Source organism: Salmo trutta, chromosome 32 (assembly GCF_901001165.1).
Source record: "Salmo trutta chromosome 32, fSalTru1.1, whole genome shotgun sequence".
NCBI classification, from domain to species: domain Eukaryota; kingdom Metazoa; phylum Chordata; class Actinopteri; order Salmoniformes; family Salmonidae; genus Salmo; species Salmo trutta.
Genome location: NC_042988.1, coordinates 18,507,161 through 18,795,518, shown reverse-complemented (window position 1 = coordinate 18,795,518; position 288,358 = coordinate 18,507,161). Strand labels below are relative to the sequence as shown.

Sequence of the window (288,358 nt, the reverse complement as noted above, 5' to 3'; positions counted from 1 at the left end):
CTTGGTCACCTCCCTGACCAAGGCGCTCTCCCACCGATTGCTCAGTTTGACTGGGCGGCCGGCTCTAGGAAGACTCTTGGTGGTTCCAAACATCTTCCATTTAAGAATGGAACCCTTCACCCTTGGTACCCTTCACCAGATCTGTGTCTCGACACAATCCTGTCTCGGAGCTCTACATAATTCCTTCAACCTCATGGCTTGGCTTTTGCTCTGAGATGCACTGTCATTTGTGGGACCTTATATATACTGGTGTGTGCCTTTTCAAATCATGTCCAATCAATTGAATTTACCACAGGTGGACTCCAATCAAGTTGTAGAAACATCTCAAAGATAATCAATGGAAACAAGATGCACCTGAGCTCAATTTCAAGTCTCATAGCAAAGGGTCTGAATACTTATGTAAAAAAGGTATATCTGTTTTCTATTTTTAATAAATATAAAAAAAAACAGTTTTTGCTTTGTCATTATGGGGTATTGTGTGTAGATTGCTGGGGAAAAAAATATTTCATCAATTTTATTATAAGGGTTGAAGTCAAGGGGTCTGAATACTTTCCGAAGGCACTGTATTAGTTAAGAAGCGATATCATTTTCAAAACAAGAACAAGATGGAAATGGAACACCAACTGGGCGTCTCAATGTTATTTAATGACACAATCTAATGCATTTGATTTAACAAAAACATAAAAGGAGAAATACTGCTACCAAGGGATAAGTGTGAATGATCATACTCTAGAGCAAACACATTGGGGGATAAATTACTTTCTGTATTCAGAGAGAAAGATATGTCACAAAGAGCACAACAAAACCCAAAAGTAATATATCTTTCGTCCACCAATTCCAATTATGAACGCATGTAATTGCCATCTCTCCTTCCATAAGGTACACAGTAGAGCTGAAATTGACCTGTTTGGTGAACGAGGGTGAACACATACAGACAGTGCTGCACTGGGCTATCAATCAGAGCTATACTACTGCATCTACAGTTGAAGTCGGAAGTTTACATACACCTTAGCCAAATACATTTAAACTCAGTTTTTCACAATTCCTGACATTTAATCCTTGTAAAAAATCCCTGTCTTAGGTCAGTTAGGATCACCACTATATTTTAACAATGGGAAATGTCAGAATAATAGCAGAGAGAATGATTTATTTAAGCTTTCATTTCTTTCATCACATTCCCAGTGGGTCAGAAGTTTACATACACTAAATTAGTATTTGGTAGCATTTCCTTTAAATTGTTTAACTTGGATCAAACGTTTCGGGTAGCCTTCCACAAGCTTCCCACAATAAGTTGGGTGAATTTTGGCCCATTCCTCCTGACAGAGCTGGTGTAACTGAGTCAGGTTTGTAGGCCTCCTTGCTCGCACACACTTTTTCAGTTCTGCCCACAAATTTTCTAGTGGGATTGAGGTCAGGGCTTTGTGATGGCCACTCCAATACCTTGACTTTGTTGTCCTTAAGCCATTTTGCCACAACTTTGGAAGTATGCTTGGGGTCGTTGTCCATTTGGAAGACCCATTTGCAACCAAGCTTTAACTTCCTGACTGATGTCTTGAGATGTTGCTTCAATATATACACATCATTTTCCGTCCTCATGATGCCATCTATTTTGTGAAGTGCACCAGTCCCTCCTGCAGCAAAGCACCCCCACAACATGATGCTGCCACCCCCATGCTTCACAGTTGGGATGGTGTTCTTCGGCTTGCAAGCGTCCCCCTTTTTCCTCCAAACATAACGATGGTAATTATGGCCAAACAGTTCTATTTTTGTTTCATCAGACCAGAGGACATTTCTCCAAAAAGTACGATCTTTGTCCCCATATGCAGTTGCAAACCGTAGTCAGTTTTTTTTAATTGCGGTTTTGGAGCAGTGGCTTCTTCCTTGCTGAGCGGCCTTTCAGGTTATGACGATATAGGACTCGTTTTACTGTGAATATAGATACTTTTGTACCGGTTTCCTCCAGCATCTTCACAAGGTCCTTTGCTGTTGTTCTGGGATTGATTTGCACTTTTCGCACCAAAGTACGTTCATCTCTAGGAGACAGAACGTGTCTCCTTCCTGAGCGGTATGATGGCTGTGTGGTCCCATGGTGTTTATACTTGCGTACTATTGTTTGTACAGATGAACATGGTACCTTCAGGCATTTGGAAATTGCTCCCAAGGATGAACCAGACTTGTGGAAGTCTACAATTCTTTTCTTGACTGATTTCTTTTGATTTTCCCATGATGTCAAGCAAAGAGGCACTGAGTTTGAAGATAGGCCTTGAAATACATCCACAGATACACCTACAATTGACTCAAATGATGTCAATTAGCCTATCAGAAGCTTCTAAATCCATGCCATCATTTTATGGAATTTTCCAAGCTGTTTAAAGGCACAGTCAACTTAGTGTATGTAAACTTCTGACCCACTGGAATTGTGATACAGTGAATTATAAGTGAAATAATCTGTCTGTAAACAATTGTTGGAAAAATGACTTGTGTCATGCACAAAGTAGATGTCCTAACCGACTTGCTAAAACTATAGTTTGTTAACAAGAAATTTGTGGAGTGGTTGAAAAATGAGTTTTAATGACTCCAACCTAAGCGTATGTAAACTTCTGACTTCAACTGTATATACTGTACTGAAATATCTTTCAGAAATCCTCTGTTGGGGTCAATCAGTATTTCCCTTGGCAGGGACGTATCATGCCTCTGATGTGATTTTAGAGGCTTATTAGGAAACCATAGTTTCACAGTGTAGTCGGCTGTCCTTAAATGTGGCATGGTAAAAGCTTCATTGGCATGGTAAGCTTCATTGGCATGGGAAGCTTCATTGGCATGGTAAGCTTCATTGGCATGGTAAGCATCATTAGCATGGTAAGCATCATTAGCCTTATTATGAAAGGATCTGGACATATGCATACACATTCTTCATAGATGGTGCAAAGGATAAAGTCATCAGATGAAAAGAGCCTTGATCCGTTTGGAGAACCAGAACCAGGCTTCTAACCATAGGGCAATGGTCAAGACTGACAACTGATTGGAACAGGAACAGTGCTGAATCATTACAACTCTTTGAATCATATTCTCCCCTTAACTCTCTTAGTGACTGCTCTGATTTACTTCAATAACTAAGGGTGACAGAAGTTTAAGGAGTGTGTGCGAAGGTTAAGCCACACTGACTGATGAATCTTTTCTCCTTCAATCATTGTCATTCCACATCAGCTTCACCGATATCTCCAGGGTGATATTTTAGCAAAGCTTCATTTCACAATCTATCTTTTTAAATAAAAGATTATGGAAATCAGATCAGTGATCTGGCATGCAGGTTAAGGTTGCTAAAAGATTTACCCTCAAAAAACAGGCTTAGCCCATGCCAAAGGGATTATGAATTCCAGCAAAGTCAGTGTGATCTGTAGCTAAAATATCCTGAGAAAGAGGTGGTGGAGGAAGTCGGTCTCTATCCATCACTCTCCAGTCAGCTCCAAGCTTTACTGACGTCAGTTTACAGGTGAGTGTTGAACACATTAAACAGCCATGGCCCTGGCAATGTCCAGGCTTTTTCTCATACATTTACTCCACACCGGCAGATGTCTCCACGCTAGTATTCTTCAAGGTCCTACCTACGATGGCTCTTCCAAACAAATTATAACAATCCTGGTGCTTCCTTGTGCAGGTATCTCAAATAAACAATCTGAGCTGAGATTTGACTGAGACAGAATGGCACCAGACAAACCAGCATTGCTGAAAGGTACTGTCTTGTTTAGCAACAGTGCATTACGGGTCATGCAAAGCCTAGAGGCGGTGGGTGCATCTAAGTGTGCAGAGTGCAGCCGTGAGCGAGCAGGAAGAACCCTACTGAGCAGCAGCAGCGTGTGCATTCACCTGGAGGCTCAAGGAGACCAGAGGCCTTGTCATAGAAAGAGGCTCTCTGAAAGGTCTGAATGTCTACAACTCAGAAACAGAGAGAGGGGAGGATGTGACGGACAACTCAGCTTTACATAAACATCCATGCAGACACAGATTTATTCTTATTATGTTACTGCATACACACTCACACAAACAATGATTAGTTGTGTACATTGTAAAGGACAGAGACATATTGCTGTTACTGGTCTAGTAGAATATTCCATGCACAAAAACAAAGCAATTCAGTCCTTTCCTTTCTATTAGTTGTTTCTGTATACATTGTAGATGTCCAATGACTCATAACGAAACTCAATCGCTTTTTAAAACAAGTAGATGTGCCAAATGGAGAAATAAAAGGCGGGAGGAGATTTACGAGCGGATATTTCAGGTTACCTCACAAACGCACAATATTTTGGCTGGCAATACACATCACAGAGAAGCAAGCAGTTGAATATGAACCAGACAAGAAGTCTAATGGATGAGAGCGCGTACAAATACTCCCACCATAGCCACTGTCCTAAGTTCCAGGTTTTAAGGGGATTCTTCAATACTGTCACTGAACAACCAAGACTCAAACAAAGTGACAACTACATGGTCCAAACAGGAAGAGAGTATGGGGGACTCACCGTCCTTCCAGAGTTCAGACACAAACTTGTCAGTGGACTGGTTGAGCAGCGTTGCCACGTTGTCGTTCAGAGGGTCCATGTTCTTCATCAGCCACTCGTCAGCCTTGTAGTCCACCTGAGGAGAGACAGACAGACTTAAGCTTAACAGGCTATATGTACTGGTACATAGTGCTAAATAGCTTCCTTTAATCTTGTCTCACTGATTTTCATGTCTGATCAAATTAAATAGATACCTGGTCAAGAGAAAATGAGTTTATGTGCTGTAAACAAAACCTATTTATTAAGTCTTAACATGTGTGAGGACTACTGGTGCTGTGAACAAAATGCACATCTGAATTTAATAAGAAAATTAATGAAGATGATATGAACTTTATTTCCTGTGGAGTCTGGCCTGGAATGTACACAGGCCCTCTCCAGATGGGAGACCACACAGGTGAAAGTTGAAAAATCCTTGATTACGTAACAGTGTAAAATCGGTCTCACACCAATGTGAACCAGATGTGGAGATTGGGAGCACAACTGGGCTTTTGTGCTAAGGTAATTACCTGTTAACTAGAGCTTTAGTGGAGACATGTCTGCTGCCTCAAAGGCTGCACTTTAACATTGACTGGTTACAACGTCATTCAGAAAGAAAACATGTTTCTCAAGACATTATGGAGCTGAACAATAATTCTAATTTCAAAAACACTGCTTCATTTTTCCAACACTGCAACCCCTAACCAGGCAAAGCAACAAAAATGTCAATGGCAAATCAGTTTATTCGAATGAATGAGGTCCTCACCAGAAAAAGGGAGCTCATATGGCAGAACTGCCTTGTTTTCACCAATCAATGATACGATATGAGAGTACGAGCTGAGGAAGTCATTTCAGTGTATTGAGACCCAGGCTCTGCGTGGACGTACCCTGCCAGCGTAGTGAATGATGCAGAAATCGGCTTTGTCCTTCAGCTGCCGGGGTTTCTGGAACTTGGGGTGGGTGCCCTGCTCCTGGAGCACCTTGTCTACAAATGTCTTATCAGTGGCCTTGGGGAACCAGCACTCCTCATCCAACAGGGCCAGAACTCCTGGAGGGTTGGTCTGCAGACAGAGAGAAAGGAGAATAATCTGATGAAGTTTCTCAGACATAATCTTGAGTAAAATACACCTATATGTGTAAAGATGAAAAGCTGACCGGTCTCTCAATGAGGTCGATGCAGGGCTGCAGGTCCAGGCCGAAGTCGATGAAGCTCCACTCGATGCCCTCCCTCTGGTACTCCTCCTGCTCCAGGATGAACATGGTGTGGTTGAACAGCTGCTGCAGCTTCTCGTTGGTGTAGTTGATGCACATCTGCTCAAATGAGTTCAGCTAGAGGAGGGATATGGGGAGAGAAAGAGATGTGAGAGATGAGTATTACAGATCAATAAGACAAGACAGTCCCTCTCTTGGACATGATTATATGTCTGCAACAAGAGATTAATGATCTTGAAAATAAGTTTACCTCAAAGATCTCAAAGCCAGCGATGTCCAGGATGCCGATGAAGGAGGCTCCCTGTCTCTTAGTCCTGTCCAGGGCCTTGTTGATGCGGTGGACGAGCCAGCGGAACAGACGCTCATATGTGGCCTTGGCCAGGGCTTCCACTGCAAAGTCAGCCTGAGGAGAGAACCAGAGAGAGATAGACGACAGTCTGCTGGGTACCAGTCTATATCTACTTAACCCAACTTCATGGACCTGCATAGATTGGTGTTAGTGAATGCAGAAACAGTTAGGAGTGTACAACTGATGGGAACTGGAGAACAGCTCCTACCTGTTCTTTGGTCTGGGCCTTCTGGACGTAGTCTCGGCCCACTTTGATGCGGGGGGACAGAATGGCCCTGGTAAACTCCATCACATTCAGCCCCAGCAGGTGACACAGCTTCTGAGCCACTGGGAGGGGAGACAGGACATTGGGTTACTAGTGACCCATCAGTGTTGCAACCTGGAGATGGGCACAGACAGAGCCTTCTATACAGTACAAATAGAGAGCTTTGTATGCAGCCTGGAGATGGGCACAGTCAGAGCCTTCTATACAGTACAAATAGAGAGCTTTGTATGCAGCCTGGAGATGGGCACAGTCAGAGCCTTCTATACAGTACAGATAGAGAGCTTTGTATGCAGCCTGGAGATTATAGACTGATAATTTCTTTCTCAGTGGGCAAACGTACAAAATAAGCAGGGGATCAAATACTTTTTTCCCTCACTGTATGAACAAAAACCGGACAAAGAGCTCCCGCCCAGACACTGTCACTGCAGGAGTTCTGAGGAATCTGACCTCTGTTCAGTGAAGTGTCTCTGCGCTGCCAGACTTCATACTGTACTAAGGACAGACATCTGGAGCTGCTGATGCTTTGCTATCCTTGTCTCAGCCACAACGGTGAAGGATGACTCTACTCTGCTAGTGTTGTGATTGCAGCTGACTCACACTAAGGCCCAATACTGATTTCAGCAGAATTTTAATGAAGCTGTTCTGCAGTAAATTATGTGGACCAAGTGATTGGACTGTTTTTGAAGCTGAGCAGCATATTGTGGGAGGATGATCAATGTTGAAGACTTGCAGCCCAGAGAGTAAGCTCACTGTAAACTGGGACAATGTATTTTCAGCTGTGTGGTGAGAAATGGTCAAACTTAAGCTGGATGATTTCAAAGCACTGGAGTGTTGGTTGGATTATGTATGGCCTCTGAGGGAATAGCATTACCTGTGTTCTCAGGCATGGAGGCCTGGTCTGTGTTCCTCTCCTTCTTGAAGACAACGTTACCAAACTGTAGTACTGCAGACACCACCTTCAGCATGCCTGCAACCACAAAGGAGAGTGAATCAGACAAGAGGCAAGGAAAGACATTGATACTACATGTATGGTCTAGGGTGTGTGTACTCACATACAATCTCCTCATGGGAGAAGCTCATGATGTGCATGGCATCCATGGTCTCCTGGAAGTTGTCCTTGTCCTGCTGGCCAGGGATGGTAATGTTGCCGTTGGACAGGAAGCGGTAGTTGTTGAAGCCCTCCAGGAGCAGGTCAGCTGAGAGGAGAGGGGTAGGGGGAGACAAATCAAAAACCAGTACTATAACAGAACAGCCAGGACATAACATGAGGAGAAATAATGAAATGGTATAGAAAATATTGAACGAGCCATTTCTGGCACAGAACACTAAAGATTCTTCTTGCAGAAGACACTACTGACAATCATTATAATTGGAATGGTGTATAAGATACTGACTTTTGAGGTGCTCCCCGGCTCCTGCCAGAAGCTGGTAGAAGACATGGAAGGTCCTCTCGTCTTTGGCCTGGCGAACGGCCCTGGACTTCTCCAGGAGGTCTGGTAGTCAGGGAGTCAAGGTCCAAAGGAGCAATGCCATCATTCCTGTGCTGGTAAATGGCTTACTGGTTATTGTGCCATCCCTAGCAGAATCTTCTCAAACATACAATGGATTGGTATGAATTGCTGCTTCTTGCTATACTTGTATGATATACTGTAAAATAATAAGTATTTATTTCTGTAATAAGTATTTATTTCTGAACGCCAATCTCAATAGACTTTAATGTGTTAAATGCAGTCCCAATCTAGAGATACTGGGCATAATTTGCTGGTCCTAAAACGGTAAAGTCATGTGTTTCTGATCACTTGTGTCTGAGTACAGGGTGTTTTATCTAAAGAGTGACCATTTTTGGCTTCAGGCAAGAGCTCAACTGGACCTTAGTTTTACAGGAGACTGAAATGCCCACTGAGTGGGTTGCTATTTAGTCAGTGTTTCCAGAAACCTTGACTACCACCATCTCAGAAAGAGGAATGCCTGTATAGCACACTGCTTTATAAATCATACCTTCTGCAACGCCAAATCTTGCACAACATGCTATTCTTGAGGGACACAAATTTGACATTTCTCACAAGCATAACGACCAGATATAATTCAATCTTAGAAAACAAAAACCAGTATTCTCCAAAGTCAACCTAATCATAAATAAACAAAGGCTGTGTATGAATATATCTAGCTCTAAGAACCTAAGTCTGTCCACTATCTGGTGAGCACTCCGCACTGAAGTGCGGCACAAATCCCAGAACCCCTTGAGCCAAACCACGACTATGTATGTACATCTGCAGACTCCTGAATCCCCTCCCCCTTCACTTCCCAGTCTCCCATCTCTGAGGATACAAGTCTCGATGTTGGCCCCAACAATGTAGCCGGTCACGTCAAAGTTGACTCTGATGAACTTGCCCTGTAGGGAGGGATACAAAATGTGTAAGGCAGCAGTTCTATACATTGTGTGACATTGTAGGCCTCTGTGAACCCAAAACAAAGTCCCCACTGAGTCAACAGTATCACTTCTGCAGACATCAGTGACGCATAATGTCAGGTCTGGTCGGAAGTGGGGATACACTGTGTGTGTGTGTATGCGTGCCAGGATTATGGAAGATGGAAAGCACATTGCCGTGCTCTTCAGCAGACAGTGTTCTCCTTCATACACTATTTCACTGTATTCTGGAGAGGCAGGTCCTACAATGCCTATTTACACAGAGGGTCTGTGTATAGACCGTCTACAAATGTGTACATAAAACACAGTACAGCTGTCACATTCAAGACTATTTGTATCCAAGTGTAGCATTTTAAACTTACGAAACGTGACGAGTTGTCGTTTTTCACCGTCTTGGCATTGCCAAAGGATTCAAGGATGGGGTTGGCTTGCAGAAGCTGTCGTTCCAGCTCGCCCTGTAAAGTGAGGGAGAAACTGAGTGATACAGAGCCAGTTAATACCGCCACCACCTAAACCAGCCATGAACCGCTAATGAAAGATGTATTAAATCGGCATGGACAAGTGCCTTTGCTTTCACCACAGGGTGGACATGGGAAGTAAAAAGAGTGTGAGAATGGAACCTCTGTTATGCAGTAGGCATCTGCTATATTTCTACTGAATGAAAAACCCATTAAAAGTATGATGTCAGTAAGACGACATTGTACCCAATTATTTCATACAATGTTGAGAAACACTAAATGTAAACCATATGGTTCAGCTCATCTGCAAAACCGAAAATTCAGTGCAATCTTGACTGAGGCTTTCTTTAATAATACATTCCTCAATATCAATACCAGTCTTTGGAGAGAAAAATACTTTTTGTTTGACTGAACATAAAATGGTGCAGCACTGGAATCCTCCTCAAAGGTCCTGATCATAATGCTCTTAAAACAGATGTGGTGGTCGTGTTATGCTCATATTAACATCTGGGACTAAATATTATTCAGTTTAGAATATTATACAGTTTAATAATATTATGTCCAAACATACACCAACTGATCAATTTGAGCTATTGAGCAGAGTGAATACAAGCCTACTGTATGAATCATGTACAGAGGTTAATATGCTGTTTATATGCTGCTTGTCATGTCCATCACAGGTTGGAGGGCACAGCCAACCACAGGGCATAGCCAACCACAGGGCATAGCCAACCACAGGGCCAGAAGGACTGGGGTCTGGCCCACTTAAACATACTGCAGCCTCTACCGTGTAGATGTGTCCCAGCCAACTCTGATGAACATTCAGAGCATACATACATACACTAAACCCCTGGTTCCAGACAAGACACATTATTAACTAAATGTTTTCTGAATAGTTAAACATGTCAATGTAAGAGAAGAGAGCATCACTGGGGTAGCTTGTGTTTAATTAGCCCAATGACTCCACATATATCATTTCCAGTGGAATGAGACTGGAGTCGGGGTGCCTGGGGGGCAGAACATGACATGAGGACTATTTTTCTTTCAGGAGCTCAACTCAGGGTGGAAATCAGATCTAAACTGTACAGATCACATGGCGGTATTGAGTTCCTCCTCCCACTGTCTGGAGTCAGAGAGCTGCTCCAGTCAAACCTCTCTCTCCTGATGGCTGGACGCTAGGGAAGGGTCATGTGTACATTTTCACTCCCTCTCTTATCCTTTACCTACTACACTGCACAATACCTCCCTAATGCACACACATTGTATCAGATCAATGCAATACTTCCACTGCTCTGCCCCACTGAAAAAGCCCCAAGCTCCTGGCTACTGGGTGTCTGGGGCCCACTCTTCTATCAGAGCTGCTACTTGGCCCCCAGCCTCCCCTCTCCTCCCTCCCATCATCCCCTCGCTCCACATTCCTCTGGCCCGTGCTCATAGGGATCCTAACTAGACACAGAGTCAGCGTGGTGTGTGAGGGCAGTGGGCTGTAGTGGACTGGTGTATTCTGGCACAGGGACCCAGGTACAGAGTTACAGGCAGGATAACGCCACACATCAACATTACATATACACAACCTGGGTGAGTGTACATTTTTTTTAGGGGGTGTTGAATCTTAGCAGCATCTGCTTCAGCAAAGCATAGCTTTACAGAAGGGAAAAAAAAGGTTTTGGGAAAGAAAAATAGCTCCTTGGCAAACTGAGTGGGGGGGACAATGAGGGCCAGTAAATATCTAATTTATACTCAGAAGTATCCACAGTGGAGTATTCAGTTGGAAAGAATGCTGTAATGTTAGAAGTCTCTGTGGGGGAACAGTGGATCATGAATCAAGCTGAAACATTCTGTGCAGTGTATTAGTCCCAGGTGAGCCTCCACTGTTACTGAAGCATGCCCATGTTATGCAGCAGAGACACAATAGTAGATTCATTTCATTCCCCAAGATGTCCAAGTGAGGATTGAGATGGAGATAGGAAGGTCACAGCATTCCCACATACTGACCCACCATGTGCTTATTGATTAGGAACAATCAAAAGCAACAGCTAGTCACAGACTGTACTGTAGGACAGGAATCCACTGTGTGTGAATGAGTAGTCAGGTGTTGTTATGGACATGAACAGTATTAGTGTGGCCGTGGGCATTAACCGTGCATGAAAGGTATTTGAAGCTATGCCAAAGGCGTCCTGAGCTAATCAAATGAAAAGCTAGCATGAATAAAGGAGAATGGCTGAGATATTAGAGGGTTGTCGTGGCAGAGGGTTTGGAGAGCCACAGTCTGATGTGATTCCACAGTTCACACCAAATCCTCTCATTGCCATGGACATTCAAAGTGGGAATGACAAAGATAAATATGACTGGAACCTAACCACAAACAGGACATGCATATGGGGTTAGTTATTGTTCTAAGGTCACAGGAAATGAACAGTCACTGTGTTTCAAATGACAAAATATTTCTTTCACTTTTTAAGGCTTACTGTATGTTGACACTGATGGGCATTTCCTTAAAATAAACCTAAAACAACTGATAAAACACAATGTAATACGAGTCTGTCGGTTTGATAGCAGACTTAAACGTTTTGCCAGCACAAACAAATACCACATATACTGTAGCCAGCAGAGATAAGTTCATGGGAAAAGACAGTACAGTTTGAATTCGGAAGGGCATGCAAAAACATCCAAACTGAGCACAACTGTTTTAGAAAGTGGGGAAACACTTGCCTGGAGCTTGTTCAACGCTTTAGGGGATTCGGGCTGTTTGTTTCAGGTAATAAACAAAGGGAAGGGTTAGACCTGGAGGTGCTTATGTCAAACACAAGCCATAAGCAGTGAACCTACTGGTGGCTAACATTATCCTGCTAACATTTGGCTCTGACAGAATGGCACTGAGCACCACGGAGCGAGAGCTGAGACCGTTCAGGTTAAGGTGGTACACAACAACAAACTCATTAGACTCTATTAGAGGAGCTACGTTAGCCATTAGCATCAGGGGTCATTAAACTAGAACACATTGTTTAGAAGTCAGTTGAGTACACACTGTGGTAAAACCCCTGCCTTTAGGTCCAGCATGGACACATTGGAGGGTTTAACAGGAGGAGTGCAGTAAGGGAACAGGGAAGGAGGGAATGGAAACACTCACAGGAATGTTGTGGTCTTTGCGTCCTTTGTGTGAGGAGGCGACGTGGGCCAGGTACTGGATGACCTTTTTGGTGTTTTCTGTCTTGCCGGCACCCGACTCGCCTCTGTGTGAGGAGGAGACAGACAGGACCAATACATATCAGATTAAACAGAGGAGGAAGAGAGGATGGGGAGAGAGAGAGGAGGGGGGAGTGGAGGGATGAGGGAGAGCAAAGAAACTGGTCTAATCTACTACCAAGCAGGCCTCATAAAATAAATAACATTTCAGCACTGTTGAACACTTCCAGCAAATACTTGCATAACCCTTTGTCTACTGTTATAAATGTGCCTTTGGTTGCCAGACAGAGCCAAGCTTCCTGGAAGGCTTCCACATATAATCTCAACCAAATACAGTCAAAACACATAAACGACCCAGCCCAGCCCATAGACTCATCCTCTCAGATGGGATGGCTCTGCTCAGCCCTGGGACATACTATAGACTAGAGAGTCTGATACTGTTTGTTTGTTTTGCCTGCTCTGCTCTGTCAGATTTTAACTCCAGGGTCCTGTGGTTGGGTGGGCAGGTCTTCAGGGTTTCTAGTCTCTGCTTTTGGCACGGCTCTAATGACAGGGAAGTCCACAGCTCCGCCAGGACCCAACTCTCACTCCCCTCCAGACCCAGCACACAGCCACATACCCGTGGCTTTACCATAGCCAGCTATTAGCTCTCCACACAGAATGCTGGCTTAATGGATAAATGGCCAGAGTGCAACTCAATGCGAGTCTCCTCCTCTACACTTTGTATATTGGTGGTGTGGGGGTATAGTGTAATATATGTTAATCAAATGCCATTTCAGATTATTTTGATGTCACATTACAATTGTGAGAACAGTGAGATGTTTTAGGTTGAAATGACAACATCAGATTTGGGCATGGGACATACTTTTCTTCATTCCAAGCAGACTGACTTTCTGTATTAGTCACTCTTCTTGTTCAAGCACAAGGTAGCCAGGTCATCAGTGTGTGAGGCCTGTGACTCTTGCATCAGTATGTCACACTCTTAAGGTGAGAGTTTCCACAGGTCTGTGACCCACTTCCTGTTCTGTAAACCAAATGACTTACTCATCATGTGGACTGGCATGTAAACCAATTCTCACTGGTTTTCAATGACAAGGAGACTGGATTCTCTCTCAGATAGTACAACAGAGTAGGTTTCTGGTCGGACATGACAACTTTATAAGATGATGTTAGATTGGTGTGCTTATTGCTGTGATAATGGGTCGGTCTAAATGAGATCATTGGCATATAGAAAGGTCAACAGGGGGTGTAATTGTTTGAAGACTGTGTACCAAACCACACTCATAACTCCCTCTACTCTGCACAAAGTTCCTCAAAGGCCAACTTAGTTCCATAACTACATCATAAAGCTTTTTATATCTAGTCAATAATTGAAAACCAGCAGGATGGCAAGACCTGGCAAATCACTTCAGTATAACTCCCATTCTGACCAACTAACAGATGCTAATGCTGCTCACTTCACTCCCACATACTGTAGGCTTGTTCTGCCTTCTTCCCTGAGTCTAAGAGCTCGACTGTAAATCTGAAAGGAGTGACTGGGGTGCAACTCTGCATGGAGGAAATCTCCAAAAGTGAACTCAAGGACAAGAGGGGGCACGTCACTGAGACCCTACTTAAGGTGCAGCCACATCAGTCTCAGCGCCAGATAGGTTACTTTTCCAGCTCATAAAGCTGCTGTGTCTCCTCTGGAATCGGCCCACCTTAAAAAAACAACCTCTACCCTGCGAGTCCTCTTTGAGAGGTGGTGTCAGAGCAGGCCTTGGCAGGCTGAGGCGATCTGTTTGCCTTACTGGGCAGTTTAATGAGGTAATGTTTCAGGAGCAGGACAGCTAGCATACTGACGGAGCAGAGCAGAGGCCTCTGAGAACATCCTCAGGCGTCATCAGGTGCATTAGCATAATGCAGTTTAGATAAAGGATTGGGCTGATAATACATCTCTGATATGAAACACTGAAATATACACATAACAATATTTTTGATATGTTAAATTTAGTCAATGTCATTACCCCCATTTGATTACCTCGACTAACCTGTAGCACTGCACATTGACTAGGTAACCGGTACCCCCTGTACTATGGCCTCGTTATTGTTATGTAATCTTATTATGTTACTTTTTATTTTATATTTTAGTTTATTGAGGAAAAATTGTCTTTACTCTATTTCTTGAACTGCACTGTTGGTTAAGGGCTTGTAAGTAAGCATTTCACGTTAAGGTCTACACCTGTTGTATTCGGCGCATGTGACAAATGCAATTTGATTTGATTTGAAAAGCAAGCTGTTTTCAATCATGTAAAATGTTTCACTGAAATGTGAGTGAAAAGGATGTCAAGAGAAATGATCCCAACAGAGTAGTAGGATACTCACGTGCAAAGGATTGATTGGTCTTCACGATCTGTGGGAAAAAACAAAAAGACAGAGTCAGAATCAGCCTATTCCACTACAGATAATGTGCACACACACACACACACACACACACATAGGCCATTTCATGACATCCAGACAAGAAAGGAACACCTCCCATGCATTGTTTATGTCAACAGGAGTCCCCTGGCCTGCAGTGACAGTGGGGTCCTGCTCTGCCCCAGCAGACACTGAGGAGTGTGATCAGATCAGCCTTACAGCCCGTTCATAAAGACTCTAGCTGTATGAGAGACAGTCATGCTGTGTCAGGGTCAGATCTTAACACGTCTTTCATTTCAAAAGAGATTTCGATCCATAGCAGATTGGACATGCCTAGTCCTAAACTCTGAGGGCAGCCATGTAGACTACAATCCTAGGATCCACAGAGGACTGCTCTGACACCCTGGCTCTGTGGTTGAGGAGGTGCTTGATATTATCAAATCATGCCCTAATTTCATCCATATATTGAAAAACAAGATATTCAATATAACAGAACTACTAAAGTTGAACACCCAGTTACAGGGAAACCCAGATAAAAGCCGCCAATTTGGCAAGCGTCTTTCTCCATGCTGAAAGGCAAGTGTTTAATCTAGTAAACACAAGCAACGGATGAGATTAAAGAGTACTGGGCCTAAGTCTCAGATGTAGCTGGATATCACTGAGTGTATACAGGTGCTCTGAAACTAGTGCATAATACTGTTTCCATAACCTTTTATTCTGCCAACGGTGGTATGATCAGATCCCTAGCTAGCTACAATTGGGGGCGACTAAATGAAATCCATATTCCATTTAATTTGGAATGGCAAGCCAGACAAAATTAAACAGGCCTATTTATATAATGAATATGAATTCAGCGGGCATAAATTATTAAATAGTAAAGCATTAGACCTCTCACCAAAGGATTCAGTCATACAACAGGAATACTTAAATCCAAACTGGTTCTCTAGCAGATTAGCAGGAATAACTCACCCCATGTTCAAGAATGGCCTTTTTCCCTTTATTCAGATTACAACCTCTCACTTTCAGTTATTTGAAAATGAAATGATATCCAACATATCACTATTTTTAAAACAAGCCATAGAAAGTTGGTTGCAATTTCAGTTTAATCCACCAGAAAAAAACTGAACAAATATTACAACCAATATTATGGTTAAACTTAAATATACAAATTGATTAAAAAAACCTATATAACAAAACAAATTGTATGATCTTTGTAAATTATATCATTAATAGGCCTGGTGGAGTTGTCACACATGCAGGTAACAAAAATATCGGCTATAAATTACAACCAACTAATTGCAGCACTACCTCAAAAATGGAAGAGGAAAGTGGAAGGGGGAAAAAGTAAGGAACTTGTCTGTCGGCCCTGCATTAAAGAACAAACTTGGAAAGTTGTGATAAATATAAAAGTATATCAGTCTCATTTAAGGACCAAAAAATGTATTGACTGCTGTGCCATATAGATTGCAAAATAGTTCATGACACTTTGTTTATGTACTAATACACAAAATGACGCTGGATTAAAAAAAAGTTTTTCAATTTAAATTATTATACAACATTTTTGCAACCAATAGAATGTTATATATATATATAGGGGATACAACCATCCCAGCTCTACATATTTAGCTATAAAGAGATAGAATCATTAAATCATTTGTTTTGATACTGTCCATATGTAGCTTGTTTTTGGTCGCAGTTTCAGGAATGGCTGAAGAATTGCAACATTTACCTGGAGCTAAATCTGCAAATAGCACTGCTGGGTGATTTAAAAGTCATAGTCAATCCACCAATAATACAATAATACTCTTAGCAAAAAATGTTATCTTTAATTGACAATATGTAAAATCTATGAGAATAGAAAGGTTCAGAACTTTTGTGAAACATCACAGCTGAAAAATATATGGCATATATATATCAAAACTGGATGGTGTTCAGAGATAGATGGGAAGGATTGAGGGGAGCTGAAGGGTGGGACTAAAAATAACAAGATAACAAATGTAAACTATACTGTGCCAGTAAAATGTAAAAAGGTTCAGAATTTTTGTGAAACAGCACAGTTGAAAAATATATGGCAAATAGAAATAAAAACTGGATGGTCTTCAGAGATAGATGGGAGGGGTTTGGTATTGGATAGGACTAAAAACAAACAAAAGATAACTATTGTAAAATATACTATGTCCGTAAAATGTATAGTATGTATAAGCTGGAAGTAGAAGCCAAAGTGTTGTTGTCCATTTGTTTACTACAATTACGGGAGGGGTGGTAGGGTTATGAAAAATAATAAAGAAAAAAATAATATTTTTTTAAATACAAAAAATAAATGATATATTATATATATATATACTGCTCAAAAAAATAAAGGGAACACTAAAATAACACATCCTAGATCTGAATGAATTAAACAATCTTATTAAATACTTTTTTCTTTACATAGTTGAATGTGCTGACAACAAAATCACACAAAAATAATCAATGGAAATCCAATTTATCAACCCATGGAGGTCTGGATTTGGAGTCACACTCATAATTAAAGTGGAAAACCACACTACAGGCTGATCCAACTTTGATGTAATGTCCTTAAAACAAGTCAAAATGAGGCTCAGTAGTGTGTGTGGCCTCCATGTGCCTGTATGACCTCCCTACAACGCCTGGGCATGCTACTGATGAGGTGGCGGATGGTCTCCTGAGGGATCTCCTCCCAGACCTGGACAAAAGCATCCGCCAACTCCTGGACAGTCTGTGGTGCAACGTGGCGTTGGTGGATGGAGCGAGACATGATGTCCCAGATGTGCTCAATTGGATTCAAGTCTGGGGAACGGGCGGGCCAGTCCATAGCATCAATGCCTTCCTCTTGCAGGAACTGCTGACACACTCCAGCCACATGAGGTCTAGCATTGTCTTGCATTAGGAGGAACCCAGGGCCAACCGCACCAGCATATGGTCTCACCAGGGGTCTGAGGATCTCATCTCGGTACCTAATGGCAGTCAGGCTACCTCTGGCGAGCACATGGAGGGCTGTGCGGCCCCCCAAAGAAATGCCACCCCACACCATGACTGACCCACCGCCAAACCGGTCATGCTGGAGGATGTTGCAGGCAGCAGAACGTTCTCCACGGCGTCTCCAGACTCTGTCACGTCTGTCACATGTGCTCAGTGTGAACCTGCTTTCATCTGTGAAGAGCACAGGGCGCCAGTGGCGAATTTGCCAATCTTGGTGTTCTCTGGCAAATGCCAAACGTCCTGCACAGTGTTGGGCTGTAAGCACAACCGCCACCTGTGGACGTCGGGCCCTCATACCACCCTCATGGAGTCTGTTTCTGACCGTTTGAGCAGACACGCACATTTGTGGCCTGCTGGAGGTCATTTTGCAGGGCTCTGGCAGTGCTCCTCCTGCTCCTCCTTGCACAAAGGCGGAGGTAGCGGTCCTGCTGCTGGGTTGTAGCCCTCCTACGGCCTCCCCCATGTCTCCTGATGTACTGGCCTGTCTCCTGGTAGCGCCTCCATGCTCTGGACACTACGCTTACAGACACAGCAAACCTTCTTGCCACAGCTCACATTGATGTGCCATCCTGGATGAGCTGCACTACCTGAGCCACTTGTGTGGGTTGTAGACTCCGTTTCATGCTACCACTAGAGTGAAAGCACCGCCAGCATTCAAAAGTGACCAAAACATCAGCCAGGAAGCATAGGAACTGAGAAGTGGTCTGTGGTCCCCACCTGCAGAACCACTCCTTTATTGGGGGTGTCTTGCTAATTGCCTATAATTTCCACCTGTTGTCTATTCCATTTGCACAACAGCATGTGAAATTTATTGTCAATCAGTGTTGCTTCCTAAGTGGACAGTTTGATTTCACAGAAGTGTGATTGACTTGGAGTTACATTGTGTTGTTTAAGTGTTCCCTTTATTTTTTTGAGCAGTATATATATATATGGGGGGGATTGGAAATTATGCAGACAATTACATTGATGTAAACCAATATCTATCTACAATATTAAAACTGGTCCACCTGATCTAAAAGTCAATGTTCATATAGCCTAGAACAGGGCTCTCCAACCCTGCTCCTGGAGAGCCAGCGACTTGTAGGTTTTTGCTCCAACCCTAATCAAGTGCACCTGATTCTAATAATTAGCTGGTTGATAAGCTGAATCAGCGAGGTTACAACTGGGGTTGGAGTCAAAACCTACAGGACGGTAGTTCTCCAGGAACTGGGTCGGAGTAAAAACCTACAGGACGGTAGCTCTCCAGGAACAGGGTCGGAGTAAAAACCTACAGGACGGTAGGTCTCCAGGAACAGGGTCGGAGTAAAAACCTACAGGACAGTAGTTCTCCAGGAACAGGGTCGGAGTAAAAACCTACAGGACGGTAGCGCTCCAGGAACAGGGTCGGAGACACCTGGGTTAGAGGCATAGATAGAGACAGTTGCTAGATAGATCAGTGCTCTGTCAGAGAAATACCTGCTGCAGCTGCTGTCCTCATGATTCTCCTTCTGCCTCTCATTATTCACCGCCTCAGCCCACTCATGACTCAGCATCTATTCACCATCTCCTCTAACAAGAACCTGCACTGTGGACTGGACACACAGTAGACTGACTCTGATGAAGCTCTTTAGTGGGTGTTGTGGAGGCATGCCAGTTTGTCTGAGTGGCTATCAGCCCCAAAAATGTAATGGAACAGGACCTGTCGGAATGACGTGACAGGCACTCTCTCAACCCTTGAATGTATGGAAAATGTTATTTGGGGATAGGTGACATATTTGGGGACAGTTATTTGGGGATAGGTGACATAGCTGACATGACACAGTGACACCAGAAGGTATATCATCTGGAGGGATGTAACACACGGAGTCAACACAATGAGGGTCTCTGTGTAGGAAGTGATTTGAGTCCAGATGGAAACATCTTGTAATGTGGACAAACATCATAGCCACTGAGGCACCTCTGTGTTTGGATAACCTTTTCTCCTAAAATGCAGACAACATTCTGACGCTGGAAGGATGGAGTCCTCGACATTCATGTGGAAGAAGGAGAGGTTGTTTCATTTCCTGAGGAAATCCTCCAAACGTACCTTAAATTCCTAAACATCAATATCACTGGGAGGAATGACCCCTCCACTTATACCACCTCCTCTTACCACCTCCATCTATATCTAACCAGTATTGCTGTGCTCCCCAATCTCTGAATGGGTTTGATTTCACAACCCCACTGCTGCAGGTTACACTGATAAAGTTGGCTCTGTGTAGCCCCGGCATTACAGACAACCACGCTGTGAGTGGTCTCTGTCGCCAGCAGAGCGTATCCCCTCCACTGTCTGCTGAACCAGCAGCCTGCCTGACGCCCCTAAATCTACCCACCCTGGGGACGACGCTTTGAGCCAGGGAGAGAGTGGGATAGGGGTGAAGTGAGGACACACTGATTCTTTGTGTGCATGTGAATCATGAATAGCTAATGAATCCACTGAAATGTTTAAATGAGAAAGGCATGTTGTAAACTGTGAAAATTGACATGACAGCTACAGTGGATGGTTATAGATGAAACAGTTAGAGCACTCTCAGAAGGGATCAGAGGGACAAGAGCTTACTGTGTATGTGTTGGTTACAACTCTGGTCCTATAGCAACCCCCTCCCTCTCTGTGTCTCTGTCATAGCTCTGTCCTCACTCCCTAAAAGCTCATTGTGCCTCAGCTCCATTCAGACTCACCCTGGTGGCTCATGGTATGAGGTGTTGTCAGTGTGAGGTGGCCTGTGGAGGTCTGGGGGTGACTCAGCCACACTGAAGGTCACCATTGGATACCCTTTAAGGTCACTGTGTTTACCTTACCAGCCCCATGTCCCTCTGACTAGACTGGACAGCCACAGAGGGCAGCTGTCACTGCTGGACCCTGCGTCATGGGTACATTGCTCCCCAGCACAAGCCCATATTTGATCAGAAGATAAAGAGCTTACATGGTTTTATTAAGCCCACAGATCCGGGACTGTGACCTCATGACAGAATTGAACAATGAGTCCCAGGAACAAATATAACTCTACGGATGATCATCTTTAAACTCAAATGATGGTTGGAATGATAAATCGTTCATGTCGGTCACCTTTCATCAGAGGACTGACCTGAATGTCTACCAGGTGTTATAGGCGTGACCTTTTGTTATGTCACTATAGTGTGCACTGCTGCTGGTGACTAGTCACACTGATAAAGGACCATATCGTTGACCATATCGTTGAGCATATCGTTGAGCATATCGTTGAGCATATCGTTGAGCGCTCCTATTTCTCTGGCCTGAAACCCCACCTCTTTAAGGAATACCTGGGATAGGATAAAGTAATCCTTCTAACCCCCCCCCAAAAAAAATATATAGATGTACTATTGTAAAGTGGTTGATCCACTGGATATCATAAGGTGAATGCACCAATTTGTAAGTCGCTCTGGATAAGAGCGTCTGCTAAATGACGTAAATGTAAATGTGCTCTTTTTTCCCTCCCAGAGACACACTGTGTTTCTAGTCATACCTGACTATTGCTCTATTACAGACAACCTTTCCTCTGCCTCAGCCAACCCCAAAAGCTATTGCTCTCCAAATTGTATGCGTCTGATGAGAATAGCAAAACAGGACGGATGACCGATGGGTTGCTGAGTAGAACTGGCCAGGTTCCTGACTACACACCAGACTCCAGAGCTCCACAGGTCAAAGTTTGATTACTCTTCCTCTCCGTGACAGAGCTTTTCACTGGGTTTTCATGAGAATAACTTTCTATGAAACTCAGATGGTTATCATCCACGTCATGTTGATTTTCAACCAGACCTTGTAGCTGTGATCGCTTTGACTCGAAGCACCCAACACCAAGCTACATCAACTCAGATATACATGATTAGAATATGATTCACATCAGAGACCAATCGCGTTTTTCAAAATGGCAGCTGATTGTCGGTAGTCAGCGATAATGATGACCTCAGCCATTGATTCATCGATCCAGTCACTGATATAAAATGGTATGCTGGTCTCTACCTATTTCCTCTATTTTCTCTTGTTCTAATATTCTCTCCTTGACACCTGCCTTACTCCCTCTCCACTGATGAAGGGTTAGGTCTTCAAACTGTCATTTATCATCTTTAATTCTCTTCTAAAGCCAAATAAATAAATATAGAGGATATTGACTTAAATGACCCGTCTCTGTGGGCCATTTATCAAAAGGCATTTCACAATCAGAAACCTGAGGATTCATCACAGGCAGAGCACAGAGCCAGACACCCAATAAGCTGAAGTCATTCTGTAATACATATCAAAGCCTGATTCTCTATGGCTCATATGATCTCCACGTTCTCAGAAAGCACACTAGCTAACAGTCATTATGTGAATGTGGAAAGTTTGCTTTATTACATAGGGTGGATACTTTATACCTACCATGAAATCATTCATTTAGTACGCATTGTGTTATTATACTCACTATGGGGCTAATAATGATATTATCCAAATCTTATCATATGAAAGAGAAATCTATTGGCTCCATACATTCATATCAATCAACTAACTGATCCAAACCCATTGCCTGGTGAAGTGAGCCAGTCTCTCCTCCATTCTCTCTTGTTTCCATGCACAGAGGGCTGTCTGACTGTACCCATCTGTTCTGCCCATATACGCTCTGTCCCTGGCCGTTTCCTAGATGACCAGTTTCACATACCCTGGGCGGGGCCAATGAAATTTGTTCTACCAATTTCACACTCTATTGGCTCATCTCTCTCCCTCTGTCCTGACTGTTGCTCTCATCTCTTATTCTCTCTGTCCTCTGACAGAGTCCTTCTCTCCCTCTCCCTCTGCAGCCATGGCACAGAGCCAATGTATTACTCAGATTATTCAGAAATAAAACAAAAGCGCTTTTGCGACCCACAGGTCCTTGATTTGATCGATTAATCAGCAATTCCAGCACAGTTTTTGTATCCTCCCAATGAAGTAACAAGCCACCATTATCCTGGGCCTAACAAGAGAACAGGGTCAAATCAGTCAATACATTCATCAAGCTGTGAGTGAAGTAATTGCAGGACTACTGAAAACCCCTTTCTGAAGGCTCAGGAAGGCTGCTCTCAGTACAATCAAGCTGGCAGTCTCCTGCCATCAATTCAGAGTGAACAGTTCCCTATAACCAGGGGAGAACCTATACCCCTACCAACGAAATACAACAGTTCAGATAATGATTGGGCAGACACAAACATGTCCTTGGCCTTGTTGTCTGTTGCTCCACACAGCATGCAACAACTACGGGAATGAAAGAGATGGAAGGTGGCACATATAAACAACAACGCATCTAGGTCTACATCTAGGTCTACATCGAGGTCTACATCTAGGTCTACATCTAGGTCTACATCTAGGTCTACATCGAGGTCTACATCTACGTCTACATCTAGGTCTACATCGAGGTCTACATCGAGGTCTACATCTAGGTCTACATCGAGGTCTACATCGAGGTCTACATCTAGGTCTACATCGAGGTCTACATCGAGGTCTACATCTAGGTCTACATCTAGGTCTACATCGAGGTCTACATCTAGGTCTACATCTAGGTCTACATCGAGGTCTACATCGAGGTCTACATCTACGTCTACATCTAGGTCTACATCGAGGTCTACATCTAGGTCTACATTGAGGTCTACATCGAGGTCTACATCTAGGTCTACATCGAGGTCTACATCTAGGTCTACATCGAGGTCTACATCTAGGTCTACATCTAGGACTACATCTGGGTCTACATCGAGGTCTACATCTAGGTCTACATCGAGGTCTACATCTAGGTCTACATCTAGGACTACATCTAGGACTACATCTAGGTCTTCATCGAGGTCTACATCTAGGTCTACATCGAGGTCTACATCTAGGTCTACATCGAGGTCTACATCTAGGTCTACATCTAGGTCTACATCTAGGTCTACATCGAGGTCTACATCTAGGTCTACATCTAGGTCTACATCTAGGTTTACATCGAAGTCTACATCTAGGTCTACATCGAGGTCTACATCTAGGTCAACATCGAGGTCTACATCGAGGTCTACATCTAGATCTACATCGAGGTCTACATCGAGGTCTACATGGAGGTCTACATCTAGGTCTACATCAAGGTCTACATCGAGGTCTACATCTAGGTCTACATCTAGGTCTACATCGAGGTCTACATCGAGGTCTACATCGAGGTCTACATCTAGGTCTACATCTAGGTCTACATAGACAAACAACCCTCTCCTCGTGTCCCCCCTGGGCCACGCGGCAGGAGACAGACTGGGGATCCGTTTTCCACTAATAATTTATTCCCCAGACGGATTAATCTACTCATTCCACACATTCCAGACCCCCCTCAGGCCACCCCTTTTACCCCCTCAACCTCTCCCCTCCTCCCTCAACTAGCCCCCTGATCTCTCAACATTCCCATCTATTCCCCAAAATATGTCCAAGCCTCCCTAACCTTGAAACGTAGGGGTACAGTGGAGCCCAAGTATGGATTGTAGCCTACTCCATTCCACTCTTCCTGCTGGACCACTCCAAATTCAAACAAGTCAAAGAGGCAGAGAAAATAATGGTTTTATTCTGACCTCATGGAGTCTGTAGTTAGTGAAATATGATCAAAGACTAGGGGAGGCAGGGTGAGAGCTGGTATGAGAAAACAGCCTCACCACCACTTCAACTGGATACAACACTCTTTTTCCACATCCTTCTTCCTGCTCTCTAAATTAGCTTCATAAAAGAAGTCATAAAACCCCAACAAATGCAGTGCTAATTCTAGAGCCATGGTTACCACTTAGCACACATCAGAAATCCTGAGTGATGGCCAGTATTCCCCATACACTCTAAGGGTATATCACTACCCAGGCCTACCCACCCTGTACACAGACACAGACACAGACACAGACACTCATCAGTCATAGTAGAGCAGAGGCATGGATCATCAACTGGGTGGGACTGGTCATTAGAGCACTAGCAATAGAAAGAGCTGTGGCCTGTTACTCATATAGAGCAGTCAGGATGGATTCCAGGGGTACTTAAAGCCGGAGGAACAAAAGCCTGAGTGTCTGTGTGAGAGAGTGTGAGGTCCCTGCCATGTCTGGGGTTTCTCACTGCTGTATTGTCAATGCTGCGATGCAGGGAGCCTAGCCCAATCTCAATACCCCCTCCACACACACACACACTCTCTCAAACACAAAACACACACACCCGCCAGACTGCATTCTCAGACGGGTGAACTGGTAAACACACAATTAGATCTGGCCAGTCCTCTCTGTACCTGCTCTGTGTAACTGTCACCTCTGGGCTTCTGAGCTGTTATGATAACCCACACTAACACTGTGGAGTGCTGCTGCTGAGAGGACTGGGCCAGAGGGAGAGGCCGACATGCACCGTTCACTAAAGCAGTCACAACACAGTATGACTCTTCCTTCGTCAGAGGGGGATTCTGGTCATATATCCTGGTGGTAATGAAGAGCTCGCCTGATGAATGTTGTAATGGAGACTGGGATTTTTTCTCTCCTTTTTTAAACGTATTTGACCAGGTTTTGTCTCATTAAAATACCTACAAAGTGATACTTTGAGACTAGTTTGACACAAAGCTGAGTGTGTCAGATCAGAAGAAGACCTTCCGGTTCTGCCAGCTAGCAGTGCATTGTGGGCTGCAGTCAGTAATCAGTTATGACTGTTGGAATTCGGATGACCATGGTTCCCCTCACCATCAACGCTGGGGTTCTGGGGCGAGGACATTCCTGTGATGTCACAGAGGGTGGCCAGGCTTCCTGGCCCACAGCAACTGGTAGGGGTAAAGGGGAGGAGGTGAGGGGGCAGAGAGGGGGGGAGCTGTAGACTGCACCCTTCAAGGCCATGGAAACCCACAGACAGTAATAGATAGAGAGCAGCGTGGTGGGCCAGACTTGGGCATGCAGTGGGCAAGGTAGGATGGCGTCAATCAACTCGGATACACAGATGAGGGCATTCTAGATGTGGCATTGTAGGCCGGAATGGAATGTGTTGCAGTGACTACTGTAGCTACAATAATAGCTTCCCATCCTATGAGAGAGAGTACTTTTTTGGTTTGACTCAATTACAGTGGAAATTGAGATCATTGACAGGAATGGAATAAGGGTCAGATAGAAGGTGATTACTGTTCCCTATCTAGTGGATATGACAGGGGAGGGTGTGTGAAGTGACCAGTGGGACTAGGGGGAGAGAGAGAGGAGATAGATCCTGCACATTAAAGGAAGGAAGTCATTGTCCTGCCACACACCTAGCGAGGCTTCCTTCCTCCCACACCTAAGCCTGTTGACCCCCACAGAGGGTATCAGCCTCACACACACACACACACACACACACACACACACACACACACACACACACACACACACACACACACACACACACACACACACACACACACACACACACACACACACACACACACAACAGCAAGACTCAATGTTCCTTTTGGTTCACTAAACCCATTGCCCTGACAGACATCCAGCAGCACCAAAATAGCAGGAGATACACACTCGTATTCTCAATGCTTAGGCTAGTCACTATAGAGAGGGGGAGCCACCCTGCCCTGCTCCTGATACAGTCCCTGTTCAGACCCAATCCCTACGTCTGATACAGCTCATCCCTGTTTGGACCCATTCACTAACTCACAACAGAAAGCCATCACTGATTTAAACACGGATGCACCTCATGCTGTTTAGAACGCAGTCACCTGTAAAACAGACTGTTACTTATCCAAACTCTTACCTACAGAGAGCCTAGTCTCGCAGAGCCCCACCCTACAGTCATCACTGTGAGAACTACAGAATGACTCAAACCTGTCTCCACTCTTAAATATGCTGAAAACAGGTTGAGTCCGAGCATAGAACACCTGCTGCCATCAGGGGTAATACTGTACACCCAGGTTGTTGATCTGAATTCCTTGAATTGCAGCTTCAGATATTCCAAGGGATTTATTCCAGTGTACCATGAGGCAATCATGCAGTCCAGTCCTGTCCGTACATATCTACATTCTAAGTGTGTAGTCACTGCTACATTCTCCAGACAGCGATCCAAACACTCCCTGCTTCCACAGAGACCCTCCATGTCAGAATATATCACATTACCAAGTGACCTGGTTGTCAGTGTTCATCTGCCCACTTTCCATGTATGACACTTTCAAATAGACGTATCCCATGCTCTCATTTTATGGAGCATATTTACATTCAGGCACTGCTGCTACTTTATCCAGACAATCCAGGCAGTTTCCCACATTTCCCCTCTCCCCAGAGGTCCACTAAATGTGTATTTGTTGGAAAGAGTTGGTTGTGTACTGTCCGACATGTCCCTCCTTTCCCTCCACAGTGGCTGGTGGCAGCTCCAAGGAGGGAGGGAATGAGTGAGGGGCAGTAGCTTCAGGTAACCTCATCTCCCTGGCTCAGACTGCAGCTATCTCAGCTATGTGTGACCAATGAAAACACTTCTAGACAGTTGACGGTGGTTCTTGCTCTTCACCCACCCACCCACCCAGCACCATGTCTCCAGTGGTGCCCTGCATGCCCAGACCGTGAGTGGATTAGTGGCATTGTGTGGCCACCCAAGACACAGGCCCCAGTAAAAGATTGGACAGACCTGCAGCGCTGGGGAAGCTGCCATTATACCTATGGAAAAAACACATGAATTTCACATGAAGTGTTCCAAAACATATTTCCATGTGATCTTATGTGAAGTTAATACGATAACGTGACAACATGTGATAACATGAAACTACACTTGAAAACATGTGATCACGTGAAGTTTTCCAAAATACATGTTTTCACATTAATACACGTGAAATTTCATGTAAAATCATGTGATTTTCCACATGTGAAATCATGTGTTTTTTCTGTAAGGGTACTTATAACAGCCCCATAACCTCTAAAATATACAGCAATAAAGCACCTATGATAATAATTTATTTCATAACAGGACTGTCATTCATAGCCATGCATGTATGTTGAGAAAACTCCCCACATCGTCAGGGGCTTTCATGGGGTCTCCATTCAACCCCGGTCTGTAATCTCAGACTCTGCTCCCTCCCACCAGTGAAACCTCTAAAAACCAGTGAACTGAGGATAACATGTTCATGTCTCTGGTTTATTAAGGGTGCATTCTTTCTCCCTATTGGAGAGACTCAACAGTTCATGGCTGTCTGAGATCAGAGATCTATGACAACACCCCGCCAACAGAAATACCATTTTATACTGAATGAACTCCACAGCTGTCTGCCATTAGGGGGGAGCATCTGCCAACATGTGTCTATATGAGTGGGATTGTGTGTGTGTTGTCTATATGAGTGGGATTGTGTGTGTGTTGTCTATATGAGTGGGATTGTGTGTGTGTACACTGCCATTTGTCTGAAACTCTAGTACATCCACCAAAGAACACAGAGTTATTTTCACTACAGAGAGAGGGTCCCTAACAGACACACCCCTATCTCCCCTGGGGTGCCCCCCTTCTACCATACCCCCGTCCCGCCTGGCCCTTCACACCTGTGCTGTCACTCAGACCTGACCTCTTCCCTGCAGTCAACCCTCTCTGCCCCAACACAAGGCCCCCTTTTCCCAGGGAAGAGCCCTGTCGGTCCGGGCCTCTCCATACTGCACCCTGGCCCCTTCTCCAGGCAACACAAAGCCCCCATTGTGAGCCACAATACAGGTCGCCCCATTTCTCTCCCGTCTGCTCTGGAGTGCAGGAGCACGTCCAGACCTACATGTCAGCAGCAGGGCGTGCTTCAGACGAGGGGTCAGAGCAGAGAGAGGGAGCCTCGTCTGTAGCAGTTCCTGAGACTAAAACATGTGTCGGAGAGAGACAGAGAGTGTCAAACACAAACAAACGACCTGAGGAAAGGGCTACAGCCCATAATAAGCACCTAGAACTATTCAAGCTCTGCTCCTGCTGACGGCTTAGGTGCAGTGAGGCCTCGGTACGGTTCGGTTGACTAACCCCTGACTGAAGCCAGAGGGACAGAGACAGGGACGCTGTTACTGTAGGGGAGAAGAGAATGGGACTGGAGAGAGAGAGAGAGAGGGTGATTGGTTGAGGCAGAAGAGAGACTGATGAATGGTCTGTGAACCTTCCATAGCAATGCTAGAGCCATAGTCTGGGCTGAAGTCAGAACACAGACATTCCACACACTTGTCCTCCTGTGTTCTCCTCACAAAGGAGGAAAAGGAAGGAAACACATTCGGGAAAGAGATCGCACAAAGCCACCCGGTCGTATTTTTCAGTTAACAGTGCCGTAAGTGAAAGGGTCCCAGAAAAGCCCTGGCGGGATGAGTGGAATTTTTCCTTCAATGTCCTCCGAGCCAGAACATTTTGGAGAGAAGGGGAAAAAGACAGAACAAAATAAGGAACGAAAGAAAATAAGAGTGGAAATGAGATTTTCTTCTCCTCTCAGGAACTGGACAGAGAGCCATTACAGAACAGTGGGGGATCCTTAACAGCCTGAAATGGCTTTTGAAACATCAATAGAGGCAGTCTTTCCACTCCCAAATGAATTAATCTGTATCATCTGTATAACACACTGTAAGCACTACGCAGATCAATAGTTATTCAACTGTGCAATATACAAGATACTGTCAATATAAGGTCAGCTACTCAGAAAGTGAGTAACACTGTAACTCCTCTGTGTGATGTGCCAGTGCGGGAATGTTATTTTGGTCACACTCATATCCATAGTGAGGCATCCCTCTTCAGGCAGCCGGACAGTCTGCACTCCGCAGTGATCTGAGGGCCACGACACTACCACGATGACTCAGTACTTAGCATGTTGCGGATCGCTAAGACAAGGGATGACCTCATTCCACAGTAGACCCCCTAGGGAGTGTACACAATGACCACCATGTGGCAGGACTGGGGGCAGTGGGGCAATGAGGGGGGTAGATTTGACATGGGGCCCCAATTCAAACACCTCGCATGTTGAAACTGAAAGGCAGGCTGGCCACAATGGGTGAGTGCTCTGTGCAGGGACTTAGCCTATATTTAGTTCATGGAAAGTATGATGAGGGAGGGGGGTGATTGGTCACAAGGGTTTCATGGCTATCACTGGTTAAGACACCATAATGTATGTGTGGATGGGGTGGGGGTCACAAAAGGAAGTGAGTGATGAGACGTTGGGTGAGGTGGGGGGACAGAGGTGTTGGAGTTGGACCAACCAGTAAAGCACTTGACCTACTGTATACGTGTGGCCACTGGCCAATATCATAACACAAATGCTCATTAGAACTAAGAAGCAGGAAGGATTACTGCTCATCGCTTCAAGCTCTGGCTAAAAAAACTACAGACACAGAAAGTACCAGTCAAAAGTTAGGACACAGCTACTCATTCCAGGGTTTTTCTTGATTTTGAATATTTTCTACATTGTAGAATAATAGTGAAGACATCATAACTAGGTCCCCACAAGTTTAACTATACTTGTGGAGACCAGAAGTCCCCCCCCCAAAAAGTGTTAAAAATTCTTCAAAGTTTTATTTTATTTATTTATTTATTTCACCTTTATTTAACCAGGTAGGCTAGTTGAGAACAAGTTCTCATTTACAACTGCAACCTGGCCAAGATAAAGCAAAGCAGTTCGACACATACAACAACACAGAGTTACACATGGAATAAACAAGCATACAGTAAATAATACAGTAGAAAGAAAATATATATACAGTGTGTGCAAATTAGGAAGATAAGGGAGGTAAGGCAATAAAATAGGCCAAAATAGGCTAGGTAATTACGATATAGCAATTAATCACTGGAGTGATAGATGTGCAGAAGATGAATGTGCAAGTAGGGATACTGGGGTGCAAAGGAGCAAATGAAATAAATACATACAGTATGGGGATGAGGTAGTTGGATGGGCTATTTACAGATGGGCTATGCAGTGATCTGTGAGCTGCTCTGACAGCTGGTGCTTGAAGTTAGTGAGGGAGATAAGAGTCTCCAACTTAAGCGATTTTTGCAGTTCGTTCCAGTCACTGGCAGCAGAGAACTGGAAGGAAAGGCGGCCAAAAGACGAATTGGCTTTGGGGGTGACCAGTGAAATATACCTGCTGGAGCGCGTGCTATGGGTGGGTGCTGCTATGGTGACCAGTGAGCTGAGATAAGGAGGGGCTTTACCTAGCAAAGACTTGTAGATGACCTGGAGCCAGTGGGTTTGGCGACGAGTATGACGCGAGGGCCAGCCGACGAGAGCGTACAGGTCGCAGTGGTGGGTAGTATATGGGGCTTTGGTGACAAAATGGATGGCACAGTGATAGACTGCATCCAATTTGTTGAGTAGAGTGTTGGAGGATATTTTGTAAATTACATCACCGAAGTCGAGGATCGGTAGGATAGTCAGTTTTACGAAGGAATGTTTGGCAGCACGATTCCAGATTTAATTTTGGATTGGAGATGCTTAATATGGGTCTGGAAGGAGAGTTTACAGTCTAACCAGACACCTAAGTATTTGTAGTTGTCCACATATTCTAGGTCAGATCTGTGCAGAGTAGTGATGCTGGACGGGCGGGCAGGTGCAGGCAGCGATTGGTTGAAGAGCATGCATTTAGTTTTACTTGCATTTAAGAGCAGTTGGAGGCCACGGAAGGAGAGTTGTATGGCATTGAAGCGCGTCTGGAGGCTAGTTAACACAGTGTCCAAAGAAGGGCCAGAAGTACACAGAATGGTGTCGTCTGCGTAGAGGTGGATCAGAGAATCACCAGCAGCAAGAGCGACATCATTGATGTATACAGAGAAGAGAGTCGGCCTGAGAATTGAACCCTGTGGCACCCCCATAGAGACTGCCAGAGGTCCGGACAACAGGCCCTCTGATTTGACACACTGAACTCTATCAGAGAAGTAGTTGGTGAACCAGGCGAGGCAGTCATTTGAGAAACCAAGGCTGTTGAGTCCGCCGACAAGAATGTGCTGATTGACTGACCCCGGCAGCTTTCCAATCTTTGGGGATCTCAGACGATACGAAAGAGAGGTTGAACAGGCTAGTAATAGGTGTTGCAACAATTTTGGCAGATAATTTTAGAAAGAGAGTGGCCAGATTTTGCAGCTCTTTCAGATCAGCTATCTGGATTTGGGTGAAGGAGAAATGGGGGAGGCTTGGGTGAGTTGCTGTGGGGAGTGCAGGGCAGTAGGGGTAGCCAGGTGGAAAGCATGGCCAGCTGTAGAAAAATGCTTATTGAAATTCTCAATTATCGTAGATTTACTTGTGGTGACAGTGTTTCCTAGCCTCAGTGCAGTGGGCAGCTGGGAGGAGGTACTCTTATTCTCCATGGACTTTACAGTGTCCCAGAACTTTTCTGAGTTTGTGCTACAGGATGCAAATTTCTGTTTGAAAAAGCTAGCCTTAGCTTTCCTAGCCACTCTTTGCGTTGATGACAGCTCTGCAAACTCTTGGCATTCTCTCAACCAGCTCATGGAGGTAGTCACCTGGAATGCATTTCAATTAACAAATGTGCCATGTTAAAAGTTAATTTGTGGAATTTCTTTCCTTCTTAATGCTTATGAGCCAATCAGTTGTGTTGTGACAAGGTAGGGGTGGTACACAGAAGATAGCCCTATTTGGTAAAATACCAAGTCCATATTATGGCAAGAACAGCTCAAATAAGCAAAGAGAAATTTCAAGAACTTTGAAAGTTTCTTCAAGTGCAGTCGCAAAAACCATCACGTGCTATGATGAAACTGGCTCTCATGAGGACTGCCACAGGAAAGGAAGACCCATAGTCACCTCTGCTGCAGAGGATAAGTTCATTAGAGTTACCAGCCTCAGAAATTGGAGCCCAAATAAATGCTTCACAGAGTTCAAGTAACAGACACATCTCAACATCAACTGTGCAGTGGAGACTGCGTAAAATCAGGCCTTCATGGTCGAATTGCTGCAAAGAAACCCCTACTAAAGGACATCAATAAGAAGAAGAGACTTGCTTGGGCCAAGAAACATGAGCAATGGACATTAGACCGGTGGAAATCTGTCCTTTGGTCTGATGAGTCCAAATTTGAGATTTCTGGTTCAACCGCTGTGTCTCTGTGAGACGCAGAGTAGGTGAACAAATGATCTCCGCATGTTTGGTTCCCACCTTGAAGCATGGAGGAGGTGTGATGATGTGGGGGTGCTTTGCTGGTGACATTGTCGTGATTTATTTAGAATTCAAGGCACACTTAACCAGCATGGCTACCACAGTATTCTGCAGCGATACACCATCCCATCTGGTTTGCGCTTAGTGGGACTATCATTTGTTTTTCAACAGGACAATGAACCAACACACCTCCAGGCTGTGTAAGGGCTATTTGACCAAGAGGGAGACTAATGGAGTGCTGCATCAGATGACCTGGCCTCCACAATCACCCGACCTCAACCCAATTGAGATGGTTTGGGATGAGTTGGACCGCAGAGTGAAGGAAAAGCAGCCAACAAGTGCTCAGTATATTTGGGAACTGACTAGTACTCTTTGTGGTTTGTAAAACTACAAGCCTATTGTTGAGCTTTTACACATTACGCAGTCTATAAGTGGTACAGTATAGTCTGTCTGTCTTAGTAGATCAAGACTGTTTCAAGGACAGCTTTTTTCCATCTATGTAACATTGCAAAAATCTGAAACTTTCTGTCCAAAAATGATGCATAAAAATTAATCCATGCTTTTGTTACTTCTAGGCTGGACTACTGCAATGCTCTACTTTCCGGCTACCCGGATAAAGCACTAAACAAACTTCAGTTAGTGCTAAATACGGCTGCTAGAATCCTGACTAGAACCAACATTTTTTTATCATATTACTCCAGTGCTATCCTCCCTACACTGGCTTCCTGTTAAGGCAAGGGCTGATTTCAAGGTTTTACTGCTAACCTACAAAGCATTACATGGGCTTGCTCCTACCTATCTTTCCGATTTGGTCCTGCCGTACATACCTACACGTACGCTATGGTCACAAGACGCAGGCCTCCTAATTGTCCCTAGAATTTCTAAGCAAACGGCTGGAGGTAGGGCTTTCTCCTATAGAGCTCAATTTTTATGGAATGGTCTGCCTACCCATGTGAGAGACGCAGACTCAGTCTCAACCTTTAAGTCTTTACTGAAGATGTATCTCTTCAGTAGGTCCTATGCTTAAGTATAGTCTGGCCCAGGAGTGTGAAGGTGAACGGAAAGGCTGGAGCAACGAACCGCCCTTGCTGTCTCTGCCTTGCCGGTTCCCCTCTCTCCACTGGGATTCTCTGCCTCTAACCCTATTACAGGGGCTGAGTCACTGGCTTACTGGTGTTCTTCCATGCCGTCCATGGGATGGGTGCATCACTTGAGTGGGTTGAGTCACTGACGTGGTCTTCCTGTCTGGGTTGGCGCCCCCCCCTTGAGTGGTGTGGGGGCTGTGCTTTGGCAAAGTGGGTGGGGTTATATCCTGCCTGTTTGGCCCTGTCCGGGGGTATCATCGGATGGGGCCACAGTGTCTTCTGAACCCTCCTGTCTCAGCCTCCAGTATTTATGCTGCAGTAGTTTATGTGTCGGGGGGCTAGGGTCAGTCTGTTACATCTGGAGTATTTCTCTTGTCTTATCCGGTGTCCTGTGTGAATTTAAATATGCTCTCTCTAATTCTCTCTTTCTCTCTTTCTTTCTTTCTTTCTCTCGGAGGACCTGAGCCCTAGGACCAGGCCTCAGGACTACCTGGCATGATGACTCCTTGCTGTCCCCAGTCCACCTGGCCGTGCTGCTGCTCCAGTTTCAACTGTTCTGCCTGCGGCTATGGAACCCTGACCTGTTCACCGGACGTGCTTGTTGCACCCTCGACAACTACTACGATCATTATTATTTGACCATGCTGGTCATTTATGAACATTTTAACATCTTGACCATGTTCTGTTATAATATCCACCCGGCACAGCCAGAAGAGGACTGGCCCCCCCTCATAGCCTGGTTCCTCTCTAGGTTTCTTCCTAGGTTTTTGGCCTTTCTAGGGAGTTTTTCCTAGGGAGTTTTTCCTAGCCACCGTGCTTCTTTCACATGCATTGCTTGCTGTTTGGGGTTTTAGGCTGGGTTTCTGTACAGCACTTTGAGATATCAGCTGATGTACGAAGGGCTATATAAATAAATTTGATTTGATTTTGATCAATAAGTAGTCTGTCAAACCCCTATGGCTAGCAGAGGCAGGGGGCAGCTCAACCATGACTAATGATGCCACTGCCTCCCTGACTCCGGAACCTTTCACACACTAATCTCCTGGATTATGCAGCAAAACCCACGCAATCCACAACTCAGTAGGGCACCTGCCAGTCACACTTTATGCATGTTGCATCACAGAAAAAGAGAGAGACGGAAAGAGGCCACTGAGGAAGGAGCTATACCTCCCAAACACTGCATAAAACAGAGTGAGAGAGGAGGTTTACCTTGGAGCATGCAGCGGTATGCTGACTCTGAAATGGCGTAGATGTGTGGTGGCATCTCATGACGCTTCTTCCCTCTGTACATCTCTATGATGTTCTCTGAGTAGATTGGCAAGTTTTTGTAGGGGTTTATCACCACACAAAAGAGCCCAGAGTAAGTCTATGGGGGGAGAGAGAAACAAAACACAAATACAGTAACTCAACAAAATAAGAGTAAATTATGAATGCAGATTTTATCTCTAGAAGAGGTTAATATGGGACTGAAGGTTTTTCAAGATGAGTTTCCATTGTACTGTGATGTAAGGGATAAACACTTTTTAGTCTGAGAAGTGATCAACTCTCTCCATGTGGTTGAACTCAATCATCATACATAATTCAAAATAATTACTCAATCATCATTTTCTAACTCTAGAGTGGCTCTGAAGTGGTCTGCAAAATGTCAGTGCAATTGAGCGGTCATCATTATGCTACTTTTTGGTCCCTTACGTCACCATAGTGGGCAGACTGAGCATGCAGTGACATAGAGGCAATAGTAGAAAACGGATAATGTGAGAGAAATAGTTGTGGGAAAGGCAGTCAAATGGTAGACTAGCTTATCATGAACTATCCAGTTGAATGTAAGATCTGGCGACTACTTACAGCGATGCCTCCCCCTTAAACAGTCTGAACTCCACGGCCATAGTGAGTGCCTCCTTATCAAGCCCTGTGGCTAATGTTCTGAGAAATGACAGAGGCTTTGGTGGGATATTAGCTCATTCTCATGTGACTGGGGCTTGACATTCTCACTAAAGAGTGGAATGATCCCTCCCTACCCTCACACACACATTCACCACTGCCATGCTAGAATAATACAATAACACATATTTTCCAACGCGCAATCATTGTAAAATAAAATGGATGACCTACGATCAAGATTATACTACCAACGGGATATTAAAAACTGTAATATCTTATGTTTCACCGAGTTGTGGCTGAACGACGACACGGATAATATAGAGCTGGCGGGAGGAGGCGCGGGGGTGTGTGTCTATTTGTCAATAACAGCTGCTGGTGCGCAATGCCAAATATTAAAGAAGTCTCGAGGTATTGCTCGCCTGAGGTAGAGTACCTTATGATCAGCTGTAGACCACACTATCTACCAAGAGAGTTCTCATCTATATTATTCATAGCCGTCTATTTACCACCACAAACCGATGCTGGCACTAAGACCGCACTCAACCAGCTGTATAAGGCCATAAGCAAACAAGAAACTGCTCACCCAGAAGCGGCGCTCCTAGTGGCCGGGGACTTTAATGCAGGCAAACTGAAATCAGTTTTACCTCATTTCTACCAGCATGTCACATGTGCAAACAGAGGGGGGGAAAAAAACTCTAGACCACCTTTACTCCACACACAGAGATGCATACAAAGCTCTCCCCTGCCCTCCATTTGGCAAAATCTGACCATCATTCTATCCTCCTGATTCCTGCTTACAAGCAAAAACTAAAGCAGGAAGTACCAGTGACTTGCTCAATACGGAAGTGGTCAGATGACGCGGATGCTATGCTACAGGACTGTTTTGCTAGCGCAGACTGGAATATGTTCTGGGATTCATCAAATGGCATTGAGAAGTATACCACCTCAGTCATTGGCTTCCTCAATAAGTGTATTGACGACGTCATCCCCACAGTGACCGTACGTACATATCCCAACCAGAAGCCACGGATTACAGGCAACATCCGCACTGAGCTAAAGGCTAGAGCTGCCGCTTTCAAGGAGCTGGACACTAATCCGGACGCTTATAAGAAATCCTGCTATGTCCCCAGATGAACCATCAAACAAGCAAAGCGTCAATACAGGATTATATTGAATCCTACTACACCGGCTCTGACGCTCGTCAGATGTGGCAGGGCTTGAAAACTATTACGGACTACAAAGGGAAACCCAGCTGCGAGCTGCCTAGTGACACGAGCTAAATGCCTTTTATGCTCGCTTCGAGGCAAGCAACACTGAAGCATGCATGAGAGCACCAGCTGTTCTGGATGACTGTGTGATAACGCTCTTGGTAGCCGATGTGAGCAAGACCTTTAAAAAGGTCAACATTCACAAAGCCGCGGGGCCAGACTGATTAACAGGACATGTACTCAAAGCATGCGCGGACCAACTGGCAAGTGTCTTCACTGACATTTTCAACTCTCCCTGACCGAGTCTGTAATACTGACATGTTTCAAGCAGACCACCATAGTCCCTGTGACCAAGGAAGTGAAGGTAACCTGCCTAAATGATTAACGCCCCGTAGTACCCATGTCAGTAGCCATGAAGTGCTTTGAAAGGCTGGTCATGGCTCACATCAACATCATCCTCCCGGATACCCTAGACCCACTCCAATTTGCTTTCTGAAAAGACTTGGCATGGGTCCCCAGATCCTCAAAAAGTTCTATAGCTGCACCATCGAGATCATCCTGACCAGTTGCATCACCACCTGGTATGGTAACTGCTCGGCATCTGACCGTAAGGTGCTACAGAGGGTAGTGCGTACGGCCCAGTACATCACTGGGGCCAAGCTTCCTGCCATTCAGGATCTCTATACTAGGCGGCATCAGAGTAAGACTCCAGTCACTCAAGTCATAGACTGTATTCTCTGCTACCGCATGGCAAGCGCTACTGGAACGCCAAGTCTAGGACCAAAAGGCTCCTTAACAGCTTCTACCTCCAAGCCATAAGACTGCTGAACAATTAATGAAATAGCCACCGGATTATTTACATTGATCCCCCATTTGTTTTGTACACTGCTGCTACTCACCATTTATTATCTATGCATAGTCACTTTACCCCTACTTACATGTACAAATTACCTCAACTAACCTGTACTCCCGCACATTGACTCGGTACCGGAACCCCCTGTATATAGTCTCGTTATTGTTATTGTGTTACTTTTTATTATTATTTACATTAGTTTATTAGGTAAATATTTTCTTAGCTCCTTCTTGAACTGCACTGTTGGTTAATTAAGGGATTGTAAGTAAGCATTACACTGTAAGGTCTACACATGTTGTATTCGGCGTTTGTGACAAATAAAGTTTGATTTGATTTGACATAAGGCCATTTCCATGGAAAAGGACCCATGAGCACCAACTTGCTAAGTTCATAGGAGCACATCAAATTGGGTGTCAAATGAAAGCTAAGAGTCTATATTTTTGTGAAATTAAGACATATATCAATTTTTCAACCATTTTCTATACAAACAAATTGGAATAAGCTAAGACTTTGATTTCTGGTCAAACAGATGGAAAAGGAGTCTTAGAAAAGAAACAAGAAAGAGTCTTAAGGTATTAGAAACACATCAAAACACACTAATGTTGAGCTAAAGACCCCTGCCAACTAATATCAACACTTATATTTCATTTTGGAGAAATTGTTCTGCCTTCTGTAAGAAACATTGCCTTGTGCCTTGGAATTCTGTTCCAAAAACCCCACATATCTTTAAGATATGTTCTCCTTTCTCTCCGTCATGAGGGAGGATAATGAAAGTTCATAGAAGTAACAAGTAAAGGTTGACTTGCAATTAGTTAGTGTTTTTCATTATTTATTTTGTCATGAATTATTAAGTGATTAAAACTCGAAATTCCATTACCAAAATCTGTAACGGAATTTCAGAAATCGGTAATGAAATTTCTGGAATTAAATTGGCTAAAATGGGAAATCATAGTAGTCACAAACCACAGTTGGGTTCACAAGTTTGGACAGCACAGTACTGAACAGCACAGTAAAGAAAAGTAGGATATGGTTCAGTACACTACAGCACACTAGAGTTGAGTATGTACTGTACTATAATGTACTGTACTCTATTGTACTTTTCTGTGCTGTATTGTGCTGTATTTTGATGTCCAAACTTGTGAAACATAGATGTCTATGATTGGTTCAAATTTGGTCTGGTTTGGACCAACCAAATTTGGTCTTGTTTGGGGGCAGAGCTCATTAAAGTAAATGGCCAGTGTTTAGAATAATACCCAAATACGCAAAGGAGGATATTGTATATTTATATGTGAATGTACCTATTTAGGATACATCACCATGAAGAGAATGACATTCATGTCCATAAATATGCATTTCTGTATAGTACATACTCTATCAGGGACCCATGATGAAATTCCATTACCGCAATTCCGTTACTGGGTGTAGATCCAATTCACTTACTACTATTCAATAACAAAAATAGATTTTTTCAAACTCAATGTGTCATGTCCTAGCTGACACCCGATTCTTTCTGCATTCATCATTGAATCTTACATTTTGAGCAGGGTTTTTGAAAAAATGTGGAAACATGAAAATGTTACCAAAATTCTGTTACCAAACATAGAGTTTTATGGTTTCTTAAACTTTAAAATCAATGTTTTTTGTTTGGCATACATTTTAACTGAAAGATCAGCGCAATTCTGTTACCGCCCTTATCACACACGCCAAGTACAGCACAATGGGGGGGAGAGAGAGAGAATGCAGAGCAGAATTAGGACGAGACCCGCTGACTATCAAAATCCAGAAAAGAGCCCTTAAATTCTACAAACACCTAAAAGGAAGCAATTCTCAAATCTTCTACAAACAAAGCCATCACCTACAGAGAGATTAAGCTAGAGAAATGTCCCCTAAGCAAGCTGTTCACAAACAGACCCCACAGAGCCCCAGGACGGCAACACAATTAGACCCAACCAAATCATGAGTAAACAAAAAGATAATTACTTGACACATTGGAAAAAACTTACTAAAAAACAGAGCAAACTGGAATGCTATTTGTCCCTAAACAGAGAGAACACAGTGGCAGAATACCTGACCACTGTGACTGACCCAAAATTAAGGAAAGCTTTGACTATGTACAGACTCAGTAAGCATTGCTATTGAGAGAGGGCGCCGTAGGCAGACTTGGCATGGGTCCTCAAAAGGTTCTACAGCTACACCATCAAGAGCATCCTGACTGGTTGCATCACAGCCTGGTATGGCAACTACTCTGCATCCAACCGCAAGGCTCTACAGAGGGTAGTGCCCAGTACATCAAGGACATCTATACCAGGCGGTGTCAGAGGAAGGCCCTAAACATTTTTAAAGACTCCAGCCACCCTAGTCATAGGGTTAGGGCAAGTGGTACCAGAGGGCCAAGTCTAGATCCAAAAGTCTCCTTAACAGCTTCTACCCCAAGACTGCTGAACAGTTAATAAAAATTGCTACCTGGATTATTTGCATTGACACCCATTTTTTTAAACGTTGCTGCCACTCACTGTTTATTATCTATGCATAGTCACTTTACCACTACCTATATGTAGATATTACCTCAATTACCTCAACTAACCTGTACCCCCGCACGTTGACTTGGTACAATAGCCTCGTTGTTGTTATTTTATTGTGTTACTTTCTTTTTACTTTAGTTTATTTAGTAAATCTTTTCTTAACTCTTATCTTTCTCAAAACTGCATTGTTGGTTAAGGGCTTGCAAGTAAGCATTTCACGGTAAGGTCTACACCTGTTGTATTCGGCGCATGTGACAAATACAATTTGATTTGAGGTGGAAGCTGAGCTGCCAAATGTATGACCATATTAGAAAAACATATTTCCCTCAGATTACACAGACCAACAAAGAATTTAAAAGCAAAACACATTTTGATAAACTCCCATATCTATTGGGTGAAATACCACAGTGTGCCATCACAGCAGCAACATTTGTTACCTGTTGCCACAACAAAAGGGCAACCAGTGAAGAACAAACACCATCGTAAATACAACCCATATTTATGTTTACTTATTTTCCCTTTTGTACTTTAACTGTACATAGCTATACTATTTTGTGAGTGTAATGTTCACTGTTAATTTCTGATTGTTTATTTCTCTTTTGTTTATTATCTATTTCACTTGCTTTGGCCATGTCAATTAACCCCTTTGGGGAGAGGGAGAGAGGGAGAGTACGTTCATAAAACACACAGAGGTATATATAACACACCAAACATGACTGACAGAGCCTCTGTTTAAAAAGGCTTCTAATTGTTTCAACAACTCTCGTTTCATGCTTAAGGCCCAGTGGCTCCATTCACCTCTTCCAAGGGGCCTGGATAAGGCAATGGGCAGAGGTGACCACAATATAAATATAATAATAAATAATTATGTTTTTATGAGACCACCAAAATATATGGCATACTAGACCTTATCCTAAACCTCGGGGGTGAAGCCCATGGGTTGTCTATTTGTGAACCACAAGATGCAACCCTGTCTAACAATCAGGAGTCAGCCAAGCAATTAAGGCAGAAGGATAATGACTCAGCAGCCCAGCCACCGACAAGCGGCCCTGGAGAGCATGCTCATAATGTAAGAGGAGCCCAGTCAGCTCTTTCAGGGGAATGCCTTGCCAAACACTGACAATAACATAGGGAGAGGAAGAGAGAGAAACAGAGAGAGTAGGCTGTAAGGAGAGAGAGGGGAAAGAGAGAGAGGTGGTCTCAGTTAATCGGAGCTGGTCTGTGAGGAAGCTGAGCTAACAAGAATCCCTGTTGGCAGAGAAGCAGGGCATAATGATTCTATCAACCTCCTCTCACTCCTTCTAAACCTTAGGGGAGGTGAATAGGAAAAGCCAGCCCTCTGTAACTCTAACTTGAAACTCCATTTTGTAGCTAATTAAAAATGGATTCCCTTGATCTGAAAGCAGGAGCTATTAATAGTGTGGCGGTGCCTCTGTGACGTGCAGGACCCAGGCAGCTGGCTAGGCAGAGCTACCTGGCTGCACCCACAGCAATAATCTCAGGGCCTACTGTAGCATCCCACCAGACTGCAGCAGGGCCGAGATGGTTAGACACCAGGATGAAACAACAATGTTTATCTTGTTTATTCCTGATAATAACTCTATAATAACATAATCAACAGAATTGATTTAAAATAACACTTTCCTATCATACTGATTATGCTTACTTTCAGGTTAAATGTGAGTGTGTCAATAGCGAGTTAACACTGTAAACATTGCAGGAGAGTTTTTGCGTTTAGTTTTGCCATTACTCTGGGTAGACCTACAATACCTTATGGATGCATCATTTGTCTCCAGTCACAAATGCAGCTACGTTGCAGAACACAAAGAAATGCATTCTGCAGTACAGTCTACTCAGGAGGCCTCTCTTTCTCCCTCTCCCCTTCCCTCCCCACTCTCCCTCCCTCTCAGGAGGGGTTGGAGGCAGCAGCCTCTTCAGCGGAAGTCGGAGTGGTAGGCCAGGCCTGCTGCTGGAGGAAGTGGGTCAGGTCAGCCTGCTCTCCATGCACCATGCTCCAGGGAAGGGGATATTTCCACTGTGAAATCAGATCCGGGGATGCAGTGGCTTAGTAACAGCTGAGAAACACACAGGCAACAGCAGACATAACAGTCGCCTGCATCTGCCATTTGGAATTAATAGCACCCCTACTGCAGCAAGGTGAGGACGGCCTAGTCCATTGATCTGTGGAGAATGACCTTGACAGTGCACCTTCATAAAAGCTAATAACCCTTCAAAGTATGCTTTGAAATATGATGAATACTCTTTGCGCAGAGCTATTGAATGAAAAAGAGTGTCAAGCCAATAGCAGGGTGTTCAACTATCTTGATTTGATAATGTAAAGGGCTTTTAACATAATCATATTAATAATACCTGGGGAAAGTGAAAGAAAGATAGCTATGCCTTAGGTGGAATTGTGGCATATACTGTAAATGCATGGCACTAACGTTACATAGCTCTTAACCCATGACCTTAACCACCAGCTTAAACACAAAGCTACTCAGACCTTCTCAAAACAGAAGGTTTTTATCAGATAAAGAAACTGTTGCTCACTCTTTCTGGATAATTTCATTAAAAAACAACCACTGATAACTGAAAAGCCTGGTGCTGGTTTGATGTCCATGGTGTTTGTGTGTGTGTGTGTGTGTGTGTGTGTGTGTGTGTGTGTGTGTGTGTGTGTGTGTGTGTGTGTGTGTGTGTGTGTGTGTGTGTGTGTGTGTGTGTGTGTGTGTGTGTGTGTGTGTTTGCCAAGTTTATGGTAACACCTAAGTTGTTTACATGAAAAAAAGAGTTCTCCATGGAACAATGGCAATGCCATGACTACAACAAAAGACTCAAGATATGACTATGTGGGAGGCCTGAACACAATGCCACTCTTGAGAGAGAGTTAATGTACCCTTTATGCATACACATAGCGAGTGAAAGCTTATTCTCGAACCTCAATAAAGAAACATATCAGCCAAATAAGAATGACAAGACAGCTAATTAGTGGGGGTTTTCCATTAGTGATACCACCTACATCCTGTCAACCAGGAGGCAGCTGGCCTCCACAGAACGACAGCCAAGACTGCATTACATTTATTAAATGTTTGAACAATCAAACATTTGAAACCCCTAAAGAAGTGCAGGAATAAGGTTATTGGCATTGGGCAGAGCATTAGGACAGAGAAGAGAGAGATGGTAAATTAGAGAGTGAGTGTGGGAAAGGAGACAGGACAGTCAGACACATTGTAATGAAGTGGGCGGTAGACAGACGGACGCTTTTTTTCATGAAAGAATGCTGAGGCTTTCTGACAGCTGGGGATTATATGCTGACACAAAGGCCTGGTTGTAGCTTCGCTAGCTAGCATTCCGGTTAGCCTGTTACCCACTGGACTGACTCAACTCCCTGACTTCACATGGAGCCGTCAGATGGGCATGGAGCCAAGGCTACGCCACCATGCCGTACTGGGGCCTCACAGAGGGACTGACCACAACGCACAGAGCCACATTACCCAGGGGGCTCCCTCTGCACGCCAACCCTAGCTCAGACACACAAAGTCTGGGGCAGCAGCGTACAGTGCAGCTGGGGATGGGTTATGCCCCACTGTGGGGGGAGGTCACCTCCTGGGGCTGGGGCACTCTCCCACTGACACAAACATGTTCTTCATTTATGTCACGCCTACTCCCCTTCCCTCTCTCCGGCGCTCGACGTCGCCGTTCTACTAGCCACTGGTACTGGCAAACCGCACTACGCACTCCTTGCAAACCAAATCAAATCAAACTTCATTGGTAACATACCCAGGGTTAGCAGATGTTAATGCGAGTGTAGTGAAATGCTTGTGCTTCTAGTGCCGACAATGCAGTAATATCTAACAAGTAATCTAACAATTCCCCAACATCTACCTAATACAGATTAATCTAAAGGGGTAAATGAGAATATGTACATATAAATATATGGATGAGCGATGGCCGAGCGGCATAGGCAAGGTGCAATAGATGGTATAAAATACAGTATATACATATAATATGAGTAATGTAAGATATGTAAACATTATTAAAGTGGAATTATTAAAGTGGCATTGTTTAAAGTGACTAGTGATTAATTGTTTAAAGTGACTAGTAATTAATTTATTAAAGTGGCCAGTGATTGGGTCTCAATGTACGCAGCAACCTCTCTGAGTTAGTGATTGCTGTTTAACAGTCTGATGGCCTTGAGAAAGAAGCTGTTTTTCAGTCTCTCGGCCCCAGCACTGATGCACCTGTAGTGACCTCGCATTCTGGATGGTAGCAGTGTGAACAGGCAGTGGCTCAGATGGTGGTTGTCCTTGATGATCTTTTTGGCCTTCCTGTGACATTGGGTGCTGTAGGTGTCATGGAGGGCAGGTAGTTTGCCCCCGGTGATGCGTTGTGCAAACCGCACCACCCTCTGGAGAGCCTTGTGGTTGAGGGTGGAGCAGTTGCCGTACCAGGCTGTGATACAGCCGACAGGATGCTCTTGATTGTGCATCTGTATAAGTTTGTCAGGGTTTTAGGTGACTTGCCAAAGCAGGTCTTCAACCTCCTGAGGTTGAAGAGGCGCTGTTGCGCCTTCTTCACCACACTGTCTGTGTGGGTGTACCATTCAGTTTGTCTGTGATGTGTACGCCGAGGTTACTGAAAACTTTCCACCTTCTCCACTGTGGATGGGGGGGTGCTCCCTCTGCTGTTTCCTGAAGTCCACGATCATCTCCTTTGTTTTGTTTACATTGAGTGAGAGGTTGTTATCCTGACACTACACTCCGAGTGCTCTCACCTCCTCCCTGTAGGCTGTCTCGTCGTTGTTGGTAATCAAGCCCACTACTGTTGTGTCGTCTGCAAACTTGATGATTGAGTTGGAGGCGTGCATGGCCACGCAGTCATAGATGAACAAGGAGTACAGGAGGGGGCTGAGCACGCACCCTTGTGGGGTCTCAGTGTTGAGGGTCAGCGAAGTGGAAATGTTGTTTCCTACCTTCAGCACCTGGGGGCGGCCCGTCAGAAAGTCTAGGACCCAATTGCACAGGGCGGGGTTGAGACCAATGGCCTCCAGCTTGATGATGAGCTTGGAGGGTAGTATGGTGTTGAATGCTGAGCTTTTGTCAATGAACAGCATTCTTACATAGGTATTCCTCTTGTCCAGATGGGATAGGGCAGTGTGTAGTGTGATGTGATTGCATCGTCTGTGGACCTGTTGGGGCGGTATGCAAACAGAAGTGGGTCTAGGGTGGCCGGTAAGGTGGAGGTGATAAGATCCTTGACTTGTCTCTCAAAGCACTTCATGATGATAGAAGTGAGTGCTGCGGGGCAGTAGTCATTTAGATCAGTTATCTTTGCCTTCTTGGGTACAGGAACAATGGTGGCCATCTTGAAGCATGTGGGGACAGCAGACTGGGATAGGGAGCGATTGAATATGTCCGTAAACACACCAGCCAGCTGGTCTGCGCATGCTCTGAGGATGCGGCTAGGGATGCCGTCTGGGCCAGCAGCCTTGCGAGGGTTAACACGTTTAAATGTTTCACTCACGTCGGCCATGGAGAAGGAGAGGGGGGGGGGCGCTGTCCTTGTTAGCGGGCTGCAATGGTGGCACTGTATTATCCTCAAAGCGAGCAAAGAAGGTGTTTAGTTTGTCTGGAAGCGTGACGTCGGTGTCCGTGATGTGGCTGGTTTTCTTTTAATAGTCCTTGATTTCCTGTAGACCCTGCCACATACGTCTCGTCTCTGAGCCGTTGAATTGAGACTCCACTTTGTCCCTGTACCGGCATTTCGCTTGTTTGATTGTCTTGCTGGGGGAATAACTACACTGTTTAGATTCAGCCATATTCCCATGGTTAAATGCGGTGGTTCGCACTTTCAGTTTTGCGTGAATGCCGCCATGCATCCACAGTTTCTGGTTAGGGTAGGTTTTAATAGTCACAGTGGGTACAACATCTCCAATGCACTTCCTTATAAACTCACTTACCGAGTCAGCGTATAGATCGATGTTGTTCTTTGAGGCTGACCGGAACATACCCCACAGGCTGCGTGATCAAAACAATCTTGAAGCGTGGATTCCAATTGGTCTGACCAGCGTTGAATGGTTATAGTCACTGGTACATCCTGTTTGAGTTTCTGTCTATAAGACGGTAGGAGCAAGATGGCGTCGTGGTCGGATTTTCCGAAGGGAGGGCGGGAGAGGGCTTTGTATGCATCGCGGAAGTTAGAGTAGCAGGGGGAAAAGTTCGTCCAACTGCCTCACAACCGCAGAACACGTGTAACCACGCCAGCCCAAGACCTCCACATCCGGCTTCTTCACCTGCAAGATCGTCTGAGATCAGCCACCTGGACAGCTGATGAAACTGTGGGTTTGCACAACCGCAGTATTTCTACGCAAACTGTCAAAAACCGTCTCAGGGAAGCTCATCTGCGTGCTCATCATCCTCACCAGGGTCTTAACCTGACTGCAGTTCGGCATCGAAACCGACATCAGTGGGCAAATGCTCACCTTTGATGGCCACTGGCACGCTAGAGAAGTGTGCTCTTTACGGATGAATCCCGATTTCAACTGTACCGAGCATATGACTAGCGGTTTGCTAATGTCAGTGTGGTGAACAGAGTGCCCCATGGTGGAGGTGGGGTTATGGTATGGGCAGGCATAAGCTACGGATAACGAACACAATTGCATTTTATCGATGGCAGTTTGAATGCACAGAGATACCGTGACGAGATCCTGAGGCCCATTGTTGTGCCATTCAGCTGCCGCCAACACCTCATGTTTCAGCATGATAATGCACGGCCCCATGTCGCAAGGATCTGAACACAATTCCAGGAAGCTGAAAATGTCCCAGTTCTTCCATGGCCTGCATACTCACCAGACAGGTCGCCCACTGAGCATGTTTGAGATGCTCTGGATCGACGTGTACGAAAGCGTGTTTCAGTTCCCGCCAACATACAGCAACTTTGCACAGGCATTGAAGAGGAGTGGGACAACATTCCACAGGCCACAATCAACAGCCTGATCAAATCTATGCGAAGGAGTTGTGTCGCACCTCATGAGGCAAATGGTGGTCACACCAGATACTGACAGATTTTCTGATCCACGCCCCTATTTATTTTAAAGGTGTCTGTGACCAATGCATATCTGTATTCCCAGTCATGTGAAATTCATAGATTAGGGCCTAATGAATTTATTTCAATTGACGGATTTCCTTATTTGAACTGAAATTGTTGCATGTTGCGTTTATATTTTTTGTCCAGTGTAGTTTAATTTTCACTACGGCCATTATTCAACAACACACAGATGAAGAGAGCCTTCAAGAAACATGGATAAACATAAAGCTACTATCTAGTGGAATTTGTCATCAAGGATGGTAAAAAATATAAATCAAAAAGAATGCAGTTCCTCCAGAATCCCCGTCACCATGTCTCAGGTGATAACCAATCCACATTCTACTCCTGGAACGCATGTCACTAAATGGGTCAAGATCACAACGATACACTGTATATAGGACATCATTAACTAGACCCATCTGCACTGAAACATAGCTGCAGATAACTCCACACACAGTGAAAGCATCCAATTTAAACCAATGCAAACTCGGACGTTGGATTTTATTGCACGTGTGCTTAGATAAAAAATAAATAACGGACTCCAGAATGGAAAACATTGATGGGGTACCAACAGCAAGAGGTAGCTTTAAAATCTCCCTAAATGCATGACATCATATACATCACTGACACTATCTATCATCTAATGCAATTCTGGGATTGTAGGAGGTCTTTTCTACAGACGGCTTATGTGTGAGAGGACAAAGGCTCCCGACCATAAAGATGAACCAGACCTAATGCAGCCGGTCTGAGCCATAGAGCACAGCAGCAGCAGTGACAGGAGGTGGGCCAGTGCCTCTCCCAGTCTGCCACCCTGCCCTGGGGCTCCACAGTCAACACACAGGGCCAAATGTGTTTGCTTTAATACCCAGGGACCCCATTGAGATGAGAGAGCCCCACAGACAGCTCAGAGATCAAACAGGGCAACCACGAGGAATGGGGTCGTACAAACAAACTGACCCATCAGTGTTTCTGGTAGAAATGTCACCTACAAAGGTGAAAGTAAAGAAGATGGCAGGTAATCTAGATACAGAGAGAGAATTTACCATCGGTCTGAACTATCTGGAAACGGTTATATTGTATGATCAGTCTTTGTGTGTTTTTTTTACTTCAATCAAGCCACAAAACAGTGGTTGTATCCAAATACCCATACTAGCATACTAAATAGTATGCAAAAAAAGAATGTTATAGTATATGCAATTTCTAAAATATACTGCTCAAAAAAATAAAGGGAACACTTAAGCAACACAATGTAACTCCAAGTCAATCACACTTCTGTGAAATCAAACTGTCCACTTAGGAAGCAACACTGATTGACAATACATTTCACATGCTGTTGTGCAAATGGAATAGACAACAGGTGGAAATTATAGGCAATTAGCAAGACACCCCCAATAAAGGAGTGGTTCTGCAGGTGGTGACCAAAGACCACTTCTCAGTTCCTATGCTTCCTGGCTGATGTTTTGGTCACTTTTGAATGCTTTCACTCTAGTGGTAGCATGAGACGGAGTCTACAACCCACACAAGTGGCTCAGGTAGTGCAGCTCATCCAGGATGGCACATCAATGCGAGCTGTGGCAAGAAGGTTTGCTGTGTCTGTCAGCGTAGTGTCCAGAGCATGGAGGCGCTACCAGGAGACAGGCCAGTACATCAGGAGACGTGGAGGAGGCCGTAGGAGGGCAACAACCCAGCAGCAGGACCACTACCTCCGCCTTTGTGCAAGGAGGAGCAGGAGGAGCACTGCCAGAGCCCTGCCAAATGACATTGGCATTTGCCAGAGAACACCAAGTTTGGCAAATTCGCCACTGGCGCCCTGTGCTCTTCACAGATGAAAGCAGGTTCACACTGAGCACATGTGACAGACGTGACAGAGTCTGGAGACGCCGTGGAGAACGTTCTGCTGCCTGCAACATCCTCCAGCATGACCGGTTTGGCGATGGGTCAGTCATGGTGTGGGGTGGCATTTCTTTGGGGGGCCGCACAGCCCTCCATGTGCTCGCCAGAGGTAGCCTGACTGCCATTAGGTACCAAGATGAGATCCTCAGACCCCTTGTGAGACCATATGCTGGTGCGGTTGGCCCTGGGTTCCTCCTAATGCAAGACAATGCTAGACCTCATGTGGCTGGAGTGTGTCAGCAGTTCCTGCAAGAGGAAGGCATTGATGCTATGGACTGGCCCGCCCGTTCCCCAGACCTGAATCCAATTGAGCACATCTGTGACATCATGTCTCGCTACATCCACCAACGCCACATTGCACCACAGACTGTCCAGGAGTTGGCGGATGCTTTAGTCCAGGTCTGGGAGGAGATCCCTCAGGAGACCATCCGCCACCTCATCAGGAGCATGCCCAGGCGTTGTAGGGAGGTCATACAGGCACGTGGAGGCCACACACACTACTGAGCCTCATTTTGACTTGTTTTAAGGACATTACATCAAAGTTGGATCAGCCTGTAGTGTGGTTTTCCACTTTAATTTTGAATGTGACTCCAAATCCAGACCTCCATGGGTTGATAAATTGGATTTCCATTGATTATTTTTGTGTGATTTTGTTGTCAGCACATTCAACTATGTAAAGAAAAAAGTATTTAATAAGATTATTTCATTCATTCAGATCTAGGATGTGTTATTTTAGTGTTCCCTTTATTTTTGTTGAGCAGTGTAGTACTCTAAATGAGTCATCTAATGCGTGATTGTGTTGACTCCCGCCGTTCGTTCATTTTGGTACAGCGAGTCAATTTATCTGATTATCAGCTGTCAGACACGTGAGTCAGAAAAGACAAGTGAATTCTACTAGATGAAACGTCAAAATCAGTATGCAGTTTATGTATGTAGTACTTATTCAGACACAGACCCGGTTTCCTCAGAGTTCCCCAGAGGTTAGGTTCTGTAGGTGAGCCAGGTCATGGGATATTTTATATCCGCTGCCTTTATGATTTTATGTGTGCAGAGCAGACAGACACAGGGAGTTTGAAGGAGTAGTTTTTTTTTTAGTTTTTTTTTCGCTCTATCAGTGGCTTTGTCAGTGTGTGGGGGGTAGGTGAGGGGGTGTGTTCGGTAAGGAGTGGGTTAGGAACACAGAATTACAAATCTCAAACAACCCTGTCTCAACATTATCAAGAGACCAATACGTGGGATTCTGTGGTCTGGGTCTCATTTAAGGTATGCGTCGCCAGAGTTGCTGAACAACAGCTAAAATATTGAACTATTGAGCAATGTCTGTTGTGTGCACTATGTGTGAATATGGTTGAATCTGCATTCTAGGTGAATAGATGTATAATAAGGATACACTCTGAAAAAAAAGGTGCTATCTAGAACCTAACAGGGTTCTTCGGCTGGCCCCATAGGAGAACCCTTTGTAGAACCCTTTTTCGTTCCATATAGAACCCTTTCCACAGGGTTCTACATTGAACTCAAAAGGGTTCTACCTGGAACCAAAAAGGGTTATCCTAACCCTTTTACAACCCTTTTTTATAACAGTGTACAACAACACAACCACTCACGTAGATGAGGCCAGAGTAGTAGCGGTCTTTGAGGTTGTGCAGCACTGAGGCCTCGTTCAGGCAGGTGAGCTCAGCCATGTCTTCCACCTTGCTGAACTTGGGCGGGTTCATCTTCTGGATGTCGTCCTTATTGACAACGGCCTTCTTGCCATTCTCTGACAGTTCCACCACCACCTCCTCTCCCCGCTCCTCCTTGATGCTGGCCGCCTCAAAGCCATGACGCTCTGAAGGGATCCACACCACCTTCTTGGCTGTCCAGTCGGCCTGTGTGGCCGGGTTGTAGACCACAGCGCGATCCACAAACAGGTACCGCTCCGGGTCCTCCTGCCCATTTCGATGAGCCATTTTGGGGGTACCAGAGCAAGAGTGCCACCTGGAAGAGGCAGAGACAGGCAGAAACTCAGTATAGCAACATGTTTGTCATGAAATGTTAAGCACTCTCAGGCATGGCACTTATCAAGGTCGCATTCCTTTGTGACAATAAAGCTACCCCCTTTTCAAGCCTAGGTGTAGCCAGCAGATCCAACCCGCTTGCTTACAGCTGCACTGGGGTCGGACAGCATTCCTGTGTAGATTAAGATACCGTGAAGCCGGCACGAATATAGCTCGGAAAACACACCTCAGTCCAGGGATGAGAAATGCGTTGCAGTCCGAGAATTGTCCCATTATCCTAACTGTTACACCGAGAAGACTGAACTACTGCTAGTTTTTACGGAAGGCTGTCCTTGTCGTCCCCATGCTAGGTAGAAGAAGCCACAGCAGCCATTTTGGAAGGTATGTTTCCCGAGCGATATCGCACACTGGCTCTGCGAGATATCAAGGGTTTCCCAAACTTGGTCCTGGGCCACCCCCGGGGGGCACATTTAGTTTTTTTGCTGTAGCACTACACAGCTGATTCAAATAATCAAAGCTTGATCATGAGTTGGATATTTGAATCAGCTGTGAATTTGGGAAAACCTGTCTTAAACTATATAGGAATGCTGTCTGATCCTAGTGCAGGTGTAAGCAAGCTGTCGGACCTGCTGGCTAGCCTAGGTGGAGACATTTCTACTCACCTGTATCTTATTTTCAGGAGGAAAACAGAGAGGTTTTACTATAGGCTATGAAGGGAGGCACAGTGCAATATTGCATAATTTTACATGCTTACAAAAATGGATGAGATGAGTCTACTCTCCTGCACTGCACTAGGCCTAGCAATGGATAACGAATGGTAGCTAGGTAGCCTAAGTGCTTTCCAGAGCAGCTCAGAATTCTCACAGGTTCCTCACTTTCTGAGGGCTTGACAGAATGCTGATCAAATCAAATCAAATGTATTTATAAAGCCCTTCTTACATCAGCTGATATCTCAAAGTGCTGTACAGAAACTCAGCCTAAAACACCAAACAATGCAGGTGTAGAAGCACGGTAGCTAGGAAAAACTCCCTAGAAAGGCCAGAACCTAGGAAGAAACCTAGAGAGGAACCAGGCTATGAGGGGTGGCCAGTCCTCTTCTGGCTGTGCCGGGTGGAGATTATAACAGAACATGGCCAAGATGTTCAAATGTTCATAGATGACCAGCATGGTCAAATAATAATAATCACAGTGATGTTTCCAGTTTTCAGGGATACAGTATTCAACATAAATGTAGGGACTCTTTATGGCTGCTACATTAGGGTACAGGTTACCCAACATCCTCATTGTTTCTTTATTTCTCATAGGTTATACTTTAAGTGTTTTGAAAGCTAAAAGCAGTATGACAAAAGTGTGTTTCTTGTGTACGATATTGGTTTCCGCCACATTGTATCAGATATTGGACAGAGGACACAGATGTTTGTTACATTGTATCTGTACACGCCAAAATAGGCCTACAGCATCATTGCATTTTACAGCAGAACTTATCACAAGTTCCTCATCCAAGTAGACGTTTGCAGCCAAACATGGAAAGCAATTCCTCACCTTCAGGTAGAGTATTCATCGTGTTGAACAAATATATTCAGAATAAAGTAAGTGCCAAACAGAACCCAATTTTTAAAACTTTTTTGTTGTTGATTTGCCTGACAGGTTGGCTACATTGTTGACTGGTTTAATAACGCGCGTCTTACACTGACTTGACAAGAGCCATTTCGCGCGCTGGTGTAACGGTGTTGTGAATGGTACGCAATCTTGCCACACATGACAATCAACATAGACAATAAACATGTATTTATTAGATCAGCAGGTCCCTGAACAACCTATATCGCTATTATAGATCACATAGATTCAGATAGCTGCACGTTATCTGACATTTACGATCACTTTGATAACAGAAACCATCTGAAATCATGCTGAGAGCTCTACTGGTCAAGGGAGTCAATTTTGGTGTAGAAACATCTCCAAAGTCATAATTTCAATTTCATTCAATTAAAATCTTCAATAAATATAACGCAATATATGCCTTTAACATATTTTAATTCAACGTATCTGGGTAATCAATAGTCCTGAACATAATATAACGACATCATTGCAAGTACCTCCACAGTTGCGCTATGTAGCCTAAATCCATCCAGCCGGACAGTCTTCAAGCTGCTAATGTAACCATGCAGAATACAATTATTCCTAAAAGAGCTGGTAATTTACCTGGTGCTGTGAGGGCAGAAACGAGGACAACTGTTCACACGAATAGACCGATCTCCCTCTTTAATAACAATTTATGCAACAACACAACTGATATTCAGGTATCTATCTAAGCTTTGGTATGCACCAAAGACACTGCCCCTATGGTGGGGCCCCTCAACCGAACAGATCTGACCGCTGTTACTCCGCCTACGATGGGTTGTGCAGACATAGATATTGACCAATAGATCAGCTCGTCTGAATTCAATAGCTCATTGTGATGCTTTACGTGCTATATTTTCTAAAGGTTTGATATCCTCTGACAAACAGACGTCTAATGATAAACAAATACAAATCATGTTTTATTCTGAAGCTACATGAGGTGAATATCTAGTTGTGAAAGTCTATACACTGCACACACCTACTAGATGCTGTAAAACACAATTGGATTCGCACGCTACAGTATCTAGTACCCTCGCCTCCTATTGGCTAAAAACAGAGAAAACCAACTTTTTTAGAGGAATTATTTCTGGTCCATCGTTCCACCTCTTCCCTGACACCATCTTCAACCTGACCCTCGTCATGGAAAAAAAATGTTTTCTAAATAATTTCCTTTGAATTAAATCATTATGCTCAGTGCATGAAATAATAATGCACGTATTTGTTCCTTCAGTCATTAACACGCTGTTGATGCAATGTTCATTTTGTATGTTCGTTAGGTATTGCATGGAGTAATATTTGACATGGTACAAATGTTACAATAAGCTACCACAGAGTAACTGGTTAGATATCATGATATGCAACACCCCCATCTTGAGTGTAAAGTGGTGGGGCTTATTTGTACCATTATCTTCCTGGAAATATAGGTCATTGTTGGTTTAAAGTCAATTTTTACCCTGTTCATGTCACCTGCATTACAAATATACATTCAAAAGATTTAATGAAATATTTAATACAAATTCATGATGTTATATTATCATATCAGGATTCCATTCATGTTGAGCAAGCTTTATTATCAAATTGTGAATGTGAACACAACTCACTGAAAATGGTCTTGATTTTACATAAACATTTTATTACAAATGGAAATATTGATTAGTAAATTGAACAAGTCATTGGTAATTAAATAGCCTGTCACTGTGATGTGGTGGTTGTAAAGAAAGCGGCATCCGTTAATAATCATAGATGTTTTATATCAAGAAGAAAATGACATACTATCTGACAATATGTACAGTATTGTGTTATTCTACTGGCACCTTTAACGTCCTCCTCTCCATGCTGCTCCACCACGGTTTTTTCCTCCTCCCCCCCCTCCGCCACCTCCTCTCCTCCCCCCTCCGCCGCCACCAGCGCCGCCTCTTACTTTCTTCCTCACACCGCTGGACTGCTCTGTGTCATCCCCCTCTTCTCCTCTGGGCCTCTTCCTCTTTTCTCCTTGTTCCTTCATTTCCTGAGTGGGAAAGAGGTTATCGTGACTGACTTTAGAGCTATTACAATGGATGACAACACTGCTGAAAAGACACTGATTGAGACTCACAATTCTGGCGAATCGCTGTGCCTCGCTCACTCTCTCCACCAGCATCATCACTTCCTCCTCCTGCGTGGGGAAGGCAGGCAGCTTCTTGCCAATGAGAGTTTCGATTCGCTGGAACAGCTCCACATCATACCTGAGAGGTTAATATGTCAATCAGAAGAAAATCTTTGGACAAAGTAACCAATTTCAATAGGATTGGTTGAGATCGAGCATAAAGGTGGCCCTTACTGTGTGACAAATGTGATGGATTTTCCAGACCGTCCTGCTCTGGCGGTTCGCCCCACTCTGTGGATGTAGTCCTGAGAGCACACACACACACAATAAAACACCACTAAACTTGCTCAGTTGGGTCCATCGTTTGTGATAACACTGAAGAGACTGCACAAATATATTCAGAATAAAGTAAGTGCCAAACAGAACCCCATTTTTTAAAACTTTTTTGTTGTTGATTTGCCTGACAGGTTGGCTACATTGTTGACTCGTTTAATAACGCGCGTCTTACACTGACTTGACTAGAGCCATTTCGTGCGCTGGTGTAACGGTGTTGTGAATGGTATGCAAGAAACATCCACACAAGCAAGACTGATACCTTTGAGTGGGTTGGGATGTCGTAGTTAATAACACAGTCTACATGTGGAATGTCCAGTCCTCTTGATGCCACGTCCGTCGCCAGCAACACAGAGCGAGACTTAGACTTGAACTTGTTCAGCGACCCCAGACGTTTGTTCTGACCAACAAAGACAATATTTATACTTTCTTAGATGCAGATTTCACTGATGTGTAAAACATTTGGAAGTGTTAGAGTATGATATTTGGAGTGAGTATGTTGGTAGACAGTAGTGTGTTTGGATAAGGGGGTACCTGACTCATCTGCCCATGCAGGGGGATGGCAGTGATGCCCAAGTTCCTGAGCAGCAGCGCCACCCGCTGGGCATTGTTACACGTACTGCAGAAGATCATGAAGGAGTTCCCAGCCAGCTCGTTGATGATGGACACCAGGTAACAATCCTGGAGGCACAGCCAGTTAACTTACAATCCAACACTAACACTAACCTTACACAGCTTCTGACTTCTCAAAGAATAATTACCTTGATACCATTAGAACATGAAACTTCAAGTACCTTGTATTTGGAGGGTATGAAGACGTAGTACTGCTGAAGTTTTTCTACTGTTGAGTACTTGGTGTTAACGGCACATTTAACTGGATCCTTCAGAGCTGCTCTCTGCAGCTTTGCGACCTTGGTAAATATAGAAGACAGAAGGGTTAGTGTGACAGGCCAGGTGTTAGGGATACTCTGACATGTCTCAAATGAAGAGCTAAAAGGAATAGATAACAGGGGCTATTATGTGGGTACCTTTTTGGTCATAGTGGCAGAGAAGAGAAACGTGCGTCTGTCTCTGGGAATAACCTTTAGGATCTTGTCCACCTCAGTCTCAAAGTCCATGTTGAGGATCCGGTCTGCCTCATCCATCACCAGGAACTTCAGCGCTCGCAGTGAGAAGCCTTTGGTGTTCTCTAAGTGGTCTATCAACCGCCCGGGGGTGGCTGTTATGACACCCATGGTGAATACACAGTATCAACCAGGAATGCACTTAAAAGATGGTACCATATTAAGCAACTGAAAGGGGTAGGTTGGATTAAGTTATTTTCTCACCAATGACAATGTGAGGTTTCTTGGCCAGGACCAGGGATTGGGACATCATGTCAATTCCTCCAACGATAACAGCTGAAACAGAAAAAAAGACGAGTTAAAACAACAGTCACATACACTTGAGTTCCTTCAAATATGTTTCTACTCCTTCCAATGCCCACGTACCAGTCTTGACTCCGATGCTGGAGCCCAGGGCCTCAAACTGCTCTGCTATCTGGAAAGCCAGCTCTCTGGTGGGGGTGAGTATGAGTGTATGCAGCCTCTGAGCGGAAGCGAGGAGTGACTGCAGGATGGGCAGAGCAAATGCACCTGTCTTCCCTGAGCCAGTCTCTGCCAAGCCAATTACATCCTTTCCTGAGATTGGAGAGAAGAAAGTGCAACATGAGTTTACAGACATGAGACCTTCCACCTAGGAGGACAGGTCTTTACCAACCGTTTTATACAGGGCACAAACAAGAACATTCCCCCCTCCATCCAACTGAACTCACCTTGTAAGGCTACAGGTATTGCCTCTACCTGGATCTTTGTAGGAGTCTTCCATCCCAACTGTTCACAAGCTTCACACAGCACTTCAGTTACACCCTATATTAACAGATGCATGCCATAGCAGAAATATGTAAACACGTTAGAATATGGAGTCGATGTTACACATCTACACAAATCGCATGGCTGAATGTGCGCCCCATTTTTAAATGTCTGTCAATGACATCACATCATCTCACAGCTGTACCCAGCTCTCTACCCGGTGAACCGTAGAATGCTGAACTGTATGTTGGTGGTTGAAAGACAGTTAACTTGCTAACTTATCAGCGGTAGGTTGATTTGTTGATGTGCTGCTAACTAACGTTAGCTTGCTTCCAAACCGGCAAGCTTATCCACCATTTCCATTTAGCTAGCTAACGTTACTCACCAGATCCTTGAAGGTCTTCACTGGCTCATCATTTTCAGCGACATTAACGTTACTGTTATCATCATCACTACTCGAATCTTCATCCTTTGCGTCATCTGTTTTTATCTCAACACTTTTCTCCGAGTCGTCCGCCATGCTTGTTTGCCAATGTGCCGTCTACGCTAAAGTGCGCATGTACGGAAATGGATAAGATTTCATGCCAGGATTTCTGGGACTTGATGTTCCCCGCTGAATTCATCAATCATTCAAATGAATTGCGAAGTTTAGACCACATTCAGTTGTCGAACGTTGCAGATAGAAATGCCATGAATAGAGCTGATGTGATTCCTTATCCTACATAGCCTTGTTCTTCCATCTGAATGTTCCAAAACTTTGCATCCTGCTGAACAAGCCTGATCATCATGGTGGTTTATTAATTTGTAGTCTGATTTATGAAAAGATACTTAAAAAAGATTGGACTGAAAATAGTTAATTGAGTTTAAGTATTTATTTAGTTGCAGGTCTAACCATTTCAGACAAGCATATGCACACTCATTTGGATTTTCCTACAAACACCTGACAAAACACGCCCTTCTTTCTTTGAAATCAATCACGTTTCTCAGTTCAACAATAAAATAAACCTTTGACAGTCATAAAAAAAACACTTGCTTTTTCACAAATATTGAGCCAAATGATCATAGCCATGTACAGTAAGTTGGTAGGGAGGAGATTCTAGTCTCATTGTGAAAAACAAAGCCTTTCTGCTTCATTTAGAGGAACCAATGTGTTTCTGAACAGCATCTGCTTGATGGTATCACTAACACTTTCTTCATGACCCCTACTGTTCATTCCTTCTCAACACAGCCACCCTTTTCACCCCGCAGCCCTTGTCAGTCTCAGAGGAGTCCCTCCATCTCCCTCATGAAGGCCTCATACATCTGGTCCTTGGTCTTCATGTTGGGCTGAGAAACTGGGCCCATCTGAGTAGGGTTGGCCGACCCCATGGGGGCAGCCATCGACTGCTGCTTCTGGCCTCCCACCCTTTCCTCTCTTCTTCCTCTCTTTTCCATAGGCCCTCCTCCGCTCCCGGCCCCTTTATCCCTGCGCACCCTCAGCGCCGTGGGCACGAAGCGGGTGACCTCTGTCTTGGGGTTGATGATCTGGGGTTTGGCTGAGATGGTGGCTCCGCCACTCCCCTGGCCTGTTGTCAGATTGCTGCCTCCGGCTGAGACAGAGGTGATGTTGGCCCGCTTCTCAATGGTTGGTGCATGGTGGTGGCTGGTGGGGTTCGCGCCCGACGGCAGGGTACTTGTCCCCGGGGGAGGGGGCATCTGCATCCCTGGGCGCATGGACATAGGAGGCAGCATGGAGGCATTGGGGTTGCTCTGGGAGCCATCTGGGTTGGAGCCGGGTTTCTGGCGGTGGACGATGCTGGGGGGAGCGCTGAGGACGGAGTTAAGCGGCGGGGGGAAAAGAGAGAGTGGAGGGGCGAGTTGGCGTGGGGGGCCAGAACGTGGTGGAGGGGGGATGCCTACAGAAAGGGAGAAGAGAGGAGATTAGAGTGGGGGAAAATCCTGCTTTAGTCCCATGCTTTGCTGCCCAAAATTAATTTTACATTTATTTTAGCTTGAGGTATGTGCCATGTTGATATATATTTTTATTACTGTTAACTTTGGGTACTGCTGAACTGTAGTTATGTTTAAAAAATATGTATGTTTTGACAATGTTCCGTGTTTAACCTGTTAGGGTATAGGGGGCAGTATTGAGAATTTTTGAAAAAATATGTGCCCATTTTTAACTGCCTATTACACCAACTCAGAAGCTAGAATATGCATATTATTGTTCAGGTTTGGATAGAAAACACCCTAAAGTTTCAAAAACTGTTTGAATGGTGTCTGAGTATAACAGAACTCATTTGGCAGGCAAAACCCTGAGACAGATTCTGACAGGAAGTGGATACCTGATGTGTTGAATTGACTTTGAGCCTATGCCATTGAAAAACAAAGGGGGTTAGGAATATTCTGGCACTTCCTATTGCTTCCACAAGATGTCCCCAGCCTTTACAAAGTGTTTTGAGTATTCTACTCTGAGATCTGACCGAATAAGAGTCATGGAACGTGATGGCCCATTACTCACCTGGCGCGCGAGTTGATGGTGGGTACTCTCATTCCAAAACGTTTTAAAAGAGAACCCAATGGTCCGCCTTGAATTTTATTCATGTTCTGGTTAAAAAAGGCCCTAATGATTTATGCGATACAACGTTTGACATGTTTGAACGAACGGAAATATATTTTTTCCGTTCTTGAAGTGAAGTCCGGCTGGCTTAGATCATGTGCTACAACACGGAGGTTTTTGGACATAAATGATGAGCTTTTTTGAACAAAACTACATTCGTTATGGACCTGGGACTCTTTGGAAGTGACATCTGATGAAGAGAATCAAAGGTAATGGATTATTTACATAGTATTTTCGATTTTAGATCTCTCCAACATGGCGGTTAGTCTGTATCGCAATGCGTATTTTTCTGGCGCAGTGCTCAGATTATTGCAAAGTGTGATTTCCCAGTAAGGTTAATTTTAAATCTGGCAAGTCCATTGCGTTCAAGAGATGTAAATCTATAATTCTTTGAATGACAATATAATATTTTACCAATGTTTTCTAATATTAATTAATTATTTTGTTGTCATGACTTGACTGCCGGTATTGGAGGGAAACGATTTCCTGAACATCAACGCCATAGTAAAACGCTGTTTTTAGATATAAATATGAACTTGATAGAACTAAAAATGCATGCATTGTCTAACATAATGTCCTAGGAGTGTCATCTGATGGAGATTGTAAAAGGTTAGTGCATAATTTTAGCTGATTTTATGGTTTTGGTGACGCCTGTCTTTGAATCGACAATGCACTACACACAGCTATTTTCAATGTACTCTCCTAACATAACCTAACTTTATGCTTTCCCCGTAAAACCTTTTTGAAATCGGAAAACGTGGTTAGATTAAGGAGATGTTTATCTTTCAAAGGCTGTAAGTTAGTTGTATGTTTGAGAAATCTGAATTTTGACATTTATTTGGTTTCAAATTTGCCGCTCTTGAAATGCACCTGCTGTTGATAGAGTGCGCCACGGGGGGCACGCTAACGTCCCACATAGCCCCAAGAAGTTAAGGAGAAGGGATAAAGTCCTATGAAATTCCAATAAAAGGCACAAAATTACATCCACACATACCTGGGGGAGCTGGGGGAGGCAGTCTGGGTGGGGGTCCCCGGGGTGGAGGACCAGGAGGGAGACCTGGAGGGGGGCCTGGGGGAGGGCCAGGGGGACGACCTGGTGGGGGTCCAGGGGGCAGTAGACGGGGCATCGGCCCCCTTGGACCACCTAGCATACCAGGCGGCCTCAAAAACGGGGGAGCACCTTAGGATGACAAACAAGACATATCACATGACATATCACATCATAGTGCCTTGTTTTAGTAATTTGATAGTAATGAAGCAACGTCACACAAGATGACACTGTATTCCAATCATTACTACACATAAAACCAACTAACCGGGTGGAGGGCCGGGAGGCAGGCCAGAGGGCGGACCAGGAGGCCTCATTGGAGGAGCTGGGGGTGGTCCCAACGGTGGAGGCCCTGTTCCTGGTGGACCCTGCATGTGTAGAGGTGGTTGCTGTCCTCCCATTGGTCCAGAGGGTGGAGGCATGCGCTGATTGGGTATAAGGTGAGACTGGTTGTCGCCTGGTGGTCCCCTATCCTCGATGTCTGAGTCGTCAGAGTCAGTATACTCCTCCTCAACTTCCTCTTCCTCCTCTTCCTCCTCAGGGATGGACTGCCCTGTAGACAAATAATAAAGGGGGATGAGTGAGAAAGGGATGAAGGAAGAAAGTATAACCTAGTTCCCATGGAGAAATTCTCCTCAGCGAATACAAACCTCTTTAAATTACATCATTCTCCAAAATAGTGTCAACAATCCAATCATTCATCTGCATCATCAAGTCCTGCTGAAGTGTGGTAGTGGTGTTGTGTGCAGACTGAAGGAGATCCAGTACCTGCCATCCTAAGCATCATAGCCTGCAGAGGAGTGATGGCCTTTTTCTTCTTCACAATCCTCTTCTTCTTGCTCTTCTCCCTGGGTGCTGAGGGGGGCATGTCTGCAAACCGCACACTGCGTCCTGCAAAACATATCACACAACCTTGTGTAAAACTTCATATCTGTGTTATCATTCTTTAAACTACAACACCAAGCAGTGCACAGACTTGAAGACAGAACCCAACACACTTGGGGTGATCAAGAAAGCGCATATGCGGACAAGGCTCCGCCTCTCACCTGCATGTCTGTCCCCTCTGTCCTCCTCTCTGCCCTTCTCTCTATCGTCCTCCTGCCGGTCCACCATCATCCTCTTGTCAACCTCGCCTCCGTCATCCCTCTCTCCTTCACTGTCCTCTTCAGAGTCGCTGTCGTCTTCCTCCCCATCGTCTCCATCGCTCTCGCTCCCACTGTCCCTCTCTCCTCCCATCAGCATAGTGTCCATGGCTTTCTCCATGTCAGAGGCCTGGTTGGACGTATCTGGTTGTAGGCAGAGAAAGGTGGATTTGGATGAGAAAGTAGAATGAAGCATATTTATTCCTCCTGATCCCATGTACAAACATGTGCAGTACCTGCGTCTGCTGCGAACTGGGCCCTGCGTGAGGCGTACAGCGCCAGGACCTGAGACGGTGGGGGGCCAGTTGGGGGACCTGGGGGTTTCCTACCAGGGGGTAACCGAGGGACGCCTGCCACCGCTGCAGACATGGAGGCACTGATCCCCTTACTGAGAGAGAAAGAGAGTGTTTACAGAGCAGCTGGTAGCTTTGTGGTGTGGTCCATAGGAATGATACTGAGGCAGCACTAAATTCAGGGGACTGCCCACCTAAACGAGGAGCCCTTCTTCAGGATGGAGGGAGGCTGGGTCCCAGGCAGGGGGATGTCCTGGATCAGGATGCTGGAGGGGGCGTGGGGCATCTCTGGGAGTGGGATGCTATCCACCTCCACCAGTTCAGCATTCTAGTTGACAGTGCGAAGAAGAGAAATAGTGAGTAGTGAACAACAGCAACAATCATGACATTTACATTTTAGTCATTTAGCAGACGTTCTTATCCAGAGCGACTTATAGTAGTGAATACATACATTACATTTCAAGCATTTTTTTTTTTTGTACTGGCCCCCCGTGGGAATCGAACCCACAACCCTGGCGTTGCACACACCATGCTGGCGTTGCAAACACCATGCTCTACCAACTGAGCACTGCTCGGTTTATCTATTCTATTCATACATGTTCATCAGCATAGCATACACACCTTGACTGAGTCAAAGTAGAGTGACAGCTTGCCGCGATTGCTCTCATAGTCCAGCTCCAGTTTGCGTAGCTCCTTGTAAGTGTCTGGGTTCTCTCTTTCGTACAAACGTACGATGCGCTCAAACGTCTCCCGTAGCTTCTTCCTCTTGTCCCTCAGCACCTTCTCATTCAGCAGCGGCTGCTGCACAGGGTTGAACTCTGGCACAGGAAAAAACAGATAGAGAACGGATGTGAACAGGAGAAAAGAAAATGATTAGCAAGATCTTTTTGGAAGACAAATAACAAACGCACAAACTTGTTTAAAACCCGTTTGCAATGGCTCACCCATTTCATCCAGCTTCTCCATGTCTTTGATGATCTGTCTGGGGTCCTTCATCTTCAGTACAGCTGTTCTCACCATCATCCTCTGCTTCTTGTTCTGTGGCGCAGCAAAGAGCACAGTGAGTTTTATAGACAGAATACAAAGTCAACCTGTCACTGACATTCAACTTGTTAACCAAGGTCTTACCTTCTTCAGCTCCCGTTTCCTGGCCTCCTTCCCTGAAGAGGAAAAGGCACCGCATTAAGTTTGATGTAGAACCTGTTACCTGACAGCTCCTCTACGTTGATGCCTTTACTATTGTTCACAGTGCTGCTGAGCTCAATAACAGACACTGAAATGATTTTCCTTTCACAGAAATGGGATCCCCTGAAGCTTAAGTAACAATGGGTGTCCACTGATGTGTTCATGCTCAAGTTGAGGTGAACGTATGATGTGAGCGGTCACATGACGACGGAAAGTGTATGACGTTACTTACTGGCCTGGTCGGTGGGGTTCATGAACTTCCCACTCTTGGTGGAGGAGGTGGAACGCCGCCCCATGGTGACGCCGCGTCTCCTTCACCCTGCCAGGGAAGATACAGTATCAACTTATTGGAATCAGGAGAAAATACAAATCTATAAGTTATAAGATAGCTGCTGGGATGGTGTAAATAAAACTAGGCTGCATTACACACTGCAATGGATATTCCAACCATGAGCCCCAGCCTGCTCTGCTCTTGCTGAACAAAAACTTTTTTTGTGTGATTCCTAACCAATGGCTGTGCTGTGTAGACCTACGGTGGCAGTTCAGAGGGAGAGTCAGAGGCTTCTTCCAAGAAAATTCACTCTTGCTCATGAACAGTGTTTCCCAACCCTGGTCCTCCAGTACCCCCCAATAGTACACATTTCTATTTTAACCCTGGACAAGCATACCTGATTCAACTTTTCAAGCCCTCAATGAGGTGTATTTGTCAAGGGCCACAACGAAACGGTGTACTGTTGGGGGTATTAGAGGACCAGGGTTGGGAAACACTGCTATAGCCTATGTTCAGTTCAGTTTGAGAAGGAGAGCGGAAGATGAAAAGGAGGACTGGAGGTCAACTTTTATAGCTTGCTACTACTATAATTGATTTGATTAAAAACAATACGTTTCCTGCCCATGATGTAGGCCTATTTATCAGAGTTATTGACCTCACAATAAGCCAGATTCAAGTAACTTACATTGTGGTGCTGAAACGAAGCAGCGGCACAATCAATGGGAAATGGACAGCTCATGGTGCTGAAAGTAGGCAAATTCAAATTGGCATAATTCATTTCAACAGTCTTAATTTTAATTAGTTTACTAACAACAAGAGGGCTTTGTGTTGGAGCCTATTTAAAAAATAAGAGGTAGGCCCACCTGGTTGGCAGGCTAACTTAGGCTATAGACTACTATGTCAAAAGATTTGTTGGTCAATTCCACCATCCACTCTTTAAATAACAGCACTTCACTGACACAGAGGTAGGTTAAGTTAAAACCAAGACTCGAATTGATGGGGTATGAGTGGTATGCCTTTGGCCTGCTTATTAAAGAAAATGGCAAAAAAAGAAAACACAGATCTGATTATATAAAGTGATCTATAACAGCGCTTTGGTCCGCGATGCTTTATGCTAGAAACAAGCTGTAAAATATCCAGCAGGAAAGACGTGATTCTGATGCATATGGGGATATCATTGTTTCTAGCATAAAGACAAAAAATGTCCTTTGCTTGGGAAGTAATCTTATTCTGTCACTATCAATTGATTAAGTTATTCACTTTCTATACAATATAAGATGTTTAAACCCAGACAGCTTTTAGGTAAACGCTTGTGACCTTCTCTCGTTGGGTTGAGCTACAGAAGAAGAGTAGCGAGCAGTTAAAGCTGCCATTTTTCTGCGTCGGTAGGTCTAGTCTGTCTGGGGTTATAAATTAGGCCTAACTTTGGAAAGCACCATGCTCAGATTCCTAATGAGGTCTCAGATTGTATTATTTGCAAACAAGGGCAGTTTCATTGCAAACAAGACACATTGATTTGGCATTGGAGAAATATGAGATGAACACACAGGCATATGTTCATTCTTAGCCTGTCATTTCAGAAATTGGTATGGCATTAAACAAATATTCATATTTAAGGCTCTGGTCTGTCCAAGAAGTGAGGGTAAACGTTCTCTGCTATCCACTTTGTTTTAATTATTATTTTGGGTATAGGGGAGGGTCACTCGTTTTTTGCGTTCAGGGAGGGTTTAGGTAAAATATATTTTGCTCTAGGGAGAGCCATTCATTTCCATTTCAGAGAGGTCCCATTTCAGAGAGGTCCTTATTATAAATAACGTTCACTCTCTTGCTGCGATTAAACCAATAATTAATTGCCTTTTGACATTGTGCTGGGAAACATACTTGTACATACAAGTTCGTCTCCCAGCACAATGTCACAAGACAATTATTGGGTGAATAGCAGCTAGTCAGAAGTATACGTTAACAAGTCCAAACTAACAACTAACGTTAGCTAAATTAGCTAGCAAAGCTGTACCAGTTCTAATGTTAGCTAGCTATAGATCATGGAAATACTCGCCAATATTAATTTGCTGAAATGTTAAATAGCTAGCTAACTAGCTAGCAAATTTTGTAACCAACGGTAGCTATATCACCAGTCTGCAGGTTTCACATCAGCATAACGTTAGCTTGCTAAATTAGCCAGTCAACTAGCTTGATGAACAGGTAACGAAAAAGCTAACTTGAATTGACTCTACCTTTATCCACGTGAAAACTGTGGGCAGTGCGCCTTTCCCCTCTCTTACTTTCCAATCGGGTGAATTGTCAACTATAAATGTCGTTTCCTGTATCAAACTAATGTACGTGATACCCTTTTAGATCACACTGACAAACGCTTTTGGCTAATTGATGCAGTCCACCATGTTTTGATCGCCGCGAGCTAGGGCGGAAGTCTCGTGTGAGAAACCGGAAACGCCAAAATAGAAGGTCAAACAAAATACGCTCGTACTATTGTTTGTACAGATGAAGGTGGTACGTTCAGGCGTTTGGAAATTGCTCCCAAGGATGAACCAGACTGGTGGAGGTCTACCATTTTTTTCTGAGGTCTTGACTGATTTCTTTTGATTTTCCCATGATGTCAAGCAAAGAGGCAGTGAGTTTGAAGGTAGGCCTTGAAATACAGCCACAGGTACAACTCCAATTGACTCAAATGATGTAAATTAGCCTATCAGAAGCTTCTAAAGCCATGACATCATTTTCTGGAATTTTCCAAGCTGTTTAAAGGCACAGTCAACTTAGTGTATGTAAACTTCTGACCCACTGGAATTGTGATACAGTGAATTATAAGTGAAATAATCTGACTGTAAACAATTGTTGGAAAAATGACTTGTGTCATGCACAAAGTAGATGTCCTAACCGACTTGCCAAAACTATAATTTGTTAACAAGAAATTTGTGGAGTGGTTGAAAAACGAGTTTTAATGACTCCAACCTAAGTGTTTGTAAACTTCTGACTTCAGCTGTAAATACGAACATTGGCAGTGATGACCAAAATAAACGCCCCAACCTTGGGATCATTTACGCAATTGAACAGGTAGATAGATATGTTTGTTCATGCAATATAAAATGCAATGTAGTCTAAATGTTTTCAGCTGTCATATATGTTTTATATTCATGAAGGTGCTGAAGATCTGTACATGTAACTTTTCTCTTTCAATATTTGTAAACAAAGTCAGTAATGTCATGCCAATGGCACTTTTTGCTCCACTATAGTTGCTCCACTATTTTTGTATCAAAGTCTTTACCAGCCTTTGATACCACAGAGGTCGTTTGTTCAGGTCTCCTTCAGTGCATAGCCTAATCTGTTTCTCATTTGTTCCCTTTAGGAAATTACAGATCTCGCACAATGTATCATGTTATAACATTGTTAGAATATTGTTATGTAATATGAAATAATTTCATGAAAGACACATTGTTTAGATATTTTTATGGACCATACTACACTACAGAATATTACCAAATAGTTCTCTTGATAACTTCTCATTATCCTCTTTCTCTCTTTCTCTCTCGCTCTCCCTCTAACACCGTATCGATCTATACTTCATTTATTTCGATTTATTCAGATGTTTCATCCTCAGAACATTACAACTATTTCTCTCAAAAAAGCCTTGCAGAAGGGAAGTTGGTTTGTGGAGTGGGTTGACATCTAGTATGGGATTGGTCCGTAGAATTCGGTGTAGGCAGCAATGATCCCAGCTGTGTCCATCATGTTCTCACACCAGTAGTTAAGCTCACACACCTCCCTCAGACTGGGAATGAAGGTGTTGGGCAGTTTCCATAAAATAAGAGGAAGAGGTGAAAGAAGAAAGGGGGACGAAAAAAATATAGATGAAAATCTAGATATTATCCAGTGTGAAGAAATAGGCTTATATAAATAACATTTCACTCCATGATAACAACAGGAAATTCCCTGAATATTTGAGCACATTTCATCTTAAATGAAGTGGAAATGATGCTTGTTCCCATACAAACATTGATTAACAGCAAAACACATACGCTGAGTGTACAAAACATTAAGAACACCTGCTCTTTCCATGATATAGACTGACCGGGTGAATCCAGCTGAGAGCTATGATCCCTTATTGATGTCACTTATTAAAGCCACTTCAGTCAGTGTAGATAAAGGGGAAGAGACACGTTAAAGAGGGATTTTTAAGCCTTGAGACAATTGAGACATGGATTGTGTATGTGTGCCATTCAGAGGGTGAATGGGCAAGACAAAAGATTTAAGTGCCTTTGAACAGGGTATGGTCATAGGTGCCAGGCACACCGGTTTGTGTCAAGAACGGCAACACTGTTCGGTTTTTCACACTCAATAGTTTCCCGTGTGTATTAAGAATGGTCCACCACCAAAATTACATCCAGGCAACTTCACACAACTGTGGGAAGCATTGGAGTCAACATGGGCCTGCATCCCTGTGGAACGCTTTCGACACCTTGTAGAAAAACAACCTTGTGTGCCAGGCTATCAGATGACAGACAGGGGACAACAGAACAGTACTGTACCTCTCCAGCTGAGTCAGGGACAAGTCTGCAAGGGCAGTGCCGGCTCTCTTCTGTCGCACCAAAGTGGAGGCCAAGTCCTTCTTAACAAACACACCTGTAAGGTCATAGAACATATTAACTTTTTAAAACGAGAGAAATATAAACAAGTGTAATCACACTGCACTTAGAATAACCATGTTCAGTGCATCTACGACCGGTCATCAACATTACAGTACACACAATCAGACCACTGCCATTCTGGTACCAATTATCCTGCTGATGTCTCTTACCCACTCTTTTCTCACTAGCAGGCTTTGAGGCAGTGGAGGTAGAGGAGTCTGCGTAGAGAGGAAACAGTATTGTACATGACTAATCATCTCGATCTGAAAACACAATTACAACATTATAAATTCTTTACATGTTTTATTTATTCTTTAACATTTATATAAAGTTTCATTATTTCTTTGATTATTTTCCTTATTCCATTTATGCTGAAATCCTAAAAATAGTTGCACATTTTGCACAGGTGCAAAACCTTGACTAACGCTGTCGCTCTATCTCTGCTCTAACCTCCAATAGAGTGGCACACACATGCCTGAGCACAGAGGACAAGGATGGCCAAGGTCTTCATCTTTCTCTTTGCTGTTGGTTCACAATCTGGACGATCAACAAGTATGAGATTTAGACTGTTCTGTCTTGCTTGTCTCTCTCACCAGTACATCAACACACACTCAGTTTATAGTTATGACCCTCACAATATCTTGAGTTTGTGATTGGTTGAGGAATCATGTATCATACACCCACAAGCAACAGCAAATGTACACTGGCACATGAACAGATGTACCTAATTGTAATACTTGAGTACAAGTAGAGATATCTTAATAGAAAATGACTAAAATGACTAAAGTAAAAGTGAAAGTTATCCAGTAAAATACTACTTGAGTAAAAGTCCAAAAGTATTTGGTTATAAATATACTTAAGTATCAAAAGTAAATGTAATTGCTAAAATATACTTAAGTATCAAAAGTAAAAGTATGAATAATTTCACATTCCTTATATTATGAAGCAAACCAGACTGCACTATTTAGATTTTTTTTACGGATAGCTAGGGGCACACTCCAACACTCAGACATAATTTACAAACATAGCATGTGTGTTTAGTGAGTCTGCCAGATCAAATGCAGTAGGGATGACCAGGGGGATTCTTTTGATAAGTGTGTGAATTGGACAATTTTCCTGTCCTGCTAAGCATTCAAAATGTAACAAGTACTTTAGGGTGTCAGGGAAAATGTATGGAGTAAAAAGTACATTATTTCCCTTAGGAATGTAGTAAAAGTTGTCAAAAATGTAAATAGTAAAGTGAAGTACACATACCCAAAACAACTACTTAAGTAGTACTTTAAAGTATTTTTACTTAAGTTAATTGTTGCACCACTGCTAATACAATTCTTCAGAGAAAGATTTTTTTCAATACCCCACCTTGCTAGGATAATGGCAATGAGGCATTTTTTTTTTATGAGTTGGAAAACATATTGGGAGACCATACCTCCATACATAATCCTTCCAGATCCTTGATATCCTTCATCTGTGCTTATAGATTGCCATCTTCTATTCAAACCACAGATTTTCTATGGATTTCTAGTCTAGAGACTGAGATTGCCATTCCAAAATGTTGATTTTGTAGCAAATTAACCATTTCTTTGTGGATGTTGACGTGTGCTTGGGGTTATTGTCTTGCTGGAAGATCCACTTGCTGCCAAGTTTCAACCTCCTGGCAGAGGCATCCAGTTTTTGGCTAAAATGTCTGTGTACTGGGTAAAGTTCATGATGACGTTGACCTCAGCAAGGGCCCCAGGACCAGTGGAAGCAAAATAGCCCCATAACATTCAAGATCCACCACCATATTTTACAGTTGGTATGGGGTTCTTTTCTGCTTATGCTTTCTCAATTCGACGCCAAACCCACCACTAGTGTACGTGGCCAAAGAGCTCTATTTTCATGTCATCTGACCATAGCGCTGATTCCAATACAAGTGCCAATGCTGTTTAGCAAACTTCAGGCCTTTACATTTGTTGGATGACATGAAAATAGAGAATGAAAATGTCCCCATTTTTTTTGTTGCATACAATATAGTTCAGTATTTGAATTATTTATTTTATACAGTCATTTTTGCTCATCTTTATCAAGGGTGTCAATAATTTCGGACCCCACTGTATAAAGACAACACTCCTTTAAATGTGCAGTACCACCAGACAACCTCAAGAGGTCCGAGTTTTACAGCATGTCCACACGACATCCTATTCAAACCACGAACTACTGGTTGATAAAACCATATGATACTAATTGAACAAGAAGAGAAACCTCCATCCGTCATTATGTGACAGACTTTTGATCAGAGGTTTTGCTTTTTTATAACAAACCACAGTGATTTCCTATATGAGGAAACTGAAAGCAATTTTTAGATTGATTGTTGATTGTACATTCATTCACCAGTAATACACATGGTATGGTATATCCAGTGCCTGTATGGAGCATTGATAGGCATATAAAAACTAAAACACATAAATTGTTCAACTACTGAAGTTGAACAAAATTCTATTCTATTCTGCTCCATTCTTTTCTATTCTGCTTCATTCCATTCTATTCTGCTCCATTCTATTCTATTCTGCTCTATTCTATTCTATTACTTGTTGCCTTTTCCCCACTCATGTTCAACTTCTTAAGTAGCACATTATTGCTTGACAGCATTGCAGAATGTAGAGACCTCACCCTTAAGGGGTGTGCAAAGACCTTATGTAAAGACCTCACCCTTAAGGGGTGTGCAAAGACCTTATGTAAAGACCTCACCCTTAAGGGGTGTACAAAGACCTTATGTAAAGACCTCACCCTTAAGGGAAATGTCCCTTTATATTTTGCTCTCTCAGTTCCTTTCCAAGTCGGACTTCTGGGCCGCTGAAGTGGCCTTGACAATGTGGGGTGTAATTTCAGCATCTGGGTCAGTGCTGATGTCGTTCCTCCATGTAGGGACAAAGTTCAGAAATCTATCCTAGCAAAGCCTTAATTATGAACATTTTGGTTCTGCGGAATCACAAAAAAGCATCAATGTGATTGCCCTTTCGTGGGCAGTGGTGGAAAAAGTACCCAATTGTCACACTTGAGTAAAAGTATAGATACCTTAATAGAAAGTTACTCAAGTAAAAGTGAAAGTCACCCAGTAAAATACTACTTGAGTAAAAGTCTAAAAGTATTTGATTTTAAATGTACTTAAGTATCAAAAGTAAATGTAGTTGCTAAAATATACTTAAGTTTCAAAAGTAAAAGTATAAATCATTTCAAATTCCTTATAATAAGCAAAGCGGACGGCACCATGTTCTTGTTTTTAAAATGTACGATAGTCAGGGGCACACTCCAAATCTCAGACATTATTTACAGATAGTCAGGGGCACACTCCAAATCTCAGACATTATTTACAGATAGTCAGGGGCACACTCCAAATCTCAGACATTATTTACAGATAGTCAGGGGCACACTCCAAATCTCAGACATTATTTACAGATTGTCAGGGGCACACTCCAAATCTCAGACATTATTTACAGATAGTCAGGGGCACACTCCAAATCTCAGACATTATTTACAGATAGTCAGGGGCACACTCCAAATCTCAGACATTATTTACAGATAGTCAGGGGCACACTCCAAATCTCAGACATTATTTCCAAAAGATGCATTTGTGTTTAGAGAGTCCGCCAGACCATAGGCAGTAGGGATGGCCATGTGTTCTTTTGATAAGTGCGTGAATTTCACAATTTTCCTGTTCTGCTAAGCATTCAAAATGTAGGGAGGACTTTGGATTGTCAGGGAAAATGTATGGAGTAAAAAGTACAATATTTTCTTTAGGAATGTAGTGAAGTAAATGTTGTCAAAAATATAAATAGTAAAGTAAAGTACAGATACCCAAAAAAACGACTTAAGTAGTACTTGAAAATATTTTTACTTAAGTACTTTACACCACTGTTCGTGGGTGTGCCATGACCAGATCCAGTGTCCTGCTTGTGTCTCTCTTGTCTTCTAGAGACTGATATTCACTGTGTTCAGATGACCTCTGGTTCTTATGGTACGGTAAGGAGCTGCATCTTGTCTACAAAAACAATGACCAGCTGACTACTTATTGTTGTATGTGACCTGGAAATTAATATTTTCTATTGATACCATTGATGCTCCCATTTACAAAAGTTAGGGAAAAAATTACCAAAAATATATACATTTACATTCCAAAAGTGGAAGATAAGGCCATACAAACTATTGGATAATCAAACAAATAGTAACTGACTTTGAACATAATTTACACTTACAGTTTAAAAACAGGTGCAAACTTTGTCATGCTGGTGCAAAAATGTAGCTTCCCTTGGCTTTTATGGTTTCCACACTACATTTTTCAGATTTGTTGCTACCACACTGGTCAAACTGGAACAGCTATTAGCGTTCACACATCTGCTCCCCATTCAAAATCCTATTCAGCTGAAATGTGGCAACACGCGGAACCAAATGAGGTGGAATTCTGTAGCCCACAAGTAAGGTTACTAAGCCCCTCTGAGGAATATCGTGACACCATAGGATTTAGACAATGAATGTAAGAAACTCCTCAAAAACACTTTTTAATACATAGAAATACATATGGGTTAGACAGAGACTGTTGTCTTAGTGTGGATGGAAAAAGGGAACAATGGAGGTGGGTGTGAAGCTAATCTTCACAAGCACAGATTTCTGAAAGCAGTTATTCTTTGAAGGTGTGGTGATTGTGAGTAGGCTATAAAGTTATACAATAAATGGCGCATGAATTATATAAATGCGCAAGATTATTGGATCACTATATACGTAATTGATTTTACTGATATGTTTTCATATATTTGTCATATCTCTTTTACTGTTACATCACCGAACCAATATCCTGTTATGTAATGTCAGAGTGTGTTGAATGAGCGTACAGTAAATCAATAGCAGGAATAATTGGTATGATAAGATGGACAGGGACTCAGAATCCACGGGTCCCCATTGTGCCTGGATTCCTAGCTCCAAAATATCTCTGATAGGCCAGCTGGTAACCATAGCGATGGGCAAAGAAGCGACAGGGAGAGTAGTCTTCACATGTCTCTGTGCGCCTCTCTGCTGGAGACTTCATTGTTCTGAAACACAGACACAAGTCAACTACAATCACAGTCAAGCATTATGAAACACAGATAAACAAAAAACACAGAGGCCTACAGTGCCTTCAGAAAGTATTCATATTCCTTGACTTTTGACACATTTTGTTGTGTTACAGACAGAATTCTAAATGGTTTAAATTGATATTTTTTCTAAAAACAGGTTTTTAGAAATGTTAGCAAATGTATTGAAATTTAAATACAAAAATATCATTTACATAAGCATTCACACCCTTGAGCCAATACATGTTTGAATCAGCTTTGGCAGCGATTACAGCCGTGAGTCTTTCTGAGTAAGTCTCTAAGAGCTTTGCACACCTGGCATGTACAATATTTGCCCATTATTCTTTTCAAAATTCTTTAAGCTCTGTCAAAAGAGTTATTGATCATTGCTAGACAACAATTTTCAAGTTTGGCCATAGTTTTTCAAGCAGATTTAAGTCAAAACTCTGTCACTCAGGAACATTCACTGTCTTATGGTAAGCATCTCCAGTGTAGATTTGGCCTTGTGTTTTAGGTTATTGTCCTGCTGAAAGGTGAATTAATCTCTCAGTGTGTCACGACTCCCGCCGAAGTCGGCTCCTCTCCTTGTTCGGGCGGCGGTCGACGTCACCGGTTTTCTAGCTATCGCCGCTCCACCTTTCATTTTCCATTTGTTTTGTCTTGTTTTTCCGCACACCTGGTTTACATCCCCTCATCACTCTACGTGTATATTATCCTCTGTTCCCCCCATGTCTGTGTGTGTAATTGTTCGTTACAATTATTGTGTGACGCGGCAGGCTGTTTTTTCCGGGTATTGTTTTGAACCCGTGGTATTGTATTGTTGTACATTATTTGTGTGACTAGTGCGCTATTCGCTTTTTCCTTTGGCTGGAGTGTTGTGACGCTGTTGCGTCCGATTGATTTGCTTCTGCCAATTAAAGCGTGCCTGTTCACTCATCTCTGCTCTCCTGCACCTGACTCCAGTTGACCAGTTGCACACCCAGTCTGACACAGTGGAAAGCAGACTGAACCAGGTTTTCCTCTAGGATTTATTTTAGGGTGCTTAGCTCCATTCCGTAAATGTTTTATCCTGAAAAACTCCCCAGTCCTTAACGATTACATACCGATAACATGATGCAGCCACCACTGTACTTGAAAATACAGAGAGTGGTACTCAGTAATGTGTTGTATTGGATTTGCTCCAAAAATAACACAATGTATTCAGGACAAACAGTTAATTGCTTTGTTTTGCAGTATTACTTTAGTGCCTTGCAAACAGGATGCATGTTTTGGAATATTTGTGTTCTGTACAGGCTTCCTTCTTTTCGCTTTGTCAATTAGGTTAGTATTGTGGAGTAACTACAATGTTGTTGATCCATCCTCAGTTACTCCTATCACAGCCATTAAACTCTGTAACTGTTTTAAAGTTACCATTGGCCTAATGGTGAAATCCCTGAGCAGTTTCATTCCTGTCTGGCAACTGAGTTAGGAAGGACGACTGTATCGTTTGTGGTGACTGGGTGTATTGATATACCATCCAAAGTGTAATTAATAACTTCACCATGCTCAAAGGGATATTGAATGTGCCCTTCTTTGTGAGGCATTGGAAAACCTCCCTGATCTTTGTGGTTGAATCTGTGTTTGAAATTCCCTGCTCGACTGAGGGACCTTACAGATAATTGTATGTGTGAGGTAAGGAGATGAGGTAGTCATTCAAAAATCATGTTAAAACCTATTATTGTACACAGAGTGAGTCCATGAAACTTATTATGTGGCTTTTTTAGCACATTTTTACTCCTAAACTTATTTAGGCTTAACATAACAAGGGGTTGAATAGTTATTGATTCAAGACATTTCAGCTTTGACATTATGGGGTATTGTGTGTAGGCCAGTGATTGTGTGTGTGGTACCTCCTGTAAGTGCTGCCTCTTGATGGAGTGTTGTAGGCGCTTCCCCTCTGTGGACTCTGTGGGTTGATGAATGAGTTGGCTCGGTATGGACTGACAAACACATCTGGAATGTAATGGAATTAAATAAAACCATTTTATTAGAAGAAATTACTCCCATCTCAACAGGGGCGGGCATACAGATTTCAGTGACAAAATCTTATTGAATTCACTGAATGGCCTAGTTGGTCTCGAATTCTAAATCAGATGAAATAAAAAATAAAAAATGGACAAATAGTGTTTTTATAATACATCAAATGTGTGGGAATGTTTTACTGCCATAAGAATCTGAAGGTCAATCACCTTCAAAGGATTCTGTGCTTTCTTGAGAATCTGTGGAAAAGAAGGGGAAAGTTATTCGTGACTTATCAGTGTAGATCACCAGGTTTACTAAAAAGATTCTGAATTGACGTAGTGTTGATTTGTAGTGTTGAAATGTACCGTAGCAGACGCAGAGAGAGATGGTGACACACAGGGCCACACACTGGAGGAGAGTCCTCATCCTCACTCTGGCTGTCTGTCGGTCTCTTGGTCTGCTGGAGGGAAGACTGATGTTAAAATGTGTTATAATACCACCACCACCATGAGAGAAATAAGGCGTGGAGGGAGCGCATGACGTTACTGTACGTTAGGGACTGTGACAGCTATAAAACAAGTGAACTGGTGGTAAAGATTCTACATGGGTCTGTATGTGGGTTCATGTACATGTTAACGCAGCCATAAATCCATTGACTACACACTATTTCTCAATGTCAACAAAAATAATAATATCTAGGCCTATACATTTATGTATTTCCAGAGTAGAGGGCAAACAAACAAATTCCCAAAACCAATGTTATTTTTGTATGACTGGATTTTAGGGTCCCTCATGATGTTCATAAGCTAACTTATTAATTGTTTTAAGATGACCATAGCAAGGATTATTTAGCTATTTGATTTTGAATTTTAAGACCCCTTAAGGTATCAAAGAAATATATAAAATTATTGGATGAAGTGGACCAAGGCGCAGCGTGGTAAGTGTTCATGATTCGTTTATTCAAGAAACACTAAAACAAAATAACTACAGCAACAAAACGAAAGCGAACAGTTCTGTCAGGTACAGACACTAAACAGAAAACAAGATCCCACAAACTCAGGTGAAAAACAGGCTGCCTAAATATGACTCCTAATCAGAGACAACGATAGACAGCTGCCTCTGATTGGGAACCACACTGGCCCAAAAACAAAGAAACAGAAAACAGAATTTCCCACCCGTGTCACACCCTGATCTAATCAACCATAGAGAATAATAAGGATCTCTAAGGTCAGGGCGTGACATCATTACTGCTATTAGCCAATAGAAACACATTGAATAACAGATTCACTACATGGAATAACATATAGTCCCCCCCAAAAAATCTAAAGGAAGTTTGTTCTGAAGTGTCTGTCCAATAGCTGAGAGATATGAAAAAGATCAGGTAACCATTTTTATTTATCCCATTATTTTAGGCACTAAACTATCTACATATATACCCATATATACTTCCATTAAACTGGTATAAACTGGTATTTGTAAACTCAGGTTCTCTTTATCTAATATTAGGTTTTGGTTGAAGATCTAATAACATTCAGTATCAAAAATATGCAAAAATAGAGAAAATCAGAAAGGGGGAAAATACTTTTTCACGGCACTGTATATGGGTATACTGTAGTAACTAGTCAGTGCCATTGCTGAATGATGGGGGAGGGAGAAAAACAGTCATAGTGCTGGCAGCAATGGAGCAGTGACACACACACACACACCTAACCTTAACCAAAAAACCTAACCTTAACCCTAAACCTACCTTAGCTCCTAACCCTAAAACTAACCCTAGCTCCTAACCCTAACCCTAAACCTAATTCTAAACCTAACACTAATTTTAACCTTAACCCTAAACCCCTTAGAAATAGCATTTGACTGTGTGGGGACCAACAAAATGTCTCCAGTTGGTCAAATGTTTGTTAGTTTACTATTCTTGTGGGGACTTCCGGTCCCCACAAGTATAGTCACACACACACACACACACACACACACACACACACACACACACACACACACACACACACACACACACACACACACACACACAGTGACCTTGCCAGGTTTTTGACACCTGTACAAATAGTCAACAAGACCCCAACCTTCCTAACAGAAACCCCCACATTCACCCACATCCATGTGCCCCATGGCAGACCCTCTCTGTCGCCTCCTGTGTTTGTAGGGTTTGGATGACAACCTGGTACAACACCCCTCCTTTACATACCCAATGGCACACGTCACCCCACAGGCATGGGGCACAGCTAGCCCACAGGGAAGGAGCTCACAGACCTTACAGGCAAAAGGGTTACGAGGATATCAATGAGTGGGTGTGGGTGTGTTAGTGAGGTGCTGACAGCATTGTCTGCACCCTTTTATGTGCGTCTGCAGCCTGGCGAACACACAGCAGGCCCTGAGCCCCCCCCCCCCCCCCCCAGGCCAGAATGTGCTAACCTCACTGGAAAAAAAACTTTACCATGCAGGATGCTACTAACCCACAGAACTGCACCACCAGGCTAATGACCCCTATTCACTCAGCACTCAGTAGCACATCAAACAAACTGAAGGCTGTACCCATGCATCTCACTGTATCACTATTTTAATGGATCAAAGTCTGTATGTTTTGTTATTTACAGTTACACTTAATTTTAGGCTGCAAACAGTGACAGCCGATATTTACACCTAAACATTAACCTCCTTTATGGGATTTCTATTGGAGTTATGTCAAAGTTACCAATATCAAATGTATATCTTGTTTTTAATATATTGTGGATAGTATATTGTTATGTAGCTATAAACCTATGAGATAGTTGTACTTACCCTAAGAAGGTAGTTATGGTGTCAACTCTCTTGGTAAAGTCTCTTTCAGAATCTCCCTCTCTCTCTTTCTCTCTGGGGATATTTCTTTATTCTGTATAGCAAGGCTTTTATACCTCTTCTCCCCCACCCGTCTGTTTCCCCCTACTCCCTCTTTCTCAGCCCTCCCTCTCTCTTTCTCCTCCCTTCTTCTTACTATCAGCCCATTCCACCTCCTCAATCAGACCACACTTAACTCACTCTCTCCCTCTCTCTTCTGTAAACATACTCACACGTTCGCTGAACAACAGATTATGGAAAGGTGGAGTGGAATGAAGGAAAACAGACAGGGTGTAAACAGAGAACGAGAGAGGGATGGAGGAGAGGAATAGAGAGGAAGGCCAGTAGCGGAGTTACCTGCTCTATCACCGCTACCTGACAATATTTACTGCTGTTTACCAACATGACAGCAGGGTATGAAAAGAGCAAGTAACATACAAACTCCACACAGACTGACTCCACTATTTATCATCAACACTTCACGAAAATGTCATGTAGAATTTTCACTGTAGTGCCAGTCCTTGTCCTTTCATGTTTTTGACTGCTGAAACAGTGTTCTTAACTGCATAGTGGGGTGATGCATTTATTATACTGCCAAAACAGTGTTCTTAACTGCATAGTGGGGTGATGCATTTATTATACTGCCGAACAGTGTTCTTAACTGCATAGTGGGGTGATGCATTTATTATACTGCCGAACAGTGTTCTTAACTGCATAGTGGGGTGATGCATTTATTATACTGCCAAAACAGTGTTCTTAACTGCATAGTGGGGTGATGCATTTATTATACTGCCGAACAGTGTTCTTAACTGCATAGTGGGGTGATGCATTTATTATACTGCCGAACAGTGTGCTTAACTGCATAGTGGGGTGATGCATTTATTATACTGCCAAAACAGTGTTCTTAACTGCATAGTGGGGTGATGCATTTATTATACTGCCGAACAGTGTTCTTAACTGCATAGTGGGGTGATGCATTTATTATACTGCCAAAGCAGTGTTCTTAACTGCATAGTGGGGTGATGCATTTATTATACTGCCGAACAGTGTTCTTAACTGCATAGTGGGGTGATGCATTTATTATACTGCCGAACAGTGTTCTTAACTGCATAGTGGGGTGATGCATTTATTATACTAATCATATATCTAGGGCTGTTTGAGTATAGTTCTACAGTTGGTTGTATGTAATAACCTCTAGATTTCAGCTCAGATGAGAATACACATCCCTTATGCAATCTCACTTAAGGTTTCCTTATGTAACCTCACTTAAGTTGGAATGTTCTAGGAATAACTCAGTGAAACCAGATCTGCCCAAAGGCAAACAAACAGAAGATGAAGAGCCAGATGGATACAGTGCCTTCAGAAAGTATTCACACCCCTTGACTTTTCCCACATGTGATTGTGTTACAGCCTGAATTTAAAATGTATCAAATGTAGATTTTTTTGTCAATGGCCTACACACCATACCCATGATGTCAAAGTGGAATTATGTTTTTAGAAACATTTTACAAATCAAAAAAAAATGAAAAGCTGAAATGTCTTGAGTCAATAACTAAGCCTAAATAAGTTCAGGAATAAAAATGTGCTTAACAAGTCATGTAATAAGTTGTATGGACTCACTCTGTGTGCAATAATAGTGTTTAACATGATTTTTAAATGACTACCTCATCTCTTCATCTCACACATACAATTATCTGTAAGGTCCCTCAGTCGAGCAGTGAATTTCAAACACCGGTTCAACCACAAAGACCAGGGACGTTTTTTTCCAATGCCTCACAAAGAAGGGCACATATTTGTGAATATCCCTTTGAGCATGGTGAAGTTATTAATTACACTTTGGATGGTGTATCCATACACCCAGTCACTACAAAGATACGGCATCCTTCCTAACTCAGTTGGCGGAGAGGAAGGAAACCACTCAGGGATTTCACCATGAGGCCTATGGTAACTTTAAAACAGTTACAGAGTGGTTGTGATAGGAGAAAACTGAGGATAGATCAACAACATTGTCGTTACTCCACAATACTAACCTAATTGACAAAGTGAAAAGAAGGAAGCCTGTACAGAACACAAATATTCCAAAACATGCATCCTGTTTGCAAGACAATGTGGCACATTACTGAGTATCACTCTCCATATTTTCAAGCATAGTGGTGGCTGCATCATGTTATGGGTATGCTTCTAATCGTTCAGGACTGGGGAGTTTTTCAGGATAAAAAAGAAACAGAACGGAGCTAAGCACAGGCAAATTCCAAGAAGAAAACCTGGTTCAGTCTGCTTTCCTACAATTCACCTTTCAGAAAGACAATAACCTAAAACAAGCCAAATCTACACTGGCGTTGCTTACCAAGAAGACAGTGAATGTTCCAGTTTTGACTTAAATCTACTTGAAAATCTATGGCAAGACCTGGAAATGGTTGTCTAGCAATGATGAACAACCAATTTGACAGACCTTGAAACATTTTGAAAATAATATTGGGCAAACGTTGCACAATCCAGGTGTGGAAATCTCTTATTAGGGTTTTCACATATAGTCCCCTTTAAAATAACCTATCTCAGTCCTCTTTAAAATAACCTATATCAGTCCTCTTTAAAATAACCTATCTCAGTTCTCTTTAAAGTGAACTCTGGGGTAAAAAAGAGCTAGATCTCAGTTCTCATTGTATTCACACTGCCCTTGCCTTTGAATGAAGACTCAACTGCCTGTTCACCCCGCTACCATCCAGAAGGCGAGGTCGGTACAGGTGCATCGAAGCTGGGACCGAGAGACTGAAAAACAGCTTCTATCTCAAGGCCATCAAACTGCTAAACAGCAATCACTAACTCAGAGAGGCTGCTGCCTACATAAAGACTCACTAGTCACTTTAAACAATGCCACTTTAATAATGTTTACATATCTTACATTACTCATCTGATATGTATATACTGTATCTTATATCATCTATTGCATCTATGCCGCTCGGCATCGCTCATCCATATATTTATATTTACATATTCTTATTTCATCCTTTTAGATTTGTGTGTATTAGGTAGTTGTTGGGGAATTGTTAGATTACTTGTAAGATATTACTGCACTGTCGGAACTAGAAGCACAAGCATTTTGCTACACTTGCATTAACATCTTCCCTGGGGCTCAGTTGGTAGAGCGTGGTGTTTGCAACGCCAGCATGGTGTCTGCAACGCCAGGGTTGTGGGTTCGATTCCCACGGGGGACCAGTACCCCAAAAAAATGCATGAAATGAAATGTATGCATTCACTACTGTAAGTTGCTCTGGATAAGAGCGTTTGCTAAATGACTAAAATGTAAATGTCTAACCATGTGTATGTGACCAATTTGATTTTAACTCTTTTGCCAGTTCACTTCACCTATTTTGTGGTCCAAATCCTCTTTACATAGAGGAAGGAACCAAGATCTTTTCCCAACATTCCCTCAATGCACTGTGTAGGATAAGCCATTCCATCAGAATGTGTTATCGGACAGCTAGATATACTCTACCATATACCTACTTTCATTTTGGAAGCTAATAGATTGCATTTAGTTAAAAGGTGAGACATAATAAGTGTAATCAGAAGATACTATTAATATGCAAATATTATTGGTAACAGAATAAATAACAGAATAATAAATGCAGATTAAATAATGCTATAATTGGAAAATGTACACCCAATGTAGGCTACTGCCCCTTTAAGAGCTAGAATAGATTTTGTACCCTATGTTGTGATTCTTACCAAGTATGTTTTTGTCTTCTCACACTATTCAAACCCCACAATCGAACAAACAGTTTATGAAGCTCTCTTAACCTACAGATCACATATTCAAAACAAATAATCTGAACTAAAAACTCCACCCATATTTTGGAATGTCTGTGCATCCTTGACAATCGCTAAGCAATATCCAAAAACAGCACATTTTTTTCCGCGAACATGCTCATCATTATTTTCTTTATTTTGTGGCACCAATGTGAGTGGATGGCTATGGCAGGGTAGGTTAGTGTGTGGTGAGGGAATAATTACAAGCGAACCTGTGGAGCTTTGTGTTCACATTTCCCTAAAAAAGGAAACCGGACCACGAAATTCAAGCGAACCGATCTCAGACCACATCTCGAGGTGGTCTCAGTTCGGTTCTCTTCAGGGGCTCATTTGAGTGGTCTGAGTTCCATTGGAGTGTTTGCACTGCACAAAGTTAAGCAAACTGCACTAAGTTCACAAAAATTGGCTGAAAGGGACCAAGTGTGAAACACCCTTAATAGAGACGTACCCAGAAAGACTCACAGCTGTAATCGCTGCCAAAGGTGCTTCTAAAAAGTATTGAATACTTATATAAATGGAATATTTCTGAATTTTAATTTCAACAAATTTGCAAAAATGTCTAAAAACATTTTCACTTTGTCAGTGTGAGGTATTGTGTGTAGATCGGCGAGAGAGAAAACATCTATTTAATCCATGTTGAATTCAGGCTGTAACACAACAACATGTAGAATAAGTCAAGGGGTATGAATACTTTCAGAAGGCACAATCAAAATGAAGGTAGGGGCGTAGGCACAGGTTGTCAAACAGACATTTGGCGCTCTGGTTCATACAGGGTTAGTGATGTGGTCATATTAGGGTTACAACACTGGGCATGAGCGGTCGTGCTGAAGTTGAATATCTAATGGCAATATTAAAGATCCTATTTCCTTCTACAAACATCAACAGGAAGGAGAGAGGCTGAAAGAAAAGGGAGAGGGATCATAAGAGAGAGAGGAATGCAACAAGACAAACATGAGAGGGAGCATATGTGTGTATTTATGTTATTTTTGTCTTGCTTTCACTGATATTTATATTGATTTAAGAGCTTTGGAACACGGCCAGATCATTACAATGCCAAGATAGTCTTGTTTGATTTAGATATTTTTCCAAAATATCTAGGGGAGAGACAGAAAGACAGAGGCAGAAAGAGAGAGTAGGCAGGAAACGGAAAGAAACTGAGAAAGTGAGAGCGTGGAAATATTGACAGCGGTGTCCATGCTTTTTCACCATCTCTCTCTTTTTTTCCCCTTTGTCTTTCTTTACTCTAAACTACCTGTATATTTCCCCCTCTCTCTCCTCTTGTCTTGTCTTTTCTCTACTCTCTCTCCCTCTCCCTCTCTCCCTCTCTTACTCTCTTACTCTCTGTTACGTAACTGCTGTCCTGTTTTCACCTATCACCCTCTGTCTTTTTACAATCTAAATATTTACCTCAAGAGAAATGTTCTGGATATCATTCCTAAAAAAGCCACAAGCAAACTGTGCCAGATGCACTCTGCACTGATAAATTACTATATAAATGAAAAACAGTTTGAGAGACAGTCACCCGAGCCGACGGGTCCAGTTGTGACTAACATAGTGCACCTGTGTGTCTGGCTCTAAAGCCAGCGTCTGGACCAAGACCCAGTGACAGCATAGGAGGAGGGAGAGAGAAATTGTTTTCTTGACAATGCCACACGCTCAATGTGGAAATTCGATTACCGTAACCCAAAACATCAGGTCCCTAAACATTCACACTCAAGACAGTCTTCTCTCTCTATTTGAAGCTGTCTAACAGGTATAGGTCTACATTGGGGCTCTATCGGCTGGTTTTCTGGCTAGTGGGAGAACAGAACCCACAAAAACACTGGGCTAACATTCACTCCAAACCCAAAACCCATGACCAAGCTTCTATAGTAAAGCCTATCTTGGCCAACATTTGTGTTTTTCCAGCTATTTTTCCAACATATTTTTGTAATAGTCGTTGCTATGATTCACTGTCTCAAATAATTAGAGGACAGTAGACACATTTAGCTGCAGACACATTTAGAAAATGACTCAATAAAATGAGGAAATACAAACAGTAAACAACAGTGTGATATCATGCCGTAGCTCCACCAATACGTCGGCCAGTGGGTGATTTTACGAGACTGGACGTATGCGGACATTACTCAAGACCGTCTCCCTATGAGCCAACAATGGTCCCACTACTATCCCTGTCCCTAGCTGGCCTGTGACAAGCCTGCGTGGGCCATGTGCAGGGTGTAGTGAAAGTTAGGTAAGTTACCTCTCAATTCATCAGAACTGTAAAGTATATGCTCTTCAAGTTTAACATTTCAGCTGGCTCTTGTAGAATATGCATTCATGACAGATACTTGTTATGCCAGAGTTGTTATTTTGGTGTTTGCTATTCTCCTCTTGCTTAGCCAATAAAGTATGTTTATTCAGTCCCACATCTCAGCAACAAACACATCTCCTCTTACTGCCAGTGGGAAGGAGGAACAGGCAGCTAGCTGAACATTGCCAAATCCAAACATCTCTCTCTCTACCGCTCAACAGGTTATTACTTAAACACCAATTATAAATTATTTCCTGAATTAATTCATTGTGTTTTGTCTGCCATTCCCTTTGAAATGAATTGCTCTACATTATCTTGTATACGCCCTTTGTGAATTATACAAAATCAAGGAGGAAAAACTCTTTATTACAGCAATATCTCTGTGCAGCTTTGTCAACAATTATGATAATACTTGTTTTCATAATATTTACCAGAATATTGTGTTCTTGGCTGTTTGGGCTCGCTAGACAACGGTTTGGATTTGACAATGAGACAGCATGTCTGTGTATAGGATACATGTGCAAGCTGTTAAGGTTTATTCAAGGATAGGGTTAATTGTATCAATTAGTGGGGTCAGTCAAGGAGAGAGGTAGACTTTGAAAAGTGTGTGTGTGCATGTGTGCATACAGAACGTGTGTGTGAGTATAATTCTGTCTGCATTCCACAGTTTAATCTGATAATATTCCTTGTCTGAGAGCACTATCCAACTTTCTCCTTGTAAGTAATCTCAGTCTCTCTTGCCTCAGTTCCCCCTACACTTCCTCAGTGCCAATACCAACAAACTGTCCTGCACAATGCCAACACTCATTCTACCCTGTCAGCAGTTTGAGGTACCTACATAACACTCAGACATATTAAATACCTAAACCGACAGTACAGTCACAAGAATATTTAACCACATCCTGTACATGGATTTAATCACACGTTTGGTACATTCACAAACACACACATTCACTGTAACAGAGATACACTGACACAAGACAGGATAACATATGATGTCAAATGCGAACAGTACAGAGAGACATGCACACACACTGCACACAGACGAAATGGAGAAGTTTGGACACACCTACTCATTCAAGGGTTTTTCTTTATTTTACTATTTTCTACATTGTAGAATAATAGTGAAGACATCAAAACTATGAAATAACACATGTGGAATCATGTAGTAACCAAAAAAGTGTTAAACAAATCAAAATATATTTAATATTTGAGATTCTTCTAAGTAGCCACCCTTCGCCTTGATGACAGCTTTGCACACTCTTGGCATTCTCTCAACCAGCTTCGTGAGGTAGTCACCTGGAATGCATTTCAATTAACAGGTGTGCCTTATTAAAAGTTAATTTGTGAGAAAAAAATTCCTTCTTAATGCGTTTGAGCCAATCAGTTGTGTGGTGAGAAGGTAAGTGTGGTATACATAAGATAGCCCTATTTGGTAAAGGACCAAGTCCATATTATGGCAAGAACAGCTCAAATAAGCAAAGAGAAACAACAGTCCATCATTACTTTATGACATGAAGGTCAGTCAATACGGAAAATGTCAAGAACTTTAAAATGTCTTCAAGTGCAGTGATGAAACTGGCTCTCATGAGGACCGCCACAGGAAAGGAAGACCCAGAGTTACCTCTGCTGCAGAGGATAATTTCACTAGAGTTACCAGCCTCAGATTGCAGGCCAAATAAATGCTTCACAGAGTTCAAGTAACAGACACATCTCAACATCAACTGTTCAGATGAGACTGCATGAATCAGGCCTTCATGGTAGAATTGCTGCAAAGAAACCCCTACTAAAGGACACAATAAGAAGAAGAGACTGGCTTGGGCCAAGAAACATGAGCAATGGACATTAGACTGGTGGAAATCTGTCCTTTGGTCTGATGAGTCCAAATTTGAGATATTTGGTTTCAACCGCCATGACTTTCTGAGACGCAGAGCAGGTGAACGGATGATGGTTCCGCATGTGCGGTTCCCACGTGAAGCATGGAGGAGGTGTGATGGTGTGGGTTGCTTTTCTGGTGACACTGTCTGTGATTTCCTCTCCAATCCAAGATGGCATAGCAGTCAGACGTCCTTTGTCGTCGTCTTGTCGTGTCCCGTGTATATATATACTGCTCCAAAAAATAAAGGGAACACTTAAACAACACAATGTAACTCCAAGTCAATCACACTTCTGTGAAATCAAACTGTCCACTTAGGAAGCAATACTGATTGACAATACATTTCACATGTTGTTGTGCAAAGGGAATAGACAACAGGTGGAAATTATAGGCAATAAGCAAGACACCCCCAATAAAGGAGTGCTACTGCAGGTGGAGACCACAGACCACTTCTCAGTTCCTATGCTTCCTGGCTGATGTTTTGGTCACTTTTGAATGCTGGCGGTGCTTTCACTCTAGTGGTAGCATGAGACGGAGTCTACAACCCACACAAGTGGCTCAGGTAGTGCAGCTCATCCAGGATGGCACATCAATGCGAGCTGTGGCAAGAAGGTTTGCTGTGTCTGTCAGCGTAGTGTCCAGAGCATGGAGGCGCTACCAGGAGACAGGCCAGTACATCAGGAGACGTGGAGGAGGCCGTAGGAGGGCAACAACCCAGCAGCAGGACCGCTACCTCCGCCTTTGTGCAAGGAGGAACAGGAGGAGCACTGCCAGAGCCCTGCAAAATGACCTCCAGCAGGCCACAAATGTGCATGTGTCTGCTCAAACGGTCAGAAACAGACTCCATGAGGGTAGTATGAGGGCCCGACGTCCACAGGTGGGGGTTGTGCTTACAGCCCAACACCGTGCAGGACATTTGGCATTTGCCAGAGAACACCAAGATTGGCAAATTCGCCACTGGCGCCCTGTGCTCTTCACAGATGAAAGCAGGTTCACACTGAGCACATGTGACAGACGTGACAGAGTCTGGAGACGCCGTGGAGAACGTTCTGCTGCCTGCAACATCCTCCAGCATGACCGGTTTGGCGGTGGGTCAGTCATGGTGTGGGGTGGCATTTCTTTGGGGGGCCGCACAGCCCTCCATTTGCTCGCCAGAGGTAGCCTGACTGCCATTAGGTACCGAGATGAGATCCTCAGACCCCTTGTGAGACCATATGCTGGTGCGGTTGGCCCTGGCTTCCTCCTAATGCAAGACAATGCTAGACCTCATGTGGCTGGAGTGTGTCAGCAGTTCCTGCAAGAGGAAGGCATTGATGCTATGGACTGGCCCGCCCGTTCCCCAGACCTGAATCCAATTGAGCACATCTGGGACATCATGTCTCGCTCCATCCACCAATGCCACGTTGCACCACAGACTGTCCAGGAGTTGGCGGATGCTTTAGTCCAGGTCTGGGGGGAGATCCCTCAGGAGACCATCCGCCACCTCATCAGGAGCATGCCCAAGCGTTGTAGGGAGGTCATACAGGCACGTGGAGGTCACACACACTACTGAGCCTCATTTTGACTTGTTTTAAGGACATTACATCAAAGTTGGATCAGCCAGTAGTGTGGTTTTCCACTTTAATTTTGAGTGTGACTCCAAATCCAGACCTCCATGGGTTGATAAATTGGATTTCCATTGATTATTTTTGTGTGATTTTGTTGTCAGCACATTCAACTATGTAAAGAAAAAAGTATTTAATAAGATTTTTTCTTTCATTCAGATCTAGGATGTGTTGTTTAAGTGTTCCCTTTATTTTTTTGAGCAGTGTATATTTACATATTTTCTTCGCATATCTTTTTATATATTTTTTTCTAAAAACCCAACTTCAAAACACTCTCCTGCAACCCGCCTCACCAATTAAAAAAAAAAAATATTATTTACCTCAAATCTGAAATCAACAACAGAAGCTAGCCAGAAGTTAGCCAGAAGTTAGCCAGTTCACTAGCTAACATTAGAATTCAGCTAACCACGGTTGGCGGTCATCAGCTATCCCTTAGCTCAAAAAGCTATCGGCAGTTTTGTACAACGCGACTCAGACCAGAGCATACCGGACCTATTTTCGCTCCATATCCCCGGATTTCTACCGCAAGCTCTGGACATTTACACCTGGATCTTGCAGCTAGCTAGCTGCTATCCGAGTGACTATTGGCTAACGTCAGTCCCGGAGCTAACATCAATTATTCCGGAGCTAGCCAGCTGAAGAGTTCCATCAGCCAATCCTGGGCTACAATCACCTATCCGGACCCGTTTTACTGCCGATGCGGAGCCCCATCGGGCCTTCACGACTGGACTACCGACGTTATCTGCCCGAGGGAGTTATCCAACTGACCCCTCCGTCGCGACGTAACCTGAACGCCCATTTGCGGCCAGCTAATTGTTAGCTGTCTTATCGGCTGCTATCTGAATAGGTCTATCGGCCAATTTTCTTGGGCCACTATAACTATAACTATTTTGCCAATTGGATTGGTCCCCTCTTCCACACGGAACCCCACTAATCTACCGACGGAAATGCACAAGGTGGCTAATAACAGACCATCTTCTGCCAACTTGCTACCCATGGCCCGGATAGCTGTCTGAATCGCCGTGACCGCAACCGACCTCACTACTCACTGGACCCCTTTGATCACTTGGCTAAGCATGCCTCTCCTTAATGTCAATATGCCTTGTCCATTGCTGTTCTGGTTAGTATTTATTGGCTTATTTCACTGTAGAGCCTCTAGCCCTGCTCATTATACCTTATCCAACCTCTCAGTTCCACCACCTACACATGCGATGACATCACCTGGTTTTAATGATGTTTCTAGAGACAATATATCTCTCATCATCACTCAATGCCTAGGTTTACCTCCACTGTATTCACATCCTACCATACCTTTGTCTGTACATTATACCTTGAAGCTATTTTATCGCCCCCAGAAACTTGCTCCTTTTACTCTCTGTTCCAGACGTCCTAGACGACCAATTCTCATAGCTTTTATCCGTACCCTTATCCTACTCCTCCTCTGTTCCTCTGGCGATGTAGAGGTGAATCCAGGCCCTGCAGTGCCTAGCTCCACTCCTATTCCCCAGGCGCTCTCTTTTGATGACTTCTGTAACCGTAATAGCCTTGGTTTCATGCATGTTAACATTAGAAGCCTCCTCCCTAAGTTTGTTTTATTCCCTGCTTTAGCACACTCTGCCAACCCGGATGTCCTAGCCGTGTCTGAATCCTGGCTTAGGAAGACCACCAAAAACTCTGAAATCTCTATCCCTAACTACAACATTTTCAGACAAGATAGAACGGCCAAAGGGGGCGGTGTTGCAATCTACTGCAGAGATAGCCTGCAGAGTTCTGTCCTACTATCCACCTCTCTAAAAACAAGTCTCTCCCCATTGCCGCCTGCTATAGACCACCCTCTGCCCCCAGCTGTGCTCTGAACACCGTGCTTCTACACCTGCATTGCTTGCTGTTTGGGGTTTTAGGCTGGGTTTCTGTACAGCACTTTGAGATATCAGCTGATGTAAGAAGGGCTATATAAATACATTTGATTTGATTTGATATTGGAACTGATTGCACCCCGTCTATCTTCAGAGCTCGTGCTGCTAGGTGACCTAAACTGGGACATGCTTAACACCCCAGCCATCCTACAATCTAAGCTTGATGCCCTCAATCTCACCCAAATTATCAATGAACCTACCAGGTACCACCCCAAAGCCGTAAACACGGGCACCCTCATAGATACCATCCTAACCAACTTGCCCTCTAAATACACCTCTGCTGTTTTCAACCAAGATCTCAGCGATCACTGCCTCATTGCCTGCATCCGTAATGGGTCAGCGGTCAAACGACCTCCACTCATCACCGTCAAACGCTCCCTGAAACACTTCAGCGAGCAGGCCTTTCTAATCGACCTGGCCCGGGTATCCTGGAAGGATATTGACCTCATCCCTTCAGTAGAGGATGCCTGGTTATTTTTTTTAAATACCTTCCTCACCATCTTAAATAAGCATGCCCCATTCAAGAAATTTAGAACCAAGAACAGATATAGCCCTTGGTTCTCTCCAAACCTGACTGCCCTTAACCAACACAAAAACATCCTGTGGCGTTCTGCATTAGCATTGAACAGCCCCCGTGATTTGCAACTTTTCAGGGAAGTTAGAAACCAATATACACAGGCAGTTAGAAAAGCCAAGGCTAGCTTTTTCAAGCAGAAATTTGCTTCCTGCAACACAAACTCAAAAAGGTTCTGGGACACTGTAAAGTCCTTGGAGAAAAAGAGCACCTCCTCCCAGCTGCCCACTGCACTGAGGATAGGAAACTCTGTCACCACCGATAAATCCACTATAATTGAGAATTTCAATAAGCATTTTTCTACGGCTGGCCATGCTTTCCACCTGGCTACCCAGACCCCGGTCAACAGCACTGCACCCCCCACAGCAACTCACCCAAGCCTTCCCCATTTCTCCTTCTCCAAAATCCAGTCAGCTGATGTTCTGAAAGAGCTGCAAAATCTGGACCCCTACAAATCAGCCGGGCTAGACAATCTGGACCCTTTCTTTCTAAAATGATCTGCCGAAATTGTTGCAACCCCTATTACTAGCCTGTTCAACCTCTCTTTCGTGTCGTCTGAGATTCCCAAAGATTGGAAAGCAGCTGCAGTCATCCCCCTCTTCAAAGGGGGGGACACTCTTGACCCAAACTGCTACAGACCTATATCTATCCTACCCTGCCTCTCTAAAGTCTTCAAAAGCCAAGTCAACAAACAGATTACCGACCATTTCGAATCCCACCGCACCTTCTCCGCTATCTGGTTTCAGAGCTGGTCATGGGTGCACCTCAGCCACGCTCAAGGTCCTAAACAATATCTTAACCGCCATCAATAAGAAACAATACTGTGCTGCCGTATTCATTGACCTGGCCAAGGCTTTCGACTCTGTCAATCACCACATCCTCATCGGCAGACTCAACAGCCTTGGTTTCTCAAATGATTGCCTCGCCTGGTTCACCAACTACTTCTCTGATAGAGTTCAGTGTGTCAAATCGGAGGGCCTGTTGTCCGGGCCTCTGGCAGTCTCTATGGGGGTGCCACAGGGTTCAATTCTTGGGCCGACTCTTTTCTCTGTATACATCAATGATGTCGCTCTTGCTGCTGGTGAGTCTCTGATCCACCTCTACGCAGACAACACCATTCTGTATACTTCTGGCCCTTCTTTGGACACTGTGTTAACTACCCTCCAGACGAGCTTCAATGCCATACATCTCTACTTCTGTGGCCTCCAACTGCTCTTAAATACAAGTAAAACTAAATGCATGCTCTTCAATCGATCGCTGCATGCACCTGCCCGCCCGTCCAGCATCACTACTCTGGACGGTTCTGATTTAGAATATGTGGACATCTACAAATACCTAGGTGTCTGGTTAGACTGTAAACTCTTCTTCCAGACTCACATCAAACATCTCCAATCCAAAGTTAAATCTAGAATTGGCTTCCTATTTCGCAACAAAGCATCTTTCACTCATGCTGCTAAACATACCCTCGTAAAACTGACCATCCTACCGATCCTCGACTTCGGCGATGTCATTTACAAAATAGCCTCCAATACCCTACTCAATAAATTGGATGCAGTCTATCACAGTGCCATCTGTTTTGTCACCAAAGCCCCATATACTACCCACCACTGCGACCTGTACGCTCTCGTTGGCTGGCCCTCGCTTCATACTCGTCGCCAATCCCACTGGCTCCAGGTCATCTACAAGACCCTGCTAGGTAAAGTTCCCCCTTATCTCAGCTTGCTGGTTACCATAGCAGCACCCACCTGTAGCAAACGCTCCAGCAGGTATATCTCTGGTCACCCCCAAAGCCAATTCCTCCTTTGTCCGCTTCTCCTTCCAGTTCTCTGCTGCCAATGACTGGAACGAACTACAAAAATCTCTAAAACTGGAAACATTTATCTCCCTCACTAGCTTTAAGCACCAGCTATCAGAGCAGCTCACAGATTACTGCACCTGTACATAGCCCATCTATAATTTAGCCCAAACAACTACCTCTTCCCCTACTGTATTTATTTATTTTGCTCCTTTGCACCCCATTATTTCTATTTCTACTTTGCACTTTCTTCCACTACAAATCTACCATTCCAGTGTTTTACTTGCTATATTGTATTTACTTCGCCACCATGGCCTTTTTTGCCTTTACCTCCCTTATCTCACCTCATTTGCTCACTTTGTAAATAGACTTATTTTTCTACTATATTATTCACTGTATGTTTGTTTTATTACATGTGTAACTCTGTGTTGTTGTATGTGTCAAACTGCTTGCTTTATCTTAGCCAGGTCGCAATTGTAAATGAGAACTTGTTCTCAACTTGCCTACCTGGTTAAATAAAGTTGAAATAAAAAATAAATAAACATTTTTATTTTGAATTCAAGGCACACCTAACCAGCATGGCTACCACAGCATTCTGCAGCGATAGGCCATCCCATCTGGTTTGTGCTTAGTGGGACTATCATTTGTTTTTCAACAGGACAATGACCCAAAACACACCTCCAGTCTGTGTAAGGGCTATTTGACCAAGAAGGAGAGTGATGGAGTACAGCATCAGATGAACTGGCCTCCTCAATCACCCGACCTCAACCCAATTGAGATGGTTTGGGATGAGTTGGACCGCAGAGTGAAGGAAAGCAGCCAACAAGTGCTCAACATATATGTGGGAACTCCTTCAAGACTGTTGGAAAATCATTCCAGGTGAAGCTGGTTGAGAGAATGCCAAGAGTGTGCAAAGCTGTCATCAAGGCAAAGGGTGGCTACTTTGAAGATTCTCAAATATAAAATATATTTTGATTTGTTTAACACTTTTTTGGTTACTACATGATTCCATAGGTGTGATTTCATAGTCTTGATGTATTCACTATTATTCCACAATGTAGAAAATAATAAAAAATCAAGAAAAACCCTTTAATTAGTAGGTGTGTCCAAACTTTTGACTGGTACTATACATAAAATTGCGCATTCACATACAGAATCATGGCTTTCAAAAAAGGGTGTTGAATGCAATGATGTGAAAGCAGAGGACAGGCAAACTCTGCCCTTTGCAATCTGTTTTAGAGGCATTTCCTCAAACCAAATCCCCATAGTTATTGTTATGCATAACCACAAAGACTTAAATGCAACAGTCTGCTCATCTATAAATAATTCTCAATCTTATTCACTCTCTCTTTCTCTTTTTCCTGCCTCAACACAACAGTACTTTTCTCCTCTTCCTTTGGCTATAGGCTCCCCACTAATTATCCACAACCAACTCTGAGCTCAGTTTGTCTTCTCTTTATTGGAATCTATTCTTGAACTTTATGTAGGGTATAACAGGTTTTACAATAATCGTAGTCCTTCTACCCCACATCATGTCTGAGTTAAACACCTGTACTTTTTACTGGGACACTTTCACGCTTTCATATTTCCTATGATTTCTTGCTTTTCATCTATATTTGATCAGTCTCAGATTCAATTTAATTTCCCTCCCACCCTTGGTGCACTCTGCCCTCTGACACTCTCTCTCGACCCTTCCTCTCTCCCCCTCTCTCTCTCTGACCCTCTCTCTCGCCCCCTTCCTCTCTCCCCCTCTGTCTCTCTCCCCCCTCTCTGTCGCCCCTCCCTCTCTCCCCCTCTGTCTCTCTCTGACCCTCTCTGTCACCCCTCTCTCTCCCCTCACTCCCTCTGTCCGTCTGTGGTTAACTGAGGTCTGTGTAATAACATGTGTTGAACCAATAACACAACACGCCAACACAGAATGTAACCAGCAAGTGACACACAGCCAGTCCACAGACAGACAGATACACAGAGCACAGAGCACAGTAGGGATGTACTCAACAAACCCCATCAACTCCCTCTCTTTAGCAGAGTCTCTCTATTGTTTAGAGATGGTCATGACAATGACATTGTAAATGAACATGAGTGTGGACAGACTTTACTCAGTGTAGTGCTTCCGATAACTGTTTAAGAATTATGAGATGTTGCATGTAAGGATTAACTATAAAAATATATAATGTTTTTTAAGCATTTTACAGGTAATCAGTGAGTTAGTTAACCCATTGAGATTAACTATGTTCAGGCCATATTCACTTGTGAATTAGACAGCATAAACCTATGGGCTGCATGTGAACTATATGACACAGCGAAGCCCTGATAATCTTATCCCTAATCTCTCAGCTGTAGTTAGATGTAATGGTATAAAGCCATTTTACAGTCCCTGCTCAGTAGAGTTAGTCTGCCCTCTGCAGGTGGATAGTGGGAGGTGTCTGCATGTGGTCAGTGGAACCTTTTTTGCAGACAGTCCCCTAGCATCCTTCTGTTGACACGGTTTTACTTTGAACAAGGATGCCACAGATGAGTAAAGTCGATGAAGGACAAGGACATTTGGACATTGCTATACAATGTTTACAAAAATAAAATGACAGTAAAATTTGGGAGAAATGTAAATGAGTTGTAAAATAAAATGTATTTAGATCAGAGACAGACCTCAGATCTTATGCAGATACACACAGAACAGATTCATACAATATGCAGGCTATTTCAACACCATCCCTTTTGTTCTGAGTCTCTTTCATTTACAGTGGTTTTGGGGTGCTTACCAATCCCATGATTCCTCGCTTGCAGCCTCATTTCCTGTCTGCATGCACCCTCCAGCTCCACTCACCTACCCTCGCCAGGAAGATCATCAGCCAACAGGGCTTGGCACTTGGAGGCCCATGCCTACATTGCCCCATTGCCACGGTGACAGAAAGGTCCTGTGCCAAACATATGGTTACAGAGAGAGAAACAGAATAGAGATGAATGGTATAGCAACATAATAATGACAGCAACTAGGAATAATGAACTGCATATCACTGTTTCCCTATGAGTATTTCCATACCAGTCATTCTTTCACTATGAGTGTTTCCCAACCTCTCCCTAATTGCCTGTGTATCCTCCTCTTAGCTATCGGTAAACAGCTGTCAGTGACAATCTGAGAGTGGCTTAAAGGTTTTCCTCTCTTTTCACCATCTGATGCTTTGCCTCCCATCACTCCCTGTCACGTTTTAGTTTTTTTCTCTCTCTCTCTCTATCCTCATTTCATCTCTCAGCAACATTTCTCTCTCTTTCTCTCTCTCTCCCTCTCTCACACACACACACCCTCTATCTCGCTCTCTCGCTGCATCTATCTGTACATATTCAACAGTGTGGGTGTGACACTGAGAGTGAGACCAATACCACTGAACCACAAGGCTGGACTGAAGTATGGGAGGAGGAGGAAATCTGGGGAAGTTCACTATAGACTCTACGCTCCATGAGCCAACAGTCTGAACATCCACTTAACCAGGGTTGGGGAGTCCGTTACATGTAAGGGATTACAAAACACGGTAACGTGTAACGTTACAAGCAAAAAAAATGTTATAATCTGATTACAATTTTTTTGCTTGTAACGTTACGGATTACAGTTGGCTGATGAGATACTTTTGAAAAACAAGATGATTACTTCAAGGATTACATTCAGAAAGGATGTTTACGACAAAAAAATCTTTGACACTTCTCTGTTTTCTTAATGACATTCAAATCAGCATTGAAAAAAGGCGCAAATTTAAGTTTGTTCCACCTGAGCGAGTCTGACCACAAGTCAAAGACCACTATGACAACACACCAAATGTGTTTGATGGATTGTGGGAAAAGAGCAGGAATTGGCTTTTGTAGGCTACAGTTCAAGCTATGTCTTCCAATGGTGCGACTGCTGTCGGCATCCAAAGATTATCCAATTTGAATAAACGCTTGGAGGTAAGGATGACAGCAGTGGTGTAGTCTACAGCGACACAGATATCATGTATTATTGATCAAAGCATGCCATTCCATGAGCACAGCATTCATTTTTCAACTCGACTCAATGAGCCCAATCAGTCCTCCATGACAACAAAATCATGAACAACAGAGTAGTGCTGGCTAATATGTTATTCGTTTTGGTGCTCAGGTAAAACAATTTGGCTAATCTATACTTCCATATTTCCAAGTCCTATTCTTGAAGATCAAGGGGTATAACATTTATTAGAATAACTGGAATTCTGATAGACTTTGGTTTTTAATGTACGGATATAATTGAATCGTATTATTATATGTAATAGAAAGTGATGGGTTAGAAGAAGCCTACATAACCAACCCATAAAGTAAAATATAACATCCATATATGGCCAGCTATGTAAACTTTAAGATTGATTTATCCTGCAATAGAAGTTGTTCAATTGGTAAAATAAATTTTTGTCTTCTTCTAATACCTCTTAAGGGGAAAGTAATCTAAAAGTAACTGAATGTAATCAGATTACATTACTGAGTTTGGGTAATCCAAAAGTTACGTTACCGATTACAATTTTGGACAGGTAACTAGTGACTGTAACAGATTACATTTAGAAAGTAACCTACCCAACCCTGCACTTAAGACACAAAAAGCCTGAATGACAGGGGGATAAATATACCCAGCGTTGTCTGACGTGCTTATAAAAAATGACATATGCAGTAAGTAAATAGAATAGCATAATATTATCTGGATATATGTATCATTCATTGGCGTGTTCTATTCAGTAAGAGATACATGTGTAATAGGGGTATGCTAAGGGTATGCTTAGCTGTGACTGTGTCTATAATCTCTCGTGGGCAGACTTCGCAAACATTACGCAAGACTTACTGTGCCTACAAAGGTCTTTAGAAAATCTTTGCTGTAGGTTCACTGAGTTTGTTTTCTCCTGATTTGTTTACTGTTGCACTGCAGGTATTGTCTGCCACAGATTAAAAGTAAACATTCCATTTTTTATTACATTGAAGCGTAAATGTGGAAGTTGTTGGGTCGTTATAGCTCCTTTGTTTGGCTTAGAAAGAACCTGTGCTGAAGCAGACAACACTACTGGGAAAGAGTAAATGGCGACCCAAGAAATACCCTGGATACAGGATTTGATAATGACACTTGACAAGTCCTATCAACCATTTCCCCCTGTTTTTAAAGAGACAGGCTCATCTAAAGGACTTTGAGCTGGAGAACGTAAGGTGGACTTTTAAGAGATATTTTGTTGATGTACAGTATTAAGACATATGGCACATTATATGTGTAATTGTTTTGCAAAGATTTGGACTTGAATAGTCATCCAATGACCTGTGTGTCTGTGTTTGAGGGAGGAGCATGCATTAACGCTCTCACAATTCAACTGAGCCCACTTTGTGAAAGCTATTTTTTCCCTTGATCAAATGAAATGACGTAATGGTCTTGGGTACTGTAAAACTCCCACCAGGTAGACCCCCCTCTTCCAGTTTCAGAATAAGTCATGTGGGCGGGGTTATATACACTGAGTATAGCGAACATTAAGAGTACCTTCCTAATATTAAGTTGCACCCCCATTTGTCCTCAGAACAGCATCAATTCAATAGGGCATGTCCTCCACAAGGTGTTGAAAGCGTTCCACATGGATGCTGGCCCATTCTGACGCCAATGCTTTCCACAGTTGTGTCAAGTTGGCTGGATGTCCTTTGGATGGTGTACCCTTCTTGATACACACGGGAAACTGTTGAGCGTGAAAAACCCAGCAGCGTTGCAGTTCTTGACACCAACCTGTGCATCTGGCACCTACTACCATACCCCGTTCAAAGGCACTTACATTTTTTGTCTTGTCCAATCACCCTCTGAATGGTACACACACAATCCATGTCTCAATGCTTAAAAATCCTTCTTTAACCTGTCTTCTCCACTTCATCTTAACTGATTGAAGTGGATTTAACAGGTGACATCAATAACGGATCACAGTTTTCACCTGGTCAGTCTATGTCATGGAAAAATATGTTTTGTATACTCAGTGTTTATACTATATTGGGTTCAATTCAGTTCCAGTCATTATGTTTTGAACCCAACATCCGAGTATGTATACAATGGAAAATAACAAAATCTGTAACCAATTAGATTGAATAGTAAAAGTCTACGTATGGAAAGTAAGTACATTGACTATTTGCTGTAATGTTCAATGATCAGAAATTAAACTAAAATTAACTTTTCTCATTAAAGTTATATTTTATTGGTGGGTTAGGTTGGTCTGTTTAAACTGAATATGGTTCTGAAATAGGATTTTAGTATAAATCTCTAATTTCAATCCAAATGAATGCATTTTTTACCACATTTAAAGGATAGCCAAAGTCTTAGACTCCATGAGAAAACCTCAGAGTTTTAAAAGCAGAATGTAAGGAGACGACGGGGAACCTCAAGTGTATAAAATGAAATAAGACTGCAATATGAGAACTCACATCAGATCAAATCAAAGGCATAATTTCCCTCTCAGCGTTCTGCTTCTTCATGTTGGAGTATGTTACTGTGAAAGCCTCTCAGCGCTGCCTTTGAACTTTTGCCACATTGAATAACATCTTTCATGCTGTTTATTATTTCTCTGGTTCTCATCTCAAGTTACCCCCTTTTATACTTTCTCTCTCTCTCTCTGTCTCTCTCTCTCTCTCTCTCTCTCTCTCTGTTTCATTCTTTCTATCTCTATTCTCTCTTTCTCCTCTCTCATAAATACCTACTATATTTGTTACAGCCAATGAACCAATTTACAAGGCACATGCAGTGTTAGTGTTGTTTACCTTGAATGTTCTTTGCTCTGCAGAGAGCCTTTAATTGAATTAACACGCATGCATACCTTCACCCATGCACTACAAGCGAGCACGCACACACACACAAACACATACACACAGACACACAGAGACACCTTTCCCCTCATATACTTATCATAGCTTGGATTCAGAGCCTATTTGTGGCTAGAAAGCATCATTAGCTCACCGTGTATACATGGCTTGGCTTGGCATCGTTTCCATATGGTGTGCACGTCATCCATCTGTCACAGGTCCAGGCTCTCAGACACAGTGGTGTAAAGTACTTATGTAAAAATACTTGAACACACTACTTAAGTCGTTTATTGGGGTATCTGTACTTAACTTTTTATATTTTTGACAACTTTTACTTTTACTTCACTACATTCCTAAAGAAAGTTATGTACTTTTACTCCATACATTTTCCCTGACATGCAAAAGTACTCGTTACATTTTTAATGCTTAGCAGGACAGGAAAATTGTCTAATTCGTGCACTTAAAGAGAAAATCCCTGGTCATCCCTACTGCATCTGATCTGGTGGACTGACTAGAAACAAAACCTTTGTTTGTAAATTATGTCTGAGTGTTGGAGTGTGCCTCTGGCTATCCGTAAATTAAAAAAAACAAGAAAATCATGCCATCTGGTTTGCTTAATAAAAAGAATTTGAAATGATTTATAGTTTTACTTTTACTTTTGATACTTAAGTATATTTTAGCAATTACATTTACTTTTGATACTCAAGTATATTTCAAACAAAATACTTTTAGACTTTACTTATGTAGTATTTTACTGGGTGACTTTCACTTTTACTTGAGTCTTTTTTTAAATTAAGATATCTTTACTTTTACTCAAGTATAACAATTGGGTACTTTTTCCACCACTGCTCTGACATCAGGGCCCTGATTTTGTCATATCCAATTAGTGCCTGCACTGAGGGGAAACACTCAGTCCAATCTAATAAGTGTCCTGGCTTTAATACCCATAGAAAGCCTTAAAGCCCAGATTACAACTACTGCTCTCTATCTCATCTCTTCAACTTGACCTTTTCCAACTTCACCCCTCCCTCACGCTTTCTCTTCAATTCTCTTGCTTTCTCTCTCTTTCTCTCTCTTTTCTCCATGTTTTCTCCACCTTTCTGTGCTGCCTCATCCATGCACTGCGTGACTTCCCTTGAGATTAGGGTCACACTGATTTCCTAAGTATTGTGCACCCCTTTCTGTTCAACCAGTCATGGTTACCATGTTGATGCTAAGAAGTGGTTCTTGTTATTTTGGGAGTGTAGGAGATGGATTGGGCGTTGAATGATAAGACAGTCCCCTTGTGAAGTGCCCTTTTAAACAAGCATGCTATCAGATCCCAAGCGGATCCAAACGGCATACTGCAGTGACTCACTCCTATCTATTTCTCATCTTCTCCCTCTATATCTTTAATCTCCCGCTTCTTCCCTCTCTCATTTTTTCACAATTTGTGGTTGATTTCTAACTTCAAAGCCAAGGTCACATTCATGAAATCTCACAGTGTATGACAACCTGAATCTCAATGTAGATTTCCCTGTTTGTAATTCAGAATGTTGGTAGCAGCACAGCTATTTGCAAACCCTCACGTTACTGCACACAAATGACCATGTCACACACGTCCACTCTCACTGGAGAGTTAAAAACCCAACAGGATTCTGTGACTCCAAGTATCTAGTATCTATAATTGGTCAGAGAAAGGTGGTATTTATACATCAAGTGAATCTCTTCTGCTAGGCCTTCAATGTGGTAAGGAGACAAAGTAGGATCTGAAGACACAATGTGAATCACAATGGCAGCTGCAAGACTATACAGTATCTTAAAATCCCAGCCAGAAACAGTTTCCAATTTGAATCTAAATTGATGATCTAAAAACATAGTATGTGAAACGATCTATTTGCATATATTCCTTTTTAAAGGTTGTGTTGATGTATTTCTATTGTTCCAGTGTATCTTGTATCATTCACAGTAGATCATTTGAGCAACAGGGGCTGCAGATCAAAATGAGCTTGCGCTAAATCCAGTGTAATGTATGAAATTTGTGCACTTTTGTGAAAACTGTCACATGCTCCCTGACAAATGAATGAATTCAATAGTACAGTTGTCATTCACACAGCCTAACATGGACATTAACACAACTGGCACCTAACAACTTTAGTGCAGAATTTTGTCAAATACGGTTTTAGAATGACCATTCTGTAAATAATTAGTGACCTTGTCATGAATTAATTAATGATTCATTATTGTGATTCTATATTGATACTACAGCTTCATAATCAACGTAAGCTAAATGATAACTATAACAGTGGCTTTTAAAGCTGCAATATGTCACTTTTTGGGCAAACTGACCAAATTCACAGAGAACTGTAAGTAATAGAGCTGTCATTCTCTTTGAAAGCAAGTCTAAGAAGCGATTTCCCTGTTTGTAATTCAAAATGTTGGTAGCAGCACATCTATTTGCTGTTCTATGTGCGCTATTTCTTTGCTTCCCAGTCTTACATTTTGTTTTCACTTCTTTTACTTTGGGTTTGTACACCAGCTTCAAACAACTGAAAAGACAATATTTTTGGTTATGGAAAATATATTTTACAGCGGTTTAGATGGTACAATGATTCTCTACACTATACTTGCTTGTTTTGTCACAAACTGAAATTACATTTACATTTACATTTAAGTCATTTAGCAGACGCTCATTAGGCGGACTATTAGAATTTTAGCAACCAGGAAATGCCGGAGCGATTTCTGCATAGTGCATCTTTAATTTTTCAGTTATAAATATTTTTTTAAATACAGCTTAATGGGGTTAAAGCATTAATGACTTGTATCTAGCATGTTTGTAGTGATTTTAAATTGGATACAATTATGTTGATTAGCCTACTACTGACAAACTATAGGCAACACAATATCTGATCCACGCCCACATACAAATCAATCCAATATTGTGATAGGAATGAAAAAGATGTGAAGACACTGTCTGCGCGACAAGTGATTTTTAACAACAATGTGTATAATTCTGGAGCTGTGGTGCACTGCGGTGCTTAAAATTCGAATGCAAACAAACTACAAATAATCCATGAGCCAGGGGGGTCGGTCGGGCTCACTTGGGTTGACGATATCTCATAGTGATTTTCTTGAAATGTCCTTTGAGTTGGAAAATATGTGATAGCAGTGCAGCAATGGGAGCTGTCTCTGTGTTATCACTCTTTCTTTCATCCCTCCATCCCATTCATTTCTCCCATAGGGATTTTAACCTATGACAATGTCACTATACAACAAGTTATTGCTCACGTATACCCTTTAATCATATATCATTGGAAAGTTTAGATCCACAGTTATCCATCAGACACATTGTTTTGTGCCATTGACATTAGGATGTTGAAACCTTAGCTTATATCTGCCTCACTACATGGAATTCTTTCAAATTACATATGATTTAAGGGTTTATGTGAGCAATAACTTGTTCTATACTGACATAGTTTGTCATAGGTTAAACTCCCTATTGGAAAAATGTATGGGATGGAGGAATGAAAGAAAGAGCTCTCATTGCTGCACTGCTGCACATTTCCATATACCTTCAAGGACTAAACAGCAAATCCTGATAATTTGGTTGTTGCCATGGTAGCAAGAGATTTTGCCCAGAACTGAAGGGGGTGAGGATTTTGGGATTCCACACTACAAAGAAAAAAGGAGCTTCATTGATTTTATAAAACATTAAAACAATCTAGTTTTTGAATGAAAAATTGCTAGTTATTTTCTTTTATATATTTATTGGAATAAATGTACATGCAAATAGCCTAAAAGCTTCAAACATAAAGGGCCAGAAAGTATTCACACCCCTTACCTTTTTCCACATTTGTTGTGTTACAGCCTGAATTTTAAATGGATTAAATTGAGATGCTGTGTCACTTATCTATACACAATAACCCATAATCTCAAAGTGGAATTATATTTTTGGAAATGTTTATAAATTAATAAAAAATGAAAAGCTAAAATGTCTTGAGTCAATAAGTATTCAACTCCTTTGTTATGGCAAGCCTTAATAAGGTCAGGAGTAAACGTTTGCCTAACAAGTCACATAATACATTGCATGGACTCACGCTATGTGCAATATGTGTTTAACCTGATTTTTGATTTACAACCTTATTTCTGCACCCCACACATACAATTATCTATAAGGTCCCTCAGTCAAGCAGTTTTCCAATGCCTCGCAAAGAAGGGCACCTATTGGTAGATGATTAAGTTATTCATTACACTTTGGATGGTGTATCAAAACACCCAGTCACTACACAGATACAGTTGTCATTCCTAACTCATTCGCCGGAAAGGAAGGAAACTGCTCAGGGATTTCACAATGAGGTCAATGGTGACTTTAAAACAGTTACAGAGTTAGGAGAAAACTGAGGATGGATCAACAACATTGTAGTTACTCCACAATACTAAAATAATTGACAGTGAACAGAAGGAAGCCTGTACAAAATAAATAAAAATTCCAAAACATGCATCCTGTTTGTAACAATGCACATAAACAATACTGCTAAAAATGTGTCAAGTAATTATCTTTGGGGAAAATCCAATGCAACACATTACTTTTCATGAATTCACCTTTCAGCAGGACAATAACCATTAACACAAGGCCAAATCTACACAGGGTTGCTTACTAAGAAGACAGTGAATGTCCGAGTTACAGTTTTGACTTAAATCTACTTAAAGATCTATGACAAGACCTGAAAATGGTGGTCTAGCAATGATCAACAACCAATTTGACAGAGCTTCAAGAATTTGAAAAGAATAATGGGCAAATGTTGCACAATCCAGGTGTGGAAAGCTCTTAGAGACTTACCCAGAAAGACTCACGGCTGTAAATGCTTCCTAAGTTGCTTCTACAAAGTATTGACTCAGGGGTGTGAATACTTATGTAAATGCAATATTTCTGTATTTCATTATTTGCTAACATTTCTAAAAATATGTTTTTTTACTTTGTCATTATGGCGTGTAGATGGGTGAGAAAAAAAACGATTTAATCCAATTTGAATTTAGGCTGTAATACAACAAAATGTGGACTAAGTCAAGGTGTATAAATACTTTCTGAAGGCACTGTATTAAATTCCTTTTTAAATGAGAACATTTTTCAGAATTATTAAAGGCAATTCTCTCTTTCTCTCTCTAGGAAGTGTGCCAGTTAAGAAATGTGTCAATAAGGTGACAGGTCAGTGTTGGTATTCTATTTCAGGGTTGCTTGGCGATGGCAATTAAGGGGGACACGAAGGATTGTATGCAGTGTCACACATCTCACATGGTCTATCTGTCCAGACACCTTTGGTCTAGAACTGGGTGAGCTGAAACGAAGCTCCTCTCTTCCAGACAGTCCCATATGTTGATATTGGGTGATACAGTTGAAGTCAGAAGTTTACATACACTTAGGTTGGTGTCAATAAAACTCGTTTTTAAACCACTCTACACATTTCTTGTTAACAAACTATAGTTTTGGCAAGTTGGTTAGGACATCTACTTTGTGCATGACGAAGTCATTTTTCAACAATTGCTAACGGACAGATTATTTCACTTATAATTCACTGTATCACAATTCCAGTGGGTCAGAAGTTTACATTCACTAAGTTGACTGTGCGTTTAAACAGCTTGGAAAATTCCAGAAAATTATGTAATGGCTTTAGAAGCTTCTGATAGGCTAATTGACATAATTTGAGTCAATTTTAGGTGTACCTGCGGATGTATTTTAAGGCCTACCTTCAAACTCAGTGCCTCTTTGCTTGACATCATGGGAAAATCAAAAGAAATCAGCCAGGACCTCAGAAACAATTGTAGACCTCCACAAGTCTGGTTCATCCTTGGGAGCAATTTCCAAACACCTGAAGATACCACGTTCATCTGTACAAACAATAGTACGCAAGTATAAACACCATGGGACCATGCAGCCGTCATACCGCTCAGGAAGGAGACGTGTTCTGTCTCCTAGAGATGAACGTACTTTGGTGCGAAAAGTGCAAATCAATCCCAGAACAACAGCAAAGGACCTTGTGAAGATGCTGGAGGAAACAGGTACAAAAGTATCTATATCCACAGTAAAACGAGTCCTATATCGACATAACCTGAAAGGCTACTCAGCAAGGAAGAAGCCACTACTCCAAAACCGCCATAAAAAAGCCAGACTACGGTTTGCAACTGCACATGGGAACAAAGATCGTACTTTTTGGAGAAATGTCCTCTGGTCTGATGAAACTAAAATAGAACTGTTTGGCCATAATGACCATTGTTATGTTTGGAGGAAAAAGGGGGAGGCTTGCAAGTTGAAGAACACCATCCCAACCGTGAAGCACGGGGGTGGCAGCATCATGTTGTGGGGGTGCTTTGCTGCAGTTGGTACTGGTGCGCTTCACAAAATAGATGGCATCATGAGGACGGAAAATGATGTGGATATATTGAAGCAACATCTCAAGACATCAGTCAGGAAGTTAAATCTTTGTCGCAAATGGGTCTTCCAAATGGACAATGACCCCAAGCATACTTCCAAAGTTGTGGCAAAATGGCTTAAGGACAACAAAGTCAAGGTATTGGAGTGGCCATCACAAAGCCCTGACCTCAATCCTATAGAAAATTTGTGGGCAGAACTGAAAAAGCGTGTGCGAGCAAGGATCCTACAAAACTTGACTCAGTTACACCAGCTCTATCAGGAGGAATGGGCCAACATTCACCCAACTTATTGTGGGAAGCTTGTGAAGGCTACCCAAAATGTTTGACCCAAGTTAAACAATTTAAAGGCAATGCTACCAAATACTAATTAAGTGTATGTAAACTTCTGACCCATTGGGAATGTGATGAAAGAAAGAAATGCTGAAATAAATCGTTCTCTCTACTATTATTCTGACATTTCACATTCTTAAAATAAAGTGGTGATCCTAACTGACCTAAAACAGGGCATTTTTACTAGGATTAAATGTCAGGAATTGTGAAAAACTGAGTTTAAATGTATTTGGCTAAGGTGTATGTAAACTTCCGACTTCAACTGTACCTATTGAAAAGGATATACTGTATGATACAAGGCTTACTTAAAAGGCATAATCCATGTAGGTTCTTTGTCCCATTTGGCAATGTTATAAACTACACACATAATGAACCTGAGAATAAATAAAAACAAACCAGTCCACCCAGTTCCTCTTCTTCATTTGTTTTGTGCGGCAGGTAGCGCCAACACTGTCTTCCCGAAAAAAGATTCCACTAAAGAGGAACAGTGGCATAAGATTCCAGCCTTATAATTGACTAGTGCCATATAAATTGGTGTATATGATAATGGATATCAAGAGTGTAAATTGGTTGACTACACTAGACCTATGTCAGCAGATGAGTTAGAGACACCTGTGACTGCTTTTAAATGTTAGCTTGTGGTCAGGTTAGGGCTGGGCAATATCGCTTAAAAACTCATATCTTGTTTTTTTTCAAACTTAAGGGCGATTAACGATATACAATACCAGTCAAAAGTTTGGACACACCTACTCATTCTGTGGTTTTTCTTTATTTTTACTACTTTCTACATTGTAGAATAATAGTGAAGACATCAAAACTATGAATAACACGTATGGAATCATGTAGTAACCAAAAAAGTGTTAAACTAATCAAAATATATTTTATATTTGAGATTCTTCTAAGTAGCCACCCTTTGCCTTGATGACAGCTTTGCACACTCTTGGCATTCTCTCAACTAGATTCATGAGGTAGTCACCTGGAATGCATTCCAGTTAACAGGTGTGACTTGTTAAAAGTTAATTTATGGAATTTCTTTCCTTCTTAATGCATTTGAGCCAATCAGTTTTGTTATGACAAGGTAGGGGTGGTATACAGAAGATAGCCCTATTTGGTAAAAGACCAAGTCCATATTATGGCAAGAACAGCTCAAATAAGCAAAGAGAAACGACAGTCTATCATTACTCTAAGACATGAAGGTTAGTCAATCCAGAAAATGTCAAGAACTTTGAAAGTTTTTTCAAGTGCAGTTGCAAAAACCATCACGTGCTATGATGAAACTGGCTCTCATGAGGACTGCCACAGGAAAGGAAGACCCATAGTCACCTCTGCTGCAGAGGATAAGTTCATTAGAGTTACCAGCCTCAGAAATTGGAGCCCAAATAAATGCTTCACAGAGTTCAAGTAACAGACACATCTCAACATCAACTGTGCAGTGGAGACTGCGTAAAATCAGGCCTTCATGGTCGAATTGCTGCAAAGAAACCACTACTGAAGGACAGCAATAATGAGAAGAGACTTTCTTGGGCCAAGAAACACGAGCAACGGACATTAGACCGGTGGAAATCTGTCCTTTGGTCTGATGAGCCCAAATTTGAGATAAACTCAGCAAAAAAAGAAACGTCCCTTTTTCAGGACCCTGTCTTTCAAAGATAATTTGTAAAAATACAAATAACTTCACAGATCTTCCTTGTAAAGGGTTTAAGCACTGTTTCCTATGCTTGTTCAGTGAATCATAAACAATTAATGAACATGCACCTGTGGAACGGTTGTTAAGATACTAACAGCTTACAGACGGTAGGCAATTAAGGTCACAGTTATGAAAACTTAGGACACTAAAGAGGCCTTTCTACTGACTGAAAAACACCAAAAGAAAGATGCCCAGGGTCCCTGCTCATCTGCGTGAACGTGCCTTAGACATGCTGCAAGGAGGCATGAGGACTGCAGATGTGGTCAGGGCATTACATTGCAATGTCTGTACTGTGAGACGCCTAAGACAGAGCTACAGGGAGACAGGACGGACAGCTGATCATTCTCGCAGTGGCAGACCACGTGTAACAACACCTGCACAGGATCGGTACATCCGAACATCACACCTGCGGGACAAGTACAGGACGGCAACAACAACTGCCCGAGTTACACCAGGAATGCACAATTCCTCCATCAGTGCTCAGACATCACCGGCAACAACGTCGCCTATGGGCACAAACCCACCGTCGCTGGACCAGACAGGACTGGCAAAAAGTGCTCTTCACTGACGAGTCACAGTTTTGTCTCACCAGAGATGATGGTCGGATTCGCGTTCATCATTGAAGGAATGAACTTTACACCGAGGCCTGTACTCTGGAGCGGGATCGATTTGGAGGTGGAGGGTCCGTCATGGTCTGGGGTGGTGTGTCACAGCATCATCGGACTGAGCTTGTTGTCATTTCAGACAAAGTCAATGCTGTGCGTTACAGGGAAGACATCCTCCTCCCTCATGTGGTACCCTTCCTACAGGCTCATCCTGACATAACCCTCCAGCATGGCAATGCCACCAGCCATACTGCTCATTCTGTGCGTGATTTCCTGCAAGACAGGAATGTCAGTGTTCTGCCATGGCTAGCGAAGAGCCCAGATCTCAATCCCATTGAGCACGTCTGGGACCTGTTGGATTGGAGGGTGAGTGCTAGGGCCATTCCTCCCCGAAATGTCCGGGAACTTGCAGGTGCCTTGGTGGAATAGTTGGGTAACATCTCACAGCAAGAACTGGCAAGTCTGGTGCAGTCCATGAGGAGGAGATGCACTGCAGTACTTAATACATTACATTTACATTACATTACATTACATTTAAGTCATTTAGCAGACGCTCTTATCCAGAGCGACTTACAAATTGGTGCATTCACCTTATGATATCCAGTGGAACAACCACTTTACAATAGTGCATCTAAATATTTTAAGGGGGGGGGGGGGTTAGAAGGATTACTTTATCCTATCCCAGGTATTCCTTAAAGAGGTGGGGTTTCAGGTGTCTCCGGAAGGTGGTGATTGACTCCGCTGTCCTGGCGTCGTGAGGGAGCTTGTTCCACCATTGGGGTGCCAGAGCAGCGAACAGTTTGGACTGGGCTGAGCGGGAACCGTGCTTCCTCAGAGGTAGGGGGGCCAGCAGGCCAGAGGTGGATGAATGCAGTGCCCTTGTTTGGGTGTAGGGCCTAATACAGCTGGTGGCCACACCAGATTCTGACTGTTACTTTTTATTTTTACCCCCCCTTTGTTCAGGGACACATTATTCAATTTCTGTTAGTCACATGTCTGTGGAACTTGTTCAGTTTATGTCTCAGTTGTTGAATATTGTTATGTTCATACAAATATTTACACATGTTCAATTTGCTGAAAATAAACACAGTTGACAGTGAGAGGACGTTTCTTTTTTTGCTGAGTTTATTTGGTTCCAACCGCTATGTCTTTGTGAGATGCAGAGTAGGTGAACGGATGATCTCCGCATGTGTGGTTCCCACCGTGAAGCATGGAGGAGGAGGTGTGATGGTGCTTTGCTGGTGACACTGTCTGTGATTTATTTTGAATTCAAGGCACGGCTACCACAGCATTCTGCAGCGATAGGCCATCCCATCTGGTGTGTGCTTAGTGAGGCTATCATTTGTTTTTTCGACAGAACAATGACCCAACACACCTCCAGGTTGTGTAAGGGCTATTTGACCAAATTCAACTTTTAACAAGTCACACCTGTTAACTGGAATGCATTCCAGGTGACTACCTCATGAATCTGGTTGAGAGAATGCCAAGAGTGTGCAAAGCTGTCATCAAGGCAAAGGGTGTCTACTTAGAAGAATCTCAAATATTAAATATATTTTGATTAGTTGAACACTTTTTTGGTTACTACATGATTCCATATGTGTTATTTCATAGTTTTGATGTCGTCACTATTATTCTACAATGTAGAAAATAGTCAAAGTAAAGAAAAACCCTTGAATGAGTAGGTGTCCAAACTTTTGACTGGTACTGTATATCTATCTACATTTAAGAGATCCCTAATCACATCAACTGTACTTAAAGAACCTCTTGAGCTATAGCTTCCTAACATAGACTAATGCAATTTCTATTCTAGACGTTTCGTTGACATTGATTTAATCTGTGCACAGATAACAAAGTGAAAGACCAAGCGGTGTCTTCACAATGTATCAACAGAAAATACAATATCTCTTATGAGACACAGGACCTCTAAGGGCATATTGTCAACTTTGCTACCAATTCACCAATTAATTAAGTACTCGTCCCCAGACCTCCATTATCCGGTACGTGATGAAGTACTGTATATGAAGTAGCGTCAGTTTCCTTTAAGGGCCCTTGGTCTGCACTGCTTAGTCTGTCCTGTACCAAAGGGTCCTAAATCTCTAATCTAGAATATCCCCATTAACTGTAGTTCCATATTTGGCCACTTCACCATGCCAGACCTCAAGCTCAACGTCCTTGCACGTCAGAGCTCTGTGGTTAGACTGTTGCCTCCTGTGACCATGTGGATTTTGCCAGCACCGTTAAGGTTAATTTACATTGACATTTTAAGCATTTAGCAGATGCTCTTATCCACAGTGACTTACAGTTAGTGCATTCATCTTAAGATAGCTAGGTGAGAAACACATAACTCAGTTTTAGTAAGTACATTTCCCCATTAAATGGGCACCTTCACATCTAATTATTCCCCATGGACATTAACATCTTTACCATATCAACAAGGAAATGTAAAATACAATACTACACCCTCTCCCCATACAGAGGTTTTGATTCATGCTGCACTTTATTACTAATAATAATAGCACCGAAGAAATGAATGGGGTAAAAAAAGAGTTTGATGTTGTGTAATGATCTCAAGTAGTGCTAGACTTAAATTGTACTGTCTAGAGTATAAATTATAGGGATTTGGGAATTATCTACTATTACAGTTTGTTGTATTTGCTCTAAAACAAATTTCAGACCTATGTGCTTACAGTTAGCTCTGAAACATTCATAAAAATCACTTATTGTTTGAATGTCCTTGATACAGTAAGATGCTGCGTGGTGATTGGATATATAGCTAAAAGTATTAGACTCACAGTATGTAGTCACATACTCACATAATCTTACGCAATGCAGATTCACAGTACTTCCTCAATGCTCTGACGTATATACCGAATACTGCAAGACGGATATGACGACTAACTTGGTTTTCAGTTGGAACTTGGAAAAAATTGTCTAGCCAATTATGAGTAATGGAATTGATCCATTATTCATTTTATCCACCAAAAAAATCCATTCTGAAAAATGTTACTATTTTATGCTATTGGCTTCAATGTTTGTTTAATCAGAAATGTTTTGATGGTATTTCTGATGGTAAATTACAGATAGGCGTATATACCAGCTGTAACAGGACTGTTAAAGAATGCCACCTGCAAAAATACACTAAATACAGACACACTGATTATCACCAAGTAAAATAACTTTAGTAGATTGACCCCTAACCTACATGACAAGTCAGGAAATGTTCTTTATTTTTCAGGTGTGTGTGTGTGTTATTTTTATATTTTACCAGTGCTATCGGTGTATCTTAGGTAAAATATCCCACTCAAGCAACAAAATAGTTGTCAGGAGAAGATAGAGGTCTAAGCGTACCACCTGATCACAAGGACCAAGGAACATCATGAGTGACAACACAGTCTTTAAAGACCAATCACAGTGACAACGCAGACTCTTTAAAGACTCATCACATAAACCAGGAACGCAACCACATACAGACAATGTCGACTCGCTTGACACAGGCGTGCCAAGGCTTAATTGGATAAGTTAGTTAAAAACAACATATTGACCTGCCTCACTGATGTCCCCACCCCCTCTGATGTCAAGGAATGGAGGTGGGGTGAGGGTGGTTAAGGAGCTGGCTGACCTTTTTGGAGACCATGTGACTGGAAACCAGGAGACTGCAGGATTAAGAATCAGGGGTATTTAAACAAAGGCCGGTTCCTTGTATTCATTTTGATCTTGGACTGACATGCAGCAGTAGCTCTCATTTCGATACAGAAGCTCCTTGGAACATTTGTGAAATTAGGTGAGGCAGAGACTTTTTATTTATTTACTTATTTATTTTTATTGAACCCTTATTTTCCAGGTAAGTTGACTGAGAACACGTTCTCATTTACAGCAACGACCTTGGGAATAGTTACGGGGGGGGGCTCCTTATTGCTACTTTTCTTTATTATTCCTTAGAAATAATACATTACTACTACTTAATGACTTATTGCTAATATAGATGAATACATTAGTGCTACAGTATAAGTACACATAACTTGTAAAGGAAGTATAAAGGAAAAGTTCCAAGAGTATCAAGCAGGAACATCTAAGATTGTGATTGATTGACTCATGCAAATCTATCACCTGTAGCCATGATGCAGAATGTACATGCATTTGTAATTGTAGCTCACCTGCTCAATTGAGAATTCTAGCATGATAGCAATGAGTGTGATTTCGGATTGGGAAGTGAAATGTGGAATCCATTTGTGTGATATACAGAAGTCTACATAGCTACAAACGTGTGCATCTTGACTCTAAAATCATTGGCACGTTAGAAGCAGCAAGTTCCAATGTCCATACTAGAATACCATTAAGGCATGCCCAATGCACTGCTTCACACTCAGTGGTATGCTAGTGTTGATATTGGAACAGTGAGATGTTATTTCTAATAGCGCAGTGGGAACTAGGTGGGAAAACATGTGTGCCAGTCAATTGATAAATGATGTGACTGTAAAAACAGTCAAATTCTGCTCCTTAGGGGGAAATGTCAAAACCGCAGTGCAACATCTAAAAAGTTGTAAAACAATGACAGGATTTTCAATGTGCATCCAAAACTTCTAGTGGAAGGCAGATATCTGCGAGAGAGCAGACACCACATTCCTAGAGAGAGAGGCTGGACTTACCTGCTAGAAGCAGAGACTGAAATCACAACAACAGATGCTTTTGCACAGCTTTACAGATCTCTATCCCCTCTGGATGGGCATTCGGCAGCAGCATAGGGAGAGCCAGATCTGTGATCTCATGCAGGTGCAGCATCTGTTGAGTTACATACCATGTCCTGGTAAAGTGAGCTCCATCCACGTCATTATGTTAACAGGATTATGGAGCTCCCAGGTTCAGGGAAGGGGGTACTCAGGAGACAGATTAGGAGGATACTGCTTAAACGGATGAAGAAGGACAGAGTGTGGCCTCACCTGTTGTCCAGTATAGTGTCTGAGCCACTAAAGAGATTGGCAGGCCAGCCACAGCCGGTCTCAATACCATCATTAATTGACGTCCGTCCCGACTTCCTTACTAAGTCATAAGGATCAACCTTTTTTCACTGATGACATCAAAGGCCAATGGGATCTTAAATCAGATGCACAGTAGTGGAGATATAATTTACAATAGTGTTACAATGCTATATGCATGTATATAAATTCAGTGGGGGCTAGTCAAGTCAATACTTTAGTCAGGTCAAAATAATTTATCATGTAAAATCAGGCATCTAAAAAGAAGAAGATGTCCATGCTAAGAAAGGAGAGTATACAGGGTCAAGACAATGTACCAACCCAAATGGGAAAGATGTTTAGAAAAATATATATGGGACTGAGAAATGAAGGAGGTGATTTACCCCCTCCCTTCGGGATCTAAGCAATTGCGTGTGACACAGAGGACATTCCTGGGATTTAAGAAGGGCAATTCATCAAATTGGGTTTTATATGGAATCAAAGATAATCTGGCTGTTTAGCCAAATCCCCCTAATCTATCCTGATTACCAGTAAGGTGGCTGGAGGGAGCCTGGCAGAGAGCTAGAGATTAGCAGAAAGAAAGCAGTAGAGAAGAAGAGCGGGGGGGTGGACAGACCTGAAGTGAAGTTAAACTAGCCAGGATAGACATAGAGAATGGGAGTGAGGATAATACAAGATAGAGGGAAATTATAGACTTTCTGGCCAACACTATAACAGCGCACTCTCTCGCTTTCTAATGGGATTTATTGGCTTGGGAAACATGTTTACATTACCAAAGCAAGTGAAATAAACATTCAGAAATTAAGAGTAATCATTATACTCACAAAAAATGTCAAAAGAATAGAAACATTTCAAATGTTATATTATGTACAGTCTTGTAACAATCTCTGTCTCTCTCTGTGTCAGACCTCAGCAGAAATGAACACAGCTCCCCCTGCAGGAAGCGCCCTGGCAACGCCCGCCGGAACAGCTGGCCCCACCACCCCCAAGAAGGGACCCCCCAAGTTCAAGCAGAGGCAAACCCGTACATTCAAGAGCAAGGCCCCCAAGCCTGGCCAGAAAGGGTGAGAATCTCTCTCTGTCATCACACATTCACACAAACTCCAAACACAACCGTTCCACTTATTCACACGTACAAGCACTCAAATTTCTCACATTCTCAAACCTTTATAAATGCAGACAGACAAATTCTAGAATCTGTAAGATACAAACATGTTTCCTTGTCAATTGCAGATTTGGTGATGACATCCCCGGCATGGAGGGTCTTGGCACAGGTAACTTTGATATTCCATCTGCAATCATCAGTAGTCATGTTTGTTCATCTATATATTTGTATTTCTACTTTCAGTATACAGCGCCTTCAGAAAGTATTCATACCCCTTGAATTATCCCACATTTAGTTGTTACAGCCTGAATTCAAAATGGATTAAATATATATTTTTTCTCACACATCTACACACAATACCCCACAATGACAAAGAGAAAACATCTTTCTTGCAGTTTTACTTTAGTGCCTTGTTGCAGACAGGATGCATGTTTTGGAATATTTTTATTCTGTACAGAGGTCCTTCTTTTCACTCTGTCAATTAGGTTAATATTGTGAAGTACAATGTTGTTGATCCATCCTCAGTTTTTAAAGTCACAATTGGCCTCATGGTGAAATCCCTGAGCGGTTTCCTTCCTCTCCGGCAACTGAGTTAGGAAGGAACGCCTGTATCTTTGTAAAGACTGGGTGTATTGACACACCATCCAAAGTGAAATTAATAACTTCACCATGCTCAAAGGGACACTCAATGTCTGTCGGAAAACCTCCCTGGTCTTTGAAGTTCAATCTGAGTTTGAAATTCACTGTTCGACTGAGGGACCATACAGATAATTTTATGTGTGGGGTACAGAGATGAGATTGTCATTTAAAAATTATGTTAAACACTATTATTGCACACAGAGTGAGTTCATCCAAGAAAACGTATTGACTCAAGACATTTTAGATTTAAATTTTAAATTAATTTGGAAAAATGTGGAAAAACCTGATTCCACTTTGACATTATGGGGTATTGTGTGTTTTAATCCATTTTCAATTCAGGCTGTAACACAACAAAATGTGGAATTCCTTCTGAAGGCACTGTATATCGACAACCAAGACAACCAACAAGTGTTCCTTGCCCTTTTTCATCAACTGGACAATCAATACTAATTGTTTCTCCCTCTCTCATTCTGTCTAGACATAGCAGTGGTCTGCCCATGGGAGGCCTACGGGGACATGGAGCTCAGTGATCTGGCCAAATATGGAATCATCTAAGACTGCTGCCTCCTGCCTTCCCTTAACCTCTCCGCTCTTGACCCTTTCCTTCTGTGTTAGTCTGGCGCGCCACCATAAGGCGACTGGCCATCCCCCTAAAGTGGTCTCGTCACTCCACACTGTTCTTAAGTCTGTTGTGGTCAGGCACTGCGACCTGAAAGACCACATACGGTGGGCAGACGGAACACTGAACTGTTTATTTGTATTATTATCATATAATAGTATTATACTGTATTTTATACAGGACATAAGAAATACTTGATGTGATACAACAAGACCACCCCCACCGCTCCTCTCTACAATAGCCTACCTCGGCTCCCCCTTCCCTCTGTCCTTTTATAATCACTCAGATCCCTTTAGTCCTCCAATTCCTCTGTGAACCATCAACCACAGCAGTGGACGCAAGCAAAGACTAGCTATGACTAGCTTGTACTTGCTTATAGTCTACTACAGAACTGTAAATATGTCTCTGTTTCCAATGCAACCTCCACCTTCGTTACCCTCCCTTTTTACCCCAATCTCTTTTTTTTGCATTGTGTTTTTTACTTGTTGTTGATAAGGTGTGCTACTGTGAACACACTGGAAACGGAAGGGATGAGACCAGGGAGGAGGGTGTGTGATGCTTTGTCATAGATCATTATGGTGAAGGCATTCCCTGTTATCCCTGTGGTGCTACCACACTGCCCCTTTCTTAGTGTATGGTATGCCACCAAACAAAATATAAATATATTGATGTGTTACACACACATTTATATGACGGAATGTGTATGTGTGATTGTATTTCCTGATAGATCCAGTAAAGTTATTATTTTCAATACTCATGTTGTCCTTTACTCTTCTGTCATCTCTGAGAAAATATGAGAAAATACAACCCCTTCCATGATGGGGTATAAAATGAAAATTTGAGTATGTTGTACTTTTCACTAATGTCTGACATTCTTTTAAAGAATATTCATTAAGAACAGCAATTAACATTCATAAACATATAATTCAACCATATTCTTTCTACATTGCTCCACAATAACATACTGTAGTTTGAAACTTTAACAAATGTACAGTACCAATCAAAAGTTTGGACACACCTACTCATTCAAGGATTTTCCTTTATTTTTTTACTATTTTCTACATTGTAGAATAATAGTGAAGACATCAAAACGATGAAATAACACATATGGAATCCTATAGTAACCAAAAAAGTGTTAAACAAATCAAAATATATTTTATATTTGAGATTCTTCAAAGTAGCCACCCTTTGCCTTGATGACAGCTTTGCACACTCTTGGCATTCTTTCAACCAGCTTCATGAGGTAGTCACCTGGAATGCATTTCAATTAACAGGTGTGCCTAATTTGTGGAATTTCTTTCCTTCTTTATGCTTTGAGACAATCAGTTGTGTTGTGACAAGGTAGGGGTTCAAAACAGAAGATAGCCCTATTTGGTAAAAGACCAAGTCCATATTATGGCAAGAACAGCTCAAATAAGCAAAGAGAAATGACAGTCCATCATTACTCTAAGACATGAAGGTCAGTCAATACGGAAAATGTCAAGAACTTTAAAAGTTTCTTCAAGTGCAGTTGCAAAAAACATCAAGTGCTATGATGAAACTAGCTCTCATGAGGACTGCCACAGGAAAGAAAGATCCCTAGTCACCTCTGCAGCAGAGGATAAGTTCAATATTGTTAACTGCACCTCAGATTGCAGCCCAAATAAATGCTTCACGGAGTTCAAGTAACAGACACATCTCAACATCAACTGTTCAGAGGATACTGCGAGAATCACGCCTTCATGGTCAAATTGCAACAAAGAAGCCACTACTGAAGGACACCAATAAGAAGAAGAGACTTGGGCCAAGAAACACATGCAATGGACATTAGACTGGTGGAAATCTGTCATTTGGTCTGATGAGCCCAAATTTGAGATTTTTGGTTTCAACCGCCATGTCTTTGTGAGACGCAGAGCAGGTGAACGGATGATTTCCACGTGTGTGGTTCCCACCGTGAAGCATGGAGGAGGTGGTGTGATGGTGCTTTGTTGGTAACACTGTCTGTGATTTATTTAGAATTCAAGGCACACTTAACCAGCATGGCTACCACAGTATTCTGCAGCGATACGCCATCCCATCTGGTCTGCACTTAATCCCACTATCATTTCTTTTTCAACAGGACAATGACCCAAAACATACCTCCAGGCTGTGTAAGGGCTATTTGACCGGGGAGAGTGATGGAGTGCAGCATCAGATGAACTGGCCTCCTCAATCACTCGACCTCAACCCCAATTGAGATGGCTTTGGATGAGTTGGACCGTAGAGTAAAGGAAAAGAAGCCAACAAGTGCTCAGCACATGTGGGAACTCCTTCAAGACTGTTGGAAAAGCATTCCTCATGAAGCTGGTTAAGAGAATGCCAAGAGTGTGCAAAGCTGTCATCAAGGCAAAGGGTGGCTACTTTGAATTTGATTTGTTTAACACTTTTTGGATGCTACATGATTCCATATGTGTTATTTCATAGTTTTGATGTCTTCACTATTATTCTACAATGTAGAAAATAGTAAAAATAAAGGAAAACCCTTGAATGAGTAGGTGTGTCCAAACTTTTGACTGGTATTGTATATATTTCTCACAATCGGTTTACTATGTTAGGTTTTTCACAAACATACTGTACATGTCCTCATCTCAGAGGCACATCCAACTGTCACCAGTGTCTTATACAACAACATCTAATTTCCATGACATACCAACCACAAATATTGAGAAAGAATAATACAGTATGCCACTCTTAGAATATTCCAGACAATGTCCTGGGTGTTACAATCCCTTAGCACACGAAAGGAGGAAATCAACTCCTTTATTTCACAGTCCCCCAAATATCTTTCTCAAAACGTCTTTCCCATTTGTGTGTAACGCCCTGGCCATAGAGAGGGGTTTTTGTTCTTTATTTTGGTTAGACCAGGGTGTTACATTGGGTGGGCGTTCTATGTTCGTTTTCTAGGTTTTTGTATTTCTTTGTTTTGGGCCGTGTGTGGCTCCCAATCAGGCACAGCTGAAGTTCGTTGTTTCTGATTGGGAGTCACACATAAGGAGCATGTTTTTCCTTTGGGTTTTGTGTGGGATTGTTTCTGTTTCTGTTTAGATTATTTCCTAACAGGACTGTTTTGCTGTCGTGTTTTTGTTCATTTTTGTAGTGTTCTCTTTTGTTCTAATTAAATTTCAAGATGAACACTAACTCCGCTGCACCTTGGTCTACTCTCTCTCCCGACAGCCGTAACATTATGTTGCTACATTGTTTTGGTTGATGCCCTGTGGTCATAGGTCACTCTCTGTGTCTGTGCTTTAATATTTATTTAGTAACTCTTGATAGTCTACTGATACTGTATCTTCTTCTCCTAGGTCCCTGAAGCTTATGGAAATCCTATACTGTGAGCAGACAAACTATCCCGGCCTTTATGTCTGTCTCTATGAAAGCTTCAGTGTTTATCCCCTCTGCTCCATTTACACACACCTTACAGAACGTCCTTGCCTGTACAGACTTGAACCCAGGAGCTCAGCACGGGCTTGTTCATACAGAGACCCATTGGAAGGCATTCTCCCTCCCTGACATACACCACCCGAGGGGTATCAATGTTGTGAGGTTATGTCTAAGTGGTTACTGTTAGTCTTAGGGACAGTTAGATGAGTCAGTTGTGTTATTCAGCCTCCTCCTCCCTCCTCCTCGGTCATCACTAGTTACTACAGCCACAAAGTAATAAACCATGTCTATTTCTACAAAAATGTGATTTTAAACCTAACCTTAATCCTAACCACACTTATGTCTAACCCTAACCTTAAATTAAAAGCAAAGAGCAAATTTTTGTTTGAATGATTATCCCATTTTGAGTTTGTGGTTGTAGTAACTATTGGAAACCCTCTCCTTTACCTCTAACCTCACTCTGTAACATAGCAGTGTGATTATTTATGATGACCTGGCATTCAGATCTGGGCCTATGCATATCCCTTCCAATCACGTGGTCAACTCTCATAGCTAGATGTTCAACTTTAGCATTTCCTTGATATAGTGTGTGTGTGTGTGTGTGTGTGTGTGTGTGTGTGTGTGTGTGTGTGTGTGTGTGTGTGTGTGTGTGTGTGTGTGTGTGTGTGTGTGTGTGTGTGTGTGTGTGTGTGTGTGTGTGTGTGTGTGTGTGTGTGTGTGTGTGTGTGTGTGTGTGCGTGCGTGTGTGCGTACTTGTGCGCGTGCATGCTTGCGCATGTGTATTTGTGGGCGTGCGTGCGTGTGTGTGTGTGTGTGTGTGTGTGCGTGCGTGTGCGTGTGCGCATGTGTGTTTGTGGGCGTGCGTGTGTGTGTGTATGTGTGTGTGCGTGTGCATATCCCTTCCAATCATGTGGTCAACTCTCATAGCTAGATGTTCAACTTTAGCATTTCCTTGATTGTGTGTGTGTGTGTGTGTGTGTGTGTGTGTGTGTGTGTGTGTGTGTGTGTGTGTGTGTGTGTGTGTGTGTGTGTGTGTGTGTGTGTGTGCGCGTGCGCGTGCGCATGCACGTGCACGTGCATGCTTGCACATGTGTGTTTGTGGGCGTGCGTGTGTGTGTGTGTGTATGTGTGTGTGCGTGCGTGCGTGTGCGCGTGTGTATCAGTGCCTGTTCCATAGCCTCCAGGGATTTGAGCCCCACCTATACTTTGCTGTTTGTGAGATAGACTAAGAAAAAGAGAGTGAGAGGAGGGGAAGTCAGGGGTGGGTGAGTCCAAACTTCTCTCCTATCGCTTCACCAGTAGATGTAAATGTGGCTGAGGTGAAAACAAATCATCTTTCGTTTCCAAAATAATTTACTCCCTCTCTCATTCCTCTCTTCCTGCTTTCCCTCCCTCCCTCCCTCTTGCACTGCCTGTAAGAGATATGGGAACATCCTTGAGTTAGGAGGGATGTTCATACATAGATGACTGTCTACTGATGCATCAGCTGAGAGTTTATTGCAAATCTCAAGTGGAACTACAAGTAGGAGAGAAATAACCACCAAGCACAGAGGTGGATGCACTGAAGCCTCCGGATAAAGGGTAAATCAATGAATGTTACTTGTCCTTGCTAGTTTGAAAGTAGCTTGAATGGAGGTATATCCTACCATTTTTTGCCATCTGTTTCGCCACAGGATGAGTTTGTTGTTTTAAAGTAAAAATGTTGCTCAAGATTAAAAGTAAGCAGCTGAAGCAGCGATGCCTTCATGTCTCCTGTTGTTGGATGACAATGAATCATTATCGTTTAGACTGTTGTTACTGTCAACCAATGAATCACTATCGTTTAGACTGTTGTTACTGTCAACCAATGAATCATTATCGTTTAGACTGTTGTTACTGTCAACCAATGAATCATTATCGTTTAGACTGTTGTTACTGTCAACCAATGAATCATTATCGTTTAGACTGTTGTTACTGTCAACCAATGAATCATTATCGTTTAGACTGTTGTTACTGTCAACCAATGAATCATTATCGTTTAGACTGTTGTTACTGTCAAACAATGAATCATTATCGTTTAGACTGTTGTTACTGTCAACCAATGAATCCTTATCGTTTAGACTGTTGTTACTGTCAACCAATGAATCATTATCGTTTAGACTGTTGTTACTGTCAACCAATTCAACAACCCAATCAACTGAAAAACATTGAAAACAATTATTTTAGTAAATATTTGTTTATGTTATATAACAAATTACCAGCCACATGAACATGTTCCTGAAATAATCGGTAAAGATAGACTTGACAGAGATGTTTTAGTGACTTTTAGAGGTTTCATCTCCTGCCCTCTGTGCAACACAGTTATCCTTAAGGGTTAAATAAAGGGGCCAGGGCCATATTTACCCAGCGATAAGCAAATTAAATGTCATATTTGAATCTCTGACACTAAAACAAGGGCTCTGTTATGAACTAGAGGAAGTGACAATCAACTATCAGGAGAGTATATCTCTGGCTTCTCTCTCTCACTACCTCTCACTTCCAATCTCAGTGTGTCAACCCCCCCTCCACATTTGTATTTCGCTGTCACGCTCACTCCCTATTGCCCTCTTTCCTGGTTTCACATGGCTTTATGAGTTAATGTAGTCTACATTTGTCCTCTGTGTAGAGCAGGGATGGGCATCGGGACGTCCCAATTTTTATTTATTACGAAATCAGTTGGGGTTTCAACTTACTGCTGCGAGTTAAAATAGTGGAATGTACAAGGTGCAATTTGGAAATGTGGTTGTCATCAGCAGTTATTCTCTTGTCATGTAAAGCACTGATAGTCAGTCAATTAGCCCATGTCAGCTAACAGTTTTTAGATCCCTAAGTTAGTTTTGTGGCCAGCTATCTAAACTGTCCTGTATAAAATACAGTATAATACTATGATATGATTATGTTAGTCACTCAGTTATAATATTAAAAACTGCAAACATTTCTCTCTACCCTATGGCAAAATGTGTAGAATTGCAGAAAATGATCTGTAAACAATGTGGGTACGCAGACCTGCGAGCAACTGCAGCCCCTCATGATGAGTTCAGATTTCTGTGGCCCCGACTCCCTCCAAGTTGTCCATCCCTGATGTAGAGTATCTAGAATCAATTCGTAATGAAATCACTCCTAATTCCTCTGTTCTTACTGTGTACACAAAGTTATTTCCCTGTCCTGGCATGTCTGTGGTCTGTCTGCTCCCTTCCCTCTGTCTCTCTCTCTCTCTCTCTCTCTCTCTCTCTCGCTCTCTCTCTCTCTCTCTCTCTCTCTCTCTCTCTCTCTCTCTCTCTCTCTCTCTCTCTCTCTCTCTCTCTCTCTTTCTCTCTCTCTCTCTGATCTTTATTCAAATGCACCTTAATTGTTTTGATTGTCCTAAATACCGCTATGCTCTATAAATAAAGATATTCAGAGTCAAAAATACATACGCTCATGGATGCTACTTTTTCCAGGTAGCAAAGGCCCATCTGAGCAGGGAGTAGACCATCAAAACAGAAAACCAGAGAGGAAGGACACAACAACATGCAGACAAAACAAAACAAAAGGATGGTCTTTCCATTCCAGACACACAAATCTCTTTTTCTCATCCTACTATTCAATGTCCCACTTCCCAGCACATGTCAGACCACACTGAATGCCAGCACCCTCAACCAAACCATCCCTCCCAGTGCTGCCACTAGCTCTAAGGCTATCCCCAATACCACCACTAACAATCCCACTGTAAAATCCACTATCAACCGAGGCACCACTTCCTTCCTCCAGCGCAACTCTTCCTCAAACTCTACTTCCCAGGATGCAATCCTGGGGTGTGGGGCAGATCTGGACCCCGTGTACTCCTACCTGTGTGACCGTCAGGCGGCGTGGGGTATCGTGGTGGAGAGCCTGGCCTCACTGGGTTTTGTGGTCAGTTCAGGGCTGCTGGTGGGGCTGCTGTTCTGGACCCTGTGGATGTGTGTGTCCTCCCGCCAGCGCAGGGGCATTGGGGGGAGCGTAGCCTCCATGGCTCTGTTCCTGCTCAGCACGGCGGGGGTCTTCGCCCTGACCTTTGCCTTCGTCATCCGCCTCACCACCCAGACATGCCCCACGCGCCTCTTCCTGTTCGGGGTGCTGTTCTCCCTGGCTTTCTCCTGCCTGCTGGCACACTGCCTGGCCCTGCTGGGCTTCTCTGTGGCCCGGGGCTGGGGGGAGGCTGGGGTGGCCCTGGCCCTCTTCACCCTCCAGGTGGTCATCGCTACAGAGTGGCTGATCATCGTGCTGCTGCGGGACGGCCAGCCCTGCCAGTACTTCCAGGGGGAGTTTGTCATGTTGCTCATCTACGTGCTGGTTCTGCTGGTCGCCGGCCTGGTCCTCTCCCTGTGCTGCCTCTGCAGCTCCTGTCTCACCTACAGCTACAGCTACAGCGGGGGCAGCCGCCGACAGAGCCAGGTCCAGGCCACGCTGCTCTGCCTCACCCTGCTACTGTCTGCTGCCATCTGGGTGGTGTGGATCGCCCTGCTGACCCGGGGTAACATGGAGATGGGCCGGCGGCCGCAGTGGGATGACCCGGTGCTGAGTATAGCCCTGGTGGCCAACGGCTGGGTCCTGCTGCTGGGCCACGGACTAGCCCAAGTGGTTCTCCTCTGCAGGTGGGAGGCCAGCTCAAAGGAGGGCCCCCTAGACTTTGGCGGATGGACCAGTCCCAACGCCAACCTGCCAGGGCTGGGGAACCTGAAAGAAGGGAGGGAGAACAGAAGCTTTGAGAACGACGGTGAGGAACGGAGAAGTGAGAAACAGTAGCACTGGAAAGGAGTAAAGCAGGGAAATGTACTGTACTGCATGTCTACGTTTAGTTAATCAGCAACATAACATTAGAAACACAGAAAATGTACTGGTGGTACAGTACTAATAAGTTGCATGGAAGCTAAATTATATATGGACTAGCTCCAATGAATAAAATATGACATATGAGGTTAATTACACAATCTGTCACTTGAATACTTACTGTATGGAATCTGCAGATAATTGAGTCATTGTATTGTGTTCTCTTCCCCAGGCAGAAAACAAGATCCCGTTTTCCAATCACCATATGAGTCTGGATTCTCAATGACAGTGAGTAGGCTTCAACATGGCTCTGGGCTTACTGGATGATTAATAGGAATGAGAATCAGCATGTTGTAATAAAGAATAACTAACAAAAATACATGCTTAATCCAGTATAAGATCATGTATAGAATTGTATTATACAAAAGACAAAATTCACAAATTCTACAGCACAAGCATAGAGTCATGTCTCAATAGTCGATGCCTTCTGGGAATGCTATTAAGTCCAGAATTTGTATTAAAATGTAAATGTACTTTTAATCAGTTTGTCTGCATATTTCAAGACATGGCACATGGGGGTGTAGTGAGATACCCGGTGGTTTGGATGATTCTCTTACAAAAACTGAAAAACATACGCACATCCAGGTACTTTACATGGATGCCTGATGACACTCTTGACACAAACTGCTACAGACCTATATCTATCCTACCCTGCCTTTCTAAGGTCTTCGAAAGTCAAGTCAACAAACAGATTACCGACCATTTCGAATCCCACCGCACCTTCTCCGCTATGCAATCTGGTTTCAGAGCTGGTCATGGGTGCACCTCAGCCATGCTCAAGGTCCTAAACGATATCGTAACCGCCATCGATAAGAAACAATACTGTGCTGCTGTATTCATTGACCTGGCCAAGGCTTTCGACTCTGTCAATCACCACATCCTCATCGGCAGACTCAATAGCCTTGGTTTCTCAAATGATTGCCTCGCATGGTTCACCAACTACTTCTCTGATAGAGTTCAATGTGTCAAATTGGATGGCCTTTTATCCGGGCCTCTGGCAGTCTCTATGGGGGTGCCACAGGGTTCAATTCTTGGGCCAACTCTTTTCTCTGTATACATCAATGATGTCGCTCTTGTTGCTGGTGATTCTCTGATCCACCTCTACGCAGGCGATACCATTCTGTATACTTCTGGCCCTTCTTTGGACACTGTTTTAACTACCCTCCAGATGAGCTTCAATGCCATACAACTCTACTTCCGTGGCCTCCAAGTGCTCTTAAATACAAGTAAAACTAAATGCATGCTCTTCAACCGATCGCTGCCCGCACGTCCAGCATCACTACTCTGGACGGTTCTGACTTAGAATATGTGGACAACTACAAATACATAGGTGTCTGGTTAGACTGTAAACTCTCCTTCCGGACTCACATCAAACATCTCCAATCCAAAGTTAAATCTAGAATTGGCTTCCTATTTCGCAACAAAGCATCCTTCACTCATGCTGCCAAACATACCCTCGTAAAACTGACCATCCTACCGATCCTCGACTTCGGCAATGTCATTTACAAAATAGCCTCCAATACCCTACTCAATAAACTGGATGCAGTCTATCACAGTGCCATCCGTTTTGTCACCAAAGCCCCATATACTACCCACCACTGCGACCTGTACGCTCTCGTTGGCTGGCCCTCGCATCATACTCGTCGCCAAACCCACTGGCTCCAGGTCATCTACAAGACCTTGCTAGGTAAAGTCCCCCCTTATCTCAGCTCACTGGTCACCATAGCAGCACCAAAGCCAATTCCTCCTTTGGCCGTCTCTCCTTCCAGTTCTCTGCTGCCAATGACTGGAACGAACCACAAAAATCTCTGAAACTGGAAACACTTATCTCCCTCACTAGCTTTAAGCACCAGCTGTCAGAGCAGCTCACAGATCACTGCACCTGTACATAGCCCATCTATAATTTAGCCTAAACAACTACCTCTTCCCCTACTGTATTTATTTATTTATTTTGCTCCTTTGCACCCCATTATTTCTATTTCTACTTTGCACTTTCTTCCACTACAAATCTACCATTCCAGTGTTTTACTTGCTATATTGTACACTGCTCAAAAAAATAAAGGGAACACTTAATTACATCTAGGGGGCAGTAATTTCACGGCTGGATAAAAAACGTACCCGATTTAATCTGATTATTAGTCCTGCCCAGAAACTGGAATATGCATATAATTATTAGCTTTGGAGAGAAAACACTCCAAAGTTTCTGAAACTGTTTGAATGGTGTCTGTGAGTATAACAGAACTCCTATGGCAGGCAAAAACCTGAGATGCTTCTGTTCAGGAAGTACCCTGTCTGAACATTTCTTGCCCTTCTTGATTCTCTCTATCGTTTACAAAGGATCTCTGCTCTTACGTGACACTTCTCACGTCAACAATGGAGTCTCACAGCCCGGGAAAAACAGGAATGATGTCATTCAAAGCCCTGGCTGAAGCACACGAGAGCAAATGCTGAGTGGTCAGTCAATGGACTAAGCCTTAGGCGCGTGACACGCCCCGCCCCCGGCTTTCGGTTTTTTCCTCAGTTTACAGACAGGCAGATTCCCGGTCGGAATATTATCGCTTCTCTACGAGATAAATTGCATAAATATTGGTTTTAAACAGCGGTTGACATGCTTCGAAGTACGGTAATGGAATATTTCGAAATTTTTTGTCATATTTTGCGTCATGCTCGTGGCCGAGATTTAGCGTTGGGATAGTGTCTAGAACGCACGAACAAAACGTCGCTGTTTGGATATAACGATGGATTATTTGGGACCAAACCTACATTTGTTATTGAAGTAGAAGTCCTGGCAGTGTATTCTGATGAAGAACAAGCAAGGTAAGAACATTTTTCTTATAGGAAATGTGATTTTGGTGAAGGCTACACTGGGTGGGTGTCTAAATAGCTAGCCCTGTAACGCCGGGCTATGTACTTACATTATTGCAAAATGTGCTTCATCCGAAAAGCTATTTTAAAATCGGACATATCGAGTGCATAGAGGAGTTCTGTATCTATAATTCTTAAAATAATTGTTATGCTTTTTGTGAACGTTTATCGTGAGTAATTTAGTAAAATCACCGGAAGTGTTCGGTGGGAATGCTAGTTCTGAACGTCACATGCTAATGTAAAAAGCTGGTTTTTGATATAAATATGAACTTGATTGAACAGACATGCATGTATTGTATAACACAATGTCCTAGGTGTGTCATCTGATGAAGATCATCAAAGGTTAGTGCTGCATTTAGATATGGTTTGGGTTTATGTGACATGATATGCTAGCTTGAAAAATGGCTGTGTGATTATTCCTGGCTGGGTACTCTGCTGACATAATCTAATGTTTTGCTTTCGCTGTAAAGCCTTTTTGAAATCGGACAGTTTGGTTAGATAAAGGAGAGTCTTGTCTTTAAATAGCTGTAACATAGTCATATGTTTGAAAAGTGTAAGTTTTCGGATTTAGAGGAGTTTGAATTTCGCGCCCCGCCCATCATTGGATATTGGAGCAGACGTTCCGCTAGCGGAACGTGTAGATGTAAGAGGCTAAACAACACAATGTAACTCCAAGTCAATCACACTTCTGTGAAATCAAACTGTCCACTTAGGAAGCAACACTGATTGACAATAAATTTCACATGCTGTTGTGCAAATGGAATAGACAACAGGTGGAAATTATAGGCAATTAGCAAGACACCCCCAATAAAGGAGTGGTTCTGAAGGTGGGGACCACAGACCACTTCTCAGTTCTTTGCTTCTTGGTTGATGTTTTGGTCACTTTTGAATGCTGGCGATGCTTTCACTCTAGTGGTAGCATGAGATGGAGTCTACAACCCACACAAGTGGCTCAGGTAGTGCAGCTCATCCAGGATGGCACATCAATGCGAGCTGTGGCAAGAAGGTTTGCTGTGTTTGTCAGCGTAGTGTCCAGAGCATGGAGGCGCTACCAGGAGACAGGCCAGTAATCAGGAGACGTGGAGGAGGCCGTAGGAGGGCAACAACCCAGCAGCAGGACCGCTACCTCTGCCTTTGTGCAAGGAGGAGCAGGAGAAGCACTGGCAGAACCCTGCAAAATGACCTCCAGCAGGCCACAAATGTGCATGTGTCTGCTCAAACGGTCAGAAACAGACTCCATGAGGGTGGTATGAGGGCCCGACGTCCACAGGTGTGGGTTGTGCTTACAGCCCAACACCGTGCAGGACGTTTGGCATTTGCCAGAGAACACCAAGATTGGCAAATTCGCCACTGGCGCCCTGTGCTCTTCACAGATGAAAGCAGGTTCACACTGAGCACGTGACAGACGTGACAGAGTCTGGAGACGCCGTGGAGAACGTTCTGCTGCCTGCCTCAACTATGTAAAGAAAAAAGTATTTAATAAGATTATTTTTTTCATTCAGATCTAGGATGTGTTGTTTAAGTGTTCCCTTCATTTTTTTGAGAAGTATATTTACTTTACCACCATGGCCTTTTTTGCCTTTACCTCCCTTATCTCACCTCATTTGCTCACATTGTATATTGACTTATTTTTCTACTGTATTATTGACTGTATGTTTGTTTTACTCCATGTGTAACTCTGTGTTGTTGTATGTGTCGAACTGCTTTGCTTTATCTTGTCCAGGTCGCAATTGTAAATGAGAACGTGTTCTCAAATTGCCTACCTGGTTAAATGAAGGTGAAATAAACATTTAAGGGTCGAAACGTTGTTATAAATAAATATCACCTGGGAGTAGCAGTGTGCGGTATTTTCCTTTGTTTTCCATGGACAATTCTCTTCTCATTACTCATCTTGAAAAAACGTATACTAAAAATGTGGAAATCAATCAATTCACCATCATTAACACAATGGAAAAATCTATTTATTATTCCAATATTGAAAACGCGTGGGCTACGGAGAGAAACAAAATGGTGCAGTTTCAGGCCATGTGGAGGAAAGTGATGCGGGCGCTGGAGATGGGGGTGTGTGCTAGTGGGTCTGGGCAGGTGTGATGTAGTTGATATTTTTATGATGTCATTTGTATGTTTATGTTTTGTATTGTTCATAAAAGATAAATAACATCTTACAAAAGAATATGACCCTTGCCATTACAAGCAATGTATATGTAATGTTGAACAACTAATTGCCATTATTTACTGCACTAATGTTTTAATGTTTCACCATATTTGTGTTTCAGGAAATAGATCCTGACAAAGATTACTCCATCCCTCGTCCTCAGACCACCAACATCAACGAGCCCTATGATGTATACTATGGACACAGCCTGTCTGATTAAGATCACATTGCTTTTCATGTATACACACCCACACACAAAGACAAAGACAAAAAAAATTTAAACCGTTACACCGGCAATAGCATCTGCTAAATATGTGTATGTGGCTAATACAATTTGATTTGATTTATACATGCACTCTCACATGACCCAGAAATGTTTTGGAAGTTCAGCTACAAATGTATATTTCTTAAATAGAACCTGCATTGCAACATGATTTCCATAATTATGTGACTAAGGCTCAATTGATTAGTTACATTTTTCTTTACTCAGGCTGGATCCAGATAGAATGAGCTTACTGAATCTGAGCTAATGTGACAAGAGTGTTTTTGCAACATGCTGCTTGAAAACACCAGAGACAGTGTCTAATAGTCTCAGGCAGGAGGAGGCGTGATTCTGTCTGTATCAGGGTGCCAAACTGCAGGGATGTGTGAAGGAGAGAAAGGACCTGGCAGCGATAAAATAGACCCTTGTCATCATGTCTTAACATCTTACATAAAGGTGCATGCCATTTTTTTTTACACCCCACTCTATAAATACATGTTTAAATCAATGTTATGCTATGCATATTGTGCAGTTTGAAAAAGTGTTATTAAAATGGAATGTTAAAAGGTATATTTGTTAGTCATATCTAACAGCAGAGGGCTGATTCATTCTCACACAAAAAGAAGCACAAGCTAGACTGAGTGGTAGTACTGTTTTAACCACTAGGTGACACTGTACAAGATGTGAATTATTGTTGGTGGGATTCAATTTACCTCAGTGTTCATACCATTATTGAGCCACCAAATGTAAACAAATGCATCCCATCATGTAATTTCCCCATGCAAATAGCAGTTTACTGATATGAATGATAGATCTGTAGCGCTCTAGGAATGACATGAGCGCAATATAACTTTCTACTCGCCTGCCTATAGCCATCATGGGCATCTCATAGTGGGCGAGTCAATCGGGTCAATACCTCAATAATTCACTAGATCCATGTGCTTTATTGTTTCACTGATCAAACAGCCCTCAATGTAATCCTTTCAATTAGTCCTACTTCAAAAATCTGGAAGTGCATGTCATCAAATTGGCAATTAGCCTCTTGTGCATTAGAGCAATTAACAGGGATATGAGATTTCCTCCAAACTCAACCCAGACATTCACATTCATTAACTTTAGATGCAATGACAGATTGGTTAGAGAAAATTGACTACTTTAGATTTTAGGTTGGCATAGTTGCCACCAGCTCTACTACTAGTGAACAATAGGTACAGTGAGGGAAAAAAGTATTTGATCCCCTGCTGATTTTGGACGTTTGCCCACTGAAAAAGAAATTATCAGTCTATAATTTTAATGGTAGGTTTATTTGAACAGTGACAGAATAACAACAAAAGAATCCAGAAAAACACATGTCAAAAATGCATTTTAATGAGGGAAATAAGTATTTGACCCCCTCTCAATCAGAAAGATTTCTGTCTCCCAGGTGTCTTTTATACAGGTAACGAGCTGAGATTATGAGCACACTCTTAAAGGGAGTGCTCCTAATCTCAGTTTGTTACCTGTATAAAAGACACCTGTCCATAGAAGCAAACAATCAATCAGATTCCAAACTCTCCACCATGGCCAAGACCAAAGAGCTCTCCAAGGATGTCAGGGACAAGATTGTAGACCTACACAAGGCTGGAATGGGCTACAAGACCATTGCCAAGCAGCTTGGTGAGGTGACAACAGTTGGTGTGATTATTCGCAAATGGAAGAAACACAAAAGGACTGTCAATCTCCCTCGGCCTGGGGCTCCATGCAAGATCTCACCTCGTGGAGTTGCAATGATCATGAGAACGGTGAGGAATCAGCCCAGAACTACACGGGAGGATCTTGTCAATGATCTCAAGGCAGCTGGGACCATAGTCACCAAGAAAACAATTGGTAACACACTACGCCGTGAAGGACTGAAATCCTGCAGCGCCCGCAAGGTCCCTTTGCTCAAGAAAGCACATATACATGCCCGTCTGAAGTTTGCCAATGAACATCTGAATGATTCAGAGGACAACTGGGTGAAAGTGTTGTGGTCAGATGAGACCAAAATGGAGCTCTTTGGCATCAACTCAACTCGCCGTGTTTGGAGGAATGCTGCCTATGACCCCAAGAACACCATCCCCACCGTCAAACATGGAGGTGGAAACATTATGCGTTGGGGGTGTTTTTCTGCTAAGGGGACAGGACAACTTCACCGCATCAAAGGGACGATGGACGGGGCCATGTACCGTCAAATCTTGGGTGAGAACCTCCTTCCCTCAGCCAGGGCATTGAAAATGGGTCGAGGATGGGTATTCCAGCATGACAATGATCCATAACACACGGCCAAGGCTACAAAGGAGTGGCTCAAGAAGAAGCACATTAAGGTCCTGGAGTGGCCTAGCCAGTCTCCAGACCTTAATCCCATAGAAAATGTGTGGAGGGAGCTGAAGGTTCGAGTTGCCAAACGTCAGCCTCGAAACCTTAATGACTTGGAGAAGATCTGCAAAGAGGAGTGGGACAAAATCCCTCCTAAGATGTGTGCAAACCTGGTGGCCAACTACAAGAAACGTCTGACCTCTGTCATTGCCAACAAGGGTTTTGTCACCAAGTACTAAGTCATGTTTTGCAGAGGGGTCAAATACTTATTTCCCTCATAAAAATGCAAATCAATTTATAACATTTTTGACATGCGTTTTTCTGGATTGTTTTGTTGTTATTCTGTCTCTCACTGTTCAAATAAACCTACCATTAAAATTATAGACTGATCATTTCTTTGTCAGTGGGCAAACGTACAAAATCAGCAGGGGATCAAATACTTTTTTCCCTCACTGTATGGCCATGCCATACCCTATGATTACATAACAATAATCAATGGCAACAAAATCTACCAAGCATTTTACCCAAATAAGGAGTTGAGAAAAGAAGAGTATAAAAACCCAAACCGTTTATTATGTACATTCAATAACAATGACAGGAAATAGAAGGCAAACATGAAGATGGCAAAAATGAAGAGAAATACACATCACTTGAAGAAAATAAAAAATATCTTGGATCAATGAGCTTAGCAATGCACATGAGAAAACCAAAAAGTCACATGCAATTCCAACTCATATGAAATCTCTGTCCAACAACTCCCACTAGGTTGACTTCAGCACAGTGCAGGGAGGGGTAAGTCAGACACAGCTGGGTCTAAGGTGATCTCAGCAGCCGTGAGAGGGCACATGGGAGTCTCCACTGCTGGGTAACAAGTGGATGGTTATGGAGGGATGGTCAGTTGCTGTGCCATAGAGCAGTCTTGTGCTACAATGCAAGGCATTGGAAACATTAGTTCAGTCTGTGCTGAACTGCTGTGTGCATGGTGGGACAACATCATTGGTTACTTAACATACTTCAAAAGAAAAACTGCAGGGGTTCAACATTCCAAATTAAAATGTAATTAAGAGATATAACTGGTAATTCAAATGATACCATGACCACAGAAGAACATAGATAACCCAGGCATAAACTTAAAACAAGCAGTATTTTACATATCATTATTCCCCACAACTAGAAACAAACTCAAGTGGACTATGCTGAAACCCCTCTCAATCCTGCCTTCATATTTCACATAACCTCCTTTCCATAGAAATTGTTTTGATTCATGCAACAAATGAAATCACTTTTGACCCTGTCCTTCTCACAGAAACATGCATACTGATACTTTTAATACTTAAGAGAAGTTCAAAATTCTTATTGTCATGATATCATGGCATAAATACGCAACAGAATAACTAATGCAGCTGTATGCATCCTTCCGGCCCTGATAAAACAGCTAGTAACATGGTAATCGTCATGTCAACAGGTGGTTAATGGCTCAGCTCTCTACCTGGGTCCTCCACCCGACAACTGTCCCTGAACTACACACTCACGCCCAACTAGAAAAAGGAGGCATGTGGGGGCTCTTTAAAATGGTGTGGAATGGAACGCTTTGTTTCACCATCACTCTAGTCTGACATCTATTATGTATCAAAATGTCAAATTCCCCTCGCAAGTCTACTGTGGACTCCTAAATGTTATATTTAAGGCAGTGTAAAATGTTGGGTTATCATCTGCCAGGGACCACTTCATCAAAACCCCTCGGCACATTCAGCAGCCCTTTTTTAAAAGACCAACTTTGCCAGTTCCCAAATGTATTGGAGATTTTAAGTTTATTAATCTGTTGCTATAAAATTATGTAAATAAATTCATGTTTGCCCCCATCTTCTCTCTCCACTTCTCAGATGACATTTTCCAGGACATGGTGCTTTTAAAACACCACCATCAGCAAACTGAAAGGGAGCACTTTGAACCCACCATAAAATAGAAAGAGCTAAAATAACAGCAAGAACAATCAGAAAAAGTATAATAAATGTGCACACTTGACCAACAAATGTGCTTTTAGAGAATCTTTGGAACCAAAAGACAAACAATAGCAATAACATATTCAGAGTATATGGAGATACATAATAGGTCAAAGACTATTTATATATTTTTGTTGGCCACCTCCTGTACCTTAAAGTAGCATTGAGGCAGTGACTTTAATACATACTGGACTAGAACATTCCTAAAGACTTAGGAGGGAGGAAGATTGCATTAGGTGAACATTACGGTGTTTCACTTCTCACGTGTCTGTATGTGTCAATTTGACAAAAATATATATTAAAAATGGTGAAACCAAAAGTAACATCAACTTGTAGTGTTTGTAACTCTCATATGTTTCCTACCATCTGGTTTGTTCCCTCAAACCCCTAAGAATTCCATTCTTATCTGTAAATAGCTGGGTCCAGCTTGCATGACTGGTTTCTACAGCATGTTAGCTATGCCCAGACACACAATGTTTTTACCCCTTTCTGTCACAATGTTGATGCTACACCTGGAATGTCATATAGTCTAGTAAAGACAACATGTATAAGGAGTTGTGTTGAGCAGGAATGAGTTGTACAATATTCTCAAAAGGAAAAATCAAGACAATGTAGGTATATAATAGTAAGGATACATGATACAGATCAAAAGACTTGTGTCATTGTAGTTTCAACTACAGTAAGAATCATAATACTTATAGACCAGCAATAACAGCATTAATCAACTGGAAAATGATGATGATGATGATAGTGGATGTAATTTCATTGCATCCACATTATATAACAATAATCATTTTAAGCAACGCTGTTTCATAGACAATTAAAGAAAAGAAAAACTGAGGTAATGCAGAACAAAAACACGTCATTTTGTTTCTTTTCCTTGTCATTTTCACACCGTTTATCTTTTTGTGTCTTTTACAGTTGGGTTGGTGGTGTAATGGTAGACTGTTTGGATTTCTCTAATAATTTTCAGAGCAACAGCTGTTACCTAGATTTAACTGCGTCGTCGCTCAGCTTTTGTAGTTCAGATTGACTTTTTGCGTTTCTTCGTGCCATTCACCTTTTTGTTGAACAGGTTCTTTTAAAAAACAACTTGTATGTGTTCATTGTTTAACTGATGGGATTCCTCCACTGGGCAAGTTTTTGTCAATGTAGTGTTTCATATAAAGGACCTAAGATTTCAGGCTAGTGATGGCCTACTTTTAGGTCGTACTAACACATTGAGCTGTGTACATATGTGTGCATTTTACATTTGAGTATTATTACCACAGACTATTAGGAGAAAAGGTTTGTAGTGATGTAGTGTAAAAAGTTACTGGTGGGCAGCAATTTCTCCATCCATGTCCAATAGTGTTTTTTTTATGTAACAATTCTTGTTCTTCCCACAGTTGTCTTCAATTATTGTTGCCAGTCTTGAAATTCACAGGCAGTTTTCATTCGTCCATTACTATGTCACTGAGTGTGACAGTTGAAGCAAGCCGAGTTACAGTTGAGTTTATCTTGAGTGGATGACCTTTTTCCAAAACACATGGGTTAATACTACCACCCGTAGAAAATGGAGGGGAGCTCTTTCCAAATGAAGAGGTTCAGAAATGTGGAATTCCATGGTGCGAGTGCTGTTTAGTACGGAGCAAACCTACTGTATCCAGCCCGATATAAACTAGCCTGGAGGAGAGAGATAAAGAGAAATTAGAAATAAGGAAAGGAGGATGCAGCTGTTTTTAAACAACAGACAGCAGTGAAAAAGACGTGCGAGAAGTAAATAACTACATTTACATAAAGTGAAGATAACTCAGTTTCCAGCCTGTTGTTGTAGTGTTGCGGCTGGGGGGCTCTTACCATGGCACCGACTCCATAGGCAGCTGCAGCAGGACCTAGAGCGTGGTAGGGATCTGTAGTGTACACTCGCCCATAACTGTCCCAGAGGAATACCAACACATATGGATTTCAGCTGCACATAGTTACAGTGAGAATATAACACACACCTTGCACTGACTCATAAATAGGCTGAGATATTACAAATCACATAACAAAAGATTTGTAAGATCAAGTGTATCATAAATACCCACCAAAAAACCCCAACTAAATAATTTCTTCTGTGAGTCATAGTCTAGCATGTTATTGTGTAAAAGTCTGGCCACATTATTGCATTTCGAGACTGCTGCTTTTGGATGTGAGTCCTCAGACGATCCTCCTTATTCTTACCTGTCACTGTAAGCAGCAGCTGCGGCGGCGGCAGCAGTTGCCCCGGTTACAGCAGTAGGCTGAGCAAAGCGATAGGCAGCGGCAGGATAGCCTCCCTGGGAGACAGAGGGACAAATGGAGGTTGTCACCATAGTACAGCTGAGGTAGACAGGATCATTACTGAGGCAGAGTTGTGTAAGTGCAGAGCGAGTTAAAGAATCACACAGTACAACAACCAAGTTTAGAACATTTATGGTTAAAGATTGAAATATTAACAAATGTAAAAAAATCATAATAATTACACTGGAGGTTGTTGACAATCGTCAATAATGCAGCATATCAAAGATTCAGAATTATAGAGAAAGATAAGTAACATTTACACGAACCATCCATATTATCGTTGTGATCTCTCATATGCATATAAGACAAAGAAAGAGGGGGAAAATAGAGATGCCACACTCAAACACACTCAGTGTCACCTCCTGGTATTGAGACTGCATGCATGCCTCAATTCAATGCAAATCTATTTGAACACACCACTGCATTTGGACCTAATCATACAGAACACAACCCACAGCATTCCCCTGGAAACCTGCAGTACAACTAGTGACAGGCCAGAGGGAGGGGGGCTGTGAGAGGAGGTAAGGGGAGAGAGAAAGGGTAGGCCTATATCTGTAGTGCATGCAGACGTGAATCAGCATGCTTCAGTAATTGTAGCTCCAGACAGAGTCGAGACTGGGAAGGGGTTGGGGACAGGCTTTAGTAATAAGAAACCGTGTTCTCCTCTTCATTTCAGCCCCACAGGGCACTGCTGCTACACAGATAGAATATCTTCCAGCTCATCTCTGTACCAACTATGGATGTTACTCAGCATAATGGATGTGGTAACTTCCAATCATAAGAAACGGTGCTGGGAACATTGGTGTTCGTATGAAATAAGAGGCTCTCTGCCAGTGACTTAAAGACAAATACAACTGCCTCCTTTCATGTTATCACTGCCAGCATTCTACCTTTCAGAGACCAGGTTCTCTTTGAACAAACTGGCAAAACACACACGCTGTTTAGTAGCTTAGTAACAAACCCCTTCCCCACAATCCACCTGTGCAGATGTCAGTGAGTTAGTAGGAAAATGAAAAGCAAGTTACCGTTTCAAAACAAAACAACATTAAAAGATCCTAATCACCAAAGGGATAATAAAACACAGTGTGTTTGGTAATGACCCTACCTGAGACAATCTGCTACTAATGACAGAGTCCTGAAACACTATTCTATAGAGAGAACAGAAACAGCCATTGTCAACCTGGACACACGCACGCACACTGACAGACACGCGCACTGACACACGCACGCACACTGACAGACACGCGCCCTGACACACGCACGCACACTGACAGACACGCGCCCGCCCTGACGGACACGCGCCCGCCCTGACGGACACGCGCCCGCCCTGACGGACACGCGCCCGCCCTGACGGACACGCGCCCGCCCTGACGGACACGCGCCCGCCCTGACGGACACGCGCCCCCACTGACGGACACGCGCCCCCACTGACGGACACGCGCCCCCACTGACGGACACGCGCCCCCACTGACAGACACGCGCCCACACTGACAGACACGCGCCCACACTGACAGACACGCGCCCACACTGACAGACACGCGCCCACACTGACAGACACGCGCCCACACTGACAGACACGCGCCCACACTGACAGACACGCGCCCACACTGACAGACACACGCCCTGACACACGCACACACACTGACAGACACGCGCCCTGACACACGCACACACACTGACAGACACGCGCCCACACTGACAGACACGCGCCCACACTGACAGACACGCGCCCACACTGACAGACACGCGCCCACACTGACAGACACGCGCCCACACTGACAGACACGCGCCCACACTGACAGACACGCGCCCTGACACACGCACACACACTGACAGACACGCGCCCTGACACACGCACACACACTGACAGACACGCGCCCACACTGACAGACACGCGCCCACACTGACAGACACGCGCCCACACTGACAGACACGCGCCCACACTGACAGACACGCGCCCACACTGACAGACACGCGCCCCTGACACACGCACACTGACAGACACGCGCCCTGACACACGCACGCACACTGACAGACACGCGCCCGCCCTGACGGACACGCGCCCGCCCTGACGGACACGCTCCCGCCCTGACGGACACGCTCCCGCCCTGACGGACACGCGCCCGCCCTGACAGACACGCGCCCGCCCTGACAGACACGCGCCCGCCCTGACAGACACGCGCCCGCCCTGACAGACACGCGCCCGCCCTGACAGACACGCGCCCGCCCTGACAGACACGCGCCCACACTGACAGACACGCGCCCACACTGACAGACACGCGCCCACACTGACAGACACGCGCCCACACTGACAGACACGCGCCCACACTGACAGACACGCGCCCACACTGACAGACACGCGCCCCACACTGACAGACACGCGCCCACACTGACAGACACGCGCCCACACTGACAGACACGCGCCCACACTGACAGACACGCGCCCACACTGACAGACACGCGCCCACACTGACAGACACGCGCCCACACTGACAGACACGCGCCCACACTGACAGACACGCGCCCACACTGACAGACACGCGCCCACACTGACAGACACGCGCCCACACTGACAGACACGCGCCCACACTGACAGACACGCGCCCACACTGACAGACACGCGCCCTGACACACGCACACACACTGACAGACACGCGCCCTGACACACGCACACACACTGACAGACACGCGCCCACACTGACAGACACGCGCCCACACTGACAGACACGCGCCCACACTGACAGACACGCGCCCACACTGACAGACACGCGCCCTGACACACGCACACACACTGACAGACACGCGCCCTGACACACGCACACACACTGACAGACACGCGCCCACACTGACAGACACACGCCCACACTGACAGACACGCGCCCACACTGACAGACACGCGCCCTGACACAAGCGCACACAGAGCGGCCCGGCTACCCATGTTGGAACCCCGTGTTACAACACCAGACTACAACACCCTCTGTTACAGTCTGTCTTCTGGGAAAACTCAGACCCAGAGGTGTGATCCCAGGCAGCGGTGGAATGGTAAAGTACAGAGCGTAACTCTTAGCATAATTCAACATAGGAGCTGTGTGCATGAAACAGTCGCTTTTTTCAGTCACATTTGGGCAGCTCTGTGCAGCGCATTTAATTATGCACATGCAGAAACACACAGAGAGAAAGGAGAGAGTCGTGAGGGAGTGTGAGGAGTGGGAATCTACTTACGTATAAGTCTGCAGCTCCATAAAACCCACCATCCTGATACACCACGCTAAGACAGACAGGCAAACAGAGGAGATGGCAGACAGAGGAGATGGCAGACAGAGGAGATGGCAGACAGAGGAGATGGCAGACAGAGGAGATGGCAGGTGAAGAGAGGGGTGGAGGGAGGGTGAAGAGAGGAGATTGGGAGGGACAAAGGAGGGAGGAACAGGAGCAGTGGAGATGGAAGGGTAGGTATGTACAGTGAGATGGTCCAAGACCAGAGTGGCAGGAATGAAAGCCAGTGTGGAGGAAAGTAAACAGGGAGATGATTGAGGGGAAACGTGAACGCACAAGGAGAGAGATAGAACAGTTATTTCACACACATGCATCATGCAGAGGAAATAGACCACCATTTATTTGTTCCATTACTGCTGAACCAAGTGGTATTATAAACATGACTGTATTATAGGGTACCATCCTCTATCAGCATCCCCCAGGGAGAGGGAATGGAGGCCATTTACATTGAAGAGGATAATGTCCTGGACAGACAGAGGACAAGTCAGCCAGTTTGTTTGAAGTCAGGCAGTAGTGGATTAAATATGGAAGAGGCATTTCCTGCAGCACTAGTTTCAAATAAAATCCTGAATATCACAGCAGTTGCATCCCCATTAACCAATTGGCACAGCCCAGCAACATGCAACACAGTACAGTTTCTCTGTGAGTCAATCTAGTGGAATTACTGGAACACAGAAAAATAGGAAGAAAAGGTGTCTGGTCTTTGTGTGCAGTGTGACGCAGAGGATCAAATGATTGTTCTGCTCAGAGGGAGTTTGTGTCTATACTACCAAACTAATAACATTACACGTATTGGTATTTATAGTAAACTACTGAATTTACTGAAGGAACGTATATAAATGTCATGTTAAGTGTGTCCGTTCAGAGGATGGATTCTGTAGTTCAATCCCTTACCCAGGGTAGGCAGGGAGGGCAGGCTGCGGCACCGCCGCTCGCACCGCGCTGTACACTGGCCTTCCCCGGCCCCTAAGGTGGGCACCACGGAACGCAGCTGCCGTGGAGGCTGCCGCTGCCGCAGACGGGTAGGGGAACCCTGGAACTGAGCGAGAGGAAAAGAGAGAGAGGGTATGAACGTCCAATGCCTGGGGGCACTATGAATTAGGGATGCTTAAATGAAGACAGATTTGGGTGAAATGAAGGGCATGCAATCTAAGAGGAAGACGAGGTTTACCTGCATAGAGCTCTGGTCCGTACATGGCCTGCACCATTGGGCTTAGCTTCCATCCTGCTGAGAAGCAGAGAGGAGGCAGAAACAGGAGGGATTCATATAGATAGGGGTTCCACAGGGAGATGGGCAGCTGACTAACAGTTAGTTAGGGATCATAATGAGGCTAATGGAGTGGTTTGCATCTGGTTACCATATGGTAGGGTGCTAAGGGCCTCTCCGTTGGGGTAGGGGCTGACCATCTTCTTATTGGTCATCACCCTGGCCGTGGCATTGTTAACCTGGGGAGCGGGAGGAGGGACAGTGAGCACAACGTTTGGCCCGTTCTATTCAATTGAGGAAACACACAAGTGGACCAATATTAGACATTTACACGTGATAGCAATTCATAAAATAAACCATATCTAACTATGAATGTGTGAATAATACAATGGTAATAACACTCCTGCTGTCTAAGACCATCAGATCATTTGCCAAGAAAATGGTGATTGTGTGTACACATACAGGGAGGCCACAGTTACAGTCTGCTCCCATTCACCATCGCTGGATCATTCACATCAATATGGTGGTGGGTTTGATGCATCACATCGTTACCTCCTCCCTGCCAGGCTGCCTCCTCCCTAGCCAGTTATACGACAGCTGACAACATCGGTTATGATGAAGTAGTCTCTGCTCTCCCTTACGGTGTTTGTGTGCGCGTGTGTACATGAGTGGGTGGAGGATTGTTAGGGGGAATCTTAGTCATGCAATTAAAGTGTTCTGCCCAAGAGGAGTGTAATCGATGATTCATTGTGGGGACAACTAGCTACACGGAGGGCCAGTGGTTGAGCCCAGCGGTGAGAGGAAGAGAGAGATTTATAGGTAAGAGAAGAAAGGAAGATGGAGAGATAAGGAGAAGAGCTGGGATACGTGGCAGGAGAATAATCATGTGTTTGCAGTATGCAGGTGTGTGAACAAAGACGGGTATTTCTGTCTAGTGCTGCGCCTGGCTGTTGAATCAAGATGGCTGCTAGCTAGGCTAATCCCCTCACTGAACTTCAAAGAGCCATACTAGGCTCCCTTAATCTTTTTCCATCTCCTTTGATGGGGTTTATGAGAATGACTGTTGTCGTGCAATTTCACAGTTTGAGTGTGCCGTCGCGCCATGTCAAACTTTGTTGTCAGCTACTAATGACCTATTGGCCAATTGGAGAGCTTTGAGAGTTCTATGTGACGAAGTTCCACTTAGAAAGCCATTATGGATTCAGCCACCTTCAACACCCCACTAGTCATACTCTATCACTGCAGCCCTCATTCAAATGGAAATGAGAATTACCTCATTTTCCTTCATTGCAAATGAGATGGTCAGCCTTGAGTGATTCAATTAGCTGACATAATTGTCCCTGTGAGTGAAGACACTAAAATAAAACGAATAAATCAGCCTAATGAATCAGATTAATGCTGATAATCTTTTTATATCACAGCATTCATATCTGGGTCATTTATAAACCTCTATTTTGGGTGTGATAACTGGGCAATGATCCATTTCCTTATGTATAGTTAGTGGTGTGTCAATGCCAGGGGAGGTAATGCAATTTGATCAATCTCACAGAGAGGTAGACATGCAAATCAAACAGAGACCAGTGAGAAACACATCTGCATGGGTTTATAATAAACATTCAACCCCATCCATCCCATTCCACCCCTCAATTTAGGACATAAGCCCACAGCAGTACCAATAGAACTGGGCCAAAATAACCCAAACCACCCCCAAATTAAACCAAACTTGTTGGGGTTAACCTAAAAAGAAATCAACATCAATACATAAAAAGGGGGGGGGGAGAGAAAGAGGGGTGCAAAAAACATTTGTTGGACAAAATTTATAATTTTAGAAAGACAGAAATTATACACAGCCAAATATGGGCGCATCACATGACCAAGAGTGAGAATAAAGAACCAAAAAAATATAATTCAGCCAATCAGCAAGCGTCGGATGCAGCATAGAGACCAATCAAAACAATCGCAGCACTCCCATATCAAACACATTCAGAGACAGATGGGACAGGTAAGGAGTTCAGGAGAGGGATGCAGGTGAAAGAGAGAGAGATAGATAGATACAGAGCCAGTCCACATACAGAAACAGGGAAACACAAAGATGGTGTAAGGGAGAGAGAGACATCGTCTACATAAGCAACAACAAAAATCAACAATTATTTTCTCAAAAACAAAAATAACAAATACCAAGGTGCGTCATTCAAAAAAAGCAATTAGATTCTGTGACCATTCTCCCAAAAAATCTCACTAAGTTATATGTGAAGGGATAGAGAGACAGAGCACCAAAGGATGGAGGGAAGAGAGAGGAGAAGAGCAATCCTCATACCCCAAAAAAAGAGAGAAATCAAATAATACATGAGACACTGCCAGGCATTATTACTGTGTGTCACAAACTAAGACCAGTACACAAACTAATACACACACCATTCAATAAAGGAAAACCAAACCAAAGAGAAGTTAAAAGGACAGCAAAAGACAGACCAAAGGATCACCCAGTTAAACCCAATGTGTTTATATACAGTTGCTTAAACCCCTTATCTTTTCAGGCTACTCCACAAAGGAATTCACAGAACAGAATGAATCTCTGTGTGCTTTTAACTCCTGGTTGTTAACCCCATTACTACACTCACTGCAGAGGTGAGTTATTGCTGTTATAAACTTTATTGATTGAGTATTTTCTTAAAGTGCATTCCATAAGATTCCCTGCTGCTGCTCGCAATTTGAACTTCAAAAATCCTCAAACTTTAAGAGCAACACTATTAACGCTGCTTATCATTGTGAAGAGAAAATATGGACAGATGGATGAGCTATCTTTTCTAAACAATTACAATTTCACCTACTCCTGTAACAGATATACTTATGATGACTGCTGAATGGACATAAATCTTGTACCTTTTGTTAATGCAGGGGCGTAGACAGAAATTGGTGTGTGGGCCTGCAGAAATTTGGTTTGGCCAACAGGACCAATCCAATCTGATTGGGTGGGTCTGGCAGGGCCTGGCTCCCCAGTGGGTGGGCCTGTGTCCACCCCACAAATGCTTATGCCCCTGTGTTAATCTATCGGCTTCCATGAGTGATTCTCCCTGAAGTTTCAAAATGTGAAATACATAAGCATATACACTTTAGTGCAGTATACTTTCACATTTAGAACACAAAACACACATAGAATTAGGAATTAGAATACTAGAATTGACATTAATATTTTTATGATTGGATAAAGGTCAGCCATTTTGGTCAGGGAGTTGGTCAACTATGGTTTGCCAGTGCTGTGATAAGATAATGTAAAACAGGGCTGGGAAACTGGTGGCTTTTTTGGGCTGGGAAACAGCCCCCTTTTTTGAAGCCCCTCGGATATATTTTTTTTGGGGGGGGGGGGGCGAACTTACTATTGCGAAGCAGAATACACAAGGTGCAATTTCAAAATGTTGTTGTGCATCAACTGTTTTCATCTTGTCAGTCAAATTAGCCCATGTCAGCTAACATTTTTTTAGAATGGAAAGTTAGTCTAGCAGCCAGTTATCCAAACTTCTAGTAATCAAGGTCGAATTTTTTTAATTAACTGCCAATATGCCAACATTCCATTTGAACAATGCAGTCAATCCACAGCCATACACTGGCTGAAATCAGTTGATGATAGGACTTAGAAAAGTTGGAAATACAACAAGTACTGCTATTATATCATATAATGGCACTCAACTTCCCATGAAAACAAACATTTTTAACATGTATGGTTTACATACATATATTTTAGAGGCTATTTATACGGAAAATTTGTATAAACCTTTAAACTGTATTTATAATTATATCACAATATTTGAGGTTGACAATAATTCGATTACATTATTTCTGATATATCACATGCATTACTTTAATTTTCCTGCATAAGTAAAATCTGGATTATGCCTTAGCCATTAATTCCAATTAGCCTGGTTTGGATTTCTCCCTGACCAATATGGGTGCCATTTTAACCCCATTCTGGAACTTTGAGGGCCTATGAAATAGCCCCTCCAGTAATTGAATAGGATCTCTATGGAAAAACACACCATGTTGTAGGAAGCAATGCTGTGTTCTAAGCATGTCCTCCACCACGCGAGTGAGAATTACCATTCTATGTGCAAGTGCAACTCGATTGATTAATTATTGTACTTTCCAATCAGCATAACTGATGGGTCGTGTTTGAAAATGGTAACTGTAATCTCTGTACTACTTTCTGTGTGCTTGAATGTTGTGCATTAGGATTTAAAACTGCAATCCACATGTTGTGCGTTAGGATTTAAAACTGCAATATGTAACTTTTTGGGCGACCCGGCCAAATTCACATAGAAATGTGAGTTATGGATCTGTCATTCTCAATGAAAGCAGGTCTAAGAAACGGTAGATCTGTTCCATGTGCACCATTTCTATGCTTCCCGTTCTTAAGCTTAGTTTGAGTCTTTAATTTTTCTACACCAGCTTCAAATTAGAGGTCGACCGATTAAAATCGGCCATGCCGATTAATTGGGGACGATTTCAAGTTTTCATAACAATCGGTAATCGGCCTTTTTGGATGCCAATTATGTCCGATTACAATGCAATCCACGGGGAAACGGCGTGGCAGGCTGACCACCTGTTATGCGAGTGCAGCGTCAAAAGGACCTTGTGGCTGCAAGGAGCCAAGGTAAGTTGCTAACCAGCATTAAACTTTCTTATAAAAAACAATCAAGCTTCACATAATCACTAGTTAACTACACATGGTTGATGATATTACTAGGTTAACTAGCTTGTCCTGCGTTGCATATAATCAATGTGGTGCCTGTTAATTTATCATCGAATCACAGCCTACTTCAACTTCACCAAACGGGTGATGGTTTAACAAAAGCGTATTCACGAAAAAAGCACAATCGTTTCACAAATGTACCTAACCATAAACATCAATGCCTTTCTTAAAATCAATACACAGAAGTATATTTAGTTAAAATAAATTCATGTTAGCAGGCAATATTAACTAGGGAAATTGTGTTACTTCTCTTGCGTTCAGTGCAAGCAGAGTCAGGGTATATGCAACAGTTTGGGCCGCCTGGCTCGTTGCGAACTGTGTGAAGACCGTAATTAATTTGCCAGAATTTTACATAATTATGACATAACATTGAAGGTTGTGCAATATTTAGACTTAGGGTTGCCACCCGTTCGATAAAATACGGAACGATTCCACATTTCACCTAAAGAATAAACATTTTGTTTTCGAAATTATAGTTTCCGGATTGGAGTTAAAATAAAAAAAAGTGTTCATTCAGTATTGTTGTAATTGTCATTATTACAAAAATATATATATATAAAAATCGGCCGATTAATCGGTATCGGCTTTTTTTGGGCCACCAATAATCGGTATCGGCGCTGAAAAATCATAAATCGGTCGACCTCTACTTCAAACAGCTGAAAATACAATATTTTTCCGTTATTGAAAATATATTACACAGCGGTTTAAATGGTACAATGACTCTCTACACTATAGGTCACTTGTTTGTAACATAAACAGAAATTAGGCTAACTATTAGAATTTCAGCAACCAGGAAATGGCAAAGCGATTTCTGCATATTGCACCTTTACACAGGCCCTCCCATGAATCTGAAACCCATCCAATACTGGAGACAAACAAAAGTTATCCTCAAAAGAATAATGACAGATTTATTTCCCCCTTAACTAACATTGACTGAAGCAGCTGAAGGAATGATAACACAATTGAACAGGAGCCTCCCAGAGAGCCATGGGTTATTGTCATTACTGGGGATAACAATTAATTAGGAAAAATATACATACAATGAAGTATTAATCAAATGGGTTCTGGTAAGCCATGTCATTGCAAAGAGGAGGATGATTAAACTTGGACATTCCGGGGAGGTGTTAATGAGAGGAGGGGAGGGGGGGTGGATCCATTATTATTACTAGTTGGACCAGGCTGTCAATGGGCTGTGTGTCTGTCTGTCTATGTGTGTGTGTGTGTGTGTGTGTGTGTGTGTGTGTGTGTGTGTGTGTGTGTGTGTGTGCCTCGTCACTGCTACCTTCCCTATCAATACAGGCCCCATCATAAAAGGGACTTATACTCTGGATAGCTGGGAGATCAGAACAATGCTAGGCTACCATACTTCAAATTGATTAGTAATATACAATACAAAGATGCTGTGGACATAACTAAAGCATGCAACTACTGTACATCTTGCTCCCAGCATCTACTGCCACTAAGCTAACTGACAGATTCGAACTACCAAATCAACGGTTCCTTTAGGAATATTCAAAACAATGTGTGATTTCGCATCTACTGCCTTTGTCAAGGGAGGGGTGGGGGTCAGATCAGCGATTATGTCATTTATACACAACTTACCGTTGCCGAAGAAACAGCGTGAGGACACGCGAGTGGTTACCGTGGAGACTGACAACACACAGAAGTCATCAGGGAAACAGAAAAAATATAATAACAAATAAATAAACCAACAAACAACCCAATAAATTAAAATTAAAATCCCCCCAATGTGAAATAAAATGGGGATAATATTTGAAAGCAGTGATACAGTTTTTGAGAAAAAAAATCATCCAAAATGAGTTTCTGCTCAATGAATGAGCGTCTTTCCATTTCTAGAGAGACAGACGGACTGGAGGGGTGCTTCTTTCAATGTATGCAAATTATAGTGGTCATAAGAGAGGAGTAAGGGACACAAAAACCAGGTCGACCACTTTTGTATTAAGAGATTGGCTTAATGCCATCTGAACATATGTCTCCCACAGTCAAGAGTGGCAGTTAAAATACTTAAGTGAATTGTAGCGTAAAATGATTCTTAGTAAAAGCGACGTTGGCAGGATTCATATTTTGATCTGTAGAGGGGGGTAATTATATAAAGAAATGACTTTGGAACATTTAGTTCCGCCATGAATCACAACAAAATAACTTTAGAAAAAAAAGAGAGATAAAAAGAGAGAAGGATGGGGTAAGGGACTAAAGATGAAAATATAACATGTGAAAGGAAATGCAATGAGAGATATTACACACACAGGTGCACATATACAAGACAAGAGGGTGAGGACTGGGGAGTGTCACACAGGGACAGACATAACAGTGGAGAAACAAAGGAAGACAAACTTGACTGGCTTAGAGAGAATGGGAGAGTGAAGGAGAGAGAGAGAGAGAGAGAGTGAAGGAGAGAGAGAGAGAGATGGAGCAGCCTGTGGTCTGGGAGAAAGAGAGAGGAGTGGAAAGGGAACAGTTCATACTCCTTGTTTGCCCTCCTCTCACATAAACACACACAACCACACCAATCCATTCACAAGTTCACCTCTTTCTCTCTGTCAATCATGCAAAGTATCTGAAACAAGCAACAACCATGACTAAATCCAAAGCTAAGCCCAGTTTATCACAAACAGCACATTTAGAGCAGTAATACAGTTCTGGGGAGCAGAGTGATCACAGCCTTCTTTTGATTTGAGCCAATTCACATCTAAAGCTCAAGTAAAAGAGCTCGTGTTGAAAAAGGATCCAAATCAATGCCTTTTCAATTAGGTCGACACCGAGGTGGAATGTCAGGATTAAACAGCAAGTGTGATTGGTTTTCTTGAAGAACATGGCCCTTTTCTTTAAAAGACTGATAGAACTGTTTCAAATGGAGGCTGTGAGCAGTTTGCCACCTGCAGTAGTGTAGCGTACATCCATCACTGAATGAGAACGGATCAGCCATGCAGGATCAGATGAACAGTCCCAGTAAGGTAGTCCTTATCACACCCAGCTCTCTCTTTAGTCAGAGACTCAGGCTCATGCAGTGGTGACATGGTTGCTCTCTGAGTGAGGAGCTCTCCTGTCTGCGTCCCTGTGTCTGATGAGATGCATGCAGACTCAAGAGCACCAGGAGACGAGACGTCGCTCGTTCTCATTACCACCACTACTGGGGTGATATACTGCACCTTCCTATTCTACTGCATCTAATGTCTGTCTAAAACTCTGCGCCACGGAGCAATCCCTTCCCATCACACCAACACATCAACAAGAGCGGCATGCTTCACGGTAAGAGAGACACACCTACACGTTCAATACGCTGTTACAACTACAGTAGTTCAGGGTGGGAAATGTGGTGTGACAGCACGGTGACAAGACTTAAAGGGCTTTATCCGTCAAATGTTGGGGTATCCCACAGTCAAATGTCTTAAATGTCACTTTCAAAACGTCAGTGTGATGAGTTGCTTTGATGGCATATAATTGTCACTGCCAGGAAATTGATTAAGCGTCTATGGGAGGGCTCTCCAACCCCAGTTCCTGGAGAGCTACCCTCCTGTAGGTTTTCACTCCAACCCTGTTCCTGGAGAACTACCGTCCTGTAGGTTATCTAGCACGCTCAATTCTAATAATTAGCTGGTTGAAAAGCTGAATCAGGTACGTCGCAACTGGGGTTGGAGTGAAAAGCTACAGGAGGGTAGCTCTCCAGGAACAGGGTTGGAGTGAAAACCTACAGGAGGGTAGCTCTCCAGGAACAGGGTTGGAGTGAAAACCTACAGGAGGGTAGCTCTCCAGGAACAGGGTTGGAGTGAAAACCTACAGGAGGGTAGCTCTCCAGGAACAGGGTTGGAGTGAAAACCTACAGGAGGGTAGCTCTCCAGGAACTGGGGTTGGTGTGAAAACCTACAGGAGGGTAGCTCTCCAGGAACAGGGTTGGAGAGCCCTGGTCTATGGGGTGTGATGTCAATGTCTTTAGTTTGAGTGCTTTTTGTGGAATACCCTTTGATATGAGGAGGACACAGAGAGACTGATGGAGGAGATGCATGGTGTGTGTGCAGACAGACACACACAGTAGTGCGGAGTGGAGACACAAACAGCAGGAAGACAAGTGAATCGGACCACTTACATGGGTACATTGGACGCGCACGGGAAACTGACTTCTTCAAAGCGCAGAGTTTTATTCCAGACAAAAAGAAGTACACTTCGATGTAATAGAATAAGCCAGTGCAGAGATCAATACTACACTCTGTGTAGAACCAACAGCCATGCACACTTAGGATTCCAAACTGACTAGCTAGGAGAACAATCGCTACAGACTCCCATGCACGGACAGACTTTAGTCAACAACATGAAATAAATGATTGAATCCAATCAACAATTATTGCCTTTTCTTGTTTTATGGATAAACAGACCTTCATAAAAGTAGTAAGGCATTTTCAACTTTGAGAAGATGTCATGCTAAACAACCAAAAGTCCACATCACTATGACCAACATCATCAAGTCTTAACAAAATAGCTGATATAAAAGACATGCAAGAAATCCCAGACTCTCTGCACCAGTGCTGCAGTGACAGCCATGTTACAACACCATAGTATTATCATGCACACACACTTCCAATAAATCCCATGCAAAAGGATAGCAAACAGAATATTCACACTCGTGATTTCAAAAACAATCTGGTAAAATACTACCATGGTATATCTTTCAGAGTTTCCTAAGCAAAACAATGTGTTAGGAAACTGAATGACATACCATGGTAGTATTTTAAGCAGAACAATGTGTAATCTAAGCCTAGCCTAGTACGGGGCCATTAAAACATCTAAACATTCCCCATGTCTGAACATTGCCTCTAAGCTTAGCCAGTTTTTAATTAGCATCTTCACATTTGTTAGAATAACGGCCAGTAAAAATGAAAAAAAAAATGAAATTATATGACCAATGACTAAACTAGGGTTGCAAACAACTTCTAGGAGAAAGAAGAATCGTCACATAGCATTGCCTCAAAGGAATGCTGGGCTTTTCCTTCGGTGTTGAATGAGCGTATAAACACAGAACAACCTTTATTTGCCCTTAGTCTGTACGGCTGTTCTATCCCATGCACTAGTCAAACACAGACAAACCTGATGACAGATACTCCTGTTGACCCCATGCAGATTACAAAGGACTGGCCACAGCTTCAGAGTACAACTACTGTCACACATGCAGCAATGATAAAAGGCGAAGAGAGATAGAAACTTCCTTACAATTAAAGTGATAACGATCATGCATGAAACAAGAAGATACTCCAAACACTACAGAGACAGAGGTTACAGAACCACCAGGGCCAAACAAATAGGTTGTTGATTTATAGAGGTTTAACTGATGTGGGTTTTCATTGGGCTCCATCAGTATCCATTCAACTTGCTGATTGACTGAAGGTGAAATTTAGGGCCTACAGACCATTGGATGCAGGTGTCATTCAGAACCAGACATTAGAGAGCTGACAGATGAAACCCAAGCGGGTCCAGCCATCACCATCATGCAGGACACAACTACCACAGTTAACCACAGCAAGGAGGCAGGAGCCCATGCAGAATCATGATTGGCTAAGAACCTGGCTTAAAATAGATCTGCTCCAGAGATGGGTAGGATATCACTGGCACGCAAACGGACAATATTTCAAAGAAAAACATGCATCTTCTCAGCTTCTCCCCAACCCTAAAACAGTCACATACGAGCCAAAGCTTCATTTAAAGAAATGATGGTGAAAGGAGGGAGTTTAATATCAAGTATATGGCGTAGTTATTTTACAGATGGAGAGGAGAGCACTGTGCTGCATGCTGGAGGCCAGGAGACATAAGCTTGTCACTACCACTTTGCAGCACGGGGGGGAAGGAACATTCTAGACTAGGAACTAAGATATGATCAACCTGGCTACAATCGGCCATGCATCATCATCTCATCACGTTCTCCTAATGTCCTGCGGTTCCAGCAACAGAGAAAGATGATTTAGATTGTATTTTGAAATCAAAGCAGTGGAAGCTATAATAAGAAATGGTGCAAGACAGAACCGAGACCTAAACGATCTAGAGAGCGAAAACTTCCCAGCATGCCTTGAGGTTTCAACTCTCCCCCCACCCCAAATGAACCAGGAAACAAGACAAACACCCCGAAAAAAGGCAGCAACCCATCTGGGGTGGTACCAGCAGAGACCACATCAGAGCATGTCAGTGGAAAAGGATGGCAGCTAGCGGAATCAGTGTACAGGCAGAGGAACGATGGGAGGAGGAGGAGATGGGTTAAATTACCTCTATCTTGCGACCTTCCACTAGCGTGCCGTGAAGCCTTTCCCGGGCTTTCTCCGCATCGGCGCTGGTCTCAAACGTGACAAAGCCAAAGCCCTGGGGTGGACAGACAGAGGGGAAAGAGGAGCACCACAAAGACAGCGTAAGGAGAGGGGTGGAAGAAACATACCAGTTGTTCTATAGAAAATCAAAACCCTTTGATTTAGCTAGTTTTACTCATTTCATTACACATTTACTGAACAGGTACACAGTTGTAATCACTGGTTTATACTGTTTGTTCTAGAACTGATACGGTGGTTACTGATTAGGGAAGGGTCGGGCAAACGGAATGTCGAAATTCAACAGAGGGCCGCACAGATTTTCATGGGACCGATTTGCTTTTCAAAATCTATTTGCAGTTAATAGAAAATATATAGGTCCATTATAATTTTGACTTACTTTCAATCTAGTTTCAGACGTTTTTTTACCATAATACTACCCTGTTGTTTATACTATCAGTGCAGGTCAGTAGGACACAGTGTGTGTGAAACATGTATCATTGAGACACAGTGAACACTTCATCATAACGTCCACAGTGGTGGGACTGAGGACATGTTCACCATCTCACTCACCTTTGAGCCCCTCTCATTGAAAATGATCTCAACATCAATAATCTTCCCAAATTGCTGAAAATAAACAAAACACAAGAAATTAGGATACAAACAAAAACTCAACTTGCATTATGTACTCTGTGTAATTAATTGACAATCAGGGGTAAACTACACCTGCAGCACACTAGGAGGCAGTATTGTACCAAAATAAATTCAATCAAATTGCAACTACCTTCTGTTGTCTATTTTTCTATCCCTTTGTTACTACATGCCTTCCTTTCCTCACTCGTTCACTAACTACTGACTACCTCTCTGTGGCTCTCATGATAGAGCAAATCAAAGGACATGAGTGTTCCTCCCTTTGTGACTGTCTGGCCCTTTGTTCTTCTCAACACCCACTCTGACACCAACCATCAATTAAACAACAGGAGGGTTAAAGTGATTTACTCCTCATCTCAAAGTGCAGCAAGGAAGTTCCCAGATTCTTACCCCAAACATCTGCCTGAGGTCAGGGTCTCGGAAGCGGAAGGGGATGTTGGAGACGTGAAGTCGTTTTGGGGTTCCTTTGGCCTCTGCGGAGTCAGCCCCGGATAGTCCTCCTGCTAATTCTACTGCCACACACTGCCCCACTCCATCTACCTGACCTGGGGACACTTCTGTCTGCTGGGGGAGAGAGAGAGAGAGGAGGGAGAGAGAAAGAGAGGGAAAGGGAGAGGCTGATAAATGGAATGAACCGAGTAATCTTGAACATTGTCAGGACAAATGCAGAGTGAATCTAACAACAAAACCAACCATAACACTGACCGGGGTGGGTAAGATGTTGGAAGTGGTGGCTGAGCCATTTGTTCCAGCCCCTGAATCCGAAGGCCCCTGCCCACCAGCACCAAACAAAGCACCGCCAAACTCTGTCCCCAGGCCGTTCTGCGGAGGGGGTGGTGGAGGGAACGCTGAGAAGGGCGGGGGCACCAGCCCCTCCTGGCCCCCCGTTGAATCTTGAGAACCCTGACAGAGAGGAGAAGACAGGGTTAATACTGGTAGGCATTACTGTACCGTGCAGATGGGGGGCAGGGAGAGAGACTAGAACGAGGGTTAAAAACACCGCTTCAATTTCACCCTCCCTCCTACTCGGTCTCTCGCTCCATATCTCTGACAGCAGAGCGTTTCAGTCAGCCTACCATGAAATATTCACTGCAACCACATCTATTATTGACAAATCACTAAATATGATACACACACACACACACATTGCTACACAAGCCTGCTCACTATCCATGTACACGCATATCCAGAGAATATTTACAACAATCAGTACCTGTAATACCCTGTGAACAGATACTGTTATCCTATTTAGGTACACTTGATATGAATTCATCTCATAACCAGTTGAGTTGGGAGACGGCTCCAGGCCATTGCCACAGCACTGTTACTATGCTGTCTTCATGATAAGCTCAGTAATGGATTGTAGCGCCAGCCGGTCACCATTTTAAAAAAGGTGTCAGTTATGTGTTGTGGTATGGTGACACTGTGATATAGCACTCTGCAGTCACACACTCAAGGACACCCTGTAATAACTTCAAAAACACCCCAACTGTGCTCAGAAAGAGCAAAGCCTGTAGGGGGAGGGAGGAATGGGGGGGCGCCATTTTGTTTTGGGCCATGAAACTGCTTCGTGGCCTTCCAGGCGTGATGACAGCATCCAATACCATTAAAGCGGGCCAGTCAGTCAGCCGGCCAGCCAGCCAGCCAGGCCTCGGCGACACCCAGGCTCCAGACAGCCTTTTTAATTACCAGGGAAACTAAGTTGCGGGGCAGTAAAGCAAATGAGGATTCACTAATCCCAGAGACTGCAGACTTCTCATCTTGAAACGACAGTGGAAAGAACCGTCCCGGCTACTGTTAAATCCCCTCTACTTGATAAGGAGGACTGAGCTCTCGGTTCTGTGCCTCCAAGATAACGAGTGCAACAAAAGTAGGTTTAATTCAGAACAGGATGGAAAAACTGTTCTACTGCTATATTCCGCCAGCCTCTCCTTATGTATTCTGGTCCATATGAATCGCTTATGAGGCTGACTGCATACTGCATTCATTGCAATGTCATTAACGTAATAATAACAATAGCACATAAGTCCGGGGAGGATGACTAAAGGAGGATGATTAAATGAAGGAGGATTCCAAATAGGTTAAATGTAGGGAATCAAAGACTCCTTCCTCCTGTAAAGACATGTCATCCATAAACATGTAGCAGTCTGGAACCAGGAAGTAAAGGGTGCTTCCCATCATCTGAGTCACAGTGACCAAATCCAAATCTGTGTTGGAGGCTCAGAGGATGGGGGAGGGGTGGAAGTGTAGTGGGTGTTTCTAACAGTACAGTATCTCGATCATGTGAGTAGTGGAATGGATATTTAGGCTACTCACTGGTATCCACTGATGGATGGACAAAGCTAAATAGTAGAGAGAAGGTACTGGCTGAGGGCTGGTAGCACTCAACCCATTGGTCAACGGGACATTCCTGCCACACTCACTGAGAGGTAACATTAACACTGCCCTAAATGGCAGTATCTCACACACAGAGCAGAGAGCGAGAGAGAGCGAGAGAAGAGATAGAGAAGAGAGAGAGGGAGAAAAGAGAGAGAAGAGAGAGAGAGAAGAGAGGCTATTATAAAAAGGGAGTAATTCTGTGTTGAAAAAAGCAAAGAATGAAATCAAGTGGAAAAACTTGTTTTAAAAACGGAAACTGAATGATCAAATTATTTACAAATTTCAAGAGACAGAGGGGGTTGTACAGTCAAATTGTATAATATTTCACCTGTATATTTGTATACAATATCATATATATCATAACTCACTAGTAAGCCACTAGGCGATGTTCAAAGGCAATGCAGGAATTCATATAAAATAGTCTAAGCATAACAAATCTCATTTGACCACAAGGTACCCTTTCAAAATAACTTCAGTTTTACTGCTCTGCATGAACGTATAACACAATATTAAATGCACCATCTTAATTACGATAGGCTAAACTCTGCATCCCTCTTTCTCTACACACTCGACAGCGGTAGTACAGAAGTGTTACCTGAGACACCATAGGTTTTTCCATACACCAAGAGGACCGGGGGGAGAGAGAGGGCTTGCAATGTGGATCAAATTATTCAGCGAACGTTGCGAGAGTGCATGTGTTAAAATGTGTGCAGTGACTGCAGCGTAATGAAATAATTTGAATTCAATTGCAAGGTACAGTAGACAGTCAGTGAAGAGCGTTATTAGACTACAGTAATCTCTTTAACCAGCTAGTTACTCTAATCCCAATCCGTGTATCATCAATGAATAACTGAATGACCACTATTAATCTAATCTACAGCCTACTGTGACGCATTGCTTTGCATTAACTATGCCGCCTCTCCCCCCTCTCTCTCCAATGCAGTAGTACGCTCCTCTTCCCTTTTCTGCAGCTGGAGAAATAGATATGCTTTTCCTCTCCTTCTTTCTCCCTCCTCGCTTGATGAAATCCAGACGGAGGTTTCTACCGCCGCCCCGCCTCCCCCAAGTCAGTCAAAGCCACCGCCGCTATGAAACGTGACCCACGGATCCCAAGAGCCAGTCAAGCATAGCGCTATAGCCGCCTCCCATCTCCATGTAAGGGCGCCTATGTACTGAAACCCTGTCACTCCTTCAGGGTTGTCAACCAATGAAAATCACGACACATAATATACAGCCTATCCCTCCGCGGTACATTAACAGCTAATTGGCTTAAACCCTACAGGCACCACAAGCAAAATAGCACATGGCAATTCATTTAAGGCTAACAGAGGACTCTTAACAAAAGAGTTAGTGAGTTTCTAAAGGTCTGGTGGTAGTACAGGATACTGTATTCACTGACTCAGTCAATATTACATAAACGCATCAGAGATCAGAGGATGTGGAAGGAAGGGACCATGCAAGGCCAGTTGGATGTTCAGCCGTACCACACTGATTCTGAAAGCCTGGCTGGTCCCGTCTCACAGGACACCTTTAAAAAGACTTCCCTCTGCAGCCTCCCCATTAAATACTCCTACAGACGGCCCAACGTGAGCCACGTCTACTAGGGCACCAACACCACGGTGGCTATACACGGTCCCAAAACTCTGAAAGATGTCTGGTATGGTGGAGGAGCTACCCTCCTCCCTGACACTTAACCTTTTCCAAGTTCACTGACATGACCCTCCTAATCCTTCAGTCTCTCTATGGAACGCTGCTCTATGCAGCTAATTGCAGAGGGAAACAACCCAGCACCCTAAGACCTGCTGTAGGGGTACGAATCAGTGTATTTGGGAGGATTAACATCCATGCCCAATCGCTGTTAAAGTTGCCCCACAATATTTGATTGAGTCAGCCACCAACAGTAGTGAGGATTTCTTCTCTTTCAGCCCAGAGAAGAAGACAAGAGAATAAACGTTGCTGCGCCATGTGTCCATTGAACTGAACCAGCTCCGTCAGCCGATAGTGGGGGAAGGGGCTTAAGGAGCCTCTGAGACTCAACACTGCACTGCAGCAGAACTGGCCATTGTTTCTGTCAGTCACAATAGTGCATGTGTGCAAATTAACATACTTGCTGTGCTGTCTATTCAAAGCTCAATGCTTTTCTGCACGTCCCTTGAGCCAGCTGGATTGTCAGTACTGCAGGTTTAGATGGGCAGTGAGGAGCAGCAGTAAGCCTGTAGTGGAGACAGATGTCTCAGAGTGCATTAGTGCTGTAATACTGCCTGCCAGTTCTGCAGCCGTTTGGTTGGTGCAAATGTGAAGCAGCAGGTAAGTAGTCTCTTACCCCTGGGGGCGAACACTTGGGTGGGGCTCCGCAAAATACTTTCAATCCTTGCCTTCCCTCTCTAAACCAAGCAGGGTGGCTGCAGTAATGGAGGAGAGGCAGAAAAAATACACCACCATCACACCATTTCTCAGAACCTGGCATTAATATGGTTGGTTGCTGTGTTTGCACTTTGCTTGGTTGCTTAATAGCAAAGCTGTAAGTTAAATTGATGGGGTAGCAAACAGCATTTATAACCCTAACGCACTCACACTTTAAATCTGCCAACTAAAAGAAGGCATTTTCTTAACCTCACTTCTCTCTGATCGCATGGGACAGTGGATGATTGGTGACACCTTTAAAATCCATTCACACTTGAACCCCCCCCCCCCCATCCCCCATTTGGCTGCCCGTGCCCTTTGAGGAGAAAAACATGTTTAGGTAACAGCTGCTGATGCCTGAGGGAAGAGAAACAGCAGAGAAATGGGAGAGAGGGGAGGGTCGAGCTCCAAGTCACACAGCCCTAGAAATGCATGTGCTGGAGTTAAAAGCACTTGGGGAGATTCCTGCTGCTAACTGTCCAATCAGCACCCAGAGCACAGAACCTCACAGCATCCCATCCAGTATTGTGGCGGGAGGAAAGGGGAGGCTGGGTCGTACCAACAGAGAAGGGTTGAGGGGGAAGAGTCACAACTGTTTCGCTTTCACTCAGAAAGGGGTGGGTTAACAGCAAAGACAGCTGGGAAGACAACAAAGAATTGCTGTAGCACCCCCTTCTCATTCCAACAGCCCCCCACCGCACCCCCTGGACTATCATGATGTCCTGTACAGTCAGCAAGGCCGCAACGTGCGACATACACACAGCTCAACACGGCTAATTTAGAGTGCCTGCTATATTATGCGATATTTGCAGAAGCCTGGACCTCCTTGAGGGCCCTGAAGCACAGACAGGACCACAGATCATGTTGGGGCAGCAGGCTCATTAGAACATGTACACAGTTAACCGCTCTGCCTGCCAGTAACACATATACATATTTAAATGATAAAAAACAAGTTACGTTACATAAGTCGTTACACAATACTAGTCACAAAACACTGAGCGTTCCTCAATGTCTAGGCTATGTGCATGTACTTGTGGTAAGAGAGAAACAACAGTATAACTCATGTAGTAATCTGAGGCCTTGCCTTATGCAACGTATCAAAACTAGCTAGGTAAACATCAGTTCAATCAACTGCAGATTTTTCCAAAACGTGTAGAAAAGAGCAAAGTATTTTGTTGTTTAGATGTTCCAGGTCTAAACCTGCTATACTGGATAGGAGCGTACAGAAGACTGGCTATGACATGAACTCACCGGCAACACCGCAGGATAGTACAGCCCCATCATTGTCTGCACGGGAAGGAAGAGTCTCTCCTCTCTCTCTATTCCGCTCTGAATGTGGTCTGTTACCATCCGCCGGGAAGCACCTTCTGTCCACGTCTCTCACAGATTCAAATTCTCCCTCGCTCTCCGCCAGTGTTCCCCCTTCCCTTAGCACCACACAAGCTTTGTGTCCTTGTCACTCTCCCCCTCTCACTACCCCCTCTCTACCTCTCTTCTCTGTTTGCCCCTTGTCAGTTCTCTCCTCTGACAGCTCGAGTCTCTTCTCTTCTTCCTCTGACGTGTGTCACTTCTCACTCACACTACCTCTCCTGCTCTGCTCGGTCATGGCTTCTGCATGTTCCATCCCCCTTCAAACTTTCCCTCTCTGTGAGCCTGGCTGGGTCCCTCCTCTCCATCAGTCTCTCCATCAGTCTCTCCATCCCCTCCCCTCTCCTCTCTGGCTAGGTACTGACAGGTTAGGAAGGAAGGAGCTGCTGTTTGGCAGCCCTGAGTAGAAGACGCTCCGTTTCACACTGTAACGCTACCCACTGCATTGCAGGTTTTTTTAATCATTTATTTATTGGATGGCAGCTTGTCAACCCCATGTTAGGCTGGCAGGCAGGCAGCTCCCCCTCACCTCCCCATGTTCATTACCCAGAGAGGAAACAGCTTCAAACTGCTACGGCCCAATTCTACACCTTCACAACATGTACATTTATTACTCTGCATTGCGCTTTTTCATTTCCTACACTACAGGATTGTTGGGGTTCGATGGGAGAGCAGTTCCCCTGCACTTCTTGTTTTCTCTCCTCTTTTCTGCCCTGCCTGCAAAACGTCTATGCCAGTATGCAGACATCTGCTGAGGCTGGCTACTACAGAGGGGAGAGAGAGATGGAGAGAGGGAGGGAGAGAGAGATGGAGAGAGGGACCAAAAGAGGTGATGGGAGGTGGTGGGAAAGGGGTAAACGAGAGGCTGAGAGAGGCTGAGAGAGGCAGCGGATGCGAGCGAGAGATAACGGGATAGAGATAAAAGGATAAAGGGATGGGGAAAGAGCGAGGGATGACAGGATTAGGGTGTAAGTGAGGAGGATGAGAGGATGATCTAAGGATTAACTACACAGACTGAACACACTGATAAACACACAGATGCACAGCCATATTTATTGTGCACCCTGGCAGGCACACAAACACACACACGCTTTCAAACAAAGGGCTATTTCCATCACACTCTCTCTCACACACATACATTCAAACAATGCCCCTCCCCCACAAACACAGATCATCATAAGGCCATGCATATAGGGATGCACTGATATCCCTAATCAATATTTTCTTGTCCATGATGGATTATATATATCGATATGGCAATATTAATTTGAAGGCCAATGCGTGCATCCCTACATACCAACAAACAATACATAGCTCTACTAATTAGGTAGATTGAATTTATTTGACTATTAAAAGGAGCAGGCTGGTCCAGCTGGAGAGGTAGATCACCTCATGATAAGCTGCAGACCACACTATTTACCAAGACACTTTTCATCTAGATTTTTTTTTTTTGCTGTCTATTTACCACCACAAACCGATGCTGGCACTAAGACTGCACTCAACAAACTGTATAAAGCCATAAGCAAATAATACTCATCCAGAGGCAGCGCTCCTAGCGGCCGGTGATTTTAATGCAGGAACACTGAAATCCGTCTTCCACAATTTGTACCAGCATTTAACCTGTGCAACTAGAGGCGAAAAAAAATTCTATATCACCTTTACTCCCACACACAGAGACGCATAACAAAGCTCTCCCTCCCCCTCCATTTGGCAAATCTGACCATAACTCTATCCCCCGGACTCCTGCTCACAAGCAAAAACTCAAATAGGAAGTAGCAGTGACGCCCTCAATACGGAAGCAGTCCAATGAAGCAGATGCTAAACTACAGGACTGTTTTACTAACGAGACTGGAATATATTCCGGAACTCATCCGATAGTATTAATGAGTATACCACATCAGTCACTGGCTTCATTAATAAATGCATCAATAACATCGTCTCCACAGTGACCGTACGTACATATCCCAAACAGAAGCAATGGATTATAGGCAACATCCACACTGAGCTAAAGGCTACAGTCGATGCTTTCAAGGAGCGGGACACTAACCCAGACGCATAAAAAAATCCCACTACGCCCTCTGACAAACCATCAAACAGGACTAAGATCGAATCCTACTACACCGGGTCTGATGCTCGTCGGATGTGGCAGAGCTTGCAAACTATCATGGACTACAAAGGGAAACTCAGCCACGAGCTGCCCAGTGAAGTGAGCCTACCAGATGAGCTAAATGCCTTCTATGCACTGAACCATGCGTGAGAGCACCAGCTGATCTGGACAACTGTGATCACGCTCTCCGTAGCCGATGTGAGTAAGACCTTTAAACAGGTTAACATTCACAAGGCTGCAAGGCTAGACAGATTACCAGGACGCATACATGCACTGACCAGCTGGCAAGTGTTTTCACTGACATTTTCAACCTATCCCTGAACTGGTCTGTAATACCAACTTGTATCAAGCAGACCTCCATAGTCCCTGTGTCCAAGAATGCCAAGGTAACCTGTCTAAATGACTATCGTCTCGTAGCACTCACATCTGTAGCCATGAAATGGTTTGAAATGCTGGTCATGGCTCACATCAACACCATGATCCCAGACACCCTGAATCCACTCCAATTCACATACCACCCTGACGAGATCCACAGATTATGCAATCTCTATTGCACTAGACAGTGCCCTTTTCCACTTGGACAAAATACACATCTACGTGAGAATGCTGTTTATTGACTATAGCTCAGCGTTCAACACCGTAGTACCCTCCAAGCTCATCACTAAGCTAAGGACCCTGGATATCCTGTCGGACCACCCCCAGTTGATGAGGGTAGGCAACAACACATCCACCACGCTTACCCTTAACATGGGGGCCCCTCAGGGGTGCGTGCTTAGTCCCCTCCTGTATTCCCCATTCACCCACAACTGTGTGGCTGCGCACGACTCCAACACAATCAATACGTTTCCCGACGACACGATGGTGGTAGGCCTGATCACCGACGATGATGAAACAGCCTATAATGAGTGTGATGCCTGGACAACAACCTCTCCCTTAACGTCAGCAACACAAAGGAGCTGATCGTGGACTACAGGATACAGAGGGCCAAGCACGCTCCCATTCACATCGACTGGGCTGTAGTGGAGCGGGTCGAAAGCTTTCAGTTCCTTGGTGTCCACATCACTAAGGATCTATCATGGTCCAAACACACCAACACAGTCATGAAGTGGGCACAACAATGCCTCTTCACCCTTATGAGGCTGAAAAGATTTTGAATGGGCCCTCAGATCCTCAAAAAGTTCTACAGCAGCACCATTGAGAGCATCTTGACTGCCTACATCATCGCTTGGTATGGCAACCGAAAGGCGCTACAGAGGGTAGTGCGTACGGCCCAGTACATCACTGGGGCCAAGCTCCCTGCCATTCAGGACCTCTATACCAGGCGGTGTCAGAGGAAGGCCCTAAAAAAAATGTCAAAGACTCCAGCCACCCAAGACTGTTCTCCGATGCACCAAGTCTGGAACCTGAACAGCTACTGCCCCCAAGCCATAAGACTGCTAAATAGTTAGGTAAATAGTTAACCAAACAGCTACCCGGACTATCTGCATTGACCCTTTCTGCACTAACTTTGACTCAGCACATACGCTGCTGCTGCTACTGTTTACCATCTGCCACTTTATTCCTAGTTATATGTACATATCTACCTCAATTACCTCACACTCCTGCACATCGACTCAGTACTGGCACCCGTTGTATATAACCAAGTGAGCGTTTCTCATTTTGTATCTATTATTACATGTTTTATTTGTATTTTATTTCTCAATTGTCTTTCTCTGTATTGTTATTAAACTGGGTAGCATGGCCGAGTGGTCTAAGGCGCTGGATTTAGGCTTCAGGCTCTCTGGAGATGTGGGTTTGAATCCCACCTCTGCCAACGTTGATGTTATCGGGGCGGCAGCATAGCCTAGTGGTTAGAGCGTTGGACTAGTAATCGAAAGGTTGCAAGTTTGAAGGCAGTTAACCCACTGTTTCTAGGCCGTCATTGAAAATAAGAATTTGTTCTTAACTGACCTGTAAAATAAAATAAAAATCTTGAGTGGTATGTAGCCTAGTGGTTAGAGTGTTGGGCCAGTAACCGAAAGGTTGCTAGATCGAATCCCCGAGCTGACAAAGTAAAAATCTGTCGTTCTGCCCCTGAACAAGGCAGTTAACCCACTGTTCCTAGGCTGTCATTGTATATAAGAATTTGTTCTTAACTGACTTGCCTAGTTAAATAAAGGTTACATAAAAAATACAAAAATTATTAAGGGCCCCCTAAGTAAGAATTTCACTGTTAGTCCACACCTGTTGTTTACGGAGCAAGTGACAAATAAAATTTGATTTGAAACAAAAACACATACATATAAATTAAGGATGAAAACACAATAAAGTTAAAGCCAGAAGGCTTATTTCCATTGTGGTCCTAGGTATGGATGTGATTTTGCTGCAGTAAATGCACAACACACTACTGCACAACACACTACTGCACAACACACTATTGCACAACACACTATTGCACAACACACTACTGCACAACACACTACTGCACAACACACTACTGACTCCACAGTCAAACGTATTATTTTCTATATCATCAGAGGCAGATAGTATACAGTGACCACACAGTGCTGTGACTGACTAGAACCATCATGGCTTCTGTAGCCTAAACGTGATGAGGAGGGGCACTAGACTCAGACCCTACCAACCTCCAGACAAACCAAAATACATAGGGTTTCTGCTAAGCCACCATGCATAAACATTGTCCCTATTGACTCAGCCAAACCTACAGCCAGATCAACCAACACACAATAGCCCATAGGAACTCCAGCTAGAGTGTAGGTAAGTTAGACTAACTCCTCCAACCCTTTGCATGACAACCGGCTCAACTCCTGTGTACCCGATTACATCACTAACAACTAGCTAGCAAACATTTGTTGTATATTTGACTAGTCTTGAATCAAATAAGTAAGTTATGATCCAAACAAACACATGAGAACCTAACTATTTTAACAACCTTACCAAATGCATGTTATTTCAGATGTTTCTAGCCCAATGGTATTCAAACTTCTTCAGCTGGGACCCAATTCCCTGAGCAAGAATTTCTGGCATCCCCATTTTTTTTCTCAGGGATTTCTCACCAAATCTAACATTGGTCAAATTATTTTTACATCAACAAATAATATTAAATTCGTTACATTTTCATCTCTTATCAATATTAAAAGAAAAACAAAATACATTTACTCAATAAAATTGTATTTAAAAAAAACATTTGTAAAAAACATTTGTATATTGTCCTATACAATAAACCAGGCATAATATAGCAGGCACTCTTAATTTTTATCAAAATATATATTTTGGCAACCCCACTGCAGTTCCCCCGTTCCCCCCCAACTTTGAATACCACTGGTCTAACCTGTATATTACCTCACCACAGAAAGCTTAACTTCAATATGGTGGCTCACTTGCTTCAGTCTCTATCCTCCCCTCCTCTCGCTTTCCCTCTCTCCTGCCTCTTCTACTTTCCATCCACCCCCTTTCTCTCCAGCACAAGCAGCGAGCGAACTGCATTCCCAAGAAAGGAGTAGAGGAGGAACGCACGTTGGAGGAAAAAACACATAACGGAGATAAAGCTGTGGAGATCCATCATGTTGAGAGGAGTGGGAGGGCAGGCAGACCAACACCCCCCTCCTGTGGCTCTGCCAGAGACCTGCACTCACATCTCAGCCATGACAACAGACAGAAGACACAGCACTGTGCTGCTGCTCCCAGGCAGATAAGAGACTGTCAGAAACAGCCCTGTCTGGCGCACATAAGGTACTCATTACTGGAACCGATATTTAAAACCGCGTCCAAACCCGACGACGCTGGGCCAATTGTGCGCCGCCCTATGGGACTCCTGATCGCGGACGGATGTGACACAGCCTGGATTCGAACCAGGGACTGTAATGACACCTCTTGCACTGAGATGCAGTGCCTTAGACCGCTGCACCACTCGATATGGAGGGAGAGCACAAGAAACTAAGAGAAAGAAGGAGAAAGAGAGCAGGGGAATGTGGATTGTGGAAAAATGTGCACAGCAGACAGGCAGATCAAATTGATTCAGAGAAAATGTTGTCACAGTTTCTGTAGGCTATGTTCGTGTTGGGCCTTCTGAAGTACTATAATAGTACTATAACGTGTTTCATGAAACTCCACGATACATCCATCAATTATACCTAAATTAAAGGAGACTTCAGTAAGATGGTACTCTTACCTGGCTGTGAGGTGGGTATCCAAGGAAACCTGGGGTTAAAGGGTCGTTGTTCTAAATAAAACAAAAAAATAAAGAGAGTTAAGGGTTTGGAAAATGTGATGTGACTCAACATGAGTCTAACATTTTGCAATGAAGTCGATTTTCAGCTCCCATCTTCACCCCTAACAAAGTAATATGCTCCAGAGGAGAAAGAGCCTAGCTGTTACTTGTGATGGGGGAAAAATGGATACAGTAAGATATCAGGATATCATTTTTGCCGATCACATGATTTAGACAATTTCGCAATATTATGTTTGTACTAGTGTGCTGTACCTGCACCAATACTCCAGTACTTTTCCTTCAAAGCTTGTTCTCCAGATTGTTTTCAGCAGTTTTATCAAAACTTGTTTTCTCATGGCTCTCTCTAGTCCCTCTGCAGCAGACGTATGGTGAGCAATATGTTTGGAATCGCAACACATATAGAATCGCAATACATATGGTATCGGCACCTAAGTATGGTGATAATATTGTATCGTGAGGTCCCAGGCAGTTCCCAGCCCTAGCTGTATACCCTACTGACCAATACATTTATGAAAATACGTATGGTGCAGGAAAGAAGCAGGGAAATTAAGGGGGAACATTTCACAAAGGATTATGTAAGTTAACAGTTAACATGATGACTCTTTTGGTTTAGACCCGGAGCGCTGCCTCAACCATGTAGCTGGTGAATCATTCTGCAGCAGGCCAGGTCCTTATTCAGCCGACAAAACAAATTGCACTCCGCAACAACAAAAAGAACGGACCCTTCCCCCGTCCATGCCCCAGAATCTAGTGTTGTGGTTAATTGATCTGTAATTACTTGTAATTAGATTATTTCTGTCACCCCTCCCTCTCCCCCTGGCAGAAGACCCATTGTTCATGGCAATGTAAGAGGGAAAAGAACGGGGGAGAGGGGGCAGGATATAACAATAGGGGAAAAGTTAAACCAAACGATGATATTGACAACAGTAAGGAGAGAGAATTCCAGCGATCCCGTCTGATATGCTAGCAGTACACTGTGCAGGGAAAAGAGGCAGAGTAACAAGACTCCGGCCTTTTCAATCAGGGGAAGGAGGGTGGAACATCCTACACGTGTTAAAAAGGGTGAATGTTTCCACTGTGTTTGTGCTAAAAGACGAGAGTCAGCAACTCATTTTAAAATCATACACTATCTCCATTAGCTTCCATTCAGTGAGCAGCCAGTGCTGGTGTAATGTAGTAAAAGGTGGTCGTGGCCTCTTCATTGTAAACAGACAGAGGTAACCTCCTGCTTCTGCCCCAACCTGCTTCCTGGGGGAATTGGTCCCTCCCTACTATCATTTTTTCAACCAATCATGGGAAAGGCCTGACTCAGGATGCCATGGCGACAGCACGGGAGAGATGCCCTCTCAGAAAGCTAGCTGCGCTGGCTGTGCTTACTGCACTAACCCTGGATGGGGCTCCACAGCCACACCACAATGAGACATGGCGGTGGTAGAGGGAGGGAGTGGCAGAACTGATGGGTCAAATTGGGGTCATGATAGGGCTGCACCAAATGTTTGATGTATTATGATAATTGATTATAATATGTTGTATTAATAGAAGGGGAGGGGCTATGGGACCCCTCCTCCTCTACATTTATAGGGTCCTAGACTACAGATTAACTATATATGTATTCATTGTAAGGTTTTAGAATTGTTCCACAGTCTTTAAGTCTCTGCCTATTATAAAGAAATGGGGGGTCTGTGAGAAAGCATTTGAAAGATAAACAAAGAGCTCTGCAGGGGAGTAGAAGAGATAACAGGCTAGTCAGACATACCTCTATAAATCAACTTGGGGAAATGGGCTTTTACTGCTGAGGCCTTAAACACTGGAACTATTGTATCTCTTGCAAGTTTGTATAGCTGTGTATGCATGGGCTTGGTCTGAGGAGTAGCAGGTAATGACATCACAGGGGGTTGACTACAAGCATGATAAAAGCAACTTGGACTTTTCCTATGGGGCAGAACTCATGAGACATCAGATCGTTATGTGACGTTTGATCTTTGACTTCTGTCTACAGCTGTATTTTGATTAAAATGTTTATGATTTATAAGTGCACATTTTGAGTGTTCCTTATTTGTTAAGTAAATAAAACGGAGCACAGAAAAACGGAACCAACATTTGGCGAGCTTTCCAGGAGGGAGTGAGTGCAACGCTACTGGACGGAACCTGAACCCCCCTTCTCTGATCACCAAATTGTAAGGTAGGCAGACACCTGTTATATCGAAGTCTGTAATTTATAAGAAGTGGGTGTTCAGTGTTTCGCTGGTATGTAAAAGCGCCGCCTCCCTCTTGTAATTGTAAAAACAAAGGAACCTAAAATGTGCATGTATAAGACAATGAATGTGTGGTAATTGTTGTATGTCAATGTGTGTTATATGTTATATGTACTAAGAAGAGTAGCTCGTGTGTTTGGGGTGCTGGGGTAACTTCCGGAAGGGGACTGAAGAGTAGTTAGGATCAGAAGCTGTATCTAGCGTGAAAGTTCTGAAAACAGGCGATAACCTGGAAGATAGGAATAATATGTTGTCTGTCCTTATGTGTTTGTTTGGTGTGAGTGAAATGCGCAGTGGGTGAGGAGATGAACAAATGGAGAATTGGCTATTTGGTCTGAGGACTGAGGGGCCGTTATAAGTAGATTTTTGATAAAGAGGAGGATGAAGAACAGTATATAGATAAAGGCATTACATTGGAATCATATAAGAAAGTGATTTTTGGATGTGAGGACGGCAGGAAGGAGTTCTGTCATTGGATAAGAAAAGCTGTGTTTGATAAAGATAACACCTATGAGACGTATATTACCCTACACCCTGAGGAACAAGTAATACCCTCAACAGATTTTATATTCGTTGAAATACGACCTATAATTACTTGTAGGTGGATAGATAAGGAGACTTTTAAGTGAAATAGGTGGAGGAGGTTGTGTTTTATGGACATATGAGAAGACAGTGGAGGAAATAGTTAGAACTGATACAACTCCCACTACTGACATTATTGCAGGTTAGATAATAGGCTAACATAGGGCACCTACACTATTATCATTACATGCAGACTATCTAAATAAAAATCCGCAGCACCGTGGCACAGTCAAACCAGAATGAGGAGATAGGAGCAATGAAGCCTATCACGCCTGTTGAATATATGCAAAATATGTTTCCTGCTGTGGAATGTACATTCACTTTTAAGAAATGGCATGTTTGGACTGAGATGGCAGGAGAACACAGATTTCCGATGGCTGGTTCATTCAACAAGACTAGGTTGGATTTAGTCAAGGAGATAATTCAGACAGGAAGAGTGGACAAGGAGAAGGGGATGAGGAAGAAGTGCCCTTGTATCAGACACTGTGATGGGGATGATGGTGCTGGGAGAAAAAGGAGGCACAGTTCCTGTAGGGAGTTTCCCTCGCCACCCCAACTCACTCCACATAAAGGGACAGACTGGAAGACAAGACCCTAGATGGCTGCTCACGTTGTTTCTACAGGCTCACCACAACCACAGCCTGCAGCTCCCCCACATTCACATCAGTCACACCTGTGAACCTGGTGCCTGAAGGGTCTGTGCTTTTCACCACTCAACATTATGGTGACCCACAAACATGGACTGGAAAAGGATGTGGACCCGCCAGAGCCCTTTGTGAATGGAACTACACTCAATGCTGGACCTGTGGGCAGTTGGGGCATGTGAGTTTGCAGTGTGGGGGAAATGGAAGAGGTTACAACAGGGGAAGAGGAAACTCAGCCACAGTACCACTCGCTCAGAGCTGGAAATGCTCCCTGGGCCACTTATGCCCTATGGACAAGGAGGACAAGTTAATGACAGAGGACAGCCGTGGCCAATGGGAAATCACAACACTAACAGTTATTATTTCCCTCAGAATCAACAATGAAGGCGCCCGAGTCCCCTGCTCCAGTATGAATTCAATGATGGAAGAGAAGAGCCAATGGATAGTCTTAATGTTAAGGACATTACCTATTATTTACAATAGACACTAAAGCTCACTGTTCCTGTTTAGGCAAACCTGGACAAGTTGTTGGAGAGCTTCCCTGAGCAAATCATCAGTAACAATAACAGGGACATCGGGACAGCCTAGGAATGTGTACCGGACAAAGACTTTTTTGATGTACCACTGCTTGACATGGTGTTGTTCGTTGATGAATCTCCCTATATAGATCAAAGCACAGGGAAGACACGTAAGATTAGCTGAAGTAGATGTGGAAGGTGATATTGAGGTTATACCAGACCATTTATCAGCGCAACAGACAGATTTATTAGCTGAAAACAGCTTGTGAATTGGGGGAAGGGAAGGCCCTTACTTGCTAGTGGGGTTTAGAGAGCAAGAGGGTTTACTAATACCACAGGCACACCTATTAAAAACAGACCTTATGTTGAACCGGTGATTGAAGCTATGTAAAAACACATTGGCTATTGTTAAGGTTGAGGCACACACGGGTTGGTGTGATTATGCTAGAATTGGTAACAGCATAGCTGATGAGGTGAACAAATTGGCTGTTTCCCGTTGTCACACACATGCATTTTATTTTTGGTCGTTTGGTTTGTGTCATCTGAAACTACTGATCTGAGAAACAGCATCAGGCTGGTATTCTCAGTCACCAGGCGTGGCGGGAGAGAGAGTGTTCTCTCTGCCCCAGGTCTGGCTTATGGCTACATCTTTTGTCTGGCATGCTCTGTTTACCATCAACCATGATCTTTAATATTTGCCGATTGGCTCATGGATTGAGCCATTCGTCAAAGGAGAAGATTTAGGAGGAGAAGATTTTGGCCCAATGGTTTTGCCAAAATTTTAACCAACGCGTTAAAAATAAATAAATAAATAAATAAATGGGGGAAAAACAACAACAAAAAACAGTTAATTTATTATTGCGCGACATGTTTGTTATATAACATAGACAAGGGAACTCCACTGCAACCAGGGAAGTTCCCCTCCAAAAGAACCTTTTGTCCACCTTGCTATGGATTTCATAGACATGGTAGAGCGAAAAGAAACAAAGAGATACTGCCTGGAGATAATTGACAGGTTTACCAGGTGGGTAGAACCATCCCACTACCAACGGCGTTGCGTGAACAGTTGCAAAATTGCTAGTTAGGGAAATTTTACTAGGGTTTGGAGTGCCTGAGGTTTGTCTGCAGACAATGGGGCCCATCTCATAGGAGCTGTGGTTGCCCTAGTGGCCAAAATGATGGGTGTTGACCAGAAGTTTGTGTCCATCTATCACCAGTGGAGTAACGGGATTACAGAGAGGCTAATTAAATGATCAAAGAAGGATTGCAAAAGCCTGCCATCAAAAACAAATGAGCTGGGTGGAATGCTTGCCCTTGTCCTCATGAAAATGCGCAGCAGCCTTAACAAAGGTATTGGGTATACACCTTATGAGATATTAACAAGACGACCAATGAACACCCCAGGGGTGAGACCCATGACTGACCGACAGATACACATAACTGAGACATAGTGTGACCGTCTTCAGTACATGAAGGAACTAACTTCTGTTGTAAGTTTTCTCCATTCTCACACTAGGATGGCAGCAGAACCGATCCCAGGTGAGGATCCAGATGCTCTAACCATCTGTATAGGAGACTGGGTGAAACTACGAGTCCATAAAAGAAAATGGAACCAGCCAAGATGGAAACCATCCTGCTTGGAGGACACAGAGGAGGAAAGAGGCTGAGACCCACCGATGAGGAGGGGCCAGAGGAGAAACGGGGAAGACCACAGCCAGAGGAGAAACGGGGAAGACCACAGCCAGAGGAGAAACGGGGAAGACCACAGCCAGAGGAGAAACGGGGAAGACCACAGCCAGAGGAGAAACGGGGAAGACCACAGCCAGAGGAGAAACGGGGAAGACCACAGCCAGAGGAGAAACGGGGAAGACCACAGCCAGAGGAGAAACGGGGAAGACCACAGCCAGAGGAGAAACGGGGAAGACCACAGCCAGAGGAGAAACGGGGAAGACCACAGCCAGAGGAGAAACGGGGAAGACCACAGCCAGAGGAGAAACGGGGAAGACCACAGCCAGAGGAGAAACGGGGAGACCACAGCCAGAGGAGAAACGGGGAGACCACAGCCAGAGGAGAAACGGGGAAGACCACAGCCAGAGGAGAAACGGGGAAGACCACAGCCAGAGGGGAAACGGGGAAGACCACAGCCAGAGGGGAAACGGGGAAGACCACAGCCAGAGGAGAAACGGGGAAGACCACAGCCAGAGGAGAAACGGGGAAGACCACAGCCAGAGGGGAAACGGGGAAGACCACAGCCAGAGGGGAAACGGGGAAGACCACAGCCAGAGGAGAAACGGGGAAGACCACAGCCAGAGGGCCGAGACCAAAGGCCAGAAGAACCAACAGAGGGTTCAACCACAGAACCTGAAGAGTCATCAGATGTCGAGGACACCATCATACACACACTATGGTTGTGAAACAAGAACATTTCAACCATGGAAACACACATGCAGGGTATTTATTGTTCTCCAAATCCTACCTGTTCCCTTTGTGGACGGGGATGTGGAGAATAATAAATGGGTGGAAGCAGTGACAGACATAGGATTACAGGGGAAGGGGAACACATCTGGCACACGGGTAATGATTTTCCAGAAACCCACCTCCACAGCCTTTCTGTGGGGAACCCAGGTAGTACCAAATGGAAAGAATGATTTTGGATGTTAATTAACAATACTAGGGTTCGACAAAGAAAAAGCAATTATACGATTCTGATGTTGGTCACTAGGGGGAAGGAAGCAGCATGGGAAGGAGGATTATCCAATAAGTAAATAGGTAACTATTCAGATGCAGCTACAGGATTTAAGGAGGGTGGATCCATTGAGACTAAATGGAAAGATGGACGAAGGTTCCTAGCATACAACCAGGTAACATTTCCCAGCTGATTAAATGCATAGGACCTCCAAAAGTACAATGCAGGGAGTATCTGACGGGTAGTAGATGATGTGTTGACAGGATTAAAACCCACAATAACTCCCCCTGTTTGTATCTGCAACTCTGGGAATGTGGATGTAGGAAACACCACTACTTGCCTGTCTTACACAGACCTAAAAACGGATACCAGTAGTTTTGGTGTACTGGATGGGCAACAATTGATAACTTGGGTAAATATGTCAAACATAGGCAAAGGCATGGGGACACCTCCGGATCATTTCTGGATCTGTGGGGGTAAAGGCATCCCAAGTTCCTCCCCATGGGATGGAAAGGGTGTTATTATCTGGGGAAAACTGAACTGACAGTAGCAACATTACTTGCTTTTGAGCTGCTGAACAGTTCACTGCAAATTAGTATCAGATCGAATGGCAGAGCTAAAAGAGCATAGGCTCAAAATAATGAGGCTTATGGACATGTGCTGTCTCAGGTAGAGACAGCCCTAGTAATGTTTTCAGGTGCAGGAGTTGAACTAAAGGGTAAGGGGATTAACAATTTGAAATACTCCATGCAGGCCCTTACTAATTTGAAAGTACAGGGTTTTACTCAGTTGTCATTAAATGTGCAGAATTTGAAGGCAGTAGTGACCAGAGACGAAATGGCACATATTGGCTAAAGACAGAGGGGCCTGCAGGGCCCTTGGAATAGACGATGAGGATTACTGTGTCATGTTGCTTCCTGACTCCTGTGACAACATGACAGCTATTATTAATGACCTGGCTAAATTAGGTTGTACTCTGGGAAAATCTGACAAATTGGACACTAGTTTAAGGGTGTATTTTCACGTGATGGGTAAGGTAAGGACATGATTGTTACACTTCTGGTTGGGCTACTGAGCTTTGCTGTTGCTTTCTGCATAATAAAGTGCTTGGCTAAAAATACTGTTGAACATTTGGGGATGTGACAAGAAGGGAGCAAATGGGAGTATAGACAGACTCACCCCACCACCACCAGCATTCCAGGAACCTCAGGAGTTGTTTCTCCCTTTAGCAGGCCATCCCTGGGATCAAATGGATCCGGGGGATTGCCAAATCTGTTTGATTTCAGAGGAGAATATTATGATTGATGGTGTGAGACTCTGGGTGAGTCTCAAAGGGGGGAATGATGGGGTCATGATAGGGCTGCACCAAATGTTTGATGTATTATAATAATTGATTATAATATGTTTGATCTTTGACTTCTGTCTACAGCTATATTTTGTGGAAAATTGTTATGATTTATAAGTGCACATTTTGAGTGTTCCTTATTTGTTAAGTAAATAAAACAGAGCACAGAAAAACGGAACCAACAGAACAAAAACAGGGAGGGGAAAGGGGAATGAGGTCAATCAAACAAGTAGAGAGGGACAACACTTGACGGGGCACAGAGAGCGTTTAAGTAGTGAACAGCAGAAGTGAGTGACAGACTGATGTGTGATGCTGTCTGGACAGTACAGACTATAGCATACATGACCCATGCCAGAGGAGTGAGGTGTATGCTATTCAGCCCAGCAGTGTCCGGGCTCCCTCTCCTGCATATAACAGCCCTCTCTTTGTCTCCCCCTATCCACTTCCTGTTTCATCTGGAACCAATTTCCCCCTCGTGCCTCATCCCCTGGGGGAACACACTCCTCAGTGCGCCGCATTAAAGTGGGAGAGCCGCCGAACGGACAGTGCTGTATTCAGCAACACACGAGGTAAAAACACTGGTAGTCTTCAAAGGCTGGACAGTGGAGGACTGATGAAGATGCGACACACTGAACATTTGAAAGGACGCAGGCAATGGCAATGTAAACCCGAGTGAGTGTAACTGACAAGCACCATCAGTGGGAAAACAATGTAGCGCATCACTTGGAAACCAGAACTACCCCACACGATTCAATACATAACAAGGTTGCAGTAAAAAAAAAACATTTGTTCTAGTATAATCGCAGGATGAAGAGGGAGGAGTTTAGGTTAGAACAGGGGGAGGGAGAGGAGAAGAATTTGGTAACATCTGGAATCAATCTGTCTGGAGGAAAGGGGGAGGGAGACGAATGGGGGATGGAGGGAAAAGAAAGAACAAGAGAGTGAGATGGAAATTAGGAGAGAAAGACAGGGGTGGAAGAATGTGGGGATTAAGAAAGACAAAGACAAGAAGTGAAAAATACAGCAAAAAGAAGAGACCAAGAAATGGAGACAATGACTCATACTCCAAGAATGTCATGTGACTTATATTTCCTTAAATGGTGGGGGAGGGGGTCTGAACTTGATACTCATTGTTAAAACACACATACACACACTTTCTTTTGCGGGGCATATGGCGCTTTGGCCAAGTATGCATATCAGGCCTGCTTTGAGTTTGAAGTTTTTTAAGCTTTTATTACGCTCAACGAAAGTCATGAGACCCTCTTTCATGCAGATACAGACAGTAATTTAACAGGGTACCATCCACTTTGGTATTAATTACACACATTTACAGTAGAGGGGTAGTTATGAGGTGTGGCTGCTCTGAGGGCCAGGAGTTCCAGACTATACGGATCAGAAATGTACAGACACACCTCATAGAGTGACTTTCTCTCTGTATGCTCAACTAAAGGGCGTCGCTCTGCTGGGTTCTCTCCCCAACTTTCTATTTTAGGAAAAGTTAAAAAGTTGAGAGTTGGAGCAAATGGGCAGAAAAAGAGAGCAGTGGAGGGAGGAGGGCAAAATGGCATGAGGTCAACAGATGGTGAGGGAGGAGGGGGAAGAAGGGATGGAGGGGTCGGACAGAGGGTGATACGCTGAGGAGCAGAGGGGACAAAAAGAGGAGAAAGAAGACAGGATGAATCAACATTAACGACAGGGAGACATTCGCGGGCGGAGATGGAAGTACATATGACAGTTTGGGGGCAGCGGTGTAGAAGGAGAGGTGACAACAACATGACAACAATAACCAGTGTCCAGAGTTAACATGTGAGTGTAAGTGGCAGGCCCTGCATCTGATTAAATGAGTGACGGACTGTAAAAAAAGGGGGAAAAAGTTTGAGCACTGTTGTGTTGAGCAACATCTTGAAGAGAATTTTGAGCTTATCTCAAGGGGTGAAAGGTCAAAGGTGACCGCTGCATTGCGCTCAAAGTTCAGTGACAACCATTAGTGAGTGGCCACTAGTGTGCTGCACATTATAACTCCTACTTTTTTCTTTGGGGGTTTTAATGACAGCCAATGTTCCCGCTATTACTAGTCAACATTCCCTGGTAGCCTGATAGTTTCATAGAATACTGCACCTTTGGAGCTTATCTATGCAAAACTGTATCATCTTAATGGTTTGTTTATATCGTAGTTTCCCCTCAACACTTGCCCACCCTCTCCCCCCTTTAAGCGATCAGTCTGGTTAATGCTCTCTCCTAAATGAGCTTTGATCTCGTTTAGCGCGACACAAAGCCTCTTTACTGCCAACGATAGGATAAATCTGCTCTCGGGGAGCCGGAGGGAGGCATATACAGCACACTATCATGCTGGACTAGGGCACATCAATACTGCATAGTGTGGGGAGAGAGAGAGCGAGAGAGAGAGAGAGAGGACGGTAGAGACAGTGAGCATGGGTGGGGAGGTTTGTCTCACTGGCAGTGCACACTCAAATTCTATGGACCAGGAGTCAATTAGCAATCTGGAAATATGCCTTAGGGGGAGGATGACGGAAACAAAAGAAGAGGATGGAGATGAGGACACTCCTCTCTCATTTAATATGTCACCCATGATTTAGGCTGTTACCCATCCTGTCCTCTGGGTAGCAATGAATATCAAATAGCTATCCATCGCCGCACCAAAAATATTTAGTGAACTCATCTTCTCAGCACTGAACATGGTGTCACCTACAGGACTGGATGATGTAATCCAGTCTAATAACATTAAGAACCACCATCGTCATTTCCTAATGTTTACCCTTCGTTATCGTCAAACCTAAGCTGCATAGAGGATTTTTCTACATCTTTCTCCTTCTCTCGTATTAAAATGTTCTCTCTCATACTGTATATCCTGCCTTCTATCCTCCTGTTTCCTCCCTCTATCCTATGGGCGTATTTCCAGCCTGACCCACAATGGCAGGAGATCAATATAAGTGATTGGCAGGGAGATCCTGTTGTACCTCTCATTGTCACACCATCTACACGTAACCTTTTGTCATCACCATTCATTCATTATATGGTGTGAGGAACATGGCCTGCCCATTTGTCATTGCAATAGATATGAACCATGTTTGACTGCTGCCTCAAACAAAAACACTATGTCAGCTATTTTCAACGATGCTTACGGATACTGTATGTGCATGTAATATCACTGGTTAGCCGAAGAGCAGAGCACTGTTGCTATGCTGTATCAGCAGTCAAGTCATGGAGAGGCCCATAGCTAGAGGCAAGGTATCCTAAAGACCCTTTCCTTCCTACTCCCTTATTCACGAATAGGGGTCTGTTCTTTGTCTCTCCCATAATGACCCCTCCCCCAACCTCCTGTCTCTCTCCTCTTTTTAGCAACTAGCTCCAATCACAGACCAGGGGGACTGGCACAAATTACTGTTCCCAATGCAGGTACCCTCCTGTATCGAAGGCTTTGATGTGATGCCCATCGACAAAGACAGACCATCATGGTAAAGGCGGGAATATCAGTGTGTACATAAGTGCAGTGCACGTAAATGCATGAACGGCCCTTGTGTATCGTCGGATCTATGCTGTAGCTTAACTGTCATTGCCGATAAACTGTGGGCTATCATATTACCTTTGTCTCGGCCATAATCATGGTGTTAGTCTAGCTGCCACGAGCACAGAACAATGTGCAAGACACGTTTAGTACCTAGATTGTAATTGTACCGCACGTTCGTTACTGCAGTTGATGCGACGAGGCATGCTATTGATAGGTGGGCCTGTCAGCAGAATCATGACCCACTGATGTTCTTCAAACAATAGACGTAACGTGCTACTGAAATGAAATCATTTAATACAGGGGTTACAATGTTGTACACATTCAATGAAAACAGCACATCGAACGGAAACAAACAATTTGGCTTAATTTGTTGATATTCTACTCCTTACCTGTCCAATGTCACCAACACCCACCGTCCCGTCTATCCTTGGCCGTTTGCACTCTGCTCCTGCTAATTCAGTCAAAGCTGCAGCTGTTTGCTCAGGATCCCCTCGTTTCATTCCCCGGACTACTGCTGCTGGACCCCCGGTCGTGTTCACGTGGGGACCGGTTGCTGTATCAATGTCCTTTTCCCGGTCCATCATTCCCCGAGTAACGGGTAACATTATGGATGCGACGTCGGTCGACATTAACATTGGACGGCAGCTAGTCTACACTTACAAATCTAGCTACCTTTGACTTCTTCCCTATTCTGGGATAAGGAATGCTATTCCTTGAATGTGCAAATAGCTGATTGTAGCTGGTCTTCTTGGCCAAATGTATTGTACCGCTAGCTAGATTGTTATTGTCTAATCAATACAGACCACCATGACCATGTGTGGCTCGTGCACATTTCACACAATTACTAGCGTTAGAAAAATAGTCACAATAGAACACGTAAACCAAGTAAATACAAAACACAAATTTCTTGCTAATTAGCTAGCTACACATTCCGCTACCTCGTAACAGTAGCTAACTAGCTAGCTAACGATACTTTTTTCTCCGCCCAATATAGAAAATGTTAGGAAATTATTTGAATCACTAATCTTCTCCTTGCGAACCAATGCGTCCTCCGCTCCCAACCAAATATATATTTTAAGCCCTTCTTTGCTTCCACCTTCTCTTTCTCCTAGTCTTCTTTTTCCCACCGTTCTTTTTCTCGCAGTATGTTCAGTGAATTCTAGTGGCGTGTTCGGACTGGCGAAGAACACGATTTCCTCTCTATCGTGTACGTCCCGATTGGTGTGAATGGAACGGACCGCAGAGAGTACACTGATCTGGTGTCAGTTTTTTTATTTTCCATGTGCTGAGATTACGATAAGGGGTAAACAATTTAGACGGGTCCTAGATCTGCCGTCTCTATATTCCCCTCCTTTTCCTCTGTCGTATTCCCTCCTGCACCCTCTTCTTCTTTTTTTTTTTACCATAACATACACAGTGACATTTCATTTAGAGTAGCCTACCTCAAATGTATTTTTACGACTTTTGTTATTACCGAAATCTCACATTTAAATAATTGCATTTCGTAAACATTTAAACGTGTAAATTGGTATGTTTATTTTTAGGAGATTGTTTGCGTGTAAATATGAGACGGCTTGCCACGATTTATGGCGAAGTATTTATCCTCTTTTTCCTTTTTCTTTTACGACTGCGCGCACGCACCCCTCTGCATGCAGCTTCCACGCTTGAGCGAGTATCTCAAGTCAAGGAATAGAACAAGGAACCGAGTGTAAACAGTTTCCCCCCGACGCTTTAATTGACTTTCACTAGTCAGTTGGCGGTGATATAGCTAATGAAGCAGAGGGGGAGGGGTTATAAATAAAGAAGGAATAGATGGGGTAGGCCTAAAATAACACACAACTAGCAATTTAACAATGTAGAATACGTATGGGTGAGGAAAAGCCGCAGGGTAGTATAGGCCTGGCTAAACACATGTTAAAGCTGATCTATTTTAAACCACTCAAACCTAGGCAACTTCAAAGGCGAATTATCTTACAGGACTGATATGAAAGCATCTTTTTTATGATAGTGCGACGCCTGGTGGATATCAAACAACTTAATCAATGGACATGCAAGTAACAAGTTTCACGTTTTTAATGTCACATGCACAAATCCAGGGAAATGCATTTCTTGCAAAGCTCTAAACCCAACAAAACTGTAATGAATAACAATGTAATAAGAAATAACATAAGGTAGAACAAAAACACACGAGAAATAAAAAATAAGAAATAAGAAGAACATGAGAAAGTAAGTAAGAACACTATATACAGGGTCAGTCAGCTCCAGTACCAGATTTACAATGTGCAAGGATACTGGAGTGATAGAGGTAGATCTTTGTGCTCCCAAGTGGCGCAGCAGTCAAATGCACTGCATCTCAGTGCTAGAGGCATCACTACAGACCCTGGTTCAATTCTAGGCCGTATCACAACTGGCAGTGATTGGGAGTTCCATAGGGCGGCACACAATTGGCCCAGCGTCGTCCAGGTTAGGGTTTGGCCGGGGTAGGCCGTCATTGTAAATAAGAATTTGTTCTTAACTGACTTGCCTAGTTAAATAAAATATAAATCAGTGGAAGCTGCTGAAGGGAGCTCATAATAATGTCTGGAATGGTGCAAATGGAATGGCATCAAACACATAAAAAACATGTGTTTGATACCATTGTGCTCCAGCCATTACCACAAGCCTGTCCTCCCCAATTAAGGTGACACCAACCTCCTTTGGTAGATATGTATAGGGGTAAGGTGACTAGGCATCAGGATATATGATAAACAGAGAAGCAGCAGCATATATAATGATTGTATGTGAGTGCGTGTGTGTAAAGTCAGTATAAAGGTATGTGCATATTATGTGTGTGAGCAAATGATGGCGTGTGTGTTGGAGTGTCAGTGTGCGTGAGTGTATAGGGAGGGACCTGTGAGTGTGCATAGAGACAGTGCAAAAATAAAATACAAGGGTCAACTCTGATAATCCGTGTAGCCATTTCGTTAGCTCTTTAGCAGTCTTATGGCTTGGGGATAGAAGCTGTTCAGGAGCCTCTTGGTGTCAGACTTGATGCACCGGCACCGCTTGCCATGTGGAAGCAGAGAGAACAGTGTGGCTTAGGTGGCTGGAGTATTTAACAATTTTCCTGGCCTTCCTTTCACACTGCCTGATATAGAGGTCCTGGTTGGAAGGGAGCTCAGCCCCAGTGATGTACCGGGCTGTCCGCACCACCCTCTGTAGCGCCATACAATCGAGCGTGGTGCTATTGCCATACCAAGCAGTGATGTAGCCAATCAAGATGCTCTCAATAGTACAGCTGTAGAACGTTTTGAGGATTTGAGTGCCCATGCCAAACCTTTTCAACCTCCGGAGGGGAAAGAGGCGCTTTCACGCCTTCTTCACGACTGTGCGCATGTGTGTAGGCCATTTTAAGTCCTTAGTGATTTGGAAACCAAGGAACTTGAAGCTCTCACTGCAGCCCCGTCGTTGTGGATGGGGGCGTGCTCGCCCCCCTGTTTCCTGTAGTCCACGATCAGCTCCTTGGTCTCACTGACATTGAGGGAAAGGTTGTTGTCCCAGCAGTACACTGCCAGGTCACTGACCTCCTCTCTGTAGGCTGTCTCATCGTTGCCGGTGATCAGGCCTACCACCGTTGTGTTGTCAGCAAACTTGATAATGGTGTTGGAGTCATGCGTGGCCATGCAGTCGTGGGTGAACCGGGAGTACAGGAGGGGACTAAGCACACACTCCTGTGGGGCCTTTGTGCTGAGGGTCAGCGTGGCGGAGGTGATGTTGCCTACTCTCACCACCTGGGGTCGGCCTGCCAGGAAGTCCAGGATCCAGTTGCAGAGGGAGGTGTTCAGTCCCAGGGTCTTAAGATTGGTGATGAGCTTGGAGGGGACAATGGTTTTGAACGCTGAGTTGTAGTCAATGAACAGCATTCTCACATAGGTACTCCTCTTATCTAGATGGGTGAGGGCAGTGTGGAGTGCAATTGAGAATGCGTTGTCTAAGGATCTGTTGGGGCGGTATGCAAATTGGAGTGTGTCTAGGGTGTCTGGGATGATGGAGTTGATGTATGCCATAACCAGCCTCTCAAAGCACTTCATGATTACAGATGTGAGAGCTACGGGGCGGTAGTCATTGTGGCATGAAGCCTTAGAGTTCTTGGGAACAGGAATGATGGTGGTCATCTTAAAACGTGGGGGTTACAGTCTGGGACAAGGAGAGGTTGAAAATTCTCTCACCCTAACCTAACGTAGCAGATGTAAAATAATCTCACCCCAACAACAACTAGGGAAAGTAAATGCATGCGAGTAATACTATCAGTGAGCTCAAAAAGTATTGGGACAGTGACAATTTTGTTGTTGTTTTGGCTCTGTACTCCAGCACTTTGAATTTGAAATGAAACAATGACTTTGAGGTTAAAGCCAGACTGTCAGTTTTAATTTGAGGATATTTTATTCCATATCAGGTGAACTGTTTAGAAATTACAGCACTTTTTATACACTGTCCCCCCATTTTAAGGGACCAAAGGTATTGGGACAAATTCACTTATGTGTATTAAAGTAGTATAAAGTATTTGGTCCCGTATTCCTAGCACGCAATTACTACATTAAAAGCTTTAACTGTAAAAACTTGTTGGATGCATTTGCTGTTTGTTTTGGTTGTGTTTCAGATTATTTTGTGCCCAATAGAAATTAATGGTAAATAATGTATTGTGTCATTTTGGAGTAACTTTTATTGTAAATAAGAATAGAATATGTTTCTAAACACTTCTACATTAATGTGGATGCTACCATGATTACGGATAATCCTGAATAAATTGTGAATCATGAGCTTCCAGGGGTCATTCCATTGTCTGCTTTGGCCCAGGGAGGGCAGGCCAGACATAATTCTGTCCTGTAATATCATGGATTTTTAAATTTACTTTATTTGTTTAACACTTTTTGGGTTACTACATGATTCCATATATGTTATTTCATAGTTTTGATGTGGTCACTATTAATCTACAATGTAGAAAATAGTCAAATAAAGAACCCCCCCCCAGGACCATGCCTTAGGACTAACTGGCCTGATGACTCCTGGCTGTCCCCAGTCCACCTGGTTGTGCTGCTGATCCAGTTCTGCCTGTGGCTATGAAACTCTGTTCCTGTTCACCAGACATGCTACCTTGTCATGCTGCTGCTCCAGTTTCAACTGTTCTGTCTGCAACTATGGAACCCTAACCTGTTCACTGAACATTCTACCTTTTCCTGGACCTTCTTTTTTTCGTACATTTTAGTCATTTAGCAGACGCTCTTATCCAGAGCAACTTACAGTAGTGAATATATACATTTCATACTTTTTTTTCTCCATACTGGTCCCCCGTGGGAATCGAACCCACAACCCTGGCATTGCAAACACCATGCTCTACCAACTGAGCCAGACGGGACCTCCTGAGGTGCTGGCCTGTTACACCCTCTACAACCACTGTGACTATTATTTCACCCTGTTGGTCATCTATGAACGTTTGAAAATCTTGAAGAACGACCTGACCTTAATTGCTTGCTGTTTGGGGTTTTAGGCTGACGTAAAAATGGCTTTATAAATACATTTGATTTGATTATGAAAGGCCTATATGATATACTGTGTGTGGCTATAACTGTACAGTACACTCTTATCTGCTTACTCCTTTTTGCTCATTATTACTTGCACAACACAACTGCTTGTTGCATAACTCAAGTGTTTCCCAGAACTGGGCAAAAATAAGTTTCATTTCTCCATCATTGCCACCCTCTGTCTTCTCGTCTTCTGAGGTGTACAACCTAATCCAATAAAATGATTCAATCGGACTGGGGGTTGGACTTAATCCAGATGAAATCAAACAATAAATTGCCTTCTTCACTCACATCGTCTGAAATTTAAGAACGGTTTGTTGTCGAAGTTGCATGCTGCAGTGTGAAGAGACTGGTCTGCGCGCAAAGAATCCAGGTAGGTTTACGTTACATTTCCCTCACTGTAGCTCGAGGTAGAAGATCAAACACAAACTGTTACAACATTTTTCTAATGAAAGATTAACCTTGCAATGATTCAACTCTGGCTATGATACTGTATAGTTAACTAAATATTTCCACCAACCCTCGACACACAACACCGCTCCCCCCCCCCCCCCCCCCCACACACACACACATATTGTAAACATTTAGATGTTTGAACATCTTCAATTATTTTACCAGGACACCAGACTGTATTTCTGACTTCCTGAGTGTAAGCAAACCTTTGGTAATGGCATTGGACGGATGTGGCCAGCTGTGCAAGTGTATCCTCCTCCTTTTCAACATCATTTTTGCCGTAAGTATCCACAATCTCACTGTAACTGTAGACCTAATGGTAACACATTGGTATCTGGTGTGTATGAGAAAGATAAGGGGGCTGGTGTAAAATGTAAATTAATTGTGGTACGTGAATAGTTCAAATGTATTTATTTTAATTTTAACTTTATTTAACTAGGCAAGTGGGTTAAGAACACGTTCTTATTTACAATAACGGCCTACCCGTCATTGGGCATTGTCTATTTATCTTTGATCAACCTAAGCAGCATTTGCCATTTGCTGATTTGGAAATACACTTTGTTAAATTCAAATAATTGAATCACTTATTGAAATTTTGTCCAGAACCTTGCTACCATCTCTGTATGGGAAATACATTTTCACTGCTGTTATTAAAAGGCTGCATGTATTGCCTGTCTGACTGATTAAACCACTTTCCCATCAAAGTACCAGCTCATGTCTATTGCTCACAGTTGTCCATAAAATTGGTGTCACATGCCTGAATATAACTGGTGTAAACTTTACTGTGGAATACATGCTTATGATCCCTTCCCTTGCAGAGTTTTTTAAAAGAACAATACAAATAAAATATTAACACAAGGAATAAAATATTGTTTAGCAGTCTAATGGCTTGGGGGTAGAAGCTGTTGAGGAGCCTTTTGATCCTGGACTTGGCGCTCCGGTACTGCTTGCCGTGCGGTAGCAGAGAAAACAGTCTATGACTTGGGTGACTGGAGTCTCTGACAATTTTATGGGCTTTCCTCTGACATCGCCTATTATATAGGTCCTGGATGGCAGGAAGCTTGGCCCCCCGTTCGCACTACCCTCTGGAGCGCCTTATGGTCAGATTCCGAGCAGTTGCCATACCAGGCGGTGATGCAACCGGTCAGGATGCTCTCAATGGTGCAGCTGTAGAACCTTTTGAGGATCTGGGGACCCATGCCAAATCTTTTCAGTCTCCTGAGGGGGAAAATGTTTTGTTGTGCCCTCTTCACGACTGTCTTGGTATGTTTGGACCATGATTTTTCATTGATGATGTGGACACCAAGGAACTTGAAACTCTCGACCCGCTACACTACAGCCCCGTTGATGTTAATGGGGTCTGTTCGGCCCGCCTTTTCCACACTGCCAGTTCTCTGACCTCCTCCCTATATGCCGTCTCATCGTTGTCAGTGATCAGGCCTGCCACTGTTGTTGTCAGCAAACGTAATGATTGTGTTGGAGTCGTGTTTGGCTATGCAGTCGTGGGTGAACAGGGAATACAGGAGGGGACTAAGTACACACCCCTGAGGGGCCCCAGTGTTAAGGATCAGCGTGGCAGACGTGTTGTTGCCTACTCTTACCACCTGGGGTCGGCCCGTCAGGAAGTCCAGGATCCAGTTGCAGAGGGAGGTGTTTAGTCCCAGAGTCCTTAGCTTAGTGATGAGCTTCGTGGGCACTATGGTGTTGAATGCTGAGCTGTAGTCAATGAACAGCATTCTCACATAGGTGTTCCTTTTGTTCAGGTGAGAAAGAGCAGTATAGAGTGCGATTGAGATTGCGTCAAATGTGGATCTGTTGGGGCGGTATGCGAATTGGAGTGGGTCTAGGGTGTCCGGGAGGATGCTGTTGATGTGAGCCATGACCAGCCTTTCAAAGCACTTCATGGCTACCGACGTGAGTGCCAAGGGGCAGTAATCATTTAGGCAGGTTACCTTCGCTTCCATTGGCACAGGGACTATGGTGGTCTGCTTGAAACAGGTAGGTATTACAGACTCGGTCAGGGAGAGGTTGAAAATGTCAGTGAAGACACTTGCCAGTTGGTCGGTGCATGCTTTGAGTACACGTCCTGGTAATCAGTCTGGCCTAGCAGCGTTGAATGTTGACCTGTTTAAAGGTTTTGTTCACATCGGCTACCAAGAGCGTTATCACACAGTCATCCAGAACAGCTGGTGCTCTCGTGCATGCTTCAGTGTTGCTTGCCTCAAAGTGAGCATAAAAGGCATTTAGCTCGTCTGGTAGGCTCGCGTCACTGGGCAGCTCGTCTGGGTTTCCCTTTGTAGTCCGTAATAGGTTTCAAGCCCTGTCACATCTGACAAGCATCAGAGCCGGTGTTGTAGGATTCAATCTTAATCCTGTATTGACGCTTTGCTTGTTTGATGGTTCGTCTGAGGGCATAGCGGGATTTCATATAAGCGTCCGGATTAGTCTCCTGCTCCTTGAAAGCGGCAGCTCTAGCCTTTAGCTCGATGCGGATGTTGCCTGTAATCCATGGCTTCTGGTTGGGATATGTACGTACAGTCACTGTGGGGACGACGTCATCGATGCACTTATTGATGAAGCTGATGACTGAGGTGATGTATTCCTTAATGCCATTGGATGAATCCCGGAACATATTCCAGTCTGTGTTAGCAAAACAGTCCTGTAGTGTCGCATCCGCGTCATCTGACCACTTTCGCATTGAGCGAGTCACTGGTACTTCCTGCTTTAGTTTTTGCTTGTAAGCAGGAATCAGGATAGAATTATGGTCAGATTTGCCAAATGGAGGGCTGGGGAGAGCTTTGTATGCATCTCTGGGTGAGCATTTTCTTCTTTGCTTATGACCTTATCGAGTTGGTTGAGAGTGGTCTTAGTGCCAGCTTCGCTTTGTGGTGGTAAATAGACGGCTACGAATAATACAGATGAGAACTCTCTTGGTAGATAGTGTGGTCGACAGCTTATCATAAGGTACTCTACCTCAGGCGAGCAATACCTCGAGACTTCTTTAATTATTAGACATCGCGCACCAGCTGTTATTGACAAAAAGACACACACCCCCACCCCTCGTCTTAGCAGAGGTAGCGTCTCTGTTCTGCCGGTGCATGGAAAATCCCACCAGCTCTATATTGTCCATTTCTTCGTTCAGCCACATGTTTCGTTCAGAAACATAAGATGTTACAGTTTTTTATGTCCCGTTGGTAGGATAATCTTAATGGTAGGTCATCAATTTTATTTTCCAACGATTGCACGTTAGCAAGAAGAATGGAAGGCATTGGGAGTTTACTCGCTCGCCCCCGGATTCTCAGAAGGATCCCTGATCTGCGTCCCCTTTTCCGGTGTCTTTTCTTCACGCAAAAGGCGTGAATCTGTGCCTGTTCCAGTGAAAGCAGGATCTCTTTCTCGTCGGACTCGTTAAAGGAAAAAGTTTCTTCCAGTCTGCAGTGAGTAATCGCTTTTCTGATGTCCAGAAGTTATTTTCGGTCATAAGAGACAGTAGCAGCAACATTATGTACACAATAAGTAAAAAAATAAGTTGCACAAAACGCAACAAAATTGCACAATTGGTTGGGAGAATGTAAAACGTCAGCCATGTTCTTCGGCGCCATCTTTTAGAGTATGCGTGTGTGTGCGTATGTAGTGTACACAATACACACACACAAGTTCATTCCATTAGTGAACTTCTCCTTCATTAATGGAAGTGAACGAGAAGTTTAGTGTCATGTTAAGTTTCAAAATGTTGTCGTTCATCCAGACAACCTCTTAGGTTGTGTTCAGGCTTTTTAATCCAATCAATGTAATTCGAATACAAAAGAAGCAACAAAACATTTACCTTGCTGCTGAAAAGCAGGCCTAAATTATTAAAAAAATATATATATTTCACCTTTATTTAACCAGGTAGGCTAGTTGAGAACAAGTTCTCATTTACAACTGCGGACCTGGCCAAGATAAAGCAAAGCAGTGCGACACAAACAACAACAACACAGAGTTACACATGGAATAAACAAACATACAGTCAATAACACAATAGAAAAAAGTATATATACAGTGTGTGCAAATGAGGTAAGATAAGGGAGGTAAGGCAATATGAGATATGAGCCGACAGTTGCAAAACCACAGACTTACTGCATCATTGGGGTGTGGTTAGTTCACTTTACCAGCTAACTGATATTCCAAGCAGGGGGATTCCAAGTAAATGAATCAAAAGTAAGAAACGAAACCAAAAACTTAAACAGCAGTGTAGAATCACACAGTTGTGCTGTTTAATTCATTGAACTAGTTTATTCCTAGCCCCTGGTTGAGGAAGCTATTCTGTTCAGTATTTATGCTAATGCTATTTTGTGCTTTGAAAGGAATGCCTCTTGTGAAACATTCTTTCTTTATGTCTTGTTTATCTAGCTTTCCCAAACTAGACTATATTTATTCGTAGTCCTTTTTTGCAAAACAGTGCTGCAGCTGACATTTACATTTATTTTTGTATTTAACCTTTATTTAACTAGGCAAGTCAGTTAAGAACAAATTCTTATTTACAATGACGGCCTACCCCGACCAAACCCTAACCTGGACGATGCTGGGCCAATTGTGCGCCGCCCTATGGGACTCCCAATCAGGGCCGGGTTGTGATACAGCATGGAATCGAACCGGGGTCTGTAGTGACGCCTCTAGCACTGAGATGCCTTAGACCGCTGCGCCACTCGGGAGCCCATGACTGTCATCATGTTACCAATCATCGTTCAAAACTTCAAAACAGAACATTTCAGGAAATGGAAAAAACTGCCATATTCTCCCATTAACAAACATACAATTATGAAACTTCAGAAGCAATTTTGAATACATTTCTTGGTCCTAGAGTCATTAAATGAAATATTCACAGTTCATTGAGGGGAGTTACTGCTTTCAATACATGTATTCAATTTTTTTATTTAAAAAAAAAAATGTATTGTTTTCATCCGACAGCTACCGAATGTTGGTGTTTCTTGACAATTAATTGAACATTGTAGATTTCATAGTTACATTAAAAGGGATACTTCAGGATTTTGGCAATGAAGCCCTTTATCTACTTCCCCAGAGTCAGATGAACTCGTGAACACCATTTGTTTGTCTCTGCGTGCAGTTTGAAGGAAGTTGCTAACTATCGTAGCGCAACCGCTAACGAGCTAGTATGCTAGTAGATACCATAGACGTCCAGCCATTGTGCTAACGCTAGTTAATATTGGTTCCAAAACTACTTTAACTTCCTTCATACTCAGTGCTTGACTTGGGCAGAAACTCTCCTCAATTGTTTTCTTGCTTGAGCTTCTGTTCCTCTTATAGAATATTAGCTCAAGAGTATTGTGGAGCTCCTGCACCTAAATATAAACAGTACCGGCACCCAAAATGAGTTCTGGCACCTACAGTGGCAAGAGAAAGTATGTGAACCCTTTGGAATTACCTAGATGTCTGCATAAATTGGTCATAAAATTTGATCTGATCTTCATCAATAGACAAACACAGTCTGCTTAAACTAATAACACACAAACAATTATACGTTTTCATGTCTTTATTGAACACAGTGTGTAAACATTCACAGTGTAGGGTGGAACAAGTATGTGAACCCTTGGATTTAATCACTGGTTGACCCTCCTTTGGCAGCAATGACCTCAACCAAATGTTTTCTGTAGTTGTGGATCAGACCTACACAACGGTCAGGAGGAATTTTGGACCATTCCTCTTTACAAAACTGTTTCAGTTCAGCAATATTCTTAGGATGTCTGGTGTGAACCGCTCTTGAGGTCATGCCACAGCATTTTAAATCCGGTTGAGGTCAGGACTCTGACTGGGCCACTCCAGGTGTATTTTCTTCTGTTGAAGGCATTCTGTTGTTGATTTACTTCTGTGTTTTGGGTCGTTGTCCTGTTGCATCACCCAACTTCTGTTGAGCTTCAATTGGCGGACAGATAGCCTAACATTCTCCTGTGTTGATAAACTTGGGAATTCATTTTTCCGGCGACGATAGCAAGCTGTCCAGGCCCTGAGGCAGCAAAGCAGCCCCAAACCATGATGCTTCCTCCACCATACTTTACAGTCGGGATGAGGTTTTGATGTTGGTGTACTGTGCCGTTTTTTCTCCACACAGTGTTGTGTGTTCCTTCCAAACAATTCAACTGTAGTTTCATCTGTCCACAGAATAATTTGCCAGAAGCGCTGTGGAACATCCAGGTGCTCTTTTGCGAACTTCAGACATGCAGCAATGCTTTTTATGGACAGCAGTGGCTTCTTTCGTGGTATCCTCCCATGAACACCATTCTTGTTTAGTGTTTTTTGTATCGTTCACTCGTCAACAGAGATGTTAGCATGTTCCAGAGATTTCTGTAAGTCTTTAGCTGACACTCTAGGATTCTTCTGAACCTCATTGAGCATTCTGCACTGTGCTCTTGAGGTCATCTTTGCAGGACGGCCACTCCTAGGGAGAGTAGCAACAGTACTGAACTTTCTACATTTATAGACAATTTGTCTTAACGTGGACCGATGAACATCAGGACTTTTAGAGATACTTTTGTAAACCTTTCCAGCTTTATGTAAGTCAACAATTCTTAATCTTAGGTCTTCTGAGATCTCTTTTGTTCGAGGCGTGGTTCACATCAGGCAATGCTTCTTGTGAATAGCAAACTCAAATTTTGTGAGTGTTTTTTATAGGGCAGGGCAGTTCTAACCAACATCTCCAATCTCGTCTCATTGATTGGACTCCAGGTTAGTTGACTCCTGACTCCAATTAGCTTTTGGAGAAGTCATTAACCTAGGGGTTCAAATACTTTTCCCAACCAACACTGTGAATGTTTAAATTCTGTATTCAATATAGACAAGAAAAATACAATAATTTGTGTGTTATTAGTTTAAGCACACTGTTTGTCTATTATTGTGACTAAGATCAGATCAAATTTCATGACTAATTTATGCAGAAATCCAGGTAATTCCAAAGGGTTCACATACTTTTTCTTGCCACTGTATTTCAGTCCAAGTCAAGCACTGTTCATCATTCTGGATGTAGAGACATGTAAATGGTATCCATGAGTTCATCTGACTCTGGGGAAGTATTGCCAAAATCCCGAAGTATCCCTTTAATACTAGTACATCTTGTACACTATATTTGTAACATATTGTGTGAGACTGATCTTTAGGTATGCTTTCACAACCTGTTTCATGCACAGTTTTTGTGGTCTCTTCCTCTGACAGCTGGTGGGTTTTGTGATGTTCGTGTTGGGCTTGTGGCTGAGATTCAGCTCTGAGACCAGAGGACTTTTCAACATAGACCTCAACACGCAACAGTTTGTCAGCGGTGAGCTCACAACTCTGCTCTACTAATTTCAGCCCCAGATTTGTTGGAAAACCTTTTGCAGCTGTATGCCATGGATAGACTATACAACTTTAGGTCACTTTATATATTTTATTACAGGTTTATAAACTAATAATTACTTTATTAATGACTTATAAATATTTTAAAACCATTAATAAAGTTAATCTCTTAAGTGTTACTGAAAAATTATTCAAATCACCATTAGTGCTGAACTGCTAACATTGACAAATCTCTCTCTCTCTCATACTGTAGTTGTGTCAGTGTTAATTGTGTTAGGAGCAGTGATGTTGCTCGTGGCTGTTTTCGGAGACTATGGAGCGTGCAATGAGAATAGGACTGCATTGGAAGTGGTAAGCTACAACGAAAAGAAAAACGGCAACCATTTTCCATTAGTTACACTACACTGAAGGGGGGGTCACGAAGTATTTAACAGCCCTGATTTAGAGGCTTGAGTGGGCAGAGGTAGGTAACCTTAGTTCATTCAATTGTCCTCAAACAAGTCAAGGAAGATCAAAAGACTGAAACGTGAGACCAGACATGCTTTCAGAAACCAGGTGTGGATATTCACCCATTTCTAGTGACCAACCACGCGGATTCCCTTCTTCCACATGGAACATTGGTGTCTAAGAACATACATATTAGTTTAACTTCTTACTTTCTAGTGAGGAACTCTTATTATCTAAACTTGTTCAACCCAATATTTTGCCCAAAGCCCTTACCCACAAAGCACCGGTGGAAATCTAAGCTGTCACATGGAGCGTATGGAATGTTGAGTGAACCTGCTGCTTTTTCCCGCCACTCTCTGGTTCTCCTTGCTGCACCTCTGACCTCTCTCTCTCAGGGGCCTAGCAAGCACTTATTGTCATCAATCCCTCACTGATCCGCTACCTCAAGAGCCATGGTGCACTTTGCAACCATAGAGGAGCACTGGGAGTCTCACCTCTTGGTCTGAGAAGGCCAGAGACTTAAGATCCCATTTAACAAGGGCTCGAGATAAGAAATTCTTGCTTCCTGTGTGAAGCTTTGCTGCAGGACATTTTTGTGAATGACTAGCTCAGTGGGTGACCTGTTTCCTGGTTTACCACCATTCCATGGGTATAGCGACAGGTTTCCAGTTCTTAGGGATAGTGAGTTCAGGGAAGAGGTAAAAGGCTCTAACAAAGTTTCTAGATTTGGAAAACACTTTCACAGCTTGAAATAACCCAAACTATTATTATTAGCTATTCCCCTACGAAACACACTACAGTCCAAGATGTCAGAAACAGATGATGCAATTATGATTGCTTCGTATCTCAAATTGACAAAGATTGACAAAGCAATGCGCTTACTAATTTACAGCTATGATGAGCTGAAACTTGTTTTTGGCTGCAGGTTCAAGGTAGAAATCACAGTGAATGATGTATCTTGCCCAGAGCTTCCTGTTGCCATTTTGAGGCAGCGGTTGCTTTTGCTCTGTGGTTTATTATTGGATGCATGACTGTGAGCGTGTCATACAGTATGTGATCTCTCACATTAAATTCAGAACTCAGGTTGAGGAATGTTAGCACTTCTATGCGTCTGTAGCTTGTGAAGATAGCCAGTGATTTATTTTAGAGGCACATAGTAACCTTCACACAGTTTCTCATTGTCGTAACTTCAAATTCAACTTGATTTATTGTGCATACATTTAACGTCACAACACAAATAAGAAACAAGTCAATTTAAAGGACAGTTTATACATATACAGTGATACTGTGGTTTTATGTGTGGTAATTCATAGAGTATGTGTCTTGTTTTCCTGCCTCTCTCAGTTTTCCGGCCTGCTGTGTTTCCTGACTGTATTAGTGATTGTAGCCGGTGTGTTAGCCTACGTGATACGCGATGAGGTGAGAGAGGGAAGGGAAAAGGGGAGCGAGAGAAAAGGATTAATGATAAACAACTTCAAGCCAAGGCTTCCCTTTCACGCAGATCACCAAACCCTGTGCTATTTCATGAAGTGGTAGTAGTCAACAGTGTAAGTCTACCTCATGTGTTGTTGTCTTGTCTTTGTGCTGTGCTGTGCAGGTTGGGAAGCAGGTGGCAATATTCTATATGACTGTGTACGCTCAGTATCTGGACAAACAAGACCCTGGCTTGGCTGTTACCCTGTCCATGTTCCACAATGTGGTAAAGACCAAACCTATTCCCAAACTATTAATAGCATCACAGCTTTAGTTAGGCACATTTCACTCCATCATAGCTAATTCAATCCACAGCTCTATAACAATTATGTACACATTCTAAATAGCACTTTCCCTCTCTCTTTCTTCTAGTTGGACTGCTGTGGTCTCCTTGGTGGCTTGGACCTCTTGGTCAAAAACACATGTCCCAAAATTGGCGTTTGGGGGACCTTCACTGTCCCTGTGAGTGTGTTCATCATAGGCCAAATCCTATAAACTTGAGAAACATGAACTTCAATGTATTTCATGCATTGTTGTCCATCCAATGGATATTTGTGAGTAAATGTAAGTTACAGGTGCAGGCAGGAAGGGTACCACATGAGGGAGGAGGATGTCTTCCTGTAACGCATAGCGTTGAGATTGCCTGCAATGACAACAAGCTCAGTCTGATGATGCTGTGACACACCGCCCCAGACCATGACGGACCCTCCACCTCCAAATCGATCCCACTCCAGAGTTCAGGCCTCGGTGTAACGCTCATTCCTTCGATGATAAACGCGAATACGACCATCACCAATGGTGAGACAAAACCGCGATTCGTCAGTGAAGAGCACTTTTTGCCAGTCCTGTCTGGTCCAGCGACGGTGGGTTTGTGCCCATAAGCGACATTGTTGCCGGTGATGTCTGGTAAGGACCTGCCTTACAACAGGCCTACAAGCCCTCAGTCCAGCCTCTCTCAGCCTATTGCGGACAGCCTGAGCACTGATGGAGGGATTGTGCGTTCTTGGTGTAATTCTTGGTGTAAAATCCTGTACCTGTCCCGCAGGTGTGATGTTCGGATGTACCGATCCTGTGCAGGTGTTGTTACACGTGGTCTGCCACTGAGAGGACGATCAGCTGTCCGTCCTGTCTCCCTGTAGCGCTCTAAGGCGTCTCACAGTACGGACATTGCAATGTATTGCCCTGGCCACATCTGCAGTCCTCATGCTTCCCTGCAGCATGCCTAAGGCACATTCACACAGATGAGCAGGGACCCTGGGCATCTTTCTTTTGGTGTTTTTCAGTGTCAGTAGAAAAGCCTCTTTAGTTTCTTAAGATTTCATAACTGTAACCTTAATTGCCTACCGTCTGTAAGCTGTTAGTGTCTTAACGACCTTTCCACAGGTGCATGTTCATTGAACAAGTATGGGAAATGGTGTTTAAACCCTTTTACAATGAAGATCTGTGGATTTTTACGAATTATCTTTGAAAGGCAGGGTCCTGAAAAAGGGACGTTTCTTTTTTTGCTGAGTTTATGTAAAATAATCTCTCAAGACTGACAAATTACATTTGTTACCTTATGTTTATTCCACTATGGAGGCATCGAGGAGCCTGGCCTAGATTTCCATATCTCTGCTCTGTACTGAGCCCAAGGCCCTAACCCGTCCCCCTCTGGTCTCTGTCCCCCTGCAGGCCTGCCCCACAGTGATCATCAACCTCCTTGAGTCCAAAGCGCCTCTGGTGATTGGCCTCTTCCTTGGGACTGCTGCTATGATGGTAGGCAATACTACACAGTTCAGTGAACAAATTTGTTAACCAGGGTATATGTTGCTGCAGGGTTAGAAATGCAGTGGTTAGAAGAGAGCAACAGATGGGTGTTGTGTTACACATTGTTCCCGTGCTGAATGTGATGAAACTGATTGTCAGAGGAGAGTTGAAGCAAACCAAGACTTAACTGTTTTCATTTTTCAACCCTCTGCTTCTCCTTTGTAATAACCCATACCTTCGTCTGTTTCTCCCATCCTTTACCATCCCTCCCTTCAAATCCCTCTTCTCCCCCTTCCTTGCCCTTTCCCTCCTTTCAGATCTTGGCCCTGGTGTGCATCTCCCTCCTCAGGAAAGAGATCCAACACTCCCAGTCCTCTCCTCCCCCCTACATCCTCCTCTACTACTGTCCTCTCCCCCCCTAACCAGGACCCTGTGGTCTTTACCCCGCTTCCCATCATCATACCTGATGCACTAACTTCTTACCCCTCCATCTTTATTTACACCAATGATCTATGATTCTTTCCTCGCACACTCACAGATCCTCTTTCCACTGCTCAGTAAGGTCAATGTCTAGTCTTACTGCAAGCTATCCATCTTCTACTGTTAAATGTCTGGAATGAGTGTTTGTCTTCAATTCACACACTCTTTAGGTACATTTGCTTGTCTGAGGCAATATTTTAGGTGGGGATTTGCACTCATGAATCTCACCCTGTTACTTCATGTGGTCTAATCCTGAAGGTGATGGGGGGCGATCGCTCACCCTGTTACTTCATGTGGTCTACTCCTGAAGGTGGCTGCGATCGCTCACCCTGCTCTCTTTCTCTGATCCCATTCTGCTTAACCCTTTCCTCCCTGCTCCTAGATCACAGCCATCGTGTGCTGCAGCATCCTTGTGAAACAGATCAAGAGGAGTCACCTCTCTGCCCCCATGTACTGAGGGGACAGGACCACCACCATGTTCAAACATTTCTCCATTGAGACCAAAACAGATGGTTGTCATTCAGTGACCATCACCCCATTCTTTCACTTAATACTTCTGGAGAGGCGCCCAATAAAAATGGATGTCCTAATTAGCTCGTATTCATTTGCGTAGCTGGACAGGGCTCTAGATCATCTGGACGTGCTTTAGCAGGGCTCAGAATGAGACCACACCATCCATTTAGATGACATGTGAACATTGCAGACAAGACACTGTTGCTCAGTAGCAGCTGTTTGTTCTGCCCCTCTTCCCACTGTAGTCCTTAAATCTTCATATTTTTTACCTTTTTAAAAATCACTGTTACCAAATGTATATAGCTGCTCTTGCTGACATTAATGCTGCTTACATGAAAGGAACCATTTTATTAAGATATTCAATGCTCCGTATGACTGAGGGCACTGCTGTAATCAGACAAGTGAAGCACTGTCCAACATCACCTTTCCGTTGCAATACTGTTACAAGTTTCAAAGTTAAAATATCCATAGCAATGTACTGCTGACAGAATTAGCATCTTAACATGATCTTAAGACTGTTAGGAAATTAATTTACAAGGATTTAACTGCAAACTGGATTCATCCGTAGTTGGTTCTCTATGCCAAATTAAGTAAATTTATTAATAACATCTATTCATTCTACACAATTACAATACTAATCCCAACTCCAGCTCCACTTGTACGCCCTGAGGTGATACGAAAGACTGATTTCTTCATTGGATGTTATCATATGCAAATTTGAGTCAGGAATCCTTAAATATGGCTCTAACGTTCTGTTTGCTTGACTTCGTATGCTATTACTTTGATGCCGATGTGAAATGGCTAGCTAGTTAGCGGTGGCACTCGCTCTGAGACCTGAAGTAGTTCTTCCCCTTGCTCTGCAAGGGCCGCAGCTTTTGTGGTGCAATGGGTAACGATGCTTCGTGGGTGTCAGTTGTCAATGTGTGCAGAGGGTCCCTGGTTCGAGCGAGGGGAGGGACGGAAGCTAAACTGTTACACCAATTTCTAGCATGTGAACTGATTTTAATAAGCAAACATTTCTTTGTAATTTTGAGTCACTCCAATCGCAGCGGATGTGAACCTTATTGCTCTTGGGTATCATATGCCCCGTCAAGCAGCAGTTGTACTGGAGGCTGTTGAGTGTGATAGAATAAAGACTTCAAATGGAGTGGCTTGGTACACTAGCCAAAGTGTTGCCATGTCAGGCAGGAGTAGGCCAAATGGTGTACCTAACCAGGTCAAGGTGTCTTGTAGGAAGTCTTATTTTATGAGAACTACAATTTCCAATGCTTTTTTTACACTGTGAGAACCGCTTATGTTCTGTTACAAGCTAAAACTACTGACTAACTTGGCACCAAATGTGGAACTTTTTGTTAAAATAAAGTTGTTTTTTCTTGTCTGATGTCATTGTGCTTACTGCATGACTGAATAAGTGCTGGAGAAAAACAAATCATTGACCAATTGTGAGTAAATGTGAATTTATTAATTTGTTCAGTTGTCCAGCTTTGGTCCTACAAATGAATAACAGTTAATGTAACAAAGATTGCAAATACATTAGTGTCACATTGAATACTGTAAGAAACAAGTACATTTTAGTAACTTCAAGAAATTGATGGTTTATGCTCATGATTGTCCAAACGATTATAGGAGTGTTAATTCAACTCACCGCTGAAGCAGCCCTCAATACAGTCCCCATCTGCTGGGGAGCACACCTTCGTGGAGCACATGAAGTAGATCTGTTGTGGATGAGGACAACACACTCAAATGCACTGACCAGACAGTACTGTATCGAACTCTCTATAATATGACACCATTGGCTGAAACTGACCTCCTGGTCCTCCAGGTTTGAGGGACTTCCTGTGGGTAAAGACTGGAAGGTGGTGATTGTGAGCCTCCGGGTGTGACGGGGTTGGGCTGGTGGGGGAGGGGCCTGGGAGTCACCATGGCAGCTGAAAAACAAGACAAAACAACATGGAGGTTTTCAGACAAAATAACTGCTTGTTCACTATATGGACAGTTATTTAGTGGAGCTGAGCAGCAGGTTCTGTGGAAAACCTAAAGAATATGGATATTTCATGCAGCTACAGTGAGGGAAAAAAGTATTTGATCCCCTGCTGATTTTGTACGTTTGCCCACTGACAAAGAAATGATCATTTTAATGGTAGGTTTATTTGAACAGTGAGAGACAAAAACACGTCAAAAATGTTATAAATTGATTTGCATTTTAATGAGGGAAATAAGTATTTGACCCCCTCTCAATCAGAAAGATTTCTGGCTCCCAGGTGTCTTTTATGCAGGTAACAAACTGAGATTAGGAGCACACACTTAGTGAGTGCTCCTAATCTCAGCTTGTTACCTGTATAAAAGACACCGGTCCACAGAAGCAATCAATCAGATTCCAAACTCTCCACTATGGCCATGACCAAAGAGCTCTTCAAGGATGTCAGGGACAAGATTGTAGACCTACACAAGGCTGGAATGGGCTACAAGACCATCGCCAAGCAGCTTGGCGAGAAGGTGACAACAGTTGATGCGATTATTCGCAAATGGAAGAAACACAAAAGAACTGGGGCTCCATGCAAGATCTCACCTCGTGGAGTTGCAATGATCATGAGAACGGTGAGGAATCAGCCCAGAACTACACGGGAGGATCTTATCAATGATTTCAAGGCAGCTGGGACCATAGTCACCAAGAAAACAATTGGTAACACTACGCCGTGAAGGACTGAAATCCTGCAGTGCCCGCAAGGTCCCCCTGCTCAAGAAAGCACATATATATGCCCGTCTGAAGTTTGCCAATGAACATCTGAATGATTCAGAGGACAACTGGGTGAAAGTGTTGTGGTCAGATGAGACCAAAATGGAGCTCTTTGGCATCAACTCAACTCACTGTGTTTGGAGGAGGAGGAATGCTGCCTATGACCCCAAGGACACAATCCCCACCGTCAAACATGGAGGTGGAAACATTATGCTTTGGGGGTGTTTTTCTGCTAAGGGGACAGGACAACTTCACCGCATCAAAGGGACAATGGACGGGGCCATGTACCGTCAAATCTTGGGTGAGAACCTCCATCCCTCAGCCAGGGCATTGAAAATGGGTCGTGGATGGGTATTCCAGCATAACAATGACCCAAAACACACGGCCAAGGCAACAAAGGAGTGGCTCAAGAAGAAGCACATTAAGGTCCTGGAGTGGCCTAGCCAGTCTCCAGACCTTAATCCCATAGAAAATCTGTGGAGGGAGCTGAAGGTTCGAGTTGCCAAACGTCAGCCTCGAAACCTTAATGACTTGGAGAAGATCTGCAAAGAGGAGTGGGACAAAATCCCTCCTGAGATGTGTGCAAACCTGGTGGCCAACTACAAGAAACGTCTGACCTCTGATTGCCAACAAGGGTTTTGCCACCAAGTACTAAGTCATGTTTTGCAGAGGGGTCAAATACTTATTTCCCTCATTAAAATGCTAATAACATGTGTTTTTCTGGATTTTTTGGTTGTCATTCTGTCTCTCACTGTTCAAATAAACCTACCATTAAAATTATACTGATAATTTCTTTGTCAGTGGGCAAATGTACAAAATCAGCAGGGGATCAAATACTTTTTCCCCCTCACTGTATGAAGTGCTTTCTCTGTGCTGTTGCATGTAAACAAACAGGAACTATAGTGGAACAACCTACCCATTATAGATGAGCTGCCAGCGGGCCCGTGGTGTGTCTGGGTAGGCCAGACAGTAGTGCACCAGGAGCACCAGGCCAGTGTCCATGTCTGGGGGGCTCAGCAGACCCACCTCCAGGTGCAGAGGTCGCCCCTGAAGTAGACTGAGTGGTCGATGTTTCTCTGGGTAGAAGCTGCTGTAGTGCTCATCTACAGACAGAGGTAAACATGGGGAGGGTAAGTGGTTAGTTGGCAGATACAGTATGATAAAACCCACTCCTCAGAGTCCTACATAGCTCTGCTGCTACTCCTGAAGGTTTCATTACTTATACAGTCCTACCTGTAGCGATTCGTAGCTGGACAGCCAATGAGCCCTGAGTGGGGACAGTGGGGCTAGGGGTGGTGTTCATCACCTGGTACCTCACCCTCCCTGGAGAACCAGGAGAAGACCTGCACTCCACCATCAACCTACACAAAAGACAAGCTCATGTTACATTAACTCTACACCGATTTGTAATCTCAGCCCATCTGTACTAAAGGATTGCAAGTTCATCATCATGGTTTGAAAGCATTAGCATTCAAATGGTAACTTCTGGGAAAAATAATGAAATACATTTGCTAGGGATTTGAACCATTTGTTCTTTTAGTAAAATGGCTTTACCGGACAGGTGAGTCTTCAGACGTGGTGCTGTGTTTATGTTGTGTGGAAAGTAGAGCGTTGAACTCCAACAAGTTGACCATGGCCTGACCATCCTCCTAACCAAACAGACATGAGCAACAGGTCAAAAGAAGGAGCATCAAACTATAACATGCAAAATAATCATACACATGTAATATGTTGGAACAGTTTTATAAGGATGTTGAGTAGCAAGTGTACAGTAACTTACGTATCTGTGCACTCCACAGCCATCCAGGGGTACACTGTACAGGTCAGAGGTCATCCTCTGGGGGGTGCAGGACACGTGGCTGTCAACAGGTAGAGGGGTAAGGGAGACCGTGGGGTCCACCAGAGAGCCAGGGACCGCAAAGACAAATTGACGCCCCGATGTACTCTGAGGGTTGACACACACACACAGCCTGAGGACCTAAGACACAATCAGCACATTGTGTAAACTAATGAGTAGCAAAGCAGCTCGAAAACGGACATTCCCGAAATACCAAGCACGTGCACATGGCCTTGGACATGCTGGAAGACCATTTCCACTCCTATCTCAGATCTTCCTCTGGGAAGTGTTTTGATGTCAGCGAAACACCAAACAGCCAACTTATGGCTTCGCCATAGCAACACCAAGACCAGTAGCTTGAGATGGAGAGACTAACCATTCACAAGGTAAGAGCAGCAACCTAAGGAGCCGTCACAGTCCTGGTCGGACAAGCCACAGGGTGTGTGTGTATCAGCCTTGAAAACAGGGTCTGTATGGAGGAAAAGGAAACAGTACTGGTGTGACAAACCAGGTTTATGAACCTCTACATAAGAAAGAAGTGGATATTTGATACTGAAGTAAAACCAATTACACAGTGGTCTCCAGGATCACCTAGTAGAGGTGAGGTGCCCTCTTGTGGCTATTTATAGTGCATGCACTGATATGAGACAACCACAGCCTTTCAATAGTGGTGCAGTTCACACATACAGTAGAAATATTAAAGATGAAGACTTACCTTTCATCACTGTGTCTGGCAGATCTCCAGGGGGCCCTGGGTTGGGACGATGATGGGAAGGAATGGTTGAAGGTTGTGGATGAATGATGTGATGGTGTGAGGGGTTATGAATGGGTTTGGTGGTAGGATGGGGTGCATGGGTTGGACTCGCCACAGGAGTGCGGGCAAAGCTTCCTCTTCTATAATGGTCAGAATCTAGGGGAGCTTGAGCCCCTGATGTCTTTTCGGCGTGTGTACTGGGATCATAGCTTTGGTCCTGGTCGTAGATGGACATTCCAGGATGGTAGTAGTAGTAGTAGTAGTAAGGGTCAAAGGGAAAAGGTGGGATTTCAGGAGTTGTAGATTCTGGGGTTGGAGTGGGGGTTTGAGGACTGTTAGTGGCAGGAGGAGTAGGCCGAGGTTGGGTAGTAATCTGGATAGGCATTTTGGCCTGGGCATAGTCATATGGAAGGGCTGGTTGGTGAGAAGTTTCCATAGTGTGAGGAGCAGAGGTCTGAGATGGAGGAGTCAGAGCTCCTTTAGATGGGGCAGAAGATGCATGATCAACAGGTTGGGGTAATCTGTATGGATCATAAGGCAACGAGTGGTAATAGTATGGGTGATCGTAGTAGTGTGGATAAACTGGATGGCCAGATGCTGGAGTAGAGGTTGAAGAGGATGCAGGCGGAGCAGTGGGGAGGACAGTAACAGGGTTTTGTTCTTGTTGAGGTTTGCTGATGGGTGATTTGAGATAAGGGTAGTACAACGGGGGGAAGTTTGGAAAGAGGTTGGGTTGCAGCATGGGCAACAGAGGTAGAACTAGTAGACAGGCTCTGGGCTGTGTATGAATTGGAGGGTTGTTGTTGTGGAGGCCATTTCAGGTGACCATGAGGATGTGACTTTCCACTTTGATCAGGAGACGACGTAGGGGGAGATGGGACAACTGGAGGTTGTTTGTCCATGGGTCTAGAGGGATTGTTGGTCTGGAGACCAATTCTGTGTTTCTGGATCGGTGGAGGCTTGTATGGAAAATTAAGAGTGTATTGGTAGAATGGGATCTCTGTTAAGGTGGGAGATGAGTTAGGGGAAGTGATAGGTTTCAAAGGTTGAAGATGAATGAAAGGGTCATCAGGGTGATGGGATCTCTTGACTTAACCACTGGGTGTTTGTGGGGTGTAGTAGTGAGGATAGGGTAGAGGGTGAGGCACAGGAGTTCTACGGTGCGTTTGTGAACTGCTAACAGGGAGAGTAGAGGAGTGAGAGGCAGGGGTAACAGGCTGAGGGCGTTGGGGTGGGTTATAGGGAGGCACTTTGGGGTGGTAGAGGTAGTAGTGTGGAAACACCGGGAACATCGGGTTAGGGGTGTGAGGGGCAGGTGGTTCAACCTGAGGACCATTGGTGGAAGTACCCGTCTTGGCACCAGGACTGGGCCCTTGAGGTGGCTCAAGGATAGGGATGTTGGGGTGATGGTAGTTGTGGTAGTATGGGTGGAGAGTATACTCAGGGGTTTGGAGAGTGGGGGCTTCAGAGTGAACTGGATGACCAGCTGTAGTGGTAGAATACTGAGTAACATGGGGGTTATTGTAGTTGGGGTGGCTTGGGACAGGAGTGTGGCCTGGCTTCGACTCAGTGGGGCCTGTAGTTGGGAGTTGAGAGGGGGGACTAGAGGAGAGGGGTGACTGGTATGACTCACTGAGGGGCATCGTGTGGAGGTAGTAATACTGATAGAATGGGTAGGCCTGAAGACGCTGAGCCAGGGGAGGATGGACAGAGGGGCCTGTAGTCAAGGGAGAAGTAACATGGATACCAGGGCTGGAAGGCTGATCAGGGGGAAATGTGGGCAGGGGATTGAATGGGTGAAGCACCGGGTAAGACGGGGTTATGGAAGAAGGGTTAGACAGCAGGGTTGTAGAAACTGAGTTTGTTGGGCACATAGTTGCATAATGGGGGAAATCTGCTGCAGGTCGGAGGGGTTGTATTACTTGGTCAGGCGGAGAAGAAGGACAGGCCAGTGTGACGGCTTTCTCTCCTATCTGAAGAGAGAGAGTGTATTTTCCATCCTGGAAGAAAATGTCCACTATTTCAGTTAGGTGGGGAAAAGATCATTTAACTGAGTGTACAAAATATTAGGAACAAGTTTCCTATTATTGAGTTGCACCCTCTTTTTCTCTTAAAACAGCCTCAATTCTTCAGGGTATGGACTATAAGGTGTTGAAAGCGTTCCACAGAGATGCTGTCCCATGTTGACTCCAATGCTTCCCACAGTTGTGTAAAGTTGGCTGGATGTCCTTTGGGTGGTCGACCATCCTTGATACACACAGGAAACTTTTGAGCATGAAAAACCCAGCAGCATTGCAGTTCTTGACACAAACTGGTGAGCTTGGCACCTACTACCATATCACATTCAAAGGCACTGCAATCTTTTGTCTTGCCCATTCAACCCTCTGAATGGCACACATACACAATCCATGTCTCAAGGCTTAAAATGATATTTTACCCATCTCCTCCCCTTCATCTACACTGATTGAAGTGGATCTAACAAGTGACATCAATAAGGGATCATAGCGTTCACCTGGTCAGTCTCATGGAAAGAGCAGGTGTTCCTAATGTTCTGTTCACTCAGTGTAAAATGCAACATTAAGCAAAGAAATTGTTTTAGCAAATGTCATGTAAAAACTAAAAGGACATTCAAGTAGCCCTGAGTCATTTCCATCCCATGCCATGGCTCACCTTTGATGTGATCCCACAGGCAGTGAAGGGTGCAGATATGAGCAGCTCTCCATGTTGCCTGTCCATTCTGTAGCCACACTGCAGGGCCAGCGAAAGCAGTGGTGTCCATTTTCCTCTAACTGCAGGGGGAAACCAACACAGCTCACATACAGACCTGACAGTATCCCCACAAACTCATCATAGCAGTAGAAATATAGTTACAGAAATATTGGATTCAGTCCAAATTATGCCTCTAAATCTGTCTGTTCAGCAGCCAGTGTGCAGGCTGTGCACAATTGTGATTAATTATACTATAGAACTCCACACTTACCCTGGACTCTGAGCTCCTCTTTGGCTCCATGAACTTGCAGTCTGACAGTCATTCCCTGAGATGAGCAGCAGAGGGAGGAGGGGGCCAGGGCCTGGGACACTGGGCAGGACATCCTCACGGGGGTCCCTCTCCAGATCAGAGGTAACACATAACTACCATCCTGTCAGCAGCACCGCAGGCCACGGGAAAGGAGTGAATAATGGTGTGTGAAGAACAATAGAAAAAGCTTTTATGTTGACAGAACGACAGTCACAGAACAGTTTTGACCTGCCAGTCTGACAAGTTCGGAGAATGGATTGTGACTATGGACATCGAGTTACTTTTAAGCAGGGGGGGGGGGGGTGCTACTTTACCACTCCTTGCTTGACGTGACAGGCATTATAAGGTACCACAAACGTCAGGTCTCGACAGAGTAGCCACATTGAGAGGATAGTTGGGCCAGGGGGACAGCAGAGGCATTCGCTAAAGGCAAGAGGACAAATGAATAGAATAACCTACAGCTATGCATCATTCACACCCACACACCTTGTGGTCAGACTTTGCCCAATAATGGACTAAATGAGCTTAACTTTACTCCTTATAGTCCAAGGACTTTACATGTTCTGTTTAAAGGCGAATTGGCTCTGGAAGCCAAAATAGTCAAATACTCCATCTAAAACAGGAATCAATTCTCAATTGCAGTAGGTTTCTATAAACATAAATCCCTCTACTTTCATATCACATCAAAATCATTTCATAAATGAAATGTACACTGTTTTTAACACAGTTGCAGCCAATAGTATTTTTTGGTGACGACTCAAGTTTGTGGAGTCCGTCTTCCATTTACACAAAGATGTTCAGACACGCAGATAGCTAATTAGCACAGTAGTCCACTGTCTTCCGTATTATTCTGTACATAAATCCGTGACACTCCATTTAGTATGATATGCTACGTTTCGTATGGTATGTATTCATTTGTAGAAAAAATGTCTAACGTTAGAAAGGTGTGTATCAATTTAACTTTTAGTTTTTATAAAATGATGTCTTGCTGATATGAACGATAAGATCCTTAAGCTTCCAAAACCCTAACCCAAGCGATGTGAGTTAATGTTCAGACCGAGCGTCAGGGCTCTTAAAAAATATATAATAAAATAAACACTCCCCTGTACAGAAGACACCTTCTACAATGACTAATGTGTAATGGAACTGAGAGTCATGATCAACGGGATAGGTCACTGTCCAACTTACCTCTGTCTACTAGCAGATGTATAGCTCTTCTCCCTCTGACACCGAGGGTCATAGTCTCATCTCCACATTCTACCTCTGGCTCCATTCTCATCCAGCTCTCTGCTTTCGCTAATCTCACCTCGAACTCGGATCTTTCCTGCAAGCACTCCTAAAACAGACATAACATTCAGTGGCGGTTCTAGACCATTTCAACTGGGGGGGGCCAAGCTGGAGCCAGTTGTACTGTTAGGGGGCCAGTTACATTAGACGTTATTGTTGTCATATGGTTTTCTTCACTGCATTGCAGGCATTAGCAGGCAAAAGACCATGTTCATAATCATCATCGTTGCCACTGTCTAATAACGGATCTGATGTAAAAAAAAATGATAGCAAAAATGTTACAATTATTTCATACTCCACATTTAGGGGGGCCACAAAGGGGTCCAAAATTGTTGTCACAGCCCCCCCCAGAACCGCTAGTGATAACATTAGCCTTTTATGCATATTTTGAGCAAAGAAATACGTGGCTAGTCAAACTAAACAAGTTGAATGGTAGTGACAAACAGAGCCCACCTATAGTTTACCTGGAGTTACTAAATCTGAGTGGTTCTCATCGTTTCCCGTGATGGAAAACTTTCCACGATGTAAATTGTGAATTTTTCCTTGATTGCAATCGATATTACTAAATGATTTAAATGGAAAATCTTCCGAATGCTTCTCCTCGTGTTGTTTGGAATGGTACTTGCCGTTCTTATCATTGAATACCACCGTTCTTGTTCTACCCGAACGTCGTGATCTGTTCAATTCTTCAAAGTCCTGAGATAACGTGCGAAAATATAAATTATCGTTTGATTCACCCATTTCACCTGGCTTGGTGTCGTGGAGCTGTCTTCGCGCTGGCATTTCTACGCTGATTCTTGACTGGTTTGTTTGACGGACGTTGGTCTTTGTCGTCGGGATGTAATGAGTCAGTTTATCGTTACGGGTTACACTGTCGCTTGAAAGAGGATTTTGTGTGGATTCTGTGAACCCAACAGGTGTGTGAATTATTATTTGACCTGTTGAATCGTGAGCCTGACCTCGCAGATACCGAGTGATCGTTAGAATGTAAAGTAGGAGAATACCGTAGCCTTTTTGTTTAAAATACATTGCCAATGTGATTGTTTCTCTACGTGCATCAACACACTGGGACGAGGCAAAAGGGAAAGGTATATTTTGAATGCTCCCGCAAGCATGTGTTCACTGATTCAACCTCAAGTAGTCTTAATTGGTAATTAGTCTCAACAATGACATGCTGATTCCAATTATGCTTGCCATTTCTACAGGGGTATATAATTACAGGTTTGCTATATAATTTACCATAATAAAAGTCATGTTGAAACTTAACCACAATACGTTAGAGATGACAAGCTCTCTTCTCTCCACAAGAGGGTGGCATTGTCATACAAGTCAAAGCACACATTGAATTCTCCACTCCCCCCGAGGAGCCTCTGACCATTCCACTCTTACCCTGGTATGGCCAAGTAACCTTACGCAGTTCCTATAACTTTGCTTTGTTATTATGGTAGGAAAATAAACCATCATCTGCTGTAGCATAAGAACATCAGCAATTGCTGAGAGGTGAACCTGACCCTAATCAAGTTTCACCTTTGAATGTATGGGCTAGGAAACCTGCTTTTGTACCAACCCACATGACATAATACTATAGTATACTATGGTATAAATACTACAGTATTGCTATATTTATATACTATAGTATTCACCATAGTGTTTTAGCAGAGTAGTGTATTATTTACTTCACTGTATTGTTTTTAGATCTTTGACATAGAAGTGGGGTCTTTCTCCTTGAGGAAACCTGCTGGACAAATACTAAAAGAGCAAATGTTCCATAACCAGTATGTAGGTAGGACTGGAGCCTGAACAGGTAGTTCAGCCCTTCTGTAACCTGTATGTAGGTAGGACTGGAGCCTGAACAGGTAGTTCAGCCCTTCTGTAACCTGTATGTAGGTAGGACTGGAGCCTGAACAGGTAGTGCAGCTCTTCTGTAACCTGTATGTAGGTAGGACTGGAGCCTGAACAGATAGTTCAGCTCTTCTGTAACCTGTATGTAGGTAGGACTGGAGCCTGAACAGGTAGTTCAGCCCTTCTGTAACCTGTATGTAGGTAGGACTGGAGCCTGAACAGGTAGTTCAGCCCTTCTGTAACCTGTATGTAGGTAGGACTGGAGCCTGAACAGGTAGTGCAGCTCTTCTGTAACCTGTATGTAGGTAGGACTGGAGCCTGAACAGATAGTTCAGCTCTTCTGTAACCTGTATGTAGGTAGGACTGGAGCCTGAACAGGTAGTTCAGCCCTTCTGTAACCTGTATGTAGGTAGGACTGGAGCCTGAACAGGTAGTTCAGCCCTTCTGTAACCTGTATGTAGGTAGGACTGGAGCCTGAACAGGTAGTGCAGCTCTTCTGTAACCTGTATGTAGGTAGGACTGGAGCCTGAACAGATAGTTCAGCTCTTCTGTAACCTGTATGTAGGTAGGACTGGAGCCTGAACAGGTAGTGCAGCTCTTCTGTAACATGTAGGTAGGTATGACTGGAGCCTGAACAGGTAGTTCAGCTCTTCTGTAACCTGTATGTAGGTAGGACTGGAGCCTGAACAGATAGTTCAGCTCTTCTGTAACCTGTATGTAGGTAGGACTGGAGCCTGAACAGATAGTTCAGCTCTTCTGTAACCTGTATGTAGGTAGGACTGGAGCCTGAACAGGTAGTGCAGCTCTTCTGTAACCTGTATGTAGGTAGGACTGGAGCCTGAACAGATAGTTCAGCTCTTCTGTAACCTGTATGTAGGTAGGACTGGAGCCTGAACAGATAGTTCAGCTCTTCTGTAACCTGTATGTAGGTAGGACTGGAGCCTGAACAGATAGTTCAGCTCTTCTGTAACGTGTATGTAGGTAGGACTGGAGCCTGAACAGATAGTTCAGCTCTTCTGTAACCTGTATGTAGGTAGGACTGGAGCCTGAACAGATAGTTCAGCTCTTCTGTAACCTGTATGTAGGTAGGACTGGAGCCTGAACAGATAGTTCAGCTCTTCTGTAACCTGTATGTAGGTAGGACTGGAGCCTGAACAGGTAGTTCAGCTCTTCTGTAACCTGTATGTAGGTAGGACTGGAGCCTGAACAGGTAGTTCAGCTCTTCTGTAACCTGTATGTAGGTAGGACTGGAGCCTGAACAGGTAGTGCAGCTCTTCTGTAACCTGTATGTAGGTAGGACTGGAGCCTGAACAGATAGTTCAGCTCTTCTGTAACCTGTATGTAGGTAGGACTGGAGCCTGAACAGGTAGTGCAGCTCTTCTGTAACATGTAGGTAGGTATGACTGGAGCCTGAACAGGTAGTTCAGCTCTTCTGTAACCTGTATGTAGGTAGGACTGGAGCCTGAACAGATAGTTCAGCTCTTCTGTAACCTGTATGTAGGTAGGACTGGAGCCTGAACAGATAGTTCAGCTCTTCTGTAACCTGTATGTAGGTAGGACTGGAGCCTGAACAGGTAGTGCAGCTCTTCTGTAACCTGTATGTAGGTAGGACTGGAGCCTGAACAGATAGTTCAGCTCTTCTGTAACCTGTATGTAGGTAGGACTGGAGCCTGAACAGATAGTTCAGCTCTTCTGTAACCTGTATGTAGGTAGGACTGGAGCCTGAACAGATAGTTCAGCTCTTCTGTAACGTGTATGTAGGTAGGACTGGAGCCTGAACAGATAGTTCAGCTCTTCTGTAACCTGTATGTAGGTAGGACTGGAGCCTGAACAGATAGTTCAGCTCTTCTGTAACCTGTATGTAGGTAGGACTGGAGCCTGAACAGATAGTTCAGCTCTTCTGTAACCTGTATGTAGGTAGGACTGGAGCCTGAACAGGTAGTTCAGCTCTTCTGTAACCTGTATGTAGGTAGGACTGGAGCCTGAACAGGTAGTTCAGCTCTTCTGTAACCTGTATGTAGGTAGGACTGGAGCCTGAACAGGTAGTGCAGCTCTTCTGTAACCTGTATGTAGGTAGGACTGGAGCCTGAACAGGTAGTGCAGCTCTTCTGTAACCTGTATGTAGGTAGGACTGGAGCCTGAACAGATAGTTCAGCTCTTCTGTAACCTGTATGTAGGTAGGACTGGAGCCTGAACAGATAGTTCAGCTCTTCTGTAACCTGTATGTAGGTAGGACTGGAGCCTGAACAGATAGTTCAGCTCTTCTGTAACCTGTATGTAGGTAGGACTGGAGCCTGAACAGATAGTTCAGCTCTTCTGTAACCTGTATGTAGGTAGGACTGGAGCCTGAACAGATAGTTCAGCTCTTCTGCTCTCTTCTGTAACCTGTGGGGAACAGAACATGTGATCTATACTTGGCATGTAGGTTTCTCATTCATGGTTGGCACAAGTTGGGATATTTTTTGTGTGGAAATTGCCCTGAAATCAACTTGGAATAATCTAGCAAATTTGTTCATCATAGGGATTTTATTTAGTGTTTTGTTTGTAATATCATCATTATAACCATTGCTATTATTGTCATAGTGACACTGTGCCACCACATGACATCAATGTTGATCATTATCAACCAAATTGTACAGTGGCATGAATTGTACGGACAGCAGTAGGCCTAAGAGTGACAGTGAAAAACAAAAACTAATTCCACTGTACTTTCCTCTTATCAGGCATCTGCATACTAACTACTGTAATATTCAAGAAGGACCCGTAAGTAACAGAGGGATTTCATTGAAACTGAGCATAATGTACACTGTCTAACTGAACCACACTGTTCAATAGGCTACATGAAGAGAGTGTACAGGGGAGGAGAGGGGGTTGATGGGCACGGCAGAGTGATGACTCATATTGTGAGTTGCCTAGCTACCAACAGTCAGGAGTTGTTTTCTTTTCAACGTTTCAAAGCAAAAATATGTATGTCTGGATTTCATTGAGAGAAAAGAGGGAGAGGGGGTGGTAAACGAGGGCCGAGCAGGAAAAGGAGGGACAAAACAGTCAGAGGAGCTGGACGAGGGTAGATCATGTGCAAACTAAGTGAAATGTAGCAATAATGTGAAATCTAAAAAAGAACTACAGGGTGGAAGTGACAGAGAGGGAGTGGATCAAGAATAAAACCCTGACCAGTCACCATGGAAACGGGCGGCTCCACTAAATATCAGGATTTTTTTTTATTGAATGTAAACAGTTGCTGGAACAACCAAAACAACTAGCGGCTACATTTCTTATCTGTTTTCTGTTACATTGGGCTTCATGTCCCTTAAAGCTATCCCTGACAGTTTACTTTTTCTTCTTAAAAAAACAACAACAACAGACTGCTTTAAGACCTGTTGGAATTCCCCTTGCAGGGACCCACATGAAAAAATACTATAGTATTCTATGGTATAAGTACTATAATATTCACTGTAGTGTTTTTGCGGACTTTACTGTAGTATTCACTGTAGTGTTTTTGGAGTATTTACTGTAGTACACTGTAGTATTTATTTTTTGTACCATTTTTTAACTAGGCAAGCCAGTTAAGAACAAATTCTTATTTACAATGACAGCCTACCGGGGAACAGTGGGTTAACTGCCTTGTTCAGGGGCAGAACGACAGATTTTTACGTTGTCAGCTCAGGGATTCAATCCAGTTAACTATAGTATAAATACGGTAGTAAAAGAAAATGGTAGTATAAACTATAGTTATTTATGTAGTGCTTCTGCGGATTGTAGTACACAGTAGTATTTACTGTAGTGTTTTGTGGCCTGTAGTATGTACTGTAGTGTTTTTGCGGACTGTAGTATACTGTAGTGTTTTTGCGGACTGTAGTATACTGTAGTATTTACTGTAGTGTTTTGTAGACATTACTGTAGTATTTAGCTTACTATAGTGTTTTTGTTTTATTATCTTAGACGTGGAGGCTTTCTCCTTCAGGAAACCTACTGGAGAAATACTAAAAGATCACATTTTCCATAACCTTTAGACAGTAGGACTGGGGTCTGAACAGATAGCTCAGAGCTTCCACTCTTTTCTATAACCTGTAGGGAACAGGTTGGTCTGTACTTGGCATGTAGGTTTCTCACTTATTTTTTGCGGACATTACTGTAATATTTACTACAGTGTTTTTTTGGGGGGATAATATTGAGTATTTACTAAACTATTCTACAGTATACTTCAACATTATATAGTAAGTACTACACATTATCGAGGGATACTACAGTTACAGTATAGTATTCTACAGTATAATACAGTTTATCATTGTATAGTAAGTACTGTAGTATTGTATAGGAAACTGTAGTATTTTTTTTAAACGTGGGGAGCATTTTGAAACCCCAGACGAATCTAAAGGAACCACAGACTGCCATAGTTTTGCCGTTACAGGCCTCAACTGATCACTGTCCCTATCATCCCCAGGGAAATCAGTGTTATGCAAAAGTAGATATAATCTCATGAAACCAAAATGATGATGACAGAGCAATTAAAATGGCATTCTAATTCTGGTCACGTAAAGGGTAAGACAAATCACAGGATGTCCATGTACTCTGTGCATAATGATATCATTTAGTTTCGAGGCTTACATAAAATCACATTGATGTACATGTCCTAGGACCTAGTCCAACTCTACCTGTTTCTGGCTGACCTATGATGGCACCTGGCTGACCTGAATGTTGCTCCACCTTAATTAGGCTCATACGTCTCTTACTTTGGCTGGCTCTCCGGTGGCTTACCAGGTTCACCACATAATCACAGACCCCTACTACTTTACACTTTCCTCTTGAATCTTTCTGCCCGAATTGTGTCCCTGGGATCTCTAATGGAGGGAGATTTAGCAGCCCTCGCTACACTAATATGGGTGGTAGCTGCACCTGGGCTGTTTCAAGGGGCTTGATCTTGCTTGTGAATTACTTGTGCATTACAGAGAATAATGTATGTGGAAGGAGCATGCAAACAACATGTAGATCATGGGAGTAGTATCTTTCAACTGGCAGCAATGTTCCCTCTAAGCTGTGAGCACGTGTGTGGGCGTGCAGCTCCCCAGGACTGCCACGCAGAAGAAATATCAGCGTGCAGAGAAGCGATTAAACTTCACTCAACTTTCTAGTTTCCCCCCTTAGTTATTAACACAATCACTGTTTCAATTTACTGTGGCAATTGTGATCAAATCAATGCAATATTAGCCACTTTCAATGCAACACACTGAAACAAAATGAACTATACAAGACTTAGTATGCAAAACGAACTATGCAAGAGATTTTATTGTAGGCAGAAAGCATCAGAGTCGGATTCTATTGCATTGACATGCGTGACTCAGGCCCCTACTCTACACAGACCAGTGTGCCATAACCAATCAGAGCTGCAGTAGTCCTATATGCAAATAGACCATTGCTATATATGGATCTGTGCCGTTCACTTTGAACTAGACTGTATTTACAGCATGAGCAGATGCCCTTGTTTTGAGATCAAAGCGAGAACTGCATGTAGCGACGTGTACATTTGTTCATATCCTTTGCTAGTTAGTGAGTTATTAGCCCCGTTATAGACCATTTCTAGTCAGCAACGGGGGAGTGATTGCTTCCTACAAGAGCGCAAAACGTGTGCATTTCTAGACATCTTTGAAAAGCAAGTCAGTTTAAGTGCCTTTTTGGTCTTAAAGGGGCGGTGTTGTATTTTGAGACAGGCTTGAATAAGCTAAGTAGCCAATAGGCAGAGGGCAGCAACATTTGTCTGATTCTCTGTAATAATGGGATGAGAATAATAATGCATTTTATTTTGTTAAGTGGTTTCTTGCATCAAAAAACACAAGGACAAGTGTATAAACAGGCTAATGTCAAGCCCTGCATATTTTTTTTCAAAAGTCTCATGGAATGTAGGCCTATATTGAACACCACACATTAGCTGCTACTGTAGGCTGAACGACAGAACAGCTATTATCATGTTAAAATGTTATGTGATGCATTTTCTCCATTGTTTTTGATGGTAGGCCACTTTGGTAGGCCTACATTATGATCAAATAGCCACAGTAGTCTACTTGACCACTGTTAGAATTAACTTAAAGCAGGTACAACCTCGGTGTTCACAGTAAACGAACGCCGGAAGTTGCACAGAATTTTCACAACTTTCAAGTTTGCGTTCAACAGACCTGAAATTTGCTCAGTGATGAAAAAAAATGAGAGGGAACATTGACTGGCAGGAATAGAATTAGACGGTCCATTTTCTCCTTTGATCCAGGTAGTATTCCCTGTAGGATAGGGAGCTCCTTTCACCTTCCACTGTGTGTGTGTGTGTTTGTGTCAGAATGTGTCTGGCTATGACATTAATCTGAGGGCCAGAAGGGTGTGATCATGTGTGTGTGTGTTACAACAGCACCATGACATCAGTGTGTACCTTACCTGTATAGGAAACCAGTCAAGCGACAAGTGGGAGTGAAGGGATAAGTGAGATCCCAATAGCCTCATCCCAATTAGTCAACACTGGGTAGGATGAGAGTTTCAACACACTGTTTTTTGATACAGGCTATTATCTGTTCTGTCGCATTAAACAGTACACAGTTCTCTTTAAAATTACTCAGCAAATCCCCTTGCTGTCTTTCTAAATTTAAACCTAGCAATCAGACATCCAGGACAGTCATGTTGCTGTAGGCAGACTCAGACAGGCAGAGACCAGGGAGAATGACAGTTAACCACAGCAGATTATTTTACCATTGTAAAGCGACGTGCTTATGGTCACGCTTACTCCCTTTGGCATGTGGACACTGGAATTGTTTCACACGGCCGTGTGGAAATACTCTGTCAGTGAGCGGCCCTGGGAGCTCCTCAGCGTTGAGTCACAAGCGGCGTGGTCTTTCTCAACGCTCCCAGAAGTAACCCACGCATTCTAACGTCTCATCCCACACAAGACAAGGTGAGCCACGGCCACGCTGTAGATCTGCCTTGAATATGAAGGAGCGAACACGTTATTAATACTGTACATACAACACTTCAATTCAAACAATATCACAACTGTTCCAGTCTGCCTTTAGGGCACGTGTCAAACTGATTCCACAGAGGGCCGAGTGGCTGCAGGTTTTCACTCCACCCTTGTACTTGATTGATTAATTAAGGTCACTGATTAGTAAGGAACTCGCCTCACCTGGTTGTCTAAGTCTTAATTGAAAATAAAAAAACAAACCCGCAGACACTCAGCCCTCTGTGGAATGAGTTTGGTACCCCTGCTTTATGGGCTCTGGTTTTTCCAGTTTTGATTAAGGAAGGGAAACAAAGGGCTGATTGTTGATGAAACGATCCCATTGGTCCTCTCAAAAGCTACACAGGCATGTTATTTGTTAATTTCACTGGGGCCCCGCCTAGCTCGGGACCAGCTTCCATAGGCAGACAGGGGCAGCAGGGATAAATAGTAGGCCACACTGTACCCAAGCTAGCTTAACTCACCTGCCAGGTAGGTGGGGTCAATACACCGTGGGAAGAGGCAGGCTAGACAACATTTCTAAATTCCCTCTCCGCCTTTTTCTATATTTGAGGCCCAGCATTTGAGTTGCCTGTCCCTCTAGGGGCTAGGGTGTATCCTATTGGCTTTGTGACAGTCACAGCCTTAGTGTTGGGTGTGGGGAGTCCGCAGTACATCTTTTGAAGTTACTCCGTATTCCTTGACTTTGACCCAAGTGAGGTATGCTGTTTGTGGAACCGTATCCACCAATAACCCAGTCTGTGACGTGCCCAGTGGATAATACTTTGAGGTCTGAGAGTCACTTGGCCAAACATGTCTGAAACCCTATCATTACCCTGTGACATCACCTGAGGCTGCTGAAGCACTCTGTATGTAGCACATTACCTCAGTACAGGTCAATAGAAGTCGTTTTCTTTCCCTCTACTTATATTGTCAGACTATTGTCCTAGATAGTGCACTATATCTATCAATCAAGTGTGAATATGAGGTGAACTAGTGGGAAACAGGTTTCTCTCACTCGTTCTCATGCAAACACACAATCTCTCTCTTTCTCTCTCTCAGGCTATGACTTGTACTTGTTACCTCCTCCTTTCCCTCCCTCCCTCCCTCCCTCCCTCCCTCCCAACCAACTACATTCCTTCATCCTGACTATCCTCCCGGAGAGAGAGCTTTGGAGGGGGAATGGAGAGTGGGTGGGGATCAGGCGGAAACACTACACCCACCACGTCAGTGTGTGGAGATACAACAGCAACAATGTGGCTACTACTGAGTCTCCATGGCAGCAGGGATTTGAATTCATGACAATATTTTGGGAGTTCCCCAAACATCAGTGGGTGAGTCAGTGTGCTTCCTCTGAGTACTCATGGATATAATGGCCTAAATAGACAGAGTGACAAAGACATAGCTAGAGCATGAAAAACAAATACACCACCACAAAGTTGTTGAAATAGTGGCTTTTGGGTAATTGCATGCATGTGAGAGAGAGAGACAGAGAGAGAGAGAGCAACGGAGGGAGAGAGAGAAACGGAGGGAGAGAGAGAGATAGAAAAAAGGAGTGAGAGATTTGGGTGGGGTGTGGACTCGAGGAAAAGAGGGAGGGAAGTGGGTGGAGGTGTGGTTGTGAGTGTTTGCGCGTTCCTTGGCGGCGAGGGCTGAGTCTGACATTTGGAACGTAGAGAGCAGGAGTTGGGCTTCAACAGAAAGGCTACCATCAAAAAGTAAGTTGAACATTTGTGTTCTCCTTCAGAACTCTGAACTCTTTGACATGCTCTTCGTGTGTTTTTTTAAATGATAATAGCCTATATAATAGCCTATATGCATGCCTTCTATTTTATTACTCTCAAGACTAATAAAATTGCACACAGTAAGTAGGGGCGTGAATTAATTAGAATTGTAGCTAGCATGTCTTTTGTAGTGCAAGTGATACTGGTAGTTTATTCCTTTGCCAGGTAAGTTCAGTGTGGGCGTGTTCAGGTAATTGATCAGGTAGCTGGTTCTGAAACAAACATTACAAGGTGAAAATCCAAATGCACTGAAATTCTGAAACTTTAAGTATACAGTTAGTTAAAGTTCATAATGCACACACTTTAGCCCATGAAACCTGTCCTGTAATTTCTGGTAGATACCTGAGTTCATGATGGAACTATGCTCCATCCTAGAAGGCAGGGAGATTGTCATGAATTCAGTGTTTACTCTCTGTGACTCTGGCAAACTGCTGAGGTTGGATAGGGTGTACTTTGTATTTCCTTCACATAACAGAACAGGGCTAAACTTCCCTCAGCGGCTGTCAGCTCAGACAGTCAGAGGTTTAATTGTCTAAGACTAGCTCGAGTTCCCTCTTTATTTGTCCCTTCAGCACTTAGATGAGAAGCTCTCATATGAGAAATTACACAGACCATCTTTTGTGTACTCAAATGTTTACACACAGTTGAGCTAACTAAGAAGTACTTGTTCCCAATTACAGTAATTTTGAAGTGTACATGGGTGGGAAACAACTTGGGGTGGGTCAGTGTTGATGTAGATCACATGTCTGGACCCAACCCAGACCAGCCCTTTATCCCAGAGAGGTTGCATTCCAGATGGGCTCTCGCCTCGCTCTCTCCACACCCACCAGATCCCAAGCCGCTCTATTGCTAGTAGTAGGGGTGGGAAGGAACTCTAAAGTGTATCCGTGAGTTGTTCTCACAATATGATTGTATTTAGGAAGAACAAGCATCAAGCAATCTTGCCTTCTCTCTACTGACAATGGCCATTCATACAGTCATTCAGCTTTTTTTGTATTGTTTATGGTCTTTACTGAATAAATAAATCAAATAATGGCCATTATAATTGGTGAATTGAGATCGTTTATCAATATTTTGAGTTGAGCTGCCTAGTTAATCTGAATTGGTTCAGATGGGTTCTCAAAGTGGGGTCATTCAAACTGACTAACAATGGCTTGCAGTGGGTTCGCAAACAGATCTCAAAATATATATAAAAAAATGTGTGTGTGTATATATATATATATATATATATATATATATATATATATATATATATATATAACATTAATTTTATTATATAAATATTACTAACAACAACAATGAAAAAATGGCCAAGGGATCCGTGGAGTAAGTTTATGGGTTGTAATACAACACAATGTAATATTATTAATCTACAATATGTTCTTAACCCTGGGCAACATGGGCCTGGGAAGCTCACAGGGATATTGGTATCCACAATACTTTTACATAAATGCAGTGTAATTTAATCTTTAAAACTGCAAAGTCTTTCTCTCTGCCTCATAGAAAAATGTGTAGAATTGTAGGATATTAGCTTAAAAGCTGCAACAACAAAAGATCTCTCTGCCACATGACAAAATCTGTAGATTTGCATGAAATTAGCTTGGAAACGGCAACGTTTTCTCTCCGATGGCAAGAGGCAAGCCTTTAAAATGTTCCAACCTAGGGCCCAAAACTTGCTTTGTCTGACCATGCACTGCCGAAGTCATGGCAATACTCCTTGTATGCTATTATTACCTAACTTGAGTTGTGTTCTGATTATGGGGAAGGGGGTACATGAGGAGTTTACTATCGGCCCCATAACGTTTGAGAACCCCTGGGTTAAGGTGGGTGTTTATTTGGGGGAGGTGGGGCAGGCAGGGGAGTAGGTATTTTGTGCAGTTATTTTAAGGAGTGGCGGTTTGTTGCAAGCTGCAAACAAGTTACAACTCATCTCCTGCCAACACTTCCCCCTTTATCTCTCAGATTTTCTCGCTCTCTGTTTCCCAGGGCTATCACTACCTCGCTTGATCAATCACTATGTCCTATCTCAAATCTCTTCCTCGGAATCCTTTTAGATTCATTTTTTATCAAGCGTCCCTCCATTTCTGTTAGTGTGTGTGGTTATAACCCATGGTATTCAAGAGTTATAAAGCCGCACCCTGAGGGGGTGCAGACTCAGGCCTTCCATCATTAATGACTGCCTGTTTCAAAGTGCTGAAGCCAAGCCTCACAGTGCAGCCTTTGTCAACATCCATATCTAATAATATTTAATAATAAAAATACATGAGATTTAAAGCAACTTTCAAGAAACCAAAGGACACTGTACAGCAAGAGTACAAAACAATAGAGTATCTGATTCATGTCACTCATGTTAAGCCCTGAGACAGTGTCTGTGTCCCCCAGTATCCCTTTATTTGATATGGTATAGAACGAGGAAGTGTTTGACCAACTTTTAACAAAATATATACATTTTCTCCCTCTCCCTTGTTCTGTCTTTCTCTCAGTCATCATGTTGGTTCTTCTAGCCGGAATCTTCCTCCTTCACCTCACCAGCATCATCCTACTCCTAGTGGCAACTATCGACAATGTAAGTAATCCCCCACTGCTGCTCCTCCACTTAGTTGTCTTCATGTTGACATAGCCCTGTGGAGCTACACATGAGTGCACGTCTCTTTCACTATGTATATGGGGTGTTGAATGAAAAGATGAAAGCATGCTATGTTAGCACTCATCGGCTCAGGCCTTTGGTGCTGTTCTGTGTGTTCCACTTTGGTATTCTGGACTACATTTCTGAGCTCACTCTCACCCCTGAAAGAAGATAGGTGACAAACCGGTTGGCCAGTGTTTCATCACCCTGAGTGTGTGTTTGTGTGTGTGTGGTGTCTGTGTACCTGTGCCTTATCGTCAACAATGTGGCAGCATATACATGCTCTTGTTCGTATGTGGGATTCCAGTGAGTGTTAAATGGCCTGTCATAGTGAGAGGAGCATACCTGGCTGCTGTGGTATGCTGCTACGTTCTGCCCATGTACATTCCACCCATTGACTGTTATCCCTGTGCCTGGACATCCAAATGCATGTTACAACACAACACATGAACCTGTGGATGTCCATTGACTATCTCTCCTCTCTGTCCTGTCCAGGCCTGGTGGATGACAAAAATCGTGTCCACTGATGTGTGGGCCAGGTGGATACTGACCAATGGAACCTGGAGCTCCAACGATCTCCCCAGCTACTACCATCAAGGTAAGCCTGGAACATACTGAACTGCTAAGCTAAAATGTAATGAAACATTCTCTGTGAAAAAAAACAGCACTGCAGGAAATTAGCATTGCTCCTGGATATACAGTATATGTAAATATCAACCTACACGTGAATTAAAAAAAAAAGGTCTGTCTCAAGTCACCCCAAGATATACATTTTCCAGCAGAGAAACAGGAACAGTGTAGTTTCTCCAGGATGTGGGTTTACTGCACTGGAGGTTTGGTTGAATTCAGGGTAGAGCTCCATAACAACTGTCAGACTAAGCCTCCCATCTATCCTGTCTCTGTGTGTCTGTCAGTGTGAAGCATGATTGATCAGTAAGCACTCTATTGCCCAACGAGGGAGAACAATGCCATTTTCTCGTAGAGGAAACTGAACAGAGGGTGTGGCAGGATCAGAGACAGAGTTGGGGCTGGTGGGGAGGTTCAGATTTGCTTGAGGACGTACACTGAAAGTGCATTACAAATACAGTGAGTCTGTGTGTAGACCTTTAGTGAATGTGTGGTCAAAAGTATGTATGTAGCAATGTTGTATCTCTCATAAAGTGTTTTATTTGATTGCTGAGAAACCCTTTTACAACCTATGAAATGAACTTGTCTTAAATCCTCTCATAAATTTTCCTTAGTACACAATTTTCCAGATTAAAATACTTTCATTGTGTCTCTAAAAAACAGAACTGCCCCTTTCACCTCTGCATTCCAGAGTGTGACACAACACTGTTTCGTAAATAAGGTGTTGATTTCTGGGTGTGTCTGTTCTGGAAATAGTCCTTCCTCAGTGTCTGTCTCTGTCTCCCTCTACAGAATACCTCCAGGCAGTGCAGGCTAGCTCCGTTCTGGCCTGCATATTCTCTTCCCTTGGCCTGTTTGTGTTTGTGGGACAGCTCTTCACTCTGTCAAAGGGACAGAGATTCACCTTCTCTGGCATCTTCCAGCTCCTAGCCTGTACGTATTGCCCTGAACACTTTCAATCTTCAACCTGTTAAACAACTAGTTCTGTCTTTGCTTGACGTTTGTCCCTCCCTCCCTCCAGGCCTGTGCATCATGATCGCTGCTTCCATCTACACAGACATCTTTCACAAGAATGAATCGGATGGTTGGTATGGCCACTCCTTCATTCTGGCCTGGATCTCCTTTGCGTTCACCTTCATCTCCAGTATAATATACTTTGTCCTGCGAAAGAAGACAGCAAACTAGAAGCAGAAGACTAGCTCAAACCCAAGGGACAGGCTCAATATCTTACGATCTGATCGTTTTTTGTACAATTAGGTATGGATATGAGTGTGGAATACAAAAGGGGAGAGTTGTTATCCACAGATTTTCATCCATGTATCTCTTTTGGTTCCCACTGAAGTGTCTAAACATATGGATTTACATTTTAGTCATTTAGCAGACGCTCTTATCCAGAGCGACTTACAGTAGTGAATGCATACATTTCATACATTTCTCTCTGTACTGGTCCCCCGTGGGAATCAAACCCACAACCCTGGCGTTGCAAACACCATGCTCTACCAACTGAGCCACACGGGCCTGCCCACATAGGTTATAACTACCTGTCCTCCCCACATAGTTATAACCTACCTGTCCTGCCCACATAGTAATAACTTACCTCTCCTGCCCACATAGTTATAACCTACCTGTCCTCCCCACATAGTTATAACCTACCTGTCCTCCCCACATAGTTATAACCTACCTGTCCTGCCCACATAGTTATAACCTACCTGTCCTGCCCACATAGTTATAACTACCTGTCCTGCCCACATAGTTATAACTACCTGTCCTCCCCACATAGTTATAACCTACCTGTCCTCCCCACATAGTTATAACCTACCTGTCCTCCCCACATAGTTATAACCTACCTGTCCTGCCCACATAGTTATAACCTACCTGTCCTGCCCACATAGTTATAACCTACCTGTCCCCCCCACATAGTTATAACCTACCTGTCCCGCCCACATAGTTATAACCTACCTGTCCCGCCCACATAGTTATAACCTACCTGTCCTCCCCACATAGTTATAACCTACTTGTCCTGCCCACATAGTTATAACCTACCTGTCCTCCCCACATAGTTATAACCTACCTGTCCTCCCCACATAGTTATAACCTACCTGTCCTGCCCACATAGTGAGGTGGCAGGTAGCCTAGTGGTTAGAGCGTTGGACTAGTAACCCAAAGGTTGCCAGATCAAATCCCCGAGCTGACAAGGTAAAAATATGTCGTTCTGCCCCTGAACGAGGCAGTTAACCCACTGTTCCTAGGCCGTCATTGAAAATAAGAATTTGTTCTTAACTGACTTGCCTAGTTAAATAAAGGTTAAAAAAATGTATAGTAATAACTTACCTGTCCTGCCCACATAGTAATAACCTACCTGTCCTGCTCACATATTACCATATTACCCCTCCTCTCTTAATATAAAGTGGGACAACATTTTCAAAGTTAATGAAACTTTTACAGACCTCATATTTGTTGGAGATGGTATAGGGGAGTCAGAGAGTATAGAGCGACAGTATCTCATTATTTCAGAATCATTCCTGAACTATTCTTGCTTACATTTGATTTATTTCTCAATTAGGCTCATAATAAAACAATGCCAAAACACTCAAAACCAAATAGAAGAATGAATTGACTAGAGTGCCGCAAACAGAATCCAATTTCGGAAACTGTCAACGATCATTACCCCGTTTGACTTACAGCCCTACTATAGTGTGCTGAATAAGACAAAGAATATAATGTATTTGCCAATGTCCATACATGGAATGGATTATTAGTTCTAACCTCACTGCTAACTGGACCCCTCCCCTTTTTAGTTATGTAATTATTTTAGCCAATTATTTTATGCTTTGTACCATTAGTCTTATTGTGTAGGTTAACTTCCATTTGTCTGAATCAACCTACCCCCAGACACACCCATGGACTGACAGACGGATAGATCTTGAGTGCCTTGAAATCTGACAGAGCATGTTTGCTCGCTGCACATTGAGATATGTGTAAATATGAACATGTTTGGCTTCACATTATGCTTTGTATGTCTAATGCAATTTTATTTTTGTTACTATTTCTTATCAGTATGATAATAATTTGTATTAAAACCTGATTTAAATCAAATTTCTCCTGTCAATGCTAAACAATTTTATATGAATCATAATCGGTGAAGGAGGACAGATTGCAGGAAGATGAATGATACCTAGTCACTGGTAGAGGGACACCACAGTGAAACTGACAGAAGGCATACTAATCTCTGCATGAAATCATTTTGCACATTTTCACCAAGTTTTATTGACAGCATGCATACAAGTTTGGACAGAGAGCTTCAGACTACTTCACACTGATTTGCTCTGTCAAAATCCAAATGCATGTTGGCTCATAGGTAAGTATCACACACATACAGTCAAAGTGGGCTGTACTCCTCATCTGAGTACTCCCTCCCCTCTTCATCTCTCTGCCCCTGTCCTCTGAGTAGTACTGGGGTGTGTAACTGTGGACGGAGAGGGGTAGAGAGATGGAGGGAGAGGGGAGGGAGTGGCGGGGACAGGGGAACACAGAGGGACGGGGGAGGTGGGAAGTATTCAGGGTGGGGGAGTGTGTAGCAGTGGGGGCGGGAGAGGGAGTGGGTGAGTGGACGGGCTGATGAGGTTGGGAGTGGCGAAGGGGAGTCATAGTAGGGTGACAGGGGTGAGAGTTCTGGGGATGGTGGGGAGATGCAGGGGTGTGGGGGCGGAGGGCAGTAGTAGGGGGCCGGGGGTAGCAGGGGCTCTATGTCAGGGAATCGAGGGGGGTACAGGCGGGCTTTGCGCCTCCGCTCCATTACAGCCTTCTTGATGTAGTTGTTGAGGGTGGAGACTTCTGACAACATGCAGCAGGTAAAGGCCAGCCATGCCACACTAAGACAGAAAAATAGAGTAGAGAGACAGGAGCAGCAAGGAGGATTGTGTTAATCTGAACCCATGTGTGCAAGCCTACTGTTGCAAACATATTCCATACCCTTTTCTTACTAAAACACAATTGCTACAAGGCATATGCGATATTGCAATAATCTATTTGAGATGGACAGAGGTCTTTAACAGGAGCCCAGGCCTCATGAGAGTCCTTGAGATACATTACTGGGTGTCTCTTATTTAAAGGGGAAAATGTAAACACTTAACCACACTTGCTCTTGGTGACCAAAGAATCAGGAGAGCACACTGAAGATCAGAGAACAAGTAGTGGTACTGTCGTAAACAGTGTGTGTGTGTGTGTGTGCAGACTTACTAAAAGCCCCAGGAGTAGCCATAGCTGTGTGGTTTGAAGTCCTCTGGACCCATAGAGGCTGTAGTCTGAAACACCTGCATGAACATCATGTGAGCCACCATTCCCAGTCACCCTAAGAGAATAAAACAGAGATTCAATGGCAGACATTGAAAGCTTTTATGTGGATTCCATCAGAGAGACATTTTTATTTCTCATACAAGCACTGATTTCGCTAATATCTTTATTGAGGAAAGTTTTACTTGCAATGACTGATGTGTGTTTGTCTTACCTACCTTAGTTGGGACACTGATTGTAAGTTGCTCTGCATAAGAGCTTCTGCTATATCAGGGTTTCCCAAACTCGGTTCTGGCCTGTATAGCAGCCTGTATAGCAGCCTGTATAGCATCTGCAATTCAACCAAAAGATAGACAACACATACAGTAGAGGCCTAGGGTTTCAAGCTTTGGTTGATTTGAAATCTTCAAGTTAATCATTAACATGTTGGATTCACATCTCCATCTAAACCAAAAATCTAAGTTAAAGAACAGGACTAAATAAATGCATTTAAAGTTTGATTAAATTAGATTTAGTCCTATACTTTCATTTAGATGGAGACTTGAATCCAACATACAAATTATTAATTTGGAGACAAATTAGCTCTATCAAGTCTTCTCCAGCCCCAGCATTAGGGTCTTGAGTCAAGGCGGGGGGTTGAATAATTGTCATAATCGTGTATGTAGGTGGCACGGAAGTCAGGCGCAGGAGAAACCAAATTGGTTAAAATGGAGTATTTAATGACAAAACAAACTCCAAAACCAAAGTACAAAATAACATGGGTAAAAATCACCCGTCGCACACCGATACAAAAAACCACGTAACATAACATCACAAACAATCACCGACAAGGACATGAGGGGAAACAGAGGGTTAAATACACAACATGTAATTAATGGAATAGGAAACAGGTGTGTAGGAAGACAAGACAAAACCAATGGAAAATGAAAACTGATCAATGATGGCTAGAAGACTGGTGACGTCGACCGCCGAGCACCACCCGAGCAAGGAGGGGCATCGACTTCGGCAGAAGTCGTGACAATAATATAAACCTTTCTCTCTATTTGGTCATAACCCATAATTGAGTCATGCTGTTAGAATCTAAATCCCCCTGAACAGAGCACCGATAATAATCCTCTTTATAGAGTGCAAGAGCTCACACACACACACGCATGTACACACACACACACACACACACACACACACACACACACACACACACACACACACACACACACACACACACACACACACACACACTCCAACGTACCTAGACTCTCATTGCGTTTAATCTCACCAGTGATTTTCATTTTGATCCTCACTTCCCATTGTTACATTACTGTGTGACTGCAACTCCCCCACTTTGAACCCACTATATGCAACTCTTGTGAACAATCCTAGAGTTATTAAAGTTCAAACCATCCATTTTCACCCCCCAAAGTCTCACCCCAGGCGTCAGTGTAGATGTTCTCCTCACAGCTCATCCACATGCCTGCATGGAAGGCAGGGAAGACGAAGCGGTCGTCCCCCGTCTCCCAGGAGAACTGGATGGAGGTGGAGTTATGCGAGACCCCGGGCACAGGTATGCATTTGGTCAGTTTGTTGGCCGAGCAGAGGAACTTGGGGACCTTCTGACTGCCCTCACACCAGTAGGACGACAAGAGGGCCATGGCCCCCAGGACCAGAGACACTAGCGTCTGGAAGAAAGTGAGCTTGGGGGACCGCACCCTGGACAGAAACGACATGATGAAGGGAGAGAGAGGGAACCTGGGGTGGGAGGAGGTGTTAGAGAGGGGGAGAAGAGAGGAAGAAAGAGAGAAGTTGTATTTTTAACAGCTGGTCAAACACTCCCTCAGTCTATACTATATAATGACAAAGGGAGACGGGGCCACTTCAGACACAGAGACTCTGTCAGAGAGCTTAACATGTGACAGGAATCAGATATGGACGTTGACAAAGGCTGCACTGAGAGGCTCGACTCCAGCTCTCTTTTAAACAGCATTAAGATAGTTGAGAGATATGGAAAAGGAAAAGATAAAGTATTCAGAGGAATTGCCAACCCAACTGAAAGAAAACAATCTAATCCCCCAATGTCTTTCCTTGCCTGGACTGTGTGATTGCGTTCTCTGTAGCCGATATGAGCGAGATTTTTAAACAGGTCAACATTCACAAAACCCCCCACCCACTTTATGTTGACCTCCACACATAATTGGAAGAGGAAGTATAAACTCTAACATAGCCTATTAGCTACAAAGGTAACTCCAAACACATTTTCTTTTTTTTCAATTTAAAGTTTTATTAAGTTTTCTTGTTTTTCAATCAACCAACAAAACACATTCCACATTCACAGATGTGACAGACTTAAAAAATATATATAATAATAATAATATATATATATATAAAAAGAATAATAAATATATATATATATATATATATATATATATACACACACACACACACACACACACACACATACATACACACAAAGAATAATTATTACAATATAAAAAATAAATATATAAAACTTGCAGCAGCACAATCAAGGTTCTTATTAGCTATTTCCAGCCTTAGCTGAGACGACGAGCAAATAATTCGTTTTTAGATTTTACAGCACCTTACACATGTATCTGCTCATTTCCCTAATCACCCCATTCACTATAGTTGAGTAGTGGAGACCAGAGTCTATCAAACTTGGGTTGTCTCTTGCAGAGGTCATAAGTGAGCTTTTCAAGAGGGAGAAAGTCAACAATCTGGTCAATCCACATTTTAAATGTAGGAGAAGTATTAGAGGCCCACAATAGAAGAATACATTTCTTAGCAAAGTATGTAATAGTCATAAACAAATTTTCTCTGTCAGGATCAAGAACAGAGTCCTGCTGGGCATTAAGAAGATTGATACACGGGGTAATATCAAACTGTACATCTAGTATTTTCTGTGCAGCAGTATGTATAGATTGCCAGATTTTGGCAATCTCTCTACAGCTCCAAAATACATGCATATAGGTTCCACCTTCAGAGGTACATCTTTTACAGTTAGGAGAAATGTCTGTTTTCATTCTATGGAGTCTCATTGGAGTGTAATAAAATTTGTACAAAAATTTGAAATTAGATTCTTTCATTTTAACATTAGTAGAGAAGCAGTATACCCTGTGGCAAACCTCCACCCATAACTCATCACTGATAGTCAGACCAAGGTCCTTTTCCCAGATTATTTTCTAAGGAGTAAAGGAGGAGCCTCCGTTCTCAGGAGTCTATAGATATAAGATATTTTGCCTTTAATGGATTGTGCTTTGACAAGAAGGGTTTCAACTTCATTCAGCTGAGCTCTAAACCTCCTCTTGGAAGTACAGACATTTCACCATTTTATTACGTTTGCAATTACGTTTGCAATCGCAACGAATAATCTGCTCAGACCCCAACCAAGGAGCATCAAAAGTCGTGCTACAAATTCTCAGACAACCCAAAGATTCCTTGATGCCCTTCCAGACTCCCTCTGCCTACCCAAGGACATCAGAGGACAAAAATCAGTTAACCACCTAACTGAGGAACTCAATTTAACTTTGCGCAATACCCTAGATGCAGTTGCACCCCTAAAAACTAAAAACATTTGTCATAAGAAACTAGCTCCCTGGTATACAGAAAATACACGAGCTCTGAAGCAAGCTTCCAGAAAATTGGAACGGAAATGGTGCCACACCGAACTGGAAGTCTTCCGACTAGCTTGGAAAGACATAACCGTGCAGTATCGAAGAGCCCTCACTGCTGCTCGATCATCCTATTTTTCCAACTTTATTGAGGAAAATAAGACAATCCAAAATGTATTTTTGATACTGTCGCAAAGCTAACTAAAAAGCAGCATTCCCCAAGAGAGGATGGCTTTGACTTCAGCAGTAATAAATTCATGAACTTCTTTCAGGAAAAGATCATGATCATTAGAAAGCAAATTACGGACTCCTCTTTAAATCTGCGTATTCCTCCAAAGCTCCGTTGTCCTGAGTCTGCACAACTCTGCCAGGACCTAGGATCAAGGGAGACACTCAAGTGTTTTAGTACTATATCTCTTGACACAATGATGAAAATAATCATGGCCTCTAAAGCTTCAAGCTGCATACTGGACCCTATTCCAACTAAACTACTGAGAGCTGCTTCCTGTGCTTGGCCCTCCTATGTTGAACATAATAAACGGTTCTCTATCCACCGGATGTGTACCAAACTCACTAAAAGTGGCATTAATAAAGCCTCTCTTGAAAAAGTCAAACCTTGACCCAGAAAATATAAAAAACTATCGGCCTATATCGAATCTTCCATTCCTGTCAAAAATTTAGAAAAAGCTGTTGCGCAGCAACTCACTGCCTTCCTGAAGACAAACAATGTATACGAAACGCTTCAGTCTGGTTTTAGACCCCATCATAGCACTGAGACTGCACTTGTGAAGGTGGAAATTACCTTTTAATGATGTCAGACTGAGGCTCCGCATCTGTCCTCGTGCTCCTAGATCTTAGTGCTGCTTTTGATACCATCGATCACCACATTCCTTTGGAGAGATTGGAAACCCAAATTTGTCTACACGGACAAGTTCTGGCCTGGTTTAGATCTTATCTGTCGGAAAGATATCAGTTTGTCTCTGTGAATGGTTTGTCCTCTGACAAATCAACTGTAAATTTCGGTGTTCCTCAAGGTTCCGTTTTAGGACCACTATTGTTTTCACTATATATTTTACCTCTTGGGGATGTCATTCGAAAACATAATGTTAAATTTCACTGCTATGCGGATGACACACAGCTGTACATTTCAATGAAACATGGTGAAGCCCCAAAATTGCCCTCGCTAGAAGCCTGTGTTTCAGACATAAGGAAGTGGATGGCTGCAAACTTTCTACTTTTAAACTCGGACAAAACAGAGATGCTTGTTCTAAGTCCCAAAAAACAAAGAGATCTTCTGTTAAATCTGACAATTAATCTTGATGGTTGTACAGTCGTCTCAAATAAAACTGTGAAGGACCTTGGCATTACTCTGGACCCTGATCTCTCTTTTGAAGAACATATCAAGACTGTTTCAAGGGCAGCTTTTTTCCATCTACGTAACATTGCAAAAATCAGAAACTTTCTGTCCACAAATGATGCAGAAAAATGAATCCATGCTTTTGTTACTTCTAGGTTGGATTACTGCAATGCTCTACTTTCCGGCTACCCGGATAAAGCACTAAATAAACTTCAGTTAGTGCTAAATACGGCTGCTAGAATCCTGACTAGAACCAAAAAATGTGATCATATTACTCCAGTGTTAGCCTCCCTACACTGGCTTCCTGTTAAGGCAAGGGCTGATTTCAAGGTTTTACTGCCAACCTACAAAGCATTACATGGGCTTGCTCATACCTATCTTTCCGATTTGGTCCTGCCGTACATACCTACACGTACGCTACGGTCACAAGACGCAGGCCTCCTAATTGTCCATAGAATTTCTAAGCAAACAGCTGGAGGCAGGGCTTTCTCCTATAGAGCTCCATTTTTATGGAATAGTCTGCCTACCCATGTGAGAGATGCAGACTCGGTCTCAACCTTTAAGTCTTTACTGAAGACTCATCTCTTCAGTGGGTCCTATGATTGAGTGTAGTCTGGCCCAGGAGTGTGAAGGTGAATGGTAAGGCTCTGGAGCAACGAACCGCCCTTGCTGTCTCTGCCTGGCCGGTTCCCCTCTCTCCACTGGGATTCTCTGCCTCTAACCCTATTACAGGGGCTGAGTCACTGGCTTATTGGTGTTCTTCCATGCCATACCTAGGAGGGGTGCGTCACTTGAGTGGGTTGAGTCACTGACGTGGTCTTCCTGTCTGGGTTGGCGCCCCCCCTTGGGTTGTGCCGTGGCGGAGATCTTTGTGGGCTATACTCGGCCTTGTCTCAGGATGGTAAGTTGGTGGTTGAAGAAATCCCTCTAGTGGTGTGAGGGCTGTACTTTGGCAAAGGGTGGGGTTATATCCTTCCTGTTTGGCCCTGTCCGGGGGTATCGTCGGATGGAGCCACAGTGTCTCCTGACCCTCCTGTCTCAGCCTCCAGTATTTATGCTGCAGTAGTTTATGTGTCGGGGGGCTAGGGTCAGTCTGTTATATCTGGAGTATTTCTCCTGACTTATCCGGTGTCCTGTGTGAATTTAAGTATGCTCTCTCTAATTCTCTCTTTCTCTCTTTCTCTCTCTCAGAGGACTTGAGCCCTATGACCATGCCTCAGGACTACCTGACATGATGACTCCTTGCTGTCCCCAGTCCACCTGGCCATGCTGCTGCTCCAGTTTCAACTGTTCTGCCTGCGGCTATGGAACCCTGACCTGTTCACCGGACGTGCTACCTGTCCCAGACCTGCTGTTTTCAACTCTCTAGAGACAGCAGGAGCGGTAGAGATACTCTCAATGATCGGCTATGAAAAGCCAACTGACATTTACTCTTGAGGTGCTGACTTGTTACACCCTCGACAACTGTGAATATTATTATTTGACCATGCTGGTCATTTATGAACATTTGAACATCTTGGCCATGTTCTGTCATAATCTCCACCCAGCACAGCCAGAAGAGGACTGGCCACCCCTCATAGCCTGGTTCCTCTCTAGGTTTCTTCCTAGGTTTTGGCCTTTCTAGGGAGTTTTTCCTAGCCACCGTGCTTCTACACCTGCATTGCTTGCTGTTTGGGGTTTTAGGCTGGGTTTCTGTACAGCACTTTGAAAGATATCAGCTGATGTAAGAATGGCTATATAAATACATTTGATTTGATTTGATTAAATGAGGAAATGACATGTCTAATTTGAAGATATTTTAAAAAATAGGATCTTGGCGCATTGAATTCACTGCAGAGCTCTTGAAAGGATTTCAGTGTAGTGGTTGTCTAATGAAATAGGTCTGAAAAGGTCCTGATTCCTAGAGTATGCCAAAGATTAAAGTTGGCATCCCTCAGGGCTTTTGGCAAGTCTGGGTTGCCTACCATAGGCGAGTGAGAACATATTTGGGAGGAAATGCCCAGATATTTCTTACAGTCCCTCCACGCTAGTAGGGTGCTGTAAATCACAAAGGTTTTAGCTATGTTGCCCACTTCACTAAAGTTATTCATGAATATAATTGAGCTTAGGGGCAATGAACCACAGGATTGGGCTTCTATCTGAATCCACGTTGACTCTTGTCTGTTTGTGATCCATGTTAGCATGTTGCGGATTTGGGCAGACCAGTAGTACAATTGAAGGGCAAGACCACCCTTAGATTCATGTTTTGATAGAGTGGAGAACTTGATCCTAGGTTTTTTATTGTCCCATATAAATTTGGTGATACTTTGGTTAGTTGTTTTAAAAAAGGAAACTGGGAGATAGCATGGGAGCATCTGAAATAAATAGTTCAGTCCAGGGAGGATGTTCATACAGATGACATTAATTTTTCCTACTAAGCTAATTGGGAGGGAGATCCAGGTTTGGAGATCGTTCTTGATTCGATCCATGGAAGATCATTTTCCTTGAAAAGGCTATTCAGATCTGGTGTGTCTTCATAGAGCTGGTGAGTGTAATATTGAGAAGGCAGACAGTGGATTTGTTAAAATGTATCTTATAATCTGAAAACTTGCCATACTGAGCAATTGTGTCTAAAATGGGAGGGATTTCTCAGGGTTGGATATATAGAGCAAGACATCATCCGCGTAGAGCGAAATCTTGTGCTGCAGGCCGCCTGCAGAAACACCCATAATACTTGGATTGCTCCTTATCAACTCTGCCAGAGGCTCCGCCCCCAACAAGTAGAGCAGGGGGGACCGCGAGCACCCTTGTCTTGTGCCCCGTCCCAAAGGGAATCTGTCAGAGTTCAGTCCGTTAGTAGTCACCACAGCATTTGGATGAGAGTATAGTGATTTGATCCATTTAATAAAGTTTGGGCCCATATTGAACTTTTCTAAGACTGAGAACAGAAAGCTCCACTCCATCCTGTCAAACGCCTTCTCAGCATCCAGTGAAGCCAGCAGGACAGGGGTCTTCTGTGCGTTTACTTGATCAATAATATCAAAAAGACAGCGAATGTTATCAGAAGAGTATCTGTCTCTAATAAATCCAGTTTGGTCCGCTTTTATTATTTTGGGAAGAAGAGTGTTTAGTCTTTTGGCGAGCAATTTGGCAATTATTTTGTAGTCGAAATCCAACAAGCTTATGGGCCGGAAGGATGTTAAAATAATTTTATATCTTGATGATAATAATCAATAATCAATACGCCTTGACTAATGCCCAAGGTTTGTAAGACAATGGGTTAAATAATTAGGCAAGGACTCAGCTTTCTGCAAAAGGTTCATTCAGCTTTATTCAGAGAACGTTCTAAGGTCAAGATAACAAAACAGTCATTATATAGTTTCTTGCTTACTTACGCACATGCATTTACACACAAACTGTTGGTGAACTGCATCCCCCTTTCACTTCCCACACTGTTTATCACTATCCAGCTCAGCCTGTTCCTTTCACTCAAGGTTAGGAACCCCTTGAAGTTTCTACTCCCTTTACCATCTGGCCCCTGCCCTCTTGGGCCCACTAAATACACACACACACACACACATTTCTCTCCCCCTCCAGCCTCTACTAGACTTTCTGGGACTAATCGATCATTACATTGATTATTCATTAAGCATGCTACATGACTTATAATTCATAATGGTTTATTGATTAATTTACCTTTATTAGATAATTTTCTTATCAAAGGACGAGCAGGATAGAGGGTCCTTGTCTTTTTGAGCAACACTGTAATGCGAGCTGTATGCATTGAGTCTGGGAGAACTCCGTTTTTGCAAAAATCCTCCAGCGTTGGCATGAAAATAGGGCTAAGCTGGGGCCAAAAAGCTTTATAGAACTCTCTGGGGAATCCATCTGGGCCTGGGGACTTATTAGGTGGCATGGAGGTAATTGCCTCCAGGACCTCCTCAGGAGTGAAGGGGGAGTTGAGATCTTCTTGGTCGGTCTCTGATAATTTAGGTAGTGAGAGTCCCTCTAGGAAGGAGTGGAGTTCTGCCTCCGTGTGTTTTCTCTCAGAGGTATATAGTTTGCAGTAAAAATCATGAAAAGCTAAATGTATATTTTTGGGGTCATATGTGACCTCGTCCTCTGCTGTTCGGATAGCCATGATTGTATGCTCTGACTGCTCTTTTTTTAATTGGTAAGCAAGCAATCTACTCGGCCTATTGCTATACTCATGGTATTTCTGTTTTAGTAAAGAAAACTTTTTTTTTATCTCCCGAGTATAGTCCAAATTCAGTTTGGCTTTGGCTGCTTTAAGTTGACTCCAGGAGGTGCTGTCTGGGGATTGTGTATGTACTTTTTCACAGCGTTCCAGCTCCCTTTCAAGATCTAGCCTGTGTGCTTCCATTGCTTTTTTCTTAGAGGAAGCATATGCAATTAGATGACCTCTTAGTGTGGCTTTAGCAGCGTCGCACATTGTGGCCGGAGAAACAGGAGAGTCTTTGTTGTCTTGTTTGTAGTTGTCTATCCATGTAGTTACCAATGTATGGAACGCTTCGTTTGATAACATGGAGGTGTTGAATTTCCAGCTCTTTGACCTCGGGATGTTTTTGCAGAGGTCAAAGCGGAGGTGGACAAAGGCGGGATCTGAAAGTGCTATTGGTCCGGTGGTACACGTGGCTGAATTTATGAAAATCTTTGGGATAAAAATGTAATCTATACGGGAGTAGGTGTTATGGACATTAGAGTAGTATCTATAGTCCATAGATGAGCTATTAGTCTCTTTCCAGATATCTATCAGTCCCATCTCTTTAGTAAGAGAGTTCAACATCTTTGCAGATCTAGGATTTGTGGTGGGGACTTGAGATGATTTGTCTAGGGTTTGGTTAAGGGTACAATTAAAATCTCCGGCCACCACGCCAAAGGAAACATAATGCTCATTGAACATATCATTTTTGACATGAAAGCAGGAGTATCTGTGTTAGGGGCGTATATGTTTAAGATAGTAATTGGTTGTCCATACAGTGACCCAGTTATCAAATAAATCTCCCCTCCGGATCAGATGTGTTTTTGTCAATTATGAATGGAACATTCTTATGGATAAGTATGGCTGTACCTCTACTGTTTGATTTGAAAGATGAGAAATACACCTGTCCCACCCAAGCTCTGCGGAGTTTGGCATGTTCAGCATCACAGAGGTGTGTCTCTTGTAATAGTGCAATGTCTGCTTTTTCCTTTTTTAGAGCACATAGTGTCTTTTTCCGTTTTATTGCATGACCTAGACCATGGCAGTTCCATGTCAATAGATTTAAGGTACTAGTCATTGTCATCGAACAGTAATCGAACTTTAGTGCAAGCTATCTCTGGGTAAAGGTGGATAATAGTTACAGCTGCGTTCACATAAAATGTACATAAAATAACAATCACTGAACACCCCAGCCGAGTTCCCAAACAACTCGACATATCCCGTTGGATCTATTACCCCGCTCAGTCTCAATTCTGTGTTCCGAAAAAAAACAAAAAAAAAACAGGAACAGTTAGCAACGCACGTCTCCCCCCTCCCCACCAAAGAAATGCCTCATCCTCTCCTCTCCCCCGTCCAGACCACATTAAAAGAGGGAGAACATAAAATCAATAGTCCAGCCTACATATACCTCCCCCAATGGACATAGGGAACCACAAGTAATAATAGCAACAACAGAAAAAGGGAAATAAAAGTAGGCTGAAACGTTAGTAGGCCTAGGTTAGGCTATATAGCCTATCCCTCTCAGCTAAAGGAAAATAAATATAGATTAGACGGCTATAATGACATTTAGCGGGGCGGGTGGGTTTTTGGATGTCGGCTATATGTTGTCTTAGCTCCTTTAGTAATAACAGTAATCACATTTAGTCATTGGTCCATTTCTCATTGACCAGGATTGTCTTTTCAAAAAAGGTTTTGCCTCTTCGGGAGTTTTGAAGTGTCGCAGGGCTCTTTGGTGAAGAATCCTGAGCTCGTTTGGTTTTTGAATCCCCTAAAGATGCCTCGGTCAATGGAGTATTTCTTCACCTCGTCAAACTCTCAGCACTTTCGGCGTATTCCAGCTGACAGGTCCTGGTGTAAAGTGAGTTTGGCATTTCCCACTGTAATGGTATTGATTTTCGCCGCCTGTAGGACTCGTTCCTTGTCGGTGCATCTCAGGAAACGTATATGGTGATTGGGCGCGGTGGTTGTCTGGCTGCTGGTGGGGGCCTCAGTGCTCGGTGGGCTCTCTCGAGTTCTATGGGCCTGTCGGTGGACAGGTGGAGCCACTCGGGAAGTTTGTCTTGCAGGTAGCAGATCAGTGGCATGTTTCCCTCTTCTTTTTCGCCCAGATTTAATAGAACACAATTATTCCTTCGCCCCCTGTTTTCCAGGTCCTCTGTTGTCTCCTCCAGATGCTCTATTTTCTTTTTAGCATATGCTATTGTTTCCATGGCGTCTGTCAATAAGTTTTCCATGGATAGGATTCGCCCCTCTGCCTCAACCATAAACGCGGGGCGCCTGGACATCTTGTTGTTGATGTCAGGCAAAGCATTTTCCAGGATTGTCACCTTGCCCCCTATCGCACTGGGCTGAGAGTTAATGGCATCTAATTTAATGTTGAGTTCTGTACGTTGGGATCTCAGCCCAGAAAGGATGTCTTCGACAGGGTGCGAGGTTGGCATTTGTTGGGCCTCGGGGGGAATGGGTCCTCTTGCTCCTGGCTAATGGCGCTAGCTTTTTCTGAAGCTAGCTGCTTCTTGGAGGCTTTTTCCGTCGCTAGTGCTCGAGTCCGGGTAAAAATGTCACCTGTAATGTCGACTTTTGTAGCCGCCATGACTTTTTGACTAAAGCTAAAGGAGTTTAAACTTGAAGTGGAGGTAAGATTAGGAATTGGAAACTACTTGTGCGGAGCTCTTAGTTCATGCGGCAATCTTGTTCAAGTGTCACGTGATCCCCAAACACATTTTCAATAAGAGCAGCTGTTTAAACAAAGGTTAGCCAATGTGTTGGCAAACATTTATGTCCAAGTCAAGAAAGCTTACCAGCAGCCAGCAGCACTTTTCCCACATTTTGTTACATTACAGCCTTATTCTAAAATGCAGGTAGCCTAGTGGTTAGAGCATTGGGCCAGTAACCAAAAGGTTGCTGGATCGAATTCCCAAGTTGACAAGGTAAAAATCTGTCGTTCTGCCCCTGAACAAGGTAGTTAACCCACTGTTCTCCGGCCGGCCGTCATTTGAAATAAGAATATGTTTTTAACTGACTTGCCTAGTTAAAATAAAGACAAAAATAAAGACAGAAATACCCCATAATGACAAAGCAACAACAGGTTTGCAAATTTATAAAACATAAAAAACAGAAATACCTTATTAGTATTCAGATCCTTTGCTATGAGAATCGAAATTGAGCTCAGGTGCATCCTGTTTCAAAAGGATCCACTTTCTTCAACCCGTCTTATTTCCTCTTTATCTTCAGTACTTCATGTACTGAGTGTGGATTGTGGTAGTATTTAATGGACTCCTATTCCTCTACCCATCGCCTCTCTCTCGTGTCTTCCTCTCCATCAGATAGCATGTCAGTGATTCAGGATGTTGACCCTCACAGTAACCTCTGGAGTGTGTGGCTGTCACTCTTCATGATACCACTTGGTCAGTAAGTCAGTGTGCTCAACCAAGCCTTAAGCTGCCCTCTTCTTTAATCTATTGATACAACTCTAAATCCACAGTGCTCAACTCCATTCAATCTGTTCTCATTTTCATCCATTTCATCTACTCTTTTACCCCTCCTGTCTTCCCGCTTTCTCTCAAACTGGCCACACTCTCCTAATACCACCAGTTTGAATATAGTGTGCCAGATATAGTTTACTAGCATCACCGCCTGAACTCCAATCTAGCGACTTTCAAAGTAAAATGTATGACTTCACATTACTTGAACATTAATTACACTGTATGATGTATTTAATCTCACAAATAAGAAACTCCTGGACAAATTCTATTCCCACAGACATGTTCCTGGTAGTTAGTCGCTGAGAGACTTTCCATAGAACTTTACCAGAATGGTAAATCTCCCATCTGTTTTTCCTCAGAACATCCTGAATAAATAGCATCTTTTTACTATTTTATTTATTGTAAGGTCTTGATTCAATCCGTAGTGCTGAAGATCCACGCTGTAGCGCAATTGAAATGTAAAGGCCCAGCGGAATCAAAATTCTGTTTTGCCTGTGTCTTATATCATATGGTACAACAGCTGTAAAGGCGTGAAAAAATTTGATCTGTGTTAGTTTCTGGTTGGAAATACACTGAACAAAAAATATAAACACAACATGCAACAATTTCAAAGATGTTACATAGTTACAGTTCATATAAAGAAATCAGTCAACTTAAATAAACTCTAATCTATAGCTGTCACATTTGTTTTTATTTTATTTCACCTTTACTTAACCAGGTAGGCCAGTTGAGAACAAGTTCTCATTTACAACTGCGACCTGGCCAAGATAAAGCAAAGCAGTGCGACACAAACAACAACAGAGTTACACATGGAATAAACAAACATACAGTCAATAACACAATAGAAAAGTCTATATACAATGTGTGCACATGACTGGGGCGTGGATCAGAAAAACAGTCAGTAACTGGTTTGACCACCATTTGCCTCATGCAACGCGACACATTTCCTTCAAATAGAGTTGATCAGGCTGTTGATTGTGACTTGTGGAATGTTGTCTCACTCCTCTTCAATGGCTGTGCGAAGTTGCTGGATATTGGCGGGAACTGGAACACGCTGTCGTACATGTCGATCCAGAGCATCCCAAACATGCTCAATGGGTGATATGTCTGGTGAGCATGCAGGCCATCGAAGAACTGGGACATTTTCAGCTTCCAGGAATTGCGTACAGATCCTTGTGACATGGTGCCGTGCACTATAATGCTGAAGCATGAGGTGATGGCGGTGGATGAATGGCACGACAATGAACCTCAGGATCTCATCACGGTATCTCTGCATTCAAATTGCCATCAATAAAATGCAATTGTGTTCATTGTCCGTAGCTTATGCCTTCCCATACCATAACCCCATCGCCACCATGGATCACTCTGTTCACAACTTTGACATCAGCAAACCACTCGCCCACACAACACCATACACGGCGTCTGCCCGATAGAGTTTAAACCGGGATTCATTCATGAAGAACACACTTCTTTAGTGTGCCAATGGCCATCGAAGGTCAGCATTTGCCCACTGAAGTCAGTTACGATGCAGAACTACAGTCAAGACCCTGATGAGAACGACGAGCACGCAGATGAGCTTCCCTGAGACGGTTTCTGACAATTTGGGCAGAAATGATTTTCATCAGCTGTCTGGGTGGCTGGTCTCAGACGATCCCACAGGTGAAGCCAGATGTGGAGGTCCTGGGCTGGCGTGGTTACACATGGTCTGTGGTTGTGAGGCTGGTTGGACGTACTGCCAAATTCTCTAAAACGACATTGGAGGCGTCTTATGGTAGAGAAATGAACACAAAATTGTATGGCAACAGCTCTGGTGGACATTCCTACAGTCTGCATTCCAATTGCACACTCCCTTATGACATCTCTGGCAATGTGTTGTATGATAAAACTGCACATTTTAGAGTGGCATTTTGTTCCCAGCACAAGGTGCACCTGTGTAATGATCCTGCTCTTAAATATCTTGGCAAAGGAGAAATGCTAACAGGGATGTATTTAAATTATATATATATATATATATATATATATATATCTTTATTTAACTAGGCAATTCAGTTAAGAACAAATTCTTATTTACAATGACGGCCTACCCCGGCCAAATCATATCCAAGACAACGCTGGGCCAATTGCGCGCCGCCCTATGGGACTTCCAATCACAGCCGTTTGTGATACAGCCTGAAATCGAACCAGGGTCTGTAGTGACACCTCTAGCACTGAGATGCAGTGCCTTAGACTGCTGCACCACTCGGGAGCCCCGTAAACATGTTGTCCCAAACATTTCAGAGAAATAAGCTTTTTGTGCTTATGTAAAATTTCTGGCTGCATTGGGCCTTTAAAAAAGTTAATTTCCGTTTGAGCTGACATATGCAGTGTTCACCGTGAATGCAGTCTCCGTGAACACAGGAACATTGCCTTTAAATTTCAATCATGCTGTAGTGCGGATCTTCAGCGCAACAGATTGAATCGAGCCCTTGGGGTTTTCAGGAAAGTGGTGAGCTGGCTCCAACCACAAGGAGCTCTTCATCGACATTAAGGAAAAAACAGAACTACACAACACACATCCATGATGAAACATACAGTACAGTACTCAAAACACCATGATGTCAAAACACATACTAGCATCCCTACTGAATTTCAAGGAGACATGCAGAGGGACAGACACTCATAACTCAAAAATGTGTTACTTTTAAGACAATATGGCGACCATGCTTCAACCAAAACGTAGTGCACAATTCTCAGCACATTTCTGACATTTGGTTTCTGAATGACATTTGTGACTGAACGCATCACTCACACTTGGGTCTGATATGTGGAGCCAGATTTAATCCTCACTTGAATATAGTGAACCTGAGGCTCACTGTCAGCGGTACACAATTTAAGACACAGCAGGAGTGAGAAGAGTGTGTGCGTGTGAGAGAGAAAGAGACTGAGAAGAAAAGGAATGACAGAATGAAAGGAGAGTCTATTGGGCTGAGAACCCAGAAAGGATCTTCCTCTCCAATAAAAACAAATTAAGTTTGAATTAAAAAAATGAATGGCTTAATTGGACAACAGTACAATGTGAAATATTCAAAAGGATAGCATTCTTTGAAGCATTTAGTAAGTGTATTCATAGTTCATATACATATTGACAGGTTTCTAATACAGCATGTTTTCAATATCATACTTGTTTTCTTTCAGTTCAACATTTTTTTTTACAAGTACAATAATAAAAAATGATAGACAACACCACGTACGACTCACTTTTTTAGTTTATGGCAACGCTTCTTTTGAATGCATTTAGCATATCTTGATCCATATCTTAAGTGTCATTGAGAAATGAACCTATTAAAGTACTCAGGATATACTGACTCTCGTTCCACAGTAAAGGTGGGGACTCCCAGTCCCAGTCATTCCAAAAACCCTCTAGATTCCAAAAGGTTTTGGTAATGCTCGTTAGAATTTTGTCAGACAAATGTGACTTTCTTTTCACATAAAACCCCACCCATATACTGAACAGGGTCCACCACAACGAAAACACTTGGTTTACCTGTCAAGTGACGTCTTCTCCCAATCCACATGGTCAAAGATGGCAGGCATGCATTAGTCAATATTGTGATCTCCTCCTGTCAGGGTTCAATTGTTCTCTCAGCACATTATGAATATTTTGTTTGAAAAATAAGATCATGTCCATTCGATTTTCATGAATACTATCTGTACCGTAAAAACCCCAAGGATGAAAAATAAGAACACTTTTCAAAGGACCAAAAATGGACACTCAAATCCACATTTTCACACACATTCACTCTTATACATACGCACTTTGAAAGGCAACAAATGTCCATTCTCCAAGGCAACAATGTCTTTGTGGCAACTCGGCCTTGACATTCCAAATGATGTCATTCTGGCACCTCCCTCTCCAGGAATGATAAAATATCCGATGTTTGATAAATGTTGACAAAATATAAATGGAGATACATCCATTTCAGTAAATACTGATGCAGATACAAAATAATAATGATAACTAAAATAATGATTATGAAGGTTATGATAAAATACTACATGAAGTAGATACATTGCCTCTCCTTTCCTTCCAACTATAATGTCAACTTTTCACCCCAACGCTCTCTTATAGTCCTCTGGGTGGGTTGTTCCGAATACTCTGATTCATAACATTTGGACAAAAAAACATGATCAATAAAATGACTAGAGCCATGATGGAAAGAAGATTTTGAAGGTATTTCCAGAAATGCAAAGTTTGCCTAGAGAGGCTGTTTGTTTCTTTTAAGAGGAAGTTCCTTTCTGTTCCGTCACTCGCAATGTCTCGTTCTGTCCCACCTTGGTCTTCCTTTTTAGTCTTCCTCAGCGTTGCTTTGATCTGTTTTTCTTTTTAAAGTAAGGAGTTTTTCTTTTTCTTAAATGTTTTTAAGTTAATCCCTGTTCAGAAATGTTACAATCCTCTTTTTTCTCCGTCATCATAGTCCATCCGTCAAAAGATGCACGTCCCATCCTGTTTAGGGCTGTTTGTTTCACTGACAATCCTCATCGTCCAAGCATACCTAGGAAAGGATACAAAAAGCAAGTGTGTATTGACACCAGGGATTAAACAACCCTGTGTGTGGTCGAAACAGTGGGCATCTCCAAATCTATGATGAGCAGAATACTTTATTTTTTAACTTTATGCTACCTTGAAGCTTATGATATAAACAAAAATAATAAGCAGCCCTGGGCTAATAAATACTTGGCTTCATCTTTAACAGACACTTTTTTTGGTTTAACAATTTGCTAATTTGAGGATCATTTGGGGGGGATATGAACACAAACAAATAGAACAGGGTGCTCAGTCTCAAACAAATATTAGTCTTTTCAAATCCTTCAGAGTTGCAACGTCGCACCACTGCCTTTTAAAAACTTACCGATCCTATACTCCTGCGTCTCTTCCTCCTCAGTGTCTCTCTCAGCCTCTTTCAGACTGCTCAAGGTACACAGATTTAGCTGGCTGGCTGCTCTGGGGAAACTGCAGAATATAAGAGGGGGTGGGGGAGGTGCAAAGGAGAGAAGGTAATTCAAGTGGTAATTAGTTTCAACTATAGTGGCAGAATTTAGTTTCTTAATAACTATAGTAACATAACTTAGTTTCTTAATAACTATAGTGGCATCATTTTGTTTCTTAATAACTATAGTGGCACATGAAATAAAGGAATTTTAAATATATTAACACAATGAAGAGTCACAAATATTTGGTTTCCCTAGGAATTATATATTAACCAACCTCTCCCTTTTTACCTTGTGCTTCGGACATCGTAGTGAAAAGTTATCTTCATTCAGAGAGCAGTCTGAGGAGAGGTGAAGGAAAAGTGATACAAATGACATAACCATCAACTCAGAAAATTATAACACTCAATATAATTGGGTACTATTGTTATAGTTATAGTAGGCAGTGGGAGGTAAGGTTTAGGGCACAGCATATGAGTAATGAGGAACTGTTTTGCTGCTCTTACCTGCATCCATGGCACATGGGTAGTGATATCTCAGTGTGCAGCCTTTGCTGTAACAGCCAAGGGTTGAGCCAACCATTTCACAATATGAGCAGACCTGAACACAGACAGACATAACATAGAGAATAACAGAAGAAAGTGCAAAAATCGATTAAACTTAGAACTGTGGACTTCTGAGAACTGCTTTAGGTATATTGAGCTGAAAAAAATCTCTATATAGCAACCAATATCATTACATTGTATACTGTATAGACATCAACAACAAAAAAGATTACTCACTGTGTCTCTGGCACCATCTAGTGCCTCCTGTAGGCCATACAGTCTTCCATTGACCAGGTAAACCCCACTGGTCCAGACCATGCATGCCTCATGCACCCACAGCTCCTCTGGGTCTATAGGCATCTGAGGAAGTTGGGCCAGCTGTGCCAAAGGCCCAAGGGAGTCCAAGGTTGGGGGAGGAGGCTGGAATGGCAATGAGGCTTTGCTGTTGGATGGTACCATTCTTGGGGAATCCTCACTGGATTTCTGTCTCCTTTTAAATCTCGGGTGCGAGGTCAGCTTTCTGTGTTGTGGCCTTTGTTGAGTGTCTTCTGTCTGCTGTTGCTGGCATGGTTGGTTTTGCTGACTGTAAGTGGGATCATTCTGAAGTTCGGGTTGTTTCCTTAGCTCAGTAACTGGTTTTAACTCTGGAGGCATGTCCCACTTAAGAACTGTTGTCTTGTTGGTCGTGGTTTTAGCAAGTTTGCTGGCCAGATAAAGCATCTCCCCTCCACCTGCTGGAGAGGCAGTGCCAACAGCAGTGGCAGGGGAAGTTGTATTTGTCTCTTGACTGAACATGCAATCACTATAAGTTGAGGACTTGATAGTTGGCACATCTTGTAGTTCACGGCCCTGGGTGGTCAACACATTTGAAATGGTGTCTAGATTTTGCACATTTCTACTCATCCCAGTAGTTACAAGACTCTGTCGAATCTGGGGCTGATTCTTGGGAAGCCTTGTAGCATATTCAGGAGGGTAGTAAGGTCCATAGAGATCCCCAAGGTTTTTGTAATTGGCCCATTTCTGGCACAGGCAGCAGAGAAGACGGCCAGAATGAATGGATTCAGTAATCACAGGGCCTGGTAGAAGGTACTCAGATGAAGGTAGAACCTTTCCTGCCTGGAGGGCAGAGTCTACATCCTCCAGTTCCCTCTTCTCTTTGACCCTCTCAATTTCTCCGTCTCTCCTAGGCAGTTGAGACAAAAGAGCTGAGGTCAAAAGAGCTTCAATACCACTACTGCTTGCTTTCCCTCCAACTGCTCCACGCTCTCCCTTCATCTTTTCCTCTTCACCATTCACAATTGTGCACACGGCTCCTATCTCAGCTACTTTCCTCTCCACATGTATGTATGGAGCAAAGGCACACTTGCTATTATCAGGTAAAACTCTGCTGTTATCAAAATATTCCCCTGCTCTTGTAGCCGCCTCCAGGTCATCTTTGGCCGCCGCTGCTGCTACTCCTCTTCTTCTCCTCCTCTGCCTGCCTCTTGATCCCACCACCTCACTCTCGTCTTTCACCCCCCCTTGTTTCTGGCAGACTGATTTCACCTCCGTCTCTGGCTGAGTGTCCTCACTTTCAGCATCCACTTTTACTGCTTGGGTCAAGACTGGTGGAATCTCAGGAGGAGTCATTTTCTGATCAGTCGGAGGAGTGACTGATGAGGCAGAGGCTGTAGTGCTAGGGCTTGGGGCTACCTGTGGGCTAACAGTTGCAGGAGATTGAATGGGTGGGCCAGACAGAGCACTTGGGCTCACATTCTGTGCCTGGGCCTGGGTGGCTTGAGCACGTTTTTGCTTATTCACACTTCCAACAGGCCTTCCCTTCTTCTTGCCTGATGGGAAATAGCCTTTGGGTACAGAATTGTCTGATTGTTTGGAATCTTGTGGTGACCCTGTCATTGCCAAAGATGACCTTGGAGAAGTTTGATGTGGCTGTCTTAGTAAGTGCCCTTGAGCCTGACTGTGGTGTGGTGGGGTGGTTCCATAATAGTCACTCCTACTGTAATCCTCAAATCCAATCCCAGTTTCTTCAAGTTTTTGTCTCAGAAGGTTAGCAGCAGATTGTTCACCTCTTCGAGTCTCAAGTTGCTGGTAAGTATTAGTGAAATGTTGAATATCAGACAAGGCAGATGAAGAAGGTGGGGGGGAGCCCTGTACTGGACAAGGTAGTGGTGGAGGTGGGGGTAAGGGCCCTAACAAGGTGAAGTCAGCAGGTATCTCTTTATCTCTATCACCAGTACTAGATGCTGCAGTCCCTAACCCAAAGTCAAAGTCTGGCTGCAAAGGTCTTGTAACAGTTCCTGTGGTGCCACGTTTAAGAACTTGTGATGTCTGGTGAGGATCACAAGGGTATGCGGTGGGAGGTAACAGTCCAGTCTCATCAACCCCTCTGTAGGGCATAATGTCACTTAATGAGAGACTTTCATCTAGATAAGGTAAACATTCCTCTTCGTCCTGTGTGTCAGTAAACTGTGACATTTCAGTGTGAGAAAATCCAGCAAAATCATTTGAGTCAACATCGGCATGGCCGCTGTTAGTAGATTTCTTCACATTTGGTGTAATTTTCTGAACAATAGCCTCCAGTTTCAAACCTCTCCCTTTTCTTTGAGGCAGACTCTTTTTACCCTGAACAGGTGAGGAGGATTGTGAATAAGTGCTTTGTCCAGGTGTGGGACAAGGAGTATTAGGTGAACCAAGTGTAGTTATATCTGAACTGGATGAGTCATCGTCATTTTGGAGGCTGGATTCAGAGTAGGCCAAAGGTGAGTGATATGAACTAGGGGCACTCCTTTGCTGTGATACATCCTGATGCTGCCTCTTGGCAGGGATAGGGGAAATGAAAGATCGAACTCTCCTCCTCAACATTAATGGATTAGTGTCCCCAGAACCCCCAGTTTTATTTGGTCGATGGCTCTGTGGCATCACGGAATTGACATTGCCACCAATACTGTGACCAACTGTTTTCATGGAATTAGGTGTAGGTGTTGGATGGAGTGATTTAAAGATGTCCTCTGTAACCACTTGGGAGACAGGTGATTCAAGAATGTTGGAGACTGGTGAAGCTGTTGGAACCAATTGGGGGGCAACAGACCCAAGAGGAGCAGCAGGAGGTGGCTGTTGACTTCTCTGGTAAGGGTCCCCCTCCAACATCCCTACACTCGCTCTACCAGAGTGTGTTGACTCCCACATTTTCATGTCATAGTAAGTGTTCTGATGAGGAACTTGCTGTTTAGCGAATGGTTGGCGATTGTGCAAAATGTCAGTTGGAGATTGCATCCTTTGTCTCTGCTCTGAATGACTGAGTTTATGTCTACCTGGAGAAGTACTGGACTGCATCATATCCTTGGTGGGTCTATTAATGGTAGCTGCCCAATCAAGTCTGTCATCCAAGTCATGAGCATGGAGGTGAGTATACATTTGTAATTTGTTTGCGGCTTGTGGGTTTTGTAATTGAACTTGGGGTGAGTGGTAGGGATTGTGAAAATGGGGGTTACGTGGCATCATATTGCCCTCTCTTGTATCACCAAACCTGGAACCAGGAAAGCCACTGGCATGCCCTGTAGATAAATCTACACCATGTGGGTATGACTGACGTCTTGATGGTGGAGACAGAGGGTTAGTGGTAGAGGGATAGTGAGAGGTTTGCTGCAGATGTCGAGAGGGCATGGTGGTGGTCAAATCAATCTTACCTCTTCTAAGAGGCTCTGAATTCATAACCACAGATGGGTGTAAAGCCTTGTTATGATGCTCAACATCGGTTTCCTTGGTTGTAAGACCACTATGATGGACAGCCTCTGCAGTGTCCTTTGATGCTACCTTCACTCCAACCTCTTTTTTATCTCCCATCTCCTTACTGTTCCCTAGATCATTTGTTGATGGCAGTTGGATCACAGAGGCACCAATTGGACTTTTTTCCCGCTCTCTTTCACGTTCCCCATCCCTTTCTGGTGTACTGTGGCGATTGGGACAAACATCACATATAACAGAGCGGCGCTCTTTAGATGGAGGTAAAAGGGAGGACGTCAACATTTGAGACTCAATTTGACCTATGGTTCCAACACTGCCTGCTAGCGGCTCTGTTTCCTGCAATAGGAGTTCCTGTACAGCTGACGATGAGCTGGGCAGACCTGAAGGGGGTTTCCTGTGAGGTAACGAGTAGTCAGCTAAATTGATGTGTTTTGGTGGAGGTCCAGACAAAAACTCTGTAGACTGTGGCATATGGGTGGGGTGACGCTGCGGTGTTGCCATTTTATTTTTCTCTGAAGAAGCACTGTGAGATCCCTTAGTATCTACTCCTTCAGACCTCAAGGAGGATTGAGGTGATTCTGGTACAAAATCAGATCCAGGCCCCTGGCGCTGATTTAGTTGAAGAGGCTTTCCAGGGCTGGTTATTCGGGAGGGGTGGGAAGTGACCTCTCCAACTCCAGTTTGGGTTCTCATACTTTCAGCCATGCCATAAGGATGCCTGGTTTGGTACTGTTGCCGAGTCATATTTTGAGCCTGGAGATGGGCAGTTAGTGCCTGTTCAGATCGCCCATAGCGTCGGTCTAAGTGATAACCCTGTAGAACCTCCTGCAAGAGGCTTGGAAATGGATGCTGGAGTTGAGAATTATCATCATGTCCTCTTGCACCTGATCCTTCTCTTCTCCTCACTGATCCCTCAACTGTAGTACCTGCGACATCCTTGGTGTGTTCAGGGCCATAATTGGGCTTTGGCTGATGGAAGCCTTGATACCTTGAATTTGATCCCGTTACACTCCCTGGAATAGGTCTCCCCCTGTTCTTCAAACCCATGGCAGCACCATGTGGTGACTCTTGGTAACCATATTTTTGAGGACCTGAGGGGGGATGATTTTGAGGGACAGAACGCCCAAAGTTAGATTTCTGGGGAACTTCATGATGAGAGGAATATACACTCAAATCCATTCCTTCCTCCCCATTATGACGACTAGACTCTCTAAAGAAGCTGTCTGAATGTTTCACCTCTATGCAGTTGTCTTGTGCATGTGTAGCTTTTTCTGGATTATTTACCTCACAACGAGTTGACACAATAACACCCACTCCACCAGCATTTGGCTGTTCCTCAATATTTTGATCTTGACTGGAGTTGTCCAAATCTCGTGTCTTACATCGTTTTCCGTCCTTCTCATCGGCCTTTTTGTTACGCAAGGAAGATCGATCCAATTTATTTTCTTTGTCCTGCCCATCGGGTCGCATGTGTCCCTCTCGGGTCTGCTCTCCATGGGGGCCTTTTTCAATTTTTTCAATCATCCCTCCACTTTCATCTTTAATTCCTTCATATTTAATTTCCCTTGTTTTCCTAAGCCCATTTTTAGTATTAACATCAGTGGCACCAGGCTCAGAAACACAGTTTGGGTGGAACTGAGGAGCAGGAGGGGGAATGGGGCATGAGGGAGTAGAGGAAACGGGAGGGTGAGAATGTACGCATGGACCAGGCTCAGCAGATTGAGGAGCAGAGGAGGGAGATGACGATGAAGGTGTCCGGGTTTCAGTTGTCTTTCTTTCAGAAACATCTGATGGATTCAGAGATTGTTTTGTAGAAGATTCCGTGAACATCATCTTCCCTTGTGAACCCTGATCCCTCTTTCCAGTATGGGATTGATTTTTACTTGAACCCATGGACATTTGACTCTGAGATGGAGGAGGATAGTAGCCAGTTGGTTCTGATCCACTGCTTGCGCCACTCATCTGCCGCATTCTAGATTTTTCCCCCACAGAAATCGGCTCATCTCGTTCCTCTTTGGCCCTTGATGATACTCTTTCGGACACCAGAAAGGAATCTTCATCACCTCCAGCCTCAGAGCTAGCACCTTCACCACCACCTATCCCACTGCTTGAGGCAGCACTGACACTTCGACTCCTTGGTTGAGTAGAGGGAATGGCTTGTAATGCCTGCAGCATTTGACTTTGTCCATCTTTCCCCCTTCTATGTGACATTAATGTGTCAGTGAGAAGCATATGTTGCACTGTATTGGGTAAATTCGCTACCTGTGATGTCAACGCATTTAGACTGTTCAAGCCAGGATCTTGCATGAGTTTGTCAAGAGGAGAAGATGAATAGACAGACGAGGATGACCCTTCTTCATGTGATCCTTTTCCTGTACCTGCAGCAATTCTGCTTCGGTTTGAGACTAAGTGACCACCTCCAGCGCTTGTATTCAGACCAGTAGCTTTGTTACTGCCACTGCTGCCACAACTACTGATGCTGCTGTTGGAGTTGGGTGTTGGACTCAACTGAGGCATAGTCTGCAATAACCGACCACGGCAACTACGAGGATTTGGGGGAGGAGGATGTGATGGAACATGTGGGGGACATGAAGGGTTTCCATGACCTTCTGAGACACCCATCAACGGGGAAGGTGAGGAGCTACAACTGGGAGACTGCACTGCAGAGGCAGCTGGAGAGGGGTTAGATATAGGGCTGAAGTTTTGGTTAATCTGGCCCTGTTGGGGTTGAGAGTGCATTGGCGATTTGGCCATTTCTTGACACGGTTGTTGAGGCATTCCGGGATTGGTGGATTGGTGATGTTTAGAGTATACAGAACCTGGTGGAGGGGCATGATGCTGCATTTTGAGAGAGTTGTCATAACCTATTCCTAAATTGTGCTGAGAATTGCGGTGCTGGAGGGTGGCTTGTTTGTGGAGTGGATGAGTTTGTGGGGAGTATGAGGGATAACTTGAAGAGTGGTAACTCTTTGCAACATTCTCCAGTGATCCAACATTGTTTGTTGTAGCTGAACTTGAAATTGAGTTTGAATTAGAGTTCATATTAGGAGAGTTGTTGACTTTAGGTTCAAATCCACCACCACTGCTGGCCCCATCATGATATCTCTGTGGTGGGGAGCTGTACATTCCTGATGACCCTGTGGATGCACTACCCTGTGGGGAGTAGTGTGAGAACTGTGGAGGCATTCTGTGTCCAGAGATGGGATAAGTCCTATGCTGCTGTCCATGTTGCAGAACTTGATGGGCAGGGTAATTCTGTCCATGTTGGCGGTGCTGCATCTGAGGCCCTGATGCTGGCTGCATAGCAGGGTTCTGACCCATTTTGTACTGATGGGAGGGGGAAAATGCTCCAGCACCACTGCTGCCACTGCTACTACCACCGGAGACGGCCGTCGAACCATAGTCCAAAGGATAGGGAGACATCATCCCGGAGGACAATCCGGAGCTAGTTCCAGTTTGTCTGTATTGCTGAGGTATATGTCCATCCATATTTGAGTACCCAAAACCTGCCCCATATGCCATACCTCCTCTTCTATGTCTGTCCTTTCCACCCATTGCAAAATAATAATCCATTGTTTCCTTTTGGTAAGGGTTGCTACTACTGCCACTGTGAATATTACCGTGTGATGATTCCCCAGCTCTGTTTCTTGCATCATAAGCAAGCATATGGCCAGCCTGACTAGGGTGGTGGTGCCCTCGATGGAGTAGGTGTCGACTGTGAGGGTTTGGGGGTGTTTGCTGTTGCATCCCAGTGTAGTCGTCTGTCATCCTTGGGGATATCTGGGGATCTGTTGACTGTGGTGGGTAAGAGGAGCCACCTCCACCCCTACTAGTAAATCCAGGAGGAAGAGCTGGAGGTGCTGGACTGTTGGGGAAATTCTGCATGTTTTGATGGATTTTTATGAATTGTTTGAGGGAATGTTTTTTGTTCCGTAATGGCAGTTACTGTGTCAGTTGACTTCGTAGGCTTGCAGTTAAATGGTGGAGAGTCTAACAAAGTCCAGCAGAGTTGAAGCAAGTGACTTTATCACAAATGTTTTATCATACTTGTAGCAGCAATTGAAGATGAAGCAAATACTGAATGCTTGAGCAGAAAATGACTAGTAATAATTTTCAATTAGATGCAACTCCAAAGAACTTCTGAAATCTGCTGCTGATGTAGAGTAACTCCATTATAGTTGTAATAATTAGAGAGCTGTGTTCAAATTACAACAAAATGTCAGTTTTTTTGTACTAAATGTAGTAGCGATTTCAATGTTAAAAAGATATGATACAGATGTTGCAGTTTGGCACTAAATGTGAAAATATCAAGTGCAAGAGAGACAACAGCACTTGAAATAATAGGCCTCAATGTCCTTTCCACTGTATAAGAGCACAGGCAAACAGAGTTAAGATAAAATTGCAGTGGGATTCAATGGTGTCCCATGTGCAAAAACTTCTCAAGAGTAACTGAGTCACTGCCTTTTAGACTTCTGGACTGCCATTGCAGAAATTATTCAGTTCTGGCAGGAGTAGCCTATGTGAAACAATAATGCTTCCCTCATGTAGGTTTGCATGTATTTGGCTAGTACCTGTGTAGAAACAGCCTTAGAAATGCTAACCAATACTTTCATCAAATAAATGTCTCAAACCAAAAGGGGAAAAAAATCCACTGATATTTGTGTGTTCTTGTTGAGATTAATACTTTTTTTCATTTTTTCGCATTCCCTTAGATTTTTGACGTATGCAGTTGGATTGTAGAAAAGTCTTTGGTCCCCAGTTTCCCCCAACTTGAGTTCTTCTTCACCAGTGTTTATCTTGGTGCTCTTCTATATCTCCATGTTCCTGTCTTACCTTATTTTCTTTTTCTTTCAATCATTATTCAAATTGACCATCTCCCATACCAATTTCCAAAAGTAAGGTTTCCATTTAATCAGCTTCTTCTTGTTTTTCTTTTGCAGTTTCTCTCCAGTATTTCCATCCATGTGAGTCCATCTCTCTTCAGTTGTTTACAGGAGTCCTGTGGAAATCTGAAAGAACAGAAAAAGAAACAAAAATAACTGTGTGTGCCACAACGACCACATAGCCTATACTGTACATAGGCTATTACATCCAAAAATGCTGTGTGGGTTTTTGTAGACAAAGTAAGTACAGTGGGTTTGTTGTTAACCATTGCATAACCCATTACTCTTTCTCACTGTGTTCCTTAACATATGCCACATGGTTTATTTTAGTATTGTACTAACTGTAGATCTTACTGTAGAAATAGTCACATATAATCTGCAATACAATTAAATCAGGTGTCAACATGTCCAACTTTATAACATCATACTGTAATTACACTACAGGCCCACCTGCCCATGTAACTACTATGTAAATAAACACACAGGTATTAGGGCACTTGTTGTAAAGTGGTATCAAACTAAAAAGTGCAAAACCACAACTATATGATTTTGAGGGGCAACATTTGTCCAGACGTCAACGGCGACAATATACCGTATTTGTATTGTGTCAACTGCTGTGCTTGTTCAATTCCTGATAACGCATGTAACTCAAACATCCTCAGAATTGCACAAAAATGAAAGGCACTAGAGTAAAAGGTAAATCCATATAAGTTCAATAATTTTTTGACCGCTTCCCTGTGAATTTAAACAAAACTTTCCATACATGTTTTCCCATGGAATAAGTGGTCATAAAGTGACTTTTTGGACCTGAATGCCAAAATATTCGGGAGACAGAGGTGCTCAAAGTTGACCCATTTTCCATACCCCACCACACCAAGAGACATTAGGTTAGGGACGATACCAGTATCACGATACTAACATGTTGTTAGTATTGCGGCAAGGGAAAAAAACACAAAGTGGATTTAAGTTATTTAGGAAAACAGCCCTAGTTTTGCAATATTGCGATACTGGTATCGTCCCGGCCCTATGAGACATGTCTTTATCACTGCAAATGATAAACGGTTGAGTTTGATATCATTTTAAAAGCTTACAAACAGTGTTGTCAAACTATTGTATAATTTCTTTGAGAAAAAAAAACTACATTAATTATTATTTGTTGTTGCTTAGACCCTACTTTACATCATCTGAAGTTTGTGTGTTGTGCCCGCCATCGGTTGAGACACAACATGCTAGAAATGTATTCATAGAATGACTAATCCCTTCAGACCACTGCAATTTAACTGGTACACCATTCAAATTTCATTTAAATTTGTACTTCTAATTACTACCACAAAGATGGCCGCCGGTCCACCCACCGTCAAATGTCAACTTAACTGGTCATGTCTATTCTATTATCTATATTTCAATAGGTTTCCTATGGAGGATTGACAGTGTTATTTAAACCAACTTATATTCCCATTCAAGTCAACATTCTCTAATGTGTGGACCTCCAACCATGTTTGTTGTACCATTTCAAAGTATAAATTTCATTATTTTTTTTATACATTTATCAGCCAAAACATGACGCCCACCCTGTATTCAAGAACATGTTGTGTCTCAACAGATGGTGAGCACAACACCAAAACCTCAGATGGTAATTAGATAAATCAATCAATTAGAAAACAGTTTGACAACCCTGTTTGTAAGCTTTTAAATATCAATCTCAATAGTTTATCGTTTCCAGTGAATGCAAAATAGGTAAACTTTGACCACATTTAATGACATTTTATTTAACCTTTATTTACCTTTGACCACATTTATCTCTTGAATGTTTTGGCATTCAGATCTAAAAAGTCACGTTCTGAGCACTTCTACAATTGGCAAATATTTATGAAAGGTTTCGTTCAAATCAAAAGGGGTGCTGTCAAAAAGTGATTGAATTCAAATGTATTTATCCAGAGGCCTAGCAGCATGAAGTCAAAACAGTGGCACAATAATGTCAAGATCCCAATGAATCCATGTAGGCCTACATGGATTGTACATGATTACAAATAATCTTATAAAGCTGTGGTAAGCCAGCCATGTGGTTTCTTATCACCTCACTAAATGAATAAAACAGGTTGGTATAGCTCAACGTAAATGTATTTAACAGCCTTCTAAGGCATTAAATCAACAGGGACTCTAATTATGGTGTGACGCCACTTTGATGGGGTCATCATTCATGAGGACCCATGTGACACGTCTATTGTCTGTTTTAAATACACTGTAAAGTGCTTAATTGACCAACTGCTTGCAGCCAACTTCTGCAGTCTTTTGTAAAAGTGTAATTTGTATAGCCATGGCCTTGAACCTTAGTCACTGTTCTAGCCATCTACCACCCGGTACTCTACCATGCAACTTAGAGACTGCTGCCCTATGTACAGTCATTAACACTGGTCACTTTAATAATGTTTACAAACTGTTTTACCCACTTTATATGTACAGTGCCTTCAGAAAGTATTCACACCCTTTGACTTTTTCCACATTTTGTTGTGTTACAGACTGAATTTAAAATGGATCCAATTTAGATTTTGTGTTACTGATCTACACACAATTACCCATAATGTCAAAGTGCAATTTTTTTTGTAGAGATTTTTTACAAAATTAATTAAAAATGAAAAGCTGTAATGTCTTGAGTCAATAACTATTCAACCCCTTTGTTATGGCAAGCCTAATTAAGTTCTGTAGTAAACTTTTGCTTAACAAGTCACATTATGAGTTGCATGGAATCACTATGTGCAATAACAGTGTTTAACATGATTTTTTTTATGCATACCTCATCTCTGTACCCCACACATACAATTATCTGTAAGGTCCCTCAGACGAGCAGCAAATTTCAAATACAGATTTAACCACAAAGACTGTGAGGTTTTCTAATGCCTCACAAATAATACAAATATTCCAAAACATGCATTTGCAGTAAGGCACTAAAGTAAAACCGCAAAAAATGTGGTAAAGAAATTTACTTCCTGAACACAAAATGATGTTCGGGGCAAATCTAAAACAACACATCACTGAGTACCACTCTTCATATTTTCAAGCATAGTGGTGGCTGCATCATGTTGTGGGTATGCTTGTCATTGGCAAGGACTAGGGAGTTTGTTGGGGGTATAAAAATAAACGGAATAGAGCTACGCACAGGTAAAATCCTTGAAGAAAACCTGGTTCAGTCTGCTTTCCAACAGACACTGGGAGACAAATTCACCTTTCAGCAGGACAATAACCTAAAAAACAAGGCCAAATATACACTGGAGTTGCTTACCAAGATGACATTGAATGTTCCTGAGTGGCCAAGTCGCAGTTTTGACTTAAATCGACTTGAAAATCTATGGCAAGACTTGTAAATGGTTGTCTAGCAATGATCAACAACCAACTTGACAAGAGCTTGAATAACATTAAGAATAATGTGCAAATATTGTACAATCCAGCTCTTAGACATACGTAGAAAGAGTCACAGCTGTAATCGCTGCCAAAAAGGTGGTTCTAACATGTATTGATTCAGTGGTGTGAATACTTATGTAATGTAAATAATGTATTTAATTTTCAATACATTTGAAAAAATTTCTAAAAAAATGTTTTCACTTTGTCATTATAGGTTAGTGTGTGTAGATGGCTGTAACAACTAAATGTGGTATAAGTAACAACTAAATGTGGAATAAATCAAGGGGTATGAATACTTCCTGAAGAATCTGTATATACTGTATTCTAGTCATGGCTCATCTTATAACTACTGCTGTACACACCGTTTCTATTCATATACTGTCTTTACACACCATTATATATACACAGTTGAAGTCGGAAGTTTACAAACACTTAGGTTGGAGTCATTAAAACTCGTAATTTAAACCACTCCACAAATGTCTTATTAACAAACTATAGTTTTGGCAAGTCAGTTAGGACATCTACTTTGTGCATGACACAAGTAATTTTTCTAACAATTGTTTACAGACAGATTATTTCACTTATAATTCACTGTATCACAATTCCAGTGGGTCAGAAGTTCACATACACTAAGTTGACTGTGCCATCAAACAGCTTGGAAAAATCCAGAAAATTATGTCATGGCTTTAGAAGCTTCTGTTAGGCTAAGTGACAACATTTGAGTCAATTGGAGGTGTACCTGTGGATGTATTTTAAGGCCTACCTTCAAACTCAATGCCTCTTTGCATGACATCATGGGAAAATCAAAAGAAATCAGCCAAGACCTCAAAAAAAACATTGTTGACCTCCACAAGTCTGGTTCATCCTTGGGAGCAATTTCCAAATGCCTGAAGGTACCACGTTCATCTGTACAAACAATAGTACGTAAGTATAAACACCATGGGACCACGCAGCCGTCATACCGCTCAGGAAGGAGACACGTTCTGTCTCCTAGAGATGAACGTACTTTGGTGCGAAAAGTGCAAATCAATCCCAGAACAACAGCAAAGGACCTTGTGAAGATGCTGGAGGAAACAGGTACAAAAGTATCTATATCCACAGTAAAACGAGTCCTATATCGCCATAACCCGAATGGTCGCTCAGCAAGGAAGAAGCCACTGCTCCAAAACCGGCATAAAAAGCCAGACTACGGTTTGAAACTGCACATGGGGACAAAGATCATACTTTTTAGAGAAATGTCCTCTGGTCTGATGAAACAAAAATATAACTGTTTGGCCATAATAACTAGAGGTCGACCGATTGTTTTTTGTTTTTTTTTAGCCGATACCGATTATTGGAGGACCAAAAACCCGATACCGATTAATCGGACAATTTTTATTTTTTTTGTAATAATGACAATTACAACAATACTAAATGAACACTTATTTTAACTTAATATAATACATATATACTATCAATTTAGCCTCAAATAAATAATGAAACATGTTCAATTTGGTTTAAATAATGCAAAAACAAAGTGTTGGAGAAGAAAGTAAAAGTGCAATATGTGCCATGTAAAAAAGCTAACGTTTAAGTTCCTTGCTCAGAACATATGAAAGCTGGTGGTTCCTTTTAACATGAGTCTTCAATATTCCCAGGTAAGAAGTTTTAGGTTGTAGATATTATAGGAATTATAGGACTATTTCTCTCTATACGATTTATATTTCATATACCTTTGACTATTAGATGTTCTAATAGGCACTTTAGTATTGCCAGTGTAACAGTATAGCTTCCGTACCTCTTCTCGCTCCTACCTGGGCTCGAACCAGGAACACATCAACAACAGCCACCCTCGAAGCAGTGTTACCCATGTAGAGCAAGGGGAACAACCACTCCCAAGTCTCAGAGCGAGTGACGTTTGAAACGCTATTAGCGCGCACCCCGCTAACTAGCTAGCCATTTCACATCGGTTACACCAGCCTAATCTCGGGGGTTGAAGTCATAAACAGCGCAATGCTTGAAGAATTGCGAAGAGCTGCTGGAAATCGCACAAAGGTGCTGTTTGAATGAATGCTTACGAGCCTGCTGCTACCTACCATCGCTCAGTCAGACTGCTCTATCAAATATCAAATCATAGACTTAATTATAACATAATAACACACAGAAATACGAGCCTTTGGTCATTAATATGGTTGAATCCGGAAACGATTATTTCGAAAACGAAACATTTATTATTTCAGTGAAATACGGAACCGTTCCGTATTTTATCTAACGGGTGGCATCCCTAAGTCTAAATATTCCTGTTACATTGCACAACATTCAATGTTATGTCATAATTATGTACAATTCTGGCAAATTAGTTACGGCCTTTGTTAGGAATAAATGGACTTCACACAGTTCGCAATGAACCAGGCGGCCCAAACTACTGTATATACCCTGACTGCTTGCACGGAACGCAAGAGAAGTAACACAACGTCACATCCCTAGTTATAAGAAATTCATGTTAGCAGGCAATATTAACTAAATATGCAGGTTTAAAAATATATACTTGTGTATTGATTTTAAAGAAAGGCATTGATGTTTATGGTTAGGTACATTGGTGCAACGACAGTGCTTTTTTCGCAAATGCGCTTGTTAAATCATCACCCGTTTGTTGAAGTAGGCTGTGATTCGATGAGAAATTAACAAGCACCGCATTGATTATATGCAACGCAGGACACGTTAGATAAACTAGTAATATCATCAACCATGTGTAGTTAACTAGTGATTATGTTAAGATTGATAGTTTTTTATAAGATAAGTTTAATGCTAGCTAGCAACTTACCTTGGCTTCTTGCTGCCCTCACGTAACATGTAGTCAGCCTGCCATGCAGGTTCCTTGTGGAGTGCAATGTAAGGCAGGTGGTTAGAGCGTTGGACTAGTAACCGGAAGGTTGCAAAAACGAATCCCCGAGGTGACAAGGTAAAAATCTGTTGTTCTGCCCCTGAACAAGGCAGTTAACCCCCGTTCCTAGGCCATCATTGAAAATAAGAATGTGTTTTTAATCTGACTTGCCTAGTTAAATAAAGGTGTTATAAAAACTTGAAATAGGCCCTAATTAAATCGGCCATTCCGATTAATCGGTCGACCTCTAATAATGACCATCGTTATGTTTGGAGGAAAAAGGGGGACGCTTGCAAGCCGAAGAACACCATCCCAACCGTGAAGCAGTGGGGGTGCTTTGATGCAGGAAGGACTGGTGCACTTCACTAAATAGATGGTATCATGAGGAAAGAAAGTTATGTGGATATATTGAAGCAACATCTCAAGACATCAGTCAGGAAGTTAAAAGTTGGAAGACCCATTTGCAACCAAATGGACAATGACCCCAAGCATACTTCCAAAGTTGTGGCAAAATGGCTTAAGGACAACAAAGTCAAGGTATTGGAGTGGCCATCACAAAGCCCTGACCTCAATCCTATAGCAAATGTGTGGGGAGAACTGAAAAAGCGTGTGCGAGCAAGAGGCCTACAAACCTGACTCAGTTACACCAGCTCTGTCAGGAAGAATGGGCCAAAATTCACCCAACTTATTGTGGGAAGCTTGTGGAAGGCTACCTGAAACATTTGACCCAAGTTAAACAATTTAAAGGCAAGGCTACCAAATACTAAATTGAGTGTATGTAAACTTCTGACCCACTGGGAATGTGATGAAAGAAATAAAAGCTGAAATAAATCATTCTCTCTACTATTATTCTGACATTTCACATTCTTAAAATAAAGTGGTGATCCTAACTGACCTAAGACACGGAATTTTTACTAGGATTAAATGTCAGGAATTGTGAAAAACTGAGTTTAAATGTATTTGGCTAAGGTGTATATAATGTTCCGACTTCAACTGTGTGTGTGTGTGTGTGTGTGTGTGTGTGTGTGTGTGTGTGTGTGTGTGTGTGTGTGTGTATGTATGTATATATATATGCGCTGGAAACAGCAGATTTTCTTTATGGAATATCTACATAGGCGTACAGAGGCCCATTATCAGCAACCATCACTCCTGTGTTCCAATGGCACGTTGTGTTAGCTAATCAAAGTTTAGCATTTTAAAAGGCTAATTGATCATTAGAAAACCCTTTGCAATTATGTTAGCACAGCTGAAAACTGTGGAGCTGATTAAAGAAGCAATAAAACTGGCCTTCTTTAGACTAGTTCAGTATCTGGAGCATCATAATTTTTTTTCTTCCCAAGATGGCGTAGCAGTTCAGACGTCCTTTACCCTCCTCTTGTCGTGTCCCGTGTATATATATATTTACATATTTTTCTTCGCATTATCTTTTTACATTTTTTCTTCTAAAACTCAACCTCAAAGCACTCTCCTGCAACCCGCCTCACCAATTTAAAAAATAAAGTATTATTTACCTCAAATCCGATTTCCACAACAGAAGCTAGCCAGAGGTTAGCCATTTTCACTGGCTAACGTTGGAGTTCAGCTAGCCACGGTTAGCTGTCCTCAGCTATCCATTAGCTCGAAAAGCTATCGCCAGTTTTTGTACAGCGCGACTCAGACCAGAGCACACCGGACCTATTCTCTCTCCTTTCCCCGATTTCTACCGCAGGCTCTGGACATTTACACCTGGATCTTGCAGCTAACTAGCTGCTACCTGAGTGACTATTGGCAACGTCGGCCCCGGAATTAACACACATTATCCCGGAGCTAGCCAGCTGAAGAGTTCCGTCAGCCACTCGTGGGCTTTTCCTGAGCTAGCCAGCTGAAGTGTCTCCTGGGCTACAATCACCTACCCTGACCCGCTTTACTGCCGATGCGGAGCCCCATCGGGCCTTCACGACTGGACCACCGACGTTATCTGCCCGAGGGAGTTATCCAACTGGCCCCTCCGTCGCGACGTAACCTGATCGCCCATCTGCGGCCCACTAATCGTTAATCGTTAGCTGTCTTATCGGCTGCGATCTGAATAGGTTTATCGGACACTTTTCTTGGGCCACTATAACTAACTATTTTGCCAACTTGGACTGGTCCCCCCTTCCACACGGAACCCCACTAACGGAAACGCACGAGGTGGCTAAAAACAGACCTCCCTCCATCTTCCACCAGCTTGCTACCTATGGCCCGGCTAGCTGTCTGAATCTCACTGGACCCTTTGATCACTCGGCTAAGCATGCCTCTCCTTAATGTCAATATGCAATGTCCATTGCTGTTCTGGTTAGTGTTTATTGGCTTATTTCACTGTAGAGCCTCTAGCCCTGCTCATTATACCTTATCCAACCTCTCAGTTCCTCCACCCACACATGCTATGACATCTTCTGGTTTCAATGATGTTTCTAGAGACAATATCTCTCTCATCATCACTAAATGCCTAGGTTTACCTCCTCTGTATTCACATCCCACCATACCTTTGTCTGTACATTATACCTTGAAGCTATTTTATCGCCCCCAGAAACCTGCTCCTTTTTCTCTCTATTCTGGACGTCACAGACGACCAATTCTCATAGCTTTTAGCCGTACCCTTATACTCATTCTTCTCTGCTCCTCTGGGGATGTAGAGGTGAATCCAGGCCCTGCAGTGCTTGGCTCCACTCCTACTCCCCAGGCGCTCTCTTTTGAGGACTTCTGTAACCGTAATAGCCTTGGTTTCATGCATGTTAACATTAGAAGCCTCCTCCCTAAGTTTGATTTATTCACTGCTTTAGCACACTCTGCCAACCCGGATGTCCTAGCTGTGTCTGAATCTTGCCTTAGGAAGTCCACCAAAAACTCTGAAATCTTCATCCCTAACTACAACGTTTTCAGATAAGATAGAACGACCAAAGGGGGCGGTATAGCAATCTACTGCAGAGATAGCCTGCAGAGCTCTGTCCTGCTATCCAGGTCTGTACCCAAACAATTTGAACTTCTACTTTTAAAAATCCACCTCTCCAAAAACAAGTCTCTCACCGTCGCCGCCTGCTATAGACCCCCCTCGGCCCCTAGCTGTGCTCTGGACACCATATGTGAACTGATTGCCCCCCATCTATCTTCAGAGCTCGTGCTACTAGGTGACCTAAACTGGGACATGCTTAACACCCCAGCCATCCTACAATCCAAGCTTGATGCCCTCAATCTCACACAAATTATTAATGAACCCACCAGGTACAACCCCAAAGCCGCAAACACTGGCACCCTTATAGATATCATCCTAACCAACGTGCCCTCTAAATACACCTCTGCTGTATTCAACCAAGATCTCAGCGATCACTGCCTCATTGCCTGCAACCGTAATGGTTCAGAGGTCAAACGACCTCCACTCATCACTGTCAAACGCTCCCTGAAACATTTCAACGAGCAAGCCTTTTTAATCGACCTGGCCCTGGTATCCTGGAAAGATATTGACCTCATCCCGTCAGTAGAGGATGCCTGGTTATTTTTTTAAAATGCCTTCCTCACCATCTTAAATAAGCATGCCCCTTTCAAGAAATTTAGAACCAGTAACAGATATAGCCCTTGGTTCTCCCCAGACCTGACTGCCCTAAACCAACACAAAAATATCCTGTGGCGTTCTGCATTAGCATCGAACTGCCCCCGCGATATGCAACTTTTCAGAGAAGTTAGAAACCAATATACACAGGCAGTTAGAAACGCCAAGGCTAGCTTTTTCAAACAGAAATTTGCTTCCTGCAACTCAAACTCTAAAAAGTTCTGGGACACTGTAAAGTCCATGGAGAATAAGAACACCTCCTCCCAACTGCCCACTGCACTGAGGATAGGAAACTCTGTCACCACCGATAAGCCTACTATAATTGAGAATTTCAATAAGCATTTTCTACGGCTGGCCATGCTTTCCACCTAACTACCCCTACTGCATTCAACAGCACTGCACCCCCCACAGCTACTCGCCCAAGCCTCCCCCATTTCTCCTTCTCCCAAATCCATTCAGCTGATGTTCTGAAAGAGCTGCAAAATCTGGACCCTACAAATCAGCTGGGCTTGACAATCTGGACCCTTTCTTTCTAAAATGATCTGCCGAAATTATTGCAACCCCTATTACTAGCCTGTTCAACCTCTCTTTTGTGTCGTCTGAGATTCCCATAGATTGGACAGCAGCTGCTGTCATCCCCCTCTTCAAAGGAGGTGACACTCTTGACCCAAATTGCTACACACCTATATCCATCCTACCCTGCCTTTCTAAGGTCTTCGAAAGCCAAGTCAACAAACAGATTACCGACCATTTCGAATCCCACCGCACCCTCTCCGCTATGCAATCTGGTTTCAGAGCTGGTCATGGGTGCACCTCAGCCATGCTCAAGGTCCTAAACGACATCGTAACCGCCATCGATAAGAAACAATACTGTGCAGCCGTATTCATCGACCTGGCCAAAGCTTTTGACTCTGTTAATCACCACACCCTCATCGGCAGACTCAGTAGCCTTGGTTTCTCAAACGATTGCGTCGCCTGGTTCACCAACTACTTCTCTGATAGAGTTCAGTGTGTCAAATCGGAGGGCCTGCTGTCCGGACCTCTGGCAGTCTCTATGGGGGTACCACAGGGTTCAATTCTTGGGCCAACTCTTTTCTCTGTATACATCAATGATGTCGCTCTTGCTGCTGGTGAATCTCTGATCCACCTCTACGCAGACGACACCATTCTGTATACTTCTGGCCCTTCTTTGGACACTGTGTTAACAACCCTCCAGACGAGCTTCAATGCCATACAACTCTCCTTCCGTGGTCTTCAACTGCTCCTAAATACATGTAAAACTAAATGCATGCTCTTCAACCGATCGCTGCCTGCACCTGCCCAGCATCACTTCTCTGGACGGTTCTGACTTAGAATTTGTGGACAACTACAAATACCTAGGTGTCTGGTTAGACTGTAAACTCTCCTTCCAGACTAACATCAATCATCTCCAATCCAAAGTTAAATCTAGAATTGGCTTCCTATTTCGCAACAAAGCATCCTTCACTCATGCTGCCAAACATACCCTCGTAAAAACTGACCATCCTACCAATCCTCGACTTCGGCGATGTCATTTACAAAATAGCCTCCAATACCCTACTCAACAAGCTGGATGCAGTCTATAACAGTGCCATCCGTTTTGTCACCAAAGCCCCATATACTACCCACCACTGCGACCTGTACGCTCTCGTTGGCTGGCCTTCGCTTCATAATCGTCGCCAAACACATTGGCTCCAGGTCATCTACAAGTCCCCCCTTATCTCCGCTCACTGGTCACCATAGCAGCACCCACCTGTAGCACGCGCTCCTGCAGGTATATCTCTCTGGTCACCCCTAAAGCCAACTCCTCCTTTGGTCATCTCTCCTTCCAGTTCTCTGCTGCCAATGACTGGAACGAACTACAAAAATCTCTGAAACTGGAAACACTTATCTCCCTCACTAGCTTTAAGCACCAGCTATCAGAGCAGCTCCCAGATCACTGCACCTGTACATAGCCCATCTATAATTTAGCCCAAACTACTACTTCTTCCCCTACTGTATTTATTTATTTATTATTTTGCTCCTTTGCACCATATTATTTATATTTTAACTTTGAACTTTCTTCAAATTATAATTCTACTATTCCAGTGTTTTACTTGCTATACTTTATTTACTTTGCCTTTACCTCCCTTATCCCTTATCTCACATAATTTGCTCACATTGTATATAGTCTTATTTTTGTCTACTGTATCTTTGATTGTATGTTGTTTTACTCCATGTGTAACTCTGTGTTTTTGTATGTTGTCGAACTGCTTTGCTTTATCTTGGCCAGGTCGCAATTGTAAATGAGAACTTGTTCTCAACTTGCCTACCTGGTTAAATAAAGGTGAAATAAAATAAAATAAATCAGCATTTGTGGGATCGATTACAGGCTCAAAATGGCCAGAAACAAAGAACTTTCTTCTGAAACTCGTCGGTCTATTCTTGTTCTGAGAAATGAAGGCTATTCCATGCAGGGAATTGCCAAGAAACTGAAGATCTCGTACAATGCTGTGTACTACTCCCTTCACAGAACAGCAAAAACTGTCTCTAACCAGAATAGAAAGAGAAGAAGGAGGCCCCGGTGCATAACTGAGCAAGAGGACAAGTAAATTAGAGTGTCTAGGTTGAGAAACAGATGCCTCACAAGTCCTCAACTGGCATCTTCATTAAATAGTACCCGCAAAACACCAGTCTCAACGTCAACAGTGAAGAGGTGACTCCGGGATGCTGGCCTTCTAGGCAGAGTTGCAAAGAAAAAAGCCATATCTCACACTGGCCAATAAAAATAAAAGATTAAGATGGGCAAAAGAACACAGACACTGGACAGAGGAAGATTGGAAAAAAGTGTTATGGACAGACAAATCTAAGTTTGAGGTGTTCGGATCACAAAGAAGAACACTAGTGAGATGCAGAAAAAATTAAAAGATGCTGGAGGAGAGCTTGACGTCATCTGTCAAGCATGGTGGAGGCAATGTGATGGTCTGGGGGTGCTTTGGTAGTGGTAAAGTGGGAGATTTGTACAGGGTAAAAGGGATCTGGAAGAAGGAAGGCTAGCACTCCATTTGGCAACACCACGCCATACCCTGCAGGCAGCACTTAATTGGAGCCAATTTCCTCCTACAACAGGACAATGACCCAAAGTACAGCTCCAAACTATGAAATAACTATTTAGGGAAGAAGCAGTCAGCTGGTATTCTGTCTATAATGGAGTGGCCAGCACAGTCACCAGATCTCAACCCTATTGAGCTGTTGTGGGAGCAGCTTGACCGTATGGTACGTAAGAAGTGCCCATCAAGCCAATCCAACTTGTGGGAGGTGCTTCAGGAAGCATGGGGTGAAATCTTATCAGATTATCTCAACAAATTGACAACTAGAATGCTAAAGGTTTGCAAGGCTGTAATTGCTGCAAATGGAGGATTCTATGACGAAAGCAAAGTTTGAAGGACACAATTATTGTTTCCAATGCTTGTTCAATGAACCATAAACAATTAATGAACATGCACCTGTGGAACGGTCGTTAAGACACTAACAGCTTACAGACGGTAGGCAATTAAGGTCACAGTTATGAAAATTTACAACACTAAAGAGGCCTTTCTACTGACTCTGAAAAACACTGAAAGAAAGATGCCCAGGGTCCCTGCTCATCTGTGTGAACGTGCCTTAGGCATGCAGCAAGGAGGCATGAGGACTGCAGATGTGGCCAGGGCAATAAATTGCAATGTCCGTACTGTGAGATGGCTAAGACAGCGCTACAGGGAGACAGGATGGACAGCTGACCATCCTCGCAGTGGCAGATCACGTGTAACAACACCTGCACAGGATCGGTACATCCGAACATCACACCTGCGGGACAGGTACAGGATGGCAACAACAACTGCCCGAGTTACACCAGGAACGCACAATCCCTCCATCAGTGCTCAGACTGTCTGCAATAGGCTGAGAGAGGCTGGACTGAGGGCTTGTAGGCCTGTTGTAAGGCAGGTCCTCACCAGACATCACCGGCAACAACATCACCTATGGGCACAAACCCACCGTCGCTGGACCAGACAGGACTGACAAAAAGTGCTCTTCTCTGACGAGTAATGGTTTTGTCTCACCAGGGATGATGGTCGGATTTGCGTTTATCGTTGAAGGAATGAGCGTTACACCGAGGCCTGTACTCTGGAGCGGGATCGATTTGGAGGTGGAGGGTCCGTCATGGTCTGGGGCGGTGTGTCACAGCATCATAAGACTGAGCTTGTTGTCATTGCAGGCAATCTCAACGTTATGGCATTACAGGAAAGATCCTCATCCCTCATGTGGTACCCTTCCTGCAGGCTCATTCTGACATGACCCTCCAGCATGACAATGCCACCAGCCATACTGCTCATTCTGTGAGTGATTTCCTGCAAGACAGGAATGTCAGTGTTCTGCTTTGGCCAGCGAAGAGCCCGGATCTCAATCCCATTGAGCACGTCTGGGACCTGTTGGATCGAGGGTGAAGGCTAGGGCCATTCCCCCAGAAAGGTCTGGGAACTTGCAAGTGCCTTGGTGGAAGAGAGGGGTAACATTTCACAGAAAGAACTGGCAAATCTGGTGCAGTCCATGAGGAGGAGACGCACTGCAGTACTTAATGCAGCTGGTGGCCACACCAGATACTGACTGTTGCTTTTGATTTTGACCCCCCCTTTGTTCAGGGACACATTATTCCATTTCTGTTAGTCACATGTCTGTGGAACTTGTTCAGTTTATGTCTCAGTTGTTGAATCCTGTTATGTTCATACAAATATTTACACATGTTAAGTTTGCTGAAAATAAACGCAGCTGACAGTGAGAGGACGTTTCTTTTTTTTTGCTGAGTTTATGTACAATACGAGTCAAAGGTTTGGACACACCTACTCATTCAAGGGTTTTTCTTTGTTTTTACTATTTTCCACATTGTAGAATAATAGTGAAGACAACAAAACTATGAAATAACATGGAATCATGTAGTAACCAAAAAAAGTGTTAAACAAGTCCAAATCTATTTTATATGAGATTCTTCAAAGTAGCCACCCTTTGCCTTGATGACAGCTTGCACACTCGTGGCATTCTCTCAACCAGCTACATGAGGTAGTCACCTGGAATGCATTTCAATTAACAGGTGTGCCTTGTTAAAAGTCTTTGGAATTTCTTTCCTTCTTAAAGCGTTTGAGCCAATCAGTTGTGTTGTGACAAGGTAGGGGTAGTACACAGAAGACAGCCCTATTTGGTAAAAGACCAAATTCATATTATGGCAAGAACAGCTCAAATAAGCAAAGAGAAACGACAATCCATCATTACTTTAAGACATGAAGGTCAGTCAATACGGAAAATTTCAAGAACTTTGAAAGTTTCTTCAAGTGCAGTCGCAAAAACCATCAAGCGCTATGATGAAACTGGCTCTCATGAGGACCGCCACAGGAAAGGAAGACCCAGAGTTACGTCTGCGGCAGAGGACAAGTTCATTAGAGTTACCAGCCTCAGAAATTGCAGCCCAAATAAATGCTTCACAGAGTTCAAGTAACCATCCCATTAGGTTTGTGCTTAGTGGGACTATCATTTGTTTTCCAACAGGACAATGACCATACACACCTCCAGGCTGTGTAAGGGCTAATTGACCAAAAAGGAGAGTGATGGAGTGCTGCATCAGATGACCAGGCCTCCACAATCACCCGACCTCAACCCAATTGAGATGGTTTGGAATGAGTTGGACCGCGGAGTGAAGGAAAAGCAGCCGACAAGTGCTCAGCATATGTGGGAACTCCTACAAGTCTGTTGGAAAAGAATTCCAGGTGAACCTGGTTGAGAGAATGCCAAGAGTATGCAAAGCTGTCATCAAGGCAAAGGTTGGCTACTTTGAAGAATCTAAAATATATTTTGATTTGTTGAACACTTTTTTGGTTACTACATGATTCCATGTGTTATTTCATAGTTTTGATGTGTTCACTATTATTCTACAATGTAGAAAATAGTAAAAATAAAGAAAAACCCTTGAATGAGTAGGTGTCCAAACTTTTGACTGGTACTGTATATGTATTTATATTCCATTCTCTGACATTGCTCCTTCTGATATTTCTGAACTTCTTTATTTGTGTTTTTCTGGATTTTGTGTGCATTTTTTATTTTTTACTGCTATGTATCCACTACTGGATTTCCCTGCACCTGCAAATCTGTTTACATGACCAATAATCTTTGATTTGAATGATAATTGGCAGGTTTCAATCGTGACAGTGAAACAAGTGATATCGTTACACATTTGGTCAGTTTCGTTTTCCAAGTCAGTTTACTATACATCCAGTAGCCTAATTGTTTGGGGTTGAATACTTTTGGACCAATATTACTCCGTTTTACTGGCTGTAATTAAAATGTTGATGACTTGATAAATTCATTATGGTATAAAATGTGACAGTTTATGAAGAAACAGCCTATTCGATTACAGACCAATGAAGCTTTTATTGACAACACAGTGCTGTCACACCAGGTGTTAAACGTAACCACTGGCCTCATGCACTGTAAACAAGTTGTCTGTGGAGTTATAGGCCAGGTCAGAAGTAGGTTGATGAACCACGTCCTCTACTAAACCAATGCCATGGCACATAGCTAGATATTATGATGTAGCTAGCTAGAAAAAACTGTAGCTAGTGAATAACATTGAATAGGATGCTAAATGTTTAATATCAGCTAGCCATTTGAGCACACCCTGTATGTTATTTAGTTAGTTGCAGACCAAACTATGCGCGGGCAGCTTCTAGAATCTAGATAGTTTCATGTTGACGTTAGTTGTAGCTAATATTAGCTAGCTAGCACGTTTAACGTTAGCTTTATGCATCACAATTAGTGGGTGCTGCTGGACTAGCTAGGCTGTGCTATAGAAACCCATTTACGTCATTGCAAATTGGGTTTGAGTTATTTTGCTGCAATTTAGCTACGTTAGCTATCCTGATAAAATAGATTTGTGCACAACGAACACAATTAGCTAGCTAACTAGCAATGTTAGCTACCTGGTCTGTCCAATAATCATAATAGGACGGGAAGGCAAGCAGCTTACAAAAAGAGGGTGATTAGGTGCAGATGTTAGAAATACAGCAGTGGTAGGTGGGTAAGCATATATAACACTGAATAAAGCGGATGTTGTTGCAGACAATCTTCCCCCCAACATGTAATTTCCCCGTACTAAATGCTGAGAAAAACAAGACAGAGACACTTTTTCAATGCATTCGTTACCTGGGAACGCTTAAGGCCCCACGAAGAGTAAAAGGTTGTTTTGTGACACTCCCGCTGCTCTGGCAGGAAACCCCGGTCTTGAGTCGACTGCTCCGCCGCTTTTCCTTCACCCTTTGTCGTCTTGACAACCCCGACCAGCGGCGGCGAGTCGGGGGCCCCGTCACAATCAAATCCTGGGCCTTTCCTCCAATTTTCCCTTTCTTTTGTCCTCACCTCCACAAATTATGAGAGCACAATCGGGGTGCCTGTAGGTCCCGTAACCAGTGAGGTCCATACACCCCCTCCCCTCTTGTTCCCTCTCCTTTCCTCTTTCACACACTGTTTAGGTGAAACCACCTAGCTCGAGCTCAAATTAAACGCATTGCCAGTGTCACCGCACTAACTGTACAACTAATAATTATAAATCTCAAGTGCCTATTTCCATGATACGTACATCGTATAAAAGCATGCATCTATCCGTAGACCTATTCGTTTTCCTGTTACTGTTTTTTTGCTACTGAAAGACCGCCTTGAAAATGCATACACTCATATTCCTGCACCCCCTCCCTCATCTCTTCCCATCACATCCCTCCATCTCCCCTCCCTTTCCCAATGTTTTCTACTTAATTATTTTTGTATTTATATATTATATTATATATATATATATATATAAACACTGAGCGCAAAATATTACTGTTTTAAATCACTGCATTTTGCTATCTTTGCTCTTTCAATCAGTTTCTTTGTTCTTATTGCATCCAAGTGCATGATTACTGAATTCACTACAAAGGAACCCATAAAGAGACATGACAGTGGTTGAACGGTGTTAATGGGTTTAATAAAGATACAGACAGCATACTGGTTGATCTGGTTATTTGCCTGGTCTTTAAAATCTCTGATGTTTAGGGATAAAGCCTGACATTAAGTAACTGTAGCCTACCTTAGCTACAGCACACTGACACCCAACACATAACATAAAGCCCTTCTCAACTGACTCCTGACTTATGAAATGTCTCATTAAATTACCCTACTGCAAGGAATACCATGCACTGAAATTAAAGCAATGAAAGCCTAGGCTATCGAATAGCCTACCTGATTAGATTTATCACATTGTGATTAGGAAACCATGTTATCATGTACAATAACAGAGGTTCTAAACAATATCGTTTCCCTATTTAATTAGTGTTGTCACTGAGTGCTTATCTCCTCTCAAGCACAGGCAGTGAATGCAGTACAGACACACTCACTCTCTCCTAGTCATAATGGCCTGGCCTATGGCCCCCATCCACGCTGATGCACTTTTAATGTACTGCAGTGTGCACACACTCATTCACCAATCTTTTATTTTCTGTCTCTATTTCTAAATAACACAGTTCAATTATTTCGTTCCCATGCAGATACCCGTCTATTTCTACCATGGTTACCATAGCAACTGCATCACAGAACCCTAACTGTGGAAAATGTGTCTATGCCGGTTACACATGTGCACATGCACACACTTACCAGTAAATGTAGGCCTTTACATACCTACATACACAGTATGAACATGCATACACTCATAAATACAGTAGCAGTAGTCCTGACATGCATAGAAGCAGCGTAGTACTCAAACATGTTCTATGCTTAGTCACACAAAGAATTTAGAGGTGAAAAGAGCGGCATCAACAAGGACAGATATCCATCCGATATAGATACAGGAAACATAGGCACTGATATAAGTGAATGTAAGTTAATGTATCACAGGCAATGTTACTGTTGTGTCCTTGTTCGACTGTGCTGTCTTTGTACATTCTCTGTAACATTGTTGACTCTAAAACAAATGATTATCAATCCATTGCTGATATATATATATATATATATATATCAGCATATATATATATATATATATATATATATATCAGCATATATATATATATTATCTGTATAAGGAAAAGTGCTATATAAAATAAATAAATAAATATATACTGTATATTTATTTATTTATTTATTTTATATAGCACTTTTCCTTACACAGATAATCTCAAAGACGCTTAAAAACTAAAAAGTACATGTCTTCAACAGTCAGAGGCTGTCACGTCCAGGTCACATCCAACTTCGGTGGGCTGCACATAGGTCAAGTCTACAGTACACCCGTCACCAAGTCAGTCAAGAGCCTTCACTCTCCCTTAGAACTCTCCTCCACCATGCTGTTCTCAGCTCCTCTGATACCCGGAAGCAGGCTTGAGTAGGGGGAAATCAGTGGTCACATCCAGCAAGGTGGGGTTGGGGGTGGGGGGTGGGGGGGGCAGAGGCTCACTACACATCAATTATTGGGATAGTCCACCTTGGAGTGAGAGGTCCACTCAAAACTACAAGCCTCTGTGTGATGTCCAAGCTTGTGCCATCTCCAGTTAAAAATTAAAAATAAATAGCTATACATTGTCATAAAACTGGCAAATCAGTTAGTTTTGTCAAGATAACCCAGAGGCTAGCAAGCTAGCTATCTAGCCTTCTGGTTATCTTGACAAAACTAACTGAATTGACAATGTTATGACAATGTTGAATCGATATGTTAACAAAATAAAAAGTTGATAAAAACATAAAATCAATAAAAGATTTACAAATTTACAGGAGTTCTCTGCCTCAGCCATGGCATAAATATAAAAATATATTGTTGTCAATAAAGTAGTCCATTATCTATAAAGAAATATATTATTTTTATAGGGACGTTATACCAGGCGAGGTCATAAAATAATTCAAATTTAAATTTAGAATCTACAGTTTGAATGCATGTTTTAATGATCTACCTCTTCAGTGAATTAACCCTCACCTGACATGTCATATACCTTAGGGAGCACAAAGCTGACAATGTTGCTTGGAGAAGGAAATCAAAATCCACCTGAAAGGGACAATCCGCGTTTGAAACAATAACAAAATTAAATCCCCAAGATTTTATCTGTAAAAAGCTGGGGGATGGGGCTGGAGAAATCGAACCACTCTCAAATTCATAGACAGAGCTATGGACGCAAGGACTGACTATCCATGATATCAACATTATAGTTTTAACCATGTTTTGAGGCTATACAGTGCTTAGTTATAATTATATTGTTTACAAACATTGGATTAAAACAAGCTTATATTGTGGGTTCTGATGGGGCACGACAGTTGAATTAAGGTCGTGAGGCATTTCTAAATTATATTCTTCAAGAATCAATGGGTACATATCATTGATTTATAAGTAAAAACAATGCATGTAGCAACTGCTGCTTGTCCCTTTCAACAGAACAGTGATCTAAACATAGTCTATAGATTTAGCTAATCTTCAGATTATCAAAGTGAGGAGGGTCAACAATATGCATAATGTCAAGAAAAACGAAGATAGCACTTTAATACATTACGTTGCATTTATACCTGTGTAGGAACACTTCAATTGCTCCAGTAACAGCAAAGACTCAAGGCATGCACTCGACCGACCTGAGATGGTTTTGTGGAAAAGGTCTAATATATGAAAAGCAAGTGTTCAGGATGCCAATCAAATCCCTGAATGAGCAATTAACAACCCAGTTGGAGCACAGTTCTAAACCCTGAACTCACGCAGGGAGGAACACTGGCTAAGTACCTGTACTGGATGTCTTTCTTTAGCCTACACATTTCAATAGACCTATTTTAACCATCACATTTCCCAATGTATTCTAATGTATAATATTACTAGAATCACATCATCAACTATAAAGCCCTGTTAACTTTTGATCAGAAAAACCGAAAACTCAAATCCAACCAAAGAGTGAAAGGTCCAGGCACTCAGGCAAATGTTAAAGTTACAAAAGGCCTTAATATACTGAGCATATAGCATATGAAAACAGCTATGTGTTTCAGTATAGTCTTCATTAAGGTACCACACAGGGTATTTATTTATACCTGCAGGGCTCCTGAAACTTTTCACCTACGACTTCTGCTTTTTGTACTTTATCTGTAAGGATATTGTAGTCTGGTCAAAGGTTGTCACTGTCCAGTAGAATGATCTCTCTTTATAGAAATGCTGTAGGCATGTGGGTGTAGTTCACAGCAGCGGAGGCTGCTGAGGGGACGACGGCTCATAATAATGGAATGGAGCAAATGGAATGGTACCAAACACATGGAAACCATGTGTTTGATGTTGTTGATACCTTTCCACTCATTACCACGTGTCCATCCTCCCCAATTAAGGCTCCAGATGTTTATCTTCACAAATGAAGTAGTTTAAAGGAATGCATCAGAAGAGACATGTAAGACACCACCTTACATCTTGTCTGATGACATCCAATTGATATGGCAACCAACTCCCAGCAATGCATGCATGGCATGCAATGTGCAATTTCTATGATGACCACATGGAGTCAGAGTTATACCAGAAAAATGCAACATGCTAATCAAAAAACATTAGAGCGTCACAGCAGCATGCAAAATATGAGGAATTTGCAGGTGTTAACCTTTTTAATATTAATCCAACAAGGACTTTGATGTGTGTGCTTGTATGCCATGCATCTACAGTTCTACATATATCTACAGTTTACTGGCCTTTGCTCTTTACTGGTGTAGCGTCTGTGTCCTACAATATTACAATTGGTGCAATTATAATAGACATTGAATCAATATAATGGGTTGATCTGATACCTTTCTATGGAAAACAAATGTTGTCTATCACAGCATCTTGAGTAGCTTTGGCTGCATTCATCCCTCCATCTTTCCTTTCCTCCTGTCCTTGACAAAAGAGAGGCACTTTACAGTAATGGAGACAGCGAACAAGAGCGCATCCTAGACAGTCTAATTTCACTGCAAATATCTGTCATTTAATAGAGGGAATTCTTAGCATCTTAAAGGCTTTATGCTAAGGAGATGTCCTTTATCAGAGCAGAATAACAGAGATGTTGTAAGATAACAGCATTATGACTAATAGAAAGAGTGACTATGTGTATCCAGCAGGGGGCATCCTCTCCTAAAGGCCCACACAACATCCTCATGGCAGGTTCTCTCTCTACTACCACACTCTCCACATTTCCTAGCAACCGCAGAACCCTGCCTCAATCACTACGGATACCGGGAGGGAAGGGGGGGGGCTGGGCCAGGCAGGCAGGCATCGGCATCCCAGCAAGGCCTCCATACTTAGAGGAGGGAATGGCCTTCTCCAGCAGCAGTGAAAGGCAGGGTGCTGGTTAATGTGTTTGGGTGAGGGTTTAAACAAGCCAGGGAACAAGGTCTAAGGGGACCAGAGAAGTCTAAGGGACATATTGAGAACATATTTCAAAATCAGTGATATTACAGAATGAGAAGTGAGGAGAGTGATTACCCCAATTAAGCAGGTTTGTCTTACAGTGGGGGAAAAAAGTATTTGATCCCCTGCTGATTTTGTACATTTGCCCACTGACAAAGAAATGATCAGTCTATAATTTTAATGGTAGATTTATTTGAACAGTGAGAGACAGAATAACAACAAAAAAATCCATAAAAACACATGTCAAAAATGTTATAAATTGATTTGCATTTTAATGAGGGAAATAAGTATTTGACCCCTCTGCAAAACATGACTTAGTACTTGGTGGCAAAAACCTTGTTGGCAATCACAGAGGTCAGACGTTTCTTGTAGTTGGCCACCAGGTTTGCACACATCTCAGGAGGGATTTTGTCCCACTCCTCTTTGCAGATCTTCTCCAAGTCATTAAGTTTTCGAGGCTGACGTTTGGCAACTCGAACCTTCAGCTCCCTCCACAGATTTTCTATGGGATTAAGGTCTGGAGACTGGCTAGGCCACTCCAGGACCTTAATGTGCTTCTTCTTGAGCCACTCCTTTGTTGCCTTGGCCGTGTGTTTTGGGTCATTGTCATGCTGGAATACCCATCCACGACCCATTTTCAATGCCCTGGCTGAGGGATGGAGGTTCTCACCCAAGATTTGACGGTACATGGCCCCGTCCATCGTCCCTTTGATGCGGTGAAGTTGTCCTGTCCCCTTAGCAGAAAAACACCCCCAAAGCATAATGTTTCCACCTCCATGTTTGACAGTGGGGATGGTGTTCTTGGGGTCATAGGCAGCATTCCTCCTCCTCCAAACACAGTGAGTTGAGTTGATGCCAAAGAGCTCCATTTTGGTCTCATCTGATCACAACACTTTCACCCAGTTGTCCTCTGAATCATTCAGATGTTCATTGGCAAACTTCAGACGGGCATGTATATGTGCTTTCTTGAGCAGGGGGACCTTGCGGGCGCTGCAGGATTTCAGTCCTTCACAACGTAGTGTGTTACCAATTGTTTTCTTGGTGACTATGGTCCCAGCTGCCTTGAGATCATTGACAAGATCCTCCCGTGTAGTTCTGGGCTGATTCCTCACCGCTCTCATGATCATTGCAACTCCACGAGGTGAGATCTTGCATGGAGCCACAGGCCAAGGGAGATTGACAGTCCTTTTGTGTTTCTTCTATTTGTGAATAATCGCATCAACTGTTGTCACCTTCTCACCAAGCTGCTTGGCAATGGTCTTGTAACCCATTCCAGCCTTGTGTAGGTCTACAATCTTGTCCCTGACATCCTTGGAGAGCTCTTTGGTCTTGGCCATGGTGGAGAGTTTGGAATCTGATTGATTGATTGCTTCTGTGGACAGGTGTCTTTTATACAGGTAACAAACTGAGATTAGGAGCACTCCCTTTAAGAGTGTGCTCCTAATCTCAGCTCATTTCCTGTATAAAAGACACCTGGGAGACAGAAAACTTTCTGATTGAGAGGGGGTCAAATACTTATTTCCCTCATTAAAATGCAAATTAATTGATAACATTTTTGACATGCGTTTTTCTGGATTATTTTGTTGTTATTTTGTCTCTCACTGTTCAAATAAACCTACCATTAAAATTATAGACTGATCATTTCTTTGTCAGTGGGCAAACGTCCAAAATCAGCAGGGGATCAAATATTGTTTTCCCTCACTGTATGGGTACCCTCTCTAGATCCCCCACCCAGCGGCCATTACATTTGATGGTGCCATCATCTCGGTGCTGTCCCTGTGACTCATGGTGGGCCTCTGTGCTTTATTACTTCTCTCTTCCAGGCTGTCTGAGGTGTCCTTTCTCATGATGTATGGTTTCTACCTTCGATCCCCTGCTGTGACGTCACCGTGACCTTACAGCCCATCATTCATCCCTTGGGTGGTTGTCAGGGAAGTATCGCTAAGCCACAAGGTTGACAGTGTTTGGTTCCATACCATCCTGCTTGTATTACCTTGGTGGGTGCAGAGGCTATGTACAAAGAGAGGAAGGTGAGACTATATGCAAATGTTAATTACTTTCAAGTCCTGGCCCTTGCTGGAGTATTGTATAAAACCAAATAAAGAATTATGTACCCCCTCTTGCTGTTACTTCAACTACAACTAATTAGTGTTTTATGAAAGAACCTCATAATGATGTAATGCAGGTTTCTCTTCATGAAGGTTAAGTCATGTCAGTCTTGTATATTGAAATGTTGTCAGTGGGTCTTAGAAAGGACATGCTCTGTAATGATCACACATCTACCAGGGCTAGGAGATCAATTCTATTCAATTTAATCATCAAGTTAAAGAGATTCTCCAGTACTTTCGTATACGTTGTATACTTTTGTAAACCAGTAATTCTGAAAGTAGCACTCACGAGCCAAAAGTGGTCCTTGAAAATTGCGTACTACGTCACATACTGTATGTGCAGATATGTGCACCACGTCATTGCTCTCTCGCTAGCTCAAATTGCTAGTGGGTTGGCCCACGTGGAGAAAATGTAGGGAAAAGGGTGCCAGTAAACAGGAAACAGTAAACAGTCGTTTTTCAGTAAACAGTTGCTTTCAAGCTAGGGATTTCGTGGCTAATTGAGGTAAAACAGTAATTTGGCTCTTAGATTATGCATGTATGAACTACACATTGACACATCCAGCCCAAAGCGAGAGGTTTAAAAAAGACTTACCAGTCGCAAATGTTCCGGAGCATGTCTTTAATTGAAACACTCCTGATTTATTTGATTAGTTAAGGTACAGTAGTCATTATAGTGTGCTTCCCGAACCTGACGTAGAGCATGTACCGTTTAACCCCTTATGTCACACGAAGGCACTCTGTCATCTCCACCATCTAAACTTTTACGCTCAGCAATGGAAATGCTGGCTCTTGTTGCCGCGGCAACCATTTCATTCCCCTCTCCTCCTTAACCCTTTCTCTCTAGCGCTTCCTTTCACCTTCTGTCTTTCACCCTCCCAGTGTTCTATCACTTGTAAATGTCCTTTCACTCCATCTGTTACTCGCTCCACATCCCATCCCGCTCCCTCCCTCTTTCTCACGCGATACTAAATCTTCAACCCTATTTACTCATGTTATTATAACCATAAACTGTTATGATATCCACGCCTATACCTCATCTATCATCGAACCTATTACGTCTACATGCATCTACTGCTATCTACTGTGTATCCCACCTTGACTCGCCCTCAGCTCTGAGCAAACAACTGTTTTGCAAATATCAACAAATATTTTGTAAAGGATTAACCGTCATAGCAACAGTCATACGTTCTTAGGTGTGAATCTGTTTTATTCTTCTCTCTATATTACCAGTAAAACAGACATCTGCAACAGTATTTTATTTTTTTAATTAACCTTTATTTAACTAGGCAAGTCAGTTATTAAGAACAAATTCTTATTTACAATGACAGCCTAGGAACAGTGGGTTAACTGCCTTGTTCATAATGACAGATTTTGACACTGTCAGGTCAAGGATTTGATCTAACAACCTTTTGGTTACTGGCCCAACACTCTAATCACTAGGCTACCTGCCACCTCCAGTATATTACACACCCAACTGTTATCTTTGTCTGAATCCTTTCTCTATGTATGTGTTTCTGCATTTAGTGTGTGTGATTTGATCCTCTCTCTCCCTGCAGGAATGTTGTGGTTATCGGTGTCAACGTGGCTCATGTATACTGGGCTGCTGTGTGTCAGCTGTGTGCTGCTGTCTCTTCAGTTGTGTCTGGATGCCTTTTGGCCCTCACAGCGCTGGGGACAGCTCCTCAATGCCTACTCCTTCACTATCTTAGGAGGTACACACTATGTATAGACACTGCAACACCTGTCCTGGAGCATCATCCAGCCAAATTCTCTCACAGTTCCTATCCAGTGTTAAGTGCTTGTGTGGGTGTATGTAGTATACAGTATGTGTGATGCAATCAACCTCAAAACATCTGCCATTTTGCCCAGTGCTCATATACTAAATTGAGCAAATTCATGTTCTCTTAATTCATATAACACATGTATGTTTGATATTTTATTGTATGAGAAAAGGATTTTAACAGTACTATAAAGCATTACTTCTCTTCACTGCCTAAAACCTTTCTCCCTATACCTCTTTCACTCACACTGTTGCTAGGTAACAGTTAATTGTTAAAAAGTAGGTACTTGTATTGTAGTGCATTCTGGGATTGTGGGGGTGAGATGTAGTGGAAGCGAGGACAGACATTGAGAGAAAGAGAAAATAGGGCAACACGTATTGGAGGAGGAAGAAAAAAAGGCATATTCTATATTAATAAAGAGAGTCTGAGACCGACATGTGTTTACAGGATAAGCTAAGAGTTGACATTGAAAAAGCAGCCGGCATTATGGACTTAGAGAGATAGTATCTTCACCGCTGTCATCTGTCCTCCTTACCTCTCGTCCCATTTATATTTTCTCTTACCCGTTCTCGCGCTCCTCTCATTCTCTATAATCCAGTGGACTCTCATCCATAACTCACAGGTCTCCCTCCATTTTATTACATCCCTGCCCCCCCATCCTAATAACTCAAGGTGACACACAATATATGTGGGCCTTGGAGAGAGAGAGAAGAAAAGAGCGATAAAGAGCAAGAGAAAGAGAGAAAAAAGAGAGAGCGAGAGCAAGAGCAAGAGAGGGTGAAAGAGGGCAAGAGAGAGGCCAAGAGAGAGCTTTGCCAGTTAGATGGGGTTAAATTAGAGTCCCTGAAAGCTTGGCCTTCAAACAAGCCCTGAATGGGGATTTGCTCTGACTGGATCATTGGCCTCTGCCCTGGCCTCCCAGCCTGTCTACCTCTTGTGTTCCCTCTCCTATATTAACCTCTCTAATCTCTCCCCCTCACTCTCCTCCCCTCTACCTTTCTCCCGTCACCTCTGCCTCCCAGATGTCTGAGGGCTTCAAACAAGTCCTGCTTTTCTCTTGCGCCTTTTTTTCTCATGCCTCGCCCCCGCTATCAATCATTTAATAAGTCTTGCTTTCCAACTTGACTGAAAGATTTATAAGAGGGGGAGAGAGAGACATGCTAGAGGAAGCTGATACATGGGGAGATGAGTGTCATGGTGGTTGTAGGTCTGAACAAGAATGAAGGGATGTGTAAACTGACAGACAGAGGGACAGAGATACTGAGAATCATGAGTAAGGTGTACATTCACAGGCATGTGCTTTTGCTCCAAAGGAGTTATTCGGCTATCCCCATAGGATAACCTTTTTTGGTTCCAGGTAGAACTCTTTGGGGTTCTATGTAGAACTCTCTATGAAAAGGGTTCTACATGGAACTCAAAAAGGTTCTACCTGTAACCAAAAGGTTTCTACCTGGAACCAAAAAGGATTCTTCAAAGGGTTCTCATATGGGGACAGCCGAAGAACCCTTTTAAGTTCTAGATAACACCTTTTTTTCTAAGAGTGTATGTCTCCCATGTTCATTCCCACAACTATAGTTCCAAACCATAGTATAATAGAATAATGTCCCTGACAGACTGTTTAGGTTGACTCCATTGGTCCTACTGGGCCCGGGCAAAATTATGTCTTGAGGTTAATGCATGGGAGACAATCTCTATATGAATAGAGCACAGTAACCTAGCTACAGATTCTCTGGGTTCACACCATGGAGGACTGCTTGTCTCTCACAGAAAGAAAGGGCACCATGTGGTATTTAAATGTATTCAAATGGAGGAAGGCAGGGTACCAGAGCCGGTCACAGACTACTAGATCTGGTTGAGCACAGGAGCGACCGGAGCCATGGGCCTGGACTGTGGTGCTGTGGTCTGTAAGGTGCTGTGGAGCGCCAGCAGTGTGGGTCGCAGCGGAAACCCAGCCGCCCTGCAACTCAAGGTACCATATGGCCCTGCTTCCTGGGCCGCCACCTCTCACCCACGGTCCTAGCTCCTTCTACCTCTGCCGAGCTGAGCTCCCAGACAAAGAGAGAGAGGAAGAGGAAGAGGAGAGGGAGGAGGAGGAGGGGAGACAGAGTGAGAGATGGGGTGTAAGGGAGACAGGGAGACTGCAGCCCTGTCCAGTAGACTGAGCAGACAGACTCAGTATGTCTTGCCAGTAAAAGCGATTGAACGTGAGAGACATACACAAGCAGGGAGCAAGGCAGAACTTTACTGGAACATAAATATATCAATATATCAGGGAAATGGAAAATGAAAGATTGAGGGGGTACAGGGGAGATGACAAATCTTTAAAATGACAGGAGGGAAAGAAAGAAAGAGAGGGAGGGAGGGGTACAGAGCACACAAGGGCAGAGAAACTCATCCCCAAATGCGTAAGACTTGGCATGTTTTAATTAATACTCAACGCGTAATTTTTGTTCATCACGTACAAAGAGAAATAAGTCATATTTTAGCACTTATCATTGAAGATATCAGTATTATCCTTATTAGAGGTACCATGAGGATTTTTTGTGTGCAAATATCCAATGACTTTATTCATTTGTTATTGTGGTTAATTTAATCATTTCCATACAAAAAAAATGAAGGAATGAGTTTAAATATTTTCTCCAATATTCATATTTACACAATCTGTACAATTCTTTATTTGTATATACTTTTCTGTTTATATAATGGTGTAAAAATGGTGTAACATTTCAAAGAAAGGGCCACAAAAGGAGAAAATAATGGCCTACAATAATATGTATACAGTTGATACTATTCATGTTACATTTCACCTACTCATGGTAAATTCAATCAGGATACTCAGCTGGGGTAAAGAAAGATCACAAACCTTGCCCTAAAACGCAGGCTGTCTGTACACACTCTCAGCAATGAATATTTTTTTATAAAATACATTTTGCAACAACCCCTTAACCAATGTTACCCACATTACTATAACATTTGTCATGTTATGAATCTTAATCATGAAGACAAAAGAAAATCAAACCGTTATACATGTTATATGCTCCAATAAACACACGACCACAACTGATCAACCATTCAAGCATACACACAAAAACACACACAGTGCACCACTTTCATTCAATCTACAAGAAATGAGAGCACAACAAAAAATGCATAAAGTTGCAATGTTAATCCTTGCAAAACCCATCAATATTCATAAGATTAACTTTTTCGTTAATTTGTCCAAAGCACTCAAGTGAGAATAGGCCTGTAACCAATCACTGTGTTCTCAATGTAATAATTGTAATACTATTACAATCAAAGTTTATATTGTTATACAAATTAAATAGTTCAAAAATTGTAAGTCCTTTTCATCAATAGGCAAAATATAATAATAGAAACACAATAAAACCAGTGTTGTTTATTCAACTTTGAAATGCAGGAATAAACCGTGGTTGTAGACGCAGTGGTGTTTGTTATCATATTAGATAAACATGTTCCAGCTGGAGTATTCACCCAATAGCATCGGCCTGTTCTACAGTCCACTACCATGGCAGAGCATTTCCTTGCTTTGGCTGATGTGACATTGCATTTTGCTTCATATCCCATTTAAACAAATGTGTATGTGTACTGACATGCTTGTGCACAGAGTGTGACTGGGACCAAAAGGCCTTGGGGAAATAAACACTGCTTGCTGTTTCTCACTTGCTGGCCGTAGAGTAGTTGTGGTAAAGGGTATGACAGCCTGTATAAAGCAGTATCAATTTATTCCACCCTGTCCAATCAGTGAAAAAAACGGTTAAGACCAGTGTGCCATTTTCAAGAAGAGTTCCTGACCATCCATATCACAATGTAGGCCTGTACATTTAAAGGGATTCTTCCATTCAAGACTAATCAACACACCAGTAGATTCCAACACAAACACTCCAAGGGATCATGCAGTTTATTGCGATGAGTAAAATCAACATGAGGAGTTGCATATAAAATATGCAGACCCAGACAGAGTGCAGTGAAAACACATCTTTCAATTTCCATTTTCAGAAAAAACCCTCTGGACATGAATGCATTTGAATGAGAAATGTCAAGCTAAAATGATCTCTCCCAAAAAGTTGGAAAATAAACTCATTGAAAGTTATTGAAACCAATAATGCTCAGACAAAAACTAGCAGATGAGGAAAAAATGTCTTAGACAACATATATATCTCCTCACACATGCATACCAAACAGTTTGACACACAGTGGAGATTTGATCAAGGATAAATACATCACAAAGGATATCATTTTTTCTCTGACAAGAACCCAAATGAACATAATGATGTCAACTCATTACCTTGAATTACTTGATTCACCCTTCATTTCTAACCATCTGCACTTTATGTTTAGGTGACTAGGATGCGAAACATTTCATCATTCTATAAAGGGTTGGAAAACTGCATTTCCATTTCAGATGGATTCTTCAATGTGATGAAGCTAACCACTTCCTTTTGACCCCATCTGCACCACCATCCTCTGTTACTGTGAGAGCAACACTGGGAAATGTCCAATGTGTTGTGCCCAGTGCTACTGACACGTATCACTGAAGATATCAGTATTATCCTTATTAAAGATACACAGAATGAGGAGGAAGAGCCAGTCATGCGTAGTGTAGACTCTATCGACACCAGTGCAATCGGCGTCAGATCCCAGTTGAATAAAGGGCAACATAACACAAATTATCTTGCAGTCAATTACTTAATTAATGAGGATTGCTTAAATGAAGGATCACGTTATACAGTCTCTATATGCAAAAGCCATCTACTGGTATGTATACATGTAATACTGTATTACATAAATGTATAGATAATTGTGTGTATCCCGTAAAGCATGAAGAGTAGTCTATCTTAATTAAAAGAGAATCTAATACAATTCAAGGGAAACTTAGCAAAGACTCATAAACTAAACCTTCCCCCTTATCACCAAACGTCTACACTAAATTATCTTCAATTTCCAACACTTTACTGAAATTAAGCAAAAGCATATTCTTAAAATAATAATTATATTTACTGGTGAACTTTTATAATTAAGTAAACATGAGATTTAAAGCAAATAAAAGGTTCAATAATATCACTTATCATAATTAATCATATTTGTCTTAACTATATTTTGCATATTTTTGTTTTTGTATTTTTATGTTTTTATTACCATTTGGTTTATTTCTTAAATTGTTGTAAAACATATTGAAAGTTACATCCTGACTGTCTGCCTACTGTACAAAGGGAAAATAGCTTTTAAATATATTTACAGGGAAAAAGAGAACATACTAATGCTGACATTGATTGATAATAACTCTATTTTCTTTCTCACTCTCTCTTATTTCTTCCTCTTCTTTTCCGTTGCTTCTTCAAACTTTCTGATATTGGACGACCATCCAAAACATGTGCAGATAAAAAGTCCAAAGATACCCATCCATTTGTGAAGTAATTCCTGGGGGGTGTTGACTCAGTTTGATTTAAGGCTAACATGAAGGGTTTCATCTTAATAGTATGGAGAAAGAGGTGGGTACTGAATAAATGAATAGATTAGCAGCAGGTCTAGGAAAACAGCTGTTATCACTCAATCATTTCCCCTCCATCTCCCACCTCCATATTACAGAGGTGCAGTTTGATCATATTGGAAGTAGGAATGGCTCAGCGCAATCTACTCCCTCAGCACCTTCAATCTCCATTCAGCACTGAAACACAATTTCCTGCAGCCCTTGAACACATGACACCTCATACTAATTGAAGACAAACCTTTAAATAACTGATAGGCTCGTACGCTGTACAATATCTTGTGTCATCAGTCAGTTTAATATGATAAGGCATGTATTTCTGAAAGTCTGAACCCGGGGGGGTGGAGGTTCAGTGCAATATAGAGGTCTCAGGTTAAAAGTACTGTCAACATCTGTCAAAGCATACAGCGTGAGCGTTCCCAAGATATCCTCCGTCTAACTGCCTCAGTCTGAGGAGGAATGTCCCTTTTAGAGACATCCTCACGACTTACATTCAGCCTTTAATCAATACCATTACCATCTTCTTTGGGCAACAACATCTTTTAAGAGGATTTGAGTTAAATTTAGAATTACAGAGCATACGCCTATAATACACATGAAACACTCTGACTGACGTGAAGTAAAACTGCATTCACAATGCTTCTTCAATGTGTCTCATAAGCCCGTATGGACCTTCCTAACTTCAGAGTGTGAACGCAACGGCTTTTACGAGATAAGTGGTGTGTTAAAAAGTGAGCCTAGGAGGCTGCTGGCTGTTTTCTAAGAACCTGAATCCAAAAGGGTTGATCAAATGCTTGTTAGATGAGGCACAGCAGTCTGACAGTATATGTGGTGTTCTTTAGTATGGGTGTGTGGCAGGTTTATGAAGCACTTCCGATGGTATTGTAATGTCTGTGTAATAAATGTCCACATCAAGTTAAGTGTTAGTTATCAAATATGTTTTTGTCTTGAAACACCACAGTCTCTCAGTCTCACATCTGTAAATAATGACTTGGTTTCAGAGTAGCACGTTTTCCCTTCAAGACAAGTGGATATTGCACACATCTTAACACCGTGTTCAGTACGCATCATGCCGTTACACCTCCCCCTGCTGAGCTCTCTGGGGTACACATCATCTGGAGTCCTTTAAGGCCTTCAGTCAGTATCTTAAGCCATCTGCTTTATGACAAGAGATGTCTTTCACAGTTGTTGACCTGTTCAGAAACAGGGTGTGAAATCTCTTGAAACTTCAAACAAAGAAGAACCGTTCAGCACTGTGCAAATGATGTCTTCCAGATCTTTCCGTAACAATTTTAAAAACAGCAAATTAATGAATGAGCATGGACTGTATATCATTAAAACAAAAACAAGAGACCTAATGACTTTTCACTCAGTCCTTCAGGCTTGTTAGTTGAATTAGATAACAAGCTTCCTGCCACCATCGGGCAGACAAAGAAATAACAACAAATATTAAACAGTATTGAAATATCAAAGGAACATAAAACAAACTTAATGTCATAAGCACTTCAAAATATCACTTTTGTTAATCACAATGTTAATAACATTATTGTTGTTTTACCCTGTTATTTCAGTAAGAATATCTTATTTCCATTTATGATTGAATTATCATAACAAACAAGAGTCAAAGGGAGGGAGGGAGCAGGGGAGTGTAAGGGAGCAGAACAACTCACTTAGAAAAAAGGTGCTATCTAGAACCTTAAAGGGTTCTTCGGCTGTCCCCATAAAATAACCTTTGAAGAATATTTTTTGGTTACAGGTACAACCCTTTAGGTTCCAGGTAGAACCCTTCTGGGTTCCATGTAGAACCTGTTCTACAGAGGGTTCTACATGGAACCCAAAAGGGTTCTACCTGGAACCATAAAGGATTCTACCTGGAAACAAAAAGGGTTCTTCTATGGGGTCAGCCAAATAACCCTTTTTGAATCCTTTTCTCTAAGAGTGTAGAGGCAAAAAGAGGGAGAGTTAGTGCAGGGGGTAAACACGACCAAACTCATTTTCAGCCTCAGAGCTATCATAAACATGAGTCATGACAACATCTCCTTTCTCTAATAACACTTGACCAGATGGACACTTCACTACTCACTCACATTCCCTTCTCATAATCACTCTGTAGGTGTGACTCTGTAAGCCATTTGGCTCAAACTTGTAATATCACATTCAGAGGTGTCAATTTTGAGTTCTTTTTGAGTGTGTTGATGGCAACGGCCAAATAAATAATAGAGTTAACATAACCCTACCCACGTGTCACCTCTTGAATTCATTGTTTTGTAACAAAATAACAGGGCATGAATGTCCCCATCTTTCCTTCTAACTCACCCTGCTCTCTTCTGTCGAACCTTTTCACCATTCTGTCGTTTATCTTCTCTTCCATGATTGTTCTCCTTCCTTGTTAAAAGTGTTGTGGTTGCAATGTGGACAGTGGTGCCTCATCATCCCTGACTTCCCAGCCCTAATGCCATGCCTCCCTCCCTCCGTGCCTCCCCACCCAGTCTCCTCTCTCACACGTCTGACTCTATGCTGGAGAGTTTCTCGTACACGTGCCCGTTGCTGCCATTGAACGGACGCTGTATTGGCCCCACACCCAGCGTGGAGCCGTGGAGGTTCCCTCCCAGACACAGCTCCATAGGGAACCTGGGGGCCACGGTGGACATGACCCCAGCAGTGGCAGTTGCTGGCAAGAAAGACGTCACACCCACCGAGCCCCGGAAGTCACTTCGGCTGTTTTTGGGGGGCATCTGCTGCTGCTGCTGTTGCTTTTTCATGTAGTATTGTTTGGCGCCATGCAAGAGACACTGGTCGTCACCAAAGGTTGGAATAAAGGGGTTTTGGTTGACCCTATCCGGGTAGAGAGATTTGGATAAGGAGTAGGTTCCTCCTCCACCGCCCTCCATCATGGCTCTTTCTCTGTCCCTCATGTCCCTCTCCCCCACTGAGCGGCGGTGAAGGCCCTCGCCACCTCGGAACAAGCCGAACGGCGACCCTGCTTCTTTGGCCATCTCACCACCGTAGAACAGGGGGTCTCTGTCTCGCTCCTTCTCCCTCTCTGAGCCTCCATGCCTCTCAAATATGTGGGCGAAGGGGCTAACACCCTCCATGTAGCGCTCCTTCTCTTTTAAGCTAACACTTCTGGGAGGAGGCAACATCCCGCCCATTCCTACACCCCCCATGCCCCCACCGCCCCCTCCTAGATCCCCCATGACCCCCCTGACTCCGACTGCCTCCTCTTTCTGAAGGTCTACGAAGGTGTCGCACGAGTGTTGCCGTCGGAGGGGCTTTCCAAAGCCGGCAGACTTCCTACGCTGGGCTTGAGATTGAGGTTGGGCGCCTCCACTTAACCCCACAGCTCCCATGCCTCCGCCTTTCCCACCCCCCATCTGTTCCAAGAGGTGGTTGTTGTCCTCACTGATGTCGTACAGGTTGCCTGTCTTTTTGCAGCCCTCGCAGCGCATGCAGGTGGCAGAGCTGGGACGGCTGTTCCCTCCACCGCCTGAGGATCCACAACTAACCCCTCCACCGTACCCGCCTCCCCTCTCCCCCGCCCCGCTGCCATGCATCGACATCTGCTTTCCCCCTCCTCCGCTGGCACGGCAGTTACGACACTCCCAGTCTCCTCCTGCCAACCCCGCCCCTGATGTGCCTCCCCCACTCTTAGACTCTGATTTCTTGGGTTTATTTTGTTTCAGGAAGTCGTCCACTGACACCAAACTGGTGCAGTTCCCCCCTCCCCCTCCACCCCCCCCTCCAGGACCATCTGTCAGATCAACATGTTCCCATTGGGGGACACCATCTTTGGGGCGGAACTGGTCCAAATAGAAATCCCTCACACTCTCTTTGTCACGGAACAGGTAGGATGTGCTCCCTGCATTGCCGCCTCCTCCTCTCTTGCGTTCGGAGGCCAGTATGGGCGGGGTGGAGGAGCGGTGGCCGTGGTAGTGGTGGTAGCCTGTGTGGTAGGGTTTTCTCCTGTAGCCCAGCTCAATCTCATCCAGCTCTCGTCTCGACTTGGCCGAGGCGGGCCTCTTTTTCAGGCTGTCGCGATACTGTTTACGCTTTTTAGCGTTGCCCTCCAGGTTCCCGTAGGTGACAGTGTGAGTGGAGATGTCTGAAACGTCTGAACGAATGTTTCCGTCATCCTCTCTGCCCCCTCCCCCACAGTACCTGTCGTGCCCGGGGATGTAACCTGAGCTGGAGGCCCCTCCCTTGAAAGAGAACTTTCCGTACAGGTCTGAAAGTCCCGATTTGAAGCCTGGCCCGGAGGGTGGGTTCTGACCGGCAATCAGGTCAAACTTACTCATGTTCCTGTGGGTCAGGGCAGAGCGTGGCTGGGTGGTGAAGATGGGTGCCACTCCTCCCCCTAAACTGTCACAGTCAAACATGCCCCCTTCCAGAGAGCTGTTGCTGCCCAGGCTGTGGGGTCTGTTAAGTGGCGGGCCGCTGAGCCCCAGGGCAGAGCCTCCGTGGTGGTGCAGGTAGTGGTCCTGGTACAGGTTGCTGTCCTTCAGGTGGAGGTTCCCGAACGTCCTCTCCACCTCGTTGATGTAGTCACTGAACATGTTATCCTCCGGCATGTACGGAGGCTTGCAGTCCGAGTGACCTGCCAGGCTGCGGCGGTGCTCAGAGATGTCGTAGACGGATGACTCACGACGGATGAAGTCCAGGGCACTGTGAGGTGAGCCGTTAACCCCGGACAGGGAGGCCATGTTCTTAGCGGTTCGGAGCAGACGCAGGATGTTGGATTGGGTGTTGTTCATGGTGACCGATGGAGAGTCGAGAGCTGAGCTGCTCTTCTCCTCGATCTGAACCCCGTGGATGCAGCTGTAGATGCCCTGTGAGTGAAGAGGGTCATTAAGCAGCATTAGAGAGGGTAACGGAGAGTCAGAGGCAGAATAAAGGAGAACTAAAAATAGGGCTTCTAAGAGTAGACTGAGGAGAATGAGATGGAAACAGAGACTGTTAAATAACACAGACATGTACATAGCCTACGCAACTGTTGAACATTAGACCGTGGAACATGCACTACACATGATATCTACATTACTGGTCAAAAGTTTTAGAACACCTACTTATTCAAGTGTTTTTCTTAATGTTTGACTATTTCCTACATTGTAGAAAAATAGTAAAGACATCAAAACTATGAAATAACACATATAGTAAAAGTAATAATAGTAAAAATAGTAATAGTAAAAATAAAGAAAAACCCTTGAATGAGTAGGTGTTCTAAAACTTTGGACCAGTAGTATAAACAGAGATGAGTAAAGAAGTGTCCACTTCTAGTACCTCTGGATTTGACTCCTTGTTTATTGTTTCTCCATTAAGTGGTAAAATACAGATTCACATGGACTGAATGCAATACATCTAACGTATTTCTACTGTATGTGGGTATATGAGACAGGAGAGCATGAGAATGTAGGAGAGAGGAGAGGATGGGGAGATGATTAATAATGACAGAGATGCAGTTAAGCCCTGTGGGTCTCAGTGGTCAATACCTTCAATCAATGTGATTAGAATTCAGCTGAACAATACCCCGTGGCAGTTAATAAATACCCCCGGCATCGACTGTAGACCGCCATGCAATAACATAAAACTCCAGAGAGAGGATGAGGCCATGAAACACTGACATAATGATGACAGAAAGACAAACCGTGCTATTTGCATCCTGTGATGTACAATACAATATTCAAATACAAATGGATGGAGAGTGGGGTGAACGAGGTGTGACAGATGGGATCAAATCAATCTCACCCAATGATTTTTTTGTTATTTTGTCTGGGAAATGACAGCAGAGGTAATAGGACCCTTTGGCCGCCATTAAAGGTCAAAGGTGTACTGGTAAATGGCAATGATTGCTTAACAGGGTCATTTTCATGTCATCTGTCCTCTCTCTCAGCCTTGATGCCATGACAACCATGAATCCAACTTTATTCCTTGTCAACTCTTTCATCACGTTTGACATCTCCCCCTTTTCACTGTTAGTCATTGGTTGTCTCTGTGATACTGTATCTCTCTTACTCCTCCTTCTGCCTCTTTGTTTCATCAATGTGCCCTCCATTGCTCCGTTTTGATGTGCCCATGAGCCTGCCATACCACTATTCTCCCCAGTGGCGTGTAATAAAAAAATTGACCAAGAAAAAATATAAAATGATGTATTTTTTTGTCTTTCTGTGTTTTCATAATTTTCCTTCAATTCGCAAGAGGCTGAATGTATCTCACCGGAGAAAGCATCCGAGCGAGCGAACAGCGCACCCTCTGTCTCTGTATGTGTAGGTCATATACAGTATCTGATGCTGTCTGGTCATAAAGAGTATGACATTGTTGCCGCCCTTAGCATTGAATGCAAGGGAAGCCAGTGAGCATTTTTCATTCCTTGATAATAAAAAAACATATAAAATAATAGCCAATCAGTGTTGAGGTAAACTGAGTGAGCTCAACTGTGAATGGTCATGGGGCACCAAAACAAAGTGTCAAGGGAAGCCAGTTTGGATTTGGCTTCACTCCAATCACATCGCATCAAGAGAAATACGTAATTGACAGAAATAACTTGAATTGTTGCATCTCATTGTGTTGTTGTCCTCCGATGGCTAGCTAGCTAGCTAAAATTGTCTCTTTTCTAAACTAGCCATGGATGGAGATATGGATTTTGTTTTACTTAATCTCCGTACTGGACAATGAATATACAGTGATTCTGATCCAACCATAAATTCATACATTGTTGTGTCCCTGAACTGAGAGGATGGAAGTTCAATATATAGGTTGTAGCTAGATGTAGAAGGCTAATGTTAACTAGCTAACGTTGCCCATGAAAGGAAGTTGGGCTAGCGAGCAAGCATTTTAGCCAGATAGCGTAGGACAACAAAAACTAAAAGTGTGTACTGTAAGTCATAGACTGTTTCGTCAACATAAAAGAGAGGAGGATGGCATTGGCGTTTCTCTACACACACACAAATCTGAATTGTGGACAGCCACATCATATTTAGCTTATGTTGATTGGACTAAATTGTTTTGGGTATATTTTAGTTGTCACTGTATTAGACTAAGCATAGTTGATTAGATGATATTGAAATGTTGAAGTTGAAATGGTGCTGGAATAGTGGAGGCAGCTCCTGTTTTCTTTGCGACTTGCGGTAACTCTACGTGGTTTTAAATCAATAGTTGTTTAGTAGTCTGAAAATGTCGGAAGCATCAACTTGCTTGACCATGCTATAGGTCATGTAACTGTTTGTTACATTCAATATGCTTTGTGGACTTCACCGACAGATGTTGCTCTCAGGTTTTGTGATGAAACAAAGGTGTGGTTGAATATTTTCTGCCACTGTGTCTTCAGGTTATAGAACAAACAACACAATTATCACAACACATAGGTTGTAATATGGCTTTTTTTCTGGCTTGGCTTCCCCAGTGATTTTACCCACACACCGCTACTGACTCTCCCATATTCTCTGTGACATGCTGTCCTTGTGTTTACTCAACCCTCAACCCTTGGCAATGTTAGATGACATCATGTGTGCTCCGTTTGAGCGGTTTGCAGAGATGAATAAACAAAACAACAGAATGCCTTAGCATCATCAATGGTGCTTCATACTCAACTGAGATACTCCACATGCCCACATAAAGTAAACATTCACAGACTGTCTCTGGGATTATTGGGGCAGGGACGTGTGAATGGTAATAGCTCTGGCCTGAGTGTTAGAAATGCAAAGTCATGGAGGCACCTACAATTTATAACTGATTACAGAGTGTACATGTGGTTTCAAATTCAAAGATTCGCTTGCTGCCCTGTCCTTGAGTAGCCTATATGTGGCTTTATGCAAATAATACTACCATGTGACCATTTGAAGATGCAGCGATTAGGCTTAATATATTTACAGTACTTATCTAAACTCTTAGCTAAAGTCATTAGATGGTTTCTTAAATCGATGTCATGAATTAGTTAGTGAATTAGTTACAGTGTTGCAGGTGTAAGAGGAATACCTTTGCTAACGAAGCCCTGCTTACTGTTTTTCACCAGCGCAGAGGGGGGAAACTGTTACCAACAAGGGCTTGGACACTAGACTCCGATCAGGCATGACAGATTTCTCATTCTTACAGTGCTGAGCTTAAATGTTAATTGCGGTAATAATAATACAGTTTATTGGATTATGCTGTGAAATTAAAAAACAGAATCAATCCAGTGGCACAGGGAAAGGGGCGTCAATGGAAAATATCAAACTAAATGAGAATGAACCAATGTGAAGCCTTACCCCAGGATT

General features: G+C 43.1%; 14 protein-coding genes and 2 non-coding genes across 27 annotated transcripts in view; 4 read left to right on the top strand and 12 right to left on the bottom strand.

Annotated features, from left to right (window-relative positions):
• The window catches only part of LOC115170531 (myosin-10), a 67,736-nt gene extending 13,932 nt beyond the window's left edge, over window positions 1-53,804 (bottom strand). The window contains exons 1-17 of one of the 4 annotated variants that reach the window (XM_029726747.1): window positions 53,627-53,804; window positions 51,032-51,404; window positions 35,197-35,353; window positions 14,795-14,822; window positions 12,375-12,477; window positions 11,957-11,989; window positions 9,149-9,241; window positions 8,687-8,750; window positions 7,753-7,851; window positions 7,411-7,554; window positions 7,230-7,325; window positions 6,302-6,420; window positions 5,995-6,147; window positions 5,688-5,861; window positions 5,420-5,593; window positions 4,518-4,632; window positions 3,868-3,930 (exon numbers count right to left, since the gene is read on the bottom strand). In XM_029726747.1, coding sequence (XP_029582607.1) covers window positions 3,868-3,930; window positions 4,518-4,632; window positions 5,420-5,593; window positions 5,688-5,861; window positions 5,995-6,147; window positions 6,302-6,420; window positions 7,230-7,325; window positions 7,411-7,554; window positions 7,753-7,851; window positions 8,687-8,750; window positions 9,149-9,241; window positions 11,957-11,989; window positions 12,375-12,477; window positions 14,795-14,822; window positions 35,197-35,353; window positions 51,032-51,376 — 1,960 coding nt within the window. In that variant the 5' untranslated portion in view covers window positions 51,377-51,404; window positions 53,627-53,804. The remainder of the gene's footprint in view (window positions 1-3,867; window positions 3,931-4,517; window positions 4,633-5,419; window positions 5,594-5,687; window positions 5,862-5,994; window positions 6,148-6,301; window positions 6,421-7,229; window positions 7,326-7,410; window positions 7,555-7,752; window positions 7,852-8,686; window positions 8,751-9,148; window positions 9,242-11,956; window positions 11,990-12,374; window positions 12,478-14,794; window positions 14,823-35,196; window positions 35,354-51,031; window positions 51,405-53,626) is intronic. The other 3 variants (XM_029726749.1, XM_029726748.1, XM_029726751.1) reach the window with 3 other exon arrangements.
• A 794-nt stretch (window positions 53,805-54,598) lies between these two features.
• LOC115170549 (probable ATP-dependent RNA helicase DDX47) lies at window positions 54,599-57,868 on the bottom strand. Its single transcript, XM_029726795.1, has 11 exons — window positions 57,699-57,868; window positions 57,277-57,370; window positions 56,954-57,142; window positions 56,792-56,863; window positions 56,492-56,682; window positions 56,258-56,374; window positions 55,998-56,144; window positions 55,726-55,863; window positions 55,365-55,435; window positions 55,140-55,269; window positions 54,599-55,052 (listed from the first exon to the last, which is right to left on the bottom strand). The coding sequence occupies exons 1-11, from the start codon at window positions 57,831-57,833 to the stop codon at window positions 54,861-54,863; spliced, it is 1,476 nt and encodes a 491-aa protein (XP_029582655.1). The 5' UTR covers window positions 57,834-57,868; the 3' UTR covers window positions 54,599-54,860.
• Window positions 57,869-58,170: 302 nt separating this feature from the next.
• On the bottom strand, window positions 58,171-66,321 carry LOC115171346 (WW domain-binding protein 11). The gene is made up of 12 exons (XM_029728069.1): window positions 66,086-66,321; window positions 63,813-63,899; window positions 63,524-63,555; window positions 63,340-63,433; window positions 63,017-63,213; window positions 62,590-62,723; window positions 62,339-62,490; window positions 62,007-62,246; window positions 61,729-61,851; window positions 61,229-61,513; window positions 60,907-61,092; window positions 58,171-59,208 (listed from the first exon to the last, which is right to left on the bottom strand). Exons 2-12 carry the CDS (start codon window positions 63,874-63,876, stop codon window positions 58,574-58,576), a joined length of 2,142 nt encoding a protein of 713 aa, XP_029583929.1. The 5' UTR covers window positions 63,877-63,899; window positions 66,086-66,321; the 3' UTR covers window positions 58,171-58,573.
• A 1,068-nt stretch (window positions 66,322-67,389) lies between these two features.
• Window positions 67,390-69,050, bottom strand: LOC115170619 (osteocalcin-like). The gene is made up of 4 exons (XM_029726875.1): window positions 68,942-69,050; window positions 68,662-68,709; window positions 68,393-68,486; window positions 67,390-67,635 (listed from the first exon to the last, which is right to left on the bottom strand). Exons 1-4 carry the CDS (start codon window positions 69,000-69,002, stop codon window positions 67,533-67,535), a joined length of 306 nt encoding a protein of 101 aa, XP_029582735.1. The 5' UTR covers window positions 69,003-69,050; the 3' UTR covers window positions 67,390-67,532.
• Window positions 69,051-73,004: 3,954 nt separating this feature from the next.
• On the bottom strand, window positions 73,005-78,511 carry LOC115171345 (matrix Gla protein). Of its 2 annotated transcripts, none has more exons than XM_029728067.1 (5): window positions 78,376-78,511; window positions 75,942-76,033; window positions 75,804-75,833; window positions 75,465-75,567; window positions 73,005-73,554 (listed from the first exon to the last, which is right to left on the bottom strand). In XM_029728067.1, the coding sequence occupies exons 2-5, from the start codon at window positions 76,000-76,002 to the stop codon at window positions 73,404-73,406; spliced, it is 345 nt and encodes a 114-aa protein (XP_029583927.1). In that variant the 5' UTR covers window positions 76,003-76,033; window positions 78,376-78,511; the 3' UTR covers window positions 73,005-73,403. The 2 variants fall into 2 exon arrangements, with proteins under 2 accessions (XP_029583927.1, XP_029583928.1); XM_029728068.1 differs by having other exon boundaries at window positions 75,942-76,036; window positions 78,376-78,463.
• A 33,304-nt stretch (window positions 78,512-111,815) lies between these two features.
• On the top strand, window positions 111,816-116,205 carry LOC115171344 (retinal cone rhodopsin-sensitive cGMP 3',5'-cyclic phosphodiesterase subunit gamma-like). Its single transcript, XM_029728065.1, has 4 exons — window positions 111,816-111,897; window positions 113,996-114,153; window positions 114,323-114,363; window positions 115,312-116,205. The coding sequence occupies exons 2-4, from the start codon at window positions 114,008-114,010 to the stop codon at window positions 115,386-115,388; spliced, it is 264 nt and encodes an 87-aa protein (XP_029583925.1). The 5' UTR covers window positions 111,816-111,897; window positions 113,996-114,007; the 3' UTR covers window positions 115,389-116,205.
• Window positions 116,206-120,231: 4,026 nt separating this feature from the next.
• On the top strand, window positions 120,232-129,569 carry LOC115171343 (G-protein coupled receptor family C group 5 member D-like). The gene is made up of 4 exons (XM_029728064.1): window positions 120,232-120,432; window positions 122,310-123,604; window positions 123,890-123,945; window positions 128,859-129,569. The coding sequence occupies exons 2-4, from the start codon at window positions 122,380-122,382 to the stop codon at window positions 128,955-128,957; spliced, it is 1,380 nt and encodes a 459-aa protein (XP_029583924.1). The 5' UTR covers window positions 120,232-120,432; window positions 122,310-122,379; the 3' UTR covers window positions 128,958-129,569.
• A 2,312-nt stretch (window positions 129,570-131,881) lies between these two features.
• On the bottom strand, window positions 131,882-177,619 carry LOC115171341 (RNA binding protein fox-1 homolog 2). Of its 4 annotated transcripts, none has more exons than XM_029728062.1 (13): window positions 176,260-177,618; window positions 164,252-164,302; window positions 152,529-152,726; window positions 152,214-152,387; window positions 151,746-151,799; window positions 151,138-151,230; window positions 140,275-140,362; window positions 140,088-140,144; window positions 139,811-139,955; window positions 138,863-138,908; window positions 135,542-135,636; window positions 135,176-135,251; window positions 131,882-135,001 (listed from the first exon to the last, which is right to left on the bottom strand). In XM_029728062.1, exons 1-13 carry the CDS (start codon window positions 176,503-176,505, stop codon window positions 134,957-134,959), a joined length of 1,368 nt encoding a protein of 455 aa, XP_029583922.1. In that variant the 5' UTR covers window positions 176,506-177,618; the 3' UTR covers window positions 131,882-134,956. The 4 variants fall into 4 exon arrangements, with proteins under 4 accessions (XP_029583922.1, XP_029583921.1, XP_029583920.1 ...); XM_029728061.1 differs by having other exon boundaries at window positions 135,113-135,251; window positions 140,088-140,141; window positions 176,260-177,617; XM_029728060.1 differs by having other exon boundaries at window positions 135,113-135,251; window positions 176,260-177,616.
• Window positions 177,620-181,577: 3,958 nt separating this feature from the next.
• Window positions 181,578-195,250, top strand: LOC115171340 (CD9 antigen). 2 transcript variants are annotated; one of them, XM_029728058.1, is made up of 9 exons: window positions 181,580-181,804; window positions 182,050-182,164; window positions 189,091-189,193; window positions 189,464-189,561; window positions 191,002-191,076; window positions 191,255-191,356; window positions 191,503-191,592; window positions 192,802-192,885; window positions 193,739-195,250. In XM_029728058.1, the coding sequence occupies exons 2-9, from the start codon at window positions 182,099-182,101 to the stop codon at window positions 193,811-193,813; spliced, it is 693 nt and encodes a 230-aa protein (XP_029583918.1). In that variant the 5' UTR covers window positions 181,580-181,804; window positions 182,050-182,098; the 3' UTR covers window positions 193,814-195,250. The 2 variants fall into 2 exon arrangements, with proteins under 2 accessions (XP_029583919.1, XP_029583918.1); XM_029728059.1 differs by lacking the exon at window positions 191,002-191,076 and having other exon boundaries at window positions 181,578-181,804.
• Window positions 195,251-195,309: 59 nt separating this feature from the next.
• On the bottom strand, window positions 195,310-201,084 carry LOC115171339 (zona pellucida sperm-binding protein 1). 2 transcript variants are annotated; one of them, XM_029728057.1, is made up of 9 exons: window positions 199,159-201,084; window positions 198,820-198,912; window positions 198,387-198,551; window positions 198,161-198,255; window positions 197,840-197,967; window positions 197,523-197,709; window positions 195,677-195,797; window positions 195,515-195,584; window positions 195,310-195,359 (listed from the first exon to the last, which is right to left on the bottom strand). In XM_029728057.1, the coding sequence occupies exons 2-9, from the start codon at window positions 198,820-198,822 to the stop codon at window positions 195,340-195,342; spliced, it is 789 nt and encodes a 262-aa protein (XP_029583917.1). In that variant the 5' UTR covers window positions 198,823-198,912; window positions 199,159-201,084; the 3' UTR covers window positions 195,310-195,339. The 2 variants fall into 2 exon arrangements, with proteins under 2 accessions (XP_029583917.1, XP_029583916.1); XM_029728056.1 differs by lacking the exons at window positions 195,310-195,359; window positions 195,515-195,584; window positions 195,677-195,797; ... (2 more) ...; window positions 198,161-198,255; window positions 198,387-198,551 and having other exon boundaries at window positions 198,699-198,912.
• A 4,130-nt stretch (window positions 201,085-205,214) lies between these two features.
• LOC115172009 (U7 small nuclear RNA) lies at window positions 205,215-205,270 on the bottom strand. Its single transcript, XR_003871349.1, has one exon. It is a non-coding gene; the product is annotated as a U7 small nuclear RNA (small nuclear RNA).
• Window positions 205,271-209,291: 4,021 nt separating this feature from the next.
• On the bottom strand, window positions 209,292-209,344 carry LOC115172011 (U7 small nuclear RNA). The gene has a single exon (XR_003871351.1). It is a non-coding gene; the product is annotated as a U7 small nuclear RNA (small nuclear RNA).
• A 4,220-nt stretch (window positions 209,345-213,564) lies between these two features.
• Window positions 213,565-220,451, top strand: LOC115171337 (epithelial membrane protein 2). 2 transcript variants are annotated; one of them, XM_029728054.1, is made up of 5 exons: window positions 213,565-213,652; window positions 216,586-216,668; window positions 217,224-217,326; window positions 218,148-218,288; window positions 218,377-220,451. In XM_029728054.1, exons 2-5 carry the CDS (start codon window positions 216,591-216,593, stop codon window positions 218,538-218,540), a joined length of 486 nt encoding a protein of 161 aa, XP_029583914.1. In that variant the 5' UTR covers window positions 213,565-213,652; window positions 216,586-216,590; the 3' UTR covers window positions 218,541-220,451. The 2 variants fall into 2 exon arrangements, with proteins under 2 accessions (XP_029583914.1, XP_029583912.1); XM_029728052.1 differs by lacking the exon at window positions 213,565-213,652 and adding an exon at window positions 213,915-214,036.
• Window positions 220,452-221,156: 705 nt separating this feature from the next.
• Window positions 221,157-223,391, bottom strand: LOC115171338 (germ cell-specific gene 1-like protein). Its single transcript, XM_029728055.1, has 4 exons — window positions 223,075-223,391; window positions 221,867-221,979; window positions 221,595-221,706; window positions 221,157-221,227 (listed from the first exon to the last, which is right to left on the bottom strand). The coding sequence occupies exons 1-2, from the start codon at window positions 223,370-223,372 to the stop codon at window positions 221,918-221,920; spliced, it is 360 nt and encodes a 119-aa protein (XP_029583915.1). The 5' UTR covers window positions 223,373-223,391; the 3' UTR covers window positions 221,157-221,227; window positions 221,595-221,706; window positions 221,867-221,917.
• Window positions 223,392-237,116: 13,725 nt separating this feature from the next.
• On the bottom strand, window positions 237,117-266,037 carry LOC115171336 (transcription factor 20). Of its 2 annotated transcripts, none has more exons than XM_029728051.1 (6): window positions 265,506-266,037; window positions 240,065-248,580; window positions 239,789-239,882; window positions 239,574-239,623; window positions 239,204-239,304; window positions 237,117-238,846 (listed from the first exon to the last, which is right to left on the bottom strand). In XM_029728051.1, the coding sequence occupies exons 2-5, from the start codon at window positions 247,454-247,456 to the stop codon at window positions 239,245-239,247; spliced, it is 7,596 nt and encodes a 2,531-aa protein (XP_029583911.1). In that variant the 5' UTR covers window positions 247,457-248,580; window positions 265,506-266,037; the 3' UTR covers window positions 237,117-238,846; window positions 239,204-239,244. The 2 variants fall into 2 exon arrangements, with proteins under 2 accessions (XP_029583911.1, XP_029583910.1); XM_029728050.1 differs by having other exon boundaries at window positions 239,560-239,623; window positions 265,506-266,036.
• A 16,338-nt stretch (window positions 266,038-282,375) lies between these two features.
• LOC115171334 (glutamate receptor ionotropic, NMDA 2B-like) overlaps window positions 282,376-288,358 on the bottom strand; it is a 16,141-nt gene continuing 10,158 nt past the window's right edge. Inside the window, exon 9 of the mRNA XM_029728049.1 lies at window positions 282,376-284,938. Within this exon, the coding sequence (XP_029583909.1) occupies window positions 282,611-284,938 (2,328 nt within the window). The 3' untranslated portion in view covers window positions 282,376-282,610. The remainder of the gene's footprint in view (window positions 284,939-288,358) is intronic.

What these genes read in the sequence shown, in the direction of transcription:
- LOC115170619 (XM_029726875.1), bottom strand. Translation starts at nt 69,002, where the DNA reads ATGAAGACCTTGGCCATCCTTGTCCTCTGTGCTCAGGCATGTGTGTGC. An exon ending in TGTGTGCCACTCTATTGGAG is followed by an intron (nt 68,710 to 68,941) that starts GTTAGAGCAGAG and finishes CTCTCTACGCAG; the next exon opens with ACTCCTCTACCTCCACTGCC. An exon ending in TCCCTGACTCAGCTGGAGAG is followed by an intron (nt 67,636 to 68,392) that starts GTACAGTACTGT and finishes CTTCATTCCCAG; the next exon opens with TCTGAGGGAGGTGTGTGAGC.
- LOC115171346 (XM_029728069.1), bottom strand. Translation starts at nt 63,876, where the DNA reads ATGGGGCGGCGTTCCACCTCCTCCACCAAGAGTGGGAAGTTCATGAAC. An exon ending in GAACCCCACCGACCAGGCCA is followed by an intron (nt 63,556 to 63,812) that starts GTAAGTAACGTC and finishes TTTCCTCTTCAG; the next exon opens with GGAAGGAGGCCAGGAAACGG. An exon ending in GCCTCCCCCAGCTCCCCCAG is followed by an intron (nt 59,209 to 60,906) that starts GTATGTGTGGAT and finishes CCCTTTCTGTAG; the next exon opens with GCATCCCCCCTCCACCACGT.
- LOC115171343 (XM_029728064.1), top strand. Translation starts at nt 122,380, where the DNA reads ATGCAGACAAAACAAAACAAAAGGATGGTCTTTCCATTCCAGACACAC. An exon ending in CAGAAGCTTTGAGAACGACG is followed by an intron (nt 123,605 to 123,889) that starts GTGAGGAACGGA and finishes TCTCTTCCCCAG; the next exon opens with GCAGAAAACAAGATCCCGTT. An exon ending in AGTCTGGATTCTCAATGACA is followed by an intron (nt 123,946 to 128,858) that starts GTGAGTAGGCTT and finishes TTTGTGTTTCAG; the next exon opens with GAAATAGATCCTGACAAAGA.
- LOC115171340 (XM_029728058.1), top strand. Translation starts at nt 182,099, where the DNA reads ATGGCATTGGACGGATGTGGCCAGCTGTGCAAGTGTATCCTCCTCCTT. An exon ending in TGTCCATGTTCCACAATGTG is followed by an intron (nt 191,357 to 191,502) that starts GTAAAGACCAAA and finishes TCTTTCTTCTAG; the next exon opens with TTGGACTGCTGTGGTCTCCT. An exon ending in GGGGGACCTTCACTGTCCCT is followed by an intron (nt 191,593 to 192,801) that starts GTGAGTGTGTTC and finishes GTCCCCCTGCAG; the next exon opens with GCCTGCCCCACAGTGATCAT.
- LOC115171344 (XM_029728065.1), top strand. Translation starts at nt 114,008, where the DNA reads ATGAACACAGCTCCCCCTGCAGGAAGCGCCCTGGCAACGCCCGCCGGA. An exon ending in CCCAAGCCTGGCCAGAAAGG is followed by an intron (nt 114,154 to 114,322) that starts GTGAGAATCTCT and finishes TGTCAATTGCAG; the next exon opens with ATTTGGTGATGACATCCCCG. An exon ending in CATGGAGGGTCTTGGCACAG is followed by an intron (nt 114,364 to 115,311) that starts GTAACTTTGATA and finishes CATTCTGTCTAG; the next exon opens with ACATAGCAGTGGTCTGCCCA.
- LOC115171336 (XM_029728050.1), bottom strand. Translation starts at nt 247,456, where the DNA reads ATGCAGAATTTCCCCAACAGTCCAGCACCTCCAGCTCTTCCTCCTGGA. An exon ending in TAGATGGTGCCAGAGACACA is followed by an intron (nt 239,883 to 240,064) that starts GTGAGTAATCTT and finishes GTCTGTGTTCAG; the next exon opens with GTCTGCTCATATTGTGAAAT. An exon ending in CCCATGTGCCATGGATGCAG is followed by an intron (nt 239,624 to 239,788) that starts GTAAGAGCAGCA and finishes ACCTCTCCTCAG; the next exon opens with ACTGCTCTCTGAATGAAGAT.
- LOC115171338 (XM_029728055.1), bottom strand. Translation starts at nt 223,372, where the DNA reads ATGTCGTTTCTGTCCAGGGTGCGGTCCCCCAAGCTCACTTTCTTCCAG. An exon ending in CATCTACACTGACGCCTGGG is followed by an intron (nt 221,980 to 223,074) that starts GTGAGACTTTGG and finishes GTTGAATTGCAG; the next exon opens with ATGCTATACAGGCTGCTATA.
- LOC115171345 (XM_029728067.1), bottom strand. Translation starts at nt 76,002, where the DNA reads ATGAGGACTCTCCTCCAGTGTGTGGCCCTGTGTGTCACCATCTCTCTC. An exon ending in CTCTCTCTGCGTCTGCTACG is followed by an intron (nt 75,834 to 75,941) that starts GTACATTTCAAC and finishes TCTTTTCCACAG; the next exon opens with ATTCTCAAGAAAGCACAGAA. An exon ending in AGAGGCAGCACTTACAGGAG is followed by an intron (nt 73,555 to 75,464) that starts GTACCACACACA and finishes TCTGTGTTTCAG; the next exon opens with AACAATGAAGTCTCCAGCAG.
- LOC115171339 (XM_029728056.1), bottom strand. Translation starts at nt 199,939, where the DNA reads ATGCTGCAACCCAACCTCTTTCCAAACTTCCCCCCGTTGTACTACCCT. An exon ending in GCCAGACACAGTGATGAAAG is followed by an intron (nt 198,913 to 199,158) that starts GTAAGTCTTCAT and finishes TCCTCCATACAG; the next exon opens with ACCCTGTTTTCAAGGCTGAT.
- LOC115170549 (XM_029726795.1), bottom strand. Translation starts at nt 57,833, where the DNA reads ATGGCGGACGACTCGGAGAAAAGTGTTGAGATAAAAACAGATGACGCA. An exon ending in AATACCTGTAGCCTTACAAG is followed by an intron (nt 57,143 to 57,276) that starts GTGAGTTCAGTT and finishes CTCCAATCTCAG; the next exon opens with GAAAGGATGTAATTGGCTTG. An exon ending in ACATCCCAACCCACTCAAAG is followed by an intron (nt 55,436 to 55,725) that starts GTATCAGTCTTG and finishes GTGTGCTCTCAG; the next exon opens with GACTACATCCACAGAGTGGG.
- LOC115171341 (XM_029728060.1), bottom strand. Translation starts at nt 176,505, where the DNA reads ATGTTAATGTCGACCGACGTCGCATCCATAATGTTACCCGTTACTCGG. An exon ending in GTGTTGGTGACATTGGACAG is followed by an intron (nt 164,303 to 176,259) that starts GTAAGGAGTAGA and finishes TGTTTTATTTAG; the next exon opens with AACAACGACCCTTTAACCCC. An exon ending in CCTTAGCACCCTACCATATG is followed by an intron (nt 140,145 to 140,274) that starts GTAACCAGATGC and finishes TCTGCTTCTCAG; the next exon opens with CAGGATGGAAGCTAAGCCCA.
- LOC115171337 (XM_029728054.1), top strand. Translation starts at nt 216,591, where the DNA reads ATGTTGGTTCTTCTAGCCGGAATCTTCCTCCTTCACCTCACCAGCATC. An exon ending in CCCCAGCTACTACCATCAAG is followed by an intron (nt 217,327 to 218,147) that starts GTAAGCCTGGAA and finishes CTCCCTCTACAG; the next exon opens with AATACCTCCAGGCAGTGCAG. An exon ending in CATCTTCCAGCTCCTAGCCT is followed by an intron (nt 218,289 to 218,376) that starts GTACGTATTGCC and finishes CCCTCCCTCCAG; the next exon opens with GCCTGTGCATCATGATCGCT.